Raw genomic sequence first — 234,412 nt, forward strand, 5'->3', positions numbered from 1 at the left:
CAACATAAAAAATCTGCTTTTACCCCTCGGGCATAGCTGACACACTTGGTCTGATCTGCAGCTGGGTCAGCAGCTGGCTACTTGCTTGCCTGTCTTTCTATCTACTGGTTTTGTCTGTCAAAATAAAACAGGGCAATTTAAAGTCTGTCACCTCCAACACTGCCTCTGTTAAACAGCTCAAGATTCGTCAGGCTCAATGACTCTTCATGTTGTCCTAGCAACCAAAGTCAAGTTGGTAACGTTTCGAGCAGCCACGTGGGATCATCGAGCATGAGTGAGTGAGTGCGTGAGCGAGTAGTCTCCATATCTTTGTAGTAAAACTCACTTTCCTTTCACTGATTACTTCCCTTTCTCTATGGGAAGGTGTGTGACTCGCTTAAATCAGCTGCAGCAGAGTTTGATTGCAAGAAAATACCTGCAGATTCCAAAATGTCTATGAATCACTGCAGAGAAATACTGTACAAAGACATTTTTCCCACTTCTAAACAATATATACAGAAAGTATAAATCAATAGACTTCATTTGGTGGGGCCTTGGTAAAGAATGATAATAGCAGACTGTAATGGCAGCAGAGACATCCCTTTCTGCAGAACTGCATCATTAAATACGCCTATAATGCTTGTTTTTGCCACCATGAGATTCATATTGAATTATTGTGGGGTTTTAGAGTTTTAAAACACAAGTTTGGATAAAACACAGTCTTTCTAACACACATACACACACAGACAAAGATTTTACAGCACACAGACCAGATGTGTTTGACTACAATGTTAAAAGTAAAAGCTTTGGAATTTGACAATGATAATTAAAAGTCATAAGAATTTTGGGTATTGTTTCTTTTAAAGAAACTCTTCTATATATCTATATATATATATAAATGTGTGTGTGTGTGTGTGTGTGTGTGTGTGTGTGTGTGTGTGTGTGTGTGTGTGTGTGTATAGGTAAATAAATGCAGAATATGTTCATGTTGGACTCAATGTAATTATGTGCATAAAACCATTAAGAACAAAATTTGGCCTAATTGGTAAGATTACAAAAAACATACAGTAAATGTTCAGGGTATTAAGGTTGCAAGACACACAAAAACACTGACTTGAAACTTGACTCTATTAGCCGGCAGCAGTCTCTGAGTGATTATCAAAGCTGGTGTTAAAAAAAACCCTTTCTGACTTCTTTAAGAGACGTAAAATCAATGAAGACACAAAGCTATTGATTTTATGGTTTGAATCTCTTTGGAGTAGAAGCTGAAAAACTATACAGAAATAGTTTATTGATCTAGCAAATAGTAATGTCTTTTACTTGCATTTTGTAAAGTGTTTCCAGATAACACTTGTTTTGAATTGACGCTATACAAACAAAACATTAATTGATTGATTGACAACAAATCTTATGCAGCTTCCAATTCTTACTGCCATCTGCTGTAAGCCCTGTTGGAAAGTCAAACTCTGATCTCCAACCTTGGTGCGGGATACTCAGTTGCAAACTATCAGTTGTCAATGAAGAAAGAGGCAATAAAGGGGAAAATACAGAAGTGTCTTGCACTGACATGTGGAAATACTAATCTTCCTTTTTTTGTCTGAATAAATTAGAATTATCTGAGATTTTTTATGGAAAAAAACTAAACAAAGATAGCAGTACCTCAGAATGCCAACAGCTCTCCTTTAGGCCACTCAAGGAAGCAAACATGCTTAAATTGAGAGATAGTCTTGTCTTTGAGTAACATAGATGGCATTATGTTGTTAGTTGTCAACATCGCACATCGGCACCTTTTTGATCTGTGTCACATTGCAGTGTTTCTTCAGGATCAGCTGAGATGATATGGCATTATTCACGAATATAAGATGACGCATCCGAAATTTATTCAGGCCGGCTACGTGGTCACTCCAGAGACAATCAGGCAATTGCTGAAAATTCTGGATCCTCATGGAGTGCAACTGAGGAGTCTTCTGGCCTGTGTATTCAATGAATGTGAGTGCCTTTTTGTTTGTTTGGAGCCTGTGTAAAATCCAATGTGTTTTGACTTTTCGTCTACTCCCATGTAACCTCATGTAACCTTCCTGTGCAGCACTTCTAATTTAAAGGTTTTTTTCCCATGTGGGGAGTTAGTGCTGTTTGCGATAATTATGTTTGGGGCGAACTGGAGCCTTGTTAGCACTGATAGATCCCAGGTATGATTAGTGTTATTAGTGTTGAACAATAGTAATTATGTTTTATAGCCCCTTTCCCTGTCTCTAGGTAACCTGCACAAAGCCGTATGCAAGGGAGGTAACAGATAAGCTGAAGGAGTATGTACATATGAGATATGAGGCATGCAGGATAATGAATTAAGTCTCAATGGAAAACAGAAGGAGGAGGGTAAGAGAAAGATAGTGGGATGGAAGTACAGATAGAGACTCCCTGATGTGCAGACACAACCTGATTAGCTGAAACCAATCAGTGTTTTTAGCACATTGTTTTCAGATCCACTTTACAACTTACAATGTGAACTCAAACATTATCTAAAGTCTTAACGATGATGTTTGAACCTAGAGGAATGAGTATTTTAGTCCAGAAAAGTTTGTGTTTGATGTGTTTGTCTGTCTTCCAGGAGAGAAGGATAAACACTACAATAAAATATGGGGTTTCAATATTCAGAAATCCTCACAATATGTGTTACTTACATGTAAATGAACTGGGGATGTAAAATATATGTAATCTGTAAAACAAAAGATCATACTCCTTGAACATTTGTAGTGAGCACCACTTACAGTGAGCACATACTTTGATCAATGGCTGATGATTTTTACTGATGCACTGATTCAAAAAATATCATATCTGTATCAGTGTACTCACTCCCATTGTTTCCTCTTGGCCTGTGGGGTGTTATGTCGCTTGTGTGCCTGATGAGCCAGGATGACATCACGGTGGTCCACAACTCCCCCCCTCCGTCGGATCAATGGGACAGTGGGGTCAGAGTTGCTGGTCACCAGGGACACAGACCCCCGGCCTGAGCGTAGCCCATATCCACCCCCGTTCCCGATAAAGGGCACTTCGTTGTACTGCTCCACCCTGACGTCATACACAGTGTGATAGTAGGTGGGGTTTGGGCCCACGCTGCTCCCGCTGATCGGGGGAGGATGGCACCGTAGCGTCCGGTGGATACCCTGAGAGGAGGTGGAGCAGGAGGAAGTCTGGGGCCAAACCACCGAGCCGCCATGGTGCTGATAGAGGGGGGACAGCATGGAGCTGGAGATGAAGAGGGGGGGAAAGAAAACATGGAATTAGAAAAAGATACAACAGCAGAACTCAGAATGAACTCAGAAACAACAGAAATGATTTTCATTAAAACATTTCCAACATGGAGTTCTTGCATGATCTTGTCCTCTTTATTGTTTGGTTTAAGGGGGTAACAAAGTAACTCTGTCATAAGCAATTTCCTTTTCTTGTCATTAAAATAAAGTTAAACAATATTAATACTCCCTTAAGTCTTTTGGACCTGGGACTTTCATACTGAAGTCAGGTTCACATTTACAGCACTTTCAACTGGCAGTGTGAATTGGACTAAAGGTCAGAGAAAAACAGAAGAATTAGTGAATGATTAAGCGTAGGACACTTGTGATTTACAAGTTGCTATTGTATGGTAACAAACTGTCTTTATTAGGATTTTTTGTACTAAAAAGTCAGCTGTTGTTTATTCAGTTGTACCATTACTTTTTTATCTTAATACTCTCGCTAAAATTAGCATCTTATTTTTTACATTAGTTTGTAAATTACTGAATAATTAAATAATACTATTAATATACTGTCCTTTTTCCACTCCAAGACATGATTATAGTAGGAACAATCTCAAATGAAATTTGACTTGACAGCGTGGACATTAAACCAATAAGTCATTATTTTATTAAATCTGTTGCAGCCCTCCAGTTATATTTAGATGTAAAAGTGAAGTGGCTAACTTATTGTTGGATTAATGGCAGACTTTGTGGGGTGATGAATGACCTGTCACAGCTCCGTTTCAGGTTGACAGAACACACATTTCTTTGTTGACTAAAGACAAAGATAAGGCTATTCAGTAAGGAGAGAAGCTGCATATTCCAAACACCAAAGACCTTACAAGTTGGCGTTTTTGTCAGTCATATACTGTTATTTGGGTTTCTTTTTTCTTTTTCTTTTTTTTTAACTGTAAGTTGTAGTGAACAAAGAATGTTTTTGCACATGACAGAAAAAACAAAAAGAGTCTGAAAAGATTTAGACTATAATCCACTGGTAGAGGGGGCACATTAATAAACCAGACATTCAAATGAAAGTGCAGAGGACAAACAACAATGAAAGGTCTGGAGAGAAAAGAGTGTGGACATAAAGATGAAGTGAAGCTTTCTTAATTAAACACCAGAAAAGAGTAACCTGACATTGTAATTTTCAACAATGAAATTGCAAAAAAGTTGCATTACGTGTGCATATTTATGTGTGTTTGTGCACTGTGTGTGCATGCTTAAACGTTTACGAGAAACAGCATTTTTCTTCTCCAGTTATCTGCTGAGCGTGCATGAGACATTATTTCTCCCTGACATGGTGTGAAGCGAAAACTAATTCACAGAGACAGGCACACACACACACAGATTTACGCTCACTCAATGCAGGTACAATGATGGGACATACTGCTATGGTAAGGACTTTGTCGGTTGATTGAGGGTGTGCGTGTGTGTGTAGGTGTGTGTGTGTGTGTGTGTGTGTGTGTGTGTGTGTGTGTGTGTGTGTGTGTGTGAGAGAGAGAGTATGTATGCCGCAGGGCTTGAATAACACTGGTCTAGTTGTATTAGTGGTAGTGGCAGAGAACACTAACTCAGGACATGAACATAACACAGAGCAAGGGCAAAGTACAGACTTTGACATGGCAAAGAGGGCTCTCATAGGAGGGGAGAGATTAAAAAGGGACAGAGCGAGGTGGACAATCAGATAAAGGGGGAAGAAGAGGGTGTGTGAGGGTAGAGAGTGGAGATAGAGAACTAGAGGGGAGAAAAGTGAGACTTTTTAAGAAAATACAAAAAATATGCATGCAGCATTTACCCAAGAATGTGATTGTTGTGATGAAGAAATGAGAGAGATGAGGGGATATGACAGATGAGTCATCAATGATCAACTGCTGAGATACAGAAATTCCGGAAATTATCCAGACGCTTAAAATACAAATGGATAAATCCATTTACTCTAACTATGTCGACTTTTTCCCGCCAGCCTGCTAGTAAAAAGTCCATTTGAAGTCAGAGTGAGTCGATATGTGAACGTGGAAAGTAATAGTCTGGAACATTCAAGGAGTGCGGGTGGAGTGCAGTTGTAATTCATGGTCAGCAGAGATTCTGTTTTACTGTTACTGCCAACCTCAGTCTTCTACTGTTGTGTTTATCTTGTGGAAGTGTCCTTATACATGTTCTTATTAATATTCAGCAAGATACAGTCATTATTACTGAAGACATCTCCTGTGAGAACAAGGGCCTCTTATCCTTGGATTGACATTCGAGGGAACAAAGAGACAACTAACAAGTAGTTAGGTAAGTGCGAAAAACAATCAATTTGTTAATGTCAATTATTGAAATAAATAAAAAGACAATTTGCTCTGAAAGAATCCAACATTATCTTTCTGGAGCAAGACATGAATGTGTAGTCCAAGACAAAGGGAACAATAAAGTGTGTGGTAAATGGTAAAAGGACCTGAACTTGTATAGCGCTTTTCTAGTCTTCAGATTACTCAAAGCGCTTTTACATTGCATGCCACATTCCCACCCTGATAGCAGAGGCTTCTATGTAAAGTTACTATCAGGAGTGCACATTCAGGCGCATGCATATGCTGCTGATGAAACAGTGGGAACAATTTGGGACTACAGTAAGTGTCTTGCCCAAGGACAAATGTGACATGTTGCAGCAGGAGCTTGGAATCGAGCCCCCAATCTTCCGGTCGAGAGATGCAACTCAGCCAACTGAACCATAGCCGGTACAGAATCACTTCCTAGAATTTTACTAATCACTGATGAAACATTTGAAATAATACTTATTGGCTGCATCAACTAAATATTCATCCTTGTTTTATGAAATGTCATAGTCTAACATTAGTTATGAAAAACAAGAGAAAGAAAGATAATCATCATGACCACATACTTATCACTACCGCAGGTCATTCATCCCATCTGCAGTCAGACTGTTTAACAGCATCACCACCACATGACATGACTCTGTACTGTACCTTATCTTTAATGTTACACACTGTGTTTTAATTCTTGTCTTTCCACGAGCGAAAGTGTACATAGTGTTTATGCCATGTGTTATTTAAGTCTTTGTATTTTTTATCCCCCTTATTTAATTCATGTAAACTTGCTCATAGCTGTTCTTTTTTTTCTTTTTTGCTATTGATGCTGTTTATATTCCCTGTTTTACTGTTTTTTGGAGCTGCTGTAACACCCGAATTTCCCCCATTGGGGGATCAATAAAGATTATCCTTATCCTTATCCTTACTTCCCTCCCCTCAGACACTGAGACGTTCCCAGGTCAGCCGAGACCCCCAAGGCCAAGACATGTCCTTCCCAGCTCCGGGAGCATCCGGAACAGATGCCCGAGCCACCTCAGCTGACTCCTCTTGATGTGAACGAGTAGCTGGTAATTTGCAAGCCTCGCCTTTCGGCTTAGCTGCTTTTTCACCACGATGGACCGATACAGCAACCACATGACTACGAACACTGCACCGATCCTTCTGTCGATCTCATGCCCCATCCTCCTCCCACTCGTGTACAAGACCCTGAGATATTTAAACTGCTGCACCTGGGGCAAAGACTCCACATCAACCCGAAAAGGGCAAGCCACCTTTTTCTGGTTGAGAACAGTTTGAAATAACTCTTGAAAAAATCAAATTACAATTAAATCATTCACCAAAAATATTTGTCTGCTCAGAGCGAGTCTATGAATAACATCAGATCAAGCCTGAACTCTGTGAGCCAGCTCATCCAGAACTTGCAACAAAACCAGGACCTGAAGGTGGAGCCGCTGACAGAGGAGGAGAAGAAGGCAGCAGAACTGATTGGATCATTTTTAACCTACAAATGTGGATTTACTACTCCAAAGACATTTCTGCTGGAATTCTCTTCCCATTCATGATGAAAAAGATTACACATTATCTTTTTACCCCAGTAGCAACACAAGCAACTGGAATCTTACAGTAAACTAAATAATTTGATTGATAAGAAAAAATTTATATATAAAAAAAATAAACTCTCTGCTAAATAAATCAAACATGACTCATACAAAATTTTTATTGTGACATATGACCAATTACGTTTTTCTGGGTTCTTTCTGATATTTTTGTCCCCCTCCCTTTTTGTTGGGTTAGACATTATTATGGATGCAGACAGTGCTTTCAGATTGGAGAAACAGTAGAGTGAGGAAAGGTTTGGTGCATTTCAGAGGCACAATGAAGAAAAAACAGGGAGAAAACCCTTAAAGTCACAGAAGCAAGATTTTGATTGAAAGGTCACTGAACTGAATCCCTGGGTAGTACTCTATGAGAAAATAAATAGCCAGGAAAAGTGGTGGAGTAAAACCTTTTCCTTCCCTTTAGGCAGTTCTAAGCAACTACCTGGCCCATCATTTCTCTGAAGTTACAGTGGAAAAACACCTTTTCATCAATACAGTGCAGAGTGAGGATTCAGCAGGGAAGTAGCTGACTGGTGAAGTTATTTTACAGGGGCAAGAGAGGATGTTTTAAATCTAAGTGCATAACAGTGCATTTACAACAAAACTAGGGCCATTCATCCCATTTATGCAACAACAACTTGATTTCTCTCTCTCTCTATATATATATATATATATATATATATACACACACACACACATACACACACACACACACATATATACACACACAAAATGCACAAGTAAATAATAACAAACCAAATGATACTCAGATATGTAAAACCATTTAAAAAAATGTAAACTCAAATATTAGTTTACATTTATATATTTTTTTATTTTTCTTCTGCTAATCAAAAAAAAATAATGAAGTGCAGTTATTATGTATTTAATGGATTTCTTGAAAAAAGAAGGTACGCAATTCAAGTTAACCTCAGAACAAGAGCAACTAAATTTAAAAAAGTTAACAATGAGGACTTAATAACATTGAGGGAATATTGAGCCACAAAGTCTAAAGCTCTGTTTCCTCCAAGCGGTTCAGTTCGTCTCAGTACGGCACGCATTTTGCGGCGTTTCCATAGACTAAAGTCGTAAAAGTTCCCAAAATCACCTTGGGGTGCCAAGAATATCGATCAGACCCTAAAGGTGGAGCTAAACACTGCAGTCTGGTGATTGGTCAAAAAAATAGTCACTTCTGTGTGACAGCGGCAAACACAACCCCGCCATGTACCATGGACTGTTAGCACACAGTTGATTGTTTATTCGTCTGTATTTCTCCTCGCCGCACACAGCCTTCTCAGAAACAAAGCTTGACTGAGTTTTGTAACAAAGAGCCACGTGCCAGTGACAGAGTAGATGAATTGCTGGATGTCTTCCGTTGTTGGTTTTGTTTGTGTCTTGTTTTTCTCCTTTTTTGAATTTATTAGTTAGCAGTTAGCTGCTACCATGTGACGCTATTACGTAGCTGACGCAGCTATTGGCATCCAGCTTACCACAGGGCACTGGTGGCTCTGGAAATGCAAACAAGATCAGGCTTTACCGAACCAAACTGTACTGATCCATACCAGACTGCTGTGTGAAAACGGGGCTTAAAGTGGTTTCAAATTTACCCATGGAGCTCTTGACGGACACATTATCTAAGTTTTTTCGAAAAAAGAATGAGTTTGTTTTTTATCTGTTAGTGAACTAATCTGAGTTTGCTAGCTTAATATGTTAGCTTATTAGCTATGTTAACTGATTACATGCTGTCAAGCTTCTTTCCACGGATTTTAAGACTTCGATCCTGAAATCTTTATTAATCCCAGAAGGGCAATTCAGATTTTTCTGCCTACAAAGTTAGAAAAAGAGTGAAAAATTAAACAAGACAAACACCCTTAACTGCAGCATTCAGCCATCAACAGATAGGCTACATGAATGTATATCTGAGCAACAGTACAGGTCCAAGAATTTGAAAATACAACAACAGATAAATAAATAAAGACAAGTACATAAATGATAGGAAGAGAAAAGGGGGAGAGAGGGGTATGATAGCACCCTCAGGGCATGAAAGAATATTCATGAGGTAATTGACTCATAATCCCATTGGCTTTCTGAAATGCATATTTCTTACAGAAGAAGCTCAAATCTTTTAGCTGGACTCAAGGGATCTTGCAAAAAAACTTAATACACTTCTGTATCACTGTAGAGCTCCTAAGCAACCATATTTCCTCACATCATTACACCATGACTTTTCTTTGTGTGGAAACACAAAAAAAATGAATAACATTGACATTAAGTCTGACTTTAAACTAAAGCATTGAGACCCTTTTTCTGCTGCAACGAAGTTAAGTCCGAAGCCACACTGATGGTAAAGACTGAGTGCTGAGAGCGTTAACGTGTTCATTGGGATGTGATTAAGTTCAAATTAAGGCATTAATCTTTTAAATTTAATTAATGACAAGATATTTTGTCCATCTTTTGCACTATATACAGTATAACAAAAAAGGAGTGCCTGTAGCTGCAGTGATGCAAAATACGACAAGGCTTTTAAATGGCAAATTTAAAAAAAAAAAAATAAAAAAAAAGACTTGTTGACAAGTCAAAAGTATTTTGCACCCTGTTTCAAATAAATATAAATAACAAATATACAAAGAAGTACTTCTGATTTTGAGCTGCCACCTACAAGCTAACAGGTTAAACTTATCAGACTTATGAAAGTGGATCACAATTGTTGTGTGCGATTACCCAAGACTTGTGGATAAAACTAAAACCAATAAACTGACTACAGCGCTTTATAAATTGGTGACTGCTGACTGCAGGTAAGTCAACTTTGTGGTAGACTCTAAGGGAGGTCCACAAGTTGCCATGTTGTGATGAGTTATAAGCCTTACCGTCGCAGGAAACAACCGTTTAAAGGTCCCATATTATTATATCACATATCTCATCTATATGTCTTCTAAAGTACGCTCTTTTAGGACTTATTCCTGTGTCAGTCTATGGGCTTGGATCAGTGATGTCTTTGTCTGTGTGTCACACAACACATTTTCAATGAGTGGGGCTAGGGACTGAGCGTTTCATGCAGCTTTTGCTACTGCTAAAAGGAAGAGGAAGGAGAAGCTGAGTTTCTGCAGACTTTGAATTTTTGCTAATATATGTGCCTAAACATGCACAAGACACCTGGAAAATACACTAAAGAACATAGAAAAGAAGAAAAAGCATAATATGGGACCTTTAATGCATACAGGACGTATACGAACTAAACTGGAACTCCCGAAAAGTAAACGTGCTGTTGCAATAACCAGGGCTCATTTGACGTCATTTCATACTTCTTTACTTATACATACTTCTACAACGATTTAAATGTTATTTTAAATTAAGCATTTGGAAGCCATAATATTGTGGTTTCAGAACACACTTGTGTAGTAGTACAGCACTTAAATAATACATCTAAAAGTCAAGAACATAAAGAACATGTATCTGCACACATTTGATTCACAAATCAAGAACCATCCAAAGAATTATATTACATTGTTAACATGGAAAAAATAAGTTTTTTAAATGCCAAATATTAGAAATGTAAACGTGCAATTGAATATGTTATATACTGTAATTTAAAAACTGATTTGACAGCCCAATATGAAATAACTGCTGTCTGACCTGAAAAAGTGAACAAAACTCTTGACACAGAGAAGGGTGACAGAAATGGATGACATCACGATGCATGAGAAGCACTATTCCATTGTGTTTGCTATCAGCTCTGGTTTTCAATGTAGCTGAGTCAGCTAAGACTTCTAAACCAGATGCTGAACCTACCTCCTCTCCTGCTGCCCTGCGTGATTGACTAGAGTTACAGCTGACAGCACAGTCAGCTCTGATCAGGAGAGAATGTATGTTACTGTAGGATTTCATTTATTCATATAACCTGGATGCACACTACTGAACTGGGAATCTGAAGTATTAAATGTGTCCTAAAATTCAAAAGAAAAATAAGGTAGCGGACTGTTGTAAGAGTTTAATGTGCAGTATGTGCTTGGCTGAACTATTCGGTGACAGAACATAGGGTATGAATGCTAGTTTTGTAGTTCATTGATTTTGAGTTGCTCTGTGTACAGTGTGAAAAATGACACCAGAGCAGCCTGAAAAGATGAAGGCTTAACCTTTCTACTTGACATCCTCACTCAGCTCTTGGTGTCTGATTACCCTGACCTCTTTCTACCTATTAACCCCCGAAACCCTCTGACCTCTCAGGTCACAGGTTTCTGACTGCTACATCCATCACAGAGTAGGTGAATGCTAACTTGCCACACTGTTCTGTCCTTTGACATCAGTTACAATATATACCTGACCAGTGCCTTTAAAAGTCTCAAATAAAAACTTAAAAAAAACCCTAATTGTCATGTTTCCACTTTAATGCAGATGGAGGTCATGACTGAGACGTAGCACTAAACAAGAATTACTGGGTGGTTTATTGGTGGACACAATCATGGATTTCTGGAAGATCTAACACAATGTATAGGCTACAACTTGCTTACATCCCGGATAGTCCAAATCTATCAAACAGAAGCATCTCACTGTTGGTTTTACTAATTTAAACCAAATCCACTGTATAAACAATACCAACTAAACTAACTTACCGCTCTGCTGCAAGAATTTTTAACCACTGACACTGACAATTATAGAGCCTCTTTTATTTACCAAAAAAAATCAGAACAGAGATTTGGCTCGCTCACCTGCTTCAATTAGTATCTTGGGTCTCGCTGCCTCCTTTCTTTTCAGATGCAAAATTCAATCCTTATTTTATCTCTCTTTGGATTAAAAAACCCAAATCCTTCTCCTTCAATGCTGGATCCCCATTCACACTATGTCTTTGCATGTTGCACTTTTTTCCCTTACCCTTCCCTTTAATGGCCATAAAACCTCCAAATTGAAAGACGTGAGGGTTTTTCGACATGATCTGGGGAAACGCAATAACTATTAATTACCACCAAAAATATCTTTTGGACCTGCAGAAATGTGCCTTTATCAAGCTGATAATAGTTAAAGTAAAAAAAAAAAAAAGTGACAAGAGCGAAACAACTATCAAACAATGAATGCTATACTGGGAAATGTCGTTCTGTATCAGTAGTAGTATTATTTCAGAAACACGACTCTGGATTCTTACCATTGTTGTTGTTCTTTCAATCACCAACAGCTTTTAGAGTCAGTTTATTTCCTGTGTCATCACACCTAACGTACAGTTCACAAACACCTGAAATAGCCTCCTTTAACATTTGTATGTGAGCCTCGAAGGTTAGATAATGTAATACAGACAACAAAATGCACATCTCATGTCTGCTGAAACATCCTTGGTGGGAACATTGAGGACTCCGGAGGTAAATGAAGTGTGAGAGTGTCTTTCCTGGATCATTGAACTGTGAAAAGAGCACTGCCCATTTATAGAGTGTGTGTTTTTCTGTATGTTGCTCGCCTAAAGGTGAAGTACTTAATGAAGGCCAACAAACTGCCCACCACAAACAGCCAAATTTAGAGGTCGGAACCTGTGATGTGACAGCCCATTTTTGAAGCAAGAACATCATAGCTGGTTGTAAGATAACCTCACCACAGGGCTGCTTAAAAACAACAGCAGTTTCCAATTAGCAAATGGAGATCAAGTGAAAACTTATTTAAATGGTATACTGTCTCACTGAGTCACTGCACTAGCTGGGGACATGAATAAAATCAGCTGGCACCATGCTGAGAACCATTATTCAAAGAGAGTTAGTCAAAATGATGGAGCAGCAGAGGAGACAGCGATATTGTTGGAGGTTATAAATCTGAGTCACAGATGGACACAGGGACAGACATCTATGATGAAGACGGACTAACTAGATGTTATGGCAAGGAGTCTCTTTTTACAAAAACACAGACAGTCATACTTCTCTCTGCATCAGTGCTCTTCTGAACCCTGCCAGGGTTTCACAGTGGACGTATTTACCTTTGGTTTCCCCTAAGGGTGAAAGGACACACTGACTGACTCACTCCTGCTTTCATTCAAACTATGCTGCAAAGAAGCCACAACACAGGATGTTGTTTACTCGGCCGTGCCTGGTACATCCATGACAACCACTTTTCATTTACGTCATAGTCTGAGAGGGGGGATCAACCTGCAGACTCCTCACAGAGAGTCTGGAGTAAACAGAGGAGGACTGTAAAGGTTTAAAGGCAAAACATAATTAAATCCATATCAAAAGCAGCGATGGAGGACATTTCCAATAATCAAAATTTTGGTAAAGTTAGAAACACTACATTGTAAAAAATCCTTTGTTTAACGAAATAAATTAAGAAATAAAATTAGCTTGGTTGTTTTTTTTTGTGGTTTTTTTATTGGGGGGGGGGGGGGGGGGGGGGTACTTTAGTTTTGAGTTTGGTAAAAGCAGCCTAAGAGTCCGGCCTGCGTTGTCCAGGTATTGCACAGGTGTTTCCAGGCTGCTGAGCTGGGAAGTTTCTGCTATCTGTATATGGTCTTTAAATCTAATGTGTTTCTTAAATAGTGCCACAATTTTGGAGCAGGCTTTGACTATTATGAAACAGTTCAGATTTGAAAAAGAGGCTTTTGAAAGGACAAAGAGTAGCTGCACAAGAACCCTGCTGACTTTAAGAGGATCTGCCGTTTGCTGATGGCCTGCAGAAGCAGAAATGGAGATTAAAGGAATATGTAATATGAGCAGAAGACTCAGGCCTGCTAACTGCTTTTGCATTCGTTACCTCAAATGTTACACAGTGGCCAAGAACGGCAGTTAGAGGTGTAGGTAAATTCAGAGCCTCTGCCAATTTCTACAGATAAAGATGACACACCATTGCTTACATCCTTCAATAGGATTATATAATAACTATATGCCAAGCATGCTGAGTGTGGAGCACAAGTTCCAGCTGTTGGGTTCAATCTTTGCCACGGTGTGTGTCATCATGGGTGGAGAGGCTGAAGTCTACACCAGTCATTAAACTCTGCTGAAGCTCAGGACAGCATTTTAACACCATCAGAGACAAGAACAAGTATCTTTATATTCAAGTGTCCTTTGATCAAGCAGGGTCTTACGCTGCTGCCCCTCTGAAAGCTTCTTTGATTTACAGTCATTCAGGGATTGACAATTTACAGACTTTCCTTTTCTCACACGCCCCATTATAGAGAGACATTGATCATTGTTGTCTTTCAGAACTTGTAAATTAATCTACTGTAAATGTGGTTTTGTTGAAGGTGGGGAGGGGGGGTCTTTTTGATTTCATGATTTCGTTTTAATGTCCTGTCTTGTCTTTACTTCTCATGTTTTCCTGGTGTGTAAGTGTTTTCTGATTTATATTCAGTCCTAGTCTTTAGTGAGTTCCTATAGTCTTTAGTGTGTTTTTCTGTATCCTCGTGTCCTTCTATGTTGTCTTTAATATTGTTGCCTGTTTTACTTGTGCATTAATGTTTCTTAGTTCAGTCTTTAGTGTTCCCTGTTTTAAGTTGTAGTTCTGGTCTTCAGTGTTTCATAGTTTACTGTGTAGTTTTCAGCGCTCCCTGCCTCTCTGTGCTTTCCCTCCTGTCTTGATTACCCTGATTATCCTCACCTGTCTCACCTGTGCCTGATTACCCCCATCTATTTAATGGGGGCATGTCTTTAGTTTGTTTATGAAGCTGCTGAATCTACAGATGTTATATTTACTCATTATTTGATGAGGACTTCAGGATTATTGTTTTTACATACAATATTTTTTTATGGCTCATTTTACTGTATTTAGTTAGGACAAAAGGAAACTCCCCCACTGGTGATCCAGTCCTCTTAAATTGAATATCTAAAAGATTTATAAGGGGGGGGAGTTTGTTAGTGAGTGTTATGCTGCTTTCATGTGGTGTCTGACACATCGGAAAAACAAGCTTCCGAGTTGTACGATGAAGTCAGAACGACGACGACGATGCTAACGTGCTTTTTATTAATTCACGTATTATAAATCAACTTGTGTTGAAATACAACTTCTAACAGTTACATTCTCCTCATCTTCATAGCATCAACAGTGTTTTTTTGCTGTTAAAAAAACATTCTGACCGTAAAATTTTCTGAAGCAGAAAATTCATTTTTTTCAGACACGTAATAGTGCATGTTTCCTTGGGGTAAAATAAGTTTGCTACAATAACAGTATTATGATAGATTAGGATGTTTTACAACAAATGTATTTTTCATTGGACTATTGTATAAAAGAAAAGACAATAAAAACAGAAGGGAACTAACTGCCTGAGTTATGTTTCCAGACCAGCATAAGTCAAGTCAAATTTCTTTATCTTTTTTTTGTTTGCTTGTTTGTGTGTGTCTGTCCCAGCACACATAATGTCTCTGTCGTATTTAGAAAATACAATTTTAAAGCATGGTTCATATGATTTAATGAGAAGGTGCTTGAGTACAGCATAAAATTGGACAAACATAATAAATATGTAACAGAAGATTAATTAATGCAACTTTATTGTATGAAACCTAATAAAAATGTTAATTTGTCAACACAATCATCCGTAAAAGAAGCATGTGACTATGAGCTTTATAACACCCCTGTGCGTAAAGACTTCTACTTCAGTTTAATGTCGTACAAATTTTTAATTAAATTTTTAATTTTTTGTATAACAAAAAACAAAAGCACTGTTTTATGAAAAATGGCCTATAAGATAATGCTGAACTTAACTATGAGGTTTTTGAATGTGCATTTCCACTTCTCAAATGGAGAATTTGATAACATTTGACTAAAACCAGTCCATACAAATGTTTCACAGGCAATCAGCTTTATATGTCATAAATCACAAGATGTTTGCAGATCCAAAACATGCACTGATACCACTTAATTGAATTAAACTCGATCTTTGCTGAACTATTTTGAGCATTACTTATCTAATTTTAAATACCAACTGTTTGGTTATCATGCACAATATCCTCTCTCAATCAGGCTATTTATTTTCTTCAGTCTCTCAGGCCAATAAAAATCAATAAGGTCAAGTAACTGACAAACAGAGGGATGGAAAACATTGAGATGGATTAATGGATGAAAGAAGGAGGGATGGAAAAACACAGGTGTGAGAGACTGAGGGTCAGAAGAGTAATGACCCGAAAGCAGAAGGTAAGAGTGCAGGTGTGAGAGCGTATTTAGGTAAAAAGTAAAAAAGTAAAAAAAATACAAACACACAATCACACATCTGACAGAATAACTCAAAATCTGTTTTTCAGCTCTGATTCTGGTGGGGGGGCAGGAAGAAATCTGCTTGCTGTAAAGATTCAATAGATCCCATGGTGTTACATTGATGTCAGATTTGGACCAACAGAGTGAAGAAACAGAGAGTATTGGGAATATTTCTGGCTGAGTGGTACAGCAGTACATATGAGAGATCTTTGGGTTTTATATAACTCACTCATCCAATAGCAGTTCAACACTCTTCCACTCTGCTGAACATTTACAAAAATAACCCAAGAAAGAAATCCTGAATGTCTATCGTGAGTTTCACTCTGTCACAGGGAGATATGGAGGGATCTATAAGGGCCTTGTATTCTTCAGCAAGAAGAACTTTGTGTGAAGTTAGACTGTGCACTGCACTGTGTTAACCTGAACCCACCACTCTCACATGCAAATACATGTATTTCATTTTAGTTGAAGGTACAAAAGCAAGAACTCTTCGTGCAGGTTCACCAAAATTCAGTCATCCTTTTCACGCTTTCTAAGTTTTAGTCAATTGAAAATATATCATTTTTCAGCAGATCTTCTCTCGCTGCATCTGTTTTAGGAAGAATGAACCTTTGGTCTGCAAAAACCAGGGACTATATGAAACATGGACTTAGTCAAAGTGGAGTCCTCCATTGGTTTCTGAAGAGATGTCTTGAAGACAAAGATGCAGTTGTCATAATAGAAATGGTATTTCCACCTAAGTTTTAATCAGTCTAATAACAGGTTAGAGTTAAAGCCCCCTGGCAAACAGCTACAAGGTTTCTGTAGGTCAAGTAAACCAAGCCCCTAATTATGCAGATGTATGTATGCATACGTCTTTCACTTATAATCAAAACAGATAATAATCCCCCTCCCCCCAGCCAGTTTTACCAATAAAGAAATTAGTTATTAGATATACTTGATTCATATGAACCACCTTGAAAACATTTGTATTTCTATCCTAAATATGATCATTTCAATATGGGTGTTCATGGGGCTTTCTGGGCTTTTTCATCCAGCCTCAAGTGGTAACTTAAAGTATTGGTTTTAAGCAGGAATCATTTGGTTCACCTTTTTGGTCCTTATCTCATCCTTCTGTAGCAGCCAGAGGTTTCCATTCAAATAGCGATGATTCAAAATGTGTTTGACTTCTCTAAAAATACAAAGATTTTTGGTCTATTGAAACATCACTGTCTGGATGTATCTCTGCCCTTATATTTCACATTTGGTACTTTCTGCTGTACTACTTGAAGCAACCACACTGTATATAAATTTTAAAAGGTAGAAGTAACTAAATTTCTGTTGATTCCCTGAGCATGGCACCAATAAAAAAAAGCAAAGGTCTCTGTAGTGTACAACAAAAGACCTGCTGCTGCGTCTCTGTAGGTCCATTATCTATAGTAACAGAGCAAAGACAAACAGAGATCTTATTACACTGAGATGAAGATCCTCCAAGGCCTGGGGGATTCTTTTGTTTGAGTCTTGTCAGTCAGTCAGACAGTCAGATGTCCAGCTATAAGTCAAATGACCCAAATCACAACTTATTAGATGTATGATCATGACTTCCTCTGAACCAATTTTTGTTTTATTTATTTATTTATTTATTATGTTTTTCCTTTTAGAAAACACACTGATTGACTCTGTGGAGAACAAATCTACACCAGAAGTGCCATCAAATGTGTTATATAACTATACATTAATTGATTTCTGAACATTTTACTGCAGAAAATTAGTGTATGTTACTACAGTATGAATTTATGGTAATCTCTGCCAATCATTATCAGCATTGATAAGATATGGAGGATTAAATTCAGATTTAGAAAGATTTTATCACAAATATTTTACACATTTTATCCAACCTTCAAGGTCTTGTGAGGTACTTTCAGGTCATGTTGATTTTGGTGCACTGTGTATACCAAGCAGAATGATTATCTGGAGGATCTGATTTGGTCCTTTTTGTGAAGGAAGTGTTTTTTGCCAATAAATAAATAAATAAATAAATCATCCTCTTTTTTATTAGGTGTCTTACATGCAACTCACCTTGTGGAAATATTTTTTTAAAAAAGGCCTTTTTTGCGGGGTACCTATAAGGATGACTTGTGTAAAATAACTATGTACATAGACTTAAACAACGTTTTGTCTGATGCTCTCTTTTTTTTTGGTTCAGGCATCAGTATTTATTTCAGCTTAATCCATGAATAGCCTAGCTAAAACAATCCTTGTAGGTGTGTTGGTATCTTGCTTATTTTTAAAATGTTATATTTATAATGAGCAATGTACACAAATTCACGTTTCATATTAGAAATGTAGCCTATTACCCCAAAACAAAATTACGTTTATAATATATATTTTGACAGAATACCAAATTCTTAGTTTTTGTAATAAAAAACCCCCCCGGATTTGTTAGTTTGTGGTTTTTGGATAAACCATCCACTGTGCCTATACGGCAATACGCCTTACCTGTCTGTCATGTGCCTGCGGGCACCTGAGACTCCTGACCCGCCCCCCGGCTCTCGGGCTGCCCCGACCTGCTCACCTGGGCGGTGTCGGCTTGAAACCAGTCAGCAGTGCTGGGATGAATGGGCGCCCGGACAGGGAATAGTAACGTGTCCACCACTGAAGGGGAGGAAAACTCCATGTTCACACCCAGAACATCCCGAATAAAGTGAGGTACGCCGGTCAATGAATGTCACCGTGACGTCAGCTGAGGAGAGAATCCGAAAATATTTGGAAACACTGAGATGTAAACTGAGAAACGGGGAAAAGGTATGTTCCAATCCAAGGACGTTTGACACTGTGAGCTGACTGTTCCCCACTCTTCATTGAACCTGCTCGCGCTCTCTCTCTCTCTCTCTCTCTCTCTCTTTCACACTCTCCTTATCACTCTCTCTATGAGCTCCCTCCCTCTGTTTCTCTCCCTCTTTAAGGCTCCCTTTCCTCCCTCTGCTCTCTCTAAAAGTGTCACCCTCACAATTCTGCTTTCTGAATGGTCTGGCATGATTTGCACTTTTTTGATTGCTTCTTAGTTCTACTTAGCTTAATATAACCCTACATATCATAAACTGTCCTGCTATTTCGGTGTGTGGATAGAACAGTGTGCTTCTACAATCATTCCATGGAAAAACAGCATACATCTACTGAAACATATTTTACACACTGTACCCAAATGCAACATTACATGCACAACCTCAGATCTAAAAACAAGTAACAAAAGAAGGGCATTTCCAAAGTTACTGGTGCAAAATATTATTTAATATTATACAAATAATTTAGATATATTATTTCACATTATGTTTATTTATATTTAAAATCCACAGCTTTCCATTCCGCATTGCCATTATGTTTGTTTCTTTAATTTGTGTGTGTGTGTGTGTGTGTGTGTGTGGGGGGGGGGGGGGGGGGAGACATGACATGTATCCAATGACATGTCTCCAGAAATTTCATAGAAAATTTCAGGTCATGTGCCAGTTCATCATATAGTCATCACCCCGCTCATAAATATTTACTGCCTGATTCTCACATTGGCTCCCCTTTACTGTACACAAAAAATGTAGGGTCCTGGCCGGAAAGTTCCAGGTAAAGCTGTTTGTGTTTATACATGCAGCTCGCCCTGAAAATGTCTTTCATTTTTTAGGGTGTTAAGATTATAGATTGCCAAGCCGTTTGTGTTCTGCTTTTTCTCTGAATAGGCAACTCAAGATTTGGCCTGAAATTTTCTACAACATTACAGGAGAAGTTTCATTGGATATATATATATTTTTTATTTTTTATTTTTTTTTGAATAAAGAAACAAGTATAATGGCAATGCTGAATGGACAGCTGTGGACACATACTGGACTGGGTGCCGTAAAATCTAGTCTGTCACCATTCCTGAGGCAGTGATGACTTAGAATCAGGGGCGATTCTAGGATGGTTGGGGCCCCAGGCCAGTGGGGGCCCCAAGCAGTCTGCCTTGCCTGTTGACAAGCAGCACCTCTTATTAGAATATGTACAGGATATATAAACCACAGCAGAAAATTAGAGAATAAACTTGGTTCAGTAGTTAACAAAAGAAAGTACCATAGTTAACGTTTCTCTATTGTCTCTCAATTTAATGCAGCTTTCACTTTCTCTCTCTTTAACTCTCTCTTTCTCTCTAGTGTTTGCTGTCCATTCACAGAAATCTATCTTAAAGAAAGAAAGAAAGAAAGAAAGAAAGAAAGAAAGAAAGAAAGAAAGAAAGAAGATTAAGATGTGAAAAGAGACATTTTGAGATCATTTTAAAAGATGGTCTAAAGCAGCAGGACCAATTTCACAGTGGTCGGACTTTGATTTTGTCTTTTTTTTTCAACATCTAGATGCAATGCAGCTAGAAAACGTACCTCAAATTACCTGTGAGCTGGTGTGGACACCAGCTGTCCATTTGAATTGTGTATTTTGTTGTTAACCGAAAGTCTTTGTGTGTGTGTGTGTGTGTGTGTGTGTGTGTTTGTGTGTGTGTGTGTGTGTGTGTGTGCATGCGCGCGTTTGAGTAGGATCCCCAACTCAGCATCTTCCCACCAACAGTGCCGTTGTTCACATCCAATAACACCTTGCGCCTGAAAATTAAAGCCTTTGGCCGAACAAACACACTCTCTCTCTCTCTCTCTCTATCTCTCTCTCTCTCTCTCTCTCTCTCTCTCTCTCACACTCACTCACACAGGGTATTGAAATATTGCAGAGGTTCAAGTTTAACCTCATTTGAGGACACAGAAAGCGACCCTGCTGTTTTCCTGCAGGGACTCAATGGAGTTCAGTAAATATGCACAAAGAAACGTCCTCACACACGGCACAAGCACACACAAACTCACAAATAACAGAGGCTGCAGTGTGAAGGCCACATTGCACATCCAATCTAATACAGTGAACACTTGTAATTTAAACGGGCAGGGTTAAACATGGCCGTAAGGTTAAGCTAGCATTTAAGGTATAGAAGGTTATTGGTGCAAATCTCTCAACCTGAGCTGACCTGGCTGGTGATGTACATTTGAAGGAGCTCTTTTTATGCTCACCCTAGCTGTGTCAGTTCAGGGGCTGCCTCCCTACTAGGGTGCATTTGAAGACTGATTGCTTCACAGCAGCGGCCTAAAAATCTGTTCTACTTTTCCTGAGCTGCAAAGAATTCATCTGGTGCATTCTTATTAGCCAAACATGTACCTAAATGAATTCCGAGACAATACAAACCATGCGAGAGTTTTACTGTTCAAAGTAAATAATGGGTTTCAACTCAGTCGAAAAGCAAGCAATACAAACGCTCAAAAATGAAAGGGGTCTTAAAACTTGTCTTCACTAGTTACGTGACACTGGTTCTGTTAGCTCAAGGCCATTATTGGTTTGTGAGACGTGGCTGGCTGCAGTCAGATCAGTTCTTCCTCTTACTATGCATTACTCTTGTCTTACATAAAATCTAAACAGATGAGTTATGAACAGAAGTAACTCCTCAAGTTTCGTTATCCAGACCATATTTGTTTGTACCTGGATGTTTACCTGCAGTTAAAATGGACATTGTAATATGGGGTGTGTACTGGACTTCCGGGTCTTTTGAAACCAGCCTAAAGTGGATTTGTTTGCATTTATGCATTGGCTTTATTTTGCACTGTGGAGGCTGCCGCTTGGCTTCTACACTGTCAGATGCCAAAATTACCATTACCTGGTCAGGTGACCTGTTCAAGGACACCACAGCAAGACCCTGGAGTCATACTGGATGCTCGCCAGTTAAAACTCTATACTGATTGGTCTGTACTGGACTTAAACCAGTGCCTCTTTTTGTCTAAGTCCCAACAGTCTTAAAAACAGCTGTCCTGTAAAAAAGTTGGTAAAACACTTCTAACCACAGATTTCACTCGCTTTAGCTAGATAACTCCATATTAAATATTAATGTCTGACACGTTCAGAGTTCTAATACAATTTTATAAATATTAGGATTTATAGAGGTTTACAGAAACAGAAGACTCAGACTCAAGCAAGAAGCACAAAATCAGTTTTTCAAAGCCAATTACAAGTTCCGCTTCCCCTTAGCTCCTACACATGAATCAATGCCTTTCATGGCCAGCTTGGAGGGAAAAAATAAGCTTTGTTTGAGTAAAGAGAAACGCTATTCCAAGTATTCAGAAGAGGAAAACAGCTTGTCTAAATTACAAAAAAAATAATGTTTCTGTTAAGGCTATATCGGCTTGTTGGTTTATAAGACAATCAATCATTGGCATGAAACTAAACATCCAAGTAAAAACAATGGATCTCAATAACTTATTAAAGCAAAAATACACTCAAAAGAACCATTTATAATGATATTGATAGTACCAGTTTAGCTTGTCCACATGACCAATAAATATTGGAGGAAACCAAGCCCAGTCATTAATAGACAAACAAACTCAGGAGTGGAGAACACAGATAATTGACTTGTGTTATTTCCTTACGAGTCATTAGAAACTCGCTCATTTGTAAAAGCACTGTGCCCTCTAGTGTCACAGAGTGAGAAGGAGGCCTGTTATCCGTCACTCTCTGTACAGAGCCAGTAGAGTAGAATATGGAGATTAAATTTAATTAAAAGATCGCCTCCAGCACATCAACCTCTGAACTTCACATCTACATTCAGCAAAATGGGACAGGTTGTAATATCCAAATTAAGCAGCCCACTGATCAATTCACATGATACCTGCTGACTAGGAAAAATTCAATATCCTCTCCTTTGATAGCGATCAACAACAAATGCAGCATTATAACTGGGGCCACTTGTGTTAAAAACAACAACAATGGGGGAAAAAATAGGAGTGAGTAAGCAGTGTGAGTCAGGACAAAATCAGGACAAAATCCAGAGCGGTTTGCTGAAAATGTGGCTTCAGAGTGCAGAGTAGCAGCTCTGTGTGTCTGCAGCAGAGCAGGGCCGGAGGGGACGTGAGTTATACATGTCACTAAATCAGTGTCACATGCAGCTGACTCCCCAGCTTCTTGTCTGTCATCAGCACACACACCAGTAGTTAATGCTGTGTGTGTATCAGCGTGTGTGGTGGAGGAGAAAGAGCAGATGAGAGGCCGGAGGGGTGTGTGTATGTGTTTGTGTGTTTGTGTGTTAACAGGGAGAACTTCCACCAGATAAGGTCCACTCCTTCGTGTAACACATATCACCTGAATGTAAACATCTCACAGATGTTCTCAGTTCTTCTACAGATTATTCTTCAGTTTTATCTGGGTGACATCCTAGCTAATATTTATGTCTGCTATTCAGGAGTACAACCATCTCAGTTAAAAGTCATTACTATGCTGCGTTCACATTAAAGGTAGTGTTGCAAAGATTACTTCAGGTGTTTTTCACAAATGAAGTCAGAGACAAGTTTGCTGATTACTTTGTTGAAAATGAAACCCTGCGAAATAAAATACACAAATACACAAATATACAGAAATAAACTGTATTGGAAGGTAACTTACTTCAATCCATTTTATTTGACCCAACTCTTCAAATTCTTGCTTTAACAACCAAAATGTGATCACAAACTAAAAAATACATCTTTATTAAAGGGGAAATAATAAATGTCAAAATGAAAATGAGTATTCTCGTGACAAACATCACTCAAATAAATGTTTCATGTCTCTGATTTAAAAAAAAAAAAAACAATCATCTCCCTTATTGTTAATAAATTATAACAAAACTTCTATATTTATTCAAATTTAAAAGGGTAAAAAACTAAAGTAAAATGATTGTAATTTTGTACTATCTGCTTTGATTTTCCTTTTTTCTCTTGGTCATTTTCATTACGTATTGTATAAACTCCCAGGGCAGCAATTCTAAAACTGAAATGATAAATAATGAACTACATTAAATAAAATGGGAACTGAATGAGAGGGCGTGACTTGACTTGCATCAGTGTGTGCTTCTAAGACACTTCACAAGTCCCACTGAAGCCCTCTGCCAATAAAAACCCCAGGTTGATGTAAACAAATGTATTTTTGATGGATTTTCAAGGTAACAACTTTAAAACAATGTAGGTTTAAATATCCGGCATCAATATATCCCTTGAAAGAGAAGAAAAAAAGAAAACTTGTTTAAAATTGTATAACTTTATTTTCGTCCTCCTTCAACCAATCAGCAAAACACAGCAACATGTTGATGTTTTCATCAACAAAGCAACATACAAAAGGTTAAAAAAGAGAAAAACGTGAGAGTGCAGTCAAAGAACATTCGATCTCTTTGTCTTGACGTTAGGTTCTCCTTACTGTCCATCTGTTTCCTCTCTTTTTGTCTTTCTCGCTGCCTCTGTGTCTCTGTTTTTCCTCCATGATGGCCTCAGGGGGGTTCTTTCAGTTTTTCCATCTTCAAATCTAACGTCCCCAAATTTACTACCTTGCTCTACTGAGATTGGCCCTTGGTTACCATGGCGGCGACATTGGCTGTGGGTTCTGGAGGTAGGACATCACGACTGCTGAGATGGATAGCCTGCAGTGAACACGAGTTAACGTCAATGTTTGATATGGAGGTCTGTACAATGTTGATCGTTAATGCAGTCAAAAGAAGCAACGGACCTCAATACTGTGGCTCTTTTTGAGTAGTGTGTGAGTTTTCAAGATGAGAGACACTTTAGGAGTGTGAAAGCATATTTTGTGATGACTCGACAAAGGGGACATGAAAGAGAAAACACTGTGAGTTTCATTAATGAGCCACCTTAAACGCTGACCACCTGATCTGATCGTGGTATATCGAGTAGAACTTTAAAAAACACAAGTGATCTTGTGTGAGCGTCTTTAGCGCCCCGTTAATGAATATTGTCAAAAGAACAGCAACACAAGAGTCATGATCTCAATCCTCAAGGAGAAAACTGTGATGTGCAAGAATCATGTAGCCCTATCCTGCATGAGTACTCACCTTTGTTGAATACCACAGAGATACTTGCATCAGATCTTGGCTGTTGACTAATGTCCTGACACTGGCCTTGAACTAGCACCCAGGCTGGAGCATTTCCTTTATCGTCTAACATAATATGCTGAGCCAAACATTTTGCGTTACAAAACGATAAGTGCATCAAGCTTGTCTTTATGCAACCTCATCTAGACGATGGAGCAGAAGGTTTCTCCTTATTGTGAATCCGTCTGCGAGGCCTGGACCCGTGCCCTGTTGTAGGAGTCTTTTTATAAGCAAATGGAAATGTCCCACCTCTGGAGGTCAGACAGTTAAAAGCTTTTGGACATTAGAGTTGGCTAATCTCAAGTCTCAGCGGCAGGGAGACGCGAGTCTAACCTACAGATTTAAATGTGCATGATGTAAGACTTGAACACAAAAACACAGTACACTGGCCGAGGAAAAATAGGGCCACTTGTGTAATAACAGACCATTTAGATTGACAAACCTCTAAATCAAGGATTTAGAGAGGACACACGCCTCTGCTGAATGTAGAAGCGGCCTTCATAGTTCTCACTAAAAGTCGGTTATCTAGAAATGTTCTATTGTCTCTTCAGCAGCCCTCCTTTCAGATAGTCTCTTTTGGCCCTCAGAGATGTTGTATGATACTTAGAAAGGAGCACTTATTACATAACAATTCAATAATTATAGATTTTTGTTCAAGATGACAGGTATGAAATGTTGTGTCTATAGATTGCTTGTTCATTTCATTTTACCTTTATTTATTCTGGAGAAATCATTGGGGGAAGCCCTCATTTACAATGATGTCGACAGTACAAAAACAATAAAGACAAAAACATTTAAGACCAGAATAATAAGCAGCAAAGCAGACATAACACAGTTAATAACATTTACACTCACGGACTGTGATCACGTCTTTAAATGTACCCATGGTAACCACTGTATTGAGTTTCAGTGTGTTTTGTGTTCCAGGTGTGTGCAGCACAAAAGGTAACGTTGGTGTTAACTCGTGGAACCCTGAACATTCACCGATCAGATACTGATTATCAGTCCAGATTAAAATGGAAGTGATGTATGCTGGCAGATTACCCATAAATGCTTTATAAATAACTACCTGCCAATGCCTTTCACGTCTGACTGTTAGTGAAGGCCAACCAACTTTGGTCGTGCAGGACGCAATGATGAGTGGAATAGTTGTCAACAGTGACAAATCTGAGGGCGGAATCGAGCAGTGGCGGGTAAATGAGCCCGATAAAATAGTCTGTTTTAACCTCAGGCACCTTGAGATTAATTGCAGTGTCTGAGATAATGAAGAACATAATCCTACGGCAATCAACCATTTTCTAAATGAACCTCATTTCAGCCAGAAACAACCCTTTCATTGCTCCCTTAATAAAAAACCTCTCACACGCACGTTGCCTCAGCTGGTTAGTTTGTTTTTATTGTCATGTGACTGTTGTGTTTACGCGTATGCTCGGAAAAATGCAATCCCAAATCCAAAACAAATAACGAAGACCAGGCCCTGTGTACCAGCAAAAGTGTCGAGTCTTGTGGATTTACAGAGAGAGATGTTGACCCTAACGAGAAGGTCCACTTTTTCTGTGTTAAAGAATAACAGCCTGAGCTTTTCAGCAGACAATCTGCATTCCCCTTTGATTTAAGAAGGATAATCATATCTAAATCCTGCTCAGGGAAGGCATTAGTAAAATAAAGTCTGTATGTTAAACACAAGGTGCTGTAAACTCACATAAAGCTGCTCATCATCTGTTTGGTGTCCTCTGAGCTTCTGGAGTTTGCGAAGCTGATGAAAGAGCAGTAGACTGCGATCCAAGCACACCACTTCAGCTAAAATAAAAAATAAAAAAAAACAAGCAAAGAATCGCAAAGTTATTTGGATAAGTTTAACAAATCCCAGACACTGAAACTGATGTACAGTGTGTACAATAGAACAACAGATGTTCTGCTAGTTCACAGGCGAGTGTTGCAAACAAAGACAAACGGCGAAAGCGAAGACGAAAAAAGGAAGATCACTTGAAGTTCACAGCTGAAGAAAGATGTCCCCTCACAAGACAGTTTGACAACACGGCAGAGTCCAGAATGGCACAGATTCAACAAATACAATATTATAAGCATGAATGTTGTGATTCAAGATTTGAAGTATAACATGGCAGCTCTAATACTTCTCTGAAGGTGAAAAAGAGACACAATGAACAACAAAAGGTGGAGGAAAACTCCAAAAAAACATTGGTACAAACAATCCAGGTCGGTATAAAATGCCTTTAATTCATCGGGTAATAAACACTTGAAATACACCAATGCACATCTGCTCGTGTCTTCTTCAGAGTTAATTAACACACAGAGACAAAGAGAGAAATGATCAATCAATAATTCACAATGAATCGCTTTGTCTTCGTGTCACTACACCCTGAAGAAAATTATCTAGTATTTATACAGAAGTCTGCAGCTGTCACCATTAACTACACTCAATCTGAAAATAAGATAATTCAAAGATGTTTTCGAGATGAGTCGTGATGTCTTTTTAAGTCAAACACTGTCAATCAAACACATGATCTGCTATTGCACTGGGATGTCCCCTCTTTGTTTCATTTGTTGTGTCCATAAGGTTAAAAGCTGCCCTTCATCTAAAGGTGAGTTTACCTTTAATCTTCTAAATGGAAAGACTGCGATGGACCATGGTCTACCACTCATTTATTTATTGTGGACACACACAAAACCACACAGAGGTAGAGGGGGGTTCACCTTGAGCATGAGCCCACACATGCTGAAGATCATGCCGAGCAGGTTCATGTAATCAGGCGTGGGATCCTCCAGTGTGGGATTAGACTCTGTGCTGGGAGGCTTGTACCTGCAACAAAACAATCATATAATAATCCAGAAATCAGCCTGATTCATAGTCAGTGCTTCAATTCATCCCAACGTTATTGCAATAATGGAAACCCTCTAAAAGGTATCTTAAGTATAAACTGGACGACTAATCCAAAGTGTTTTATATCAATCTACTGAAGAGGGCAACCACAGGGATAATCAGCCACAACAGACAGTTATAAAAACTGCCTACTACATCTAATATTGCATTAAAGTTACACGTGATTAATGCAGTGGTTAATACACCTCTCAGCTTCACTCCATAGATAATCTCTTTAAACTCTGTGAGTTGTGTTAGAGATTAGCTGGTTAGTTGTTAGCTAACATGCTAATACGTTCGCTGATGCCATCAGAAAACGTCTATTTTTCGCCATCAAATGCTCACCTTAGAGTCTTATTTTGCCTCCTCGGATCTGACAAGTTGTTGGAAGACATACTTTATAGAAAAAAGGTCAAAAATTACTTAAAAATGTGAACGCCGATGACAGAAGTACAGCTGATCGGCCCTGTCATGAATTCAATGAGTCGGGGGGAAGGTGTAGTCACATCCGGTGATTTCAAAATAAGAGCATAAAGTAATCCGCAGCTCAAGATGAAAACGGAAGAAAGCGGTGTGAAATCTTATTGTGACAGAGGGGTTTTTATCCCAGTGTGCATCGCGCGTACTTGCAAACATGGCGTGCACAGTGAATGGGAGAAGATGTTAAAACGAACAAAGTATTTCTACAGTCTGCGGCACAAATATGACATTTTACTTTCCCTGAATATTTAACACTGACTGAACGGTTCGGGTCATAAGTGAGTATTTAAATTGTCTTCCTTGTGTATGAGGCTGCTGTGTGTAGGAAAGTTTCGATTTTTATTTTTTAAATGTTAAATAAGTCTTTAAAACTGACTCTAAATAAAACATTGCTAACCATGTGGGGCATCTTTGAAAGCTTATGAGGTTAGTTTAAACATTGAATGAAGTCGTCCACAATACTAACCTATCTTTCACTTGGTGCAGCTGTATTTAATAATTCGTAAACAAGGTAAACTCACAAGACACACGCCATGAATGAAGTAGGTTGTTAGCTTATGTGTTTATTTTGTGTTTTTTTTTACTCAGTTATTATTATGGCGTTCCCCCAGCCCAGACCTCAGGCTCCTCAGCTTCCTCAACATCTGCTCACCACCATAGACTGTCAGCAAGGAGCTGTCAGGGCTGTTCGCTTCAATGGTAAACGATTGAACATATTTATCATGCTGCTGAGCCTTTTTTGAGAATACCTTTAGCTTGTTTAAAGCAGATGTCCAGGATATGATACTTCATATTATCCTGACAGTAATCCAACTAAGTGAACAGCGCAAGTTAATGAACTGTTCTTATTAGATATTTTGCGAAAGCGCACTGAGAAATCAGCATGCTAAGTACCTTTTCATAGTCATAATGATGCAACATTAATGCATAATCCGTGTGAATTAAAACTTGCACTGTATCAGCAGCTATATCTATTATTGGCTATTTTTTACTGTGCAAAATCAATATCAGTGTATCTCTTAAAATTCAACATGTTGGAGCATAGTCATGAGTTCTACATGAAACGTAATTAGCTCATTTCTCACACTGTCTCGTGTTTCCCTGCTTGTTCAGCTGATGGAAACTATGTGCTGTCCTGTGGCAGTGACAAATCTCTAAAGCTGTGGAGTGTGAGCCGGGGGACTCTGCTGAAGACATACAGCGGCCACGGATATGAGGTCCTGGATGCTGATGGGTGAGAGAATTGTCACAATCTCCCACAGAGTCTCAGGAAGGCAAACTGGAATATCACATTCATATGAATGAATAAAGAAAAAAAAACTCATTTTTCAACAGCTCTTACGACAACAGCCAGCTTTGCTCCTGCAGCTCTGATAAGACAGTGATCCTGTGGGACGTCGCCACAGGCCAAGTCATACGGAAACTAAGGGGTCATGCTGGGGTATGTTGTTGTGTTTGTTTTTCTGATTCTGAGGTGAACAACTTTGCTGTGTCCATTAATTCATGTTGATGCTTCTTTACACTGAATCGTCATCTTTGTTTTATATTTTATCTAACTCAGTTGTTCTACTTACAGAAAGTCAACTGTGTCCAGTTCAATGAGGAGGCAACAGTTATCTTGTCTGGTGGGTTTACATTAAGATGAGCTACTTTCGTACATTATGCAGGAATAGAAAGCACAGAGGTTCTAAGGGTTTGGGGTTTTTTTGGGGTTCATAATTATGTGTAATGAAATCCTTTTCTTTTTGTTTTCATCCAGGGTCCATAGATGGAACAGTTCGGTGCTGGGACACAAGGTCCAGAAGATTTGAGCCTATCCAAATCTTAGACGAGGCTCGGGACGGCATCAGCAGCTTGAAAGTTGTACAGCATGAGCTTCTTACAGGGTCAGCACCGTCAGCCCTGACACATATTTAAATACCATGACAACTGATCAGCTGCATGTTAGAGTTGATATAACATTTAGTTAAACACAAATAACTGACATCTCCTGCCCATTCAAACGGCATTAGTTTCATTTGAAGCTCAAGAAAAGGAAGAGACTGTATCTGGTCTTGTCATTACTGCACATGCCTTTGTGTGAGTTAGAATAAGATCTAAGATTGAGACTTCACGGATTCATTTTTTTTTTTTAAATTGTCCTTTTCAGATCAGTGGATGGCAGAGTGAGGCGCTACGACCTGAGAATGGGACAACTGCATGTTGACTTCATCAACAGTAATGAATCTTTTTTTCAGACAAACACCAGTTTTATCATTTAATGACATTATTAGAGGCTGAAGTTAATGAAGAGTAATAAAGGTTTGTAGTGGTAATGATGGCAATTCTTTCTTCATGTCGGACATTGAGAATGCTACATTGACACTAAAAATAAAATGGAAAATTCTCAATGTTTTAACACGTGACTATCGTCTGTGTTGCAGGTCCCATCACATGTGTGTGTTTCAGTCAGGATGGTCAGTGCACTCTGAGCTCCAGCCTGGATTCAACAGTCAGACTACTGGACAAGAGCACAGGGGAAATGCTCGGAGAGTGAGTCCTGCTCAGATTTACAACCTGCCGTTTATATTGATGATGATGATGATGATAATTCACTTCATTTATGAGGCTCCTTTCATATACGAAAGTCTAAACTGATGGGACGAGGTGAAGTGAGGGCTGTACATGAAAAACAAACATTATTACCAAAGTAACATTAAAAAACTCAAACTAAAGATGAAAACAAATCAAGGGGATTTAATTATTTTGGATTTACTCGAATTCTGGATTTCTATGACCTGAACTATTACCCAGTGAGAGTGTATCAAAGGGAGGGACAGAGAAGATAAGCTAATGATGTAATGGTGTAATTTAATCTCCATTATTGAAAATAAGAGCATTATTTGTCATGTATGCTCTATTTACAACCTCCTCAGTATATTTTCAGATTATCAATTTAAAAAAAAAAAGTTAGTTTAAGATTCCGTCTATCGTCAGTCCACTCGATCACTTTTTGTGTACATGTAAGGAGAACTTTTTGCACACGCTCTGCAGGAGATCAGAGCGAGACGTCCGCTAACACAGTCCTCTTCAGACGCATTGATGAGGTGTGATGTCTCAGCTGGTTGCTGTCAGTGTTGTGCTTTTAAGCCTCATAATACCAGTTTCACGTGTTCTGTTCCGATGAGAGAAACAGAGTGAAACCTTTTAAAACAGGAGTTGTGTATATTTGCCCTCTTTTCTTCTTCTTCTGAAACGTACTGCCCTGATCCATCTTTTGATTTAAAAAAAAAAAAAAAAAGAAAGTGAGGTCACCTTTCTCCCTGCCTCACCATGAAGTCACAGAAGTACATCACATTCTGGATCATGCTTACGTTTTCATGTTGTTTGATATTGTTAAAAAATAAATGAAAATGAACTTTAATCCATCCAGTAATGTCGTACAAAAGGATGGACAAACCCTACAAAGGATAAGAAAGCTCCTGATTTAGAATTACTGCACGGCTGGAATTTTGCAGAAACACAAGAACTCTGAAAGTCGACATGTTTGTAAATGTATTCAAATGAATGTTTCTGTCACTGAGGTAGAAAAGTGCATTGTCACTGCTGAGAACGTTTTAAGAGCCGAGTTAAAGCTGTTTAGTGTCTTCACTTATATATCTGTCTATAGTGAAACATTTGAACAAAAATCAATGTTCAACATTGACACGTTTATGTACCACCAAAGGAAGTTTGTGCCATATTTATATAAAAAACAGCTCAGCATGTTGACATGATGGATTTTTGATGCCACCTTCTGTCTGTTTGATTCACTTCAAGGTATAAAGGACATAAAATGAAGGGCTACAAGCTTGACTGCTGCCTGTCCAGTAAGGATACTCATGTCCTGAGCTGCTCAGAAGACGGACATGTTTACTGCTGGGACCTGGTGGAAGTACGTGTTTTGTTATATATATGTTCATTGTTCATTCAATGGCATAATGAGCCTGATTTGTGTGGAAATCAATAGGTTTTCCCTTTATTAGAAAGTTTCCCATAAACTTTCCATTTCTTGTTTTTTTTTTCTCCAGGGATCTCTGTCCTTAAAACTGCAGGTGGGGAAGGCAGTCGTCCAGTCGTTGTCCTTCCACCCAACAGAGACCTGCCTCCTCACAGCCATGGAGGGCCGTGTTCAGGTTTGGGGGTTAGAGTCGGAGGAGACGCAGGAGGACACGATGGCTTCTTGAAGATGGTGAAAGTAGTCGGAAGCTGTATTTGCATTTCTAGGAGGTTTCATTTGTTTGCTCTTCAGATAACATTCGTTCTACAAACACAGCAGCAAAACATGAAACCGAGTCAGAGGCTGAATCATGGGAAAGTTTCTGTTTGATGAAAAGTGAACGTCATAGACACAAAGCAGCCATTCAGGTCTTTATGGCTGTGAGCTTAGCAAAGATTTACTAGAGTAGAAAGGAGAGCGAGTGCCTAACGTAAGGACCGAAATAATCTGCATCTAAATATTATTTTAGTCCATAACTGAAAGCCAGTTATTTATTTGATTTTTGTACATGGAAACGTGAATATAATTCCTGTTGTTAGTTACAGACCACATGCAATTTCTCTTTTTAGAGAGAGCGGGCCTTGAGAGGATTTTTTCCCACATTAATTCCTCTCATAAGTAACAAATGAAAAAAAAGTGTACATATTTTAGTCAGGGGTTTCATACAATACTGTAATGGCATGTTTAAAAGTCTGAGATAAAAGGGAATCTGTTGTCTCATTTTTGGCACTTTCAGAATCCTTGTTTAAAAAGAAAAGTTTGAGATCCACTATTTTGTAATAAAAACACTCTTTTCAACACCGTTGAGTCCTGTACAAGTGCATCTTTATTAGGAACTGTGTTTGCAAAACAATTAGAGTAAGGCAAAGTACAAAATAAGTTAATCCATATGACAAATAAATAAATAACTTATCTTACATAAATACAGTTTTAACTGAAGCCGAACAGCTTAAGTTGAAAAAAGTCTGAATTGGAAAGAAGTTACTCAGCTGCGTTTATAAATATATATGCAGCTTCATACGCATATTTATTTCTATTACTTAACCCAAAAATTGCACTTAAGACTTGAAATAAATCTGTTGTCTGTTGAAGTATGTGTTCAGTTTTACTCTCTTAGATTCAAAAGGCAGAATCAGCTAAGCAAGGCTTTCATTTTTTAAGCTCCGTATGCATCGATGGCCAATTTAAAAAGGAAAAAGAATCCCATTTACATTAAGCAAACTTTTCATAAACAACCACAATCCGCTCAATGTTTCATTTTTTACCTTGAAGGCTGTTATTGTAGGTGTTTTAAAGCTCTCAAATGTAAAAGGTGTTAACATTGTAACTTAATAATGCCTCTAAGATAACCAAGGTCAAAACATTTAAATTCACACACAATGTGTGTTCTGGTTTTCCCCAAAAATGTTAGAGAGCACAGCTTAAACAGGGCTTCTTGATTCTTGGCATCAATAGGTTGATAAGATTAGATTTTAGCTTACTCATGTAGTGACTGGAAAAGAATACAAATCTTCATTTAAACATACAATATAATAACAGAAGTTGCGGAAAAAAACATCCTCAAGAACCATCACACATCCTCTTAGTTCCTCTCCTCTACCCTCTGCTGTCTATCCAACACAGCTGCAGTCTGCAGCTGACAGCTTCTCCACCTTGTGCCAGCGGTGTGAGTTGTCCAGGAAGGCCATGTCCTCATGGTGGGTGGGCCTGCAGCAGGGCGTGTTGTGCCACAGCTCTCTGGGTGCCGGCTGAGGGAGCAAGCCGCTAATCAGCAGGTTGGTGAGGGTAAGGTCATGGTTGGAGCGAGCATGGGGACACATCCCGCTGCAGTACTTGAAGAGGACGGTCTCGTCTGAGTCGTAGCCTAGCCCGAGGTCTCGGACCTGCAGCAGGATGGAGCGCAGGCTGCACTGCGAGTCCAGAGTGGAGCGACGAGTACGGACCATGAGAACAGGAGATGGACCGACTCCAGAAACTTCTGTTTGACCGTCTTCTGAAGCTAGATCTCTGTTTCTTTTGTCCACATTCAATAGAAAGTGTATAGAGGCCGTTCCTTGTTTCTGATCTGGAAAAGACAGAAGGATTATCACTTTTTTTCCCAGTTTCTTCATCAGTTTTAAATATTCAGAAGGGAAAATGTACAACATCTAGAGCCAGAAAATCAAAGTTATAGATGTGGGAGCAAAAAGTAGACGGCATAGTATCCCAATTGTACTGACAGATTTTGTATAGTGTTGTATGAATACATGGGAACCAAGTATCATTCTTTTGCTCTAGAAATTATAGGAGTATTATCACACATACAAAATAAACCATCTTCTCAGTCTTACTGAACTTCAGGAGGACATGGTCGTCCTCACACCAATTCACAAACTTATGATGCAAGCTCATTTTGAAGTAATAAATTAAAAACAATATTTGACACTTTCATTTCAGATGAAACAACTCAAAAAGTGATCTTCTTAGACAAAACACACTGAAGAACAAAATCTGATGAGTTATGAAATACACTTTGTGTTCTCTTGATACTCAGTCTTACGCTATATGTTGAAATAATGCCGTATTGGCGGCCAAAATGAGATTTGATCTCAAAGGTCAAAGGTCATGGTCCTTCTGTTAGGCAGAACTTACCGATGAGTGACCTCAGCCAGTGACCCTGTCCTCTCTTGATGCAGAAAAGAATCACAACCAGCTTCAGCAAGAACCACATTGTTACAGTCTGCTCTTCAACCGAGATGTCGCTCGAGTGTCTGTGGGTGCGAGTGATGCTTAGGATGTAGCAGAGTCACCACCCCTAATATATAGCCCCCAGAGATAAAGGGGGGTTGAAAGGATGAGATGAGACAGACACACACTAACCCGTTACTCGCCAGCAGACTATCCCGCTCACCTGAGCCTGACAGGGAGCACAGGAGGGCAGGCGGGCGTTTGACCCAGAATTTGTCCTGTTGGGATTATCTAATTAGTGTAAATCACAGAATTTTGTTTCATTTCCCCCAGATGTTTTCCAAAGGATGTTGGCTCCTTGTGAAATGATTTCTTGAATTCTTTTTGGGATTTCTGAAAAATGGACGATGTCACAATGATTATGGTGAGAAGTGTATGTGTAAGCCATGAATAAGTAGAAAGGAAGCTAGATGGATACTGAAGTGGAAAGGCAGCCAGTGATATGGCAAAGAGAAACATTCATTATCAATACAAAAAACACAAATGAAATTTGAAGTAAATGTAAAGTGAAATGTAAATTGAAAGGTTGAAAAAAATGCAGGATGAGTAATCATTATCTGTCTTAAACAGGCCTCTCTTGTACACTGCTTTCGTGCCGTCTTTTATTGTTAGCGTTAAATCTGAGTATCAACACAGCAAAGCAGAAAAAGAAACGTTAAAAGGTTAAATGCCAAAGAAGAAAGAAAGGGAAGTCAGGTTATTATTAGAACACAACAGGCCCAGTTTCAGCAGACATTCCCCAATGGCCGACTCATCTTCTTGAGCTGGTCCATAAATTGAGGGATTTCTTCAGCAATGTGCGTCTGACATGTAGAATATGTAGTATGCGTATGTGCATTATGTAACAGTTATAGAGCCCATACAGGCAGTGAATGGAATTTGGAGTTTTCTACAAAGTGAACATGTGGACTCTTTTTCTGCTGCAATCCGCATGCAAGGTTAAACATTTTAGGGATGTTACAAAACACTTCACTTACAACATGATATGCATCACAAAACTGGAATTACAATACAATTAGATCGCTATTTTCTGTTATTTCATATGTATGAATTTTATGATTCTTTTATTTCAATTAATTGACAATAAAACTCCAAAATGTCCATCTTATTTTTCTTTAAACAGTGAATATATTGAATATTTCCTAATTTTGAGGGTGAATACTTAGTCCCGGCACGGACCAAGTACGGAAACTGGTCTGGTAGCTGGAGAGGTGCCAGTCCACTTCCTGAGCTCTGCCGAGGTGCCCCTGAGCAAGCCTCCGAACCCCAAAAATCTGCTCTGGGGCGCTCGCTGTGGGCCTCACTCTGAGACCTCTCCATTAATGCATGTCACTAGAACCCTGTTTGTGCATGAGTGTGTATCTCGGCCTATGTGTGTGTTCATTAGACAGAGTGTAAACCGAATTTCCCCTCGTGGGATTAATAAAGTATAAAGAAGATGAAGAAGATAATGAATTGTATGATTTGTATAATTGCCCCATGAATGACTTGGCAGGGGTAGATCAGCAACACCCAGATCATGAAGATTCTGTACATCTCAGATTGTGTTGTCAATGGAGTTTTGGAGTTCACAGATTTCTTATTAGGGGTACTATCGCAATTTCATCAGACTCTTAGAATAACAATCTTGAGTAATATAAGAAAGCATGTGTTCAACCAAGAAAAGACGGTTGTTACATAAAGAGGATAATTATATGTCTTTAAGCTTAAGAGTAAGATCACAAAAAAAGAGAAAGTCATGCTGTATGTATTAAGAAATACTCTACAATGCAGGAAACAAATTCAAAAATCAACAAGACTCTGACCTCTGTTAATTTTTTTTTTTTTCTGACACTTTGCTGTGTGTCCAATGAGCTTTCTTAGTTTATTTATTGTACTTTAACAGACCCATTTCTCTTGTATTATATGTCTGCTGATAGGAATTACAAACAAACCCTCCCTAAATCTTGAACTAATGATGGTTCGGGAAATTTACAGCCTGGAATTTTAACAATTCTTTCTGGGACATGGTTTCCCAGTCTGCACTAAATCAGATGTTTAAAATGAAGAATGGCAGTGTATTCTTCCTCAGTTATAAAACAGTCAATAAACTATGTCTGGGTCTTACCATAGGCACATTTTATCAAAAATACTTGTGTTTCCCTTTATTTCATTAGCCTTCTTTGTAAAAAGTTGACTTAAGTTATTTTTATTCTTGAGAACATACACGCAATCCTCCCTAATCAGCTGGATGTTAGTAGATGTGTGTTGTCTTGTGAAATAAAATGGAGAAGGCTTTGCCACTAACCAAGGTGAGTTTTACAACTTCAAATGGCATCAATAGAACCCCTGCTGATAGTCATAGCCAAATGTGAGGCCTGAGTGCCTTGGTATGCTGCATGTCATCACCATATTATCATTGTTAAGTGTTTGTCTGTTCACTGACAGTTTCCATAAAGGAAAAAAACTCTCAGAAATCTTTAAGAGATTTAAGAGATAAGAGAAGTGCCATCAACCAAGACACACAGCTGCACCCAGTAGCTATAGACTAGGACATTTAATGTCTTGTTTGGATGTGATTATAGTGCTCACCTGCACAAATTAAAAACAATCAGAGCTCGTTTGTCTAAGAATAATTTATTTTGTCTCCAAGCAAGAGAAAACATCAATTTTCAGGCAATTTGTACAGAAAACAAGAACAGCAAAGGGCACAGGGCCTGACACAAAATTCCTTCCACCTTTCAGATAGACAGGAGTAATGAAGGCCAAGCAGGAGATGAGAAGACGAGAAGAAAGAGAAGGAGGTGGTGGGAGAAATACAGTGGAGATAGAGCAATCCCTTTGGATTACAGCCGGCAGGAGCAGTCTGGTATTCACTGCTGTCAGACAGGAATGGAAAGAACGTTGAATCAGTATCTGGGAAACTCAACAGAAATGCTATTATACAGTGGTAACCTAGCCAGATGATGTTCCAAAAATAGATGCCTGTCTGTTTAAAGTGGCACCTCAACCTATTCTAAACTACATAAATTGTACATTATACTTTATATAGTTTAGAATGACTCCCAGATAGTGAACCCTAATATTAAAGGTTATTCTCTTACTCATTCTAAGGAACAATCATTATTGACTTATATGGCCCAGGAGGATTTCCATTAAGTTAGGTCCATAATGATTTCTATTAGCCTATTAGAAATATGTTTTTGAAGGTGTGACTCATACCTTAAAAAAAAGGAAAAGTGATCATGGAAATCAGTGTACCTGCTAATGGTGGTATGAATTCCAGAGTCTCTTTTTGACGAGTTTGGGCATTTTGTGCTGGAATGGCTAGAAAAGCAAACTCTCCTGACATTTAAGCAGAATAACGCTTCTTGCGTCTTCTGTTTAAACAAATGTCATGGTATATTTATTACCTAAACCACAAACATATACTCTCCTGAATAGAATTAAATAGTTTTTTAGATCTGTTTTTATTATTATTAAAACCTGACAGCTAAACAAGACATTTGCATGTTGACGTTAGCATTGCCCTGTGTGAGTGTGCTGGCATGTTTTCAACTATTGGCCATAGTCTTGTTTTTTATTCAGTTTAGAATATTGAGTGTAATATAATTTTCAAAATAATTCCTTATTACAGCTAATGACGAGAAATCATCTACTGTTGCAGCTAAGCTTCTCTATCTAAGCCAGTTTCAATTTCTGGCTTTCTCCCCAATTGCTGAGCTTTCCTAGCAGTGTGTTGCAACTTTTCTAAACTCTGGCCTGCTTTCACCTGTCTCTATAAATGTCATAATTGTCTGGTTTTTCATCTTTATTGGAATCTTTGGGGAATCATAGATCTCTAAAAGGGAGACTCCCACCTGCCAGTGCTCAGTCTCTTCTGGCACATTCCTGAACGCCTATTTTATTATCTGATGAAGCAGACATATGTAAAGGAAAATGTTGTGTAATGATCCAGTGCTTCCTCTGTCTACTTATTCTATTCTTCTTGCAAATTAAAAAAGATAAGCTACTTTTAGATGTTTACAATACATCAAAAAGTTGTGATTTCACATTTATGTATCAACTTCAACCAACTATACTAACTTGGTTCCTTGTTAATCTGGACAGTTTCTTCTTATTTAACCAAAAATAAATCGCAAGTTATACCCACCTAAATAAAAAAAATAACCATTATAAAATTGTTATTTACCCTTAGCCATATTTAGCCCTTTTTCTTAATGTCAGGTGTTAAAGTTTTAACAGTATTTATTTTAAGTCTCAGCACCTAGCTGTGGCTCAGTTGGTAGATTACTTTGCCAGCAACATATAAATGTGTGCGTCGTGAATGGGATTAAATACTTCTGATTGGCACTTTATAAAGGAACCTCTGCCATCAGTGTATGAATGGGTGTGAATGAGTAGGTGTGACCTGCAGTGTAAAAGTGCTTCAAGTAGTCAAAAAACGAGAAAAGCACTGTACAAGCTCAAGTCCATTTACTTTGTGTTTCTTTGTGATATGTTGATGGAATAGATGCAAAGAACACAATAAACGTTTATGTATTTCTATTTATTTTGATTGCATAAAAGACTTTTGTGTGCATGTGTGTGTTTTTTTTTTTCAAACGCTAAATCCAGGTTGAATTGCTCAAACAGCTATGTCGCCAGGTTTAAAATAGGAAACAACTATCAAACACTACATGTTGCAAATTATATAAAAAAAATAATGGGGTGAGTACTGCTGTGAATTTCTAGATGAGTTGGTCAGACAATCATTCCATGTAGGGCTTGTCTGAACCGAGCGGGGCAGGAATGTAGGGAGCAGTCTTCCTGTAATGGGAAATATTCAGAGAGGATTTAGACTTGGAATCTCAAACTTGCAAAGTGCTGCTTCTGTTCAAGCTGTAAATCTGTTGAATCAGAGATGAGACAGTGTGTGTCATCAAGCTTTAAGTATCTGCATGATTTCAAGTCAATGACAACACACACTTCCATACTTTGGTTAATGACATGCAGGTCAGTGAATGTGTGCTGATAAATATATTAATTAGACCAAAATCTTTGTTTGTACAATGCTGTAAACATTTCTGCCTTTAAAATATACATTTTAATGAGGGGTGTGTATGGGACTTCCAGGTCTTTTGGAGCCAGCCTCAAGTGGTACCTCTCTGGCAAATCTTCAGAGGAAGTGTCGGATTGAGTGGCGTGTTCAGCTCTTACTAAAGTTGTGCTAATCTGTACTTACATTTTCCTCCTTCAAGTTTTGTTTGAAATCTTTATCTCAAAAATTTTAAAAATAAAATAATTATTTAAAAAAATGACAAAAGCAATAAAAAATACTAAAATGAACCTACACTTTCAGCACCTAAATGTGTTTTTGTCCCAACCCTCAACTTTTTTTAGACTTAGCATATGATTAGAAGAGTGGACAAATGTTTTAGAATCAGTAAAGCTGTGCGCAGCTGGCAATGGAGAGATGTATCATTTTGAGTGAAGTTTGGAACGTTTTAATGTAGGACTGGCTTTTCAAGAGATGAAAGATTTTTTTTTACCTGTTTTTGTGCATATACTCATGGGAGAAAGGGCTTTTTTATATAGATTCAGGAACTGTGTTTATGCAATGCAAGAAAAAAGGTTTTAAGTATAAATCCAAGATTGCATTGGACGTATCAGCAAGAGAATCACATTTTCAAACTACAAAAACTCAAATCTTACCAAGTGCATTGTCCAATCCTCGTCAAAATATGTCAATATATTTAACATAATCATGCCACATTAACCTGAAAGGTTCTGGTTAACATCTAATTTTAAGATGATACATGTGTGAAGGCCTGACCTGCTTGTATTAAGTACAAATAGTTGCCAATGCACGTCTAAGTCCAATTTAGTTATTTGTATAGAGACCTCATTTTTGGAGCCTCACGTTAAATTTAACTTGAACTATTTTTCCTTATCATGACCTTTTCAGACCGATTTTTGTTTTGAAAGTTCTAGCTTGAAAAAAAATGTTTGCTTGGACTTTTTTGGCGAATGTAGCATAATTAAGTCAGGCTTTCCCAATCTTGGGGTCCTGACCCAACACTGGGTCACATGGAATTCAAATGGGGTTGCCTTGCATTTTTATTTATCAAGTAGAAATATATTATATACTGTATTAAAATATATTGAAAGGATTAGGGTTACAGATGCCAAAACAAGAACAGTGCAGAGTCTTGGGCTGTTTGTCACCCATTGTCTAGAACAACATGATTGAGAACAACTCAATTAAAGCAAGAGGCTGTATGTGTTTTTCATGTCTGGCACCAGAGTTCTGTGAAATCAAAGTTGGGTCAAGAGACAAAAAAGTTTGGAAACTATACTACATTAAGTGTAATGAGATATTTTTAGCTTGAATCAGACAAATCCACACTTGGTAAGATTTGAGTTTTTGCAGTGAAAGTGTTACAAGGAAGTAACAGTTTGTCTGAGTTGTGGGATGGAAAATGCAACGTGATAGACGTGGACCTGTAAAGTTGAATATATATATATATATTTTTTTTTCTATCCCTCAAAATACACATCACATTCACACACAATATCCAACAATTATTTCATTCGCCTGCCACTGGCGAAGCAGCGAAAGCAACTAAGGTGCAGATTCTTGATCAAGGACATAAACATGTGGCTGCAAGATCTGGGGATCAAACCCTCAACTTTAGGACTTTCACAGCTAAGCACCTTATATAAAAACAAATAGTTTTTCCATTAAATCACTTCAAAATGATAAGATGACAACAAAAAATGTTCAAGACATCCATATGTTTATTTTAACACTTACTCTGCTGAATTATATTGTTATTGGACAACATTTTCATATTAAATTTACAAAATATATATATTTCTAATATACAAATGAAACAGATAGTTGATTGAGTGGCTCCAGAAGAGAAAAAAAAAAAACTTCTCCAATTTACAAATTCTAATTTTGTTGAAAAGGAAAAAACTGTTTGGAAGACCCAAGAGGACGGAAGAACAGGATTTAGTTCTGATTGAAAAATATCTTTCAGCTGAGTGGATTTCTTCATTCAGGTTGTCATCTAAATAACTGATAGGGATTTATTAACCCCTGCCCAAAACAACTAATCACCCCTTTGTCCAAAGAAGGAGCATTTAAGCTTTGTAAAGTGCCATCCATCTTCAATATCTGGTGTGAATACCTTCATTTGATTCTACATTGTCAGAGGTGGAGTCAGGGGATTAGTGAGTGTGTCCACAGCAGGGCTGCACAGCAAGGTTGTGTCCTGCAGAAGGGACACCAACTCAACAGGTACAGTCTTGTTTTGTGCTGAAAACATGACAGATTCAGGCACCCGACGCTTTTCGAGCCCCACTTCATTTGTCTCATTGTAACCACTTAACCTGGACACAAGAGATCTTTTTTGTCTGGGCTTTTTAATCTTCTTCCTTTGCGGGTCGTGAGCGATCCTGTGACGCTGGAGAGACTGCTTCATTGCAAAAGTCTTGGTACAGCCTGCATGGGTGCAGACGAACGATCGCATCTCCTCATGGAAGGAGGTGATGTGGCTCTGCAGGTTGAAGGCTGTGGTGAAAGACCTCCCACAGCCTTCCCTGGGGCACCTGAGGACCACCCGGACATCAGAGTGGACGTGCAGATGCTGCTGCAAGAACCAGGAGTCTCTGAACTCCTTCCTGCACTGGTCGCACCTCACAGTGACCCTATGTTGCTCCCTTCTGTGCTTCAAGTAATCCGTCCAAGTCTTTCCTGTGAAGGCGCAGCCCTCCTCCCGACATGGGTAGCCTCTGTGCACCTTTTCGTGTCGCTTCAGCTTGCTGGGGAAGGTGAATCGCATGACGCATCCTTCGTAAGTGCACTGGTAAGGAGGCAGCTGGGTATGCTGCTCACACATGTGGGACTTAAGCTGCTTGTTCTTCTTGAACTCGAGCCCGCAGCCCTCGAACTTGCAAACATACTTCTTGTGCTCCTGAGTGTGAGCTCGATTCATGTGTCTGGTCCGGTTTGTGTTGGTGGTGAAGGCCTCTTTACAGCCGTCCACGACACACTGGAACGGTTTTACGCCGCTGTGAGTGAGTTGATGCCGTGCCAAGTGATAGGGGCTACAGAAGGACTTACCGCAGCCGTCATGCTCACATGCGTAAGGTTTGATTCCGGTGTGTTTACACAAGTGAGCGTCCAGTTTCCACTGTTTGTTGTAAGCGGCCGAGCAGTCAGGAAACGAGCAGATGTAACGTTTATGTAGCTCCGCTTTAGTCTCCATTTCGGAGGCATTGATAAATGATACGTGACACCAGGTTTAAAAATATATATATATTGCTCGGTCCTGGCCACGTTTTCCGTCTTTCTGTCACCGGTACTACCCACAATCCTTTGCAACGTAACGTCAGATCCTGAAACGAGCCTGCGTTTAGATGACACTCGGATTCTCCAAGTTAACATGAAAAGATATCTTTGTTCAGTGTGATTAAATGATCTACATTTAAAATACGTGTTTTATTTTAGTGCCAAGTAATGTTTTAATGTTTTTTTTAGAGTACTCCGAACCAAATGTCACGAATTTTAAATAAAGAAAATGAAATCCCATATATACCAAACTGGTGTACAATAAGCTATTTAAAAGAACTACTGACAATCTGGCCAACATGTACTTTTAATAAACGTGATCTGTAGGAAACTAGTTTTCTTCTCGGACCTTACCGGTTCAATTTAAGAGATCCTTAAAATATGTTAGTATCACAGTCCATCACTTTTATTTCCGATTATTCCTTCAGTACTTGAAGTCACAGATACGTCTCGTTACCCATGATCCTCTTGTGCTTCTGAGCAGCTGAGCAGTTTCATGAGCAGTACGTTAAGGGGTTTTTTTCTTGTTTGCTTTTGCTTTTAACCAAGAGTAATCATGTCAGAAGATAAATTAGAATATTGCACACACACACGGGTTTAGTCTTTGGTCATCTAGCTTCACGTTTATCATGTTTGAGCCGCATAAAAGTGTCAAACAGCAAGCTAACTGTTGCTAATGTTGACTAAAGAGTAAACACTGACATAGAGGTTCCTTCTTAGCCAAAAAAGGTTTTCAGTGTTCGGTCAGATGTTTGTTGTAAATAGCATTATTGTATAGTAGGTGTTTATAATTTCATTAGGACATTTGGTTTGACTTTTTTGTGTGTTTACTGTCATTTGGAAACAGGGTGGTACAAGCATTCCTTATTAGTGTGGAGATCCAGTCGTCAGTATGGTAAGCCAGGACCTTTATAATTCAGCGGTGTCCTTTTTATACAAATGATCTCAATGTTACATGTTTAACTTTTCTAGTCTGTACTGAGTTTGTGCCCAACAATCTTCTCCTCTACAGGGTGAAAGAAAAGGAACAAACAAGTACTACCCTCCAGATTTTGATCCTGCTAAGGTGCGTATTGTGTGACTGAGTCACTATTAGTGTGTTCTGGATTGTGTTGAAATGTAAACGCTTCGAGGCTAAGATATGTTTTCATAACACTCTGTTTCTTCAGCATGGATCCCTCAATGGCTACCATGGGACCCATGCTCTGCGTGAGAGGGCCAGGAAACTGTCACAGGGCATCCTCATCATCAGGTGAGGACACAAAGAGAAACAACAAATGTTTTTAATCCATTTGCTGACATGTTTTTGCTGTTACAATTTAAAAACTATTGATTTTGCATTGTGGGAGTACACAAAAATAGATATGGTCCAGAGAGATATGGTCAACAAGTTTAGAGAACCTGCAATCTACTCTGAGTTGTCTTTGGAGTGTTCTTACCCTTCAAATAAAAACAAGGACAATCCTGCCGTTGTTCTTTGACATTCAAGTGTATGGACTCATTCACTGCTTTTGTCTGTCAAGGTTTGAGATGCCCTACAACATCTGGTGTGATGGCTGCAAGAATCACATTGGCATGGGTAGGTTCTGAACAAAATGATGACCCATTTAGTCAGCTACACAGTTTCACACTGTGCATGTATTTATTTATTTTTTTAATATCCACGAACACTGCTGTGCTGCTTTGTACAGGGGTCCGTTACAACGCTGAGAAGAAGAAAGTGGGGACTTACTACACCACGCCAATCTACAGGTAAACTCTTTAACAGTCTGAGCTCTGTGGTCAAAAAAGTGAGAAAACATCCAAAAATCTTTGTGAACAGACAGAACTTTATCTTAAATTACTAGTAGGTAGGTAGATAGATAGATAGATAGATAGATAGATAGATAGATAGATAGATACATACTTACTTTATTGATCCCGAGGGAAATTCATGAGTACTTGGAAATGATAAAACTGTCAATTTTTTTGTTAGCATCAAACAACAGACGAGTGGCACCAAACGCTTTTTCCCTTGACCGACAGAACACACGTCCTGTGATGTGTCCTGTGTTACACATGCCAGTCATTTAGCCCCACAGAATGCTGAAATCGCATCTTTTTGTCTCCTCCAGGTTTAGGATGAAGTGCCACCTGTGTGTCAACTACATCGAGATGCAGACAGACCCGGCGACTTGCGACTACTTAATAGTCAGCGGAGCAAGCAGGAAGGAGGAACGCTGGGACATGGAGGAAAACGAGCAGATCCTCACCACAGGTATAAGCAGTCATTGTAGGGATACGATTTTTCACAAAGGTGCACTATGCTTCTGTTTGCCCCCCTCATGATCACCTCTCTCCTCGGCCTCCCTGTGCAGAGCGGATGGAAAAAGAGAAACTGGAGACGGATGCCATGTTCAAACTTGACCACGGTGGGAAAGACAAGGAGAAGCTCAGAAAGGCTTTGCCTTCTCTGTCCGAGATTCAAGACCACCAGTCCGGCTGGAAGAATGACTTCCAGCTCAACAGTACCCTTCGCAGGAAGTTCAGGGTAAGATGTCAGTTCTTGGGGGTTTTTTTAAATCCACATTTATTGGTGTCTTCTTACTGTTTGTGTGCTCATTCTTTCTTTAAGCATCACCGCAATCGAAAGGAAAGTAACACAAGCGTTAACAAGAAAAGAATGTGTATAAAGCCCAGTTTCCACACAGCAGTCCTGTACGGATCGGTACAGTTTGGTACGGTTTGGTTCAATTAAGCCCCATCCCGTTTGAGTTTCCACAGCCACCCATGCCCTATTTGGTAGGCGGAGTGTAAGCCGGATGGCGATAGCCGCTAATGTAAACTAACGTCATATGATAGCAGCTAACAGCTAACCGCTAACTAATAAATTCAACAAAGGAGAAAAACGCTACACAAACAAAACCAACACTGGAGACATCCGGTAGTTCATCCACTTCACTGGCATGTGCCTCTTTATTACAAGAACTCAATCAAGCTTTGTTTCAGAGAAGGCTGTGTGCAGCGAGGAGGAATACAGACGTAAACAATCAGCTGTGTATTACAGTCAATGGTTTAAACGCGGCGGAGTTTTGTTTGCCGACGTAATGCGGGAAGTTTCAACCAATCAACGTATTGCAGTGTTTAGCTCCACCTTTTCGGGTCAGCTCCACATTCTTGGCACCCCAACGGATGGGTCCCAAAAAGTGGGACGGTACGGATCGGTTATTTGGGAATCTTTCCTGGGATTAGTCTATGGAAATGCCGCAAAATGCGCACCATACTGAGACGAACCGAGCCGGACCGCTCGGTGGAAACGGGGCTTAATTCTATACAATCCACTGCTCTGTATCACCTCTGTTTCTCACTCTACCTGTGGAAGTCAAACAAGTGCAAAAACTGCATTGAATTCCTGCACGTCATTTTATGCTGTATGTTTAACATGGAGCATATTTGACAAATAAAGCCTTCCTACCTACCTATTAAAGAGACGCAACATGAGCTCCAAAAACGCACAGTAATCACGAGTAAATCTCTTCTTTTTGCATAAGAAGCAGTTTTGCCATCTTCACATATCTTGAGTTTTTCAAATGCTGGCACACTTTGAGATCACCTTTGCATTGTCTCAGTGGGCTGACAGCTCTGTTTCTTACTTTGGGTGTGCAGACACAGAAGAAGATTCAGGCTGAGCAGGAGGAGAAGGACAACATAGTGAGGATGAGGACCAACCTGTCCATCCCGCTGCTGCCAGAGAAGGAGGAGGACAAGAAACTGGCATCGCTTCTCACCTACCAGGCGCCTGACTGTAAATAACACATGCAGCGTTTTATCATTTCACATATGCGGATCATTTAGGATTAAAATAGATCTCTGCCCCGGGCCTGATGTCTCTACATGAGCCACAAAAATGAACCAGACCATCAGAAAAGACGACTGATTTATTTCTATGAAATAAATTTTCTGTGTGTGTTAGCGCTGAAAATTAGACCTAAACTTCACACCCATCTGCAGTATTTAGAGTAATCAGGCAAGAATACATTGATGCCATCAGGCTGTACAAATACAAGAAACACTCTTGCAAAAGCTGAGCATCAAATGAACACAATCAAATTAAACTTAAAAAATGTAGCATAAGTTCAAAGAAGCATCTTGCTAAAATAGTTTAAAATCAGGCTTATCGAAATCACAATCTTAGCACTGTTTAATTTTCAGCTGTGCATTAATTACATAAAATAATCAGGATGTTTTATAAACGTATAGATACATCCATTGTAGTCCATTACTGATTTTCTCCACTCTCTGCTCTTCCATCAGCCTACGAGGACAAGCAGCACAGCAAACGGAAAGAGATCTCCTCTCGCTCGTGGTTCAACTCGTCCTCGGCTGCAGCTGGAAGTGCAGCAGGTGGTTTGCTCCATAAGCTCAGCATGCAGGGCAAAGAAGCGGCCGTGGCCAAAGCTCTGAGCTCCTCGCCCAGCCCCCTGATCCTCAAACGTTCGGGAGCAGCGCTAGTCAAATCTGAACCCTGTGCCACCGTCAGCAGCAGACTGTCACAACCTGAACTCATCACACGCGATGGAGAGATCTCAAAGGACAGCCCGAGTAAAGTCGCTACACACCTGGGAGGGGAGGGTGCAGAAACAAACGGCTGTAACTCCAGGGAGACGCATATCGAACAGGAAGCAAACAAAGGACAAATAAACATGAAGGACTCTGGGAAGGAGACGGGTGGGGACATGTGTTTAGGAGCAGTCACATCTCTGGTTGCAGACTACAGCGACTCGGACTCGGACCCTGGACCATGAGGCGGAGTGTGAACCTTAATGGACACTTTCTGTGTTTTAGTGAATGGATGGTGGAGTTGAATTTTGTGAGAGTTGAAGACAACCTGTTGGTGTTTTATATCGACCGTGAAACATCTGAGATAATGTTTGCTGCTTTCCAGTTTCAGTTGAAATCACAGATGTGTAAACTCACTTGGGCTGAGTATTAATAGTCTAATCCCTTTAAACATTGACCAACGAATCAATGAGCTGCTTCGGTCAATCCCTATTAGCTGCATTTAAACCTTTTTGTCCCCAAATTTAGAAAGTCTTCTTGCAGCCAATCACAGCTCTCGTTCTTTTATTTAATGCAGTGTGTGTGTGACTTGCATACCAGCTCAAACAGTCTGTGAGGTTATTGTTTATACACTCTAAATGTGATAATGGAACAAACATCTGGATGAGGGGAGAGATAGGGATATTCTACACAGTTGAATGTTTCCCCGTACATGATTGGAATTAAAGGAAGTACTTCTATTATTATCTTTACACTTTAAACGGTCTGGTGTGGTGCTGCGATTGTTACATTTCGAACAGAACCCTGCCCTTATGCTCACATAGGAAATGTACTTTTTCCATAAAGCAATGTTTGAAGTAGGAAGTGGATTTCTTGCTGCTGGTCTGCAGAATAAAACAACAAACACGTCGAGTTTAAATGTGTTATTTGATTTTTCTTCTGCAAATGTCATCTGGCACTTTGTAAAATTAAATGTGAATTCTACATTAAGCAATGTCCACTGTTGTCTGTTTTTTCCTTGATGTTACAGATGACACTTGCTCTTGCTGGTTCCTCCAAAGGTTGAGCTCTCGAGCTTCAGGAATGTGCCTCATAGTGTGGAAGTGCTGGGATTGTTTTTCTGTGTGTTAGGCAACATAGTTCAGATGTACTCTGTTAGCGGTCCCCTCAAAGGCCACAGTCCACTGAGGCTTCCAGTCAGTCAACATGGATCGCTGGAAGCTGCATAATATTTTACTCCTCATGCTTTTCTGTAACGCCGATGGACAGTTGTTTGACCTAACGAGAAGGTATTTTATTTCAGATTGTTTTGACAGTTTCTATCTTTTGTTAAATACTTTTTACTGAACTCTCTGTGTGTTCTTCACAGTCAGCCTTGGCGTGGAAGGTATGTGTATTTGTTGCATAAAGTATGTATAAACGGTAAACTCCTTTATTGTTCTTGTACTTGTAAGTGTTTTTTTTTTTTTCTCTGAATCTGCTCCTCAGATTTGAGCCAATTGATCGATTCTGGGAAATCCACCAGTAAGTAGCTAAAGATAACAGAAAACGTATGATCAATGCAGCTTTAAGATGAGTTTCCAGATGATTGAATTATGAAAATATTTTGTTTTTTCATTCTGAAATGTTCAATGAGTTTAGTGGTAGTTGATGAACCATAGCTTAGCTTTTATTTTTTCTATATCCTCTAATATGTATTTGATGTTTCCCAATAAAAAAAAAAAATCCTTACCATCAAGTCGGGAGACATAATTTGACATAGCTCGACAGCTTTTGCCTTTTCAGTTGTTATCTCAAGACACTCTACAAAAGAGCAGGTAAAAGACCTGTCTTTTTGTTATGTTATATGTTAAGACCCAGCGTTAATCCACCTGCGCTCAGCATCATTTAACAAAGTTATAGAGGTACGGAGAAACTGCCTTTAAGAGGCAGAAACATGGATCAGAAGCAGCAGACTTGTGTTGTACAGCCCCCTGCCTAAACTGAGTTGGGCTTGGAAAGTGGGATAGAAGGAGGTGCAGAAAGACAGATATTGATAGAGACAAAAAGAGAAACAACAACGACGTGTAGTATTGGCAGTAACCCAATTATGATAACAGACTGATCAGTGTCATCTGACTGATGACTCACATGTGGCCGGGTTGAAGCCAGATTTTGACTTTTTTTTGTTGTACCTGCCTTGGTTTACATTGTCATGTCATGACTGAAATCAATACTTTTTGTCCTGTTTATTTGCAGTCTACCAATCAAAAAGGACCTCTCTTCTCCGAGGTACAGTTCGCTGGATGCCTATTCAAAAAACAATTAATAAAACAGTTTAACTTTATTGCTAATCCAAGCATTTTATTCTGTGAACATTTACCATCTGTTTACCCCTTTAATGGGCTTTATGAAGTGCCCCGATACCTGGGATAGTTTACATGTCAGTTTACTAAAGTGGTCTTCAGATTGTTTAATACTTCCTGCAGAGTGAGACAACCGGCAGGACACTGTTAATAAGAACATCCCTGTGCTGCATATTCTGGTTTCTGCAGGTTCAAACTCCTGGCTCCAGACTTGCTGCGAACAGACAGTCAGGAGAACATCTATATTGAGGGCGATGGCCTGTCCAACCCTGTCACCGTCTCCATCTCTATCCAGGACTTCAGTAAGACCACCATGCTGCTGCAGGACTCTGCCGTACTCAGTCAGGAGAATGGGTACCACATTCTCAAGTCTATACAGGTGACTCACAAATGTAATTTTCCTGATAGTCTTCGTAGAGCAGTGGTTCTCTACTGGTCTACCCTCAAGACCCATCACCAACTCCTAAATAATAAATCACAACACAAATTTCTGATATTTTCAACACAACTCTTTTTTTTCCGGGCACATATCCACAAACCACTGAAAACAGCTCTGCGACCTACTTTTGGGTCCTGAACTAACCAGTTGAGTACCACTGGTGTAAGGGTTATATTGAGCGCCACGTATCGAGGCTAAAGGTCTGACTCCCAGCTCAGCTATTGGCTGTGTGTCATTCCCCGCTCTTTTTATACATTTCATACTGTCCATTACTGTGAAAAAGAGTCTTTTTAAAATGAATGTTAACTGAAAGTGTTGAGATAATGACACAGAAGGCTTAAAAAGGAACGTGCTAGAATTTTCATAAACCAAACAGTTCTTTAGCACCATGCTTTGAAGTCATTATGAAATGTTTTTTTAAATTTCTTTATTCTGAACAAAATACCTGAAAGCTTTCCTGCAAAACAGAGATTAGGATGACTGCCTACCTAAGGGTATTTGTCTCGATATTTTATGAAAATAGTTATGCTTCCGTTATTCTAAACATCATCCTGTATATCTTATTTGACCCCAGCTTCCCTCTGACCTCCTGAACCGTGAAGAGAAGAAGAACAAGTTTGTGCAACTGTCGGTGACCTTTGGGGACTTCCACACTGAGGAGAGGACGTTGTTGGTGTCCTTTCACTCAGGATACATCTTCATCCAGACGGACAAACCCATCTACAACCCTGGAGACACTGGTGAGTACTGAATACACACACAGCCTAAATTTAAAAAAAAATTAAAAACACATTTTTCTTTAGAGCCATGTTATGTATCTGATTTGATCTCTTGTTCATTTTCAGTTCTGTTCAGAGCCTTTGTGTCCTCTCCTGCTTTCAAGGCTTTCAACAGCTCCATCACGATTGACGTCCAGGTGAATGACTAATGTATGAGATGAATCACGGATTGATTGCAGAAAATGTATCTGCAGCTCTTTGATACTAAACCAAACATTTAGTAAATAGTTATACATTTAAATATAAACGCAAAGTTTAAGGCATAGTAAGGGTATATGTTTCACTTTTGACAAAATAAAAACAGCTAAATAGAATAAACTGTTCTCCATTATGTATACGATAATGACCCAAGTAAATGTGGGACTTTTCAGGGGTTAAAATAAAGCAAAAAGAGTCTGAATTCTTTGATTTTTGATCTGCAAGTACAATGAGATGACTTCAAAGACAAAATGGATTTCGCAACATTTCTGTGACATCCATTTGTTTTACATAACCTGTGTGTGTGTGTGTGTGTGTGTGTGTGTGTGTGTGTGTGTGTGTGTGTGTGTGTGTGTGTATGTGTGTGTGTGTGTGTGTGTGTGTGTGTGTGTGTGTGTGTGTGTGTGTGTGTGTGTGCGTGTGCGTGTGCGTGTGTGTTTCAGAACACAGATGGTGTAGTGGTGAAGCAGATCTCCAGGTCCAGAGCTGTTGATGGCGTCTTTAGAGACTCTTTAGTTCTCTCTGAAATTGTCAAGTGAGATCCTTTCTTTTGGTTTTGTATTATAAATGAACCCTGTTGAGAACTAAAGAAGCATTGACAGTATTTTATCAATGGACCATATCTAAGAACCCCTCTTTTGGGGAGCAAAGATCCCTCACATCTCACATACCAGTCTGTCACCAAAAAATTCAAGACATTGTAAAATCTTGGCTGTAATATATGTAAGGACTGTTATTAAGTCAACAGTTTCATCCAGGATTATTCAACAACCTCTTAACTGAATCAACCACTCTGTCATCATGAGCATGATTATTTTCCTGTTGCCCTATGTTAGGTTAGATTGACGAGATGACCTTACTAAAATGGCAGAAATGACAACTTTAAATACGATTGTGTAGTACCAAAACATGCACAATGTAGTTTCTTCTTCATTTGGATTATTATTATTTGTTGCACTTTGAGTGACCAAATTTAAAAGGATAAAATCAAAGAACTCCAAAAATCTGAGGTTACAAGTTTTCTATTTTGATGACGATTGTTTTTCTTTGCTATAGGCATTTTTATTTTAAGTACTGTAGCCTATATGAAAGACATGTATAGGTATGATACTCTTTGAATCTGCTCCTCTTATGAATATACTGTACATTTAACTGACTTTGGTGTTCCCACCAAATAACCATCAGTGCCGCCAGATAGTCCATAGGTTCTATACTTCTAGCAATTCTATCTATCAAATTCTAGTCATCAAATAAACGTCCATGGTAACTGCCCTTTGTTGAGTCGCCGGGGAAAAGCTGTTGCCGTGTCTTTATGGTGGCCTTTTAGCTTCCCTTCTGAACTCCCCACTTTAATTGCTTTATTTGGGCCGAGTGTGGATCTCATCAGGTTTGCTCTACTGGACTATAGTTTCGACGTGCTTTGGAGAAAGTATATGATAAAAATAATAAACTAGTTTATTTGGTGTAAGTCTTACAATGGAAGACTTCCTTTTATTGAGTTTGTTATAATACATAACAATAATGAATCCAACAATTGGTTATGCGTATGCTAAATCCCTCCTGGGTATAAGCTAATATAATAAAGCTGCTTATCCTTCGTATGTGAGGCTCTGAAAGTTCAAGATGAACTGTTCGGGAGAAAAGTCTCTGCTCTCAAAAATGAGGTCGTCCGGTCCTCCGAGGTTGTCTGCTGCTCTACCTTCATCTCTTTATATATATATATATATATATATATATATATATATATATATATATACTGTTGCAAGTGTGAGTACATGTGTGTCATAATAATTTGCATAATGCTGCTGCAAAAGGCAGTTAAGTCTCCACACTTCTCACATCATAACATCAAAACTGGGTGGTTATATGAACACAAGCAAACAGTTCATGACAGTTGACAGTTCATTTTGAGATCCCTCAACACCTTAAGGAAATGTTAGCATGCTTGCTAATATACTGAACTAAGAAGATCGTTGCATGGCTGAAGACACTTAGATTAGAAATGTACCAACCAATGAATGCATTACCTTCTGATTTGTGATTATCTCTAATGTGACTGTTTATGTGTGGCAGTGAAGGCATATGGAAGGTGATCACAAAGTTTGATCACTGGCAGCAGAACACTTTTACTGCCAATTTTGTGGTGAAGAAATATGGTAGGTGAAGTTAAACTGTTCTGACTGCTGTTTTTTGCTTGTAAAATCACACACAAATATTTCACTTTAATGCTACAAACAATGCCAGTCCGACATCATGGCCATATGTAATATACCGTAAATTCCGTACTATTGAGCGCACCTGGATATAAGCCGCACCGGCTAAAAATAAGTAAATAAATGTATTTGTACATATATAAGCCGCACTTGATTATAAGCCGCAGGTATCCACGCTATAACAAGAGCTATTTACACAGACGTAGGCTACCGGTAACATCCGCAAATACTGTAGCGTCCGTACGGACGTTAAAGGACGACGAGAGCGTTCAAATAATAACTTTTAATAACCCGATCACTGTCGGCCGTGACCACGCCATTTACAGCAGAGAGCAACACATAACTTGCCGTAACAATCCAACTCTCTCCCCCAGCGTTCTCTCATACAGCCACTCAACACGTTCTCGCTGGTGCATTCACTGACTCTCCACATAATCGGAATTATGAACACATTATCAACTACTGACTTTACAACATGAACCGTTACAATACGAAGCCTTGCCGACGGTGTCTGTAACACGGCTGATGAAAAAGATGACCGTAATATATTTCACAAGAAAAAGTCCATCCATTCACTGCCTCAGAATGACTTCATTACTCACTTCCTCAGTCTCTGTTGTCGCTGTCAGTGTCATCTTAACGTGCAGCAGCTCTGTTAGCTTCTTTGACAGCCAGGTCGATCGCCTTTAACTTGAAAGCTGCATCATATGTATTTCTCCGTGTGTTTTCCATGATGAGGGTGCGTGCATGAAGCGCAAAATGACTGATATTAAGATCCGACGTGACGAAGTCAAATATTTTTGCGGCAGAAGCTCATTGTCCCCCATAAAAAATCCATGCATTAGCCGCACCGGAGTAGAAGCCGCAGTGCTCGAAGTGTGAGAAAAAAGTAGCGGCTTATAGTCCGGAATTTACGGTACATAATTATCCTCTGGTCTGCTGTGTTTCAGTGCTTCCTGCCTTCAATGTTACCTTGACGCCCAAGAGGTCCTTCCTCAACCTGGATGACACTGAACTCACCGTAGAGATCTCAGCAAGGTGGATTGAAAAACACTCACACACAGATGCTTTTTGTTATGAAACATTTGTTTGTCCACATTCATTTATCATTTAAAGGAACTCTGACACCTACACTACTTCTAACTGAACAGATTATTTTCTCTCCGACAGATTATTTTTTTCCAAATCAGTTTGTGTCCAATGTGAAACCAAATGTCATGCTTGACTTAACTCAATTAACCCAATCCGTGCATCTAACATAGTTGTACTGACCAGATGACGTTTTTAACGTTGTGAAACGTTCACAATTTGGTTAAGTTTGTTATGAATAGTAGGGCAGAAAAAGTTGGACCTCAAATTAAACTGCTTCCCCTGTTTCTCCATGCCGGTCCTGTGCTGAGGTTTTTTCATGTACCTAGTGGATGCAGTATCATCTTTTAAAAAGTGAAAACAATGCAGAAGTGCCTTAAATCTCCATGTTCTTAAAAAAAAACACTCTGATTGATCTACCAGAAAATGACCAAATCAATAGTGACTGTCAGTAGCGATGTCTTCTTCAGTCTTTGGTTTAATCGTAATATAGATTACCTAACCCTGAACTGGCCCCTCCAGTCACAAAAATGTCTGAGACCGCAGCTCAAGAAGGAACTACTGGAAATATAAACCTTGTTCATAAAGAAGTATGATGATAAAAAAAGAGAACAGAAGGAGAGGGAAATGATCAAAGCTGTTGACTGTCAATTTAAGATTTTTTTATTGTTTGTGTGTGTGTGTGTTTTAGGTACCTGTATGGGGAGCCGGTCCAGGGGACGGCTTATGTTGTGTTTGGAGTGAATATCAACAATGAGATGCGCAGGTTGCCTTCAGTAAAGCAGGTTTCAGATGTAAGTTACTCCTCATTTACACAATTCATCAGCTGCTGTCAAGGATTGAACTAATGTCAAGTAATTCTAAAACGGGTTCTTGTTGCAGCTGGATGGAGGAGTTGTAACTCTGAGCATGGAGGAGATAAAGAGCGTATACCCAAACATCAGATCTTTGGTGGGGAAGTCTGTGTATGTCAAGGCTTCTGTACTCACTCAGTCCGGTAAGAACATTGTGTTATCAGATACACAGGAAAAACACATTGTCATCCCTATGACAAATTAGTACACATATGAGTCAAACATTATTGAACATGTTTTTTCTTTAAAATCAATATCATTTACATTGAACCCTTACCCTAACCCTTACAAAACAAACTGTGTTGAACCCGGTGTAGTGTGCTGCTGCCAGTAATGAAGTATTTGCTTTGCTTTTTGAACTCTAGCCCCAACATTGAACTTTTCCAGTATGTCACAATCAGAACTCTGTTTATGTTAGCCTTGTGCAGGATAGATGGTGTAATCCCAGAAATTCCACCTTTGAATCCAGCCTGAAGTCAGATGTGACTCAGATGTGACAGAGATAGTTAGGATTTTTTTTAATAGGTAGGAAAGTCTGTGTACTAAAATGCTGTTTTTAATACAATATCAATCCCAAAAATGATCAGAGTTCTATGTTGCCAGAGCTTTTAGCCAATGTTTTTGGCACTTAACTGACAACTTCAATTGATACTTGGCTGATCTTTTGTTAAAAAAACCCCGTTTTCAATAAGTTTTAAACTTTTAAAAGAATTAAAAGTTGTATTGAAGATCATTTTTATTTAACCTTTATTTAACCAAGAAAGAACTCGTTAAGGTTAAAACTCCCTTTATCAAGAGTTTCCTGGCAAAGGCAGGCAGCAGCACAATTAACACAAACAAACAGCAGCCAAACATACAAATACAAAAAAAAATGTTATTAGAAATGATAACTGGAAATGTCTGTCAGGATCAGCCAAACATCTACAGTCAGAGGTTTGACTCTAAGTCATATAACATCCACTTAAGAGCTTCTAACGAGACCTGTAAGGTCCTTATCACTTCATCTCACTGCTTAAGAAAACAGTTTAATAGAGCTGAAGCAGGCCAAACTCCACACCACGCATTTCCATTTCCAATCATTACCTGGTCTCGGCTGCACATGGACTGTGAGCACTTTAACATTTTCATGGATGTTCTCCAAACATTATTTATATATTTATGTCACTCCTGAACTGTGATTCCACAGTGATCTGAAAGGTGGGTGGCTGATATTCAAATACGACCTCTGGCTTTTTTCCCTGCATCAGATCACACTCTCAACTTTATTCCGACTCTGTTTACTGTCCTACCCGGAAAATAAAAATGAAAAAATTAAATAAAATTAAATAAAATTAAAAAAAACTCCTGATAAGAGCTTTAGGTTTATGGTCTACTGTAGGTCAATGTTTACGTTTATTGTGATTGGTCTTCATCTTCTTTTTAACATTGTGCCTTTTTTTGTACAGGCAGTGATCTAGTTGAAGCAGAGAAGACTGGCATTAAAATAGTGGAGTCTCCCTTTGTGTTATCCTTCAAAGACATACCAAAGTACTTCAAGCCAGGCCTGCCCTTTGACTTTACAGTAAAGACCATCCTCTTACATCCAGGGACTAAAACTGAATATTTACATTTCGTATTTTGACCAATGGTTCTTTCTGTTCAATAACTGTGAGGGTCAATATAAAGTGAAATCACAGTGAATTTCCTACACTTTTGTCCAGATCCAGGTCAGCCACCATGATGGTTACCCGGCTCGTAATGTTCCTGTTAAGTTGAACATGTTGGACACGCCCCTCATCGTCTCCGGCAGCACCAGAGTCACCATCAACATGCCGAGTAATTCACGCCAGCAAACCATCACTGTAAGAAAGACTGCACGATGACTGACAGAACATGTGTTTTATCTATGCATTTTACTTTTTCACCATTTAACTGTTGTTGTTTTTGTTGTTTTAACCTCCTCTCAGAATCACTGATACATGTCATGCCTTTGTAGAAAAAAATGAAAGGATTTTTATCAGTTAGTAATATTCTTGACTTCCCTCATATAGTGTATAGGTGATAAAAAAATGTTCACACATAATATCACAATGTAACAAATAAATTAATGTCTGAGCTAAATATCTTAACTGTAGATGCCAATATACTCATAACTGCACCGAAACAGCAGATATTTATTATGAGCTTTGCATCACAAGTAGCTCTCAGATGAAAAAAGGTAGAAGTCCCCCTTGGCTTTCCCCCCAAAAGTTCAACTTGACATATTTGGTATCTCTGAGAACTTCTAAATTGATCAAATTCCTTTATAATTCATTTTTCACTGTTAGCCATGTCTTTATTGTCTTTGATAAGAAAACTAAAACAGAATACAGCATTACAGTGCATACCAAACAAAAGAAATATGGAAAAGGAGACTGTACTGAAAATTTGACCTGTTTATCAGTCCAAACTTCATTTTGCATGCTATTACCCTACCCTTTACTTACAACCACTGAGAGACTCAGAGGCAATCCATCTTTTAACCTCCAGGAAACAAACACTGAGTAGGGACTTTACATTGTTTGAAAAAACAAAATCACAAGGATATACAACATATTTACAATGCACAATTTAGGGTTGAGAAGCATCAGATCAAGTGCCTTCTCCCAGAAGATTATCAGTGGAAATGTTTTTCATACAGGGAAATGAAGGGTTATTCTAAACTAAATAGAACATAGAGCTGCTTAGAGATACCACCTAAGATTTAAAAAATGCAGTCTACCTCTTTGGTTGAAGGCAAATATGACAAGAAAAGCCCTGTCTTGTAGTCTCATCAGGCTTTTTGTTACCTTAGTTGGGGATAAAACACAATCTAATCTAATTCTCTGCTTACAGCATGTTGTTCCACAATCAGCTGTTGGCATATATTTTGTTTCTTTAATTGATTTTTCAGGTTCAAGGCACCACTAATTTAATTTCTGGGCATTGCTTAAAAAGCAATTGTTAATCTAAATATGAATTATTCACATGATAATTGCAGCACTTCCTTACAGTACAAAACAACATTTTGGATCAATTACAAACATTTAAAGGACAAAGTTTCAAAAGCATGAATGTTAGCATGATGTTGGATAGTAATTTGCACGCTTTTTATTTGTCCCTCAAACATGTAATAACCATTGTCTCTCAGTTATTACCTTCTTGATTTTAAAATGGGTTTTTTATGCTGTTTTTGGGCCTTCTGCAGTAATGTTACCTCCTTTCTGATTTTCAAGAAAAGAATATATAATTTATAGATAACTATCTTTTCTGTTTTTCCCCAGGCTGAGACCACTCAGGCTGATCTGAGACCAGAGCAGCAGGCCAGACATCAGGAATCAATCTTTTCATATGTCAGCCTGAACCATCGCCAACAGAACTACCTGTACATCTCCACAGGGAAAAACAAGGTGTCTGTAGGAGAAACGCTGTCTGTGAAGCTGAGTGTCATTACAGCAGCGCAGACCAACAGGGATCTCATTCAACATGTTACATACCTGGTGAGCATGTTTCCAATACACACACACTGTTAATAAATAAATAATAATAATAAACAAAATACCGTACTAAGTAAATGAGAAAAGCAATCTCTATTGTATACACAGTTATTTTCACTAATTATCGATTACACACATTTTTTATGGACGATAACAGTCCAACAGTGTCAAAAGAAACACAAAAGCAGCTATCACATTCTTTCCTCAACTTAGATTTATTTATATACCAACTTTCATAAACAACAGCATCCAATGTTTTGGGGCATAGCAAACAAAACATTTTATTGCCCACGCTTGTGTGGAACACATGAAGTACATTTAAAAAGAGAGCATTGGAGGACCTTTGTGTTCAGGCAGGAACATGACATGAAAGATGATCAGTGATACACGCAGGTACAAGGCAGTTTAAAAACAAGCAAGACCTTTGGGTTGACCAGTGCAAAGTTGAAATGCAACAATATTTACGTGACTTTGTTCCTAATCCATCTCAGGTGGTGAATAAAGGTAAAATCATCGTAGCTGAGCGTGTGAGTGTGACCGGTCAGTTGATCACCAGTATTGGACTGACGGTTACACCGGAGATGTTGCCCTCGTTTCGTTTTGTGGCATTCTACTACATCTGGACAGGGCAAGAGGAAGTGGTCCCTGACTCCGTCTGGGTGGATGTGGTAGATTCCTGCGTTGGAAAGGTGGGTGAACATCAGCTCAGTCTTAGTGGCTTTCCTGATCTATTTTGTTATCTTTCTTTTGTTTTCTTGAAATTTAGGATTCACCAGTTTCTTTTAGTCTTTTTAAAGATCTTTATGAACAATAAAACATCACATCTTCATCGTAATCATATGTATTACATAGATAAACACATTTGCCCCTTAACAACCTCCCACCCCATCAACACATTACAGACTTGTATAAAAGACACAACAGAGTGTAGCAACTATGCGGAAAGGTTACGTCAATGAAAGGCTAAGATTGGGCCTAATAGCTTATCAGACATGCTGTCCCAAAAAAATACTGTGAATGTAAATGTAAATTAAGTTTGACTTTTAATTAACGAAAAAAAGATCATCAATTTATGATAAAGTACCTTAACTCATAATCACAGTGATGTACAAACAATAGCAGTCAACAAGAAATACAGCGATCCAGCTCACCCTCTCTCTTCCCACAAGAATAAAACAGTTGAGTTTTCAAATCAATTTAACACCTCCGCCCATACCCATGTGACCCGCAACCCTCTTACTTCATATGATCCCACAACAAATGATATACCAATAACCCAAAAACACCAAAACACAACAGCCTTACAAATACTTTGAATAAACCTCATGGCTCCAACACACAATACTCCAAAAGGAAGCAGGTTAAATATAACATTGTGCCAGTCTGAAAGGGTTGGTGGCTTTTGTAAAAATCCATTTAAGTAATAAACTTTTCCGTGCGGCATGATGTAGTGTCAAATTTGGAGAGACCCATACCCAGGCATGGGCCCCAAGAGCCTAAGCCGGGACTCCAATATTCACCCAACATTTTTTCTGCTCTGAGTCTGAGTTTGTCATTTAGGTAGAATCAGAGTCTTCAAAGTTTGCAGAGTGTTCCTCAAAGTCAGGACCAGAAGACAGCAACATCTGTGATCAGACAAGCTTTATTTATCTTTATAGAATCCAAAGGCAGTGAAATCCTCAGCTGAAGGAACTGATACAAACATCAAAAACATCCATTTTTATACCTTTTGATTGAGGCGTTGAGAAAAACTTCTCTACACCTTTTTTACTTTGTCTCAGCGGTTGGCATGATTGTTATTGGTGGTCAAACATGTTATTTTATTCGACCCTCCTCGAGGCAGTCTTTTCCTGTGGTGCCTGTTTATGCCCATTTTGAACTCGATCCAGTCCATCAGATTTATTTGTTTTTCTTAATCACAGTCTTATCTTTTCTCTGTCTGCACTGTCCTAATCGGGGTCTTTGGTACCTTAAGCCTAGCTGTCATCTTATGCACTTGCTGCTCATGCTTACAGAGCTGGTACTGTACAGGATGAGCTGCTGTTATCTTGGCCTCTGCATCTACAGGCAGAGCTTTGGGCTCTCAGCTCATTGCATGCACAACAGGTGCAGGTTACATTTCTTTACCACAGTGGATTATGCTAACAGTTTATAATGTGCTGTACACACTGTATTCACTAGATTGAAGTTTATTAAGACATAGAGTTTACTGAGCAACAGGTGCTGTCTTGTGACCACGCAATAATGATGATGACAATATAGATACGCATGTCTACAGGAAAAGGCACTACAATAGGTTAACACAGTCGGTAGTTGTTGATTATGGGTGCACTTGATTTGTGAAATAAATCAATTTCTTAGACTTTTTATATATATAATATATATATATATTCCACACATTTTTTAAGTATTGTGTAAAGATGTTGAAATTTAACTATAAAGAAACAAAGACTCTTTTTGATTTAACTCTGCCTTGTAAAATATTTCAAATTATTTATAATGGGCTCAAATGTTTGAATATGATTTCTGCGATTTTAAATTTTTTACTCATACTGTTTTTCCGGTCTTTTTACCCTTGTATATACTCATGATTCTTTCTCGGTCACAGCTGAGTGTGGGGCCAGTGGACGGCATACATCGAGACTACAGACCTGGAAAGACATTAAGTTTTCAGGTCAGAGGAGATCCAGGGGCAAAAGTTAGCATGGTGGCAGTGGACAACGCTGTGTTTCTGCTCAACAAGGACAGACTGACACAGAAGAAGGTGTGTGTCCATGTGTTTGACTTCCATTGAGCCCTGTTACTTAAACATTATTACAATATATGAAATAGCATAAAGCCAACTGAGTCTTGTCAATCTGCATACAAATAACAGGACATTGAAATGTCGTGCCGTGCATATGATATGCCTTGCAACACATACTGACTGGTTAAGGTTAGGAAAAGTGATTGGGAGAGGTTAGAATAGTTGTCTATGGGTAACCCTTTGACTCCTCCTGATGAAAGTTAGGGATTGGCGTATCATATGCACGCAAAATTACAATTTGGCATATGCATGGCACGACTTTTCAATGTTGTGTTATTTGTACGCAAAACTGTGAGACTGGGTTCAATAAAGCTGAGAGATTGAACGTGTCCTCTAGATCAAAATGTTTAGTCTGAACTGTTCAATGTTTATTGACAACTGTCATTTGTTAAAGATGTCACATTTGAACATAGACTCGGTTTGTGCAGGGGCTTTTTACAAAAAGCTAATATAATGATAGAAATTTAAAGAGCATTTATACAACACTGAAATAAATTAAAATTAACATATTGTAACATGTTTGTATCAAAATGGATCAAGTCATAACAAGAGAGGATTTTTTTTTGGGCTTAATGAATAGCTTAGACTAGGTTTTATTGCAGCTGCAAGAAAAGTATTTTCAGGATTACCTTTAAGTGTTTTTTGTCACACCCGCAAAAAAAAAAAGCAGGAGGTTCAAATTCAGAGTTTGCCGAATATGACACTTTTTATGAGCAATGCAGAGACGACATATGACCTTTCAGATGTTTTTTTTCTTTAATATGTATTGTGAAATCAGTTATTTTCATGGGTACCTTTTTTAGCTGAATAATGATTGCGTTCTCCTTCTTCTCAGCTCTGGGATTTGGTGGAGCACAGAGACATTGGCTGCACCCACGGGGGAGGCAGGGATGCCAGGGCAGTGTTTTCAGATGCAGGGCTGCTCTTCTCCTCCAGCACAGGATTCAAAACCCAAACCAGACAAGGTCCTCCATTTAATGTATTTAAGCTCTTTTTTTAAATTATTTTTTTAATGTTAAGCACTTTGTGACATCTGCTCTTGAAAGGTTCTAAATAACAATATGTACTGAAACTGCTGTGTAAAACACTGTAAAACTGTTTTTATTGTTATGTAAATCTTTCAATGTCTTCTTTTTAACTTTTTATTTTTTATTGTCTTGTTAAAACCTTGCATGTAAGGTGTCCTTGGGTTTTTTGAAAAGCACCCTCAAATAAAATGTATTATTATTATTATTATTATTATTATTATTATTATTATTATTATTATTATTATTATTATTATTGTTGTTATTATTATTATGATCATTGTTATTATTATTATTATCATTATTATTATCATTATTATTATTATTATTATTATCATTATTATTATTATTATTATTATCATTATTATTATTATCATTATTATTATTATTATTATTATCTAGTAAAAACATTTGGAACAGTTTCTATCATTTCACATCTAGTTTACGAGCACACAAAATGGTTGGTGTTATGGTAAATAGATTTGAGCTTGTATAGCTTTCTTTGCGTCATCACACTAACCAAAGCGCTTTTACACTAAGTCACACCTACCCATTCAAATATTTATATTACAGTGCTGTGTATTGACAATCAGCATCATCTGATGCTCTGAGGTGAAACTCGGATTCGAATCAACTTCAAGCTGATAAGCTACAGGACTGGCTCACAAGCATCCATGTAACAAAGGCCCAAAGCAAATGTGGCAACCAGTATATAGGATAATATAGGCATGCAATGGCTTAAGAAGCGGGTGACACCCAAATTAGCAACAAATGCTGGGAAGAAGATTTATGTTTTGATCCTCCCCTTATAGCACTGCAGTGCCCTGGAAGAACCAGAAGGAGGCGCTCTGCTGAACTGCTGAAACGTAAAGCCCAGCTGGGTGAGTGTCCTCTTATCATTAGTGGTTTGTTAAGAAATGATGAATTCAGTATAGTGTAATCTTCCTAATAGATGCTAAACAGAGCAGCATTTGTGGTTTGACACTCCCAAAGTAAAATGTAACTTTACACATTGCTATCGTATTGCTGATATTGATCATTATTATTAGAACTGAATGCTCTCTGTTTGTTCCCTCTCCTGCACTCCTTCTGCCTCCAGAGAATTATTACAAGGAGAAACTGACGAGTCGCTGCTGTAGGGACGGCCTCAGGGAGATCCCCATGCCTTACTCCTGCACGAGGCGTTCCTTTTACATCACAGAGGGCTGGGAGTGTATCCGTGCCTTCCGATACTGCTGTGCCACATACAGAAACGAGGAGTTTAACACCGAGATTCCAACCACCCCACCACCCATGACCACAGCTCCTCCTACCACCACCACCACCAGACGTCCTCTTTTTCAAGCTGTTCCTTTTGGAAGAGATCTGTCTCAAAGACTAGTACCCTACTCAAAAATGAAAATTGGTAATTACTGCACCCCTGTCCTTACAGAGCAACAGCAAGTGTTAAAACTTCACATTTTACTTTGAGGTGAAGTGTTTTGATGTTACCCAGTTTAAGTGTTACTCTGCGTTTATTAAAGATAGGATACATAGCTGTGCGAAATTATTACCTTCCATACAATACCATACTATAATATATGAGAAGAAACAATACAATACGATACGACACGATGCAATATTTTAAGATATGCAATTACATAATATAATACTACTGGCATCATTTTCCCTTTAGGACATGTTTTCTCGGACCTGAACGCTGCCTCCAAAGTAGTATGAATGAAAAGATCAAAAACACAGAACAAGCAACAATCGACCAAGAAACATGTGAACACACAAACGTTTACCTTTGACCACAACAAACAACATATTCACATTTTCAAATGGGTTAAAATGCTAGCTGTTACAATAGATATAGTAGATATGTTAACAGACAAAGAGTAGCCTAAGGTCCTTTACCTGCTTTTTGTAAAGTGTCTTAAGATGACACTTGTTATGAATTGATGCTATAGAAATAAATAATTGATTGATAAAGATTGATTCATATGCTAAATATGGTTTTAGGCTACTGTACTGACCTACTAGTTTAGCTAATCACAAAAAAGGGATACTGACTCGCTGATAATACCATACCTATTGATCAGAATCAATTCATCCATTTTTTATTTTATTGCATGCAAGTGAGCATGCAAAACAAATTTTAAAAAAAGCAAGCTAGTTAGCCTTGATATGAAACGTTGTGCAAAGAAAAAATAGGCTTTCCAAAGTTTTGTGACTCATGTATTACCTTTACTGGACAATGAGGAGAAACACATCACCTTTTGTATGAGACCTGTATAAGATTCCACATTTTTATTTTGTCAAGTCCACAAATAAGGCTTTTAATTGTGTAAGAAATTGTCTGTGTGGGACATTTAAAAGGTGTGATTTAAAAGGAAGAGGTGTAATAAGACTTCCTATTTATACTTTTACATAGATTTTGGATTACCTGGACCGCCTGAATCACCTGTATTGTACAGGAAAATGGCCACAATAAATACAATGGAACGAGAAGATGTGGTGATGGAAGATGTTGGGAAGTATAAAGAGGTTGAGGAGTATGAAGAGGATGAAGAGGAAGATTGGGAGTATTTGGATGAGACTCAAGTGTATCTGCGGTTCAAGTTCTACGAGTCCTGGTGGATGGAAGTTGACCTGCCCAGCCAGACAGACAGAGACGGGTGAGTGAAAAAGTCTGAACAAGTCACTTTTTTTGTTCTATGATGTGAATAACAAGAAACATCATGAAGTCATTTACTTTGTTTCATCACAAACAAGTAGAACTTCATATTCCCTCCGTTGTTTCATGTTTGCTTTGATCACAAAGGACAGCCAAAAATGAACAATATGCATCATGTCCTGTATTAAATTGTGTGTGTGTGTGTGTGTGTGTGTGTGTGTGTGTGTGTGTGTGTGTGTGTGTGTGTGTGTGTGTGTGTGTGTGTGTGTGTGTGTGTGTGTGTGTGTGTGTGTGTGTGTGTGTTCGTTTCGTAAGCCCTTGTTGATTGTGAAATTGCACGTCCATGCGGTTTCGCTACAAACGTAGTATTTTTTAAAGTTACATCACCTTTGACATGCTAATTATTGCACTGGATGTATATTAGTCATTATATTAAGCACTTATTCGTACCTTGTTTTACATGGAAATAGTCTAAGCAAATAGACTAATTAACAAAGTCTAATAAGCATGAACTCAAGAGTTTGCTCTTAATACCGTCCTCATTTCTGCTTATTGTTAGTAAGTTATTTGTGTTGAACATGGATTATTATTATTTACATTCTTTGCCCTTATAAGGTAGAAAAAGAATATTCCTATTTGTAAGGCAAGGCAAGTTTATTTATATTGCACATTTCAACAACAAGGCAATTCAAAGTGCTTTATACAAGACATCAAACGCATTATGACAGAGGAAAGAAAAGATACATTAAAAAATCCAGTATTGCTTATTCACAACGATGTATAGGTTCTTAAAATTGTTTTGGGTCTGTTTGTAATAAATGACTACCATAGGTAATCAGCTCAGTGTGCACACAAATCTTATTGCTTTAAAGTCCCTGTGACTGTTAAAGTCTTGTGTCCCACCGGACACAGATTCACCGCCTGGTCTTACTCGTAACAAAATGAATTCTTAATAATCCACCCAGGGATATGAGTTCACAGTTTGATCTTATCTGTGTCGAGTCACAGCTCAGAATGTTGTGAATTTGTAAGTGTTAATCAGGAGGGTATCTGAAAACTTTGTGTTAAAGGCCTTAACAATAGACTATGGCCATGTAAAATAAAGTACTAAGTGCCTAGTTATGACTAATAATCAGCGATACTGATTAGCATGCTAATAAGCATAGTCAGTAGTAAATAGTGTGTCCTTTTTTTAAATTGTTGCAGTTTCAGAGTTCATGACCTTCTCACTAGTAATAACACACATCTTTTCAACAGGTTGGCCACAAAGAATGTGAACCACCCCTTACCTGACAGTATCACAGAGTGGGGAGTCCTGGCAGTAAGCTCATCACCTCATACAGGTAGGAGGAGGAGGAGGAGGAGAGGGGGGTGGAAGTCAAAGTTTTCAAAAACAATGACTAAAGAGCTTTCAAAGCTTCTCAGCAAGACTTGAGCACACATGGTTTGTTCTGGATTTTTTTTTTTTAATCATCAAACCTGCACTTGCTGCTTGAGCAGTAGGCTATCTATTTCATTTTTCTCATACTTTTTATTAGATTGACTGATTGGTTGAAAAATCTACCCATAATTGCTGGTACAATATAAATCCATGTAAATTGTCAATTATTTTGAAAAGGTTTTGTTTGTTGTGCGTTTTCTCTTCATCATTTCAATCCCTTGCTCCTAAAATCACCAAAATCACAGAAATGGAAGCTTCTGCTTTTGAATAAGACAGTCTATAAACCCCAGTGAAAATGTTTCAGTGGCTTGATAATTGAATTTCTATGAAAGCATAGAGACCTACATCTTGTCCTCACATTGTTAAATTCCTCTAAGTCGGACATTTTAATCTCCAAATGACAATTGCACAACAAATAGTAATTCACTTGCACACATTCACAGAAGACCCGTTATAAATGACTTTTTTGAATGCCTGCAGGTTTCTGTGTTGCTGAGCCGTATAACATCAGAGCACGGAAGGACTTCTTTGTTGACCTGAGGCTGCCGTATTCAGTGGCGAGGAACGAGCAGGTTGAGATAAAAGCTGTGGTCCATAACTACGGCTATGATGAGATGCATGTAAGACAAACTTATGCTTTCTTATTAACCAAACGGGGAATTGAGGATATACAAAGGACATTTTCCTTAAAAAGTGATAAAGTTATTAAGTCAGAAATTATTGTTTGCAGATATCTTGTACGCTAAGTACAATGTGAAGCATGCTAACATTTTCTTGTTGGCACTAAACAGAAAGCCTGGGAGATGTTTTGCTACAGAATTGATCTGACAGGCATTGCAGTGTCTGTAGTGGGATGCTGCACATTTACACATGGTACATTAGAAATTAAAATTAGGTAGCAATCAATCAATATTTTTGATATTTTAAGCACCATATTCAACCTCATAGTTGTGCCCAAAAATGTCAGATGATCCAAAGTCAGAATGATTTGTCATCATGAATGACCTAGAATATTAGCAGCACATCTAAAAGTAGTTGATAAAATCATGTGCAGACCTAAATGATGAACCCACAGACCAGTCGCTATTATAGCACTGCTAATAATATGAAACAAAAAGGTGATTTAAGCTCCCGTGTTCTGTGTCCCAAGTTTTTTTTCCGCTGGTTATGAAATCAACTGAAATAAAACTGATGTCTTTTTATGACCTACACTACATAGCTTAAGGCAAGGATTCTCGATGAGGAATTCATGTAACCGTTTAAAAAAAAAAAAGCAAGGTGAGATTTTTACAGATGTGAAGGACAAGATCAGAAAAGAGATAAGAGGAACCACTTTGTCCACACGTGTCACCAAAACTAACCAACACAATACTTCCTTACAGATCAATATAAAGGTGAGTGAAATCAAGCTTTATTATGTTGTGACTGTATCCGTTCAGGTAAGGGTGGTGCTGATGAAGACAGAAGGCATGTGCAGCATTGCCTTCAAGGACAGACACACACAGGAGCTGACACTTGCCCCCGGCTCTTCCGTGATGGTACCTTACACCATTGTTCCACTGGTGGTGGGGAAGCTTCCTCTGGAAGTGATGGTGGTTGGCAGAGACATGACGGGAGGAGACCGTATACAGAAGCTTCTACGGGTGGTGGTGAGTGACTCTTGTGGATTATGTTTATTGGAGTTATAATGATGGTTGTTATGTAAACAGGAGCCCTTAAAGTCTGCAGTCCACTGCTAAAACAATACAGTTGAAAAACTGGATTATTTGAATATGGCAGTAATTTTATTTCTAACACACCTCTGAAAAAGATTTTATTACAGACGGGGAAAAAAAATACAGTAAAGTCAAATTTAAAAGTAAAAGAAATTAGGCATTTAGATGTTGTGGAAAATAAAACATATATTTATGAAATGAAGGTCAGCTTCTGAAATATCTCGTTAACTCTAACAGATGGATGGAGTGCAGAAGACTGAAGTTTGGAGTGCTGTGCTGAACCCGTCTGCTGAGGGAGGTAGAATAATAACATGATACCTTATTATCTCTTCTCAACTACTTGTTAATACTGAATGTATTGGATTTAATGGTTTTGATCGAAGCTCAAATCAGAGGGGAGTTTATTCAGCAGAATGTATCTTAGGACTCAAACACTTGCAAGCTGATAACTTATAGTCAGCAATACAAAATGTATACTTCTTTCAAGTTAAGGAATATACATACTGATACATTTCCATTTCAAAGGTTCTCCATAGTATATGAATGAGAGTGTTACCCAAAAGCTTGTTCTAAATCAAACAGATAGGGGACATTTCTAAGCAGAGTTAGTATTTTATTTATTATTCTGGTCCCTTAAGGTTTCATTTCTAGTTGTTGTTGGCTCAAATATACCGGTACTGTTTCTTTGTAATGATCAATTCTTCTCAGGTTTTGGCTAGAAGCTTAACTATTGCTTTGTTTCCATGAACAACAGGAACACAGACAATTCATGTGAAAAAGCTCAAACTGGAGTCAGTTGTCCCAAATTCTGTACCAGAGACTTTCATCAATGTCAGAGGTCAGTCAGTCAAAGGGTGATGAAAAATAATCAAACATTAAACGCAGAGAACAGATTATGTAATTCCTCCTTTACTTTCCTCTCCAGGGAATATTTTGGCAGACAGCATTGATAACTCCATCAGTGAGGACTCTCTGGCTTCTCTGATCCAGATGCCTGGGGGCTGTGTGGAGCAGAACTTGGCGAGCATGACTCTGCCGCTCATCGCCACTCTCTACCTGGAGAGAACAAATGACTGGGAAAGTCTCGGGGTACAGCGTAAGGCAGAGGCTATCCGATACATTAGGAGAGGTAAGAGAGATGGAAAGAAGTGATGATTACTTTGATTAGTGGAAGAATATTTTTAAAATGAAGAAAAAAAGGTGTGTGACAACCATTTAGAAACAACAGCAAAATAAACAATGAAACTATTTTACCTGCTGTGTATAGTACTTGGATTTATTTTATTTTTCCGGTTGGTACACATTAATTAATTTATGCATGGGCAATTATTGACATAACTGATTTGTTAGTGATGACATTGATAGTTAGGAGGATTAGTAAAATACTGTACATGTTTTGATGTTGGCTACATTGTGGATGTGTTGGAGATGGACTTGAAATAGTGTCTTATTTGAAAACAAACATTGGGATAGATGAATCAATGAATGTATAACACAGCATTTCTTGACTTATGTATACAGATGACTAGATGGGTTTTGCATGCAACTGGCAGCTGTGGCTCAGTTGGTCGAGTCAGTCGGGTTTGATCCCCAGCAGGATGTCACATCCACAGTAGCTCCTGCAAACACATGTCCAATGTGTCCAATGTGTCCTTGCTCAAGACACTTGACTTCACGTTGCTCCTTTTGCTTCGGACATGAATGTGTATGAATGGGAGTAGTTACTTCTGATGGTCACTTTAGACAGCAATAGGTACATTTGACCTTCAGTGTAAAAGTGCTTTGAGTACTCAGACTAGAAAAGCGCTATACAAGCTTTACCATTTACCATACATGAAAACCTGGATGGGTGATATTCATGATGGTTGATGTAAGGACTGCTGCTGTGGTGGACAGTCAAATGGTGAGTCACCTGGATGGATGAAGGCTGGATAGAGAATTGTGGAACAAGCTTTGCTTTGATTGAGTAAACTTTTTTTTCTTTTACATTGCATAATTTACTTTTTCGATTTTGTTTTATGTTTTCAGGCTACGAGAACCAACTGGCCTACAGAAAGAGTGATGGCTCTTACCCCCCCTACAGGAGGGAAGGTGCAAGCACATGGTATTGTCAGAATTGGACTTTAAATACTGTACCTTCATCAGCTGTAAAGAACTCATAAGCTAATTCTCTGGTCTTGCAGGCAGGCATAATTCACTCTTTAGTGGTGAAATTGTATCCTCTGCGAAACTAACATACATGAGGTATAATGATATCTGATGCTACTGGTTCTAGTGTCATATTTTGGAGGTTTGAATGCATGCAACCACAACTAGTGATTTTTATTCAATAAAATGGTTTAGGAAATCCATTGAGAAGTCAGTATACAGTATGTTAAAATACTTCTTTGATATTTTATCTGAGGGATAGGTAGTATAAGTTAAATAACATCTGTTCAGAAGTGGTTAAATGTAGACTAATCATAATTCCCCTATATGACAGGATCACAGCATATGTTGTTAAAGTTTTCTCCATGGCTCACTCCATCATTGGCATCAACGAGAAGCAAGTGTGTGAACCTCTGCTCTACCTGTTGAAGAATAAACACCAACGTTTGATAGGGAACTTCAGAGAAGACAACCCCGTTTACAGCACCACCATGACTGTGAGACACACATTCACACCATGACAACATGTTGTTAAATTAGCTTACCTCTCATCTTCCCTTCTTTCTTGTTCCTATTGAATGTCTGTATGAAACTGTAAATCTTCCTCATCAAACAAAACATCATGTCATTTCCAACTTAGTCATCCCTTTGAACATGAGGCTTTACATTAGTGTAGATAATGTGTACAACAGCACCGTGACTCTTTATTATATGCTCAATTCCTCTTCAGGTATTCTGGCAGCATGAATTGATTTTACATATTTAATGTAAAAGTAAGAGAGAATGTGTTATTTGGGTTTAAAGAAACATTCACCGCAAAAATAAACATATTTCCTCAAACCAAATCTTTAAAAAAGACACCCTTTTTCCACCTTTTTAAACCGTCCCCTGTGGTCTGAATGAAACTTCTCTGCTGTGCTTTGGTTCAAATATAACACGAATCAATCACCGGAGGAGGTTTGTGACCCTGTATAAACTAGCTCTCTCAGAACGCTCCGTTGTTGGTGAGTGTGGCGTCTCTTTAAATGCAATGAGCCCCCCCTCCGCCTGCCCCTCTTGTCCGCAAGGTGTGTCGACGAGCTGTCGTGGCAACTTGTCAGCATGCCCCCTGGGAAAAAGATGGCTGCTGGATACAACACAGGAGGAGGGGAGGGTTGTTGTTTTTTTTTTTGTTTTTTTACCAGAATCCCACTGTAATGTCACAATCAGAGCAAATCATACACTGAGCATTTTTCTCTAAGTTGTATGCAGACCAAAAACAAAGGACTGGATGGCTTTATTTCACATGTTGTGGGTCAGTAGATACTTAAGTAACCCAAAAACACTGTGTTACTCCCTCCGAGGTCTTAATCAAGGCTCAAGTCGTTCGTTTTTGCTCACAGACATTTATTTAGCCACGTCTTCTTCACGTTACCAACGATGCCAAAACAGTGCCAAATAATGCCGTCAGAACTAATAAAATAAGCAAACAGAACTTACAATTAGTCTGACATCCAAAAAGAAAACACATTGATTTCACATACATATCAGAAATAATCATACCTCATTGGCCTCATAAACTCCAAGGGAATAAAGTTTCTTTCAATCCGAGACTCCATTAACGCCTTCCACATCAAACACTTGTCGTCCCATGCTGCTTTCTTTATGCGCCACCTATTAATTTGTCCCCCCAACAACGCAATCAACAGGAACAAAATATATGTTCCCCACTCAATATACATGGGTTTGTAACCAAAATAAAAGGTACATGAACTTGCATAAATTAACCAAAAAACATAACTTTTTAATCACATTTTGTGTACAATATGAACTTCTATTTATGCATTGTATTTATTTATCTTCACCAACCATGAAAATTATGAACCAAATACATGTTGCTTCCATCAGCAGCTACACACTGTAAAAGTAGATTTTTCATCATATGTCCCCTTTGACTGAAAATGGCTTTTTTCGACATTTTTAAAGATTTAACAAAAATGTCTTTCTGACTGTTTCTACAGGGCGGTGTAGGCGTCCGTGGTGATGAACATCAGATAACCCTGACAGCCTTCGTCCTTATAGCCCTTGCTGAGGCCAAGCAGGCCGGGATCCGTTGCAATGATCCACATTTTAACACAGAGGTAAGTCAGTGAAAAAAAAATCAAGATTTATTGTCCCAAACTGCTACATATTATCTTTGCTTCATTTTTCTACTTAAAAACTGTTGTACACCATATAAATCTGCTGCAGGCAGTTATCCGTAAGACAGCTGACTACCTGAGTAAAGGGCTGTTGAAGCAGGGAAGAAAGCCGTACACTGTGGCCATTACTTCCTATGCATTGGCTCTGCTCGGGAAGACACAGCCCTTCAACCAGATCCAAGTTCTACTCAGAGCATCTGAAGGTATCTAAAATACTAATAATCAGCCTGGGATATTTGTTTGTTGAGCACAGATACACAAAGCCTGCATTTTCTTTCATCCTGTTTCTCCAGTTACCGTGAACATATAAAATGTGGTTTGGGAAAATGGAACCTGTCAAAATAAACAATGAGAGGTTTAATGAATGATCATATATTTCTCGTGTTATTACCTGAACCAGAAGCTCATTCTGTCTTTCCAGGTGGTCAGTGGCCCGACACTCAGAACACCTTGTTCTCACTGGAGGCGACGGGCTATGCACTGCTCGCTTTGATCAAGTTGGGACGTATGGAGGAAGCAGCAGCACCGTTTAAATGGCTTAACAGCCAGCGGAGGAGAGGAGGAGGTTTTGGCTCAACCCAGGTAAAAGCAGGAAGTGTGGAAGCTAAGCTGGGAGCTGCACACTCCAAAGGCGAATTTTTGTTTCCTACTCAGTTGACTACTTTTATGTATTTCTATTATGAACAGGTACACACATGCATGCAGAAAATGCTGCAAGTGCACAAGTCTTTCATTGAAAAACATATTTACAATAGCAATGTTAATGATAATGTTATCAGCTCGTACATCAGTAACACTGGGATAACTACTTCACAGAACCTGTACTCTTAAGAATTATTTATGCAGACCTTATAGACTGGAAAAGTGACGATGCATTTTTGTAAGTCAACCCAGAAGTAGCTACGCCATGGGTTCAAACGAGAATTTGCCCATGGCATTTTTGAATTGGATTGCGGCTCATTGCAGAAGATAAGCTCTGTGGAAAAGACACATTTCTGATTCTTTGCTGTTTGGTTCAGCGGGATGATCTTTACAGATGAACACCACTTTTATGAAATTTGAAGTGTTACTGCAGCTGAGAGAAGAAATAAGCTAACGCTAAGTGAGGAACCCATGGCGCTAAATGCTAACTCAATTCTGGGTTTTAGGACTCATTCCTGTGCCACTCTATTCAAATGTTCAAGCTCGCTGAAGTCTGTGGTTTAAATTTTGTCCTCAACCAGTCCACCATGGTAGTGCTGCAAGCGCTGTCAGAGTACATGATAAACAAACCTCCACCTGGAGACCTCAGCTTGGATGTGGATGTCAGGATGACAGGGCGCAAGGAAATTCGTTACCACTTTGACCCTGTGACCTCCTACGCTGCACGATCCTCCAGGGTAAGGGAAGAATTTAAACAGAATTTAAAATTAAAGGGACTTTTTCAGTAGTCTGAACAGCTTTGTTGTGAGGACATTTCAGGTTTAAGAACACAACTTGGTTCATCAACAACATCAAAAAATGTTTCACTTGATTTCTTCAGTTATATTTGATCAAAAACGTGATTGTTTCCTTGTGCTATGCTTCTGTAGTTGCCCGCTGAACTTGATTTGGAAGTGGAGGCTCGGGGGAATGGACAGGGAATACTGGAGGTAAGATACAAATTATTCTTCTGCAAAAATTCTTTTAAAGCTTATCTTAATATAAGGTTTTTGCTCTGAATAATTCTTCTCTCTTGTGGTTCTTTCTATAGGTTGTGACTTATTACAACCAGCTGCATGAGGTGGAAGGGAAACTTTCCTGTCAGCACTTTGAGCTTAACGTCACTATTGAAGAATCAGGCGGTAAATCAATTTCTCACAGTGTCTTACACATGTATGATGTCTTTCTCCAGTGTGTATGTTCTCTGTCCTCTTAGTTCAGGGGATTTCGTTTATAATGCCATAAAGAGATAAAATTAGGGATGCCATGTTGGCAAACATCCGGCTATCAGTAAACGTCTATTAAACTATTCATAAATTACAAATTAAGTAACATAAGCTTAAGCTAATTGCTTTTAAAATAAAGAACTTGATGAATTCATGAATTGCACACAGGATATACGATCACACCTGTGTATTTTAAAGGATGATTTGTGACTGCCCCTTAACAGAAAAGCCACCCGCAGATGTAGAAAAATCCTACCAGATCACCATCAAAGTGAGGTAATTTGTAGAAGATTTCTCCAAGTTTAAATATTTTCATTGAAAATCATAGACTGACATATTTATAATAACTTTATAAGGATGTATTAAATGTCAGAGTATCCCTTGTTTGAGCTGATCTCTTTGTTTGTCACAGGGCCTTAGGACCCAGGGACGTCAGGATGGTGGTTCTAGACATCAGTCTGCCCACTGGTTTCACTCCAGAGAACTCCGACCTCGAGATGGTAATCAGCCTCTACTATCAGTGCTAAGAAGTTATCTGAAAGCATACAGAGAAAAAGTGCAACTTATTGGCTTTTCATAGAAAATCTCTGGAATAAACTTGACTTGAAAATAATGTATGATTATTTAAAAGTGGTTTGGTTTATAAGATAATTAACAGTAATGATTGATTTTTACGATAACGATACAGACATGATGACAAATAGAGTAGATTAATAAAAAAATGAACAACTAGTCTTTTTTTGCAATTTTATTCCGTACTTTGAAGCCTCTGATCTCATTGATCACTTAGCTTACCATCAGCCAACATTTATTGAGGAAGATTATTCAGAAATGTGTTTGCAAGTGACATCATTATTCTAGAATCGGCATTTCCAATTATGAAACATGTTTTGAATCATTTTAAGGTAAGTCTTATGGAATAGAAATTATTTGCAATTGTTAAAGTGCTGGAGTACAATAAGGATTTATTGACAGATAGGCTCTTTATTCAGAAGGTACATGTGACTTCAGCAACACCATTATCAACGCATTAGGATACAATCAGCACAAGTATAACTGATTCATTATTCTGACGAGAAGTTGCTTGGCTGGGACTAGTCACTGATTCTGTATGTGTGTTTGTCTAGTTGTCCAACTCTGTGGACCGTTACGTCAGCAACTTCAAGATTGTTGATAACCTGAGTGACCGAGGCTCTCTGATTTTACACCTTTTCAAGGTAACTAAAAGACCAGTCACATTTACATGTGCAACCAGAGGGACTGTGACTGACTGATGTCAGTGATCATCTTAAAGTTTTTCTATATGTGAATTTACGTTTCTTTACTGTTTCTCTTTTTCCTCTATTTTCCCTCCTCTCAGGTGTCCCACAAAGAGCCCGAGATCCTGATCTTCAGACTTCAGCAGAGCTTCAAAGTTGGCCTCCTGCAGCCCTCCTCAGTTACTGTCTATGAGTACTACAACCCTGGTAGGAAAACACATCCTAGACATCACAACTACTTTATCATAACAGAGAAATGTTTGATAAAAGAAATCATTTCAACCACCTCTATACATTTTCCTACATCTAAACTACCAATAGATTTTGATTATTAACACGACCCAAACAAGCACAAACAATCTGACAGTTGAACAGAACAAACAACATAAAATAAATAAAATAATTAGGATCTCTTCAGTATTCATAAATTCAACAAAATATTTTCACTCCCAGTACATTTTACATACAAATCTGCACGAAGTGCTGCGCTTGCCCCAAGCAGAGCTGGCTCTGGCAGGTGAGAATTTCTGATCATAGTTTAAAATTGTATAATTTAATTACAAGTCTCTGTTTTCATTGTGCTAAACAACGAAACAGCAAAGTATCTCCTTAAACTCTGACATTTTTAGGAGAGAGTTTTACCTCTGTAAGTATTGTTATATCAGTATTCCCATACTGTATAACAGGTATACTTTCAGTATGATGGTGCCAGCCAGGTGTTAAACCCTCCCTCTTTGTCTGTGTCAAAGATCACCGCTGCAGTCGTACCTACAATCCCAAAGAGGACAGAGAAGAGCTCACACAGATCTGCAGGGACAATGTCTGCCGCTGCACACAGGGTAAAACACAAATGTGTCTGCAACATAAGTGGAATTGGTGTCCAAGTTTTCTGTTATTTAAGTTTATTTAAGTTATTTGCTTCAAATCTCCAGGTGACTGCTGTATCTCCAAAACTGATACTGAAAACTTCCCCAACAAAGAAAGAGAGACTTTCGCCTGCGAAAGTTTACACCACGGTACAATACACTGTAACACATTCACAGCAACCATAATTTGTGAAGTTATAACCAGAGGCTTCGATATAAAAAATTATTGAATGTTTCCTGATTTTTTTTTTTCAGTTTTCCAGGTGAAGGTGCTGAATCTCAGCCAGAGTTACTACGACAAATACGAGATGGAGATCATGCAAGTTATCAAGCTGGGTGAGTTGGAACATTGGCTGTGTGCCTAGGTATTATAAAAAACAAGGATGTTCAGCTAATTAAACAAACCTGGAAGTCCTTTTAAATCAAATAAAGATGAATGAATAACTCTTAACTTAATGCCATCAAAATAACTTATATTTGCTCTTATGAGTGTAAAGCTGACATATCAACTGAACCTCTTCCTCCTGCCATCAAGGTCTGGAGGCTGGAGTTGAAGTGGGAGAAAAGCGGATTTTCCTGTCTCATGGAGGCTGCAGAGAGGTTCTCAACCTGAGGCCGGGCTCCCAGTATCTCATCATCGGCCCCAAAGTGGACCAATGGGACATTGATAGTGAAACCAACAAGTAAGGAGAGCAAAATAAATAAAGATGTTTATGCCAAAAGTTTTGGAAAAAATTGAGAAGTTTACTTCCATGGTAAACTAAAGAATTAATGGTTCTGACTATGTGCTGATGTGTTTTATTTAAATGTAAACCTTATTATCAAGCTCAAGGTTGAACGTGGACTGGAAATAATTACTACAGAAGATTTTTTTTGAGATAATTGCATTAAAAAAATCATTATTATGGTGCTTAAACACAGCAGGATCTATATGAAGTCAAACTTAACTGTCTTTCCTCCCTTTTTGTTTGCTTCCTGACTTTCAGGTACATCTATATGTTAGGAAAAGACACCTGGGTTGAGCCCTGGCCTTCATCTGCAGAGTGCTCCAGCAATCCCAGCCTGCAGGCCAAATGCAAGAGCCTCGATGATACAACATATGAACTGTCTGTCAACGGCTGCAGGCAGTAGTCAGCTTTTGCAATAAGTGAATAATAACATTCAAAATGCAAAAAAAGAACTACAAGTAGAGTTATGGCCACCTACCCATAAAATCTTTCCCAACTGTGATGATGCAACATGAACTATAAAGTTCTGCTGTAAGAATATAATAATACTAAAAGGAAACAGAACAGCCTGTTCAAGGTTATTATAGCTTTGTTTTAAGTGTTAAAGTGCAAATGGTAAAACAGTTACAATGGCTACTTAAAGATGTATACATGACACATGTTGTTGATAAAAGAAAGAGATAGATTCCACATAAAAAGGTCATCATTGATACATAGTTCATTATTATTGCCTCCATAAAGGAAGGTAAACATATCATAAAAATAAGTCCTCCTATAAAAATAAAAGGATATCAGCTCAGATAATTGTTAGTACGTACTTTCATGGTTTTCATGGTTCTTTTCGGTTTGTGAAGCTGTAATACGTACATGTGTAAGTGATCTCATCATCGCAGCAAAGGCAAATTTGGTTTGGGGCCAACAGTCTGTTGTCTAGCCTAATACAGAAGTACACAAATAGTAAAGAATTTGCAGGTTTTACTTCCGAGCAGAATATAAACAACACTGTCTAGATGAATACTTGGCCAGTGACTGCAAGGTCCTGGTCAGCATGTGTCAGTCATTGTGAGATCTTGGTCAAGCATGTTTGAGCAACTGTCTGTAATGTATATTATGTTGATAGACCCCCAGCTAAATAAATCTAAGATGATCCACAGTCTTTTTCACAATGTTTTCCTTTTACATTTAACACAGAAACAGAAGCGCCCACCTAACAATAATGAAACCATGTTGGAAAGGTTAGGAGATACAGTAGAATAAAACGATTAAATAATTGTTTACAACAAACCTGTCTTTTGTATTATTACAAAAGACAGGTTTGAGCTCTCATGTATTATTTTTATCTCTACATAAAAAAAACGTATCTGAATATAATGGTGTGTTCACAGACTGTTCTGTACGAAGAGTCATGTGACTTCTGCTTTAATAAGCTAAATATGTATATACAGTAGGACAGGAGCTGCTCAGTTCAGGGCAGCAGGGCTCTTGTCAAATTTGACAGCAGAATATTCAACACCTTCACGCTGTTCTTCCTCGTTGCGTCTGTGGCGTTGAGCTGGTCTGATGTTGGAGCAGAGAGAATCTGCCTGCTTCTTGGTGAACTTAACACAGGAATAATGAAGGTCGTCCTGCTCGTCCTGCTGACCCTGAGTTGGTAAACACTGCATAGACGCAATTATTGTGATTTAGAGGGTTGCACTTAAAAGAAATGTCAAATGATTGATTCATTAATTTGGCATGGCTGCTCTCACTGTTTGTGTATCTCTGATCAATGAAGCAGTACTATTAGCCTCCAGACAGTATCAATATTGTAATTGGTTTCTTTATTAATCATTATTCAGGTTTGTGAGGGTTTTTTTCATCTGAATGTGTGAACCCACATTTAGAAGTGACAATAGTCTCTTATTCGTTTTCATACCTGCTCCCTGTTGTCTTCTGGTCTCTCTCCACACAGTTGCTTGGACACCCTTTTCTTCCTGTTTAGAAGGATCAAAAAAAAAAAGGATTTTCAAGTATTGAGTGAAAAGGTAAACAAAATGAATCAACGTCAACCAGCCTACCTTCACCTCTTACCTTCTTTACTCAAAATTGTTGTGTGTACACAATGAGAGATTTTGATGACATTCAGGGTGTGCTTTTTTTGTTTAAACTTTGAATAGGCTTAGAGCATCTGGGTAAACTGAAAAGCAAAGTTCTTACCTAATCAATATGAAGACAAAGAGGAGTATGACAGCAAGGACAACAAACATGGTGGTTCCAACAACTGTTGATGTATGGAGTCAGAACAGTCTCATAATGAATAAATGCACACAGAAATAAATAACTGCACGAATAAGGACTCACAAATGTATTTGGGAGTTGTATATAAATACGACTCGATACACAAATGCATTTTCAATGCACACACAAATGTGTTTCAATTCATATATAAATACAAAAAAAATTATATATGAAAATAAGATTTGTAAACACATTTGTGATGATTCACAAATGTACAAATCTAAAATACATTTTTGGAAGTTGTTACATATATGAATTGTCAAATGCGCATTTGTCTCAGTGCTTTTAATTTGAGTTTTGAGACTCATCGAGCGTAACTCCGATCCACAAATGTGTTTTTTTTCTAAAAGGGAGTTGTCTGCAGCCAATCAGGTATCTCACTCCTTTACAGCCTATCATAATATACGTAGACGCCTATGGCTGTGACACTCTATGATTGTGGGTTGTGTAGTTCTTTCAGTAGATATGGAGAATAAATCTTTTTCTTCAAACGAGGTTGATATCAGATGAGAGTCTCCTACAGGAGCATAAATCGTCATTTTACACTCGGGTAGCTCGTGGTCACTCTAGCTGTGATGGTTATGACGTCATGGCGAACAATCAAATCGGGTATGGAGAAAACGAACAGGATTTTATCATCCGGTAACAAACTGTTTAGCCCTACTGTCTTCAGAGAAAGCTCCTGAGCGTTCTCTGTACGATGTCATCTCGCACTGTGCAACTGTATCGCTCACGATCTACAACCAAAGTTCACGATAATCTGCTCACACTGTGTAGACCTGAGCACTCGAAACACAAGTTAAATCAGGACGGAGCGTTGACCAGTGTCAATAAAGTTTCTTTTGTAAGCTCCAAAAGACTGAGGTACAAGTCCTTTTATTTCAGCCATTAGCGTCGGGTTGTATCTAATGTTAATGCTGGGGGCGGCCATGTTGAATTAACCAGCACTGATTTAAATGTTATGTTATGTTGTCATGGTGATAGAATGTTTAGGAAAAGATCACAGCAATTCTGGAACTTGTGACATCAAAGCAATCTTATAAATACCAGCTCTGACCAGAACCCTCTTCAGTTCACGGATGCAGCCTGAGACGAGCAGTTCACACACTCATTCTGAGACTTTAACAGTTCACTGACTCATTCTGAGAAACAACATTGTCGAACAGACTTATCAACAACTACACAAATAGTACTACATCCAAGGTCTTGTTCCAGCTACGAACAGTCATGCAGCACAACAGATCCCAGCGCAGGGAAGCTCAAACTTCCCGTCAAAGGAGGGAAGGAGGGAGCTGGCAGCCCCACTGGCAAAACCAGGGTGTTCCCCATCGTCCATCAAATCAGGGAAACCCAACAGACTTTCAGACGATCGCAGACCTGAAGATCGAACTGATTCGTCTGGAAACCCATCTGAATAGGCAGAAAGATCTGAACAGAACCGGGTCAGCAAAAAACCTGCAGATCATCAAGGAGTTGGAAGAAAAATTTGAAGTTAGAGAAAGCGAAGAGGCTGGAGTGTGAAAAAGAGAACAGGACATTAAAAGACGAAATGAAGCACCTGAATCTGTCCTCTGAGAGACAACCAGACATGCTTGATTACTCTTCTAAAACCAAGGAGGAGCTCATCAGTGTCATCTCTGCACTCCAGGAGAAAGACTCAAGTGGCCCAAAGCTGCAAGAATCCTTCAGCAGCGGCTTTAAGACCTCGGAGCAAACTCTGACCTTAAAGAACCAGCTGGAGGAAATGAAGAGCAGGTGTCAGGAGCTGTCCTCCAAACTGGCAGCACAACAGGCGACCAACGAGAAGCTGCAGAAGAAGGTGAGGGACCTCTACAAAAAAGAGGAGACCCAGTGGTGGAGGGCTGAGAGCCTCAAGAAGGAACTGGAGGAGATCAGGTTTCAACATGAGGAGAGTCTGGAGCTGTCCTCCAAACTGGCAGCACAAGAGGCGACCAATGAGAAGCTGCAGAACAAGGTAGAGGACCTCCAAAAACAAGAGGAGGCCCAACGGCTGAGGGCTGAGAGCCTCCAGAAGGAATTGGAGGAGATCAGGCTTCAACCTGAGAAGAGTCTTGAGCTGTCCGCTAAACCAGCAGCAGAGGAGGAAAAACTGTGCGAGCAGGAGAAGATCTCTACATGGAGAAAGATCAAGAAGGCCTTCACTCCAAGTTGTCGCCGCTAATACAAGCATCTGAAAAAAACAGTTGCTGCTCCGTATGTGACCACCTCAGCCTCTCTATCACCTCCCCAACCTCCAGCTGCAACGACACACCGGCTGTAACAGGCCAAGCAGTCACAGTGGGGACATGTAGAGTCCTGACAGTCTGAAGCCGGCTGGTTTCTGCCCGTCAGGACTTGACGTGTTCACACTGGGTCTGCGTGGGTTTTTTTCTCCGGGACGCTCCGGTTGATTCCCACACATAAATTCGGACTTAATTAAAGATTTGGCACAAATTTCAATAAAAGTTTGATTAATAATTCAAATATGGAACATTTACTTTAAGCCATCCTGTCTTCCCACAGAATTCTAATTACTTCACTTGAGTTTGGTATAAATCCATTACCAGCAGGCTGTTGTGTTTCCCTCCCTCTGCCTTTACCTCTTTGTGATAAATTGCCGGGTTAATGAGTTTCGGTCCTCTCACCATTCGGCTGTAATCATTTTGACCTCAGTACAACTAAAACTGCCCAGAAGTAATATTTTTACACAGTGTAAATCTAAGCCTCCCTCACAAATTACTTGTTGACAATTAATACCTAAACAAGCTAATGCTACTGAGGATCTCTTTGAATCAAACATCCTCTGCAATATCAATGAAATCAAATGAAGTTAAGAAAAATATATAAGATATCAATAAGTCTAATTTGTAGTTTTAAAATCCGATGCATGTTGATGAAGCAGGTCTCGTTGGTGTGTAGCACATGTCCTCTGTTTCCTTCTCTGAAAACTGCAATTCAAATGATCCTCCAAAGATTCTCCATTGAGGAGTTGATGACTTTCGATATTTTATTAAAGAAAATTAATTGAGAAAAATAAGCAGTAGCATATTTTTAGAAACAAAAGACAAACAACTTAACATACCACACGAGTGATCGCGCTCCAAGTTCTCAAGGCAACACCCTCTTTAAAAATAAATACTGTAGCGTCCTGTGATTTAAAACATCAGTAAACTGTTTATGGCCTTTGTCAGTTTGCTTCAAGGTAAGCATCCCATGATGCATTGCTAACTACAGTTCTTAAGTGTTTTAGATCACAACAGTATTTTAGTGTAGAAAATTGGCCGTAGATTAACAGCAATTGCTTTCAATGCAACTTTCAAATAAAGCTTATTGTTTTCTTTGTGCAAATACTCGTGACATCTTTCTGGTATCGTGTCGCAATATCATCACACTATAGCCGACATTAACACAACATGCATAATTTACCTCAACAGTGTCTCTGTCTCTCTGGATTACTTTGCTTGCTAATTCTTTTGTAAGGTAGCATCATAGACTGTAACGTGCAGCATACACCCACAAGTTGTCATTAACATTACAGTATAAAATAACTCTCCTTTGTCAACCAAATGAAATTGCTGAGTTAAATTATTCACACTTTCTTTATGTCCTGTGACCAGACGATAGTTGCTGAATATAAAAGCAGAAAAAAGGCGCAAAATAACAGGAAGTGCTCGTCAACTAAAAACTGGCTAATTCTGTTGAGTTGGATTCATTAAAAATTCTCTTAGTTTAGAATTACCTAAACAGATTATATTTACTGCAACTAAAATAAGCAGATACGATCTTAAACATTTTTGTTTGAAAGTTACTTAAATAATTGCCACAAAATAAAGGACGCATTTATATTGAATACATTTAATCTGATATATTAAGTTAAATGTACATGACTACAGAATCATTTATTACAGTGTATGGGAAAATTCAAGTAAGAAAAAATAGGATTCCATCATACCAAGTCTTCATAATAACAATAGAACCCGAAAAACTGATAACAATATAATGTTTATATTGTTTTTATGAGGATGATGTGCCTTTGTTAATAGCAGCTCCTCTCATGGCAGCACTGGCGCTGTTAAGTTTCACAGCTGCGTACTCAGTGACATCCTGTTGCTCTGTGTGTCTGCAGGGCAGAGCTGGTCTGCTGGGTTTAGAAAAGTACACACTGGCATATTGAAGGTCATCCTGCTCCCCTGGTGGTTTCTGATTAAGTGGACAAAATGAGTTTGAGTAACACACTGTACAGTAACTGCTTGTAACATGTTAGCTGATTAGTTTTTGACTGAAATATTTGCCTCACCAGAATGCTAAGTAGATTTAAGATTGTATTGTACAATCTTAGTCTTCTGACTACTCAAAGCACTTTTCACAATGCAGGTCACAAATGATTCACACACTGATGGCAGAGGCTTTTGTATAAAGTTTCCATCATTATTAACTTGTTCAGTTATGTCCATTCTCTTCCCCTGACATAGTAATGGGAGCAACTTGCGGTTAAGTGTTTTGCCCAAAAGCACGTCAACATGTGGCTGCAGGAGCTATAGATCAAACCCCCAACCTTCTGGTTGAAAGTTGTCCAACTCTACCACTGGTCCATTAGCAGCACCAATGTATTCAACAGGTATTCTATATATTGCACATTTAAGTTTATTAGACAGCAGGATGAATACATATTTTGTACTACTATGATATAAATCAATATTCTTACCATGTTGTCCTGTCTCTTTTTAGCCTTAGAAGTCCTTTTTTTCCTTGTAGGAGGAAATGGAAAAAAAACAACAACACTACTAATAACTACTAATAATTACAACAGAAAACAACAATGATTCTTCCAGCAACAACCTGTAATTTTCCTCCCCCAAAGCAAGATCATCAAAGAACAATTTCAGAAATAATTATCATCTGAAACACACTGTCAATGTCAATTAAATATTTTTACACGAATAAGAATTGCCTCCTACAGCTAACAAAGTTCTTTTTTTGGCCTAACCTAATCAATTATATGATAAATGGTTTGAACCAGTCGGTTAAGTCACTGTAGGTGTAGTCAGCAAGACTACTGGTTGAGTAGAGAAAGAGCAAGCAGTTCATTTGTGCAGATTTTTTGAAAAACTGTAATGAACTAAATTAAATATGCTACAGGCAGAGCTTAATGTAAGACAGTGGAAGGTCAGCAAAACCTTTGACAAGATGATAAAACTTACAAAGGATGGATGGTTAAGGGTTTTTTTAGTTCATAGATGGGTAGATGTGTAGATAGGATGTAAGGAATTAATGAAGGAAGGAAGGAAGGAAAGAAGGAAGGACTATTGGAGTCTAAGCCCCGACTGGTTCATCTATCAACCAATCACTTAGAATGTAATTCAAAATATTGGATCATAATTGTTTTTCAGAAAAGGGACACATTGGTGCATAAAAACGGATCAGAATGCAGGAAAATTAATTTTAGGCTTCCAAAATTTTCTGGGGGAGATCCTCAGACCTCCCCCACTGGGTCTTTCGCACCCTAGTCACATGTATAATGGGGACATAAAAGTAACAAAAAACATCTGTTTTTGTTTTTTTGTGGTGCACTATACATGTACTATATATTTGCATAATATATATGCAAATATATACATACACACACACACACACACACACACACACACACACACACACACACACACACATATATATATATATACACATTGCAATTTCAAATGTGATTTTATAGGAGAATCTCACCTTGGAAGTCTACTGGCAGTCTCAATTTTGACAGTTGCATATTCAATTTGATCCTCTCTGTCCCTTTTCTGTGTTCGTCTGTGGGACCAAGCTGGCCTGACATTAGAGTAAAGAACATCTGCTTGGTTTTGACAGAAGCGGATACTGGTATTGCGAAGGGGATCCTGCTGTTCTTGTCGTCGTCTCTCTGCTGCAGCTGACAAGTTCTCATATACTTGACCTATATTTTGCTGATTGAACAAACAGAATTCAAGCATATTAAACTACGTTGCACAACATGACTTTAAGGAAGAATGTTTGACATTTCAACCCAGTAGATGTCGCCCTTGAGCTCAGGCATTAAACCACAAACTGCTGTTTGATGACACCTCCGCTACTCTGATTCACTCACTCATTGTACATGGTCATAACCCAGAGAGACAATTACACAGAATACATTTGTATGTAAAATATCTTACATTCTTACTTTAAATAAAATAATTTTTAATAATATTTAATCTAGGTTATCTTTTTTTAAATTACAATTCCTGGAGACAAACTGATATTTTCTTGCCACGTAACTCAATGCTCTTTATTGTGAATTGTAACTTTTCTGATCCTAACGAGGGTTGCAAAGGGGTGGAAAGTTTCTGGTAAATTTACGGAAACTTTCCATGGGAAGTTTAGCTTGGTAATTTTGGAAATATTCCAAATCAGAAACTTTCCATGGGAATTGTGGGAATTTTTGGTAATTAACTGGAAATTGAGGGTAATTAATATAACTGTATCATATCCATGCACTAATACAAAAACATGTTGTTTTGTCCTTAGCAGACATCTATGCAACTTTTTAAAATAAGAGGTCCCAACATACATTTTTAAGGACTTGGTAATTCCTTGAAATATTTCAAAATTCCCTTTCTGAGACTATTCCAATAGCAGTAATGGATATTCAGAGAGGTTTGGGTTATTTTATTTGTACCCATGTGTGAGAGGTAAATATTTGTCATATTATGAGAAATACCCTCAAACGCTGAAAATGTTTCATATTTTTTTCTGGGAAAGTAACAATCTGCTTTTATATATCTGCAATCAGACACTTTTGTTAATAATTAAATACATGGATTCATCCTTTCTCACCTGTTCTCTGTTATTGGGTCTCTTACTACCTTTAGATTGTTGTGTGAAGGACCTCTTTCTCCTGGATGGGAAGATTAGGAATAAAACGAATGAAAAGCAGGAGTATAGAAGATACATAACTGACAATAGTCATAGAGACACACAATTCCTCACCTTATCCAAAGAAAGACAATGAGGAGAATGATAGCTAGGAGAAGGGCAGAGATTGTTCCTACAGCTGCCAATGTCCTTGCGCCTGGATAATGAGAGAGAATGTTGGCAACTGATAGAGGAATTAAGGAATGTTTAAGTACAAACAGTTTACATAATTGCTCCATAATAAGCTTTCCGAGGTTTGTATAGATTTCCTTTCATAATCATGACCTTAAAAGCTTGATCTTGTTTTCAAGACTAGTAATCAGAAACCTTTGGTGACTCGCATGATAGCTCATATTCATTATGATAAAGCAGCCAATACATACCATGAAATTTGTTTCATAAACGTGTAAATATATAAACTAAATTACAAGTATCCAAAAAAATCCTATCATATTCTCTTTTTGTTATTATAAATGTTATTCCTAAAAGAGAGCTAACTGTCATACCTGGCCTCATTGCACACTTGCACAGTAACGTTTGGTCCACCTTGCATCTTATGCTAGCTGAGATGATATGCACGCAATAAAAAAAATACATTAATTTCTAATCAATCACACAAACCAGATGGACAGAAAATACAGACATGAAGGATGCGGTAACCAAAAAAATCCACATGCCAGCTTCAACTCATCCCGTTATTGCAGGTGCACTATGGCACTTCTGCATGTGTGTTTCTCAAGGAAAAAATTGTGAGGATCTCTTGTTTGGACCACTCCTGCTCAGGCTTATTTGATTTCTTATGGCCTGAGTGTCTTTACCACAATTCCGTACATTCTGAACATGTCATTGCACTTTAAATACTTTAATATACTGATGAAAATACTGACATACTTTGAATTAACATTTACTTGTCATGGGACACTCTTATTGTGTCCTAAGAGTACTTTTGCTACTACCACAGACATACATTTTTAGCACATAAAAGCAACCAATGTCACCTTTTTATTCATCTTTATTAAGGGAAGCTTTAACCTTTCTTTTACCAGGTGAGCCCTACTAAAATAAGATGTATTTTTGTATCTCTTTTTTTAACCTCAAGTCTGTTAAGGCTAAAACGCTTGTTGTGATTGATCTCTGTCCCTCTACTCCTCACATACACACGTTCCTCCTGCGCTATGCCTGTAAGTGTTAGCACACTCCTGCTTGTTTTTTAATTGGCTCACAGATTAGATTTACAGTGGTGGGACATATAGATTTCAACATCAGACCACAACTAACATTTTTAATCCTGTTTCATCCGGTTAAAAAAATCAAAACACATGTATCATTATTTTGTTTACCAAAAGACATGTTTGGCTCCTATATGGAAAAACAGTTGTTGACAATGTTAATTCTCTTATTTAAGTTAACAAAATGAACACTGAACACATTTTGATTCTGACTACTCAAACATGGTGATCTATAAACCACAAGAATTTGATGTTGTTTAGCTTTCTAGCTAGCAGTCAACATCACAGGTATAAGTTTGAAACCTGGTATGTAAATGGACCAGTAACCAGTCACTCACCTGGCACAGACATCAAGGCAGACGTGTGACTTCCTACTGTGTTCTGGGCTTCACAGTAATAATTTCCGTTGTGTTCTGCCCTGAAGTCACTGATGGTGAAGATCGGTCCTGAAGCTTTAGGTGAGTCTTCATTCTCCTTGTACCATGTGTAATTAGCTGCTGGGTTCGCGTCACTGCTACATGTCAGAGTGACCAAACTGCCCTCCACGACCTCAGCAGAGAGATGTATAGTTACAGAGGGAAGCTTTGGACCATCTGGAGGGAAATATTATAGTTCACATCATGTCTGTCAACCTGATGAGGGGCTTCCTCTCTGAATTCACACTGCAAGCCTTCACGCAAAATTTGCTCAGATTCTGTATTCTCTGTTTGGCTCTTTACGTTATCTTCTAACTGATATCAGATTTCTGTGTAACCCCACGGCCCAAAACATTAATAAAATGAATATAAAACAACAAACCAAAAGCAAACTAAGCAGATATGTGCAGTGGGAGCTCCTGTCAGCTTACCCATCAGAATTTGAGCATGGGGAAAACTTTAGGAACTTTTTTACTCACATTGAACGTCTAAAAGTAGAGAAGTGGAGTTGACTTTTCCGTATTGGTTTTCAGACTTGCAGTAGTAGAGCCCTATGTCCTCTGAGCTGATGTTGGGGAAATAATAAGTGCTTTCCTGTCCTTGATGCAGTTTGTGGTTCTCCTTGTACCAGGTATAATTAGCTGCTGGGTTCGCATCACTGCTACAGGTCAGAGTAACTGAACTGCCCTCCACTATTTCAGCCGAGGGACTCACTGACAAAGTTGCAGACTGTGGACAATCTGGAAGAGGAATTTGATTTAAAATATTAAAAACTCAAGGAGGCTTGCAACATGTAAAACTTTAAAGCAGATATATTGAATTTGACTGTTTTAAACCACTAAGAAATGTTGCTAATATTTATACAAATACTGACAAAAAAAAAAAAAATCATCTACTGAAACGCTATCTGAATGTTGAATGTGTGGAGAGAGGATAAGGCCTACCCCTTTAAAGGAGATACTGTACAATATGCCTGGCAGATTAAAGCTTTTTGTTGGACTTGAAGAGGCTGACACTTACATTTCACGCTCAAAAGAACATATTTTGATTTCCTCCTTCCCAGCATGTTCTCGGCTGTACAGTAATACTCCCCAGAGTCAGCAGACTGGACAGAGTGGAGGAAAAGCTGTGGTTCTGTGAACAGTACTTGGTTGTTCTTGTACCAGGTATATTTAGGCTCTGGGTTAGCTTCACTGCTACAAGTCAGAGTCACTGAACTGTTCCTCATTATGTCACCAGGCGGGATCATCAGAACTGACAGAGGTGTCGGGGCATCTGAAGGAAATAATGTGAACACTCAGTGATACAAACATGTCAATCTGCCTATACTTGTTGACATTAAATGGCTTGTAAATGTAAGTGTTTCTTTCAGAGGAATAAAAAAAATCAACTGGAGTAAGTGTTAAAGCCAATATCTTGATGTGAATCCTGCCTGTGCATTCTTGTGCATGTGCAAAATGCATAGAGGAAGGTTCCAAACATGAAAACATTGCTTTATTGCTTTATGGTTATCTAAATAGGTTCAGGGGAACTTTCTATGTCATTGAAGAGGTTCCAGCTATACAGCCTATTATAACTTCACTCCATGTGTTATGAGCATACATATGATCCTCTTAAGGGTTGTATACGCTGACAACTGAATATGTTAAGGAAAATGTCTTCCAGATCAGGAAGCTTGAAAAAAGTTCTGATAAATTTTTTTTTGCTGTGGGTTTAGAGGTCATTTACATGAAAAACAATTACTCTGGTGGTACTAGTGTTCAAAAACTTCATTGTACCTTTTTGTTTACTTTATCCACAACACTATGATTTAAAATGGGAAAAAAAGACACATTTCTGAGAGACATGATTAAAATAATATAACCCATATGTCCATACATTGGTCTAAAGAATGATTCGAGTCTTGGGATATGTTGTGTATCATGTTGAATTTTGACTGACTTTCAACTAAAATACTTGTTTGGTGAAGTTACACCATATAGCAGCTGAAATTAGCTAAGTTCAAAATATATATTTTAAAGTCAGTTAAAATGTATTGACAAACATTTAAAAAATAATATATTTTTATATGTTATTTTATAAACTTATTGATCCCCGAGGGGGAAATTGTGGTTCGCTCTTATTATTTTAGAGACATGCTCACACACACGTGCACAAGCAGGACCTGTGGACATGCATTAATAGAGAGATGTTAGAGTGCAGCGGCTGACCCCACTGGAAGCGTCGCTTGAGCTGGTGGGGGTTTGGTGCCTTGCTCGGCAGTGCTCGAGAAGTGGTCTGGCACCTGCAGCTACCAAACCAACTTCTATATTTTGGTCCTCATCAGGACTTCAGTCGGCAACCCTCCGGTTTTCAACCCTCCATTTCCCAACCCAAGTCCCTATGGACTGAGCTAATGCCACCCTCCGAATAAGATGATCATCTTATAATGAAATAATTTAACTGCTAGCATGTTCATGCCTATTTACATATCGTGCATATACAAATAAACAAATATAGCAATCTGTTACATTCAAACATTGATGTGATGTGAATTGTTTCCTGTAAGTATTGTGACTTCACTAAAGATTCCGTCAAATTCAATTTGTGGGTAACAAGTTGAGATGACTCACACACGGAAGAAGAGTGATATCCCTCGTATGCACAGGAATAAATGTCTGCAGGGTCGACTATTCCTTGATAAGATGAAGAGATTTCGTTGATTATTTTTGTTCCATTGTTGAACCAAACGAAGGGAGAGCGACCTCCATGAATACAGCTGCTGTGACAAATGAGCTTTGGACCCATAGAAGACCAGATCAACTGGACCTGTAAATCTGGATCTGTGAACAAAGAAAAGTCTGGTTAATTTAACAATGAATAACAGACAGTTGTTTTTAAAACATTACCCTCTTCTAGCCAGTTGATATACGTGTAAGCTGCTACTGTATAGCTGAATCGATATACATTCACTTTTAGTATACAATCAATGATGACAACTTATTGCATACCTTTGACAGTCAGAGATGTTCCAGGTAATTTGCTCTTCCATTCAAAATTTCTTGTTCTGAATTTGAAGCGATATTCTGCTGAATCGCTCTCTCTCAGGTCAGAGATTCTCAGAGTGGAGCGTCCTCTCTCTGTTTCAATAACCTCAACACGATCTGTATACTGGGAGGCTTTACGCAGGTCCCCACTTCCCTCTTGACTTTGTTTATGACTGAACCAGAATGTTGATGTGGTACTCCTTTGACTGTTGTAAGTGCAGGAAATGTCCACTGTTGAGCCTTTGAAGGCACAGATTGATCTGTCATCGTACATCACTATGTTGCACGATTGACCATGACCACCTTAAAAATAAAAGATATAAATGAGGCTTCCCGTGTCAAATAAACAATAATGTCACAGAATTATAGAGTATCTCAAAAATTCCCAACAGCACCGTCTTGATAATCTGTAGTATAAACTCACAAACTGAAGGTGAGGGTGATTCTTCATATCCATATCCAGCACAAGAATAACTGTTTGCAGAATAACTGTTTGCAGAAAAAAAATAAAAAACATTCGTAGTTTTCTCCCCATTCTTGTACCAGATGTTGGAAGTTTGACCAGGTAGACGACATCTGCTTTCACACATAACATGGGACCATGTGCAGTCATTTGTTTCGCATGTTTGTGAGTTGTAAATCTGAATCCAGAAACCTGAATTGATGAAGTACAAAATACAAGTTCAAATGTCAACACATGTCAATGTAAAATGAGTCATTTATTAAGAGTTGTTGATGTTTGGCATCTGACATCCAACCTTGACATAATATTACCTGTTACAGACAAAACGACTCCATGAGCACCACTAAAACTCCCACCTTCTTGGTTTGTCATGAACCTGAATTTGTAATTAGCTGAGTCGCTCTCTCTCAGGTCTGTTATTCTCAGAGTGCAATTGTTTTCCTCACAATGATACTGCACCCGACCTGCATACTCTGTGTCGGCCCTCAGATCGAAAGGCACTTTATCCTGAAGTTTTCTATACCAAAATGTGTTCTCAACCTTAGTAGGCAGGCCATTGGTCATCCGTGGATATCTGTAGATGCACTTTATTTCCACTGTTGATCCTTTTAAAGCACATATGTAAGGAGTAGAGTAAGATACTCCCCAGTCATCTCGACCCTGTACCACTGTGACATAAAACACAACATGGATTAAAATTAGAAGGAATAATGTCAGAATTAAATGTTTTTTCAAGTGCCTTGGAAAACATTAATTATCTACAGTCAACCTCTTAAACAATGTGTCTATTTGCTAACTCTGTTAATTTTCCATTAGTTTATTTGGGGGGGGGTTTTAAGATTTTTTTTTTTAAGCCTATTAATTCATCTCATCCATTAAATTATCATCTGAAATACATTTTTACCATGATCCATTGTTTTACTACCTGTTGTTTGGTAAATCGTAAAAGGACTTGAGCTCGTATAGCGCTTTTCTAGTCTTCAGACTACTCAAAAGCCATATTTTCCACACTGCCTGTCACCCCTACCTGGTTGTTATGAAGGGACCATCAGAAGTAACAAATCTCATTCTTACACATACATCGTACTCCACTGACAAAGCAGCGAGAGCAACTTGGGGTTAAGTGTTTTGCCTAACGACACATCAGACATGTGGCAACAGGAACTGGTTCACGAGGATGTTTGCAGCCAACTGCAAAGTGGTGGGAATGAGGGTTAGCATCTCCACGTCTGAGGCCATTGTTCATTGTTCACTTCAGGGGAGTGTGAATGTTGTGCGTGTTGTGTCTTGTGTTCTGTACTGGCGCTTTCCCTGCAATGAAGTTCCTAATGGATATATAAAGTTCATTTGATTTTTTTTGAGTGAGTCTCTGCTTGAAGAAGTTAAAGTATCTCTGGGTGTTTTTGTAAGGGTTATGTGGATTGTAAGATTAACAGGCCAGTTGGTGCAATAATGCGAGTGTTGTATTAGACCTTGATGGTGAAGAAGGAGCTACAGCATGGTAAAGCTGTCATTTACCAATTGAAACCTCACTGATGGTCATTGACTATTGGTAGTTACTAAAAGAATGAGATTGAAGATACAAGCAGCTCCAGTAAGTTTTCACAGAAAGGTGGCTTTGCTCAGCCTCAGAGAAAGTGTGCGGAGCTAAGTAGAGCTGTTGCTCCTTTGCATGGAAAGGAAAAAACAGAATACTGTTATACCAGTTTTGTTTAATTTCCTGTCTGTGGTCAGGTCAGAGGTGTGAAAGTACAGAAGGTGAAGAATAAGGAAGTAAATGCAAATGTCATTGTGGTAACTTACCATTAATGAAATATTGATGATAAGAACATTTAAAATAGTCCCAGTTACTGTTCTCAGGTTGTGATTGAATTGATTCATTGACAATGTTTAATTTTTATACTTTAATGGTGTGCCTTTTTTCTCTCTTATAAAAGGATGCCTCCAATTTCTGAGCACATTAGTGAATGAACACATGATCATCGTCTTTTCTATAAAAACAAAATAGCAAGTCCAGTGCATGGTAATTGGTGCTGGCAGTAATCTACATACACAAGATAAACTATTGCCAATAAAAGCACATTTCTTTTGTTGACATTGGTTTCTATTTCATATTTTATGAGCTGTAAGAAGGCTGGGTTATACATTTCTGTTAGCTGAAACACATTTTAGACTAAAGATAGAGTACATTCAGTTTAACCAACTTTAAAGAATGAAAATGGTGATTGTTGGACTTTTACTAAAGATACAGACAAAACACTCCAAATATGATGAAAATTATAAGTTTTAAGTTGTAAATGCCACTGCATTTAAATATCTGTTAATTTTTAGGCAAACATTACATTGCATTACAACCAAATCAAATGTATGTATGGTTGAGTTATCACATGAAAATGGCTCAAAAAATGATGGCATGCGCACCTGACAAAGAGAGGAGACAGAAAACAAATCCACTCGCCACTGCAGTTAAACTCATATCCTTTCTGCTGAAGAAAGATGCATAAAAAAATACTTAATATGTAAGTTGTTCAAGTAATCCAAAAGCTCTGCTAGTTAATCGAATCTTGAAAGTACGATAAGACAAGTCATCAAATCTACCCTGCCCTCCTTCCTCTTTTCATATTTAGCATGAACAGCTGACGACTTGTACATCCCCAAGAAAAAATGAGGAAATGACTACTTTTATTGTTTAACTATGCGTGAATGTGACAAGCACGTTAAAATCAAGATCGTATTGGTACCATGATCATCCATCTTACGGGGTTAAATCATCAAAAACTGCAATTCTTACATGGGCCACATGTCTTCAAAGGCAAGTTTGCAACCTTACAGCATAAGCTTTTAGCTTTTCAGGTGCAATTTACAAATCGTTCCAGTCAGTGATTTCCACAAATACAATCTCCTTCTTCCAGAAAGACTTTCATTAACAATCTCATTCCATAAAACCATAAACTTGTAAAATGTTAAACTTGGATAACTTGTGTTTCTGATACTCTCCCTGCTCTCTTTTCCCACCTTCTCATCCAAATATGGTCGCTTGTGTGTCAAGAAACAAACGAGATGGAAACAGACAAACAATTTCAAATTAGCTTGAGTTATGAATGCTTTGGTGTGTGGCAACGGTTTGCTTGCTCTAATCTTGTCCCTATACAAATAAACATGAAATAATAATAATACAATATACAACTCTAAGTTTTGCAAAATGTTGCAGGTCATGCTACACTCTAAATAGAAGAAACATTCAGTGGTAAATAATTACAGTAAATAAGTACTCTTACCAATGTACTGTCATTGTTAACAATTTTGTAATACTTTGTTATTATTTGTTCTCCTCTCCATAATATTGTCTTAATCTATTTAAGGGCTACTACAGAACTTTTTACAACAGAATACTTTAAAGGGGAAGCTAAATGTTATTTCATAGAATCTGATTCATCTTTCTTCTTTCATTCTTATAAACCCTATAATGGCCATCTATCAAAAAATATATTTTATAAGATGGTGTTTTTGTAAAGGTGATGGCAAAAAGTCAACAATCCTGCAAACTATTTACGTGCTACATATCGTTTTAAAAGTGACCTCTCCACCTTGTGTGGTAAACACACTACAAAAAAACCTGACATTTTATGGTAGGGGAAAAAAAGATCATAAGCAAATTACTGAAAATGTGCAGGATTGATCTTCCTACGTTCTTTTCAGAGTGCCACATATTTCTATGAAAATATCGATGCCTGCAGACTGGTTGAAAATTGTAATGAAAAAAACAGTGACTGTAGATCTGTTGAAATTATTCATGTAAAAATGTGTCCAAAAATTTTGGAAAGGAAAAAAAACAAACAGCAACATTTTAATGAAACATGTAAAGGACATGTTTACATTTTTCTATAGAAAAATGTCTAAAGTTTCATTAAAAAAAACGATGATCCCCGACCTGTTAAAAATATCTAGGTTCAAGGAGACCACACATTAGACTTAAAATATTGCAGCTCTCCAAATATGGTGGCGGGATGGGCTTGCAAAATTGAAGGTACTACTTCTGGGCAGCTCAGCTAAGACCAGTGACTGCATGGATTAGTGAATACACAGAGTCACGATGGCTGAACATTGAGAAATATTGATGCTAAGAGAAACTGTCAAAATTAATATTCATAGAGGTAAAAGTAACTTGAATGAGTTATTGGACTAGAGCTAATTTACATGTATGGAGTGAGATACAGAGATCATTTAACCTGCGCAAATTAGTTTTATCCGTCACATATAGATTGGATAAAGAATTGTGCCCCCAAATGTCTAGACACTGGGTTTAAAAAGTAGTCAGATTATGGTTTGACTTGTATAAATCAGCTATTTCATGAAGGTAACCTTAAGTCATTTGAACAAATTAGGTTGGAATTCGATTTTCCAAATCAGACTAGATTCTTACAGTTTAGACATGTTCTAACCAAACATTAAGCTTTAGTCAAAATTCAGTTGCAAATTCAACTGAATTGGATAATTTCTGGATACATGGGGGGAACATGCTCAGTAGAACCACCTCCAGACTGTATTTCTATGTATTAACCCAAATGATTCAAGGAGTATTAAAGAAAGATGTACAACTGAACTAGAGCTGGACATACCCATAGAAGACCTGGAGGAAGTATGCTCAGGGAGACACCTAGAAGACATTCGACCATGTTGCAATATCTGATCGCTGTTTTACAGAGGGGTTTTTTTTGTTTTTCATCCATCATTTGCATCCTGGATTACCATACTACTATATACTATAATTACACAAAGGCTGTAGTACAGACAAATACAGGCTTTCTGACTACTCTCAACTTCATAGGGTCTGCAGGCAAAGTTTTTAGCGTCTCCCCTTTTCTCTTTGATTTGGCAATTGAGCCATTGGCAATAGCTCTTACAGCAGAGGATGACATTAGAGGGATACCACATGCCACAAGTCCCATAAGGTAACACTTTCTACATATATAGCCCAGCAGAATCTATACCAAAACTATATCAGATGTTATATTAATAGTTTAATTTTGGCCGCCTGTCACCGCTATACTGTACGTGAAATTATTCAAAGAGCTTGCTCTTTGCAATTAATGACACCAACTATTCCATTTGCCCATTCAAACTTGAAAAAAATGCATTCACATACCTGGGGATCAAAGTCACCTATTTGATAGGAAGTTTATATAACTTTAAAATCTTCTAGAAAGAACAGCACAAGATTTAAAAACAGTGGTCAACACTGCCAATTTTTGCAGAAGGCCCTGATTTCTTTATCTTTTTTCAAGTTATCCCAGTAGTCATACCAAAGACAACTTTTAAAAAGCTTGATAGGCTAATTTCAGATTTATTTGGAACAATTCAAACCCCAGATTGAAAAACATACTTAGAGGTACCTAAGGGGGTCTTGGATTGCCTAATTTTATTTTTTAGAACTGCCCGGCAAAAGTTGTAAAACTTTTACATTGGGAATTTCAATATAGAAATAAAGAGAGCATAGAATGGGCGCAGATGGAACTCTTAACCCTATAAAGCCTGACATATTAAAACATTTTGGAACTGAGATTAGTTTAGTAAATCTTTTAAGGAAATCCCAATTTTATTTTATTTTTATTTTTTTTACCACATAGTTTGGGTGTTTTTGTATCACATTTCATACATCAGGCGTTTTTGGCAATGACAAAATGAATGAAAATACCCAAAATGTATTTTAAGATGGCATTTCAGTCATTGATTAGATTAATTAAATCATCAAAATAGTGTGTCGGTATTGTGGTAGGCTTAATGTAGATTACATTACAAAAATGTGACTCAACTGTTCAGGGACAAAGCCCCTTATATACCCTCAGACTTAAATAATTATTATGTAATGATGCATTGTTAAAATACAGAAGATACTAATTTCAAAGAATGAGTAACAATATAAATACAAATCTTATCGTAACTTCTTGGAAATAAATAAAGATTTCCTGCTAAAAGTCTGTGGATGAGTTCATGACATCGGCCATTTTGAAAAGGTAAAAAAAACATCACTTGCACTGCCTGCAGTATAATGATAATCAACTTGGGAGCAGATAAGATACAGGTCTCAGAAACTCACGTATCAAATATGATAGAAATGGCTTTATATAATTACCTTCTCATTACCATATAGCAATAACATAGAAATATTATACCCAGTGGTGAAAGCGTCATATAAAATACTGTATGACTTCAATTTAGGAGACAGTTAGGATTAAAACAGGTCTGTGGGTTTTCTCCAGTCGCAAATAATCCTTTATCTGTGTTGGATACCGCATTAGACACATGGACTTGTGTTTTTCAGTGAGTTATTTACAGGTGAGCTGATGGGGGTTCAGTGCCTTGGTCAAGGACACCTCGGCATTGCCTCTCCAGCTATCAGACCAACTTCGATATTCACATCTTCATCGGGACTTGAACCAGCGACCCTCCAGTTCCCAACGAAAGACCCGACAGAGTGAGCTACTGCCTGAACTGAGGGTTCCTTTGTTCCTCTGATATGACAGTTTCAAATCTGAAATAATTTGTGGTGGGTGAAGACACTACTTCTGGTTCAGACAGGTTTTATTGATTCACTGTTTTGTGGAAAATACAATACACCTGTAAATGTTGCATCTCTTCATATGATAAGAAAATAATTCTGGACTTTCAGGAAATGAAACAGAGGTCTTGAAACAAATTGTTGTTGCAGATGAAGTAAAATGTTTCAGTTTTAGTTCAAGAAAAACACCATGTGTTTTTCCAAGTCAATCCATTTGATGACGGACTCCAGTCGAATCCATGCAGAAACCAGGAGTTCCTTTATGATGCATTCAATATACTTAATTCCATTTAAGCCATCGTCACACTGGAACTTGTAAGGCATTGTATTACTTTCTTCATTAAGCACTTTTTTTTACTCAGGAGGCCGTATCCTTTTTTTCTTGCAGAAAACATTCAGTTGTCAGCGTTCTCAGAAGGATCTTTAATCAACTCACTTCCCACTTCTTCTCTTTTTTTTCCTGGTGCTGTCTTTCTTCATAAATCCTTCTTTGTTGTGCCTTGATGCTAAAATTAGGAGTGCAGGGGCCCCAATTAGGGCTGCCACTGTTTCTTGTCTCTACCTTGATGCTCTGGTATGTGTTTGAAGTGGCACTTGTCACCATAAAAACAGCCTGTGGTCCTCCAGTAGAAGCACTCATCTCCATCTATTGGTGCGCATCCTTTAGACCTGCAGGGACAGAAATGAGAGGATGAATGAAGATACTGAATCCTGTTCGCAAACAGAGATACAAAGAGTAGATGCAGGACAAAAATAGAATGCCGATTGTGCATGGAGTCAGAAAAACACACAAGATAATTTTCCATGAGTAACATTGACTGCATTTAATAACTGTACATTATTTGTAGTTTTCAGAGGTGAAACATATGTCCATGAGTCTATAAAGTGATTCTTCCTGAGGGCCAGCAGAGGGTGACAACACTTCAAAAAGAGGTCATATTTGTAGAAGCAGATGATCTTAATGGAGATCTTGCAACACTGTAAAGTTCTCTGTTTACAAGATGAATAAAGGATTATCTTATTTTATCAAAAAAGATCCTACTTCTCAGGAAAAATGTTTACTGAAGTCATACATCCACTAAAAACGTTATGGTCTCACTTGTTAAATTTAAGGCTACTTTAAAACAATACAATGTTGATTTTGTGAATTGCAGTTCCTTTTAGAGTAAAACCGACAATTCAGAAAATGTTTCGGTGTTGCTGTCTGCAATTTACAAGCAGCTACCACATGTACCTATCAGTTTGGACACAGGCAGCAATCTAGGAAAGCCAAAATGCCAAACTATAATCTTAGAAAATTTTGTCCACAAACCAGTCGGTGAAGTCACCAAATTCACTGAATTATGTGGATGGGCGTTTCTAAAACACTGTATGTGAGCTTGGAAAGCCCTTAAAAACTCTTAAACCTCCCCTCAGCATAACCACATTTGCTGAATGTGAAGGACCATTTGATCACAAAAATGTACAGAAAAAAAAGAAGGCATTTCTGGATCATGTATAAGATCATGGTTTAATTTACCAATAACCATCAAGTATTACCTAAACCTAAAAAACCCTGTCCACCCAACATTTGAAAACTTTGTCTTTACCTTAAACCAAGATTGGGCGTTAACCCTCAATAAATACACACAGCATGTGATAAGATGTCTCACTTTGTAAACGCTTGATCAGATGTTTTTAGCTGCAGAATGAGAATATAACTGTATAAATAAAGGGCAGCTTTCCACCACACAGATATGCATGACATAAGTAAGTTGTTTAATACCATGCAACCACTGAGCTCTGCTGTCTTTCTGCACTGTTGGTCCTTTGTATGGAGGGCAGGGTCCGCTGGATCCAACGGTCGGGGTACCTCATCACAAGCTTACAGCTCCCGAGCTCCACCCCCTAGCCAGAAAGAAACAGGAGCAGGAGGACAGCTTCTTCTTAACATACTCACTCATAACTACATCTGAGATGACCTGAGATTATTCTGAAAATACCTGTCACTAACCTGCAGCTGCTCCAGGGCTTTGGCAGCCATGTTGGCATTCTTGAAGTTGACAAAGGCACAAAAACGTTCATGAAGGACTCTGATGCTCTCTATCTCACCAAACCTGCAACCATGGCAACACACAGCTTCTAAATCTAGATAAAGCACTATGTTTGAAAGGCAAAATAACAATATGCTTATTACTTCTGCTAACGCTACATTACCTGCCAATATACTTCATCAATGATCAATACCTGCTTAAATTCTTAAAGGATTCTCTGGCTCAATAATAATAAAATAACTGGATGGGCTGTAACTAACTGCTCACCACTCTGACCAACCATAGTTCCCAGTGCTATTAAAAAAAAGGTCTTTGAGGTTCTAATTTGTCTTCACACAAACAGTGTTTTACATTTTGAAGAGATCCGAGAGGTGTTTTTCCGTGATTTCCAAAGTGATATTCCCCACCCACAGAGATCGGCAGCTCCTAAAGATTAAAACAAAGACCATAGGTTTAAGGATAAGGGTTTCCATCAAACTTTAATCATGCACAGCACATACCTGCCCAACTGCATAGCTACTTCGTTGCACCTTTTGTACATTTTGTTTTTTCTATCTTTTTTTATTTTATATTGCTTATTAAATGTTTTTATCTACTTTTATTTAAGTTTCTTCACAGTTGTCATTTTAAGGTCTTTTACTGGTTTATTCTACTACTATGTCAATTGTATTTACAAACAACAGTCAATGTAGTTGGCAGTAAAACTGAAAGATTCTGAAAGAGTGAAAATAAAAATAGTAAAGGCTTGAGACAGGTGGCAACGATGCAAGGAGAATGTAAGATCAACTTCTTAATATTTCTTTGTTTTAAACATTTTTAAAACAAAGGAATATGGGCACATTTGCTCTCAATCATGTATTCTTGAAAAAGTTTGAATTGATTTGTTTGTTTACAGATATTATCTTTTGCCATACAACTTACCCACTCTGGTCCTGCTGAGACATTTGCTTCTGTGCTGCAAGAGAAGAAAGAAGAGGATGTGATGAAATTGTAAAAAACAAAGGTTTGTTAATCTAAGGTATTTAAAAGACACTTCTTCAACTTAAGTTTAAAGAGACCACATACAATAGGAAATAAAATGTAGTACTGTTGTCTGCTGTACACTTTGTATTTTCACTCATGTCTTGATGCTGTGGCATCATTTCAATAGAGTTCATTTAGAATTAGCTGATTCCTTCTCTGTAACTTTGTTTTGGGTTGTCAAATGGTTTAACACACTTTCAATAAAACCACATTAACTGGTAAACCTATTACTAACACACTAGTACTGCATTTAGAGACCAATTGCTGAATTTTATTGTTTATTTTCACTTTATTTTCACTGTGCAAAGTACAAATTGCCCTTTTCCTTAATATTGTCCTTAGTTCAGTGAATTTTCTTCTACAGTATGAAATTATAGGTTTTATATCTAATTGCCATGTCTTTACATTTTTCTTTACACAAGTCTTGCTACCAAAGACTTAGACAATGCTGCCCTGCTTTGGACAGAAGTGGAACTACAAATGGCTCTTACTTTTGGAGCCGGGTGAGTTGATGACTGCTTGAACAGTGGTGAACTTCTCCAGCAGCAGTTCACTCTGTTGCTCTGAAAAACCCATTTCCTATTATGTAAAAAAAAGGTTAATGAAATTAAAAATACAAGTACATTTAAGTTACATATTTTCTACCTTCATTTACAAAACGCCCTGACGCATGATATTAAATAAAGGATACGCTTGATTCAAAAACAAACAAACACAACAACCTGACACAAATAACACAAAGCTTTTTCACAGCAACTCACTCCATGTGTTTGTGAATTTTCCCAAGGTTCATTTGGTTTGATCTATAACTTCTATTGATAATCTTTCTGCACAAATAACAAACCGCACAAAGAAGCAGGTCTGCAATCATGATCCTGACTGTGGATTTTTAATGGCTTCGTACGAGAAAGGAAAGCTTTCCAGTCTCACCATGAGCTGCAGTACCCTGCAGGTGAAGAGTTTACTGGATGCTTCTTTACAGTGTTGATCCAACTTCAGCACCTGTACCATGGCCTCCTCCGCCTTACTGTACTTCTAAAACCGATACACACAAATAACCGCAGAGCTGGAAATGTAAAACACATTCTAATAACAATATCATAGATTTAAATATATTTTAAATGACTTCAATCATTTTATTTTCCTTCAATCTGACAACTACACAGGCACTCACCTTTAACCCCATCAGAGCACAACCCTTGCGAAAATGTCCTTTGGGCCAATCAGGAGCCAGCTGAATGGACCTCAGGGCATCTGTCAGTGCAGAGGAGTACTGTTCCAAACACCAATAACAGTACGACCGATTTCCATAAATCCTGAGAGACAGTAAACATGAAGACAAAGAGCGACTTTGAACATTATCTTAATGAACTAAAGAGAATATAATGGCACAGTAAGTAGAGGAAAGTGAGGTTTACTTGGTGTCAGACTTCAACTCACAGCTCACCTGTGGTCTTTGGGATCGCAGTAGATTGCTTCTGTAAACATGTGCACTGCCTGGCTGTACTGGCCCAGCTCAAACATCTGAATGCCCTGCACTAAAGAACACACACACCACACACATACACCTATTTAAATAGCAATGTTTTAGTAGCATAGGAATACAAATCTCAACGTGCATCAAATCCTCCCATCCACGCTCCCTTAACTTGGCATCTCAGACTCTGCCTGGGTGTTGTGATTGATGACGAGCCAGCATTTGAGGTTCAAGTGGCCTCGACATGTCAATTTGCCCTGTCAGAACATGCTACACAGCTCCTGGGGAAGGCTCCTGTGGTATCACGCACTGATTATTGCAACTCTTTACTGGTAGGCCTTCTTGCATGCACACAAACCAATCAAACCCCTGCAGATGATACAAAATGCAACAGCATGTCTGGTCTTCAACCTACCGGAAAAAAAAGCATGTCACTCTGCTGTTGATCTCAAAACTCTGCTGCTCGCTTACAAAGCGGCGCCAAAAACGACTCCTCCTTACCTAAACTCTCTCATCCAGGTCTACACTCCCTCCTGCCCACTACGCTCTGCTCATGAAAGCAGAGCGTAGTGGTCCGTTGCCCCCTGGTGGTGAAATGAATTTCCAAATTTCCATTTGATCTGCAGAGTCCCTTTGCACCTTTAAGAAAAAGCTAAAGACCCAGCTCTTTCAAGAATACCTATAACCTCATTAGGATCATAATGATGGTCTCAGTAGATGATGATGATGATGATGATGATGATTTTGTTGACTTTTAAGATGGTTCCTTTACTGGTTAGAGCTCTTCAGAACTGCCGTCAGTGTTGTGCTTTGCCTCTGTTCATTGCCTTTCAGCACCTCTGTGTCCAATTGGACTTAAAGCTGTTCATTTACACTTACTGATATTGTTTCTTGTTCTTGCTTTTTTTGTACTTAATCTCTGATGTACATTGCTTTGGATGAAAATGTCTGCTCAGTGAATTGTAAAAGTGTTTCATATACAACTTCCAGAATGACATGGTATAGGCCATTATTAAACAATTTTCACTAAGGTCAATAGAAAAATACCTGAGGATGTTTTTGTGAAGCTGAGCTAAAGAAAGTTTTCTCCCATCTTTTAAATCTTATTTAAGGTGGACTCTTCTCAACACAATAAATAGAATAATGGAATGCTTTTATTGTCATTGTCATTGTAAATAGTTAGGTTAGTATTTAGGATTTTTTTAAAAACAAGGGGGAAATTAATGACATTTGCTCATTTGCACACAAAGAAATGGAATTCAAAGAAGTGAATTTATTTAAAATCATAACTTGTATCAAGCACACTATTATTCAAAAGAATGCAATTTTTAAAGGAAAGCAAATGAAAGAGTCACCTGTGAGGGACTCCCCCTTCCTCTTCATTTCTTCTGTTGTCTCCACCTGCAATCACAATCAGACAAATTAATACAGTATATGCAGGAGATTCCCGTAACAGGAAAACAGAGGAGGGGAGAAAGTTGGGTAAATGGCTATAAAGTGGATGATGGATGGGTCAGCTGCATTCTGCATGTACTGTACCTGGCTGCTCCAGACTTCGTTCTCCACGTTCTCTCTGGAGAACTGTGCCACTCGATTCTTCAGGGATTTCAGTTTGATATGGCTGGCAGCTTTGGCCACAAAAGCACTGCTGACATCCCACTCTGGCTCCTGAAATACAAAAAACATACAATAAACGAGAAAATGTCCTCTTGTGATAGCCCTCCATCAACAAGGCCTGCTGTTGTGCTTTGCCATTCTGTCTCTGGGTTTTGTTTCTCTGCAGGTCCCTGGAGCGCGGTACTCCAAGGTTTCATACAAAACTGATAATTAATGATCTTTATGTTTGGAAAATGTTGAGTTTTTTTCTTCTATAATTTAAAACCTAATAAATTCCTAGGACAAATATCTGTGTTTATAACATACAGAGTTAATTGCTGAATCAAATATTTCCGTGGTTTTTGTCAGGCCTTAAGAGCCAGATCATGACAATGAGGTAAAACATCTTCAATCAAAGCCATGGTCTATTAATTTGGAGGTCATTTCCTGCGTACATCATGACACTGCATCTGTGCCTGAGGAGTTATGGTATGCTTTTATGGTATGTGACTTTTTATTGAGAGACAAATAATCTGTTTAAAGGTCCGATATTATGCCTTTTTTTGGGGTTCATATATGTCATTTATGTGACTATGAAAGTAAGTTCACAATCACTGATGTTCAAAAAAAATGTCTGTTTTCATGTACTGCCGCTCCATGCAGGCTCTCTGCCCCAATAAAGAGAAAAACAAACAAACAAAAAAAAGGTTCCCCACGTGTGCCAAGTCTGATCTGATTGGTCGGCCATTGCTCTCTTGTAATTGGCCGTTTGGCTTTGTTCTTGGATATTTCCCATCCCTTTTACCATTTTTGGAATGCTACAGTCAGTACGAGGGGAGCTTGTGCTTGCTACATCGAGCCAATGAGCTTGGATCAGTGACATCTTTGTCTTGTGATGTCACACCACACATTTTCATGGCTATTGCTACTGCTAATGGGAGGAGGTAAGAGCCGCTGCCGCGGGACTTTAAGTTTTTGCAAATAGATGTAAAACACACTGAAGAGCAAATAAAACCAGAAAAAGTATAATACAGGACCTCTGAAAACCAGAACACCTCAACCATCCATCTATGCTTTTTGCTATTAACTCTTTAACATTTCTTGCAACAAGGACTGACGTCATGTGAAAGGCATTCATTTTCTTCAAAAAAATAAAACACCAAAAGAGAGATTAGAAACCTCCGGTAAAATGCACTTTAGCTGATTTAGAGTACCGGTAGTTGTATTTTACTGCATTATCATTAGTGTGAGTTAATGTTAGGATAAAGGATAGGCTATAATCAGCAGTGTGAAATTTTGTAAAACATTTGGTTGGTTGTATGAAATAAGGAGATCTGAAACAGCTGCTAAGAATAAGCATGAATGAATAATGAATGATCCATTTATGGCTTATGCATTTGTGTAAACACTTAAAAACCTCAGGCGAATATTGATATTGCACTTTTCCTCTCTCATTTCCTCTCAGAACAAATTAAAAAAAAAAACGCAACAAAACTAAACTTCCAGCATTGTATAACCGAGTCCAAGCACCATATTCAACTCTGATGCACCCAACTGGCAAAATTGAATATCTAAGAGGGACATGACTTTCCTCCAGGCTTGGATTACTGGGGCCGTGGAGTGTTCAACTTTTTCCTTGTGAAAATGTTCTCTCTTTAAAACTAAGTACAACACAAATTCTTATTTTATTGATATCCTTTGAAAAATTGGCCTTCCTTTCTTGTACATGTGTGAGCTGATATCATATGAAATTCTTGAGATCTATTTTTTCAATGATAGCTGTGATACCTGCCTGATGAAGTTTACATCCGATTATGAGGATGTATCCTACTGGTCAGTGAGTGAGATAAGAAGGGACACTTTTCTTTAATGAAAATCACTCTGATGCTTTCATGCAACTTGCTCAGTAGTTACTCTTTTAATTATTCATTTTGTTTCAAATGCATGAAAGATTACTCAATGATATGAACTGGTCTTAAACCCACCTCCTCCGAGGTCTTTTGGAGCAGCTGGTTGCTCTTGTTTGCTGTCGTTATGAGACCAGCAGCTGACTCAGGGCTGAATCTGTTCTTTGGATGAACAGTGGTCCATTTTTTCTCTTCTTCATCTTTCAATTCCTCCTCACTGTCACTCTCTGAAAGCGCCCCAGCTGCATCCTCCTCCTGCAAAACATAATTATAGATTAATTGAAAGGAAGAAATTGCATTTTCTTTCTGAATTTGGAGTGCTATTATCTACAGTAACATACTGTAACTCTCTTTTTCCCCATCAAGCCAAAAAATCATTCTCGCACCGCTAATAACGGCAGATTGCTGAAGCTCGGCTTGTGACGCTTAAAATCACATCACTCGAATCTTAGCTTCTGTCTGTTGGTTCCATGATGACTTTCGAAAAGATTGTAAGATGGTAGTGATCCCATTATAATTGATTTCGTTCTGACCCCTAATCAACATCTGTAGCAGAAATTGAATGCAGTGGGGGCGGCAGTAGCTCCGTCTGTAGGGACTTGGGTTGGGCTAATGCACGTCCATAGGTCTGTGCATGTGTGTGATTCGGGCCTATGTGTGTGAGAAGTGTTATGGAAAATTTTACTCCATGTGTACTATATGCGTTGTACGAAGGTATCATAGAATCTGTCATATAAAATGTATCTGAAATGTCTTAGAATACTACAGGCACAGCTTATTGGGTGTTTTGTTTTCCATCATTTCGTTCCCTTTATTCTGTTTCTCACACTCTGTACATGTGGGAAGAGTCACCCAGGCTCTGTCTCACTGGACTCCATCTCCTTCTCAGCCTTGGGAGATGGTAGATAGCCATGTAGTCTCTTTTCTCACACTGGGGGATAGACCGTGGCCTGCCAGGTGGGCCGTGGCTCTATGTGGCGTGATGGGGAAGTGCTCTGTGTAGTGTGATGGAAATGTATAAGTGTTCATGTTTGCCTTTTCTCGGGGCCTCTTTCTCTCCTCACCGTGTGAGAGAGGGGTCTTCGAACGCTGATTTTGCCTTCGAATAAATGTTCATTGAGACCAGATCGATCTTGGGGTTCTTTTCTGAATAGATCTTCTCACTCTTTATTTTCACTCTTTGGTAATGGGAAAAATTCCACAACAGAAGCATTCAGGTTGAACAAGTGTTCAACCTGAATAAAATCAAATGACAATTAGTCACTCTTCAGCCATTTGGATCCTTCTCGCCAAGATACAAGTCGAGACATTTAAACAATTAATTATCATCTGTTAGCACATATTCTTAAAAGCTTACATAGATTTGGACATAAAGATGATGTTATGAACAAATGGCATCATACAAACTGTCTTCTGTCAGTTATCACCTGCTCTGAAGCATCCTCCATCCTCTCCTCTCTCTCTAGTTTCTTGCGTTCTTTCTGCCTCTGGAAGAAAAGAAAAGAAAAAGGCAAGGGATGGTCACGGTGACGTGTTTGGGAACAGGTGTAAAACACGTGCAGTCAAGCTTGTCGTAAACAGTGTGGGAAAAGTTACAAAGACAATGAGAAGAACTTGGGAAGGCTGTAAATAGTGTTCCAGCTGTGAGAAAACTGACGACAGGTAGGGAGAGATGAAATCAGTAATAAGTGGTGTGGTGATTAGTGAAATACACACTAGGTACAGAAAGTATTCAGACTCCTTTAAATGTTTCACTCTTTGTTTCATTGCAGCAATTTGCTAAAATCAAAAGTTCATTTTATTTCTCATTAACGTACACTCAGCACCCCGTCCTGACAGAAAAATCACATGGTCATAAGCATTCAGACCCTTCGCTGTGACACTTAATTCACATGCTGTCCATTTCTTCTAATCCTCCTTGAGATGGTTCTGCTCCATCATTGTAGTCCAGCTGTGTTTAACTAAACTGATTGGACTTGATTAGGACAGGCACACACCTGTCTATATAAGACCTTACAGCTCAGTGCATGTCAGAGCAAATGAGAATCATGAGGTTGAAGGAACTGCCCAAAGAGCTCAGAGACAGAAATGTGACAAGGCACAGATCTGGCCAAGGTTACAAAAAAATGTCTGCAGCACTCTCAAGGTTCGTAAGAGCACAGTGACCTCCATAATCCTTCAATGGAAGAAGTTTGGGACGACCAGAACTCTTCCTAGACCTGGCCATCCAGCCAAACTGAGCAATCGTGGGAGAAAAGTCTTGGTGAGCGAGGTAAAGAAGAACCCAAAGATCACTGTGGCTGAGCTCCAGAGATGCAGGAGGGAGGAGGGAGAAAGTTTCACAAAGTCAACTATCACTGCAGCCCTCCACCAAAACCAGGAGAAAAACCAGGCACTGCTCATCACCTGCCCAACACAACAGTGAAACATGGTGGTGGCAGCATCATGCTATGGGGAAGTTTTTCAGCTGCAGGGACAGGACGACTGGTTGACGGAAAGATGAATGCGGCCACATACAGAGATATCCTGGAAGAAAACCTCTGCCAGAGTGCTCAGGACCTCAGACTGGGCCGAAGGTTCATCTTCCAACAAGACAATGACCCGAAGCACACAGCTAAAATAACAAAGGAGTGGCTTCGAAACAACTCTGTGACCATTCTTGACTAGCCCAGCCAGAGCCCTGACCAAAACCCAATTGAGACCTGAAAATGACTGTCCACCAACGTTCACCATCCAACCTGACAGAACTGGAGAGAATCTGCAAGGAAGAATGGCAGAGGATCCTTAAATCCAGGCGTGAAAAAACTTGCATCATTCCCAAGAAGACTGTACTAGCTCAAAAGGTGCTTCTACTGAATACTGAGCAAATGGTCTGAATACTTTTTATTATTTCAGTTTTTCTTTTTTAATAAATTTGCAAAAAGTTCTTAATTTCTGTGAAAAAAGAGTGAACAATTTAAAGGGCTCTGAATACATCTCGTACCCACTGTAAGTGAGAAATTAACTTCAGGTAGCAGAGGAACCCAAAAAGACATGAGTTGAATTAATAACACACTACTCTACCACTGCGCTATTATCTTATTTAGTCTTGTACATATTCTTTCATTACTTGTTTATATTTTTAGTTATTATTCAATGTTTCCATCTTATTTAGAGAGCATAGTCTACCGAAGTTAAATTCCTGGTGTGTTAAACATGTCTGGCTAAATAAAGCTAATTCTGAGAGATATTTCTGTCTTAAAGGCAGGTTTCGCAATTTTTGAAAACTAGCTTGACTTTTCAAAGTAGCCTCTCCTCTGTGCTTCCCCAAAAACCGCGCCCCTCTCTAGGGGCCATTGGTCCAGAAGCGGACCTCAGCTCATGCTTTGAGTGTGGACTTGTGCATGAGTGGGGTAGAGAACGAGCAGGGAGACGTGATTGGTTCAACAGATTGGCATCTCGTGACAGACATTGAAAGTTTTTAGACGCTTAAAACTGCTACAGATGACGGATTTTCTTTGTTCCTTTTTCAGAGACCATAAATTATTAATGTCTGTCACGACCTTGAGACAATTTCAACCAAAATCTTAAGTGTATTTGGAGAAAATTACTAACCTTGCCTTTAAAGGGATACTTCCTCCATTTACATGAAGCTGTGTATCATTAGAAACATGGTAGTAGTGTTGAATGGTCGTGAGTCCAACCCTCATTTTGCCCTGAGACAAGAAAAATGCGTTTTTCTTTGCTTGAAAGTTTTCTTCATGTGAAGCAAAAAAACATGAAGAAAACTTCCAGGCAAAGAAAAACACGTTTTTCTCGTCTCAGGGCAAAATGAGGGTTGGACTCACGACCATTCAACACTACTACCATGTTTCTAATGATACACAGCTTCATGCAAATGGGTGAAGTATCCCTTTAACATTTTCACTTTTCTACTGCAAGGACATTAAAGAGGAAGCTGAAGAAATGGATGCAGGCAAAGTTGGATTTTTTTTTCTTTTGTCATTTTACTAAAATGTTGCAGCGTTTGTGGTTTGTTCTGTAGTTAGTGATGATTTTAATGTTATCAGTGAAGGCTAGGCTAAGGTACTTTCAGACAAGTTGCAACATTTGTACTGGGACATGTTTCATGCCTCTAATTAGAAAGTTTTTCCCTGGTATCACTTCCAGCTGGTTAAAGTGTTATGGCATTTGAATCTTTTTTTTCTTTTTAAACTTAGTTACAGACTTGGAGTGAGACTTCCTTAGTTCAGTTCAGAAAACAATTAGTAATGCCCTTAACCACAAGAAGAACTGTTACATTTAAGGATCATAAATACCTGCAGTGAGCAATGTGTCAGCAGTCTGTATGAAAGTATTTGAGTCAGCAGTTGTAGTTTATGAAATGTCAAGAGTCAAAACATGTCACTCTCCATTTTATTTTTACTCACTTTCCTTTTAGCTCTCCTTCTCTCTGCTCTCCTTTTCGTTCTCTCCTCATCATCTAAACCGTCATCACTGTTCAGCATCACCTGCTGAAAACAAACACACAATGTTCACGGTATTACAAAATTCCTATTATTACTCAGGTTGTCACGATACCAGATTCTGATACATTTCTTGTAAGTATAAAAATCATATGGATACCTGTTTAAATGTCAGGCATTGATTATTCTTTGTTCACGAAACAATTCTGGCTGATTCTGGAACCCTGATTAATTTGCTCAAATACTCCCGTTACTAAATTGTGCAGTGTTGACGATGCTCTCTTTGGATTAAAAAAAAAACAAAAAAACAGAATCAATCAGTTATTTGTACTGTATTGGCGCCAATTCATAACAAATACTATCTTGACGCGCTTTACAAAAGATCAGGTAATAGACCTCACTCACTGTGAAAAAACAGGGATAGGGAAACATGAAGATTTTTTTCTCAGAGTTTGGTACTTTTGTGTTACTGCTGATGATTAAAAAGTAAGAGACAGTATTGATTGAGAACATGCGGCATCAAAACGTTTTGCTGTACCAAAACATTTAATAACCTCAGCTCAGAGTGATGTTTATTATGCTCACATGTAAAACTAAGAGAGAGAAGAACGACTTTGAGACAAAGATTTTCAATTTGGAAATAGATAACTTTGTATTTATGGCAGAAAAAAGACAGAACCAAGCGGATCACTTTCTTGTATCTACTGGTGATAATGTACTTTATGGCACATTAAAACTGCTTTCAGGCAAATAAATCAATGTCAATAAATGTTAGATGAATGAGGTTTTTAACAGAAACAGCCCATAGTGTATATTGAAAGGTAGTTCATGTTACCTGTGTCGTGGCTGGGTCTTTTCTCATTTCTGTCGAGTCAGGGGCTCCGTCCTGAACCTCAAGCTCCTCCTCACATGGCCTATCTAGACACACATTAATACACACACTCATTACACACATACATATAAACATGTGTACACCTCTATTTCTGTTTCTTTTGCAGTAGATGAAAGTGCATCTCTTTAAAGGCATTGTTTGTGTTTAGAAGAAGGGAACGTGGCACATCTGTCAGTCCTTGTTTGACTTGCAACACCATCACACATTTACAATGCAAAAACATTTAGGTGAGTGGCAGCTCATGATTGGACAATGAGAACAGGAAAAGATGATGACAATCATGCTTTCTTTGTCCTGATCTGTTCCTTTTAGTTTTTAACACTATCAGTGGTTTAGCTGCACACTAACATATAAATAATGTATTTATTTGTTTACTTCCTTAAATGTGCAAAATTAGTCCAATTGATATGAATGAAGAAAAGGTTTTGGTGCATGTTGACAAAGCAGGAGTCTAGTTTGAGTGTATGAAAGACTGGAACCCTCCTCCCCTCATACCACACTAACAGGTCACCAAGCCATGAATATCTCAGGACAGAAATAGACTTCAACCTCCCAAAACCCATTCCAGAAATCTTCTTCAGGAAATATTTTACTCCGAAATATTGTATTTCAATCATCCCACTGTTATCAGTGTGATCCCACTGAGCATACATGATGACAAACACAGTAAGGTTATAAGATAAGATAATCCTTCATTGATCCCCAGTGAGGAAGTTCAAGTGTTGTAGCACTAAAAAGACAAAAAGAAGAGCATCGAATGAATGCAAATAAGAGAATAGTGGGAATAAAATAAAAAGTTCTTGCAACTATTAACTAGTAAGCAAGTTACAGTTAAAGTGACTGAGACAAAGGAATAATTATCAAATAAAGTAACAAAGGTTGAGTTGAGGTGAATTAGTAGCATCTAGCTTGTCATTTTGATGTGAATGACAGTTTTTAACTCAGTGTAACGAGTAAGAAATGATTCAGGGAGTCAATGACGAGGTAAAGTGATACGGGTCCTGGGAGCTGCAGTGGGACAGCCACTGTGGGCGAGCACGCGATGCTGACAGTGGCTGTCCCTAGTGGAAAAAACTCTCTCCAGAAATAGACCTTCCGTTCAGAAACATTTGGAAGGAGCAGAAACTGAATCTGTTTGGCATTAAGAGCCACAACACCACCTGACTCAAAGCGAGACCAGAGGCAGATGAAAAGGAGGAGTACTTGGAGATCAAGGGAGGATGTTAGCAGGGGCGCTTCTAGGCTCTGTAGGGGCCCTAGGCAAACATTCATTGGGGGCCCCTCCAACCAGCATCTATTATTATGAAAATAATGCATGCAACACTGAGAGTCAGTGCTGTCAGATGGAGACCCATTAGGTAGGTTCCCTACTGTTAGTGCAAAATGTGCACATTTCGAGGCAATGCTGTGTTTGGGGCGGCCCCTTACTGGCCCTGGGGCCCCAAGCAGTTGACTGCCTTGCCTGTTGACAAGCAGCACCACTGGATGTTAGTGAGGAAATAGCATGCTTATTTTGAACCTTCATAAAAAGGCAAATGCTACTTAAAAGATTGTAAAATTAAATGTTACTAAATTAAATTAAGGTCTCACATGACACGTAGCAATTGTCCCCACAAAGATTGTGTTTACCCTGTGTAGGGCTATTAGGATACAAGATTTTTAAACTTTGATACAGCTCTCGTAAACAAACAGTATTCATCTGTTTTGGTTCCACAGCAACAAAAATATGAGTCTTAACAACGATTAAATATTTGTCTCTCAATAACAGACTGCACACTCTCTATAGTGTGAGCTTTGGGACTTCTCAGTACTATTAATCATTAAAATGAAGGAAATGTAATTGTTTAAGAACCCATGGTATCAAATAGTATATACGTATCAAAAACATTGACAACTGCAACCCATATGTGGCTGTGGATGATGGGTAGTTAATTGCCACTTGAAGAACAGAAGAAACGTGATCGGGGTTTAAGCCGGCTACACGGAAATGAACACTTCCTTTCCTAAATTTTTATCTTTCAGACATTTATTACACTTCATTCACTTCAATTGGCTGCTATTCAGCTTGTAATTTAAAGTTGAAGGTGGATTTAAGCTTGAATATTCTGACACGACAAAACAAAAACAAATCAAGCTCCCTCAGGCATTACTCACAAGAAAAACTGGCTGAGAGAGAATTCCCAGGAACTACTAAGATCTCATTTCCCTAGTAGTACCATGGAAACAAGGAGGATTATATTTAGCTCTAAGTAGGACCACAGGTGGGCTGTTACCGTAAGTTGTTCTCAGAAAATGTCAGAGCCACGAAGAATATTTTAGCTACTCTATTTAATTTAATTTATGATATTTAGGCCACAGAATAAACTACTAAAACACAATCATTTTTTTCTATTATAAACTAAATGTTGTGGTTTATAGCTTGTTGCATCTGGTAAAGTTATTTTTTTAATCGTGAAATACTTTACTTTAAAAAAATAAAAATAAAAAATGAGGAAGATCTTTGTCATTGTACATACGTTTTTCAACTGGTCTAAAGATTTAATTTAATTTAAAGAGACACACTCACCAAAACAGAGTATTTGAGAGAGCTGTACATACAGGGTAACAAACCTCCTCTGGTACTTGATCCATGTTAGATTTTGACCAAAGCACAGAACAGATGTTTCATTTAGAGCACAGGGAACTGTTTGAAAAGGTGAAGCAATGGTATAATACATCCTCTGTTATTCATAGGAATTGTATACCCTCAGCTATTGAAGCTCCTACCAAGCGGCCACATTGACTGTTCACTGTACATGCTTTTATTTGCTTCCCACGTAATGTGTCTGCATACAGTATATAAAGTTTCTACCCATTTATTAACTGTGTAAGTTGTGCAACAAATTTTCCCCTGGGGGACAATAAAGTATTGTATTTTATGCAAGGCACTTAGCCAGAAACCTTGTTGTTATTTTTCGATCAGGACTTTTTTTGCTTTGAGCCCCAGGTGAAGAAGGTTGTCCATCAGCTCATAAATATTTTAAAGGCCAAATAACTCATGTCAGCTGAAGATCTTTATATTCTCCTGCCTCAACTGCTGCAACGTGCAACAAACCTGTCTCAGTCAAAACATACTGTGCATAATTCAGCAGCCTTGCCTTAAACAGTAAACAATTAATGTGCACACCATCATTTGCTGCCTGTTTATTTTATTCAATTTAACATTATTTTAATCAACTTTACAGCAAAATGTGGGCTGGCACTCCTCAATGTATTTTTTTTAGCTTTTGTCCCCCTTTGAGCCGGGACATAGTCTGAGATCCTCTGGTAGACCTCTGTTGGCGGTTCAAAGTTTTCCAGCTGAAAACTAAAAAGGAAAGGGCTTTTGTAATCAGAGCTCCGAAGCTTTAGAAGAGCCTGCCAGAGAAGCCCAGACTTGCAGTCAAGTCTGTTGTTTTTATTTCTTTACTCAAATGACTCTTTTAATCCAGGATTTTAAATGATATCTAAATGAAATTGTTCATGAACAGCTGCACTTACAAAACAACTGCATAACTTGGCATTAAAAAAGGAGGTCTCAGCGTTGACTTGGGGCTGGCTCCAAAAGAAGCAGACATCCCTTACACTGCCCATATTAAAATGTCCATTTTGACTGCAGAAAAATAAAATGCTTACAGCCTGGTACAAAACAAGAATTGGGTCTGACTGGCTCGTCATTATCTACAAAACATGTTGATTTTTTTTTAAATTTTTTTTACAACTCATCAGTTTATATTTTATGAAGGCTAAGAGTTGTGCATGATTAGAGACGGTCTGATCTGACTGCAAGCAAGCGGGTTTTGAGAGTTTGTCAGTGGGCTCATGGCCCTACTCAGCTACAGCTCTTTGACTTTTACGAGGATGAGGCAGCTTTTATAAATGGCGACAGCACAGTGTGTGTGTCACAGTGAGCAGGACTGAGAATGGTGGAGCATGCAGAGAGTGTGCACAAATATCCTTACAATTGATAGCTTATCATACAAAAACTGTATATTCACGGTCGCCAAATTTATGCGACCGTGAATATAAAGTACCTGAGTAGAAGGCGCAGTTGTTACCCTGATATTATTTGTCATATAGCGCTACACCTGCCTGATGGAGTGACAGTATCTTGTGGGCCAAAAGCTTCAAACATTGGCACTATAAAGTTTCACAACCTGACTTCTTGCTTAGGTACAATTAACTGCAGTTTTAGTCCACAGCAGTTAACTTACACTTAAATGTAGTCTTCTATACATTTCAGTGATTTGAAGTATACAGGTGAAACACTATAGGTACTTTCATTAAATTCATTACAGAAAAATGTTTGAACATTTTGAAACTGCTATAAGTTCCTCTGACGCCCCTACACTCTTTGTCTGGTGTCATAGAAGTAAGTCGGGAGGAATGACATGGCTCGCTAGCAGCCTGCTTGCTCATGCTAACACAGCTAAAGTTAGCAACATAATCACAGTATACTAAACCCATTGCAAAGACAAGCTAGGCCAGCTAGGCTAATTTGTTGATTTTCACCTTGTATTTCAGATCATAAATGACTATCACATATTGTTTTCATTATTAATACAGATGTTCCATCAGCAGAGATGACAGGGGAACATCGGACTTTTTTAAAAGTCTGTCGATAGATTTAGATACAATAGCTTTTCAAGTGAGGACCAACTGCAAGATGACTCTTTGATAAACTCTGAGTGGATTTTCATCCAGCTTAGTTTCCTGTTATTCACATAGAAGATTTAACACCATGGAAACTTTTGAACAACAAAGACAAACGAAACCTAACTCTAAAAAAAAAAAGCTTCTGGATTGCAGCACAAATGAAAGTTAAATTTTAAAAAACAGTTTATGGAAGTATGATGAATAAAAAAAAGAGCTTGGTGTTGTGAACTGTATGTAACAAAAACCTGTTAGTGTTTGATACTAAAGCCATCGTCTGGTAAAATGTAGGTTTTAAGGCTGCCACATGAGCTGAAAGTTTCCTCCCCGTCTGTAAACAGACACTGAAAACAACCTTGTTCCCGACATCAGTCAAAATTATTGTTACTTTTAACAGTTCTTCAAATGCTACATGGACTTGGAGAGGCCTCAAACTGAATAATTTTGTGTTCAATAAAATAATGTTTGAACAAATACAATACTGTTTTCAAGCTCATATACTGATGAGGCCAAATGAGACCTATCATCTTGAGCTCACATCAGATAGATGGTAGTGTTGTCACAATAGCATCATATCAAACTTTGATGCTGTGTGCAGTTTCCGGGTATTCCACATAGACTCTGTATTAATTTGCAGAAGGTCGAATGAGGCGAATTCAATGCATGACTTGCAGGATATAAACTCAGAGGCATGTGGGTCACATCAAAATGATAGATTCTAGTTCTTTCTTGAAAGTTGTCAACCTAGAATTGTATTTTTTATTTCCATTTTGAACACTCCTTGAGAATATCTTTTACAGCATGCAATTTGTTCTTGGTGTTTGTTTTGGTTTCATTTCTTTTACTGATTGTTTACGTACTCTTGGAGCTTTAATAATTCAGCATCAAAGAAAGAAAGATCATTACTTACCACAATTTTGGAAATGTTCGCTCTGGCTGATTAGTTGTTGAGAGTGTTTCTGTGTGCACGCTCTTTTAACATGCTGAGTCAGGCTGTAGTTATTTGGAATGCTACGGTTTCTGTTTCTTTCTGAGCTGCTCTCCGGGAGCTTTGCAGTGACAACGTTAAATCAACAAGAATCATTTCACTTTTAAATTCAATGCAGATTGACTGAGCAATGTCACGAAAGTGGAGGAGGTGTGACATTTTAAACATGCATGTAGACGACATAGTGACGGAGCAGCCCACGGCAGGCGCTCCAAACGAACCTGGTGGGGGGGGGGGGCGGGGGAATTTGGTGCCTTGCTCAGAGGCACCCTGACAGTGCTCATGAAGTGGTCTGACACCTCTCCAGCTACCAGACAATTTTCCATATTTGGAGTCCCTGCACCGGGATTCGAACCGGCGGCCATCTGGTGCCCAACCAAAGTCCCTACGGACTGAGCTACTGCCGCCCCTAAAACACCATCGCTCATGACTTCATCCACAGGTTTTTCTCAGTAAAATCCAACTCACCCTGTCCTTCCTCTGCCATGTTTGTTTCCTCTAAAGTTGTCTTTAACCTTGTATCTTGATTCTCAAAGATTTCCAGTATTGGGAGCAACACTGACTCTCAATGGTTAATATATCGGAAGTTGAAATGATGGGCTGAATCAGTTGATAGAGGTTGGTTACTTGGAGAAATGTTGTCCCTCTGAGAAGGGACAGGTGGGGCAGACTAATGAGGACAACTTTTGGTTTCTTTGTTGTCTTCTCATTCCTGTTGATTGGTGAGGCAGTGGGGCATTTTAGGAATTTGGCGCTCTATCAACAAGCTGCTTGTCAATACACTGACATTGAAGCTGGGAGGTTTTGTGGTGTTGGCAAGGACGCTGCTGCGTCGGCCTGCACGTCTTCCAGAAGATTTCTGTTTCGTGTTTCTGGGTGGATATAAAGCTGTCGTGTAGACCACATAACTGACAACTTGTTGGGATTGTTTCGTTGTCAAGGACTTCTTGGTATTAAGCTCATCGAACAGCTGAAGAGACAACGACTGAAATGTTGACATCAAACAAGCAGCAGCAACTTAAAAGAGACATCAGATATCAGATGTTTCTTATGAAAAAAAACCTTTTTCATATGCAGTCTTGCAGGGTTCCCTCTGAAATGTTAATCTACAGGCATTTAGATTAATGTTGTTGTTTCACAGTCAAAACGATAAATCCCCTGGTTGCATCAGCCTTCTCTGTGGAAAAAACTCAACTGTCACCCTAAACACTTATCAATAAAGATTTTAACTTGTATTGACATGATTTGCTTAAAGTCATTCAAATACCCAAGTATGTTGTCCAACATCAATTTCGAACCAGATTTTCTGGGAAAAGAAAATCACAAACTCATAATTAAAGAGAAAATAAGGGCAGCTTAGATATAGATTTGATTTTCTCAGACATTGTTTTGTTGTTGCAAAAAATCACAAGGGTTAATGTTTCATCAGATGTTAAAAATTAACATCTGAAATTGAAAAATTAATTTCACACTTCTGTCTGCATTGTCTTTAACAATCTAAACCAGCACTAAAAATAAAAGATTTCACAATGAGCTGGCCGCACTGAGAAGGCCTTGAGAGCTGTGAGCAACTTTAAACCCAAATTTCCCCCCACTGACCAGCCTGAGTCCGCACTTCTCATCCTGCTTTCTTTGAACAGTCAGTCCTGTCACTCAGTGTACAACTTCGCTGTGGCGAATGTCAACAAAGGCTGTTCCTGTAGCGTGCAGTGACTCACTTCGGCTGACACCCGGCACCAATAGTTAAATATGCAAGCATTACAATTACTACTGTTCTTTGATGCTGAATATAAACACATATGTAGCCGATGGTCTTGTCTTCCTTTTGAGGTCATACAGAGGCATTACTTATTTCAGTCTGTTTAATAACCAGCTAAAAACTCAGCTAAGGGACTTCAATGCAAAGTGCAAAAATGAAAACTCAAAGGGTGTGGTGTCTAATGCGAAATGGTGTCAAGCCACAAGAAAGAAAAAGCTAATGACTGGGGTGAACTTTTTATATATGCCCCTTCTTTTACCAATTCACCAAAAAAACACATTAAAAACACACACAGACACACACAATATCAAGGTTAAATGAGATCACAGGACGCCTCAGAGGGCCTGTCCCTTTCAAAGAGTGTCTTGTTTGCTCGCATGCCGGGCCATATGAAAACACTTCTTTTGTTTAGACGTGTTGCTTTACACACACACACTCGATGCTTGAGAAACAGCCTGGCAGGATGTAGGCATACTTCACAAACCAAGTCTCAAAATGACCACATACACCATGAAACTTACACCAGTGGAGAAAGAGGAAATGCATCTTGCAGTTCCTTGTTTTAAATACGTTTCTATAAGAGCCTATTTAGGGTAAAGATGAAAGTCCCGTAAGAGGCAGAAATAGCTTTTAAGAAAGCAGTGTTATTAAAAGTGCTACCTGTTTGTTTAATTAGCCTTGAGTCTAAAGGTTTACATGTCTCTTCAACTCCTGTTTAAAAGGGTTTTAACCGTATCCAACTGAATGAAGTATGGACATCTGGTGAGCTAAACCAATTTGATGCAACTCAGCTTGCAGCCCACAAAGCTTTACAGAAAGACATCTTTTTAATATGAGACTGCTTTATTTGGTCTTAATCATCTTGTTGGGAGGAGAAGTAGCAACATGCAGCATGCATCCCTTCTGAAACGATAGGACCAAGTAGTTATATCTTTAAACGACTTGTTTAGTGTTTCTAGTGTTTTAAACCATCATGCCTGATGGCTTTGTAGAGGACGAGCTCTCTGCTGATCATTCTGCTCCTGTTTCAGAGTTTGGTTAAGGTTTACAGCCTGCACGCTGTCGCTCCTGGATGGCTCAGTGTAACTCACAACAAAAGTAGACAACGTGAAGAGATTTGGCACACTCAGGGTCTTTTGGGTTGAAAATTTGGATGTGACAATGTGACACTGATAGGGAGACATATTTCTTAATCAGGCTAAGTCATAGGGACTGACGGTTTGACAGACTGGAAAATCTTTATGACAAAGATGGGTCTTGTATTCTCGTTAATAAAAATAGGTTTCCCTGATTACAGCACAGCAGTTCTCAGAAGCTTCGAGTCATTTCAGTCCAAATGTAAGATTCTCCATTATATAAGTTTGGTCAGAACCCATCAGCTATACATGAAGACAGAGCTTCACAGTATTTCTGCAAAATGCAGATCTAAAACAAGCATGCATTGTTTGGGACAGAATGTTTGTGTCTTGATGCTTTATGGGACAGAGCAACATGATACGCGTTAGAAGTTTAGGATTTTAACCACGGGAAAAGATGATTTTAACAACAAACACCAATGACAAATACTTTAACTGATTTTCACCCCCAACACATCTTGCCATGTTTGATAAATAAGTCTCATGCTCACTGCACTATTTCAGCTTTAGTTATTTTGTTCCTCTAAATAGTCAGCTATACAGCTTTTATATATATATATTCATCATAACAAAGTTTTGTTTTTTTGTGCTTTTTTTTTTTAACCTGGGACATTAATGAAGCTTTAATACAGTTTACATAATATGAATACTCGAGCTATTTTTAATCGGGGCTGACCATAGACTCAGGGCTGTAAATGTAGGCAAACAAGTTTCTGTAAATTCTTTTGAGGTTAGTCGACAACTAATTTGCCAGTCAAATATTTTGGCCGGCTTTATGAGTGGTTGCCAGGTGAGCTGAGATGGAATTTGTTTTTTGTGTATGAACTGGCATATAAACATCAGTAATAGCACCAGACAACACGGTTGGTGAGGGTTTAAAAACTGGGAATTTTTAGGATAATGTTATCTATTTGTTGCTTCAATACCTTGAACCATTATCTTGGCTGAGAGGCTGCCAATTAATTTCCTAAAAAATAATTTTCTTCATGTTTTGCATCAAGTTAAGAGCCAAAACAAATAAACAGCTTTTTGTTGTTGACAGCTGGTATTTTCAGGGATTGCCCTTATCACATAAAAGCCTCTTAAACAGAAAGCAAATGTTACCATTGAAGATGAATTGAACTTCCCTCCATCTATCTATTTATCTATCTATCTATCTATCTATCTATCTATCTATCTATCTATCTATCTATCTATCTATCTATCTATCTATCTATCTATCATACACACACACACACACACACACACACACACACACACACATAAACAGTCTATTACAGTATGTTACATTCCGCCTACCTTCAACACAGGATGAACACAACAGCTGGCTTTTGCTCTTAAGAGTCAGAGCTCAAGCTAAAAGTAGCTCTGTACAATAACTCCAGCATCGGCTCCCACTCCGCTCATTATTGCAATTAACTATAACCAATACTTTATAAATAAATAAAAAAGTTAAAAAAAAAAAAAGACTGAATCCATCCAGAATTCGTTAAATCTAGACCTAATTTTATGTTGACAGGCTAAGGTAAATGAAGTTTAATAACAAAAAAATGGGTGCTAAAACAAAATGATGTTAGTGAGGCCCTGTTAGCAAAGATCCATTTGTACAATTTAAGTGCCGTCGATCTGTACGCTGTTTTAGTAATTTCCTTAAACGTTATTATGCATTTGTAGAAATTCATGCAAAAACTCAAATTATAATGGGGTTGTCAGTGCTATCTTAACCTAGCAGTAGTTTAGCTAAAATTAAGACTCACAACCAAACTCTGTATAAGAACCTGTCTGGTTCTTCTCGATATGACCGACCTACTTAAAGTTCGGCTGACTGGCAGCTTTACTCACCGGCTCCTAAACCCAGCAGCCGGCAGATATCTCTGGTGAACTTCATCGGATTATAACGTCCAGCATTGTCGACCCAAACTCTTCATAAAATGTTAAACTGTCGCAAAGAACAAGACGTGTTTAATCTCCATTCAGCGCTGCCACCTCTTCGCTGTGGTTACCGGTTCACAGGACGGTTTCGCCCGTTGGTCCTCCACCACACGTCCAGTCACCTCCGTCAAGTCCTCTACCGCAATGACAAACGCTGCTTCCGGTAATGAGTTTAAGACAATAAAACCATGATAGGCAGATTGGTGAGACTTCTTCCGGCTGCATCCATCAAAGTAAAACTTCTACGCTTAAGTTTCCTTCATAGATTTATGGGTGTTTTTAGCTTCCAAGTCGATATTTCTAAGCAATAGGTGTGTCACATGATGGACTGATGTTGTAGCCGATACTGAATAGCAGCACTGCTGTGTTTGGTCGTAAACAGGGGGAAAGGTCATCACCATCCAGACCCTTAGAGGGGCATATGAAATGCATGGGGGGGCACAATTATTATCAGCCAGTATGCATATTTTGATAATCCTATACTGTATTCGCGCTGCACGCAAACATCACGTTAAACATAACCAACAGCAAAATGACCCGGTACACTAATAAATGATACTGTAGTCATGTACATTTAAATTAATATATCTGATCAAATGTATTCAATGTAAATGCGTCCTTGATTTTGTGGCAATTATTTAAGTAACTTTCAAACAAAAATGTTTAGGATTGTATCTGATTAGGCTATTTTGGTTGCATTAAATATAATCTTTATGTTTGTAATTCTAAATTAATTACACCACGATATCAGAAAGATATAGTATTTGCGAGAAAAAAACAATAAGCTTTATTTGAAAGTTGCATTGAAAGCAATTGCTGTTAATCTACGCCCAATTTTCAACACTAAAATGTCTTGATCTAAAACAGTTAAAAACTTTATAGTTATCAATGCATTGTGATGCTCACCCTGAAGCAAACTGACAAAGGCCTTAAACAATACTGATGTTTTAAATTACAGGACACTACAGTATTTTATTTTATTTTATTTATTTATTTTTAAAGAGGGTGTTGCCTTGAAAACTTGGAGTGTATCACTTGTGTGGTATGTCTGGTTGTTTGTTTTTTGTTTCTAAACATATGCTACTGCTTATTTTTTGTCAGTTTTCTTTATTAAAATACCTAAAGACATCAACTCCTGAATGGAGACTCTTTGGAGGATCATTTGAATTGCAGTTTTCAGAGAAGGAAACAGAGGACATGTGCTACAAACCAACGAGACCTGCTTCATCAACATGCATTGGATTTTAAAACTACAAATTAGACTCTTATTGATATCTTATTTCATTGATATTGTGGAGGATGTTTGATACAGACAGATCCTCAGTAGCATTAGCTTGTTTAGGTATTGATTTTAACAAGTAATTTATGAGTGAAGCTTAGATTTACATTATGTAAAAATATTACTTCTGGGCAGTAATAGTTGTATTTAGATTAAAAAGAATACAGCCAAATGGTGAGAGGACTGACTGACTGACTGACTGACTGACTGACTGACTGACTGACTGACTGACTGACTGACTGACTATCTATCTATCTGGGCTTTAACAATATTCTTAAATAGGTGCAGTATAAACATTAAGACTTAAAGAGATAAAGATATAGCCTAAGCTTGGAGCGATGAATTATTATAAATTAATATAACTGATGTGCTTAAGCCTATTGTAACAGTCCTCCCTACTTGCTTAATATACATAGTTTGATAGTCAGCCAAAATCCATTCAATAGTGAGCGATTCAGGTAGTAAGTTGTTCTTTGATTTATTCACCAGATTGAATAAGGAGTGAAAACTACAAGACAAAAGAAAATGCACAGATTACTGTCATAAAAAAGTTTGATATAAAAAATATTAGAGGTGGGACTTGATTAAAAAAAACAACTAATTAATTCAGGGCTTTCTAATTAATTAATCGAAATGATTCACATTTTAAGTGCATCACAATATTTGCCCTAAAAAGCAACACTTTTCAATCTAAATGGATTTTAGTGGATGAATGAATACAATGCATGCAATTTTACTTGCTTCTCAATTTCATAAAGCTGTTGGATCTTGTTTGAAATTATTTTTTCTGCACAGCAGTTGGAAAGTTGGTTCACACGTTGCTATCTTTAGCACATTTTCTAACCTCATATCTTCTACCACTGATAGTGGGCTACATTCCTGAACATCCAATTTAGCAAGTGAATTTCTAAGTTGATCAGATGTTGAATTACTAATTTTGGTTCTGAAGCCAGTCATTTGGTCAAGTTGACTGACCAAATGACTTTTGTTGTAATGGAGCAAGTGCAACATTTTACATAAACAGCAGAAATCAATTCTCTTTAAATGTCTACAATGAGTGAAAAGCGCCAGCTGCTGTTGTCACAGTCTTGGGACGGTCTTGCGTATAACGTTGTTTTAGTCAAGGACTGGAGAAAATAAGAATAACATACTTGCTGCTTATTCAGATGTTATGTAAGTGTGTTTAGCTATCGATCATTCTGTGTCAATTTATGTTCAATGTGAAGCTATCAGTTAACCGTGTGCAAACATTAACCTGCTTACAATGCATACCATGGCATTTTGCTATTCAATCAAAGCACATTTTTTTCAACCACCTGCTCTAAATGGTGCTTAATTACAGTGTGTTCAAATGTATCGATCTTTGTGTGAATGTGAGTGGATAGGGTTTTGGAGGTGTGTTGCTGGAGGAGAGCTGAGACTTCAGAACAGCGGAGGTGTTGCTTCAGAGAGGCTTTGCAGAAGAACAGGTACTTACTTTTATGTGGATGCATTTCTCTTTTTTCCGTTTAACATTTTTTTAAATTATTATTTTGTCTTCTCTTTTTCACAGACGTAGTAAATGGAAGACGGAGAGGATGGACTTTTCTAATAACGGGGGTTGGTTGACAATTGCATCTGTGATAATTGATGGTGTGCAAGACTCTTATACATGTGTCACAATAAATGAAAAAATATAACGTTCTTTTCTGGACTATTAAGTGTTTCATCAAACATTTTGATCCCACTAACATTGAAGAGCTACTATAGGACTGTTAACAAGCACGGATGAATACACACTTTTCCAACTGGGTGTAATATCTAGCCTTATAAAGCAACTGCACTGTTAAAACAAGTAAATTCAAAATGTCTTTATTTATTTGTATAAATATTTTAAAACTTATTTAAAAAAAAAAAATCTGTGCCTCAAGTGGGGGGGGGGCACAAGCATTTATGCGGGCGGGCGGGCCTGGCCCCCTATGGCCCGCCAATAGCTACGGGCGTGTCACCATCTCAAGTGTAAACCTAATTTTCTTATTCAACAACTGGCCTATACGTATAATTAGCATAGGCTATATTAGAAAAAAGGTATCAACACATTAGTTCAATAACTGATTATTAAAATTTGATCATTGCCACACAATCAAAATATTTTCATTAGAGCTTCTGTTTGTTATAGGTAGGTTATATTTAGGCTATTGTTTTGTTTTTAATGTATCATGTATGCACTGACATACATCTTTTCAATTAAAAGTAGTTAGAGCTATTGTAAAAAATGTAAGCTATTGTCTATCTTTTAGATATAATGTATTTGATTCCATATGGCAGAATTTGTTTTTTCAGGGTGTTATAGGCCACTTACAGCTTTTGGGAGATTCTGTCTTACACTGACATTTGTTATGATTTGGTTTTCTTTAAGAGAAAACAGTTATTTATTTTAAAGTCATAACACAGGAAATCTTACTGGGTAAAAAATGCTGATTATGTTCACAAAAGCATACTATTCAACAAATATAAAAGACTTTAGACTGCTAGATTTTTTCTAGCAGGCTTATCCTTCACATATTTTTCAAGGAGATTCTTTGAGAAGTCCCTCATTATTAGAAATGTGACACATTTGTTTGAGAACTTGGTTAGTCTAGTCAAGAAATGAGAGATATCCTGGGAACCACAAGCTGCAAGCCATGTGGTATTTCCGGCACAGGAATATGACCTACTTAAAATTGGAAGGCATTGGGTCTGGATGGAAAATATAACTGTGGGTATTGATAAGACTTCTGCGAATTGCATGAAACAACAAAATGATGTTTGCATCTTTGGCCACTGGACCACTACTACTGGTGATACTGAACACTCTGCCACAGTGGTAATGAGTTTTAGTATAAATTAGCACAATACTAAAGATACCCATATCTGAACATGTTAAAGGGAATGGTAAATACCAGGTATCAGAACGAGTTTTGTGTTTTATATTAAATCTATGGTCTTATCCCCCCCCCCATGTCCACATGACAACCAAAGAAAAAAAGGCATGGGATGCAATGGGATTTAACAGGAATTTATTGAAATAAACAAGAATTTATGGGAATAAACTGGGAATTTTCAAGATGTGAAGGAATCCCTGCTAATCTCCTGATTATGCTACATGATAGTCCTGAACGCACAATGCATTCTTCCATCACATGCACAAATGATTTCTAGAACCCTGGTACCCCCTTTGAGCCCAAAGCACAAGACTATTGAAGCCACACATTTTAGCCCATGAGCTTCATAAAGGGAAGTACGTTTAGAGGTATTATGGGTTAATATATCTGAAAAATGGGATGTAAATCTGCTGAATAATTTTTTAATTGTATTATTTTGCATGGATGTCTGCTTAGGACAAAACAAAATGTTTATATTTATGTATGGATTTGATACAGTTCCTATAAATTAGATAGATAGATAGATAGATAGATAGATAGATAGATACTTTATTGATCCCGAAGGATCAATAAATTCCCATAATTCCCATGAATTCCAATTGAAAATTTCCAATTTGTAATATTTTAAAAATTCCCATAACTTCCCATGGAAAGTTGCCATAAATTTACCAGAAACTTTCCACCCCTTTCAAACCCTGTGCACTGTACATGAAGAAGAGGGGGTGAAATGCATCAGGCAAACATGGAAATTTCTTGAAAAAAAAAAAAGAATCAACACCCTAACTCTATGCAAAGTCTATTTTGGTATACAAGAAACTGCTTATAGAAATAAACTGCTATGTGTTGAAAACATGGTTTTAATCAGTGTTGTGTCTCAGTTCATCACTGAGTCTGATGTATTAGAAATTTACGAGTTTATGATTATATCAGCAAGTTAAGATTATTCTGCCCGAATTCAGAGCCTTGTGTAGTTAAACTGTAGTTAACAGTTGCTGCAATACTAGAGCAGGTCTACAAACAAGAGTGACATGAAAGAGCAGTAAATGTAAAATGGTGTACATATTAAAGTTAAAGGTTAAATTCAAAGAAACCATTATTGATATTTCAGAAAAGTTTAGAAAAGACCCCTGGCTTGGTTAATGCTCCAGGTTATGACATCGTCTATTGTTATAGAGCACCTTGATCTTAGATATATTAAACAAAACCATACAAGCTCACAAGTATCAGGGGAATTACACATGATAGTGTTGTGAAATTATTTTTTATTAATTGTTGTTGCACAATAATGAATAGTATTAAGTCTAAAATGGAACAGTAGATTAAAATATATATATATTTTAATCTAAAAGGTTATTTTGCACATGAAATGAAATGAATTATCGGACAATGAATGAAATAATGATAATGAACACGTTATAAACCACTATTGAACTATAGAAGGGAATGCATCTCAAAGTGATGTTTATTTGTTATACGGTAAACTAACTGCTATCAAAAGATAGATAGATAGATACTTTATTGATCCCGAGGGAAATTCAAGGCATCCAGTAGCAGTATACAGACAGGCAGGACACAAGACATTAGTTACAATCATAGACTGTTACAATACACACCCGCTGTCCCCCCTCCCCTCTGTATACAATAATCCCCCAAACAAGATTTAGCAGCCCCTATGTGACTAAGAGTAAACATAATTATATGTTAAACCTGTGCAGTTAGCATTAGCAATTAGACTTAAAACTTATATAGCATAATGTACATAACCTGTGAGGAGAGAAGTATTAAATGTAGAATAAAAACACAGTGCTGTAAGTTTTGTTTTAATTTTCCTTAACTTCTTGTGCCGTTTGTAAAAATAAAAATGCACTTGCCCGCAGTCTGCTGGCACTAACACTAGTCCAATCCCTCTCGCTGTAATCCTGATAGACAGTAAACTAAACCAATCACAAACCGCTGTCTCCAGCGCGTGAACCAATTACATTTCGCATAGACTTAATTGGGCGAGGACATTGCGGAAGCGACAGGGTCGCCCAGCAGCCATTGATGCTCTTAATTTCAAGAGGATAAATCGACAATAATTCTTTCATATCTTCGTTTTTTGTGGACTGAAGTCATGGTTTCTCACTCTCTCGCCCTTCCCATGATCTGCTTCACCACGCTGTGGGGGCTGGTGGGGATCGTGGCTCCGTTTTTAGTGCCTAAAGGACCCAATCGGGGGTAGGTGATTTATCTGCAGTTAATTGACTGTTTTTTTACGGCGATAATACGACTCTTTAAAATTCCTGACATGATGTTCTGATCGAGGTTTTTGTTCCAAAATAATCAATGTTTACCTCACATCGAGCTTTATTGAGTAATAAATGCACGCGCGCACCTGCTCATGTGATGGAGGCCTTGCGCGTCATCTTTCATCCATCTATCCATCCTTTCAACTGTAAGGTTAAAGGGTCGAAACTAAACAAATACACAGTACAAGGTCATTTTGGCAAATCATTTGAAGATAATGATGTGGTTTGGAGGTTTTAAACAAATAATCCACATTGATACTGTTAATGATAGCATACATCCTAAGTGATGGTGAATCCTTGCATTGCTTCAAATTTGTGTTATCAAAATAAACATATAAACACATATAATTACATTTTTAGATGACACGTATTGTCTGGTTGATTCCAATCTATTTCAAATATTGGTGGGCCTAATATAGGATGAAAAATACACTAACCTGTCATAGCACCATGTAATAAGATGACAGTAGCATAATTATGTTAGACAAATGTTTAATTAGACAATCTGATATTAAAGCTGTGTTAAATTAACCAAAGATGTGGCAAAGAATCAAAAATAGTGATGTACATAATATTTAGATTTGACTCCTTTTCGGGCTAAAGTTCAAACATTTTCTGGGTCCATTTTTTTTAAACTGCTGCTTTCTTATCAATGGAAGCAAACGAAGACTTTTTGGGTTCTGCAATGATAGATAAAAACAAATCTGAATCATGAAAATGTATCAACTAAACTTAAAATGTAATCATTTGAATGTCTTTATTAAATCAAAGATGTCTAATCATTATATCTCAATCTAAAAATATATAACTGTTCAATAAAGAAATGATTAACCTCCAATATGAATAAACACTGCCTTAGACAGTCAATTTGAAAATCGGAACATAATCGTGTAACTCCGTCTCTGTTTCAGGGTGATCGTCACCAGTCTCATCCTCACTGCGGTCTGCTGCTACTTATTGTAAGTACAAAGTCTCCTTTTTTACTTCTGTGTCTTCACTGTGAAGCTGCTGTCATTTTGTTGATGTTTTTTTTCCTTCTAAACTTTGAGACTTGTCCCCAGTAGTGATGGTTAAAATTGTTGAGATCATTTACCGAAAATACTACCTCTGCATTTAATTTTTTGTAGAAATTATGTTTTTTGTTTTGTTTTATTTTTATCATTTAAATGAACTAAACATGGGAAAATGAAGTATTAATTGTGCAGTAAATTGGGTCACCGGCAATACAGTTACTCTCATTATCATCATATATCATGACAGACCTTTTCAAACAGGACATACACAAGGCCCTTGCCAACTACTTGTAATTCACTCTAACAAGACACATAGAGGTGAACTTAGCTAAACAAAGACATGATATAATTCAGAGGCTTTCTGGGAGCTCTACAAGGTCAAGGCCAGGCTACCAGCCAAGAAAAATGTCTGAGAATCAGAACTAAAAAAAAAAATCACCACCAGCTTTACAAATACAAACAGCAGCAGAGTACAGTTAAATAACCCTGTGTTTAAGTTTCAGATTTCAACACTCTTCACCGTTATTTTTACACTGGCTCTAGAGATTAAGGTTGTAGTTGTGATCGCTTTATTATGCTGCTTTGTCACATAAAAAAACTTTTTTGTCGCAATTTGTGTATCACTTTCAGACAACAAAGGTTATTTATAGCTGTTAGTCTGTTCGATGACTCAAAAACATGAGGGGCATCAATGTAATTAAAATGTATAACATAAATCTAATTCTAAAAAACATGTTTTCTTTTAAAAATGTAAACATAAGAAGTGTTAATCTTACACACCCAAACTGAAAAAGAAAGTGGTGAGATGGCTCCTTAATGGAACAATGTTTGATGGCCAATATCCAATCCATATAGAGCATTACCTGGTATGAAACCTGAAAACACTAAAAGAAATAAATCGGAATAGGAGACAAAATAGGAAATTAGTGAGGATGTTTGGGTAAATATTTCCTCAAAGATTCATAAAGTTACTAATGTAAACCTGTTAAGAGAAAAGTTGTATAATTTGTATAACATTGTGGGGGGAAAAAGTAATAACAGCATGTCAATTCACAACTTTTCTTAACACTAAGTTGAAGCAAAAAAAGACAGAAAAACGTTTCCCCACTAGAGGGAGCCCCAGCATTGAGTACATCTTCTATATGAAAAGAACCAGAGGAAATGTTGCAGTACTAAACTTTCAAATTAAGACATTTTTTTTGTTTTATTGATTAAAAATAGGGAGCCAGAATGAAAACAGAGAGATCGAGAAGAAATGATGACTTACAACTTGAGAACTCTATTAGGTTGACTGTATCTTGACCCATGTTTGTATAAATACATGAAATATAAAGGTCCAGTCAACTTCGAAAATGTTAAAATCATGTTCAGAGTTAAATATCACCAATATCCCAAACAGTATCCACAGGTTTTATCAACAAAGAGGATGTAAAAACAATTTTAGAGGAATACATATTATTTTAAGAAAAACAAAAAAACATGTGCAAGAACTTTATTGTGTGACCTCAAAGGGGTACATTCATGCAAATGTTGTAGTGAAGAAATAAAACCATGTGAAACAAGTCAACAATAATACATTAGCAGGTAAAGACCGGGAGCACAAAGTGCTCAATTATAATATTGTGTATACTGTATCTATTGACTTAAATATTATTGTATTATTCTAATGTTAAATGCTTGTTGCTTTAATGGTCATCTTATTTGGTTTATACAACAAATGTTTAGAGAAAATGCATTTCCTCACACGAGCTTTAAGGAAACAAAAAACCATGTTCATGTGGTAGTGTTTTGTGATTTGAGTTTTAGATATAACAGCCTTTGTCTATATTTAAATCAATCTTTACCTTACATCACTTAGTGAACAGCAGCATCTCAGTGAGTCAGGCACACTTCCTACAAGCTTGACTGCAACCCAATGATGCCTCCACTAATTTGTATGTAGCTTTAGCATTTAGCCAGTTAACTTCACTGAATGGCCACAAACACCTTCAATTGGCCATTATCACCAAACCATTATTAACCATCAATAGTATACTCATGACAACACATTAAGGGACCCATTAATGTTTTACTAAGTGGCATATTAGGTTACCATTATAGCGGCTGCCAGCTACAAGCTTGAATCAAATTTGAAAAAAAATAGAAGTACTCAACATGAAAGAATACTGGAGAAATGGGTAAACAATACCACCTACTGTTATTGACTGTTGCATCATCCTCTCAGAATAAATCCATCCATACAAATGCACCACAGGTTTGGGCCGCAGGCCTCGACGTTTTCCACTGAATCAAATGATTTAAAACAGTGAAAACTTTTTTACAAGAGCTTTAAAGTTGGTCAGAAAGTTTTGTTTCTCTTCTAATGATATCAATCATGGTGTTAGTGTTTGATGTTTTCAGTATAGAAAAACATTTATCATCTAATGCCACTGAATACCACAGTTAAAGTTTGCCATGAAGCTTTCATGGCAGAGAGCTAAGGGTCCTTTATAGAGTAACCTTAAGCTAGGCCCAGCAATAAGTGGCCATCAAACTGCCTGAGTTAAAGTCCAGTAAATAAGTCTTTATTTATATAGCACTTTAAAAACAATTAGTTACAAAGTGCTTCACAAATGCAAAAATTAAAAACAGGAAAACATACACAAAGAAAAAAAACATGTGCAAAAAAAGTAGGCACGAGGAAGGGTAATTGATTACAAGAAAGATTGTCTGTGTGAGTTTTTAGACACTTCTTGAAAATGTATTTTTTTTCCCAGATTCAGCAGATCTGAGGGTTTGTGGGAGTTGATTCCAGAAAATGCAGAAGAAGATTAAAATGTTAAGGTTTAAGGAGCAATGTTTTTTTCACCATTAATACTATAAAATGATTTAAATCAGACTCCATTTAACGCATCTGTGTGATGTTACTAAATCCACAGAACTGATTGCCAGATCATTAATAAAATATATTTGCATCCAGGTCAGCCTGCAGGTTGAGCTCTTAGCTTTGCAAAGCAACACAGTGGCTTTAGTTCATGAACAACTCCTATACATTTGGATAAACTGATGAACTTGTAAAGTCCACTGGACTGGTTCAACAACCCTTTCCTGTATTGTATTTTTGCTTTACACTTTTGAACTTTATTATCAATAAAATGTATTGATGCCAGTGTATAAACTTCAGAGATGCTGATAATGTTTCTGTCCTTGTCACTCAGCTGGTTGATAGCCATTCTGGCCCAAACCAACCCTTTGTTCGGCCCTCAGCTGAAGAATGAAACAATATGGTATCTGCGCTACTTCTGGGAGTAAACAAGGTGAGCTTTTCTGAAGAGTGCTTAAAGGCTGGGAGTTTTAAATAAGTATACTGACATGTCATTGCTGTGATTGCTGTTTTGTCTTGATCCACTTAACATAACTGCAGATAGCCACCGATAAACACAAAAATCAGAATACTTTCAAACACTAAAAATGAAACATTCATGGTGGTGTTACTGATTAAAAAAAAAGCTGATGACCAATTTAAAGTTTTTTTTAAAAGGGACAAATGTCAGTGTAAAACAGGGTTGGGAAATCGCATGAGAGCTCGCAAATTCTTAAGATACCATACTATACTACTCACTGAGTGCAATTACATGGACTTGAGTGCCCCGGTTTTGATTGATTTGTATTTGTGCATGTAAACATCATATACTGATTTCAGAAAGCGGGATACGTCATTATCCCGGTTTTGAGAAACTCGATTTTGCTACCTGGAGAACTCCGAAAGAAAACGGGATACTGTGACATGTATATATATGCCTTACCCCGATTTCTGACAGCGCTGCCAACACCTGTGCAGGTGCAGACTCGGCCAAGTGACGTACACGTGAAACAAACATGACAGCAGCTTACTCTGGAGCGGGGAATAAATGTTGTGTTTCGCTAATAAAAAATAAAATATAATTGAATGTAGGCTGTAATATAGACCACACATGAGCCAAATAAATATGGCCTGATCTGGCATGCATCCTGGTGAGATGGCTTCTTTTTTTCTCTGGTATAGCAGTGATTGAGCTTTGTTGGATTACTTTTTTTTACTTTTTTGGATGGACTGAGTTTGTTTTGGATGAGTAAACGGCCGCCTTGGCGGATGGCTTTCTTCTTTTTCTGTGGACTAAAAAGAGACTAAAAATATTTAAACAGAACTTTCATAGATCATGTTTTGTTTGTTTGGAACTTTCATTTCGGATTCATAAATGGGTAAATCAAAGGGATATTTTTTGTTACAATTCTTTTTCTATTTTATGTATACGCCACAGTGTTCTCATGTTTCTCAGATGTCTAAATGTCTGCAGTTAATGTCGTAAAAAATAAACATGTTCGCCTGCGCAAATCAGATGTAGTAATCAGAAACAGAGATACTATTATTGATCATGTATACAGGGATTTAAATAACCAGGTTTCACCGTGAGCATGTCAACGTCATATCCCGAATATGATCAAAACCGGTATAAGGCTTATAACTGGGCTGCTCAAGTCCATGTAAATGCACTCACTCAAAGGTATCATACGTGTTTTTTTGTTTGTTTGTTTTGTCAAATGACACCCTCCCAACTATCAGCCCTGCTACCACGTGGGGGAAGAGACTTCTCTGCCCACTCAGGCGGTCTGTTTATAGTGTTTTCTAATGGTGAAGTGTCTTCACAAGAGTACAACTGAATCAGAATGAGCTTTATTTGCCAGGTATGCCAACACATACAAGGAATGTGACTTTGGTAAGCTGTGCTCTCTATGGACAAATGTTACAGGTCCGAGAAGACCCACGTACTCAGAATCAAAGGGCAGAGGCAGGAGTACGACTAAAACTGAGAACTTTTCAGCCAGTTTACAGGCAGAGTACAGTTCAATCTATTCCAAAAGTCAAAACCAAAAATCAGGAGAACCAGGCAGAAATACAAAGGCATCAGGCAAAGAATTCAAAAAGTTAAACAGCCACAAGTCAAAAAATCCAAAAGGGCAATTCAATCAGTCTAGAAACGAAGCAGGCAGGAGCACAAATTACAATCTGGCAACGAGCAAGGCAAGTTGACTAGTTTAAGTACTGAGGGGGAAATGAGCTAACAAGCAACAGGTAGGTGGCAGAATTTAGCAGGCTGGCAGCTGATTGGCTGAGAGACAATACAGGAAATGGGTGGAGACTTTGAACTGGAGGGAAAAGCTGGCAGGTGCTGAATAGAAAATGAGCAGAGGCGTGTGTGCAGGAGGAGCAGGAAGCTCGAGCAGAGTCCATGAAAACAAATGAAATGTTAAATAACAAATAATCGTTTATTTGTTTGAAGAGTTTGTGTCTGGGGTGTTAGGAGTCCAAAGTTATGTTACAGAACCATTTCCTTACCCTGGACTGGTACAAGACCTGGATGTAGGGTAGGTGGGCACAAATGGGTTTTCTTTTCTACAGACCTGATTGTCCATCGCAGTCTGTGTTTGTCATGTTTGGAGGCAGATCCAAACCAAAACGGGATGGAGGTGAAGAGGACAGACAGGACTAATGCAGTGTAGAATATGATAAGCAGCTCTTGAGGCAGTTGAATTTCTGGAATTATTCCTGAGAATAAATCAAAGAACGGACAAAGTCAAAGGTTGAAGTACAAGTAGAGAAGATGATGACAGTGGTAAGACTCGTGTGCAGGGAAGGCAAAGCAACTGCATGTTTATATATTGGAATATTTGACTGTATCACAACAGACACTCAATATTGCTTTTTCTTGGAATGGCTTTTACAAATCTCAAAAATGTATGCTAATTGCATATTTATGCTAATGTATTCATACTTAAGATAAACCTCATTTGCCTGCATTTCAAACATACTTGTCAGTTAAATGCAATGTAATTTAATTAACCTAATCCTTCACTTTGAATGAAGATCAATTAGGCAACATACATTGTGCTCAATCAGTTGAACTCTTCCGTTTTTGATCTGTGCAGGCCCTTTGGCACATTTCACTGTGTATGAATTAAAAGATAAATGTCTCCCTACATTAATGCTTTTTGCTGTTTCATTGAAGTGTGCTTTCTGTATCAATTAAAACCAACAAGAATGATCAAAAGCAGACTTAAATGGCTACACTTTATTTTTTTTTCTGCTGGTTTCTTTACTCCAACATTTTCTGATCCCTCATGCTGTGAAATGTATTTACATGTTTGCACATCATAAAACCACTCCATTTTGTTTCTAGGAATACAGTGGAAAATATCCCCATACTGTACAGCCTTTAATGAAAGGAGTCGAATTCATGCATGAATACAGTCTGTCAAGTCTGTGGGGAAAATAATCTAAACAAAATTCAACAAAAAACATACAAAACCTCTGAAACGATTTTTCAACGTTTGCTCTGATCCATCATGCTTTTGGACCGCACTCTACTTTAGTAACTGAGAAAGAAGAAGAAGAAAGTCGTACTTTCTGTACTGATGTATTTCTTGGTTGTTTCTTTCTTTTCTAGGGCTTGGCGGGACAATATTTCAACATTACCCCTGACAAAAAACATTCTCATTGAACACAATCAGCTGAAGAGAAGAGATAACACGTTTATTGCCACAGTCAGTTTTCTTTGCAACATTTGGAAATATTTAAAATGATGTACAGTACCTGAATATTGAGATGTAGAGTTTATAAAGAGACATTGTTGATTTTAAAACACCGAAAGGAGGATTCCTTTTATCCCAATATAATGCAATTAGTTGGAAGATGTGATTTAGTTAATGAACAGATTTGTGAAGGATTCAAAGATGAGGAAAGATTTTATTGCTTCTTTTAGTGACAGAAACTGAAACTGACAGAAATGATTCCAAGTGAACCCATCACATCATCATGTGGGAGTAATGTGCAATCTTTTTGTTATTTAGTTTATTATGTGTTTGTTTACATGTTTGTTTTTTGTTGCTGCCATCAGGGAACATGAATTTCTAAGTATTTGTATTTATTTGGCCCATGGGCACTGTTGTAAGTGCGTTGTAATAATCTCAGTGTCCACATGGTCTTGTTATATAACAGTTAGTTGTGATATAATGGTGTGTGTGTGTGTGTGTGTGTGTGCGTGCGTGCGTGCGTGCGTGCGTGCGCAACAAGAGTTCATTACAGTGAGTGTTTGGATCGTGGCCATGAGAATCTCCCAGAACTATAAAAAAAAAGTGAAGAGTGATTCCTTCCACTTTAGCCCACTTCAGCATGAAAATCCCCTCCCACATTCCCCTTATGCTCTACACCGCGGAGGTCCTCGTTACCATGGTGATCTCATCATTCAATTCAATCCCATTCTACTCGACCCCTTTTGATGAAATCCTACCCATTCTCGCCTGCCTGTGTACAGATGTACTGTAGCTTGTACTGAAGGAGCATGTTTAATGTACTGAAGCTGCTGGATGCTGCTGGACCTCACTGATTTTCTAATGATATCTATATTCGCTACTTTATAATCAGACTTGCAAACAGCTGTCACACATATTCACTGCATTTCAGCTGCAGCCAATAATTTCTTTCAGGGTGAGCGCGCTCTTTAAGACAGAGTGATCCCTCACTGCTTTTCAATAGCGGAGTAAATGACTGGTGCAATTTAAAATACCATGGCTGGAGTTGAATATTTATTTACTATGATCTGTTTATCAAATCAGAGTGCAGTCTCAACCTGGGTTATAGCTGGTTTTAGGGTTAACTTGCAGGAAATACCCTAATGTTGGCTTTTTATCCCAAAATGTTGTCGAGACTGTTTATTCTAATTGATAGCATCTAAGGTGTAGAGCATGAGCTAACTTCACTATGCTAGCTGTACTGTTCAGTCTTAACAGAGGGTCCATGGTAATCTGTACACATGCATGTGAGCATTCAGCAAGCTATTGTGCTAACAGTTAGGCTGACATATATCTTTTAGCTGCTAGCCACTACCACAACTTCCTCTCCTCCTCCTTTCTACTCTCCATTTCCAACCCAGAAAACCCATCCCTGTCTCCCTCCCTTCCACCTTCCTTCTTGAACACGCTACCTCCCAGCTCCTCTCTTGAAACCACTTTGCTGCAGCCAAAAAGAATCAAAATCAATATACAGCTACTTTTTAGAAAGACCAAATTACGTTGTATCTTTTCCTCCAGCCCTCTTCTGTAGTTGTCGTGGTGGCATGCATCTAAAAAGTGGATATAAATACTTACACAATTGTGATATCGCCTGATCACACCCAATAGAGTTAAAGGCCCTGTACGCCCACACAGGTGTTTCTAATCACTCTGGCTGATAAGACCAGCTCCGGTTGATAATAGGGGGAGCTAAATCGTGATAAGGCTTTGTAATGTAATGATTTCAAAGTACCAACACATGTCATAACAGGTCAACAAGTCCTCCGACCCACCAACGATATAAAGCTATGCTAAGGTCAGGGGGAGCTTGGCTATTAGCCTCACCTGACATCCTGTGTCCACTACAGAGCTTTTGGGAGACCCTGTTATTTACACTAACTGCTTGCTTTTTATTTTTTTTAAATGTCTAATAACCTTAACTTTAAGTGTCTGAAGGAAAACCCCTAATTACGAATTAAGGCTTCTATTTCAAATGACGTTGATTTTTCTTTGCTTCAATGAAACTGAAGTTGCTTTTTGAAGCTGCTTCACCAAAGTTTAAAATCAAGTCACAAGGACTCAGAAGTTGATCAGTTTCCGGACGCCTGTCAGTCTGCAAAATTATAGTTGTTGTTGTTGCAAAATGGAGAAATAACTTAGACCGGTCCCGTAACTTAAGGGTAATGATGTGTTAGTGTTTTATAGTTGTACATATTGAGCACTCATGTAGAAGTAGCTGAATGTTAGCATGGATCCAAACTTTGGTTTTTCTGTATCAATAAACCCATGTTGTTATTTTTTTCTATAGACCGTTTGGGTGACTGTCCCAATCTCACACTAAAACTGTCTTCAGTGTGCTTGCATTTATGTGTCAGTGAATCATCAGACAACAAATGGCATTGTTCTCACCCGGCCGAACAAATGGAACTCTACACTTTAGACATGCTGGGTGCGAACTGGACATAGAAATCTGTTCATCCCTTCTGACAAGTGGCTGCTGTTAGATTAAATATTCCTGGCAACACAGATGAAGAAAAAATTTAATTATGTGTATGTATGTGGTCTGTGTGGAGTCACTATGGTTACGAAAATCTACTCAACAGTTCTGATCGATGGTGGAGATAAGATCCTGTACCCGACCTTGTATTCATGTGAAGTAAATGTTTTTATGTCAATAGTGATTTCTGTGAACCAAAAAATAAAAAGAAATGTGTGATACAATCCTGGAGCTCTGGTAGCATTATTAAGGTTCTTACGCATGGTTCATTTGTGAATGAAACACCCACACACACACACACAGCACACTGTAAAAACTCAGGCTTCAGATGAAATGCAAATACATTTAAGTAGAGGATGAACAGTAAATTATCTGCAAGCATCAACATTAAACGAATCTGAATTTAACCCTGGACCTTTATGCAGTCTGTAACCTGTGAGAGGTTACATGCATGTAAACATGATGTTAGTGAACTGACACTGCATTATGACAATTTTCTAGCAGTCATACTTACACACCTAGATAACGCTGTTGGGGATCGATTCTCTTGAATCTATTAATCAGTCCCATATTGGGCAAGGTGTTCTGTACATGGTCCACTTTTTCTGCTCCAAGCTTTGAACAAAAATAATGTATCACCATTTCTAAGGGACAGCACACTTCACATTTGTAGTGTCAAATTTATGAAATGTACTTTGCTGTAAAAGTTGTGTTTTCATCATTGGACATTAAACCAGTTTACTGCTTGCTTACTTTTTTGTTGATTGATTGTATTCTGTATGACGTAATTGGTCAACTGAAAACAGGTCCAATAAGTGACTTTTGTGTTGATGTTCATTATGTTTTCTCATGCCATTTCAGTTGTAGTCTACTTTGATAGTATGTCAATCATAGCATTTTATTCCATTTAATACCATTAAATTATTGAAAAAACGTGATGAAAAAAGATGAATTGAACACAAATCTGGTGCTTATAACCAACTATTACAAAATCGTGTTTTTAGAAAAATGTATCTGAAATGTATTCTGGTTTTATAGTTTGACCCATGTCCTAACTGTTAACGTACAGGAGGTGGCTTCATGACCTATACTGCAGCCAGCAGGGGATGCTCTAAATCTTTTGGCTTCACTCTAGGTGGGATATTCTGTTCTTTCTGTATACCGTCTATGGTTATTGTGTAATACCGCTCACAGCCATTGGTGGCAGCCCTGAGCTCAGGGCTGTCAAGCAGAATTTCACTGTGAAAAGAAAGACGTGAATTTTTGTGATTATTTTGACATTTATCAAAAACAATTCTCACCCAACCACAGTTGGATGTTTTTGTTTCAGTCAGTCTTTGTCGCTCGCCGCCTCATTTGACAACAAGGAGTTCAGTTTATCTCCTGTAAGCTTACGTAAAGCACCTTGTCCATGGTAATGCACATGATGAATATACATATATATATATATATATATGTATATATATTATAGCTAGCTAAACAGCTATCTATGTTTGAAATTAAGTCTAAATCTCAGCTGTTCATTTCAAATGTAAGGTTTTAGTCAGTATTATTTGCATTTTAATTAAATTAATGTTTAAATTCAGTCGGCAGTCTAGTTAAATTCAGAAATGAATTTAGGCCAAATTCATTGACTGTGCTGTTGTTTATCTGTTTACTGTTTGGTGTTGGGGTGAAATGTGGCAATAAAGTGCATGCAGGTTCTGCACAAGTTGTTTAGCTGAATGATGATTATGTTATATGAAATTAATCTTACAGCCACTGAAGAGGACAAGCTTTCATCCATAATTCACAGCAGCCAATGGTGGTGCAGCGCTGCACTCTCATTATCCATAATACAGATTAATGAGTAAACAACCATCAAATCTCCATGACATTTGAGAAAACAGCATAGCTGTGTGTTAATGGGCTTTATTACATCAACTCCTCCAAAACTGTGCACAGCCCCCTTTTCTAAAATGACAGTATTATCCTATAAGTATGATATATCTAAGGCTTGACCTACATTCCTATTTGAAAAGATGAATGCCAAATTCATACACATTATTTAAGGCCATGCACAAAGAGCCTACAGGCCTGCACATACTATATGTAGGCCTGCTTTAACTGACAGAGGCAGACAGCACACAGCTTATCCTCTGTAATATCCATAAAATGTGAATTAATTTGTTTACACACCATGACAACCTACCTTCCTCCAACAGTATATTAAGATTTCACTATCTTTATGCAAACAGCTATATGAGCTGGCCTAAATAACACTTTATGTGCTAGGGGTTGTTTTTCATCAGAAGATCAGAAGGGAGCAGCTGCAAGTCCGTTGATGCATATTTAATCTCTCTCCATACAGACTGACAAAAACAATTTTAATATATAATGCACATGAGGCCCTTACAGATATTACATTTTTTGAAAAGATAGAAATGTCAGGATTTGACAATCAAATATATACCAATGCATGCCTATTGGCTGTTTTTCTCCATATGCAAATCAAAGTAAAACACCATAAACAGGTAAACAACAAAGAGTGGATCTTACTTGTAGGCTAATTAGTTTGACATGTTTAATTCTCTCTTGGATTTTCACTATACCAGAATTGTCAGTCAGAGGAAAAAGTAGTAAAAGTACATGTGTGTCCCTCTTTTGATATGGCAATTAAATAGAAACACTAGGCACCTAATATTGGATATTTTCTTGTTTTAAACAGCAAAAAAAAAAAAAAAAAAAAACACAAGCCAACTCCTGCTGTTGCTATAAACATTGCTCTATATATTGAGTTTAAAAGTCTGACTAAAGATCTGTAATTTCTTTTAAACTCATGCACTTTAAGATACTATCAATAAAAAAACAAAAACAAAGATGGTAATATTTGAGACAGGTCTACCAGTAGCCTGTCAAAGTTAAATATTGACAACTGTGTATTGGGAATATAACCTAAGTAGGCCTTTATAATGTTTTAATAGGATTGTTATTGATTGACTGTTTATGGGCACATATGAAACACAGTGTACTGTGAGTTCACAGAGGTACAGTGAAGTTGTAGGAAGCCTGCCGTGGTCTGCTCCTACGTTTAACTCTCCCGGTGAGGGGGTGAAGGGTTTTTTTTTTTTAAATATGGCTCTGCTCTGAAGCAGCCCGGATGCCCTGCCAGGGTCAACGGGTTCACAGCCCCGCTCCTCTCGGTGTCCTTAAACACGGGTCGTGTGATCCCGCCCTCTGACGGCGCCGTGTCGTAGGTACAAACCATATCCGTATTCACTGGCTTCTCAATTAGTAAAGATACGCACATCCAGGTAGTATAAACGGTAAGGCGATTTTCATAATAAAGTTGTACTCGCCAACTAAAATACACTTTGAAAATCAGATATTAATAATAAGCTTACACTTTTGTAGCCTACATTGTTTGTAGCAATGACAGACCTTATTAATGCTGCAGACTGCCAGCTGTTGTGAAGCATGGTAAAAAGTGCAACAGATCTTCAGCCAGTCAGATATCCTGAAGAATAATCACATGATTTTCTTGACATACGTCACTTGTGAAAATCACTGTATTATTAAAATAAAGTGATCATGGGCCATGTATTGACTGTAGCCAACATACTAATAGGGATCAGTGATACTGAACATGATAGTAATACTGTTTATCATAAATATTTAGAATGATCAAACTGAGAGTTTTTTTCCTCAATACATTTGTAATTGTTGTACTGACGTTTACATTTATAAATGTACACCGTGTCTTATATTATTATTATTATTATTATTATTGCTATATCTCTTTATTAACTCAAAAAGGTATCATGACATACAATGATCATTAGTGAAACAGTTAGTTTTTTTTTCTTATAGTCTTTTAAACTTCACTTTTATTTCGAAAGCCAAGGCCGGAAGTGTAACATTCAACTATCTCAAACTTGACAGTCGGTCTGCAGGATTATTCTTGAACTTAGGTGCCCCTCGACCCGCCGATGGGAGCTGCAACTGTTTTCACAGCTGATACACTTCCTATTCTATCAGGTCAGTCACTTACAACTCCCTTCTCAACATTTACGCTCTGACGAAGCCGGAAGTATGCAGCTAACCACTGCGCAACACCTGTACGCCGTAAAAACAACAACAAAGCCCTCTGTCGCTCTCTTAAGGTTTGTTCTTTGCACAAAAATAAAGTGGTTTAAAACCTAAGCAGCCAATAGGAGGAGTCTTGTGCTGTTTTGTTACACAAAGAGGGACTCTTCCTTACAGACGTAAAAAACTTTATTTTTAAAAAAAAATGAATAGGCTTCGGGGGGGAGAGATGAGTGTTCTCCCACCCTCTCATCTCAAAAACGGTCTGCTTGTGCACCAATGGAGAGGAGGGAGAGACATGAGGAGGAGGAGGTGGTGGAGGAGGCAAGGAGGGAGGGGGGTATTCAACAGTCCTACTACAACCATATTTTCTGTCCCGTTTATCCGCCATTTGGGCCAGCTCGCTCGCACTGTAAACTAACTTCTTGCATGTGGCCGTATAGGTTGAACTGGATTTCCGCGCTGCTGCTGTTGTTGTTGTTGTTGTCCACGCGGGCGCTGCTCCTCTTTGTGGATGGTGCGTGATAATATCATCTGGAGAGACCGAGGCCGACATTTTACCCCGGTCCGGAGGAGCCTTAACTCCGAGGGGACATCCGAGGACAAGCGAGAAGGTAAAGCCTGTCTCACAGTTTTCTGTTGGCATAATCAATTCGCGTTTCAGACAAGTGGATGCGCTGACAAGTTATTGACCAACACTATTAATATGAAGGGAAAAATATGAAAGATTTTATTATAAAAATGGCTACTTTCACACGGATTTACACACTGTAGCGTGTATGGCACAGAACTGTACACTGGAATATTTTTAATGCAACGTTTCCCAGAAAATGCGCTTCAAAACTGTCGGCTATATAACACTTATTTGTCGCATATTTAACAAACTAAACATAAGCGCATTTGTACTTATTTCTCCATTTTGCATACATTTGTCATATCTCTGCGCGTTTGTAGGACGATTATAAAAACGCTTCCAGTGTTATTTTTCTTGCCATCTTTATAGTATTTGTTTTATATATAGCCACAACTTAAACTGACTTGAACTTGTCTGGGCCTGTATCACCACCAACAGGCAGCAGCACCTGCAGGTGGACAAACAGCAGCCAAACTTGCTCTGTGATTTGTTCAACGTGCAACTTTATTATTTAGTCAAAGTGCCAAACATAGAGGAAAAGCAGACTTTTTTTTCCTGGCTGGACTTGTTCAACATGCAACGTTTCCACATGCTCAGAAATCGGCCGTATTAGGAATTAATAATGGACATCCGGTGGCACTGCCAGCTGCGCCCCATTTTTATTGTTGTCTTGCGCTGAAAGGATCCCTGTTGTCTCGGCGTGATAGTCCACGCGACGCGCTGTGGCTGCTTTTGGTATGTAGCCTATTTATCCTTCATATTTAAAAAATAGAAATGCACTTAGTGTGAATGTGCAGTGTGGGAAAAGAGAGGAGGGTCTGGATGTGGAAGTGCGGCTCATCGGTTCGCCGTGCCATGCGGGACACGCTGCTGGCTGCCACCATGGCACCTTCTCGTCCGTGCTCCGGCTCGATGTGTGCTGCTGTTGTTCTATCCAGCTGTGCGGACACACGCCGCCGTCATGCATCAATGGTTCTGTTGCGCTGATCGGTTCAGTTACAGATACAACGTGTTTTTTTTTTTTTATTCGGAGGAGAGCAGGACGCGCTTCGGATGAACTAGAAGCGAAGCGAGGTGAGGAGAGGGGCGGCGGACGGGGCCACTTTGGCTCTCCATCGTTGTACGGGAAACCGAGCTCCAAGGACATGGGGAGGGGAGGCAAGGGGCGCATCCAGGTCGTTAAGGTTGTTTCATCATTTCTCCCCCCCCTAATTAGCCACGAGTACGTGGTCTTTTATGACACTTTGAAATAAGCTCGTGATATTTTGTTTCGTGCTTTATCCGTCGTCCAGGTTTTTGGAGCATTATTTGGCAAATTGGCCTCCCAGACAGACCGACAGCCAGAGCGCCTCTCCTCCCCTCGCTCCCCCGTCTTGTCCCCGCTTTTTTTTTCTCTTACTCTCATCGCCATCGCAGCCTCTCCATACGGACTCCGACCTCGTTTACTTTTTTCTCGACCACGTTCTCCTCTCTCTCTGTGCGTAACCTCAATCCATGCGTTATGATGTCCTCTTACTGGAGCTGGTCGTGTTTTTTTTTTTTTGTTCTAAAGAGGCCTCCAGCTGCTCAAGGTTCATTGTCTGGTCAGAGTGCTCATGCTCTAAATTTGCCTCATGGTCAAGTGTCAGATTGACTTTCCTCCACATGGTCTTGATGGGTGGAGTTGTGCTTACACTTCACCAAGTCTTTCTGTATAGTTTGTTTTTAGTTTACAATGTGCATTTTAAAATCACGTTTTCAAAAACGTGTGATACTATATGCAAGACAAACAGCTTTGCATGTTAAAATGCACAGAATACTGACACTTAATGTCCTTTATATACATTGTAACCCTTTATGGTGGAGCAACGCTGTTAAAAGGATTCTGTGACAACAGATGAATACTTTTTTGCCTTATCTAAAAGTAAACTTTATATAACTGTTGTTTGGATAAAAACTACTAGTTAAAGACTAACTTCTAAAGCAGCTATAGGATATGATTTATTATACACATTTAATACACATTTAAAAAGGTTATGTGCAGGATTCATTTATCTATTCCTGACAATTTGGTGTCAGTTTGACCTCTCATCATGCTTCAGCTCTTCATGTCTTTTGACGGCTATCTGACATGAACCTGCTCTACTTGTCTTCTTCTTTTATCCCGCTCTACACTTCTTTACTTCTTACTTCTTTCTTTACTTCCGATGAGAGAGGAAGATGTGGCTCCGCACTTACTCACATGCCAAAAAAACGTTTTTGTTCACAATGTTTTGACCTGATGTTTTCATCAGGTGATCTGAAGAAGATCACACCTTTTGAGTAAGTGTGCGGCCATATACTGAATCTTCTTTTCTTTGGTGTTTTTAGTATTGACCTGCACCTTCTTTGAGGGCATACTCCAACTAGCACCTTTTTCTCGTTTGCTGCCGATGGCCATGAAGGGAACTCTAAGCAATACCACATTATTTTTCCAATAAAATGCATTATTTCATTTAAACCAGCAATTCCATCATTGTATCCCATAGTCAGGATGACTAAACATTGCCATATCAAATTGTTAGTATTTTGTCCCATCTCCACTTCGGGGGCTGCTAGCTGAGTTTATGCTAATCTGGCTAAATTTGCTTCTGTGATAATTTAAGATCCAGAAATCTTATGCTTCGAATCCTTGCAAAGAAAGAGCGAGGACAATGTGACCGCAAACGTTTTCAAAAACACCGATGATAATACATTCTACTTTTAAAACAAGACTCAACACTGGAGTTTGGTTCAGCTCTTGTCGTCCAATCTACTTCTTAAAAAGTCGAAAAACTGATTTGACTCAACATATCAGAGGTAATGAATGACAATGTCTTGTTAATCACAGCACTTAGAATTTGAAGCAATGTTTTGGAAAAGAACATTATGGCATAGTGAGTTTCATTAGATTACAGCACACTGTGTTAGGTAACAAGCTGTTGCAAGCATATGGAGTCATTATGATTAGCATATTCAGTGCCCACACAATGCATTAATAAAACATTAATATAAAACAAGTCTCATGGATAAATATGGCAGAAAAGAACCAAAATGGTTTTAAGCTTGAGAAGACATTGACTTCTGTGTATTTGTCAATAACCAATATAAGGCTCTTCTATCGTGCACAAACTGTGTGACATAATCCCGCCACACTGTGAATGTAAACATGCATGTTTGTGCTGTCAGTATGTATTTGGTGAAGTTTTACATAAGCCGCAGTTGTGTTGGCATCCCACTCGGCTCTTGTCGTCTTGTTGACAAAAGACTGAATGGATCTGGGCTGAATGTTAAGCTGCTGGTTCGAGCCGGTTATTGACCTACAGTGGTTTGAATTGAGATGAAGCAATTTCTCTCCGGTTTCCTCTCTCTCTTTCTCTGAACTCTGTCTGTCAGGAGTGTGTTTATGAGCACAGAGACCTTCGGACCAAGCCTATATTGAACTAACACACAATAAATGATTGTGGGATTGTTATTGTACAGAGGCAGGTCCGGCTCTTATATCAGACAGAGTACAAACAAATATAAATAAGAATCCATTCTGTGTATTGTGTGTGTGTGTGTGTGTGTGTTGGGGGGGGGAGTTCTACTGTGCAAATTTACCGTGTAAAAGCAGCAAATACTTTAGCGTACCTCGGAGAGTACTGCAGTCAGATAGAGGAGATGAAAGGAAAATGGTGGAGAATGAACACGTTAGCATGCGTTCACCTTTTTGTGGCGCTAACAGCCTCTCTGACGTTTTAGTTATACAAGTTGAATGATCTGTTTGTAAAAAATATTATTCCAAGAAAAGAGAGGACACGTTCATAATTTGCATTTGGAAAAGTTGAGCTGTTTATACAAGTGAGCTGCTGATATAGTCTTAATACTTGCGTAAACTTACAGTGTTTCTTATCTCGGTGCTTCTGCTGTTAGCACATGTGCTGAAACATTATGATAAAGACCTGTATCCTTTGTCTGCTGGTGGAATTATTATCCATTCCATGAGTTTGTTATCTCTACTTCAAAACTCTGTATGTGTCTGATAAGTGTTTGTGTACACAGCGTGTTGGTAGCTGGCTCGCTCTGTGTGCCAAATACCAGTTTTCCATGTGGCATGCCAAGGCAGTGTCATAACCGCCCAGCCAATCCTCATTTCCTCATTCTTGTGTGCCTGAGGTCAGTCCACAGTGAGAGTATTATGGCAGTGTTCTCCAATCCTTGAACCCGAGTCGGCGTGAGCTGTTCTTTTATCCTGGTTTTCCACAGGTAGCTAACAGTAGGTCTGCATTGTTCCTGCTCTGTGTGGTGTGGTGTGTGTGTGTGTTTGGTGTTGCTCGCTGTTTCATCATGTCCCCGCCTGAAAGGAGCTCGTCTGTCTGAATCGGCGGCTTGCACTATGGCCTCCTCCTCCTCTAATGGAGAGTTTTGGTTACACAAACATTAGACTAGCAAGCTAGCTCGGCAGGCGGAAAACTTGTTCTCATTGGCTGGGTTTATCCGTAATGGGTGGAGTCCAAGAAGCAGATGTTTGGTGAGTCAATTAGGTTAGAGGATTTGGATAATAATGTCCTGTATTTGTCTTTCACTTAGGATGCTCTTTAAAAAGAGAAACGCCAACATGGAATAAGACATCAAAGGTCGTATATGTAACTGTCCTGTCCTGTGTGCCATAGAACGTGTTCTTTTAACCATGACCACAAACACAGGAGTTTGTTTTCACTCAGTCCCAGACGCACTGTACTGCTGCATTAAACACTCCCTAGAGCGCATGGCTCCTTTTTCTTTTCTTTTTTCGAGAGAGACTAGGCTTACATCTTCAGTGAGACTTAACGCTGCCTTCGCATGGATTCAGGCAGACTGTAGCTGGCCGACTGGATGAGAGCAAGATGGGGAAATTAGGTCAGGCAAAGATGCTAATATTTTTCAGCTCTGGCATAGTTTGCATGACCTAAATGTACAATTTCACAGAAACGATGTTAGCTCAACTTATCATCATCATCATCATCATGACGCATTTTATTTATAACACACTTTCCCTTTGAAGCCAATCTCCAAGTGTTAAAGATTAAATTAGGATAAAAAAAAAACAAGAATGTAAAAGTAAACAAATAAAAGCAGGTCGAGTTGAAAATAGTGTTTCATAGTTCCTTTTGTTCTAATGATTATGGGGATATATCTTGGAAAGCCAAGATGGCCATGGTTAATAGTTATTAGGTCAGTAGAAATGACCTGTAATGGTAATGATAGGCAGAACTGACATTCACATTTAAAACTTTTGCTGTTTTTTTGTCTATGTTTAATCTTTTATTTTGAAAAGTAGCTCCCCGACACTAAAGAAAAAAACCCAAAACAATACCATTCTATCTTTAAGGTTTTAGGTTTTAAACAAATTCAAATGAACTGGCATTTTGTACGTGTGCATGAGTGCTACTACAACCTGAAGCCGTTTTTGTTTGTTTGTTTGGAGCTGATTGGTTATGGTCTCACATTGGTGCAGTGACTTACATGCGGGTAATCAGTGCCACCTTTTTCACAGTATCTTCAACTCATGGCAGTACTGGTTTTGTGTTGCACCGATTCATATTTGAGAAATTCCCTGTGGTTTCACTGTGTTTTGTACAGTAATGTAGTTACTGCTGTCAGCCTTCAAGACCGCAGTGTTTCATCTGCCCTTCTCATGGAGCTTGACCTTAAACTTTAACATGATACGTACGGCTGATGAATACTCAAATTAAACTCAGGTCAGTTTGATTCAAAGTCCTCATCTGCTTTTATTCTCCTTCATTTTCCAGACATGCTCTTTTTACAGTTGTGTTTTATTCATTAACAAACTAACAGCAAAGATCTTCGATGCAGCCTGTGACGGAGGCATATACACCATGTATGGTACCTATACATGAACCTGTACCATGTATGCTACAGAACTGAAAGGACAAAAGACAGTTGCTTAAATCCTCATAATTCCTACAAATGTTCCATGAATCCCATGCTCCCCCACACAGGTCAAATTCAGCCTCGATCTGCTGCATTAAAGCGTGTGCGTATGCTATTTTTAATGCTGATTGTTGTCTTTCTTGGGAAATGATTTGTCCTACATTTCTGGCAGCTGAAGCAGCTTGTTTTTCATGTTGAATAGCAGTAAATAGATTTATTTATAGCAAAAACTAGCCAGCAAATGTATAAAAATGAAAGTCTTTTTTGGCTTTAAAAAAAAAGATAAAAAAGAACTCTGATCTCATCAATATTTGACTTCACTGACAGATTAGAAGGAAATGCACACTTCAGTAAACAAACTCTAACAGTAGTGAATGTTACCTTTGTGTGTTTATTCTGAACATAGAGACACATTTCAATCTTGTGTTTTATAAGCTGCTTCTGACCTGATGCAATTCTTAGAATACTTCTGAGAAGCAGAAGCAGTTTTTGGCCACAGCTTTCTTTGAGTGTGCAGGCCCTTTTTCCACGACCTGCTGCTCTTCGTTATCATGCAGTACGCTATCAGCATGCGGTCACTTCCTTGAGCTTGCATACATGAAGCCTGTCCTGCCATTACTTTTGCCTTGACTCAGTCCTTTTTTTTTTTTTATCCTGATCAATTAATTTCTAAAAGTTTTTTTCTAATCCACGTTTGCTAGGTTGTTCTTCAAGATGATATCAATGAATGGCATCATTTTACAGTGTAGTTATTGGTCGGCCTATGACCTTGGTCTCCTCTACTCCGGCGATCGCTTCCATCTTTTTTTTTTGCAAAGTATCCACATGAAGCTCTCTGTACTGTGAAGCAGAGATTTTATGTGTGTGCTTCAGTTCTTTGGTTTTCGATGTATCGCCCCTGGTCCTTTCTCACGCTCCTCTTGACCTATACAGGTGTGCACAAATGTCTCTTTTTGATGTCAGCAGGGCACCATGTCTTGACAGCAAGCAGGGCTCTCTTTCTGTGGCTGGCAGGAAAAGTCTGGGTAAATTCAGGGTTTAAAGATTTGAACGTTTGTGTGCACACGTCTAGCTCCGCCTGAAAACACAACCTTGGTGCGGAGATTTCTCTGCTCTAATATTTTGTGTTTTCTTGCTTTACAATTAACGTGGCATGTTGTGAATCTGAATTTTTTTCTCCCTTCAGGCTGGGAGGCTGAGAGCTTCAGGGCTGCGACATGTGAACAGAGCTCCACCGCTTCACGCTGTCATCTCTCAACCTTCGGTAAATTAAACCCTCCTCTTATTCTCCTGTCTCCTCTTTGTTTCATTACTGTATATTAAGTTTAGAACTTTATTTTTTTAATTTATTTTTTACAGAACTCACTTGAGCTGACGTTGTGACCGTAACCTGCCACCCCACTGCCTCGGGCATGCCTCAGGTAGAGTAGGAATGCCGCAGAGTTTTTTAAAATTTAAAAAAAAAAATGTATCATCCTCCATCACCTGTGAATGATGCTCCTCAATGTTTGCCTCTCACACTTTATCTTTGTGTGTGTGTGTGTGTGTGTGTGTTTCCTCCCTCGCAGCCGGGTATGAATGGCATGGAGCCTGTGTTTGGAGAGGCCTACGGGGGACACAGGGGTCTGCTGAGCCCCTACCCCCTGGCCATGTCGCCACAAGGGGGCAGGACAGAGTACGACCAGGTGAGACGACAGACTCAATCATCGTCACAAGTCACAGAGCTCATTTTCCCTGGTCTCCAAATCGAATCAAACTGTTTATTTTTACAAAGCTTTGCCTGCATTTTAAGATGATTCACTTTTTCCTAATACCGTGCCTTGAACTCTGACCTCTTGCTCACATTAGACATCCATTGCTTTCAATTTCAAACTTCCACTGCAGATAATTGTAAGCAGAATAGGGAGGCATGACCTGTGTAGTCCAATATTTAGGTGGACAATTTCAGCATTATGTATTCTGTCATACATTTGGAAATATTTTTAATTCCATACAGTACATACCTGTCATCAGTCAAGCTATACTTAAGACTTTCAAAGTCTCTGAAGTCTTCGACTCCCATGACTTGTTATTCTAACCCTTAAACACGCTGCACTTTCATTTCTACAAGCTCTTCTACTGAATACAATCGGCTCAGAGAAGGGCTGCCAGGACCAAAACCCAAGCAATATCTGTTTCAATACCATGGCAGCAAAAATAAACACGTGAACAGTTGTTGTACAAAAAATATCAACATATGGTTGATGGACTCGAGCTTGTATAGTTCTTTTTCTAGTCTCCTTAGTACTCAAAGCACTTTCACACTTCAGCTCACACCTAACCATTCACACGATGATGGCAGAGGTTGTTATTTAAAGTAACTAATCCCATTCAAACGCATGCATACGCCGCCGACAAAGCAGCGGGAAAAAAAACCCAAACCGCCTCAGCCATCCCTATACTGTTGTAAAAGTTAAAAAAAAGAAAGTAAAAAAAGCGGGCACTGGTTTTAGCTCAGTTAAATAAAAAAAAAGGCCCCTCAAGAAAAGGGTTAGGGTTAGGGCTGATAAAACACAGCGACGAGATGACTTCATTGTCTTTCTCCTCTTGTCTCTGTCTGCATGCAGTAGATGCAAACGTAACTCGTGTGTCTGTATGAGATGCAAAGAGGAGTGACTTAACGTCTGTATTTGCTGACATGTGATTTTTGATCAGTCTGTTTTTGCTCGACAAGATCCACAGGTCTGACAGAGCGTCAGCATGCAGGATAAGGCTGGACTGCATACAGATGAAATCTCCCCAGTTCGTTCGAGTGTCACTGCTGGAAAACAATTTAAAAGTGACATCATCTAATTCTTCACGTTGTTCATAAGCAGCACCTTCAGTCTTTACTTCCACTCGCAGTCGCTTGACCCCCCCCCGCTGCTCTTTGTCTTTTGTTTTGATTCTGTACTATCACAAAGCAGGTGATCATGTGTTGGCTTTCCTGACTTTTTCCTTTTTTTAATTTTTTTTACAACTGAACTGATTCATGTTTTTCCATAAATGTTGACTTTGTATGCAGGACTCAGTCTTCCTGTTATGACTGAAGAGAGACGCTCAAAAGGTTCTCTGAAAGGAGATTGCAGGTTTCTGTGGAGATAACTAATCACACTTCAAATCATGCTTATTCTGAAATCTATTTGCTTACCTGTGAAAGTGATTTTCCTGCAGTTTTTATCTGGTTTAAACAAAAATCCTAAAGCTAACAGGCTGCAGGGAAGGATGAGTTTCATTTATCTTTAACCTCTGTAATATTAGCAGTTCTTGCTGACATGTGATGCAGAAGTGTACAGTATATCTCTGCTCTCTTATAGAGTGTACTCCTCATGCTGGGCTCCCCGGCATCACCACGGAAACGGCCCTTTGAGTTGCTAAGCGACCTGGTGGATGATGGCGGCTTTGGTGAGGACCTGCACCCGGAGCGCTGGGACGTGTCCGCGCTGGACGAGATGGCTCGCTACACCAAGCTGGGCCTCGGGATGGGAGGGGAGCTGCTGGCCTGCTCCGAGGAGGCAGTCCTGATTGGCCGCTGGGGGAGGAGCGGGGAGGAGCAGCAGCTCCAGCGGGAGCAGGAAGAGGAAAGGAGGAAGAGGGACGGACACACCACACCCACTCCTGTGGACCAAGACGTCCAGGCTGTGAGGAGACAGGAGGCGGAGCGTATCTCTGTTTCCACAACAACAGAGAGGGATGTATGCGTCGCAGGAAGTGGAAGACAGGACGAGAGGTTGTCAAAGGAGCGTACGGTGGAGGTGTATCAGGTGGAGCAACAGGAGGAAGAGGAGGTGGCATTGGCGTCAGCTGCAGGTTTGTCTCTGGAGCACTGCAGCGAGGAGCACAACTACTCCCTCAGCAAGGGAGAGGAGCTCGGGGCCGGACGCACCTCGCCGACAGAGGAGACCGTGCAAGCGGCGGAGACGCAGCAGGAGGTGCAGGGAAAAGAAGAGTGCCAGGCTAAGACCGAGCAGGATCTTGAGGAAGAAGAGGAGCAGGAGGAAGAAGAAGAGGACGAAGAGGCGGAGGAGGAGGAGGACGATGAGGATGAAGGAGAGGAAACTGCAGTGGAAGCGGAGCTCTCCAGTTCCTCGGAGACTGAATGTGGTGAGTTCAGTTAGATTTGTCTGTTTGAGTGTGTTTGAAGTGTAAATCCATGACAAGAGATTGACTGTGTGAAATGTCAGCGTGAGTTGGAAGCTTTTAATGTTATCAAATACTCTCTGTAACCTGTTTGACAAAGAGCGTGTTTTCATACTTGAAAGTTGACAGAGACAACTTTTGAGCAGCTTCATAAACAACTCAAACGTTCAGCTTCGGCATGCAGCGTTCAGCTGTTGGCTTCTTTAACTACTCTTTTTTTTTTTTTTTTTTGGCCCGGCTCACTTTCAAGCAGAAATGGCAGATGGCATTATGTTTTCTTTCTTTCTTTATTTTTTTGCTGTTTGCCACATTTTTTTTTTTTGAATGAAAACCAGGAATCTCTCATCAATCCTCATGTGACCAAACACACCTTTCATTATAACGCTCATGTTTCATTTACAAATAATGTAGTTACCAGATCACTTAAACATGCAACCTTTCTCCTCGCTGATTAAATGTCAGAAGAATTATCTTTTCACCTTTTATTTTACCACATTATTTTTAATGCAGTATCTCAAGAACACATCGGTGGAATAAATTCCGAGTTGGCTCAGATTTGAACACAAGGAGAACCTGAGTCACTGCAACCTCCAACCACCACATTTTTGTCGACACATTTTTTTTTTTTTTGTAACACCTGGAGGAAATTTGACAACATCTGGTCCAAATCTTTATTTCATCATTTCGCCAGAAAATGTAGCCATCTGTGAAACGTGTGGACAATCTTTCCTTGTATCGCACCTCACGTACCTTTTTGCTTAATTAGACATGAACAGTTTCAACCAACACTGTGAGTATAGTTTCCAAAAAAAAGAAAACACAACTTAATTGACGAAAGTTTTATTGTTTGGACCAACTCGTAATGAGTAGTCTTCACATAATTCAGTATCTGTAAAATGCTCCTCTGCCTTTGTTTGAGGAAACAAGTGTTACGATACAAATGGATTTTTAGACCGCTTCAAAGACAAAGACTGTTGCGTTAAGCTGATGCCTTGTTACCAAAGACCTTTTCTCTGGGCTCCTGGTCTTTGTTTTTGTCTGTTGTTGATGTTCTCGTGAGAAGGATCTACCGACGATCACATATAAAGATAGACCTATTGTGCCTGAGCCTCTCCCTTCTTGTCCTGCCATTTTTGTTTTCATGTTTGATCCTATTTTAAGAGGATAAGATTTCTCGTTCCCGTTTGTGTGCTAAACCTTAAAGACATCGAAACAAGTTTACGTCTTCACCTTCGCCGCACTCTCACGTTCCAGATTTACAAATGATCCATATTTAAAGTTAAAAGGGGGACAGTGGGGATTCTAGTGTCTGTTGGGGCCCTCGGCGGATATTCACAGGGGGCCCCTCCAACCAGCATTCATGATCATTATGTCGTAAATGATCTGACATCAACATGTGAACTTTAAAAAAAGTTTGTGCAGACGGTATACATTAGCACTATTTTTAAAGCATCAATGTAAAACCCTTAATTCTCCTCCGTCCACTTTCATTGACAAACAGGTTTTCACAGCAACAAGTATGAGTGCTGTAATATCGGGCCACTTCAGGGGGAATCCTACTGTCAATGAAGCCCCCCCCCCCCAATTTGCAGATTTTGAGCCGCTGCTATGGTTTTAAACTTTTAAACTATCAGACCTTGGGGGGGGATTCACTCTCTACATTTTTATTGCAGTTGGAAACACTTTTTAAGTTGGCGAATTATAGTAAAATGCCTTTTTTTTTTCTTCTTCAAACCACCACAGACTGGAAGCTTTGTTTGACCTGCTGAACGAATCCTGACTTTATAACCTCGAAGTCTTCGTCCTTAATCCTCTCTCTGCTTCAGCGACTCAATAGAAATCCATCCAAATCTCTGGACGTGTCCCTTTTTGAAGTGTACTTCTGAGATGTTCTGGTGGAAACAGGGAAACGACTGGTGTGACGGCATGCTGTGGTTGGATGCATTTCTTTTTGATGTTTTCATCAGAACATGAATGTTGAATGTAAGTCGGCTCGGACCATCACATTAGTGCTTACATACGTGGAATATATGTATGTATGTATGTATGATAGATATCTTACATGTAAACAGACTTCATCAGCCCGGCTCGTTCTGCCTCTGATCATCTCCGGTAGATAAACAAATCTCCGACGTCTTGTTGCAAGGTAACAAAGAGATTGCTGGCTCGCTCTAAAAGACCGGACTGGGTCACATTTCAACAGTCGGAAGACATCGACGTCTCTCCCTGTTGTTGTAGCTATTGTTGTGTGTGTCTCCGTGGACGAGCCATTACATGAAGCACACTCCAATCGAAGAGAACGTGTTTGTCGGTTGAACAATTGAAAAAGAGCCACGGAGCAAAAGATGAAGTCGAGGGGAGGGCGCAGACAATGGCGTTTTCTGCTGTGTGTGTGTGTGTGTGTGTGTGTGTGTGTGTGTAACAAGGGCAGCCTTAGTAGAGGACTTTCATGGTTATTAACTCTAAGTCCAATTAAATCCCCCTTCTATTTTCCACATTGGCATCGAATGTTTTTGTACTTCAGCCCTGGTAAATTTTGCAGAACCGTCCCAGTCTCTGCTCCTGCAGCGGGAAGCCTTCCACGTTGTATTATTTATGATGCCATAATTCACGCCTTCTGCACGGCTGAGGCTAATCTTGGGTGACAGGTTCGTCTCTGGTGTAGGTGTCTGTTTGTGAAGCAGCATACATGCGTGCAGTTTTAAGAAGACGGTGGTTTTGTCACATGGACGTAAAGGTTTTGTTTGCGGATTGAGGTTCACAGCCGGGTTTTACATCTGCAAACGTAAACATTAATACCTGTCAGTTATGATTACGTTCCATCCATTGTATTATCATGCAGGGCTTTTATCATTTATTTAGTACATTTATGTGTGGTTGTCAGTGTTGTCCACCTGCTTAATGGTTGTTGAGAGTTAAACCCCGGAAATATTAATATAATGACCTGGATTGAACATTTGGATCATTGCCATGCTGACTCTGTTGTAGGCTCAAAGCTCGAGGGATTCTGATGCAACAAAGGCATCGGCATCAGGTTAAATTTCATTTTTTTTATTCTGCCATGCTGAGAAACATTTTGGAAGAACAGTAGACACGAGAAACCAAAGGATTTTTTTTTTTCTAACTCGAACTTCTCATTTCAGAGAGGTCAAATCCGGCAATGTTTGCAATTTTGCAACAAAGGAGATATATAAAAACACTGCCTCACCTCGAGAAATCCCTCTATTACTTTCTCAGGGTAACAAAAACAGTTTTTTGTTTTTTTTAACCTTTCGAATAGAGACGAGCTCTGTCATCTCAAGAAAAAATACGTTCTTAATTTGTTGTCTGAGGACAATATGACTAAAAGAATCTCTCCATTCATGTCAGTTTGGCTTCCGTTCAAAGAAATGGTTGCAGATGAAACTCAATGTTGCGCCAGAGTGAGAAGCTGTATTCTGTGTGAGCAAGAACGTTACGAAACGTGTTCTCATCACAGGTCAGTCAGAGTTGAAAAGGCACTCTTTGACGGCCCAGCGGCTCGCCCCCTTCTCTGCGCAGTGATTTGTGTTTATGTTCAGTGCGGTTTACATTGAAGCGGAAACAGACGATAAGATCAGACATGATAAGAGAAACAGAGCAGAAGGGAAATGGTTGTTTTTAAACTGCTGACAGTGAACACTTTCTGTGGTCGTCTTTCACCAGAGTGATGTATCTGCTGTGGGCCCACATCAGACAGAAATATCTCGTTATTTAATAGATCAGCCTGGAGCTTAAAGAAGACATTCATGGGGAAGGAATTCTGATCATTTCATGTTTTTCATCCTCGGTTCTTTTTCGCAACATTTTTGATGCTGCGTTTCTTACTTGCTTATTTATTTTAGGTTTTTTTTTTTTTTGGCTCCTCTTTGAAATCATTGTGCAGATCACTGGTTCTCAAGGCTCACCACCATCTCCTTCCTGAATAAAAGGGGACCCAAATTTTCTGATCTTTTCAACCAATTTGATTTATTTAATACAAACTTGTGCCATTTTTGCTGTTTCGAGCTTCAATCAAAAGTTTCTGGGGTTTTTTTCTACCTTGCAAAACGATGCAGAACATCTGACAGAAGCAATCAACTGGAAAACAATAAACATGTTTTTTTTTTTTTTAAACTATTTGACAGCAGCTTTTTTTGCTAGTGACCCACTGAAAACAGATCGACGACGCACCAGTCGAGAATCCCAGCTCGATCGTATATTTAAGGTTTGTAAGGCTTATTGTGCCTGATACTCACCCCAAGACGAGTCCTTTAATTTAAGTGTCTGCAAATATCACGACTCAATATTCTTTTCACAGATGACAGAGATGCTCAATTCTAACTGCGAGTGCATTAAATATTTAAAAATCTATAACGCATTGGTGTTTGCTTATTGAATTGTGCTGCAATGCATTTGGAAAACGTGTCTGTGTCTAAGGTGTTTCCTTTATGTATTTTTATTTATTTCAAATAAGCTCTTGTTATGAGTTTGACCCTGTCGATGTCTTGTGGGGAAAATCTCTGTACTATTACAAAGTTTCCTCCAGTGATTTTCTTTCTGTGCAGCCTTTTTCCTGAGTGACTCCAATGAACTGTCATCCCCTTTCTTAAACGTGTCACATAAACAAATCTCTAAAGCATTTTTGTTGTAATGTAGCAGCATTGCTTGACGCAGCGTTTTTTTTTTATCAGCAATTTTCTCATCGTAAGAATCGAGGCCAGTCCTCTGAAATCGTGAAAAGAAAGCTTCCAATTTCTTGACACAAAAAGCACCGTCTTTACTTTACTGCCATATCCAACTAAAGAATCTGTTCCATGTGCGTGGATTTGTTTTACTTACAGAGGTGGAGGCCGAGCCGGTGAGGCAGCCAGGCGAGCGCCCGTCAAAGCGTCGATGTTTCTGGGAGTACAGACGCGCTCGAGAGTCGGCCACGAAGAAGAAACTGGGCGGAGACGTCCACTGGTCTCTGTCCTGGAGCTCGAGTACTCTGCCCAGCACCCTGTACCGCAGAGAGGGTGAGAGGACCACTCGTCACTATCTTAGTGACATAATAGGACTGTGTTGTTTACGGTTGTAATGAAAATGTAATCGTCGTTAAAAGTGTAAAGATGTGCTGCTTGGAAGACTTACAAGCATCAGAAGTCGTTCAAAAAACGATTCACCGAAGCTGAAGTGTCCCATTTTATTTTCTGTCACGACACGCATCGGGAGCCTCCGGCATGCGCCCTGCATACAACTTTCATGTCCAAATCAGTATTGTTCATTATCTTTCATGATTAGTGAATCTTACGTCAGACACAAGTGTAGGTTTACAACTTGTGCTCTTAAAACAAAAAATCAAGCAGAGAACAAAACAACACACAGCTGCTTCCTCATAAAGGTTCACACTGTGAAACTGATGGTTTTGTATGTAATAAACATTTTGCATGTCATTGTTTCAGCGTTTCATCAAATAGAAGGACGTCTCTTCCATCTATATACAAACTGTTATTGATGGCAAATCGTGGCTTATGTTTGGGAACTTGGCAAGAATTTCAAAGAGGAGTTGTGCTATTTTTAAAGCCAGGCATTTTTTTTTTTTAAATGTTTTGGCTTCTATATGACTGATGGGTTCAAAAGTTTAGGAAACGGTCCAGCAGATCACGTTAGCCAGTTTACTTTAACAAGCTATAACGGCTGCAATGTTTGCAAAATGCAAACAGTGCATTCACACAGCTTTCTTTGTTTTTAGGATGTTTTTGACTCACTTAAAAGCCCTGCTACAGAGACAGAAATAGTTCTGTGTTAAGACTGCATGTTTTTTTGTTTGTTTTTGTTTTGAACCAGAGGCAGCCTATATATCACTCCTCTTTAAATACATCAGACTCCGCTGACAGACACGGTAACTCAACCTGACAGAACAAGGATGCGCTCGCTCTCTCAGGGCTCTCGGTGTGTGTGTCTGAACGCTGTGTGACTTTGCTGTTTTAAATGATAACTTCAGCTTCACGGCTTTTGCTCAGCACGCAACAGCGCAACAAAGCGAGACGATCAATACTTTGAGAAACTGAATCGTCTCCCTGTTTGCACCTGTCCGTTCACTCAGTTCTCAAACGCTGCTCGCCGTTCGCTAAAGACTCTGAACAGGGATCAAGCTGCAGCGACGTTTATTCCCCCCCCCCCACCGGGACGGTCAAGGATGAATCAGTCTGCTGATCACATGTTGTGTTCTGGTGTGATCCAAACAGATCACCGATCAACTGTGATCTGTTGCACCACTTTTCCTGACTGTAGAATTGAGCCTGTCTGTGGTGTAAAAGCACTCGATACTAGCAGTTCTAATCCTTTTGTTCCTTTTATTAAAACAACAAGGTCCAGGTTTAGAAATACTCACAGGCCTCTTTTAAACAAAGCTGATTGGTTCAAACAGTGTTTCTCTGCACAGTTAAACTGTTACATTTACAAACAGCACTGATGGGACTATTTGGTGTTGAACCAATTGAACCAAAGTGGTGTAAAAGGACTTTAATTTATTTTATTTTTTTTCTGTCTGTTGTCCTTATCCAAGGCAAGAAAGGACGCCGCAAAGCTCGAAAGACGGACGCCAGCGACTTGACGCCGAACCCTCAGAAGCTTCACAACATCGGTGAGCAGCTTCAGAAGCTCAACGCTGCCATCGACGGCATGGGTCCAGTTAACGACCTGCCTGCTATGGCCCGAGCTCGATCCCGTAAGGAGAAGAACAAGCTGGCCTCCAGGTACCCGACTCCACTTTACTGTCCTCCGACGTCTTCCTCAAGAAGTCAGCGCCTCCGAGACCTCCTTTATCGATTGCAAGAGTGGGGGCGTTTTTCTTTGCAGTGCATGTTAAGTGTTTGTCGAATAAAAATCCTGCAGGGTTCTGTGGGTTTGAATGTTCACTCTTTAACCTCGTTTAGATCGCTTTACAAACACTGTATGTGATGCTTTTAAAAGTTGACCTTCTAGAAATGTGTTTCTGGAGGTTACAGAGAGGCTCAAATACATCTTGAATTTTAAAGCATGTGTAAGTAAGAGAAAATGCTTTTGAATCCAGTGTCTCACGTTTTTCTCCAACAGCGTTCGGAAGCATTTGATTTCAACTCTTCCTCTCAGAGGAACACTGTGTACACTTCTGAAGATGACCTTTCAAATCCCAGCCTTGGAGAAACCTGCCACAATAAGCTTTTATCTCATTTAAATTTACATCCAAAGCCGTCCAAAAGATATCCCTGAAGATGAAATGCACAACGCAGATGATTCTTAAGATGTCGGTCACGAGCGTGTTTTAGGGTTTATTGCTTCTTTCTTTAATTAGTTTAAGGGGTGGGTAAGCTGCAAAAAATGGAGGATAAACGAGAGGAAACTTAAAAGGAGAGGAGATGGATGGAGCAGGAAGAAAGGCTGAATAGGAGGAAATCAGGGCAGGATTGAGGAGGCTGACGAGGAGTTAGACGAGGAGGGTCAAACAGAGTTGATCCGTGCAAGAGGGAGAAACATTTTGAGGAAAGGACGTTATTACATTCAATGCAAAGAGGAGGCGGGGGGGGGCTTTGTATATCTTATCTTTCCAAGTGTATGAAACATGACCCGAACGTCAGACAGACATTTTAGAGGGAGGAGGTTATTAAACGGAAGTAAAGCAGGGTGTACTTTTCCTCATCGTGTAATGTGACTGAGTTCATGGTTTAATTTCATATGCAGGAATCTCATCTGCAAAGAGTCGCATCTTTTTGTTTGGTCACAGTCGCGGCTGCCTGAGAAGAGGTCACAGTTAGCAGTGGGATTACCTTAAACGCCTTCTTTCTCAACTTGTGAAAAAAAACAAGGACGTTCAGGCGATGTGGAGGAAAAGGATTTGGCTGAATACTCTGACAGGAAACCGTTGTGGAAAGATCTCCTGACCAAGTGACTAGACTATTTTTTTTATACTGAGAGTTATGAGTAGAAGGATATTAGTGTATTGTCTGTGTGCTGTATAAAAAATAAATTTTTAGCCAAACATTAAAATGAAATGCAGAAGAAAATCTTCTGATTTAATCAGCCACCAATAGAGGTGGGAAAAATTGATTCATGCAAAAGAGATTTTTATTTTCTAAGACTTCCAAAAATCTATGTTTTGGCTAATCAGTCCCTCCCTGCTAAGTGCTAAGGCTCGCTCTGTAACTCGATAGGATGCCAAATGGCGCAGCAAGTAATTCAGCCAGTCTCAAAGATGATTGGAGTAGATCCTCAAGTATTTAACAATTTAAAAATAGACTTTGATTTAAAATACTTTGAATTGAGACACCCAAAGATTTCCAGCCCGAGCCAGCAGTCAAACTAAACATTGTTTTTAACAAAGCATCTAAAGCAAAAATGACGATGAGAAATCAAGCTGTTTTTTGGTCTCTCCACATCACATTAAAGCCATCTCAAACAGCGACTGTGAGATATATATATATATATATATATATATGTGTGTGTGTGCGTGGTCCCTTGGTGGACTTGAAGGACTCAATAATGTTGGCGATATTTCTGCCTCTTCGTGCATTAAACATAACAATAAAAAATCTTTAGGACTCGTGTAAATTAGCAGTTAACTTGTGCGCTGGAACCTTTTTTCAGAAACTGCCACACAGACACTCACACATCAGTTCCATCAGTGCCAGGGTCGAATAAGTGCACTGTGCTTGAGCATGGTACAGAGCACTCACACTATTCAAAGATGCTTAAGCACAGTACATTTTGCCCAGTAAGAGTCCTAAAGATCAGGTAATTACTTTAAAATCTACACATTCTCTCAAGAGGCTGAAATATAAAGACCTAACTTTGGACATTTTTTTATGTCTGATTACCAACAACCAATTTGACAAAGATGTTGAAATATTTCTATCAGCTTTGACATATTATCTAAATGTTTAATAGTTGTATAAAATGTATCAGGAATGCTTCAGGAAAGAGGTTCAGTATGGTTTACAGTCAATCATAAGAGTTGGCACTTGGATTGGATGTTGGATCGTTCTCTTTAGAGTTGAAAGTACAAATAGACGAAGCATCACCAACCATTCAGTGTCAGTGATTTCCCCACCTGTTGGTCTGAAGTCTAAATGTTTGACTTTTTTCACCCTTTCAACTGAATGAATTCAGGCGTCTGTCAGTGACCTCCCAGCTGAGGCTTTAAATAGCCTCTCTAATGATGTCCCTGTGCAACATGACAGTGACACTGCTGTGCTCATTCTGACTCATTCTTTCCCTGAAGACACATTTAGCTCTCAGCATGTGATATGTTGTTGGGTTTGATATAAACGATAGGTAGAGAGACACCTGTGAAAATCCTAAAGACGACAACAGCAGCCATTTTCAAAGCCCCATCCTTGATTGGTGAATACGTTTATCTCTCCGTCCTGGAGGCCATTGTTGGTTCTCTCATTCAGCACGACAATTAAATCACTGCTTGGTGGAGGTGATTCATCACAATAAACATCACGGCTCCTTTTAGGGCTATTTTTGGTTCTGCCTCGAGAGCCGGCCCCTTTTTTCTTGAACCTCCACATTGATTTTGGGAAAGAAGGTGGAACATAAAACATGATATTGTTGATTGGTTGGTAAATCCTTCCTAAACCAGCAAGGGCTGTGTGCAAATATATGAAATAATACAATAATACTGAGAGGCAACTTTTTAACATGCAGAAAACGAAGAAGACTATTCTGTCAAACGCTGCTCGTCTGCAGGTGTGTTGTTTCTTAAAGTTTCCTTCAGCTGACTCACAGCCGCAAGAAAAGAGAAATTCTCTGCCGGCTAAAGAGAAGACTACCCATGAGATGCATTAATACTTAACATGCATTGATTGATTGATTCCCTGCTGTGGGTTTTTTTTTTTCAAACTCCAAAACACTGAAACACAAGCAGCTGTTTCTCTGCAGAGTCACGGCGTGAAACGGTTACTGAAGAAGGAGATAGATGACGGCAGCCTTCCAGAAAGACGTCGTCCACTCCTCTTTCTCCAGCCTCTCTCAGTGTGAAGCTGCAGAAACAGGAATAGGATCAGCTAGAGAGGAGGAATACGAGAAGAGAGTTTCCTCTTACGAATGAGAGTGACGGCGCTTTCTCCATCTCTGTTTCAGGGCCTGCAGGCTGAAGAAGAAGGCCCAGCATGAAGCCAACAAGATCAAGCTGTGGGGGCTCAACCAGGAATACGGTCAGTACTGCACAAGTCTGAGTCCTGTTTGGATACTGATCGTGCAAAACATGATAAACAGCATCAAAACAAAGGAACCTAGTTGATGTGCGTACGGTCAAGGCTATATAATGTCATCCTAAAATGTACATAATGCTTAATATTCAACATAATCTGGTGTTTCAGCTGATAAACCACGTAAACCACATTTATTTAAATATTTAAAACATCAATCAGCAAGTGTTTTTTTTTTTTTTTTTTGTAGATGCATCAGCGACCCAAACTGCTGTTTTAATGTGTTCTCTTGCAATGGAAATCAAATTGATGTTCTATTTGAGTGATTGTGTTTTTCGTACACTCAGAACCATCGTTAACCCTAAACTCCCTTCAGAAACGAATCGCGTCTTTCCTACTATGGTTCTTATTTCCGGTGCAGAAGAGGAAGTATAAATGAAGCCAAAACATAACTGAGAAAGCATATTTTCAGCATGATTTTAAAGATGCTCTGTTGAAGAACGCTGAATATCAAAAGATTGCAAGGAACACAGAAGTCTGAGAAGGGTGACTTCACCTCGTTCCAGATAATCAACACCTTTTTCTCTGCCAAACCTGTCAGCTCGGTCTGTCCTCCTCCTCCTCCTCTTTTATTCAAACAGCAACCAATTTCCTTTTGAACTGCTTTTTTTTTTTTTTTTCATCCCATTTTTCAACATTCCAGTCATTCTTCTGCCCAGCCCAGTATTTCAGTGTGACGGCTTAAGTTGTGGCTCCGGCAAAAAAAAAAGAAAAGGAAGAAAAAAAAGTGTCCCACTGACGGGAAGCCAAAACACATGGCGCTAAACCGCACACATTAACTGAGCTTCCTCTCTCTCTCCTCGGACTCTTTCTTCTCTCTTTTTTTCATCCCACCCATTCATTGCTCTCTCTCTCTCTCTCTCTCTCTCTCTCTCTCTCTCTCTCTCTCTCTCTCTCTCTCTCTTTGTCCATGACTGTAATTTGCAGCTTCTAAAAAAGGCTTTAAATTCGAAGCGGCTGATTGAACAGGGAGTTTCAGGCATGTAGGAGTTTGGTGCCAGGCCAGTGCTGTGAATCCTACTGACTGCAGCTTCACTGGACAACAACTTCAGACTATCTTTATAACTGATTCTGTTGGGTCACACATCTTTCATCCCAACACAAATCTAACTAAAAAAATGTCAAATGTGATTATTATTATTATTATTATTATATCTACTCTTCTACTGTTTTGGGATAAAGAGTCAAGCTTACTTTTTCCCCCCCCCCCACAGATAACCTGTTGGGAGCTCTGCTGCGGATCAAGGAGGTAATCCGACGGCGGGTGGAGAGCAGCGAGGAGGAGGACATGGACGACCGAGGGATGACCCAACGCCTGGAAGACATCCTCCGAGAATCCAGCGGTGAGAAACACAGACACTCCAAATCTTATAGAATATGTATTTATCACCATCTGCATCATTACTGCTTCCATCTGTTAAAACCTGGTTTAGGAGCTTCATGTTAATTATTCTCCAATACTGAGCAGCTTGATATTCTTTTTTTCTTACAATAAAGGTTATTGGTATAAGTGTCTTCCTTGCATGTACATTTTAGTTTATTCCATTTCAAAAATATAAGCAATTCTGAGGCTGTAGATTCTCAAGAGGTCTTTCACTCTTTTGCAACATAGTGTGTCCTCGCCTGCTGATACAGATATGTCTCTCTTAATCTTCCTTCAATCACATGCTCACATATATTTTCATGACTATGCAGGACCTTTAGTCGCTGGGCGGACCAAAGACTTTGTGCAGAGGATTCTGGCAGCCAGCGCGGGGGGTCAGAACCAGCAAACCAGCAAAGACCCCCCGCAGGGAGGCGACGAGGTGGCGGGCTAAACCCACCCAAGAATCTCCCTGCTCCTTCTCCTACTTTGTCATCCGCGCCTTCCCCTCCTCACCTGCACCGCCAACGCAATCTGACTGACCAAGTTTCTCTCCACTTTCACGCGCGGGAGCAGGAACAGGTGGAGATGTTGGGGAAAGGAAGAAGAGGGGCAGAGAGAGGAGGACAAAGTAGCCTAAACAACATGGGAGTAAAGTACCGCCCTGCTCCTCCTCCTCCTCCTGCTGGCCCTTCAAACAGCAGCCGATCTTCACCGCTCTGATTCTGCAGGCTGCAGCAAAACCACCAACCCCACCAGGCCAGAGCTGCTGCTGCTGCTGCTGCTGCTGACGTCTATGTATTCTGTGTGCTGTCTATGAATGTGTGTGTGTGTGTTGGACATGTAACATACTGTATGAGTGTGTATAGTATTCTTCTCTCCCTCTGTGTGCTGTATTCGTATCCCAGTGTGCCTATGAATAGACATTGCACTGTTTTGTAGTTGGTCGTAGTTGCCGGCAGGGGACCTGTAGTGAGGCGAGGACGAGGGGGCATATGAGGATAAAGGAAGTGTTAAAATAAGGAAGTGGGAGGAGCCCAGGCCTGGAAGACAAAGACACAGTTATATGTATGTATGTACGTGTGTGTGTGTGTGTGTGTGTGTGTGTGTGTGTGTGTGTGTGTGTGTGTGTGTGTACACTTGGCCGGGCTCCTATAGAAGCACTGCATACCATTCTGATTACATCGCCATCTGAAATGTCAGTGAGTGTTGTGACATTCAACTATTGACGGAGTCCTGACTCCTGATGCCAGACCAGCTGTTGATGGAAACAACAGCCTGTTTGTTGTGGAAAAAGTCCCCGGAGCTTTAATACACTCCCCCTTGCTCTGCCCCCTTCCCTGAACGTTTTTTCTACTCCCCTTCAAAATATAAAGTTAAAAACGAAAGAGAAAACTGCACCTTAACCAAACTGACCAAAGATAAAGAGACACTGCTGAACCACTCGGACACCAAGACCTCTTAACTCTCACTCGCTTCAAATGCTGCCAACCATTAACAAGTCATTTTGTTTTGAGGGAAAAGTGACTGAATATTTTATTTTTGTTTTTACCTGCTTGCGTCTTTAAAACATGACGTCAGCAGAATTCCCCTCACATTAATGCACTACTGTCCCGAGAGGCCTGAGAGTGGTGTGACAGACATGAAGTGACTGACTCGGTCGGTCTTCTAGAGCTGCAGCCTGGTGCTCCTTTTCAGCTTCTTTTTAGTGGCTTTATTCTTACCCACAAAAAAAAAAAAAAAAAAAAGGGATGTGTCCTCAATGCCTTCCAAGAACCCTCTCCTCAACCCCCCCTGACCTGATTATGTAGCGCACCTTTCTGAATTGCAATGACAAAAAAAAAAAAAGAAGAGAGAAAAAACATCTTATGCGTTTAGGAAGCAAATAAGTTTGTATTTTTAAAGTGATTTTGTTGTTTTAGGCGATGCCAGAGCTCACACAGTGAGCGTCAGTTGTGAGAGTTTGATCTGCCTTTGTTCTTGTGGTCTTTGCCGAAGCTGTAGACCAATCTGTCCATGGTCTCTAAATAATGGACATTAAAACAAGTCAAGGACCCTTTGAATTGCACTGTGGTAAAAAAAAAAGAAAGAAGAAGAAGCTAAGAAGAATCTTCAGTGAGCTTCATATCCTCTTAAAGAGAAAAGAAAGACTCTTGGCACCTTCGTGTAGAGACAGATATTATTTGAGAGACTTGTTGTGCCCACCTGGTGGTCTCAGTTAGTCTCAGTTTGGTGCTACTGGTTGTTGAGAAAATAAAAAAGCAATGCAAACCTGAGCGGAGGCATCAGGCAGTAACTGCTGACTGGGTTTTGGCCTATGAGCACGTACTTTTGTAATAGGCAGTTTGTTTGCATAATGACGCCTTTCTGAAGTGCCTGGAGCTTAAAGCCACAGGGACCTGTGTTATTATGCCTGATCTTGAACCCTATTACAAGTTAAAATGTAACCCATGACTACTGCTCCAAGATTAGCCTCACTTGACTTAACTTAAAAAAAACCCTGCAGGCCTGTGTTAGGTTCTTACACAATCTAAGCCAAAAAAGTCAACCAAAATGTTTTCCTTCATATTAAAACCTAAACATGGAAACAGTAGCTAACACCAGTTTCTGTGAACATCATCTCTGGGAATTATAGAAGTAGAGGAGCAGCTGTTAGCTAAGCAATCCCCCTTTTTTTTGTTTTTCAACCTTGACAAGCTCCCGTCTGGGCTGCGTTCCAAAGCTGCTGCTCTTAAACATGCTGCTCCCCTCCTATGGAAACTCCATTTCCTGTTTCAAGCAGGAGAGGATCAGTTCAACTTAAACTCTTCACCTACTCAAGGTCTCATTCATGGTCGTTTTTAAAGCTGTGGACACAACTGTTGTATGGTGTCATGCTCCTGTATACGTTTCTGTTTCCTTCCGATTCTGGGAAATGTTGCCCATGGTAGTGTGACCACTGAACTGTAATGTAAACACACAAAAAAAGAGCAGGAGTTCAGCCTGAAAGGTTTCATCTCGGTGTCCAGCTGCTGGTGAGCAGAGCTTTTATGCTCTGATGCCAAAGAGAGGTAGTCTGTGGCTTTACGAGAAAAGATGCCTGATGCAGCTGCGAAAAGTCTCTGATGTCCCTGAGGCTTTTTAAACAACAACACAGAAATCGTTTGATGATTCAGAAAATCAAGGGTGACCCCCAAGATAAGTTATTTGGGGCCAGTAGAAGAAACTCACTTCGCACTCTTGCTGCTGAGGAGAAGTGATTGATTCCTCCCTCCCTCTGCCCACTTTCTGTCGAGGCTTGGCAAAGGCAGCAACGCTGCTATAGCAGAGTCACAGGATCTCCTGCTGGCAGCTGCTTCCTTCTCATGCCCTCAGACAACAATAAAGACAAAGAGAGGGAGCAGCTTAAAACAAATATACATCCCACTGAACTTTAAAACGATGTGCAACAAGAGATGCATAATATTAGTCAATTAGTCCGCTATTAACATTTTTGCCCATATGATAAGCCGATAAAATCAACTTCTATTCAAACTACAACTATAGGAGCAAGTGGATATTCCAAAAATCAAATGCTATTCATTTTATATTTCTGACACAGAAAGTGGTAATACTCGGATCAAAATGCAACCGGAAATCAATATGGGATGCTTAACACATAGACTGTACACAAGAAGTTGTCAAAGCCACCTGATCGCTGTTTATAAGACTTGAAGGTAAAATATGTAACTTTCAGAGTAAATGTCCCGTCGACATTTGCACTTTAACAACAGACGAAAACAAAAAAGTTTTTAGGCCGTCCCTCAGACGGTGCGCTAAGGGTCAGAGGATTGTTAGAACTGTGGGTTTCAGATTTGGACTGACGCCATAGTGACCATATTTGGATAAAAAAGTGAGGAGCAAATGTTTGCAAAAGTAGAGTTTTTAAGAATGTAACAAGCATGATGACGAGCAGTGTCAATCAGCTACTCGGAGTACCTTGAATTGTAACTTACTTGAATGCCAGGGGACTCGGGAGAGTTTCTCAGTGCAACAGATGCACGACAATGTCTGTTTGATTCTAAAAGGGAATACATTTAAAATAATGCAGTAAAAAAAGACAACACCAATAAATTCAAACCATGAACTCATTCTAAGACAGTGACAGCCAATTGCGAAGAATGATTATTTTTTTTTTTTCTTGTATGTTATGTACAGTCGGAACCCTTTTTGCAACCTGTGATGTCTCCCCCTATTGGCTGGAAGAAAAAATGCAGCTGTAATACAGTTCTGGACTCAACTTTGAAAACCTACTTCTACTTCTTCTGTGCAGTCTATGCTTAAACATATACTTTACATTTGAGTAGAAAATGTCAAAACTCAATTATGCGTACAACTCAAAAAGTCGTGTACGATTTATTTGCATCTGACCTTAGGCCTTGACAAAACATCTCTGCATATATTTGTTTGATTCCGGTGAAGGAGAGGCAGGATGGGCTCTGCAGTTAGGCGTAAATAAAATGTATATATCAGCCAAAATGAAACATAAAATATTGGCATATCAGAACCTAAATGGTGCATCCCTGCATATAACGTATAACAGTGTGTCGTCATGTGAAGATGATGTTTTGGGGTTTTAGAAAGATTCCACTTTGAATACACACGTTTATTCCGGATGTTTTTCCTCCTTCCTCCACAGTGGTGTGGTGTGAAACAGAACTCCATCTGCTGTGTACATTCACCTATAAGCCAAAAAGAAAAACTGAAGAGAAAGCTGTTGTTACAGATCAGTGAATTTCAAACATGATGCCGGATTTTACGCAACTAGTGAGCTCGTAAAAGGCCTTCTAAGAACACTGTAGCATTCTTTTTTGAAAAAAAAAACATGTTGACATTTTTGTATCATGGCATATCCCTTTAACTGTAAAGCTTTAATGGGGAGTGGCCACTTTTGGCAAGGCCATTCGTCTCCGCTCACATTCCTGACTCAGTTTCCCCGAAAAGTCTCTGTTTATGCGTACCTTGAAGCAGCAGGGGAGATATGAGAGGGGGAAACTGAAATGACCCAAAGATGTCTCTGCTGTTTGTTCACTCTGTCGCTGTTTCATGGTGGACTCTACAACCTGAGTTGATTAAGGGATGGCTGAAATTTGAAGAAAACGGAAATGATCTTCTTAGCCAGCTCTGACCTAATATGGACGATGACTTTGCATAAATTGTACAATTCTTATCACCATCTGCCAGAGACGAGAGAGAGAGAGAGAGAGAGAGTATGAAACTTGTCTGCTGCTGACGTACATCCTGGCTCTTTTAGAGGAAGAGAACGTCTGGGGACAGAAAGAGAATTTGTTTGTCTGTCCTTCAAATGAAAGTTGGATTAAACTGAGCTGTTCAGGAAACGGTGACAGTATGAAACTTTTAGAGCACTTAACATGAAACAAACAGAAGACGCCCAACACGTTGCTTAAATATCTGGTGTAAAACTGCAATTGAAGAAACCTGTTTTTGCCAAATCAACTTATATTAGTAAGCAGCTGGTTGTGGGCTGTAGATAATGATCCCTTTACTTAGAGGAAGAACGTCTATATTTGGCTTTAGCTCTGATCCGGGGTTTATCAAACAGAGCTCCCAGTGTTGCTACTATCCTGTGATACAATGCACTTGGAATTTTCCAGGTGTGACACAATCCAACTATAGTAAAAAGCTATGTTGTTTTCAATATAAACTAGGCATTTTTAGGAAAAGAAAAGCTCTTTTCCTAACATCCTGGCAGCAATAATTCAACACGTTTTTTGGGGGAGGGGGGGTTACAGGCCTTGAGGAAGCCTTAGCCAGCGAATGTTCAAAATTTGGTTTACTCCATGCTTTCTTTGACCTTCACAAATAGATGTGAATGACTGATGAAACTTTACCAATTTTTTCAGACTTAATTTTGTAACGATTTTTTGCATTCTATTAATTTATGATATACTTGAGTTGTGAACCATGTGCTGCAGTTTAAAACCTCCCGCATGGGCTCTTAACAGAAAAAGATGAACTGATTGTTATTGGCATCCTGATTGGCTTGAGAGGTTTCACATTTTCAGCTGCCTGAGATAAATCCTGCCACTGTATCTGTGCCAGACCTGGCATGCTCCCCCATAAGACATCCAAAGTCTAAAACAGTTTTGTAAACGGCACCTTAAGGTGCAGGATGTATGGAGAAAGGTGCTCGTTCACTCCCCTCCCTCTCCTCCTTCCACATAGAGGCGTTGTGGAGCAGTGGAGTGAATGGAGCCATCAGTAAGCCTACACCGGTGGGATGTTGCTGACCTCCTGGTGGCCGTCCCGGCTCTGCTCCGGCGCTCACATTGTCAGAGACACTCAGTCGTCTCTGGTTTCAAAGTGAAGGGCCTGTAGGTTAGTGAAGGCCAGGGGGGGGGGGCAGCACTTGGAAAACTTTGCCTGAAACCTTTTAGTTCTCCTCTTCTGCCTTTCACACTTTGACAGTTGCAAAGGAGAAAGTTAAGGAGGAGGTGGAACAGTAAGGTCTGCGTCTTGATTGCTGCTTTGTCACTAACCTGGAAACCTTCATCTGGGACTGTTCCAGATGGAAAAGGTTTCATGAAAGACCCGCGGGTCCACATGACGTTTTATCAATTGTAAAGCTGAGGTGTTGAATGCTGGCTCGAGCCAGTTCATACCCCTACTGTCTTATCTCTGCAGAGCTAAGCATTGGTCATTCAGATACATAAATCTCTGATAATCTTTCAAAAACACCCTCAAAAATACAGCTTCATTTATCTGCATCTTCATATTAACGATGAGACTTTGCGTGAATGAACTGTCTTACAAAAGGGAAGTTTGGATATTCTACTAAAAGAAACCTAATTATTATCATTTGTACCCAATTCAAATTGACGGTTTTTTAAGGGTCTACTCTTTTTGCCTTCACTGTGACTTAATTGCTCAGTATTTTAATTGATTTTTACACCAGAGATTTGAAACACTGATACTTAGCTCTGCAACTCAGAGTTACAATGATCAATGAGTGGCATCTGAGAGACACTCGCTGCTTCAACTAAAACAAAGTCTTTCGTTTCCGTCGATGTCAGTGAGTCGGTTGTGGATGTGAGCGAGCGAAAAAGGACTCAAACCTGATGTCATGAATACCTTGATGTTTAACAGAGACATCCTGTGGAGTAATGGCGTCTCTGCTGGTTCTTTAATCTGGAAACATGATGAGTGATGGGAGGAAAAGAAAAATCCAGAGAATAGAAAACATTCCACCATGCCATGTCATATACTGTACAGCAACCCTGAACTTCTCTCCTTCCTCCCCCCCTTTCCCTCCCCCCTCTCCGTCTGTCTCTCTGTAACCAGTAATCACAGTACTACAGTAATACTTCGGACCTGTTAACACATTAACACATCTTTATGTACAACTCCTTTGTCAATAAGTAACCTTTAAGAAATAGTTTAAAAAAAAACAATACAAAAAAAAATAAAAATACAAGAAGTGCCGTACAAATAGAAGCCTAATATTTTTGGTTTGGTTTTGTGTGAGTGTATTGTACACCTGTATAATGTATATTTTAATATTTATATGCAGCTGTGTATTAAAGTATATTTTTAAAATAAAAAAGAGACTCCGTTCCTTTAATCTTGTGTTAGTGTTTGGGGACTTTTTTTTTTCTTGGCAAAATTATGCCTGCAGAAGGTAAAAGTGATAATTGGAGATTTAAAGTTAGAAAGAAAAGAAAAACTTTAGTTGCCAAAAAAAAAAAAAAAAAAAAAAATCAGCTGTGCTTTAAAAAAGCTTTAAGTGTTAACTGTTGAGCTGTGTGATTAACTTAAGGTGTTGCTTTGTTCACATCTTTCAGTACCTGTTAGGAATTTTTTTTTAAAACCGATAGATGCATTTCCATTGTGGGATAACAGTTAGTGCTTGAAGGCTGCACAGTGCTACCAGGCAGGTCACACATTAAAACTACTGAAGAATGAAGTTGAAGCTAAAAGTTCTTAGGAAGTTTTGGTGTGAAATCATTTTTGTTTTACAGGCTGCTATTACACAGGAGATTCTGGCAACCTGAGCTCTTGGCTCTCAGCCCTCAGTCTTTTTTTATTTTACATTTATTATTATTAACATTTATTTCTCAGGGTTAGTCCCACTGAGATCAGAGAACTGTTTAAATAAATCTTAAATCAATCTCAACCCAGTTCAGCACTCTGTGGTACATCATGAGCCAACCATCTCCACCACCACTAACATCAAATCAAAAAGTGATCTTTCAAAATTCTTTTTTATTCATCTCTTAATTACCATCCAGAGACTTTAACAATGAGTGCCTAAACTTATTTAAGCACATGTTGGCCCAACATCTCACTAAGACACATACTGGCTCCATTTCTCACATCATTAAATTCACAACAGATTTCTTTAAAACCACTTTCTAAGTGCAATGATCCCTGTGATAGGAGAAATCTGAAGTCAAAGCAGTTTATAGCAGCTCAGAAGAAGATTTTCCAGTGTTACTCAGGTATTCACACCAAGAGTGACAGAAGCAGCTGTGTGAAAAAGGAAAATGGAGAACTTGAGACAGAAGTTGCTGTCTTTCTCACCTCGACAAAACACCCAGCAAGAAGCACTGTGTGAAGTGAAGGTGAGTGAAACTGACAGATGCAGTCCTATTTAATCTTAAAATAGAAATGTGTGAGTTTGTATGTATGCGTTAGTGTGTGACAAACTCCTCACTTGAAGTATACAGATCAGCTCAGAGATCATAAAGATGTGGGCAGACGACATCAAAACCATCTACAAATCTTGACAGTTCAGGATGTAAGAAGAGGAATGTTGGATGACTCAAACCTAATCTTTAATTTAATCTTCAATGTGCTCTGAGAACTATTTTCCATTAAAATGATCTCAAGTGACTTTTTTGGGCTTTCTATTGCATCACAAAATCTTCATTTTCATTTCACTTCCTAGATAATTTTTAAATACTTTATTCTTGTTTTTTTTTAAGATTTATTTTTGGTCTTTTTGTGCTTTGATTGGAGAGATAGGATAGTGGATAGAGACATAACTCAGGGAGAGAAAGAGGGGATTGACATGCAGGAAAGGAGCCACAGGCCAGATTTGCATTGAGGACCATTATAGCCTTCACATACACGCACTATCCACTGCGCAACTAATGCTTTTATTCTGAAAAGGCGATTTGAGACTTTGTCTGGTCATGTTTGGGTTATGGATCCTACCTGTAAATACAGACTATACAATACAAGGGGTTTCTTATTTTAAACTATAAACTAAGTGAAGTGATTGTTTGGTTATGAGGGTTTAGTTTCTTGAGAGAAACGTTTCTTGTTTTTTTATTAAAACAATGTGTATGATATTGTTTTAAACAAATCTGGCTGTATGGAAAGTGTCTGACAGTAACTTCTGAACAACTCAAACTTAGTTTTGGATAAAAGATTAATTGAAAGGTTCTGGCCTGTCAACCCAACATTTATTTTCAACCCGCATTTTTCTGTGTAATACAAAATCTGTCAATAAGAAATTTATTTTCTACTTAAGAGGGCTTCATGTAAAGTTTCCAAGTTGGACAGTTATTTCTGTTATTTTTTTTATAAAAAAATGCAATTTACATAATCTATGTATAAGCTTATCTTAGTAAGAAACCAAAAGAACTTTAAAAACAGTGTCAATTTATTGGCTAAGGTTTTCTTAGGTCAATTAAATAGCCAAATCACAAAGCATATCCTGCTCTATCGTTTATATTACTTTAAGGAACATTAATTTATAGAAATGAAAATCCTGCTATAGTGACGAATACTTGAGTAAGAGACTATCACCACGCTAATAATTATTTACTGAGGTAACAAATTAGAGAGAAGTATGATCACTTTGCGATGGCTTGCTTTTTTTAAATCAAGTGGTGTTGCCCCCTGCTGTTCCTCAGAAAGAATGCGGGTTTAAGGTACCTCTTCATTGGCCTGACTTTTCAGTCATGGATGTGTCCACATATTACTCAAAATATATTCGTTATCAACTCAAGTAAACCATTCTTATCATTTGACTGCATCAGGATGAAGATTGAGCCTGTGAGACATTGTTCAGGGCTTATTTGCCTCATAATCCCTTTCACGCAACACACGACTCCATACAGATTTTATTAAAAAAGGATCCTTTTATTGGATTGGAATTGTTTTCTATTTACATTTAAAACAAAGGTACCTTAAAACATGACATCAAGTGTCCCTTTAAAAGTCTGAAAGAATTACAGTTCTACATTGCACAACACCCAGCTCTGGAAAGACACTCAGGGATTGGTCCCTTTATCAGAGGAGCAGCAGAAATCCTGAAACCACATCAGGAGGAATCAGAAGGAGAAAGAGAGACAAACAAGTGGAATCACAGTTTGTTAATGCTGTAGAAAAATCGGTCTCCTCCTCACGTTATCATGATCGTACAGATTAAAAAAAAACAAAAAAAAAACAGATTTCTTCATCTTGACATCAGAGTCATCATCACTTACTTTGATGATTCATGCCCCACACCTGATTGAACAACTATGTGTGATTAATTACAAAAATCCTCCCACTGTGGGATCAATCATGATTTGAACTCCCAAAGAAGTTTCACCAGGTGCTGCTCAGACACAGATTTGCATCGTCATGTGTTGCAGAGCTGAGTCAGCACGATAAAGTTCAACATACGCTCATGGCAGCATTTATTCTGTGCGTTTGGAGTTCGTAGTTAAAAGAACGAAATTACCTCTGACAAATACTTTGATTTAACCACTTGTCAAATGATCAGCAACAAAGATGACAAGAAATACTGAAATGTCCAAGAAGAAACAACTCCTAAAATGATAGCTGAGTAACTACAGATTGTTTTAGAAACAAAAAAATAATATCTGAATAACACTAAGTTTAAAAAAAAGCTTAAAATAAGAGTTCAAATTAGATTTAGCTAACATAGCCGTTAGCTAGCTTTAATGATTGTTAGCTAAAGTGCATTAAGATGAGCTAACTGATACTAATAGGAAGTTAAGTCTCCTCTGTCTCTAACCCTTGCCATAGTATAAAGATGTTGCTAACATTAACTTCTGTCGGGAACTAGCTTATGCTTCATAAAATATATAATTCAGGCCATACAATTTAATTTCAAGTTAACTTTACTGTCCTTCGTCATTTAAGTTGCTGATCATTTGGGAAGCTGTGAAATTTCACTATTGGTTACATTTCATGATTTGCAACTCTAAAACAGCAATTCAATCTAAAACATTTGAGCTTCTGTGAATGTGTGACATTTAGGAAAATGGAACCAAAAAGTAGTTCATGGTTTTTTTTTTCTTGTTTTTTACAAATCTAACTTTAGTCCTTTTGTTTTTATATTCAGAAATCATACAGTATCATCTTAAATCTGGCCTTTGGGCTTCTATCTGCTTTCAGCACCATCCTCCTCACACTGAGCAGATCTCTGCTTATTTCAGCTAAAATGCCACTTGGCTCAGTCGGTCTTTTGATGGTAATCTGCTCTGGACAGACATGGGTCTTGGCAGGACAACAGTGGCTTTTAAGAATCAAAGAACAATCTGATGCTGATCTCTGTGGCTCACATCAACAGTCTGATTGCTTTCAAGGAAATAAGTTTGATGAATCACTGTCCGTCTTTGATGGAAGAAAAGTGCTGCTGCACTCGTGATGATGATAGTCAGCTTTGATATCACATCACGCTCAGAGCTGAATGTCTTTGGGGCTGTGAACATTTCAGCAAATAAAAATAAGGATTTATGAGGAGGGGAAAGCGTCTCCATCTTCTGTCTCTCAGTTAGCATTTAGGAATGTCATGTCACCTGATGAATATAGTCAAGGGTTTGAGTTGAGGGGAACGAACTGATCTAGAAAGATTAGAATGCCATACACTATCCTCTTCCTCTTTGAGGCTTTAAGGATGAGAGGTAAGGTTGTTGAACACTTGTTCAGTGGCCTGTCTTAGACTTTACAGTTAGATGTTCAATATCCAAAATGATTTTACAGCTTTGTTCCATCATTACAGTCTGTCCCACACAATATAAACAGGATCTTCTATGTGAACTGTAACTGTAAAGTACTGCTTTAGCATCATAGGAAATCAATGTCGTGGAAAACAACATGAATCCTTAGCAAGGTGCAATCGTCTCTTATGTGCCTCCGGATAGCTTCTCCTGAAAGGCTGTTCAATGATTTTAAGACCTAAATTCCTGTTTTTAATTTATCTTGTTGTCCGGGATCTTTATCAACTCACCTTGCTCAGCAGTTAACCCACTGGGTTCAGATACACAGACTTTAAGTTGAACACCTGAACAGACAAACTTCAGGGTTCCAGGTGGAGAAGAGCAGCAAATAAAAAAAGATTCATGTTGAAGCTGCATGGTTACAGAGTGAACAGAGCAGTTTGATTTCAAGGCTCTTATTTCGTTTACCTGGATGTTTTTTCAGGCTATAAATTATCGGCTCTTTGCGTGTATCCATCCTTTGCATATTGGTCTTTTCCAAGTCAAAAACTCCCTGCAGGTTATCTGTTGACATCAACCCATCACAGACGAGTTTGTCAGGCGATGAGGGCCTCTCCCTCCTCCACCCAGATCAGGTCCAGGACCTCGGCCTGCCGCTGCTCCCGCTGATGGATCCTCCGCAGGCGCAGGATGTAGAGCAGGATGGCCAGCACCACCACCAGGATGCAAAGCGAGAACAGGTGGTGGTTGTAGACGAAGGAGGAACGCAGCCAGCTTGGGTGGTTCTGCCGCAGTGTTTCCTGCTGAAGGTCCCTAAAGATGACATGAACAGACACGCTGGCTCATGTTTCATCTGACAAAAACTAATCCTTAATGATTCATAGAATTATAGTGTCAGCATTCTGCACACCCTGGTCTATAAACCCAAATCCATCTAAATAAACCTCGGCCCTTTTTGCTTTTACACCACTTGTGGTGAAAATGAATGAGGACAAAGACATTTTATTTTGGTGTGCTCAGTCTGAACCAGACTGTTTTTATCTCTGCCTTGGAAGGTGACCTTGAGAGTTTTGAAAGGCAAATTTCAATAAAATGCATTGTTGTCTCAAGACAACTTTCAGTAAACCTTAGAGCAGAAGCTGAGGCGGGTTTTAAGCCTCTTGACGAACTGTTCCATGGCGCCCATCTGTCAATCATGTCAGCTCCACGCCTAACTATGGATAACACCACATATCATTTTCAAAATCAATGCAGAGCCATTACAAAAAAAATATATATCACCCCTCGTAAGGTGTGTGCCAGTGACAATTACTAATCAGACCTATTTGGTTTATGTGTTTATTTCTGCTGTAAAAACGGCTGTTGTGTCTGTTATTTTGCACTTCTAATCTGCATTGGTTTCATTTTTAAAGCCCGGAGGTAGCTGCTTGGTCTGAACGGTGTGTTTTGAGCAGAGTTATTGTTGCAGCCTGATTCAAAGCAGTCAGCTCCTCGAGCAATTCCAAAAGTCTGAGTATCTCTTGTTCTTTTTGACTGCAGATTAGAACAACAGTTGGACCAGGTTTGCAAATAGTTCAATCATATCCTATCCATCCATCCATGGATCATGAAAAATGTACAATACTAAACTAATATATTTTTGACATTCTAGAAATGTAATGATAGTTGGTAACACTGCTTTAAAATGCTCTTCACTTTACTCCCTCTGACTGTTGAGCATCTTCTACAGTAAGCAGGGGGATGTTTTATTGATAGATGTTATATCATATTGTGGGTACATACAGTTTGTAACTTCTAATGTTCTTAATATCCTATATAGAATATATAATATACATGTATAGAAGATACGTTTGTCTCATTATATAGCAGTTTAATGTTTTCTGAGGGCCTATTTGTGACAGTGTGAGCTGTAGATTCAATTGAAACTTTTAACTTTGACAAAAGTGATGTTAAATAAATATCGTATCTTTTCATCTGTGATCATCTTGTATACAGTCATATGGATTTGTTCACATCTTGTCCTGCTCCGTGCGTATGTGTGTTGACATGAAAATCTACCTGAGAGGCAGGAAGCGGGTTTTGAACAGGATGGCTCCCAGAGTCCACTGGACCTCCTTGTCATAAACCAGCTGAGCTGTTTTCAGACTGGTGTAGTCGTTGGGGAAACGGAAACCGGAGTGTAGCACCTCGTACATCCAGGCTGACTTAAAGCACTGGTACCTGATTGGACAGGAGCAGGGGGCGTGCCAGAAGAATGATTACATATTCATGAATCCCTCAAGGAGAGGAACAAGGTACAACACATGTACATCCACAGGGAACACATCTGTCTTGTGTAAAGTGCACAAAGGGACACAGACTATTGTAAACGGAACCCCATTCAGGCAAGAAAAGCAGCAACCAATCAGAATCTTTGAGCGCCATCTACAGAGCAAAAGTAGAACAGGCTTCTGTTGTTTTGGCAGCTCACACTGAGGGTGAAGACATTAATTTTTAAACAGATGCAGACTCTGTTTTAGGTTTTATATTCTGCATTTTGAACCTAAAAAATAAAAATAAAACAACAGCACATTCCTGATGTAAACTTAGTAAGTTACTTAGTAAGTTGGCTTACGCTGTTTTTTATGCCAGAAAACTCACACTGTGACTCGGTTGTAAAGCTAAAGTGTTCCAAATCAAGTTCCTTCAAAAGCTTAGATCAGCCCAATTTATAGTCGTTACACTTAAAATAAACTCTACCTCTTGCTTCCTACTGGCCAAAGAAAAATTCTTTGAGTATTTTACATTTATTGAGGGTTTAATGACTCAAACTGAACATGGAGCTAAATCTCATGTGTACACAAAGATGAAGAACTTGCGTTTCTGTAAGTTGTGATATGGTCTTCAATGCCTCCTGCTTCTTTCTTTTCTTCTGTTTTAAAGGTTCTGCTAAATACAAATGGATGACTGAGAAACAAAAACAAAAAAAACTAAAGGGCAACACGCTGTTACAATGGACCATATGTAGTGAGTAGTGTATGAGAGCTGATAACAGAGAGACTGTTCCTCTCACAGAAACACTGGTGAAGCTCTGAAGTCATGTAATATGACGGAACAACAATAAAGTCAAGTTGACGAAAGCGTTCACTTCTTTACTTGTTGTAAAGAGAATCTGGAAACTCGACGTGCTCCTTAGTAACACTCTGCTGTGGGCTGTACGTTCAGCATGAGAAGAGTAGAGCATTATAACGTATCAGAAAAAGAAAGAAACACGTCCACACAGTGACAGACGTGGAGCGTTCAGACACGCTTGTCTGGATCAGGATGAAGACGGACAAACTTACTTTAGTCTGCCCATGTCCGCCTGCTGAGAGAAGAGCTTGTTGTCAAGACGCTGCTTTAGAGTTGACCACTTGGTAGAGCAGTACTCCTGCGGAGAAACAGAGCGTCAACAACTTCAAATCTTCTGCTCTTTTGGCAAAGTAAGTGACTTTTGAGAAGTAAAGGGTGGTTTCTAGGTACCATGGCAGCTTGAGAGTACTTCTCACTGTCGTAGCGTCCTCCCAGCCTCAGCACGTCCTCGGTGCAGTAAAAGAACTCAGAGAATCCATAGAACTCGCTGTTGCTGAAGTTGATCGGGGCCTGGAAGGAAAAAATAGCAACAGTATTTATTTTTTTTGGAAAATTGAAATTCAGTAAGCAAAAAAAGTGTTCATTAAGATTTACTTCATCTGATAACAGTTTTTGATTCACTGAAGCACTGAGTACAGGCTGAGTTTTACATTTATACAGTTATATTAGGCCTTTTAGTCATCGTAGGATAAACTTGGTGTTCTGCATTTATTTTTTTTAATTATCATCACTTCACTATTTTGTGTAGGCTGACAAAAAGAATTCACATCTGCCTACATCATTAAAGACATCATAGTCAGGTCAACTATAAATAAAAAAATCTAATCTGTCTTATTGATTTAACAATGTCAACATCATCACTTCTGGGTTTCTTATGCGCACGTCTCTGATTCTTGTTATCTACTGCAGAGGAAGGTGCATACTTGGTAGATTCCCCGTGGCGACATGGTGCCATTGTGGAGGCCCAGGAAAGGACGCACAGCATCCTGACAGTGAGTCCAGTCTCCCTGACCTCTCAGGTACAGTGTGTGGTTGTCTCTCGCAACAGTGTCTGACAGACCGGCTGGCAGACACGGGTCCAGGTACGGTTTGTCCTCACTCAGGCCCGTCTGCGTGGTCAGAAACCTGAAGAAGAAACGTCAGTCACATCGGGGTGGTGCATCAGGAAGGGAAAGTAGAAGTGCAACGTTGATTTTTGACATTCCTCAGACTCGTATTAGAGTTCTTTACCACTTAAGAGAATGTCAAACTCTTAATATCTAACAATTTAAAGTTTATTAGACTTCATGGGAGAGACCCTTCAGATTTTTTATTTTTTTTAAAAAGAATACCATCTTTACATTGAAGTCCTGATACTTTATTACACTTGATTGGTATATAAAACATGGTCGAATGCCGACATTGGTTGAAGTTTTTACGTGTATACAGCTGCTACAGATGACAGATTTTTTTCCCCCTTTCTCTTTCAGAGCACAAGAGCTATTAATTACTGTCAGGACCTGAAGACAGTTTCAACCAAAAACTTAGAAAGTGTATCTGGAGTTCATCACCAAACCTGCCTTAAACTGACAAAGTTTCTCTGTTAACAAACTTGCTTATATTCTGCAAGAAGGTACAGCTTACAAATTCCTTTCCACTATGGCTACATCTCTATAAGGTCATCGATAAGGCATTCGCTTGACTGCAAATGTCAGACATATACATCCCTAGACAACCCTCTCCTCACTAACAGTTGGCTCTAATCCAAATATAACCCTGCTGCTGTGAGATACTTCACCTATATACGGTTACAGCTACTCAACTTAGAGTAGTTATTCTTAGATGGCATACAGATTTAAATGATACATTCACAAAGTTACCAAACTGAAGGAATTCATGGAAAGTCGTACTAACAAGCATTGACATACTGTATACATAGAGTTCACCCGTTGTTTGTGTGAGCACACACCTGTTCTTTGCCAGTGTGTTGTTGACCAGCTGGTCCTCGTAGCGCTGCCTGGCCATGTTTCCTCCGAAGCCGAGGAAGGTGGTGACGTAGACTCTGTAAACGTGCTGTGTGTGTTCAACGTCACAGCCCAGATTAAACTCTGCCAGGACACTTTTCCCCGCCTCCTCCTGAAACACAGAGACGTCACATTGCTGCAGAAAAGACCATCTGTACAGACGAGGCCTCAACAGACGAGACGGGGATGGGCTTTTTGCTTTTACGCCACCTGATCAATCACGAAAAAAAGTTCAGTGTATTAAATCACTATGGAAATAACGTTTATCAGAGCACGATGCACTTCCTCACCTCTTGTGGTGAACTGAAGGTGATGGCACTCGGCACTTCATAAGCAATCTGCAGAGAAGCTCCCCCCATATCCATGATGCCCACCGTACGCCGCCTGCTGATTGGCTGCTGATTCTGAGAGCCAGTTGTCACCTCAACTGTGGCGTCCTCTGAGAAACATAAAGGAGGCATGTCCAGGTGATGTGACTTTGTACTGAATGAAGAATATTTCACATATTAAGAAAGTTCAACCCTACGTCGAAACAAACATCTTTAAACAAGTCTGACACTAACCGTCATCGGCGTGATCGAAGCGACCCAACACAAAGTTAATGCCAATCCACGCGTACACTCCTTCAGGGTGGGAGAGGCGAGAGCAGCGTGTCATCGTAGCCACAAAGAAACGAGCAGGAGTTAGAAATGTAACGGGAAATTAATGTGCCAGCAAGCTGTGCCATCACAGGAAAACTGCAAGCCCTCCCCCCCACCCCCCCTCACCTTCTTGTTTCCCAGAGATGACCTCAGCGTGAGAACGTGAAAACAAGAAGTCAAACTCCAGGGGGACGTCAGTGATCAAGTCCTCCAAGATGTCTGCCTGCTGACTGCAAACAAAGCAAGAAGAAGTAGAATTCGGAAAACATCAGAGATCTCCTATCAAAAACAAAAACTGTGGATGTCATTTTTTTCAGAGTAAGAGACTTAGAAAACATTTAGTAGAAATCAATGCGGTATAAAAGGTGTTGAAATATAAAGCATATCACACACTAACTTTACACCATCCTAAGTATTAAGACTCATATTTCTGCTGAACATACGTGTACACGCTCTGCACTGATTACCTCTCAGGCAGAAGCCTCATGCCAGCAGTGCAGAGGATGTAGAGCGGCGTCTCTTTGTGTTTGGTCTTCGGGACGTTAGCAGCAGCGAAGCTGAGCAGAGGATGGAGGTAGTCGCTGGCCTGAGTTGGCGTTTTTGCCAGAGTGGAGATACCTGATAGAGAGAAACACCAAAAACACCCTTTTTGTTTGAAAACAGGAAGTCAACAGAAGAGAGCAAGTTTAACACTCAAAACTGCTCATCGCTTATCTAACAGAGATATCAGGGATGTCACTGCTTCTTTCTTTTTTTTTTAATAACGATGACAACAGGTCTGTTTTTCTTCTGTTCTGTTATCAAGATTATATTGGCTAACACCCAGCACAAGCTAACTGATGAGTTGGGCTCTAGATAAAATAAAAAATAAAATAAATTTTTAAAAAAAAGTGCAAATGAGTTTCATCTTTTTTTTTTTAAAGATTTGTTTTTGGCCTTTTTGCCTTTATTGTGGAGGGAGGAAAGTGGATAGAGTCGGAAAGGGGGAGAGAGAGTGGGGAGAGACATGCGGGAGATGGGCCACAGGCCGGACGCGAACCCGGGCCGCCCGCGCGCGAGGACTGAGCCTCAATACGTGGGGTCGCGCGCACTGCCGCTGCGCCACCGGCGACCCCATGAGTTTCATCTTTTCAGAAACTAGTGCTCATGATTACACAATCTGACTGCTGATGGTTTTAATTTGGTCGTCCACACATTCATTTCTGAAAACATGAAAGTGCATTGTTCTTTGAGGGTTGATATATTATGGCACAGGGTTCAAAGTAGGACGGGGTGTGAAGCTGCGCACTGATCAAATGCAGCATGTGAAATCTAATCTGGTTCTCTGAGAGCGAGAGAAAACAAAGTCAAACAGACCAATCAGCCTTTTCTGCTGCTGTGACTCATTTATAATATAATGAGAAATGAAGCTCACACAAACCCCCAGTGCTGCAGAAGGAGAGAGTGATGGGTACCGTACAAGAAACAACAGCATCGGAGTAACTTTCTTTGTCTTGTATTAAACTTTGTTCTTCCATAAATGCTTTCTATTATCTCTATTACACACACAGTCCTTCAACGTTTTAAGAGATGAACTATAGTAAGTATTGATCGTCATGACTACACACACTGTAAAGAACACACATTATGTTAAATCCGCCGCTAGGAGTCTCTCAATCAAAACAACAACAAGAGATGACATTGAGGCCTGCGGGGAATCACGGGAGTGATTCTCGCTTGTGTTGTACCTACTCTCTGATTTACGCCACTTTGGATAAAAATGTCCGTTAAATTAATTGCAAATTATAAATGGATTTAAATCCTCAGAAAATCAAGACACAATCGTGTCAGCCTATGTTTTGTGTTTGTTTGTGTTGACCTTAGAAATCACCGTTTAAACAAAGAGAATGGACATGCTGGAGAGTGTCGTAAGAAGCATCGATACGCAGACATTAACGATTTAATAAGCTCCTCTTCCTCACCAGGTTTGATCTTTTTGACGACAGGTTTGCGGTCACGGTCCTTCATCTGTCTGATGTCCAATAGGGTGTGAGGGTTCCCGTTGTGGGGGGGCCAGTAGTACACAAAGACCCGAGAACCGCTGCTGCCACAGTCCACCACAATCCCATAATTCAGAGCAGGGTTGAGGATGTCAGTGGCCTCCATGGTCTCTGCAATGGAGAGGTACCTGCAGGAGAACAAACCCAGGAAGCTCTCAGACAAAACAACAACAAAAATACAAGCGATACATTACTCTGCTCTGAAACAAAACCAACCCCTGCTTCCACCCTCCCAAATCAACACATTGATCAATTTAGCTCTGATTGATAGCCTTTATGTTTACTGTGTTACTGTGAGAGTTCTGCCATTATGGTTTGTTGATCGATGCTCGTGTTGGGCTGTTCATGAGTTCCTTTGGTTAGCGGCTAACGTTTAGGCTTTGTAACATTATTTGGTGCAAATGTTCAAACCAGATTGTTTTTAAAGTGACAAGTAAAGTAAAGAATGTTCATCTTTACAACACTGACACATGGGAACATTATGAGATGAAGAAAATAACATACTGCCATGAGGATGAACCCTCTGTATAGTGCGATAAAGAAGGTCAAAGGGTGAGGCTTAAACAGGTTGGACCTGTGCATCTCAATGCAAAATGTCCTGCTTCTTCAGTGCAGTAAGTTTTTTGAACCCCACCAAGACAAAACAAAACAACAACAAAAAAACACCTCATTTGTATCCTATTAGGACATTTTTTGTTTTCGATTCTACTTAGACGTTAGAAAGTCAATCACGACTACTTTTGGTTTTTAGTATTTATCCAGAGAAGTAAAACACAGTTGTACTATGATAAAACATATCCATATATGTGTCAGGTGGTTTGAAGAAAAGCCTAAAGCTAAGAGGAGAAACATTTAGTATGCAGGAGACTGTCATGAAACACATCTACCTGTTCAAATGTAAGGACACGTACTGAAAACAGAAGAAGATAAACAGGAGCTGTTGTAATGGAGTTGCAAACAACACACTGTAAAGTTCCTTTAACTCTCAGGAGTCACATGTTTATCTCTGCCTGTCCTTGGATACTAAAGACAGCAGCTGCAGTCGGTCTCACAGAGTGAGTTCACACCACTTTGAGCCGTCTGCTTTCCAAAAAAAACAGAAGATTATCAGCTGGCAGAGTTGACCAAGAACTTTCCAGCTCAGCAACAAATGTTTTCATTTTCACATTAAAGAGGGATGGGGCTTCACAAGCAGCCAATGTGTATGTAATTAAATGTGTGTCTGTTTGAGGTTAATTTGTGGTAAATAAATACAGAGGAGGGTTGGTTTTCTTCACTAAATTGTAAAGATGGGGTAGACTGTCCCATAAATTAAGAAAACTAGACCTCTCTCTTCCTCTAGGCTGCGTGTAGTTGACATAAAACATTTAAAGTTTTAGACTAGAATAGAATCAAATGTCTTTATTGTCATTTAACAATTGTACAACGAATATGGTTATTGAATGATTATTTAGCTTGACCTCAAAGTGTACAGCTATAACAATTTATAAATACATTTGTGAAGAGAAATACTGTTGCTATTGGTTACGATATGTTTGACAAAAGCAGTGCTTGCACAAAACTTTCATTTATGTAGTGAAGGTAAAGATTGATTCAAAACTGAAAATCCTTCAGAAAATGTTGCTTTTTTCCCAAAGACTGACTCAGATGCAGAGCATCAATTTAAGATGAATAAAAAGAGAGTCAGACAATAAATTGTATAAAACTTATTTTGGGCAGAAACTCAATGCTTTAAAAATGTAAAAATCCTCAAATGTGCACGATTGTGCAAAAGCTCTTATCGTGTCTGGGAGGAAATCTCAAGCTTTTTCTAACATTTTTTCAATCCCAATAATTTGCCACTAACTTATTTAACCGGGACCCTGGCCGTCGCTGTGGGCCCCACAACTGCCTCTGGTACGAAGCCAGGAGGAGGGCGGATGTGATGAAGAGCAGCAGCAGCAGCAGTCTCTGCCTGGAGACACAGCTCAGAGACAGCAGGGACACGCTGCAGTACCAGGAGGCCGGCAGGCAGGAGAAACTGATCCTGAGGAGGAAAGAACCCCACCATACTCTTATCATCATTATGTGTGTGTTAGACAATAAATAGACAATTAATAGACAATAAAGTGCCACATTCACAAATCATGATGTATGAACGCAAAGCTCAAAACCTCGAGGCTCTCAAATTCTTTCAAATCTCAGGTTATTAAAATGTTGATCCTTTTGACGCCACATCTTCCTAAGTGTTACGATCTCTGTTATTTTAATGACAGCCAGTAAAGCTCAAACAAATTGGAAATATATCAGAAACGTTTTGAGTGTATTTGTGCAACTAAGACAGTGTGCTTGCTACTGTTGATTTCTGAAAACGAGACATGACACAAAGTCGAGAGCTCGGATGTTTCTATCGCCTTGGTATCAAAACAGGCATCACTATTATGTGAAAATTACTGTTATCATGCGTGCGAGTTTATAATTCTAGTTTCACAACAACTCTAAGCAGTTTATTACCTTGCCATGTGTCCACGTCACAAACAGTACACGATGTCACAGTCGTCACCTCATGGTGCCAGTGGTCTGATAAGGATCCTGTCCAGGGTTGTGAACGGTGCTCTTAAAAATGGAGGGGAAACGCGTTAATGCAGTTTCACGGTGCTGAACAGGCTTTTAAGATGTATCTACAGGTCAAAGGTTGACTAAAAGCTAAGCTGTTAGGAGGAGGTCCTTCTTTTTAAATGACCTCTGCTACATGTATGTTGTGACAGCCGGCTGGTGGGGCAGATTTCATTTTCTTGTAATCACAGCTGACTGTGTATTGATTTGGTTTTTCTCCCATGTGACCGTCATACTGCCTGTTCTTTAACAGGTTTGAAGCCTATAGCACTTGAATCAAATAAATTGTTGTAAATATTGTAGGCCTATAACATAAGCACATAAGCCCTGACTTGACATTAAAACATTAAACTATAAACAGCATGCAATACATAACAACAATATAAAAAGCACAAATAATGACATATTAAAACACAATGTAGCACCTGGGTGTAATGTTATCATCTGTTCCGTTATAAACCTGCTGATCAGTGATCTGATGAAGTGTATCTTATGATGTCATTATTTTTAGATAAACTTACCCCTACATGTGTTTCTCTTCCACCATCACCAGACAGTCAGTTGTTGAAAAGTATGTCCTATAACAAAAACGATTTATCTTCTCACTTTACACCACGAAGACTACTTAAAAGAAGACGATGAGACGAAAAGGTGCCGTCTTCCTCGCATCGCTTCCTCGTCTTCTTCTCCCCCTTCTTCCTCTTCTTCTTCTTCTTCTGTTGTTTATTGACGGTTGTCAAGCAGTTTTTAGGTGCATTACCGCCACCTTCTGAACTGGAGTGTGAACCGGAATTACTCTATGTCTTTCCATATCGTTGATATTACTCTGGATAAAGCTCTCTCCTCAAGATATTCTGAATGTAACGCTTCAGAACTGTTTATACTTCTTTCACCTCCAACTTGATGTGATATTTGTCCGTGTTTGTATTTGAGAATCTCTCTTTGCTGTTAGTATTGACGACAATGAATGATTAACAGCTGCCTTCTGTAGGCTTCATCGCATTACTTACACATATGCTTACCGTTCGGATGTTAACCAATTATCTTTAATGTACTTCTCAGGTACATGTATCCAAACACATTATTCTAACTATGTCTCCTTCTTGTTTATTTCAGCTTTTTCCAAGTTAATTCCACTTTCCTTTGGATATTGGAACAATTCTATACCTTTATTTTGATTATTCCAATCTTCATGCCATTTTTTACTCAATTATTTTTTTTCTATGTTTTCTGTAAATCACTGTCATATGTATATCTTCCTTTGATAGAATTGCCATCAAATTCAATTCAAATACATTTATTTGCATGGTTTAAAGTTTTCTATATAATCTACAGCCAAAAGAATTGCCAACAGTTCCCCTGAATACCAATAGATTACTAATTCTTCTGTTAGACACTAAATTCTGTAATGATGAACGGAATTGTCATATTGTCCTTTTTCATTTTGGATTAGTTAAAAGCCGTTAAAGTTATAAAAAAACAGTTACAAGTAGAGAAGATTGTATCATGTGTTCTCAGCCTGGATTTAAAGGCATTTAAAGAAATCAGTTCAGTTATTTTCAAGTCTTTTTGCACCATGTTCCATACAGAAGGTGCAGAATGGACGAAGGCCCTATCTCCCAGTTCTGTGCAGGCAAATGGAACAGAAAGAGTTGCAGATGTTTAGGTCCTGGACACTATAGCTTCCAGGTGAAATCTGTGGAAAGAGGATGGAAAAAAGACAAATCTCTTCTCAGATTAAAAAAAACTTCACTTTTAGCAGAAATAACTATATGTTTGGAACTAAACATTTTGTTTTCTATTGAAAGATCTACTTGTTTTATTAGAACACAATGTCATTTTTTTTCACGGGAGCTTTATTGTAAATCATTGTTGTATGATTAAAAGACAGGAGTAAAATACTACTAAACATAACTGAGAAATTAGAATAGACTAATAACTGAAAAAGGAATCATTTTAAACCTTGTTGCGTTGTATTATTGTAGTAAGCCTACATTTATTAGATTACAGCAATGTTTGTATTTTTTTCCAGGAAAAGATAAATACATTTCTGTGCTTAATAAACTGTTTTTCTCTATATTAAGGGAGTGTCAGCAAATACCAAAATTGTTCACAAAAGATACAGTAATGCTCAGTCCCATTATGTAATAAAAGGCTAGTCCTACTCCCAGTACGTCTTTTTATAACCTGGGTGAACAGCTCTTGCAAATGTAAGATAGTGAAAGAGAGAAGGAATTATCACATATTTGACCTTTCATTCAAACATATTTAGCCGTAAATAGCCATTGTATAGCACAAATTCCTTAGGACTGTTATAGCATTTCCCGAAATTACATGCGACACCCTGATGTTACGAAATCGTCAACGCCTACTGATGTTAAACCCCGCCCCATTTGGTGACCAATTTGGCCAATCAAAGGAAGTGACTGTGATTGACAGCAAGATTGTCAAATCAAACTACGGGATTTATTCTGATTCACTCTTCATCCCATTAATGTCCCACACCCCTCAACTCCAGTTCCCGGTTGTCTTCACAGCTTCCTTCCACGCCGAGGCTGCAGCCCGCCAAGACTGTCACTGGCTGGCTGTAGGAAACGCATCAACAGCCAGGTCGCCAGAGACTTGGCGGACGTATCTCGTCTCCTCTTGAATGGAAGCGGACGGATTCGTGTCCATGGAAGCACCGGGCGTCGACAGCCGGGTCTCAGGCACCACCGCCAGGGCAGAGTTTCGATGGTGGGGCGGCAGGCTCCTGGACGCCAACGTAACTGGGGGGTTTGTGGGGTCTCTTTCATCGAGAAAAGCAGGAGAACACCCGGTGTTGCATCGAGTACCTCCAGAGACATCGACCTCTGTGGAGACAGAAGTGGACTATGAAGGGCTTCCTCAGGAAGTCGCCACCAGCACGCACATGCTGGCCGGAGCTGTGGCTGGAATCATGGAGCACTGCCTTATGTACCCCATCGACTGTGTCAAGGTATCAAAGCAAAGATTCACAATACACTGCTCGTTTTGTCTGCGTCCTGCTTGTTTCACATTTAAACGTAAACACTGGTCACATAAACTGTGAGCGACAGTCGGGAGGCCCGAATACAAGCCTGAACTCGAGCAACAAGCTAACGTTAGCTAATAGCGGTAACCTTGTTAACAGAGGTCAGTTAACTAATCTAACATTGTTAAACCATTAAATTACACACATCAACTTCATGGTGTAATCCACGAGCACATCTAGACGCTAAGAATGAGTGTAGTTTTCATGCAGGTAGAGTTTGTTGTGATAAAGTGTTTGCTTTAACAGCTGCGTCTCCTCTGCTTAGCTTGCTAGCTACAGATGCTAGCCTACCTTTCTTGTTGGCGTGTTTTAATAATCAATTATCAAAGGGACTACAATTCATTTTATTGAGCTTACGCTCATTTAGGGTACAAAAACATGGCTAGTTGCACTTGCACTATTAAAACGTGTATTATTTTTGTAAACTGCGAGTTTTTAAACGTTACTGTGAGAGTTCTAAAGTACCGACGCTTTTAAAACCGGCACATATCTATAAGAAATAGAGACGGGTACATAATACTACATTTTACAAATATATTGACACGTTTGTGCAGGGTTTTGCCTCCAGCTTTTGGTCATAAAAAAAGAAGAAATCACTGAATATTGGGTGAATTAAACTTCTGTTTTTGTTGCTCTTGATATGGAGATTATTACTTTAATTTATCGAAGTTGCCGTCATTGACTATTAGCTTTTCACTTGATAATAGAAATGCAATGTGTCTGAAATAAATTAAGTGTAGTTTATTTTTTTAGCACACGTTCAGACTCGTTGTAGTTATAAATCATATTTCTAATGAAATATCTGGACTGTAGTTATTGCAGATTGTTACAAATGACACTGCTGTCTGAGGAGTTCGTTGTAAAAGCACATTGGGAAGAAATCCTTTGAAAGTAGTGGATGATTAACACAAATGGGTTGTCAGTATAGACAGTAAATGTTATCAGTCAATAAACCGGCGTTCGACAGCCATGCTTGACTTGTGCATGTGCTATGTGTACTGTTAAGGATTATGCAACAAGCTAACTTTATGATTTAGTAACAAAGATGTAGTCATCAACCTTACCTATCACCTATTTTGTCAACAAACATGACTTTTCACCCAGTAGGGTTAATTATTCATCATGTTGAATTTAAGGGGCCTTTCCTGGGATTATTGATTTCAGATTAAGATTGATTGGTCAGGTAGTAGTAAAAAAATAACTGTAGTGCAGATGACCACATCCTGGGAAAAGAGTCAGGGGAAGGTTTAGCTTATATCTTGTAAGTCTGTTTAATGTTTCCTGTTGAGCAGGGCATTATTGTTTTTTTTCCAGTTATTTAGCAAACATCACATGATGGAGATGAGCCGAAAAGCACATTTAACAAAGTGATCTTTTAGTTTGATACTGCATCTCAGATTCTCTGGGCTAAAGCTGGACATGTTTACTGATCCTGAATATGAGCTGATACAGCTTCTCACCAACTCCTGACTCATTTAACATAGAACATGAGAACAACATGAGAAGTGAATAAAAACCTTTCTAAAAGGTCAATCAGTTTAAAGCAGTTTGACATTTTCACAGCCAGCTCCAAAGCCATGACAAATGATTGAAGGAGACAAGGAGTTACAGTTGTGCAATTTGTATAAGTTTATTATGGACATTATGATTTCAAGCATTGAGGACAGCCTCTCTCCTTAATCTCTTCCTCCAACGAGGAAGTGGGGCCAGCTTTATGGAGGGAGAACAGCGGGCCCAGGGTGTTCTTGATCAGCAACCAAGGAACCAGCAGGGTCATCACAAGAGCCTCACTGCCAAATACAAATTAGCCTCTAAAGTGCAACTGGTCATTCTGGGACACTGGCTCCCTTGATCCGGTTTGTATGACAAGATAAAGAATCAACAGTGCTCTCCCTGACCACATTCAAATAAAACAAAAGCTTTCATTCTGAGCAAATTCCTCTATGATTAGCTCTTCCAGTTCGTTGCATATTTGGCCAAAAAAAAAAGTCAATGCTGATCGGCCCCTTGTTCACAAGAGCTGTTTTCAATAGCTGTACATCCAAGTCAAACAGCAGACAGTCTCATGATTATTTTCATGTCTTACAAATTGAATGTGAAAACACATCTGCCATTTTTGAATTCCGTCTGGTTTAACACAGCTGGCTTACAGTATATTGTTTTTTTCCCTCCAGGTTCAGTAATAAGTTTCATGCCACCTATCATTAAAATACACACTTTGAAAAAAAATGCATGTTAAAAAATATCTGTTCTGAGCGGTCATTTCCTGGTAGGGAGGATTTAGGCAGGAAATTCACACATTGCATAATTTATTTTTGTTAAAGGATTTCACCATCTTGGTCGGGAAGGAAGTTTTTTTTTTTTTTTGGCCTCTTGTTTCTGCATAGTGATGAGTCATGGACCGAAAAGCCACGGCGTCAAGATCTCAGCTTTTGTGAACAGTGCTAGTGATTGAAATCTGTGCGACTTCCGGGCTTCATGTTTGGTTCTTGTTTGTGGTTTGAGGTCGGCGGCTTGAATTCAACAGTTTCTATTTGAGTCGATGAAGTCGTTGAAGCAGAGTCATAAACATTTGATTTAAACATAAGGCAGATTTCTAGTTGACACACACACACACACACACACACACACACACACACACACACACACACACACACACACACACACACACACACACACACACACACACTAGAGCACACATTAGTTTGTTTTTAGACAGTTTGAGATGTTGCTGATTTCAAAATGGAAAACAATCATTGATCACAGATAAAGCAACTGATGCAGTGAATTTGTAAACTGGATTGAAAATGTAGGGTTTTTTTTACGTGGTTTATCCACCTGAAAGACTCGTTTTCACTCAAACAAATAACGGCTGCAGAAAGTGCTTCTTGCAGATTGTTGCGGCTCAGCGCACCCCGCTGTATAAAGAAAGTGATGACCTAATGGATATGTTTTTGCATTGTATGTTCTGTGACAGAGGTTTTCTTAGAGGACCGAGGAGAAAACGTGCACGAGCCCATGTTGGTGCTGTTAGTAGATGTTGAGTTCACGTCAGGACAGAAAGCGTTTGTAGTTTAAAGTTCTGGGTCGAATGATTTCTAGGTGAAGCACTTTTTGTTGTTTTTGCTTTCCTGCACAAAAGTGTGCAACAGTCCATTTCACATTTAAAAAATCACAATATCCCTCGACTACCATTGGTATCTAATGTGAATAAGCACAAGTTGGCGTTTACTTTAGAAATTCTACTTTAGTTTCAAGAAATATCAAACATTTGGTTTCTTTAAGCTCTTGTGTTTTAACAATGCTGGGAAAGCAAGCTTTATAGTTGAATACTAAAAGAATTCAATGTTTCTGTACAGTACAGATTAATAACTACGATCTATATATCAATGTGTCCTCTTTTGTTTCCCCACTTACCCCAGACTCGAATGCAGAGCCTGCACCCCGAGCACGGCGCACGCTACAGGAACGTGATGGACGCCCTGCGGCAGATTGTGCGGACTGAGGGTTTGTGGCGGCCAATCAGGGGTGTGAATGTTCTGGCGGTGGGGGCGGGACCTGCCCACGCTCTTTACTTTGCCTGCTATGAGAAGATCAAGTTTTCACTCAGTGACGCCATTCACCCTGGAGCCAACAGCCACTTTGCAAACGGTAAGATGTCTGCATCTCGAAAGGAAGGAAAGTTTTCGTTCTGCAGAGACTTTAGGAGCGCTGCAGATCACCATTCCCCACCAACTCTTTAAAATATCAACAGGTTGATCCTTGCACGTTCCTGAGCTTTAAAACGATAAATATAACTTTAAACCAAAAGATGAACTAAATGTTTATAGGCTTTACTATCGAATACAATTTTATAACCGACTCTGAATGCAAACCTTCAACATGTGTGAAAGCTTGACCTCACTCTCACACAGAATCTAACATCACACTGGTGTTGTGAATGTTGGGCTTTTATTTGGATACTGGATTTTCTATTTTATCTTCAGCTGTCTTTCTGTCTTTTAAATCAGCGATCTTTATGTGTAATCATGTTTCTGCTGTTTCCTTTTTGCCTCTGTATTTATTCTGAAGCATGAGGTACGGAAGTTGCATCTGTATAAAGAGAGAACCTTTACTCCATCACCCTGCACTTGTTTGGTCCAGCTATCGCTGGCCTGTTACGGCTGGGTCAGATTCTCATACTTTCTTCTTTTGGGCTAATTTACAAAATGATCACAAGACACAGGCACAAATAATGAAAGATGGTTTGGCTTTTATAATTTTCTAAAGTCAATTATTGACGTACGAGACAGAAGTTTTTTTGCTGTTCCCTGATGCCTTATAATAATATCAGATTGGTAACATTCAAAGATGTCTTTGTCTTTTAACTTCCTCTTGAATGTCTCTGTTCTGCAGGAGTGGCAGGCTGCATGGCTACAGTGCTGCATGATGCAGTTATGAACCCAGCTGAAGGTAAACCCTCACCTGACTCACTCACTCTCTCTCACACACAGACAGTAGAAAACCCTCTGAATGTGTGATTCCACCATCAGGACACTTGATGGCGCCAAAGACTCAGCAGTGTCCCCGATGGTGACCAGATTAAAACTGTAGCATACCACTGTGTTACAGTGAGAAACATTACAGCGGAACATGTTTTCATAAATGGAAGTTTATTTTCGTTACATCCCGACCATATTTAAGTTTTGTCTAATTTAAAAATGTCTTTTCAGCTTTCATCAACCATTGTGTACAAAAACATGACAGCAGGACCTTGTGATGGAAGCTGTGACAGATGATTGAAATAGAGGAAAGCATGAGGAGGGAGTTCTGCTATGAGCTCCATTAATACTAGTGGTTAACTGACTGACAGGCCCCGGCCCACAACTCAGCCTTTTATGAGTGACGGGACACAATGAGGGAGTCATGCTGTTAAACAAGTGGCCCTCTGCTCATTTCTAGCTTTCCCAGCATGCTTGTCTTCAGTTTTTTTTTTCTCTCCCCCTCCTACAGTTGTGAAACAGCGAATGCAGATGTTCAACTCTCCGTACCGCGGCGTGCTCGACTGCATGGGGTCGTTGTTGAGGCAGGAGGGCTCAGCAGCTTTCTACCGGAGCTACACCACCCAGCTGACCATGAATGTGCCCTTCCAGGCGCTTCACTTCATGACCTACGAGTACCTCCAGGAGCTCCTCAATCCCCACAGACAGTACAACCCATCCTCCCACGTGGTGTCAGGCGCCCTGGCTGGAGCTGTGGCCGCCGCCGCCACCACCCCGCTAGACGTCTGCAAGACCCTCCTCAACACACAGGAGGCTCAGGCCATACATGTGATCCAGGCCGAGGCAGCATCTGCAGCTGGAGCCGTGGGAGCAGCCACCGCCTCAGGCCCCGGAAGCCGCCACATCTCCGGGCTGGGTGAGGCTTTTCGGACCGTGTACAGAATGGGAGGCACACCGGCATTCTTCAAGGGCGTCCAGGCCAGAATCATCTACCAGATGCCCTCCACCGCCATCAGCTGGTCTGTCTATGAGTTTTTCAAGTACATCATCACCAAGCGTCAGCACGAGAGAAGGCTGCGTGGAGACCGCGATGGAGACAAATAATAACCCGGAAGTAAAATGTGGCATCGGCAAAAGCATCCGAAAGGTCAACGCACCATAGAGGTCGCTAACACCGGTTTTGATTTTTGAACGTCTAAAAGGTTGAGAAGCTCGATAATTTTTAGATTCTTTGAGCCAAACGTCAAAGCTTATTGTTGACTTAGATCGGGTAAGCTAGATGTGGCCTAGTTCATAACGGGTGGAGACAAGATGACTGTTATGAGAGTGCTTGTCTTCTATACTTAAGTACGAGGTGTGGAGTTTAACCTTCAGTATGAAACAGGCCTTAAAATCAACAACAGGTAGTCCTGCTTTCCTAAACTCAACCCATTACATTCTCATGCGTTAGCCATATTTATTTAGTGTTCAACTTGACAAACTTATTTTATTAGCTTTCAAAAAAGCAATTTATTTATGAACTATGAACTGAATTTGGCAATTTGAACAAAAAAAAAAACAAAGCTCTGCATCCCTCTGTCACCTAGCGTGCAGTTTCTTAGAGATAAAACGTTCTTGTTTTTGCCCTGAAGTAAACCTCAAGAACTGCTCTGTAAAGTGTTTTACCATTCACTGCACATGTTGCATTTCTGAAAAGTATTATTACAAGTTTACCTCCTGACCACAGGGGGGCGCACAGCTTCACAAGCAAATTCACTCAAGGTTCTAGAGACTGATATATCGGATCCATTTGACTATGTAAGCTGGTTAACAACAACCAAAAATGTATAAGACAGTTTAATAGAAATGGAACCATTTACATAAATTTACCCCAATTCCTCTGATTTGGTCAACACAGCCCGTGATTTATTCTTAACAGTTACTGGATGAGTGGAAATTCAGCCGTGACTCTGACCAGAAGTGATCTTAACACAGCATGTTGCCAGGAAACACTGCCGACCGTAATAGTGCAATGTCACACACACACACACACACACACACACTAAACAATCCTTTTTATATGGGCAATATACATTGATTTAACCAGCCATCTCAAATTCATTATATAAAATGTTTATATATGAAAAAAACTATTTTCACTTTAATGTCTGGATTAATTTATAGCAGCGATGGCACGCCTCGGGGCCCCAAAAGTGTAAAGTTCAGCCCGGAGAATTCTTGAGTCGTTTGGAAGTGCCCCTGGTTTGCATCTTCTTTCTTCACGGTCTTCTTTAAAGTCTGTGTCAAATGGCATCTTGAGCAGAGTAATGGAACAGTCATGCACTGTGAGAAGCCTGAAAACCGGGTACAAAGTAACAAAAGCAGGTTAAATTTAGACTCGAGCACACAGCCCTGACTCTGTAATGATTGCACCTTTTGGACAGCAAAGTCTATGGAGACAGGTGAGGCCCCAGTGTGTCCCTAATGTAACCTAGCTATCTTTGTACTGTCCTTCAAAAGGAGTTCACATACTAAATATATAGCTTAAATGATCTGACTCGTGACCTGCGTTGCCCCTGACAAAAGTAAGATTTCTTCCCCACACATATCTGAATGGTGCTGAAGATGGTTTCTGGTCAGAGTCGTCAGAGTTTCTTATCATAAATAATTTTAATGTAGACTGTTGCTCAGATTTAAAAACTGATTTTTGTTCTGAATGAAAGGTACTCGTGAAAATGGAAGATGCTACATTTGAAAAGAAGCAAATACTCCGTTAAACTAAACCTAATCCCTCTACTTAACGCCATATTTAAGTTGCTTTTTCCATTTTTAAAACAGCACAGCATCCTAGCACTTAAAAGTAAAACTTATTTTTCTTTGTTACGATGAAAATAATTCAAACAGTATATAGAACAAAATAACTTCGACACATGCCTTCAGTAAGCTGCCATACATTCAACGCACAAGTCCCACAGAGATGTTATATTGTGTTTGGAAGCCATAGAAGAATGTACATAAGAAATGTAAAAAACTATATCTATAAATATGAAAATTTAGATGAGCCCAAACTCTATAACCAGCTGAATTTTGAGCGAGCTTGTAAACTTAAGATAAACAAAACTTCAGAAGTTCTTGTAAGGCGGAGTTTTAAATTCAGTATTTTATAGAAAGTATATAAATCCTAATGGGGAAGGCGACCACAAAGGAAAACTGGAATGCATATACTCAGACAGATGGTGTCTGTGTGAGAGGAAATGATGAGATGGTAAATAAAAAGGATTTTAGTGTTCCACGTGAAGCCAAGTTTTGTGATTGGGAAACCAAAGACGGCAATAGAGAGACTGGAGAGGGGAGTGGTGGTTTGTCAGTTGACAACACTAATGTGAAATGCTTGAACACTGAGAGTGAGACCTGTATTTTGTGAATTGTAAATAAATTTCGCTAAGGCAGCTACCTCGCAGAAGCAGGGTCTTCTCTTGGTGCTGGCTCTCAAAGCGCTGAGAGAAATTCAACTCGTCTACTGGTTTTATTTTTTCTTCTCTGTTGACAGCTCACCAGGTAATGACTGACTCACAATCTTATTTTCACAATGTTTATATTCAAACGGAACGAGCTGAATCTGAAAAGCTTTTTTTCTTCGCACAACTTTCTTAAAGTGTTTACACACGCATATATATATATATATATATATATATATATATAACATAACATACTTTTTTTTAATAACAAAATATAACATGACTCAGGCACCAGAGGTGACTGGATAAACCAATTCTCTCAGAACGCTCTGTTTCGGAGTGTATGTCTCTTTAAATGGAATTGCTGTATTAAGTGCTGTAAATTCGCTCAGTAAAAACTAAAGTGCTGAGGTTATTTGATGGCCTTCTGTTGATTAACCAGCTAATGCAGATGTCTGTAGAGATAAGGCTTTCATGCTTCCTGGTTAATCCACGACATGCAAACCTTCACAGACAGAAACAGACTAAGAGCAGCAACTCCATCTTCCTACTGCAACAGATCCTGTTTCACTTAAGACCCGTGTTTGTTGTCACTCCCCGCGGCCTACAAGCTAAAATGTTGTCTGTCATGTCCCTCATGTCTAACGTAACCCCCCCTTCCCTGCCAGGCCTTTCCTCCCTCTGTTGTTTCTTTTCCAGCATCGGTGCTCCGAAACGTAAGATGATCCATTAAGTCAGACAGGAAGGTCTTGACGTGAGGTCAGGCCCTCGTCTGCAGGGCACACGGCAGCAGGTCTGGTCAGAGCCAAGGTCAACACCAGGCGTGTGTGTGTGGACATGAAACAAAAAAGGAAAATGAGATGATTGACATCAAACACACATTCTGCACATCCCTCTAACATAAAAGTGTGTTTAGCTGGGGGGAAAAAAGAGAAGAGGTACGAGTCCAACGCCCACATGCTGTCCTCCAGGTTTGATAAATGTTTTTTCTTCTCTGTTTAAATGTGGGACAAGTTTTTAATCTCTCCATCTTTGATGCTCCACCTACAGGTCACACAAATATAGACGACACTGCACTTGATATAACTAAGTTATAATATCAACACTATTAATCTTCATTCACAGTACCAATATGGTGTGTTGCAGTGTTGGTGCCCCCAGCATGTTTTAGAGAGGCAGCACTCCAGAGGAACAAACCCTGAAACCACTAAAGAATGATTAATGTGTTCCATTAAAGCACTGACACAGTCCCTCTTATGGCCATTTACACTTGAAATTAAAAACTCGCGTTTATCTGTCAGTTCAATGAATAAACATTGAACGCCTATCAAATGTTTTGATTTCATTTTTTTAAGGAACCAAAACAACTGCCATCATTTTTCATCGTTGACACGTAGCGTAGGATGTTGATTGGTCAGTCTTTTGTACATTGGTTGGTACGTCTAAAATATCTGACAAATTAAAGGCGGGTGGTGGAGGTGGGGGGCATGTGGAAGTTGCCACGTTCAATAGACAAATGCAAAAGCAAACAAAGTCCTCCGTCATTGCTGAAGTAGAGTAAAAAAAAAAAAGATGTTGCATCTCTAGGCAGCTTTGCACTTTAAAAAAAAAAGTTTACTTGCAGCCACAAAGAGGATGATAAAACTGTAGAGCCATGTGTTGGTGTAAAAACAGTGGCATAGTAAATCCAGGCATCTAACTTTGTGGTATTTACCCATCAACCAACTTGAGCACACGCATATAAAGATGCGTCAACACAAAGTAAGCATGCATTGTTTCCTGCGAGTGAGTTATTGTGTAAGCTCATGTTGACTAAAGGCTTTCAGTTCTTAACATCCACTTGAGTACCTTGACTTTGATTTTTTTGCCATTCCTTTTAGAAGAGAGAGTCAGATTATATGGCGGATGTTAGGTGTGGGCCTGTTACCTTCTGTATGTTCCACAGTTTTACTAGTAATTTAGTAATTCAGTTCAAGTAAGATGACCTGTCTCTCATAACATGAATAATAAGAGTACGATCCTGTCTGTTTGTTCATCAGCTTCTGTGGCTTCATTTTAAATCGCTTGCTCATGAGTTCAGTGTTCGTGGATATCTGAACATTAGTCACTTACTTCTGCTGCCCAGATTTTCCCAGCTGGTGAAGAACACAAATAAATGATTCTAACGATTTTATGTGCGATGCACACTGCAATTTATGTGTTATTGTAATGCCTGACAGTTTAGAATAAATCTCCGGGAGCAGCACTTGGTAAACTCTGTATCCTCGTGTATCTTCCCAGAAACATTTCTTTTTTGACCCAGAAAGCTGCACCAGTGGATGGATAAATGTGGATAACAGCGTAAATATTTAGATTTCTGGGCCTGATGAACGAGCCGAAGCTGTTTTCTTGGCTGGCTTTCCTCCCTGTCTCCCATCCGGGGACACGGGAAACCAGTTAAAAAGACATTTCCCAAACATCCACGTCCATCGCAGAATGTATTGCCCTGACGTCAGGGAGCATTACATGTGAGCTGACTCAGGAGACACTGTGCAGCCTCCGAGGAGCACTTTACTCTGAAGCTTGTAGGTGTCAAATTTTCAATTGGAGGATATCTCATGTAGTTAAACTCCCACAGGCAGAGATCAGCCCAGGAGAGCTAACAGTGAGATTGAGCAGAGGTTTGACATATAGGAGTTCTAATTTTAACCATTTATCAGCGCAGTCCAGTGTCCTTGTACCGTATGAGGAAGCAGCGAGACAGATCGAGACACGTTTGGCACGTTCATCAGTTTGTGCTGATCTCCCTCTCAGCCTCCCTAACATTTAAAACTGTAAAAACCTGTTGCAAAAAAAATGTAACCAATCAATCAACTCACAGTGTCAAAGAAGTTTAGCTGCAGCAGAACATGCAAAATTAACAGTGCACATTATCTATTGATTTTATACAGTGAAGCCTTTGCACAAGGGAAAATCCCTCTGAGGGACGTTTGCAAAAGCAACTCATGAAGGTTTTAAGGGCAGGCTGTCCCAAATGTATCTGGCAATGTGTAGGACTGCATATGAGAAAACAGTTTTAGTTACAGTCATGCAGTTCTAACAGTAAGATTTATTTATGTTGAAACCTTAAAAATAAAGCCTGATTCTTGTTCTGACACCTAATGAGACAGGGATCTATAAAGTCCATTAGGAGGAAACTATCCTTATATTTTAGCTGCGTTGTTTTGTCATAAATGTCCACAAACTTGTCCTATTTTGAGGAGCAGTGTGTACTTTAACAGAGGACAAATAAGGGATAGTCCATGATGAAAAAAAAGAAGCTAAAAATAGATAAGTAAAAGTAACAGCTTCTCCTGTTTGAAATGGTCCATTTCTCCAGGTCCCTCAAAGGTTAGTGCCGTCAAGACAGCTTGATCTCTGCCAACAGTGTGAACTCACATTTTAGAATTCACCCATGTTTTAGTTGGCACAAAACACTGTTGATTACCTCACCCCATGAAAGCCTGCAGTGATTCCAGTGAGATTAAATGATTTAGCTGCAGAACTTCTTTTTTTTTCTTCCAAACGCACATCTCTTGTTCACTTCGACAAGGCCATTAAGAGGCTCTGTCAAGTCAACATAGGTTCGTCCAGTCAGAAAGCTGAACTGGGCTAACAATCAAATAACAGAAAAAAATTACCTCACTTTCCACATGGCTTTCTGAATCATATTTCGTTATTTAACAACGCCTGAAGCCTCTCACAAACAGACACTGCAGCCAATCAATGTGTTGTAACACAGTGAGGATTTCAGACACAGCGGCTCCTGCTTTATAAACTCACATTTGAAAGATTAAAAGTCAGTTTCTAACTGAAGCATGTGGCTAAATAAGTTTTTTATATTGACATCACCAGACAAAAATCTGGACCCAGTTATATCCTACCATCCTAAATGTACATAATGGTGAGGGTATTCATGTCCTGTAGCATGTTGTCTGGCCGTCGGTATTGCATTTGCAGCAGTTATCATGGTGGTGGTGCTGTAGCAGTGTCAAGTAGTAGCCTTTGTAGCTGCAGTAATACCACTGTAACATACATGCTGTGTTTCCTCTGCTCTATGTTGAGGCCTCTCTGTGTGCAAGGCAGCCTGTCTAGGCCTGCTAGTCCTCTCTGCCTGCCGAGCAGATTGTCCTGTGATAGGAGGAGCAATGTTACCTGATGAACCAATCATAAAAGGAACCTTCCCTGTTTCTGATTTTATTTGTAAAGCCTCGGAAAAGAGGCAAAAAACGTTAATTAAAAATGAACTACGCCAGGAACCTGCAACTTTGTAATGATACTATGTAATGTCACTACAATGCAATGTATAATGCAATGCATTTTCTGGTGTCTTATAAGCCCATGAGGGTTGGGCACAGCGTATGTGACACGAAAATAAAATTCATTCATTCATAAGAGATGTGAGGGAGGCTGCAGCTTCTGCCACAACATGAGGGTGTTGTGACAGACACAAAGAGCGGGCCAGAAACACTAACACTGGTAAAAATTCCAAAGAAACATTAAAGATTTTCTTTGTATTAGACAAAAAAAACACTTGAATTACCTTTTGTACAAACCTCATAAGCATTTTTTTTAAATCTAATATTAAAATTTGAACAGATTATATCATGTTAGGTAGTCCTTATTGATCATTTTCTTAACATGGTTTGGATTTGTTTCATTTTTGAAAACTGCTGAACTTGTTACATATAACATTCAGGCTACATTAAGGTGCACTAAAGTAAAACCATGATGAACATTTTATGGTTCCTACTAAAAAATTATTTTTTTCTGAAATAGAAACTGTTTTTTGCTTCCTCATCATGTCAGTGTTTAAAGTAGTTTCAGGGTTACATAATGGGAGGGCTTATTGTGAGGGAAAACAACATTGGTTTAGTAGCTTTATATGACGCAAAGATGTCTAGTTTAAATTGAATTTAGTTAAGAAAACAAATCTTAATGTGTTGATTTCTGGCACATTAAGAGAGTAAAATGAACCATTATGAACCTTTTCAGCAGTTTCCAGCTCAGACCAGAATGATATTTATGTTCTGGTCCCTGCAATATGAAACTTTTTTGTCAGGATAGTATTAAGTTTACTATTTAAAAAAATCCATGATAAGATTCAAATACAAAATGTCAGATTTCTAAACAGCATATGTTTTTTGATCAAGACCATTTACTTTACTTCTAGCATTTTATTGCACTCTGTCATATGAGCAAAGCAAACTCCTTACCCAAGAAGTAATAAATTATGTGATTTTGCTACCATGGTTTCCGCCAAACACTGATAGCGTGACTCCACTCTTCCCTCAGAGTTGTGAGTGAATGATTTTGTGCCTTTTCCGTTTGCTGCTCCTGCTAACTCCTTGAGGTCTTTCAGGTCAAATTGAACGTGTCAATGTCAGTTCCAGCAGAATGTGTGGTAGCATCTACTCCAGAATGGGATGTGTGTCTTGTAAAGCCAGCGTTGACTATTTTATTGCTCAATTATGATGCAAGGTAAGTGTTATATACACACTTCGATTTGAGAAAACAATTGTAATAACTGATAAACATTTGAAAAATCCTCACTGACAAAATGCAAAACAAAGATACAGTATGCTTGTTTAGATTGATAGATTGAGTTTTATGTTCATGGAGGTAAAACAATGCACAACTTTTGGTGTGTTCAAGTTTGATCCTCGACAACTTGCAGCCACCCACACACTAAATACCCCAAACACACACGCCTTATAAACACACACACACACACACACACACACACACACACACACACACACACCTCGAAAGTCAATCTGACATTTGAATAGAGGGATTAGATCAGAGTTTTATAGTAGTATAGTCACACATCCTCAAACACACAGCTTCTGTACACAGCTCCTGGACAGACTGCTTTGTGTTTGAGCAGCAGACTCATGGAGCAGCTGTTGTTAGCTCATTTGCTGAGTGTAAACAGATTAGTAGATAACAGATGGAGCAAATAATAATAACTAGCAAGTTTTGATGTGTAAGAATGACTTGTAACCTTCAGGCATCTCGTGCAGTTTGCATTACTGCGGTGCATTTAAGAAGAGTTATTACTGGCAGCAGAAGTAATAGTTTAGTGTGAAAATACACTCCTGTATATGGTAGTACAGCTACTACATTTAGCGAAGAAGGCAACCGTGATTGAAGTATTTGGTACTTCTACTATAGTTAAGAGGAAAAATACTGTACATTTTACTGAACTGCAATCATCTTACAGCTCCAGTTATGCTGCTGTTTAAAATCGTACATACAAACACAGGCAATCTAAAATATGCACATCAATCATGCATCTCATGCATTTCTACATGGGTTCGTGTTGATGCTCTTTCAATGATCCTCTTTATTTTTGTATACATCGTCTGTGCCTATTTTTGCCTTTATCATAAAGGACAGCTGAAGAGTGATGGTGAGGCGAGAAAGTGAGGGGTGACGAGCAGCAACAAGGAGCACGGCTTCTGCGCATGGGTGTCTGCATTGGTGGTAAATGTGTCTGAAGTGATCGTATGTTAAAAAAAAAACAGCAGCAGTTAACAAAAGGGAATCTTTTCGAGATTATTATTTCGGTTTGTGTCCACCACACACCTTTTTATATTGCTGATAATACCACTGATCGTGTACTTAAGTAGATAGGATACACTTTTTAAAAAAGCAAAAAAACATCTGAATACTTCGCACTGAGTATTTAAATGATAAAAGTGCAAAAGTAATAGCAGGAACAAATTATAGGGTAAGGGCAATACAAGTTTAGGATGTTTGACTGCTTACTTCCTATTATTCTGTTTATAATTGCTGTTAGAGTTGCATGTTGAGCACGCAGTATACTGCTAAGTGTTTACCTGCCGGACGCCTCAGTGTCTCGGCTTTATTTGCTCAGTCTCTGTCCTGCGGCCGGTCGGCAGCACCTCAGGGCGCAGCGCTTATCAGTTCTTTGTTTACTTCTCAATTAATGCCCATTAGTAAGAAGAAGATGCTCGTAGGACTTTAACTTTGAGAGATCAGCTGGTTAACGGCTCAGACTGACAGATCTCAATCTGAGCACACAGACAGTCTGTCTGCAGTGTAGACGTACTGATCACTGCTGATAACATTTATTAGTGTTTTTCTCCGAATAATGTCTCAACAACTAAGCTTTAGTTTTATTTCCATTGGAGGGAAGTGCCTTAATAGAAATGTTGAGCTTTATATGACGTCATACTGAGAATGTATGAGACATGTTTTTGTCCAAAGAAAGATCCATTCATCAGTTTTACGAACTCTTGCACTCATTTCACTCACCGCAACTCCTCCAAGTCTTCTCTATAAGGCCTGTCTGGATCTGTAAAAACAGGGCCTGGGCGTTTCGGTGGGAGATGATTCAGTAAAAGTGGCCCCTGCTGTTCGCTCTCAGTCCTGGCTGCTGTCTCACATTAGCACCATGTGTGCAGTGGGTGTAATTATACAAGAATGGGTTTGGGAAACAACTGTTCTCAGGCCGGGGGGAACAATTACGCGCAGAGGAAAAACAGCAATTGATGCTTTTCCTCTCAAATTTTCACACGTTTCCTGATGATTAATGTTTGAAATCATTATTTCGAAAGTTTAGTGTGTAGGTTTCTGTCACATGAAGGGGTAAAAAATTAAGTTTAGTTTTGGTCAGTAGGCCAAGAAGTAATTGTCCGTAGTGGCTGATTAAGAGTGCCAATTAGGTTTCACGAGTATACAAAGGAACCCAACCATATTAATTTCCCCTGCTTTTAGTAGTTTAACTTAAGTTTAATTGTCTTTAGGCTATCTTTTAATCAAGTTAATGATCAAATTAAAAAAAAAAAAAATCAATCCTCGGAAGGAGAGAATCGTTCGTGCGAGGCAAACGGAGTTTCTTCTGTTGGGCAACAACCCCCCCACTAATTTAATTTGCAATATTTGCTTGATGGCAGTTTCAAAGTGTTGGTCTGTAATGTTCTGAACTACTTATCAACTAATCCTGTTTATTTTAACAGCTAGTTTTGACAAAGTTTGGGGAAAGTTCAAAGAATACATTCAAATGAGCCATGTTGTGTCACCATAGAAAATATTCCGATTTTTTCTTTCTTGGTGCGTAACAAGGACCTTTCTTAAAATAAATCTTTTGACAACTTTTTTTTTTTTTTTTGCGGTACTCTTGTGATACTAAGTACCTATACTTCTACATATTTACTACGGGATCACTGTGGAATACTGCGTCCAACTGTTACCTGTAAAATTGAAATCTCTCTCAGCTGAAATAACACTCTTAAATTGTATAAAAGCCAAAAGAAGGACCTCGTCCCCCTCCAGATTCTCCTGTCCAGTTTTCCTCATTGGGATAAATGGTGAAACTTGTAGCAATAATACCCCCTTCTTTCACACAAACGCCTCCCTGCTGCCATCACCTCCAGCCCGACTGCCCCTGAAGCCCTCTCGGTTGGACATCTCTGTGCGCCTTTCTTTGAGAACAAAAAAGGCCTCCTGAAGGGGAACAAAGTGACCACATTTTCCCTCCGTGTCCCCTCCTCGGCGCAGAATAACCCGCTGCCTGTCCCTCAAATGGGAATATTAGGACGTCAATCTCACGGCCCCTGTGCGCTTTTGTCTTTGCTGAGTGCCCGGCTCTGCCTACCACACACCTTTTGTCTCGCAATCCAATAAGAGCCATTATTTCCCGCTCCCTAGCCCGACTGCAACGCTCTATTCGGGGGTATTTTAGGTGCGTAATCGTGTCCTTTGAGGACCTCAAATGGAGAACTACTTCCTCCTTTCACGTAGCCTGAAAACCGGACAAAGAGTGCCTGTGGCCTGGCCTCCTGCAGCAGCTCGACTTAATAGCAAAATTTTCCTCCATGCATCTAATTCACTCAAGGCCAACACGCTGATTATTATGATACTGGAAATTATAATGTACTGTATATGATTTGTTTCATTAAAGTAGGAATAAAAACCCTCTTTGACGACACAAAAACGGATTCGGTATGTTCTTCCTGGATACAGAAGCATAAGAACCCTATTTTTAGTTTATCTGATTTATTTGAATATATGTGAAATAGACTAAAACATGTCTCTGTTTATCCAAAAACACTTGAAAGCAAGTCAGTCTCTCCAAAGCCACAAAATATACCACGTTTAAAAACAAGCTCTAAAAAGGATGGACTTTTCAAAAAGGGAGAAATTAGCAAAAAGTGTGCGTAATTTCCCGATGTGCTTTAATCCAACCCAGTGCCAAACCACAGCACCCGAGCTAATTGGACCACACATACTGTATCAGGCCTCCTTTCGTAACAAAGCCTCTATTGGGCTCTATTACATTTAATTTACTCAGAAATACGAATGAAATTCTGCCTGATGTGATAAGTAAACCCAAACTCATATTCATTAGAACACTGTTTTCTATAGAAGTTTGTGCCAAAAAGGAGCTCCATAAAAAAGATACTAGTTCTGTAGTGATGAGGCTACCAGGCCCGGATCCCTTGTAGGGAGCCCTGGCACGAAGTAACCGCTGTCCCTTGGTGTGTTTGTGGCTGCGTGGAACCGCCGAGGCTGCTCACGTTTCCCAAGTTCATGTTCATGAATGCGCCAGAAGAGGTGGGTGGAGGGAGAGCGGGAATGCTGGTGTAGGTGCAGCTGTAGTTGTTGTTGTAAGCGGGGCTGTTGTATGTGTACCCGGGGTATCCATTATAGCTGTACGGGTTGGATCCGTATGGCGCAGCATTAGCAGCGGCATATCCCTGCGCTCCTCCCAAGCAAGGCTTCCCATCCCGGACCAGCACAGGAACAGCAACACGCCTGGGTGGAGGAGGATGGTGTTGCCCCACCGCCTCCAGAGACTTATCCTGCCGCTGCCTCTTACATTTGTAACGGCGGTTCTGGAACCAGATCTTCACCTGGTTAGAGGTGAGTTTGAGGGTGGTTGCCAGGTGCTCCCGCTCAGGGGCGGAGAGGTAGCGCTGCTGCTTGAAGCGCCGCTCAAGCTCGAAGACCTGCGCCTGGGAGAAGAGCACTCTGGGTCTCCTCCGGCTTCTCTGCTTTTGTACTGGCCGCTCTGAGTCTCCCTGGCCGCCCTCCGAGGCCTCCTCCCGGGACACCAAACTACAGCTCTCTGCGCAGGTAAGAGAGTCACACAAGAAGAATTAAAACATCTGGAATTAAGTCTACAAATGTCATTTAACGTAAAAACAAAAGAAAACAAAACAAAAACATTGGATTACACCTATTTTTTTCAATCATTTCAGTCAACAAAGGTATTACCTGATTACCTTATGTCAACAGCAAAATAACGACGAACATGTTCAACTATGGAACTTATTTTACTGTCTGATTTAAAAAAATAAAAATCATTTCAGTCGAACTTCACAAAATAAAAATAGGCTACAAACAATATGACGTAAAAAAAAACAACAAAAAAATCACCTGTAAAGTATAATCTTCAGAAAATGTAAAATACAATATTTTAAGATCCGGCCCATTATGTTTAAGAAAAACAATTGACATTTCAGTGACTTCCTGAACTTGTACACAAACTTGACGTTTTCTATTGAATATTCATAGTGGTCCCTGTCAGGACGCCTCGGTCTGACTGTGACTGCGTGTTTATTGGCGCTTCTTCTCCGTGTCATTTCTTTTACAAGCCACTTTAAACTAATTGTCGGTTTATAGTCCACACATCATAACAGACTCTGCATAACAGGCGCGCAGCTGAACCACTAGAACATTTGAAGTTCACAGACTTTATGAGTCTCAGAGCCTTTATACCAACTTCATCGATTTCATAGCTCGTTATTGGGACCAGGTCAGGTGTGTTGAGACAACAGGCCCGGGACAACAAGACTAAAATATTTGTCCTTTACTTGTCCTACTGTATTAAGCTTATTTTGCTTCTTTTAGGAACTTAAATTATGAGCCAATGGCATATTATAAATAAACAAGGAAAAGGTCACTTCAAAGTTAAATATTAACACGAGAAGTCCTTTATTTACACGTTTTTACGCTTAATTATGCAAATATATCTGTAAGATAGTGATTACGTTTTTTCCAACATTATTACATTTTAGTCTATAATTTAAAAGCTAAAACACATTGTATGCAATGGAGAAACACTCCCAAAATATTCGATCAGTTTGCAACACAATTTGTTTATGCTGTACATCATGCAAATTAATCTAAACCACTAAAAGTGGGAATCGTATTAAAATAACTGCTTACATTTATCATTTATAGTTTGTAAAATGGATTTTTCTTTCTCTGACTAAAAGGTCACAATCATTTTAATCTGACTATACGCGTGTCCTTTGTTGTCTTTTGTTTAAGCTGTAAAGCAGCAGTTTACGCGTTAACTCACTGCTCTCCTGGTCCTCCAGCTCGGCGGCCTCCAGCTTAGCTCCCTGTATCCCGGGATGAACGTACATGTCCGGGGACAGGCTGGTCTCCCCGCGGTCCTCCTCTCCTCGCACCGCTAGTGCGCTAAGGTAAGCCAGGTTATCCTCTCCGTCCGAGAATGAAGGACTGGCTCGGGTTCCGGCGAGCATGCAGGACGGCGGGGTTTGGAAATGCTGCTGCTGTGAGGGAGAAGTCCCAGACAGCAGCTGCTGGGTACTGTGGACCCGGTGCTGGACCTCCAGGGACCCAGATTGCTGCTGCTGCTGCTCCAGTTTGAGGATATCCTTGACAGAAAACGGCGTGGATGTGAGCGGGCTCTGCAGCATCATGTCATCCAGCTCCTGCTCTGCAGCACTGAGGAAATGAATCCCGCCGAGTAACATGCACTCTTCCTATCCTTCTCCACTGTTTTTCTAACAAATAATTGAGCTTAATAGCCCTTTCTTTGGTGATTGGAGGTGCGTTAGGCTTCTGGAATCCCTCATTGTCGTCTATCGCACGAAACATGAGCAGTAGTCCTAGTTTTGTTCATGCAGGTCTATACAGATATAATGTCGGGCTTTGTGAGTTTGGACCGGGGCGAAGGAGCGCCTGTGCCTCCTCTGCTTTCAGGGGGAGGGGTGTGAAATGGAAAGTCCGTACGGGCCTGCGGGAAGCATCTGGGAGAAAGAGAGAGGGAAGGTGGGGCGTAGGTGACGTGTGTTCCCGTTCTGGTTTTGTTTTTAGACTTACGTGAATATGGTGGACAGAGACATTTTCTGACACTCTCCCCTTAATCCTTCTGTACTCATTAAATTAACTCCAAAAACCTTTTACGCACAATAGCCTGCAATGCACAAAATCCCTGTTCTGTGTCTGCAAATATATAACCTCCCTCTTTGTTTGCTATGCAGTGTTGTTGAACTCCATTATTTGCAGTTGTCATCATTCCACATCAGACATAAAATGCGCGGGTATCCTTTTCGTTCTAAATGCCTTTTCATTGAGGCCCACCGTGCGGCACACGTGTTGCAATAACGGTGGCACGTCAAGGTCAATGGTCAGGTCAAGGGATATTAGTTGGTGTCTGTGTGTGTGTGTGGGGGGGTGTTGCTATAGAGTGGAAAACAAAAAAAATGGGATTTCATCGTTACGCAAAGCAAATAGGCTACAAGTTGATTTCGTTTTCTGTATGAAACTTAAACCTACCTCACAGGAAGGAGGTAGGTTCCTTACCTAAGGAAACCAGACGAATCAAATCTGCCAGAATGGACATAAAATGTTTTAAGATGTTTAAGAGTAAAGAAGAGACATTGAAATATCAGAGGTTTTAAAATCTCATCTTTTCAAAGATATACAATCAGATAAGGAACATGCTACATTGATTTAAAACTGTAATTGAAACTAATAGTTAGATTTTCAGTCAAACCCCTCTTTTATTCGTCTCCTGTACTTGTAAATTCTTTACACATTGATCCGAGACTGTTTTACTCTTCCCTGCACTTTCTGCAACTCTGCACCAGCCGCCTGGCCACGGTGTCCCTCAGTTCCCTTTATCGCGGGTGTTGTATTAATAACCGCCCTGGGCCGATAAGCAGCCCCCCCGGGGCAATTAAGATTCCTCCAGGAAAACTTCCTGACGTTTTTAGCCGGTCTAATCTGCTCCTATCAGCCCCGCTTTCCGTTTTCCAGCGGGACCCCTCGCCTCTGTCACCCCGCTGCCTCTGCTCCTCTTGTTGGTTATTCTGACAAGAAACATGCAATGTCATCAGTAAAGGTAAGATTTTAGAAATATGTATTGAAAGATTAAGAGTTGCACAATATTTCAGTGTAAGTGCTTTATTTATATGTCATATTGAGGAAACACTTGGTTTAAAGCTATGGTTTACAGAGTTGTTGTTTTAAAGGAACATGGCATTCATAAAAGTGTACAACTGCAAAAGGTTATTTCATGATAAAGCAGCACATGATGCTGCATTAATCAGCTATGCCGAATTTTTCAGACAAGCAGTTCAAAGAGCCAATTGTGTGAAATAAGAATACCAATTGAAAAAATAAAACAAAAGAAGTTTACTGTTTTTGTAGGCTAATTGAAATGCATCTTTTCTTTACTTATTTGTTATAAGAGACCACTACAATCCTTCAAAATAAAATCTTCTTTGTGTAAAAGCAAACTATAAACTCCTCTATATGACAATAAACCCTTCAATGTCTCAGAATTATAAGGACATGGACTTTGGTGTTCTCAAGCAGCCATGATATCTCTCTTACAGTCTTTAAGGAATTTCTGAATTAACTTTTCCTTACACAGTGTGGTTTTAGCACAGTAAGGCGCCTGTTAAACATGTTTAAAGTATTATATCTTAAAAAAGAGTAGAACTGTTTGCTTATTCCTAGCTAAAAAAACTATCACTAAGTATCAAACTTTTCGACCTGCTTAAAACGAAAAAATGAAATAAGTTTCTTTTGTACTTTCATCTACTGTCAGCTTGTTTTAACTCTTTTAAAGGTTCTACATAAATGTCAAAGCATGAGAAGATATTTGCAGTTGTATGTTGCAATCGTAGATATGCCATCTTCATAATCTTCATAGCTCACGACGATGAGCTTAAACTCTGGACTCAGAGTAATTTACTTTGAGGTTTTACAAAAGATGAGGAAAAGTAACAAAAACAAGACACAAGATGTCTTAAACTTTTGCCCCAAAGTGAACATTCCAGCAATATTGAGTTCCTCCTTTCTCCTTTTGGTTGACATTTTTTTAAAGAGCTGTAAACCATCAGGTTTTCATGAAACTTCAAAATTCAATTAACCAATTACTTATTCCATTGCAATTTATTTGAAATATTTATAATATGCGTTGCTTAATTGCCATTCTAAAAAAGAGAATTAGATAAACTTTCAGCAAATTCCTGATTTTTATCGTGATCAAGTTTTGAGTTTTGACAATGTGGACAACATGCATCTTTTAGGGCTGCTCACATCGATCTTTGACACCAACATTTAATAACTGATCAAATATAATTCAAAGTTGAATTAATGTTGGAGACCTTGTGTGGGTGTTCCCTCCTCTGTGGAGCCCAGGTAGTAAATAGCCTGATGTGCAGCTATTTCTATGGAAGCTGCAAATAGACAGATATATGTGTGGTTTGTTCCAGTAGACTCCCTGGCGACTCTCTCCAATTCACATTATATCATCATCAGCATGTCCTTGTGAAAAAGTGCCAAACAAGGCAGGATTGTGTTTAGATTGGCACACAGCCACCTCCATTTACTTTAAATAACATTAAATCCAAAGACGCCAGGCTGAGCGCTGACTTTCTCTGTCACATGAACCAACAGTCTGCAACAGAAAATCAAAACTGTTTTAGTTTGAGTCAAGAGATGGGACATTTGGTTTTGGCTGGGTGCTAATGCAAAGATGATATGGAGAGAAAAATACCCCCACTGTCCAATTTAGAAAACTTCTTGCGGTGAAGCATTTACGTATGTGAACATGCAACAGATAAACCTCCTTAATGTTCAAGAAATGTTCATAAGTGCACGTGTGAAAACAGCGAAAGAGACAGAAAACCATTCGTACTCATCCACACAGGCAATGTAGTAACCAGTTAGCATAATGATACTGTGTTTTTAGGCTGTGGGGGGTAGCCAAACTACTCGAGAGAACCCACACATGCACAGGGAGAACATGCAAACTGCACACAGAAAGGCCAGCCAAGGTTTTGGCACAAGGGACCTTCCTCAACAACTTGTTCACAGACTTAATGTCTAAATCGTTTTGGTTGAAATACAGTTTAAACCACAGAATGTATAAAACATGGACGTGTAGTCTCAGTGACATCATTGATTGTTTTCTTAAGCAAGTTTAAAGGTCCGATATTATGCCCTTTTTTGGGGTTCATATATCTAGTTTATGTACCTGCTAAAGTATGTTCACAAACACTAATGTTATAAAAAAGTGTCTGTTTTTATGTACTGCCGCTCCATGCTGGCTCTCTCATTTGCCTGTGTATCACGCTCAGAATCCCCCAAGAAGAGATAGAGAGAAACAAAGGGTCTCCACGTGTTCCAAGTCGGATCTGATTGGTTGTTTGGCTTAATTCTTGGATATTTCCCTTACCTTTTACCACTTTGGCAATGCTACAGTCAGTCCGAGGGGAGCTTGTGCTTGCTAAAATGAGCCAATGGGTTCAGATCAGTGACTTCATGGGTTTGTGATGTCACACCCCATTAGGGACTGAGTGTTTCATGCGGCTATTGCTACTGCTAACAGGAGGAGGTAGGAGAAGCCATGTTTCCGTGGACTTTGAATTTTTGCAAATAGATGTGCCTAAACATGCCCAAGACACCTGCACTAAAGAGCACCTGAAACCAGAAAAAGAAGAATATGGGAACTTTTAAGCCAAAAAATCTTGGTCCTGTATTGGAAAAACTAACTGTTGGTCAATTAAGTGTAGTGGAGCTGAGATGGGCTTTAAGCCTCATGGGCTGCAACATCAAATGCCAAAGTTGATGAGTTATTGATGAGGTTCAACCCCCAGTCAGTGTGCCAATAAACGCATCAGCAACTCAGACCAAATTTGTTTTTAAAACTAGGCTGTAAACGTTTTTTATTACTGCTGTCAAAATCGACTTTTTGAAAGGGGTGTTAATGGAGCTAACAGGGCTTTTGAAATCAGCCTCAAGTGGATGCTAAGGGAACAGCAGTTTTTTCCTACTGCCTATTGGCATTTTTTTTACACTGTGGGTTACCACCTGGCTGAAACAGGATATTTTACAGTTTAATTTTTCATTTAGATGTCTCTGAAAATAAATGCAACTGTTGCATATATCCCACACAGACTAGAAGAATTATAGTATTACACATTTATGTAATATTTTGAGCGTACCTCAGGGATCATACTAGACTGGAGGCATACTGGAAAACCACACAAGACAGGACTGTGGTTGTGGTTTCTCAATTTGAACAACCTGCTGCAAGCAGACTGCTCCAGCTCTGGTGCTGTCAGAACTGGAAAGAATACTGTGGCCTTTTATGTTCCACACAAACACAGATAAGTCAGCTAAACTTTAAAAAACACTTTGCAGACATTAATGAGGTTTGAACACTTAAGCAGCCTTAAAGCATTGACTTTTATATTTCTTTAAACTTCAGTATTTTTATTCTGCTACCTTTTAGATGTATAGGTACTTTGGTTATACATAATTAGCAAAAATACACTTTAGAGTTTTACTGAAGTTAAAGGCATTTGTATTATTCTCATTTTCCAATGTGTTGGCCAGCATAATAGAATATTCTAAAAATATAATATGTTAATGATAAAACATTTAAACAGAGATGTTCATTTTTCATCTCATCCTTGAATCAGGGGAATCATAGCCAATCAATGCTTCAAAAAGTACATCCTTTTTATGTTTAGTTGTGTAAATGTTTCAACTTCTGCAGATAATGTTGGAATAGTGTGAGTGTGGGTTATTTCAGTCCACTTTTGTTTAAGAGTTGCTAACTTTCCATGCAGGAGGTAAGGAGGAATGCGCTGTTTTTTCTCTCTGTCTCTCAATTTGTAGGCCCTTGTGTGTGTGTGTGTGTGTGTGTGTGTGTGTGTGTGTGTGTGTGTGTGTGTGTGTGTGTGCGTGTGTGTGTGTGTGTGTGTGTGTGTGTGTGTGTGTGTGCGTTATAGGAGATAACAATAGGAAATGCTACACCTCTTGTTTGCTGTCATTTGCGAACTGGCGGAGGCGCCAGGCGTCTCTGGATGGTTCGATGGAGATGGTGAACAGATAATCTCAGCCAGTGCGTGAACGTGGTGCGCGCGCTCGTGTGTGTGTGTGTGTGTTGGGGACATTTTTTTTTTTTTTTTTTTGATGTGATAGTCAGCAATAGGTTCGCAAATACTTAATTTTGAAATCAAAGACACTTTTATTGAAAATGCTTTCCACTCAAACTCTCAGGTGTAATCATAGCCTACTATAACAGCTCTTTAAAAAAGAATGCTCGTTTTATTAACAGCTGCGGAACTAGAATGCAATTAACCTAAAATCTATACAACGTACCAACATTGAAAACCACGTAAGGCCGAGGCTGTCATGAAAACAAAGTGCCAAATAACTCGATTGCAAAAAACTTTTCGCTTGCAAAAAACACACTTTCATACAAGCTTCATTACATAGTTTTCGCATTTATTTACTTGACGTTTGTGTTTGAAAAAAAATCACGAATATGCCTGCTGTCTTAGAAACGGCATTTTCAAAAAATGTTTGGAACCAAAACTAGAAATAAACGAGAAAATGCAAAATTGAAGGGAAAATATTTGCCTTTACATTTCAAACGAGCATTCGGGATTCATTCATAATCATGTCATATTCCCGTTATTTATTCCACTCTCTGTTTTAAATGTTTTTTCTATAGCCTATCATAAGAAGCGAAATTTGATACATTATGTAGTAACATTATGAATTAAGTTCTCAACTGTTGCCGTCATGAAAGAGTTTTTGATGAAATTAAGTTTGTGTAATTCTAAAACATTTTTAAAAAATGACACATTTGCCTTGACTTGAACGTCGCTAAAAACATTTTTTTTCTTTAATTTTCTTTTTTTTTCCTCACAGAAATTGATATTCTTCAGTAGGCCTTTCTCCTCAACATGTTCGACAAATAAATCACATACACATTTCCCCACAAATTTTTGGGGAATGTAATTGAATAAACCGATTTGTTAAATGTCTAATAGTTAACTTATAAATGACTAGAGAGAGTTTTCATTGTGAAAAAATATTTGACAGAGTTTGCTGTAATAATCCGGTGGTGCTCCTCTCCAGCACAAAAAATCGTGAAAGTTTGCGCTTCTTGCTGCATCCGTCTTAAAATCGTGCACGGCTGAACCTTGCGTGCATGTGTTTAGATTATAGAAGTCTGCAGCCAGTAATAGCTCCATTAGGCAGAGTGGGAAGACGCTATCTCAGTGATCCGTAACGTCTATGTCCGCCCGGCGACACAATCATCAGCCACACACACCTTTCCAACAAGGGCGAGCCGATTTCTAAAATAACGTCTGGCTGTATCCTACATCACAGAGAGTATAAATGTAAGAAATAAAAACTACATATTTTTCCAGATGAGCAAAAAAAAAATCTCAGGAAGGGAGGGATATAACAAAAAAAAGTCCATATTGTATTTTGGTAACATCTGGCCTCGTCTGTGCACATGTCTTTGGCGCTCATTCAGAGCCATGAGTCGTTAAAAGTTTGGGACAGACCTCTATATCTCACATACACGACCCAAATGCAGCGCATGACGCAACCGGCTGTGTTTATGAACCCGCCCGGCCTGCTGTATAAATTGTGGCGTTGAATAGTTTACCTAATGGGACTTCTGTTTCTCGTTTTCTGTCACGCGGCACGCCAGACTCCTCTGACAAACTGCGGAGGAATTCCTGATTAATGTGGGAATTTATGCGAGAGTGAAAGGTTTTTTTTCCTCCTTCATATCCATGTAAATAGAATAAATGATCTTCACCCGGGGGATTTGTTGATGATTGATGTGTTTGTGTTGTTTTGTTTCTCATATTGTATTCATGAATAAGAAGGATAAACTAGAGCTGGATGCAGACTCCCAAAGCCTCCACTTCCATTGTTATTACTGCAGAGGAAACAAGTCGTTACAGCCACGGAGCTCTGATTTATTACGGTGTTATTTCTTAACTTAAGTAGAAATTTCCAGAGAGGCCTGTTGCTGTAATCTGATGAGAAAAGCGAGAGAGGCATAGATGTGTCTCCAGAAATAAAAATGAGCTTTTAAGGCTCTCTAATCTTCTCACAGCTCAGGGATTAATTTCTCAGAGCTCTGGAGGAGTTGTTGAGTATTTTTATGATGAATAATTTCCCCCAGATAAGCTCAGACCCATGTGATGATCCCTCCCGTCCGCTCCGAGAACGACGTCTGAGTCTGTGTATAAACTGAAGGGCATTAGTGCAGAAGACGGAGACAGATCACTCCATCACCCTGCACTCCCCCCTTCCCCTGAACCATTAAAACCTCTTCTCATCGAGCGTGTCTTTATCAGCTCTCTATCTCCCAAACCGGCTGCTTTACAACCTGCAGAGGGGTTTTAACCATCAATCACTGGCCACGGAGCTTTGCCGATCCCGAGGTCTTGCTTGAACCTATAGAGCATCTCACACCAGACTCAGCCCAGACAGAATGCACCAAAATGTGGCTCGTCATCTTCCTAATAAATGACGTCTGTATTTCGTGGCTTTAAATGGTTTAAAAATAAAGAAATCAATGCATAAAACATCGTCGTGCAAGTGTATTCAACGTAACAAATCCACACTTCAGAAAAAAACTGTTCATTATTTTTAGGTTTTAATCACGTTTTTATGCTCAAATCGATCACATGATGTTTTCATTCAACACATAATTGACTTAGTTAAAGGGGACATATTGTGAAATAAATCCATCCAGTCCTTTGTTTGTGCTATGGATATGTCTCATAGAGAAACATGCTCTTTTTAAAACTTGTGACATCACAGATTGGATTGTGGTTAAAAAAACAACAACAACAAACAAACAAACAAACAAACAAACAAAAACAAAAAAACAAAAACAAGAAAAAAATCCTCACCCCTCTCCTAGTTTCTCCAACCATTGTTTCCACCCGAGCCTAGAACAGAGGAGCGATGTCTGCAGGAAAACTCAGAGAGGCCTCATTACAAAGTAACGCACAACAAAACGGAGCGTTCTGAGAGAGGTGTTTTATACAGAGTCACAAACCTCTTCTGGTGCTTGATTCATGTAATGTTTTGACCACAGCACAGATGTTTTCATTAGATCACAAAGGACTGTTTGAAAAGGTAGAAACGTGGAATAATATGTCTTTTTCAAGGGTATCCTGTGTTTCGGGTAACATTGGCAATAAAAAGTCATCATGAAGAGAGTAAATGAGCTCATCCAATGAACATGAACAGAAACATAAAAACATGTTTAAGATTAGAACGTTTACATTGTGTGTAACTACTTTTTTCTCTATTGTCTTTGATTCATGCGTGATTCATGCTTAATGCTGATATCTTTTTGGCATCACTTTTTACTTTATACACAGCCAGATTCAACTGCAACTGAAGCTTTACTGCGCACAAAAACAAGGTAATTTACAAGCTTATTATTATATATATATATATATTTTTTTTACCGTTTTTAACTTTGAACGATATTAACACTCACATAACTTGTTTTCTTTCAATTCATTCTGACATAAAATGAATACTTTTATAATGTCGTAATTCGTTAAAGAAATCTTTAAACATCAATAATAATGGGAGTTTCAGAGTCGTTCACTATCGCGCACTGTAGTCACTTTTACGCACAGAACGCCTAATGGCCTATCGACGTGCGCGACAGTTTATAATGCGCATCCTCGTTGACCTTACAGTCACCTCTCCTCTGCAGATGGAGGTCTGAGATCCTCGTTGCCCGTGGCGTTCTGCTGCCATCCCCGGGCAGCTCTCCGTGTTTAGCCAAAGGAAGGGGCCTGTTTCCTGGAGTAGTTTACACACGGGTCTCCGGAGCTGCGCGATTAGCCGGGACTGGCCGCTTCGCGCCGGACGGACACCGGCAATAGATCACTTCGACCACAGAGGGCCTGGAGGGCCAGAGGCGCACCGCTGGGTTGGCTCCTTACCAAGAAGAGGGTCAAGGGCCCCCTGCACTGCTGCTGCTTGGGAGTTTGTCATCCTTACGCCCCTGGGAAGACAACAGGGCGGAGGGCTGGAGGATGTTTATCGCTGCTTCTCAGGGAAGCTTCCTGCCATTAACTTTCACTTTCACTTCCAGTGAAGACATTTACAAGGTCTTAATTTTTCAAAGGCCAGAGTTAAAGTCACTAGATCTTCCGTTTTATGTTATTGCTTCACTTGAAATTTATACTCAATTTATTAAAAACAATAAAAAGAAAACTCTGAAAAGATAAACTAAGTAAATGAAAATCGTATTCAAGTTGAAATTTATTTATGACTATTATAGATAGATAGATAGATAGATAGATAGATAGATAGATAGATAGATAGATAGATAGATAGATAGATAGATAGATAGATAGATAGATATAGGGTACACCCCTACCTCAGATGAAAAAGGCAGAATCATTGGGGGAAATGACACAGACTTTTGCATCTCTTCTTTGGAAAAAATATCTATGGAACAAAAATTCGACATAGACTCCCATTATTGTAATTCAGATTTGAACTTTACAGTGCAGATAAGAATGAAATTCTGTTGCATTGGCTCATAGTGCAGGATAAAAAAAAGCATTATCAAGTAACTAAGCAAGAAATTGGGAACAGCAGAAGTTGATTTTTGTCTCCTGACCCCAGATTATTATGCCCATTCGCAATAAATGTAAATCCTCTCCCTAATAAAATGGAATGAGCTGACGGAGCTCACCTGGCTTCAGAGGGAATACCGTGACTGACCCCTATTTGGCCCTTCTCCTGACATCATCCACAAACTCTCAGCCTTAGACTCATCAAAAATACAATAACCACTCTTCATGCTTCTTGAAAGGGATTTCAGCCTAATTTAAAAACATGCAAAAAAACAAACAAACAAACAAAAAAACCCCTTTCAAAGTTTAATCCCAAGAGATAAGTAATACATGTGGGATACATGATTGTTATTTTGTAAACATTGTTAATTTGTACAGTTTTTCACATTGCATTAAATTGGTCCTTAAATGAAAAGGACCCATTTGTCAAAACTCCACAAACAAAAACCTAAAAACAGATACTCAAAATACAAAATATCTTAAATCTCTTGAAAAAGCCAGGACTAATTTTACAACTAGAATTTTTTTTAAATGATATTTCTCTTAAAATAAATAGATCTTTCCACGCCAACTCCACACAGCGCTATTGCAGTTACTCTGACAAACAAATGTTACACAGCAAATTTCTAGAAATCTATGAAAACATTGGGAGTTGAACAAAAAAACTGAAAGAGTTAGATTTTTGGAGTTTATTCACACAGACTTTGTCAGGCTACAGTGACACCTGTAGCCTGTGTTGAAAAAAGTATCGTTCATTCACAAGGTGTTGAGGACTGTGAATCAACATTGCTTCAGAGTTCATTCTTAACAGCGTTGCCACGTCCAGCAATGCTTACTTGGGACTTTGTTGGTTGAGACAACGGTGAATGTGCACTTTTACTTCTCTTTATGTTAACATGAGTAGTTTTCTGTTCGTATAATATAAAGTTGTTTTAAATATTTTCATCAGCTAAATCAACAAAACATTTGCCATCCCCTATTGATAGTAAGTTGTGACATTTTGATACTTAATTTTCTGTTGTTTATGCCCTGTACCCAAATGTTTCTTTATTTTTCATCCTCAGATTTTACGCTCCTGCAGCAAGGTGGAGTGCGGAATTGATCTTGTCTTTCATGGAAGTATATATGCTTCATGACGGTTGGGAAAGTTTACATTTTATGTTCATAAAATCCTTTACAAAGAAGTCACGTCACTTGGATTAGACTTTAAAGGTTTCTCCAACAGCATTCACACTGGATGCATTTATTCTAAGTAATTTGTACAATATGAATAGACCTAGTTTGTTTTTGTTCTTTTGAAATATTGAAAAAGGTTTTTTTTCTCAGCAATTTTTTTATTTATGATTTTTATTATTCGACAGCACTTCACAATTTTGAAGCTGCCATTTGAATGCTCACTGTTATTTAAGAACACATAACTTGGTATACATGTATATACTGTATGCAGCATTGATGTATGCATGCAATTTCTTTTTTCAATAAAAAAAAGGTTTAGTAATTTTAAGTGTTAAATTAACAGTTTAGTTTTAACTCCTAAAAAGAGTTAAAAATCAACTCCCAGAAAAGAGTGACTTTAACAACTCACATGTACACTCAATTTCAGTTGATTTTAACTCTTGGAGAGTTCATTCCAAAGGCACAAATTTGCTGTGTAATAGCAAAAAATGCATAGTAATTTCAACTTAATGGTTGGACAAAATCAGTCTTCAAACATCTTGTTTGCTTTGTGTTGTATATGTTATAGTTGTCTAGGTTCTACAGTCTGCTGTTTATCTCTTTTTGTCATTTACATTTTTTATGGTTACTCACACACTATAATTAAAAATGATACACAGTTCTTTACATTTTAGAAGCAAACCCAGATTTGCAGATTCTAAGCCTGACATGTTTTACAACACACTAAACACATTTCTCTAAATTAGACACATAATTTAAACCTGACAACATGTGTGTTAATTGTTAAAAAAAAGAAAAAAGAAGAAGAAACAGAACACTTAATGAACAATCACCTGAACTCAAAATGCATGTGCAAAGACACCTGTTCCAAATCAGATCACACAGAAATCGACAAGACAAGAAAGAGAACCCAGAGATGTCAGCTTCAGTTCAGAAATGAGAATCAAGAGATTTTATTTCCCCACTGCATTTTGGTCATATTACAGTAAAAGCATGCTACAAATAATGATGCCAAAGACATACAATATTAGTTTTTATATTCAACATAATTATTAGAGAAGTAGAAATGTTAAGAGTGTTGTATTTTTAGTACAGTCAGGTGCAGTTGGCAATGGAAAGATCTCTTAAATTTACATTTGTAAATAGGAAAAAACTACTGTTTAACATAATCGATCAAACAGTCAAAATTCAACACACCATGGAGCAAAAAGTCATTTTAGTTTTTCACAGCTCTACACAGGGCTGGATATGGCACTCAAAACAACAACAAACCACCAATGACTGGTCAGAGAGGACATTACCTGGCTTCAGAGGGAATACCGTGAGTGCAACATCATGCAGTTCATGGAGACATGGCTGAATGAACTCTCGTAACTTTGGACGGCTCTCACCTGGTCAGAGGGGACCGTAGAACGAAGGACAGTGGTAAGGGCAAGGCAGGCGAATGGCGATGTTTGTGAGTGAGAGATGGTTTAACCGTGAACACATCACTGTTAAAGAACAGCACTGCACTAAGGATGTGGAGCTGCTGGCTGTAAGCATGCGGCCATACCTGTCTAGTTAGTTTTCACATGTTGTTGCTGTGACTGTATACATCCCCCCTCAGCTGCCGCTGCTGTCGCCTGGGAAGGCATTCACAGTGTGGTTTCTCAGCAACAGACATCGCACCCCAAGTCTCTTCAGCCCAGTTTCCACACAGCGGTCTGGTAAGGATCAGTACAGTTTAGCATGGTTTGATTTGGTAAAGCCTGATCCTGTTTGTGTTTCCACAACCAACCGTGTGCCTTTTTGGTAGGCGGTGTGTAAGCTGGATGCCAATAGCTCCGTTAGCTACATAATGCCATCACATGATAGCAGCTAATTGCTTACAGCCAACCCACTAATAAATTCAACAAAGGAGAAAAACGTGACACAAACAGAATCCAATGATAGAAGACATCCAGCAGTTCATCTACTTTGTCACTGGCATGTGACTCTTATAGAGATTTGTTATCTTTAGTTGTGTTAGCCACTGTAACACGGAAGTGACGGTTCTTTTGACCAATCCACAGACTGCAGTGTTTAGCTCCACCTTTTAGGCTCAGATGAGAGGGGCCCAAAAAGTAGGATGGTACGGATCTGTTATTTAGGGATCTTTCCTGGCTTTAGTCTAAATGCCACAAAATGCGTGCCAAACCCTGACAAACCGAACTGAACCACTTGGTGGAAACGGGGCTTTATTCTCATCTCAGGAGACTTTAATCACTTTTCCCTATCTGCCAATTTCCCTACCTTCATTCAGTATGTTGACTGCCACACCAGGGAAAATAAAACTTTGGACTTACTGTATGCAAATGCTAAGATGCGTACAGATCATCCCCCCTCCCTCCACTGGGGCCCTCAGACCACAACCTGGTGAGACTGCAGCCATGTACATACCTACTGTATGAAGATGAAGAAGAAGATGGAGTGAACCATGACTTTATACATGAAGAAATGGCTCGGCGTCCACCGCTGTATAACTAACATCAGCCTCTATAGCGAAGGCGATATTGCAGGGCACGTCTAGTTGGGAAGATGATGCTTTGGCCTTACAACAAGTAAGCCAACTTGGCATAAGGCCTCAACATCAGAGAGGAGGAAATGGTAGTTGAGGAGGTGCGCCGTCAGGAGGAGGTGGAAAGAAGAGCAAATGCTGTCTCTCTTGTCAAGCAGGTGAAATGAATAAGGTGGGAAGGCCTCGAAAGTAAAAAGCTCAGCTGGTGGGAGCTCGGGGAAATGGAAGCAAGCAACATCTGCTTCATCATCAGAGTCACCTATGATGTTCTCCCATCTTCAGAAAACCTCCAATGGTATGGCAAGGACCCAACCTGTGCCCCTTTGGGGCCCAAGAGGGCACAGCAACTCTCAAGCACATCCTGATTGGTTGTAAGACCAGCCTCACACAAAGCCTCCCCACCTGGAGGCACAACCAGGTCCTCAAGGATCTGGCAGCAGTTCTTGATTAGGATTGCAACCAACTCTTTGCCACTCAGAGCAACCAATTCCATCACGGCCCCAACCTTCATCCGAGAGGGACAAAAAAAAGCTCAACCATCCCCCTACTAAACCAGAAACTGAACAACTAGCCATGGCCCGGGACTGAAAGATGCTGGTCGATATTTACCAGCAACTAATCTTTCCACCTGAGATTGCAGCCACCACGCTTCGGCCAGACTTGGTAATCTGGACCTCCTTGCTGAATCTGCATCACAGAGCTCGTAGTCCCATGGGAGAATTTAACAGAAGAGGCCTATGAGTGCTACACAGAACTGGCAGCAGAAAGCAAAGGTCTATCCATCTAAGACACACAACTAAAGTCTATTGAAGTAGGATGCAGAGGTTTTGTGGCTTCTTCCACCATCAGGCTGTTGAAAGACCTTGGCATCCATGGATAGGCTTTGTGACAGACAATTAGATCAGTTTCTGAAGCGGTCGAAATAAGCAGCCAATGGATCTGGATCAAGCGGAAGGACCCTTGCTGGGCTCATAGAGCAATAACATAACGTACTGCTCACTAATTCTCCCCACCCCATCCCCTCTATGTGAACTGCTGAGCAGGCTTTTTCAAGCCAGCATTATCAGCCGTCATTAAATAACAAGGAAGCAACACCTCACGAAACACAGATAGCCTCTCAAATCCTCAATATGTCTGTCTTGAGCTGCTGAGCGGGCCTCTGTCAAGCCAGCAGTATCCGCCCTCGTCAACCACAAGTGGGCCTAGTGTTTATGTCTAGTATTATTTAACTCTATTGTATTTTTTCTTCTTTTATTTCATTAATGTAAACCTGCTCATAGCTGTTTTTTTAAAACTCTTTTGCTGTTAATATTCCCTGTTTTTTGGAACTGTTGTACAAACCAAATTTCTCCCATTGGGGGATCGATGAAGTTCATCCTTATTCTTTATCCTTATCCTTACTTGGGATATTTGTCTGAGTTCAGGTGTTTTAGTAGGAGTCGAAGTTGTAGTTGATTTGAATTTGTTGCCAGTGTTGACAAGAAGACAGTCAGCATTTTTGGTATCCTTTACCTCTGTTCGTACTTCTCCCAAAGCTGTGTGCTTGCGTTTGCGTATGTGTGTGAGTGTGTGTGTGTTTGAGAATCGGCTCTAGTTTTCTCTGAGCTGAACCTGATGCTGTAACTAAATCTAGTGAATCAGCTAATGAGCCTGTCAGACATGTTACTATCCTCTAGGACATGTAATGATGCTTTCAGCTCTCCAGCTGACATTTCATTAGAGTGTGTGGTCTTGTGTGCGTGCATGTTGGGTCAATTATGAATGACTAATAGGGACACAAAGGAAAGACTATTTCAAAATTCCTGCCTCTTAAAAATTAATCTTCATGATTTATAAACTAGTCAAAGGTCATTATTTCCTGTATGGACATGTGGTGTATTAAATATTAAAAACAAAGTTACAGTTGTTTTGAAAATTGATGTTAAAGTATTCACTTATTAATAGAATATTTCTATTTTTAATGGACGTGGTTCACATAAGAGAAACAAAGACCAACAGTCCATACGTGTTCTGGCAACAATGCCTACAGCTTAATGTGTTGAACTCTTTACTGGGTGTATTATTAGTTGCATAAGATTATTGGAAATCTAAGTTTATTGCACTTTGAAATGTCTATTTATTAACAACATTTAAATGAATTTGAACCCTTCTCACGTTTTCAAGAGAGATATGACCATCACATGTTCCATGTCTAAAACAAAGCATGTGCTTTGTAAGATTTTTGCTCAACAGATTGAGTTTGTATTGCTTTTTCCTTAAAAAATGCAAACTTCAAAAGTAATGCCACTCAATCATCACTTATGGGCCTCAGTACATGTGTGGTGGTGACTGTGTCTGCAGAGACTTTGCCCTTTGCCTGGATTTTCATGTTTTGGTTGACATGGGATGCTTTCAGCGGGAGCTGGTGTGCTTGGCTTTTACCCACGGACGCAGGGTTAGCTTTTTGTCTGTTGGACAGACAGGTGCCAAACACCAGCAGTATAAGCTTGTGCTAGCCTGTGGAAGCTTGCAGTGAGTATTTACAATCAGTCAATATACACACTTCATCCAGCAGTGGATGTAAGCTTCTGGGGCTATACACTCAGGAGTAGGGGCCCAGTTGGAATGTTGTGTTTGCAAGCTGCAACAAAATATGCAAATGACTTTACCTTTAAATTAATTTATTATATTGTGCCTTTGGGGATTTAATAGATTTTAACATTTTGAAAACCCAGTCAATTGAATTTATTTAAGATGAATTGTATCATGTATATTGTGTTCAATATACAATTTACTTTTACTTTTTTGGAAGGGCAAGAATAAAAATTAGGATCTACAGTGTCTTTCCAGTGTTGTGTATTACAATGTGCGTGGCCTATTTCAAAGCAGCGTTGTGTTTTGACAAGATTGTGTGTGACCTCATCAACCTGTGCATGATTAAGCAACTAATCCATGGAATGAATCTGCAGGTCTCACTATAACAGAGGTGGAGTGTCTCTTTTTTTCTCTACACACACACACTAAACCACACATGTATACAAACATTTAAAGATGTTGAGTAATTTAAAGCCTTTACAGGAGCTAGTAGCCTGGCAGTGATGATGGTTTGATTGACATGTTTATTACCATGCAGTGGGCGGGGCTAATGCATTCTCCACTCTGAGTTCTTGATCCACACCCTAAAATAGTCCTTTGCCTAACACAGAAAGAATGACACACACACACACACACACACACACACACACACACACACACACACACACACACACACACACACACACACACACACACACACACACACACACACACACACACATGCTCACATACTGCCACTTCAGCAATGCAGTGATGCTCACGTCATGTAGAGGCCTGTCCTTGTGGCTGTGTATACCCGTGTGTGTGTGTCTCTCTGTTTGCCTGCAGATCACAGAGCTGGAAACATGACAACATTCCTCCTCGTTGCATCTGAGCGGTGACAGGAATGTCAGGAAGTGTTGCTCATGTTCTGATGCTCTGATGTTACGGTATTTAGCCCCTGGAGTCACATTTCGTTCTGAAAGAGCTTCATAGATCTGCCTGGAAGGTGTACCACTCCTCAGTGTGCAGACAAATATATAAAAAGCTCAACCATCCCCCTACTACTTTGTTTTTTTTTAGTTTTTTTTTTACCAGCACAGTCATTGAGAATGATCAGGACGCTTGCCCTTGACAGCTGAGGTAACCCTGAACTGACTGTTGGGGAGAATGTGATGTAAACAGTATGTTTATATCATAAACACATAAGAAACAAGTTATTTGAGGACTCTGATAAGTCCACGGGAAGTCCAAAACTTTTCATTGTCAGTTCATCATCAAGCAACTAGCAAAGACTTAAACAAATAATAAAGCTAAGAGAAGACTGTGCTCCATTTCCTTCCTGTAAGAGACATTTTAGTTTATTGTTTAATTCCCCCCCCCAACAAATACACAAACAAAAACCCACGATGGCCACAAATTGATATCAAGGTGTGACCTACTTGGTGCTTGTCACTGTATGCACATATTGTATTGTTTGCAAAGCTGCCACCACAGAACAACCTTGTACTGTACAGGGTGTTCAAAGTGCTAATTATTGAGAACAAATCAGCAAGTTCAGTGCCTACACAAACAGTATTGTTACTTAAAAAAAAAAAAACTTTCCCAGGTATTCCAAGTAGAAAGGAGCAGAAATCAGAAATTAAAGAATATATTGTACGTCTTTTAAACACATTAAGTTATGTGACAAAGTGTCAGTATTTGAAGATCAAGTAATGTATAGTCTGTAATACAGATCCATACATCCTTCATGAGACTATGCATCCCTCCTGCTGAGGTGTCCTTAATCAACACACTAAACCTATTTCAGCTCCTGGTTGTTTTGAATCTGACCTCTATCTCTGACTTAACATCATGCTAACTCACTAAGCCTAAACCTGAATCCATCTATTCATCATTAATGTTACAAAATATAAAGTCCCTCCTCCCTCCGCTCATCCAGCCTCTCTCCAAGTTCTGTGATTTGTTTAATAAATCATTTCCTTGTTTACTCTCCAGTGAGGGAGAAAACTGTCATGACTCGACACTTCCTGCTCCCCCGGATCGAGCTCGGGCACCTGGGAGCTCAGCTGTCGCAGGATGTGGGAAACCGCAGGACTCCCTCAGGAACCCCCAGACACACAGTCAGCAGGTGTGCAGACGTCAGGAGGGCTGTGGTGTTGATTGTAGTCAGAATGTTTGTGCTGCTGCCCCTCAGATCAAGCAGGGAAATTAATCTCTCCCCACATGGAGTCTTGTTGGTTGATGTGTTTCTGTTACAAAATGTTGTTGTACAGGATGCATTGCTTCTGTAACAAAAGACAACTTTTTTCTGAATTTATAATCAAATATAGATTAGTTTGTCTCCAATTGACAACAGATTTCAACAAAAACTGTCTTTGAATACCCTGAAAATATGCAATTTGATTTCCTGTATTAAGTTAATGCTGTTTTTTCAAAATTGGAAGAAAAATATAATAAGCCTAGTTAAGTTGCCTCATATGAAAAAATTAAGTTTAATTTAACATGTTTGCATTGTTTTTTAATCATGTTGGATTAAAATAAAGCTTTGTTCGGGTGATTTTAGAGTTTACTTTTAAAGGTAAGTGTTGTTGTATTGAATACAGCGTCTTTTCAAAGTTACCATTTCGTCAAGTCAGAAACTTTCATCCATGATTCACCATTTCTGTCAATGAGGATCTAAATGGAAACTCTACATTAGACTCAGAATAAAAATCAAATAAGCTCTTCTCTTCTCTTCACATATTGGCCTGTTATTCATCAAGCAGCTTTCAGATATTCTGAGTATTGTGTAAGAACACAAAAGAATTAATATGATGTGATGATGTGGCTTGATCCAGGGCTGAATCATTTGCTAGCCTAAAACCACTTTTAGATTTGTTTATGAATTATGTTTGAATATTAAAAACAGCTTATAGAACCTTATCACCCAAGGCGGCATTGCGCTGATACGACGCAGAAAAAGAAGATATTTGAAATATTGTAATCTGCTCAGTTTAGGAGTTATGCCTGTTCATATTTTTTTCTGATCTGTTACTGATTGCAAAGTTGACACCTTAGAAAACTAATCCAACCCAACAAGTCCTTCACAGGTTTTGTGCTTGATATACATATATGATTGACAATTCTCTGTTTTGGTGCAGTGTTTTCAAGTCATCATTTATCAGCACAGTGTGAACCAAACCTAAATAGATATGCAACGCTCTGTTCTACACATTTTAAATTGCACAATTAATCTGCTCTCAAGACTATTAGTGTCTTTTATTGGCTCTTACAGCTGAAGTGAGCCAGAGTTAAGCCTCTGTGTAACTTAATATTTACAGTTAAACTGAGACTCACTAGAAATAGACAAACAGTAAACCACTCCGTTGGGTGCAAAGAGCCGCTAAATTGGGTATTTATTTAGCTGACCAATCTAGAGGGAGGGGGGATTTTGCTTAGTTTTTTCTGAACACACGGTTGCTTCTTAAGGTGTTAAATGCAGTCAAAATTTGCAGCTCACATGGAAAATTCGGAGTTGGCTAGTGGCTAACCACTATCTGTACTGGAATTACTGGGGAGTGTGCCTTGGTTATCAGAGCCATATATCTATATTAGATTAAAGTTAATGGGTTTCCAAGGTTATCTATACAGAAGCTTATAAGTTTCATTATGAGTATTGAAGATGCCAGGAAAAAATAGCAAACACATGATATTGCTGCTTCTATAACATTAAATTTGATCCTTTTAAAAAATAATGCCAAATTGCTGATGTACTCTTAAAAAAACAATCCTAACCTATACCTCAATTTTGGACTTTTGCCAATACAGAGTTTTGTTTTAGTGACTGTTCATTGCAATAACATGTTTCCCTCTTCTAATGCTAAAATGCTTCTTCTTGGTTATTTACCTCTGTGCCTCTTCTTTAAATAATGCTTCTCAGTGCTCCGTCTATTTGCTGTCTTGTTGCTATGAATGAAACCAGAAGATGTCGACCAGAAATAAAAAGGTCAGGGAGGGGTCACTGCTGTCATTTGAAACAGAGATGGGAAACTATTATTGGACCTATTGTGGAGCAGCTATAACTCATGTGAAAGGAAGTTGTCTTCGTGTGTATGTGAGTATCTTCATGTTCTAATGACTGTCCGTTTACACAGATCTATCTATAGACTGCATGCTGGGTTTGATTAATGGTGCCACAGTGGCACTTTAAAATGCCTTGCTGTTTCAGTTGAAATGCACAGAATGATGAGCTGAGACAATAAATTACAATTTATGTCGTATACATTTTATGCTACTTTACTTGATTGATTTGTGTTCTTGGGGCTTTGGTGCTCTTTTTTTTCTCATTTGAAAGCCATCCTGTTTCTATGTGAGTGCATACACGTACATGTGTGCATGCAAGTGCACTTCCCTGTGACCTTGCAGGGAGTAAACAGTGTTTCAGAGGGATGGACTCAGGCTGTTGCTCTCTACCCCCGTGGCGTCTCCACCAAAATGACGGCGTGTTATTGGGAGAGACAACGCGACTCCTCCATCACACGCCAACGCTGTAAATAAAGAGATTTGGAAATGGACATTGCAGAAAATGCTTTTCTCCATAATATTTGGGGACAGTAAACTTCACATAAAAAAAAACAGGGAGAATTTGAGTTTCTCAGATAAACACATGCACATAAACGATGGCACATGTTCACACGCACCTGCAGCTGTAGCACAGCAGGCTCGAAGGTCTCCAAGACAAAACACAACACTTACAACCGAAAACAGCAGGACTCAGTCACTCTACACACTCTGATACTGGTTCCAGCTTACTTCCTTTCACAGTTAACCATATAATGAACTTTAATTAAAGAGAACATACAGAGAACAGACAGGTGAAGCTTCCTTTCTTTTTTAAAGATAACATACAAATGATCCACATTAGAAATCTTTTTTTGATCATAGTATCAGATTTATTTTACTTTCCTTTAAGGGAAAACTGTATTGGATTAACCTTGCAGACTTCTGTACATGACCAAATCCACACCACCTGTGCTCTAGATAATAGTTAATTCTTTCCCACAGGAGGTGCCAAAATCCACACAATCTATAAAATCCCCACTTCGTTTCAGATTCAATATTTTATGTTTGATAGTAACAGCTTTATTGTCATATTTTATGGGGAAAATACTTTTCACAACCCTAATGTCTACTTTAATCATTATTAAGAAAAGTATTTGCAAAAAAAGGGTGTACTTTACAAACATCATGGTCACCATGTTTTCTTTGTCCAATTTAAACTTTTATAACATTTTGTTTCTGTTATCTAACCTCAATACAGATGACTTTTGGGATAATCCTGATAATTGTGAATTACCCAGATCTGGTAAAACATTTCTGAACATCAGAAGTTACATCTAGATAAATGCACAGGTTAGATTACCTGATTTATCAGTTTGTTCTGACAGTTCTGACTCCTTTGCCCCCTCATAAAGACCTATCTCTGTGTTGTCTGCAAGTGCTCTTGTCTGCTCTTCTCTGTCAGGCTGAAGCCTGGTGACAGGACAGGCCTCTGGTCAAGCAAACTGCAGACATGCTTGCTGCTAAAGGCTGTCAGTCAACAGTCTCCGCCTACTTTGACTGCTGACCCCGTCCTCCTCCTCCACTGCTCCTCTCAGGTTCTGGTCCTGTTTGTTGATGTGTATGCATGCACACGGATCACTTCCTGTCATAGATCACTTAGACTCAACACAGACAAGAAGGAGTAGAGAGAGAGCGTGCAGACACACACACACACACACACACACACACACACACACACAACCCTCAACAACCTGCACTCGTAGGGTCTAATCTAAGCAAAGCAGTGTAAATTACTATGTTGACAAGTTGTTGTGTGCACGTTTGACATGGAGGAAATGAGACCTATGGCACACTGACAAACTACACACATTAACTGAGAGACGGAGAAATAAGTACACTGAGAGAAAGAGACATATACGGATAGACAGGGAAAGTGAGACACAGTGATGCTGAGAAACAGGGACAAAGATAAAGAGATACAGAGAAACAGAGAAACAGGGACACTAACAGCGAAACTTGATATTGAGAGACAGACAAAGAGACACAAATTAAAGAGATACAGGGGTATTGTCTAACATAAAGATACACACAGAGACACAAAGACAGCCCAGACAGGACACAAGTGAAGACACCTTTATGGAAACCCAGAGACCCTGTGATGACTGTTTGTAGCCCCAAAATTCATGCAGAGAACAGCCTCTTTTTCTGATATTTCTAAAAAACAAAAATAATTTGTGTCAAAATATAGAATACTTTTCAATGTAATCCCATGCACCTCATTGTTGTGTCTCCCTTTATTATGATGGTGTAGCAGAATAACTTTACTGTTAATAATCTTATTTGTATAGCACTTTTAAAAACAAGGTTTTAAAAAGTGCATTTGTACTCTCCTTAGTTGTGTCACGAACCAGACATAAACTTTAACTTTTGGTTTGACCGTCCAATCTGATAACAACAGGAGCATATTAGGCCTCTCAAAGGCAAGCTCTGAAAATGCATGAACATGGAAGAAAATAATTTAGCTATAGGCTAACTGTTGTTTAATAAGCTACAATGCCTTTTTGGTTTTAAAATAACCTACAAAAAAGCAAAATAACCAGAGAAGTGTTTTAAAGTTTAAATTCAACATGAATAAATAGCACATTTAACTCAAGGACAGGATAGTGTGGACTGGCAAGGTACAGTAGGTGCAACATTCAAGTCTTCAGGGCCTCCAGCAGAGGGTGCTTGTTTTTCAAACAAAAGACACAATTAAAAAGTCTCAACGCAAAACTATTGCGGCAGGCGGAATCAATAACACCGCTAAAAGGGTAATAAAAACATTATCTCGTGAAGAATGAACATCTTGTTTCATCAAGCTCTGTTAGCATGACACACACATTTGCTTTTTCGTACTCAGTATGTATACATGGTGTTTTATGGGTACGCATGTTTATATGCTCATGTGTAAACTGTACATTCCGGGGTTTTTTTGCATATCTTGTGGAGTATGGCATAATTTGTATTTCTGCAATTTTAATGGCAGTGTCTTCCACTAAGCAGCTGTCAGAGCAGCACTGGTTATCGTCTCCCCCTGGGGTTGGTCCTGTCAACTTGTC

General features: G+C 39.1%; 13 protein-coding genes across 18 annotated transcripts; 6 read left to right on the forward strand and 7 right to left on the reverse strand.

Moving 5' to 3' along the window:
- Positions 1-2,828: 2,828 nt before the first annotated feature.
- LOC306820054 (uncharacterized protein) lies at positions 2,829-18,824 on the reverse strand (the record flags this gene model as incomplete). The annotated part of the gene is made up of 2 exons (XM_079337708.1): positions 18,787-18,824; positions 2,829-3,225 (listed from the first exon to the last, which is right to left on the reverse strand). Exons 1-2 carry the CDS (start codon positions 18,795-18,797, stop codon positions 2,829-2,831), a joined length of 408 nt encoding a protein of 135 aa, XP_079193834.1. The 5' UTR covers positions 18,798-18,824.
- Positions 18,825-24,380: 5,556 nt separating this feature from the next.
- On the reverse strand, positions 24,381-28,638 carry wdr83os (WD repeat domain 83 opposite strand). Its single transcript, XM_079337921.1, has 4 exons — positions 28,467-28,638; positions 27,956-28,061; positions 26,943-27,040; positions 24,381-24,775 (listed from the first exon to the last, which is right to left on the reverse strand). The coding sequence occupies exons 1-4, from the start codon at positions 28,514-28,516 to the stop codon at positions 24,709-24,711; spliced, it is 321 nt and encodes a 106-aa protein (XP_079194047.1). The 5' UTR covers positions 28,517-28,638; the 3' UTR covers positions 24,381-24,708.
- Positions 28,639-28,734: 96 nt separating this feature from the next.
- On the forward strand, positions 28,735-33,419 carry wdr83 (WD repeat domain containing 83). The gene is made up of 10 exons (XM_079337920.1): positions 28,735-28,879; positions 29,190-29,300; positions 29,715-29,835; positions 29,937-30,042; positions 30,178-30,226; positions 30,361-30,487; positions 30,751-30,818; positions 31,025-31,133; positions 32,400-32,514; positions 32,651-33,419. The coding sequence occupies exons 2-10, from the start codon at positions 29,198-29,200 to the stop codon at positions 32,804-32,806; spliced, it is 954 nt and encodes a 317-aa protein (XP_079194046.1). The 5' UTR covers positions 28,735-28,879; positions 29,190-29,197; the 3' UTR covers positions 32,807-33,419.
- An 8,664-nt stretch (positions 33,420-42,083) lies between these two features.
- Positions 42,084-43,719, reverse strand: gtf3aa (general transcription factor IIIAa). The gene has a single exon (XM_079336703.1). The coding sequence runs from the start codon at positions 43,578-43,580 to the stop codon at positions 42,513-42,515; it is 1,068 nt and encodes a 355-aa protein (XP_079192829.1). The 5' UTR covers positions 43,581-43,719; the 3' UTR covers positions 42,084-42,512.
- A 387-nt stretch (positions 43,720-44,106) lies between these two features.
- yju2b (YJU2 splicing factor homolog B) lies at positions 44,107-49,192 on the forward strand. The gene is made up of 10 exons (XM_079336690.1): positions 44,107-44,166; positions 44,511-44,558; positions 44,676-44,729; positions 44,833-44,915; positions 45,187-45,242; positions 45,355-45,415; positions 45,778-45,920; positions 46,021-46,193; positions 47,309-47,447; positions 47,957-49,192. Exons 2-10 carry the CDS (start codon positions 44,556-44,558, stop codon positions 48,445-48,447), a joined length of 1,203 nt encoding a protein of 400 aa, XP_079192816.1. The 5' UTR covers positions 44,107-44,166; positions 44,511-44,555; the 3' UTR covers positions 48,448-49,192.
- Positions 49,193-50,781: 1,589 nt separating this feature from the next.
- Positions 50,782-79,500, forward strand: LOC306818893 (complement C3-like). The gene is made up of 40 exons (XM_079336624.1): positions 50,782-50,926; positions 51,561-51,726; positions 51,832-51,902; positions 52,407-52,498; positions 54,037-54,119; positions 55,127-55,214; positions 55,957-56,059; positions 56,148-56,262; positions 57,565-57,680; positions 57,820-57,960; positions 59,401-59,616; positions 60,105-60,302; positions 62,222-62,377; positions 63,255-63,384; positions 64,257-64,325; positions 64,544-64,849; positions 65,861-66,104; positions 67,361-67,446; positions 68,025-68,164; positions 68,984-69,193; positions 69,497-69,557; positions 70,014-70,097; positions 70,185-70,388; positions 71,288-71,363; positions 71,742-71,904; positions 73,408-73,527; positions 73,637-73,790; positions 74,009-74,169; positions 74,811-74,966; positions 75,159-75,218; positions 75,320-75,410; positions 75,719-75,770; positions 75,907-75,994; positions 76,622-76,711; positions 76,855-76,960; positions 77,503-77,592; positions 77,686-77,769; positions 77,875-77,955; positions 78,155-78,302; positions 78,606-79,500. Exons 1-40 carry the CDS (start codon positions 50,861-50,863, stop codon positions 78,748-78,750), a joined length of 5,010 nt encoding a protein of 1,669 aa, XP_079192750.1. The 5' UTR covers positions 50,782-50,860; the 3' UTR covers positions 78,751-79,500.
- Positions 79,501-86,066: 6,566 nt separating this feature from the next.
- Positions 86,067-93,290, reverse strand: LOC306820055 (uncharacterized protein; the record flags this gene model as incomplete). Its single annotated transcript, XM_079337709.1, has 11 exons — positions 92,991-93,290; positions 92,641-92,871; positions 92,181-92,519; positions 91,803-92,012; positions 90,211-90,465; positions 89,670-89,930; positions 89,113-89,367; positions 87,621-87,702; positions 87,468-87,528; positions 86,349-86,578; positions 86,067-86,127 (listed from the first exon to the last, which is right to left on the reverse strand). Exons 1-11 carry the CDS (start codon positions 93,241-93,243, stop codon positions 86,067-86,069), a joined length of 2,238 nt encoding a protein of 745 aa, XP_079193835.1. The 5' UTR covers positions 93,244-93,290.
- A 5,953-nt stretch (positions 93,291-99,243) lies between these two features.
- Positions 99,244-123,461, reverse strand: LOC306818923 (uncharacterized protein). 4 transcript variants are annotated; one of them, XM_079336660.1, is made up of 16 exons: positions 123,008-123,461; positions 112,555-112,637; positions 111,684-111,764; positions 108,702-108,761; positions 107,353-107,529; positions 105,311-105,439; positions 105,127-105,172; positions 103,742-103,832; positions 103,469-103,610; positions 103,225-103,329; positions 102,786-102,873; positions 102,193-102,226; positions 101,623-101,697; positions 101,232-101,334; positions 101,004-101,125; positions 99,244-99,907 (listed from the first exon to the last, which is right to left on the reverse strand). In XM_079336660.1, the coding sequence occupies exons 1-16, from the start codon at positions 123,051-123,053 to the stop codon at positions 99,772-99,774; spliced, it is 1,518 nt and encodes a 505-aa protein (XP_079192786.1). In that variant the 5' UTR covers positions 123,054-123,461; the 3' UTR covers positions 99,244-99,771. The 4 variants fall into 4 exon arrangements, 3 of the variants coding, with proteins under 3 accessions (XP_079192786.1, XP_079192787.1, XP_079192785.1); XM_079336661.1 differs by having other exon boundaries at positions 111,684-111,767; positions 112,555-112,633; positions 123,008-123,460; XM_079336659.1 differs by having other exon boundaries at positions 111,684-111,767; positions 123,008-123,460.
- Positions 123,462-129,264: 5,803 nt separating this feature from the next.
- On the forward strand, positions 129,265-139,852 carry atpv0e2 (ATPase H+ transporting V0 subunit e2). Its single transcript, XM_079337299.1, has 4 exons — positions 129,265-129,496; positions 130,479-130,526; positions 133,778-133,876; positions 137,045-139,852. Exons 1-3 carry the CDS (start codon positions 129,393-129,395, stop codon positions 133,869-133,871), a joined length of 246 nt encoding a protein of 81 aa, XP_079193425.1. The 5' UTR covers positions 129,265-129,392; the 3' UTR covers positions 133,872-133,876; positions 137,045-139,852.
- Positions 139,853-143,619: 3,767 nt separating this feature from the next.
- Positions 143,620-170,338, forward strand: LOC306820515 (uncharacterized protein). 2 transcript variants are annotated; one of them, XM_079338372.1, is made up of 10 exons: positions 143,620-143,661; positions 151,443-151,520; positions 151,616-151,677; positions 151,825-151,941; positions 153,592-154,378; positions 159,256-159,429; positions 160,962-161,151; positions 164,519-164,592; positions 165,861-165,989; positions 166,342-170,338. In XM_079338372.1, the coding sequence occupies exons 3-10, from the start codon at positions 151,669-151,671 to the stop codon at positions 166,461-166,463; spliced, it is 1,602 nt and encodes a 533-aa protein (XP_079194498.1). In that variant the 5' UTR covers positions 143,620-143,661; positions 151,443-151,520; positions 151,616-151,668; the 3' UTR covers positions 166,464-170,338. The 2 variants fall into 2 exon arrangements, with proteins under 2 accessions (XP_079194498.1, XP_079194497.1); XM_079338371.1 differs by lacking the exon at positions 143,620-143,661 and adding an exon at positions 144,306-144,323.
- Positions 170,339-176,116: 5,778 nt separating this feature from the next.
- On the reverse strand, positions 176,117-189,060 carry LOC306819754 (ectonucleoside triphosphate diphosphohydrolase 7-like). Of its 2 annotated transcripts, none has more exons than XM_079337298.1 (14): positions 188,865-189,060; positions 188,236-188,337; positions 187,589-187,768; positions 185,665-185,870; positions 184,171-184,321; positions 183,830-183,933; positions 183,626-183,685; positions 183,353-183,501; positions 183,008-183,174; positions 181,983-182,184; positions 181,450-181,569; positions 181,272-181,357; positions 180,007-180,168; positions 176,117-178,761 (listed from the first exon to the last, which is right to left on the reverse strand). In XM_079337298.1, the coding sequence occupies exons 2-14, from the start codon at positions 188,241-188,243 to the stop codon at positions 178,545-178,547; spliced, it is 1,812 nt and encodes a 603-aa protein (XP_079193424.1). In that variant the 5' UTR covers positions 188,244-188,337; positions 188,865-189,060; the 3' UTR covers positions 176,117-178,544. The 2 variants fall into 2 exon arrangements, with proteins under 2 accessions (XP_079193424.1, XP_079193423.1); XM_079337297.1 differs by having other exon boundaries at positions 188,859-189,060.
- A 1,741-nt stretch (positions 189,061-190,801) lies between these two features.
- Positions 190,802-199,361, forward strand: LOC306819869 (mitoferrin-2-like). The gene is made up of 4 exons (XM_079337480.1): positions 190,802-191,314; positions 194,812-195,040; positions 195,785-195,841; positions 196,382-199,361. The coding sequence occupies exons 1-4, from the start codon at positions 190,988-190,990 to the stop codon at positions 196,972-196,974; spliced, it is 1,206 nt and encodes a 401-aa protein (XP_079193606.1). The 5' UTR covers positions 190,802-190,987; the 3' UTR covers positions 196,975-199,361.
- A 9,094-nt stretch (positions 199,362-208,455) lies between these two features.
- On the reverse strand, positions 208,456-211,045 carry LOC306820311 (homeobox protein Nkx-2.5-like). Its single transcript, XM_079338132.1, has 2 exons — positions 210,664-211,045; positions 208,456-209,424 (listed from the first exon to the last, which is right to left on the reverse strand). The coding sequence occupies exons 1-2, from the start codon at positions 211,028-211,030 to the stop codon at positions 208,778-208,780; spliced, it is 1,014 nt and encodes a 337-aa protein (XP_079194258.1). The 5' UTR covers positions 211,031-211,045; the 3' UTR covers positions 208,456-208,777.
- Between the last annotated feature and the right edge of the window lie 23,367 nt (positions 211,046-234,412).

The sequence above is a fragment of the Symphodus melops genome (genome assembly GCF_947650265.1).
Source record: "Symphodus melops genome assembly, chromosome: 2".
NCBI classification, from domain to species: Eukaryota; Metazoa; Chordata; class Actinopteri; order Labriformes; family Labridae; genus Symphodus; species Symphodus melops.

Coding starts and splice junctions, on each gene's coding strand:
- wdr83os (XM_079337921.1), bottom strand. CDS start 28,516: ATGTCTTCCAACAACTTGTCAGATCCGAGGAGGCAAAATAAGACTCTA. Junction 27,041..27,955: donor TGTGTGGGCTCATGCTCAAG/GTGAACCCCCCT, acceptor TTTTTATTTTAG/CTGAAGTGGTGTGCTTGGAT. Junction 24,776..26,942: donor CAGATGATGAGCAGCTTTAT/GTGAGTTTACAG, acceptor TGTTCACTGCAG/GCTATCCATCTCAGCAGTCG.
- wdr83 (XM_079337920.1), top strand. CDS start 29,198: ATGGCGTTCCCCCAGCCCAGACCTCAGGCTCCTCAGCTTCCTCAACAT. Junction 30,819..31,024: donor GCATGTTGACTTCATCAACA/GTAATGAATCTT, acceptor TCTGTGTTGCAG/GTCCCATCACATGTGTGTGT. Junction 32,515..32,650: donor ACTGCTGGGACCTGGTGGAA/GTACGTGTTTTG, acceptor TTTTTTCTCCAG/GGATCTCTGTCCTTAAAACT.
- gtf3aa (XM_079336703.1), bottom strand. CDS start 43,580: ATGGAGACTAAAGCGGAGCTACATAAACGTTACATCTGCTCGTTTCCT.
- yju2b (XM_079336690.1), top strand. Junction 45,921..46,020: donor CGAGCAGATCCTCACCACAG/GTATAAGCAGTC, acceptor CTCCCTGTGCAG/AGCGGATGGAAAAAGAGAAA. Junction 47,448..47,956: donor CACCTACCAGGCGCCTGACT/GTAAATAACACA, acceptor CTCTTCCATCAG/CCTACGAGGACAAGCAGCAC.
- LOC306818893 (XM_079336624.1), top strand. CDS start 50,861: ATGCTGCTGCAGGACTCTGCCGTACTCAGTCAGGAGAATGGGTACCAC. Junction 62,378..63,254: donor ACAGACTGACACAGAAGAAG/GTGTGTGTCCAT, acceptor CCTTCTTCTCAG/CTCTGGGATTTGGTGGAGCA. Junction 69,194..69,496: donor AGAAGCTTCTACGGGTGGTG/GTGAGTGACTCT, acceptor TAACTCTAACAG/ATGGATGGAGTGCAGAAGAC.
- LOC306818923 (XM_079336659.1), bottom strand. CDS start 123,053: ATGAAGTTCACCAGAGATATCTGCCGGCTGCTGGGTTTAGGAGCCG. Junction 111,768..112,554: donor AAGACCCAGCCACGACACAG/GTAACATGAACT, acceptor GTTTGTTTTCAG/CAGGTGATGCTGAACAGTGA. Junction 108,762..111,683: donor GAAGGAGAGCTAAAAGGAAA/GTGAGTAAAAAT, acceptor CTTTTCTTCCAG/AGGCAGAAAGAACGCAAGAA.
- atpv0e2 (XM_079337299.1), top strand. CDS start 129,393: ATGGTTTCTCACTCTCTCGCCCTTCCCATGATCTGCTTCACCACGCTG. Junction 129,497..130,478: donor CCTAAAGGACCCAATCGGGG/GTAGGTGATTTA, acceptor TCTCTGTTTCAG/GGTGATCGTCACCAGTCTCA. Junction 130,527..133,777: donor GCGGTCTGCTGCTACTTATT/GTAAGTACAAAG, acceptor CTTGTCACTCAG/CTGGTTGATAGCCATTCTGG.
- LOC306820515 (XM_079338372.1), top strand. Junction 159,430..160,961: donor CACCCTGTACCGCAGAGAGG/GTGAGAGGACCA, acceptor TCCTTATCCAAG/GCAAGAAAGGACGCCGCAAA. Junction 164,593..165,860: donor GGGGCTCAACCAGGAATACG/GTCAGTACTGCA, acceptor CCCCCCCCACAG/ATAACCTGTTGGGAGCTCTG.
- LOC306819754 (XM_079337298.1), bottom strand. Junction 183,686..183,829: donor CATCTCTGGGAAACAAGAAG/GTGAGGGGGGGT, acceptor CCCACCCTGAAG/GAGTGTACGCGTGGATTGGC. Junction 178,762..180,006: donor ACCCGCTTCCTGCCTCTCAG/GTAGATTTTCAT, acceptor TGTCATCTTTAG/GGACCTTCAGCAGGAAACAC.
- LOC306819869 (XM_079337480.1), top strand. CDS start 190,988: ATGGAAGCGGACGGATTCGTGTCCATGGAAGCACCGGGCGTCGACAGC. Junction 195,041..195,784: donor CAACAGCCACTTTGCAAACG/GTAAGATGTCTG, acceptor TCTGTTCTGCAG/GAGTGGCAGGCTGCATGGCT. Junction 195,842..196,381: donor AGTTATGAACCCAGCTGAAG/GTAAACCCTCAC, acceptor CCCCTCCTACAG/TTGTGAAACAGCGAATGCAG.
- LOC306820311 (XM_079338132.1), bottom strand. CDS start 211,030: ATGATGCTGCAGAGCCCGCTCACATCCACGCCGTTTTCTGTCAAGGAT. Junction 209,425..210,663: donor GCTGGAGGACCAGGAGAGCA/GTGAGTTAACGC, acceptor TTACCTGCGCAG/AGAGCTGTAGTTTGGTGTCC.